The sequence below is a fragment of the Alnus glutinosa genome, chromosome 1, assembly GCF_958979055.1.
Source record: "Alnus glutinosa chromosome 1, dhAlnGlut1.1, whole genome shotgun sequence".
Classification (NCBI taxonomy): domain Eukaryota; kingdom Viridiplantae; phylum Streptophyta; class Magnoliopsida; order Fagales; family Betulaceae; genus Alnus; species Alnus glutinosa.
The window spans coordinates 41,025,503-41,313,860 of record NC_084886.1 but is presented as its reverse complement, the minus strand read 5'-3'; the positions used below and the strand labels follow the sequence as shown (position 1 = coordinate 41,313,860).

Here is a 288,358-nt window from a genome sequence, read left to right as displayed (position 1 = left end):
GAGAGGTCAATTGGGAATCCCCTTAGTACACTGGGAGTATACAAAGGAAACACCTAATTAGAAAGAGAAAAGCGATTGAGAAAGTTAGCCAAAGTAAAAGATAAAGGGTGAACATAAGGTGTAGTCCAAAAGTACAAAGTAAGGTAGAACGAGGATAGAATCTCTTCCAAGGTACTTTCCAAATCCTCAAAGTTGTTATTGTTTCTTTCCCTCCATAAGCATCAAAAGAGACAAATAGGTGTCATTTTTCATACCGTAGTGCTCATTGGCCTTCCAGAGGACCATCAACAAGTAAGCAAGTCGATAACCCGTCTGGGCATAACTCAAGACATCTTGAAACGATCCACAAAGCAAAAGCCACATCGTAGTGGAGAAGAAGATGATCCACGGACTCCTCGGTCTTCTTACACATATAACATTTGTTTAGCACGATAACATGCCGCTTCCTAAGTTTGTCCAGGGTAAGGATCTTGTCAAGAGTCGTGGACCACACAAAAAAGGCTGCCCTTGAGGAAGCTTGAGTGCGTTAAACGCTTCTCTAGGGAAAGCGACTACTCCTAGAGCAAGCTAAGGAGTAAAAGAAGAACTTGACCTTGAACAAACCATTTTTGGAGGAGACCCACCACAACTTATCTTCACTGCCTCTGCTCACTTTGACCGAGTGCAATGCCTGAAAGAAAGAAACAAAATCATCCACCTCCCAATCGTGAGCCTCCCTAGTGAAGCTCACGTTCCACTGGTTGGAATCGCCCAAAAACTCCAAATTGTCCGCAATAGAGGTGTCCTTTACACGGGTAATACCAAATAAAGTTGGAAAGGCTATTTTAAGAGCCGTGTCCCCACACCACAAATCATGCCAAAAGATGATCTTGGAACCATCCCCCACAACAAATCTAGTGAATCTTGAGAAAGAATCCCAACCTTTTCTGATGTTTTTCAACACCCTCACCCCAAAGGCACCTATCGGCTTGAGAGAGCACCGCCTGCCCCTTAGGCTGTCGTATTTAGAATCCACCACAACTTTCCATCACGCATCTCTCTCAAACCCAAAACGCCATAGCCATTTGCCTAGCAGGGCGCGATTGAACGCGCGATTGAACGCCCTCAAATTTCTGATCCCCAGCCCTCCCTTAGAGATCGAAGAGCAGACCTTGTCCCAGCTAACCAAGTGATATTTAAATTCATCGCCTATCCCACCCCATAAAAGCTTCTCAATGCGATTGGCCACACGAGCAGAAATGAGGAAGAGAGACAAGAAGTACGTAGGAAGATTGTAGAGAGCAGATAGCCATTTGCCTAGCAGGGCGGGATTGAACGCCCTCAAATATCTGATCCCCAGCCCTCCCTTAGAGATCGGAGAGCAGACCTTGTCCCAGCTAACCAAGTGATATTTAAATTCATCGCCTATCCCACCCCATAAAAGCTTCTCAATGCGATTGGCCACACGAGCAGAAATGAGGAAGAGAGACAAGAAGTACGTAGGAAGATTGAAGAGAGTACTCTTTATACGGTAACCCTTCCACCATTGGACAAATACAACATTTTCCAATTGGCCAAGCGGCGCTCCATCTTAACCACGATACCATCTTATATAGACTTAGCCTTGTAACACGCCCCAAATGGCATACCAAGGTACTTCAGAGGCAGAGAGGAAGTCCCACAGCCCAAGATGACAGCCAACTCAGCAGCATTATTCACGTTGCCAACAGGGACGGAGAGGGATTTGGCTAGATTGACTTTTAAGCTAGAGACAGTTTTGAAACATAATAAGAGAACATGCATGTAGTGGAGGTGGCTAGGGTTAGCCTCACAGAAGACCAAGATTGCGAGACCCCTTTGTGCTTAATGTGGTGCATCTGGAGAGAGCGGAATACGATGAACTTTAAAGATTGCGAGATTTCGACGATAGAGCTAAAGACCGTTATGTTCAAATCTCTTTATGTTTGGATGGCTGCGTACAATAGTCCTCCTCTAGTTTTACAAAATTTTGGACTTGTATGCTTCTTTTTTTTTTTTTTTTTTTTTCCCCTAATTGGGGGTTTTTCTTGTATACTCCGTATGTACTCGGGTTGCCCTTCAACACTTTCTAATGAGACTAATTTACTTAGAAAAAAAAGTTATAATACAATATGTGTAAAAGTATAATCCTTTCTTCTCAGTTAAGGAGTTGGATGGATTCAGTCACATCTTTCCTTGCATTTTATAGTTGATTTCTGCTCACATTCTGCTTAATGATGTGTGTTTCTTGTGTTTTACATGGATCAGAGAAAATCACTTTATTATGGCTTGTGGCTAAATATGTTGAATATGTGCAGACAACTCACTGAGTTAGCACTGTTGTTCTGCCAGAAGATAGGTAACAATGCCCTTCTTGAAGTTGGAAGGGGCTGTAAGTTCTTGCAAGCTCTTCACTTGGTAGATTGCTCTAGTATAGGAGATGAAGGTATTTGTGGTATAGCTAGGGGCTGCCAAAAGTTGAAGAAACTTCACATTCGTCGGTGTTATGAGGTTCTCTCTCTCTCTCTCTCTCTTTCTCTCTCGCGTGCGCGTGCACTCACAAGAACACACATTTAATTCTTCTATTGCATCTTTTACCAAACAAATTTCTGGTTAATTTGCCAAATTTTCACTATTATGCAAATTGTTCCCTGCATTCATTTTACACTCAAATATTGGCCTTTTGTTCATGAAAGGTATGAACTATGAGTTTAGTCAGTCAATCTTGTGTGTAGGACAGTTCTGGATTACAAAAATATCTGTGACTGATGTCCCCTTTATTATCTAGGAAACTTATATCTACTGGTAGGGCCAAAATAATATTCTGTGTATTGCTGCTTTTAAATTTAGTGTGAACTTTGTGTCAACCTGTTTTTACACTATCTCTTGATTGAGTGTTTAGGATCACTTGTTTTGGCTTTCCACAAGTAAGAAATGTAATAAAGTAGGGAATAAGAGAATTATGACTATGAAGCTCAGATACTCCCCAAGCCTTGGAGTGTCAGCGTCCAACACGTATTGGACATGGATGTGGCTCGAACATGTTTGGATACATGTCATACACGTCCAATGATTAAATAAATATTTTGAATTTAGAATGGGGGGACACGGGAAGGGACATGGAAAGGCTTAAATAGAAAAAAAAGAAAGAACTCAAATCTCTAGTCAGGCTTAAATTTCTCTCTCTCTCTCTCTCTCTCTCTCTCTCTCTCTCTCTCTCTCTCTCTCTCTCTCTCTCTCTCTCTCTCTCATCTCAACAGCTGATAAGCAACATCTGTGACAACCCGATAGTGACTATTAGTTGCTGAAACCTCCATAGCAGCCAATTGGAGTTTGATAACAGCGCCAACATTCCTTTCCCACTTTTTCTGTCTCTTCTACTATCAATTGCTTCACTACTTTGCTTTATTGAGGCCCTAACTCGCTGTAATGGAAAACCTGTCTCTGTCACAAATCCTCCTCTCTCATTGGAAATTTATAGATTTTCAAGTACAGCCCAGCTCTGTCGAGAAACAACATTGTTTGAGTTAACTACATTAATGTGAGCTCGATTTGGTAAGCATAGATTTGGTGACTTTTGAGGAATAATTGACTGTACATCTTTTGTTGGCTGTACATCATTTGGAGATTTGCTGATCTGTGATGGGGAGGATCAGCTTGTGGGATATGGATTGGGTGTGGGAGGATAAGGCCTATCTGAGTTTTGATAGGAGTCTTTAGGTTTTGGATTGATTGGTAGTGTGGAATAAAGATCTGGGAATATCCAATTGGCCTATGATGGGAGGAAACATGGAGATGATGCGGCAAGCTCATGACACATGGGTTTGTGCATTTATTGAAATTTTGGATGTCAGTTTGATGCCTAACCCAAAGGTAAGTTAAATATTTCTCCCATTTTAGTAGGATACTTTTGTTTGTGACGCCAAAAAAGGAAAAAAGAAAAAGGGTACGGGGTTTGAATTATATATGTTTTCGGTGTTTGTTACTTAATTTTTAAACATATAACTAACATAAAATATCCTAAATATACAAGTTATGTTAGACTTTTATCCATTTTTAAGAAAGTGCCTTATATTTTTGTCAATTAATTGATTGCCGTATTCCCATTTCCCACCATATCTTATCCTAGTTTTTCAAGAACTGTCATATTGTGATATCCATATTGAATTGATTCCATATTCTGTGTCGACATTGGTGCTTCCTAGATTTTTAAATATGTTTTGCTTTGTCCTTCTTGTAGGAACTTATTATTATTATTATTATTTTTTAACTAAAAAATAAAAATTTCCTCAAATAAAATGTTTTAATTGATACAATAGTTACATTTTTGTTGGTAACATTTTTTTTTATAGTAATTACATCTTACAGCATAGACTCTTTTGGTTTTTGGCATGAATAGATTGGTAACAAGGGAATCGTTGCTATTGGTGAGCATTGTAAATCTCTCACAGATCTTAGCCTTCGGTTTTGTGATAGGTAAAGGACTCTTCACAGCTTTTTCTGTTCATATTTATTTGTTAGCTTTGAGAATCAGATGCTTTTCCCCTCTGTAATAGACGTTTTGCAGGTTGAAATTTTCATATCGATTATTATCATTATGTGGAACATAATAAATCCTACAAGACCTCTGACTGATTTTTTTTTTTTTTTTCAATCACTAGGGTTGGAGATGAGGCCCTTGTTGCCATTGGTCAGGGTTGCTCACTGCAGCATCTAAATGTCAGTGGCTGCCACCAAATTGGAGATGCTGGAATCATAGCAATTGCAAGAGGTTGCCCTCAACTCATTTTCCTAGACGTTAGTGTACTTCAGGTGTGCTCTCTCTCTCTCTCTCTCTTGTTAGTTTATGCTTCTCCGTCTGCATAAATTTGCATTAAACTTAAATCTATTCTTTAAATATAAATATAATTCTTGCTTTCTGTGAGAATGTCAGAAATTGAACTAATTGTCCCTAATTGCTGCAATTATACTGTTATATTGATGTGCACTATATCTAGTTGAAAGATGGATTGAAAACTTCGAATGATAGGTTGAAAACGCACCGTAATAAGATTGTATACACGGGGAAATTACAAAATTACTTGTTTTTTGAATAGGTCATTGCCCATGGTGCATTAAATAGAGAGATGAAATTTTCATCTACATATTGATGTACATGTAATAGAGGCCATTCTTAGTCCAATGAAAAAATCTTTCGCTGCCAAGCACAAGTGCACAGGCTCAGTCTTGAGATTGGCCACTTTATAAAATTTTTTGTTGATGCACATATAATACCTATCTGGATGACAGTAAAGTTCATTGCATTGTAGTATCATCCATCTTGTACATGTCTGATCCTCTCATTATGAACTGGTCAATTTGTGCTCAACAATCCCTTGTTGATACAATTTTTGCAATTTCCTCGTCAATCTATCATATTTGTCCGTCTCGGCAGAATTTGGGGGATATGGCAATGACCGAGTTAGGAGAAGGCTGTCCATTACTCAAAGAAATACTGCTGTCACACTGCCATCATATAACCGATGTTGGCATAACCCATCTTGTGAAAAACTGCACCCTGCTTGAATCCTGCCACGTGGATTATTGCCCTGGTATAACTGCAGCTGGAGTTGCTACAGTGGTTTCCAGTTGCCCCAACATAAAGAAGGTTCTCGTTGAGAAGGGGAAGGAGGTTAGCCAGCGAACCAAACGAAGAGCAGGCTCTGTCATCTCTTACCTCTGTATTGACCTTTAGATCCGACAATCAACATCCATATATATGCATATACCTGAGGGCTGAGCTTGTATATTTCCAATCCACGATCCGAAGGGCAAGACCGGATCTTGGCGGTTGGCGCCCTCAGAAATATAAGCAATTTCCTTGGTTCACTTTCGGTTTATCAGTTTTGTTGTTCCTTTTTTATAATAAAATGTTTTGTGATAAATGTTTTAGAGTTTAGAAAATTTATTCAGGTTTTATGATTAAATTATGTGCTCGCTGTAGCTTTGATGTATAGAAAACTCTTGCTGGGTTGAAATTGAAGTTTTGTTGCCCGAGTAATTCTACAAGTCATTTTTGTGTATTTCTTGTGTAACTCCAAGAATGATGTTGCATTTAAAATCACAATTTGATTAAAATTCAATAATGATCAATTACAAGTTCAATGGTAATTTTAAAAGTCACATCATTTTTTGAGGGACACAAAAGTGACTTCTAAGCTCTAGGCTCTAGCATTACTCTTTGCTACCCAAAATCGAAGCCTAGATTCCATTTTCCTTCTCCCAAATTGTACAGGTTCGGGCTTATTTTTGAACTTTGGCTTCGTTTGTTTCGATATAAAATGTTTTCAGTTAGAATTTGTTTTTTTCAAAAAAAAATCATTTTTCAAGGAAAAAGAATTCCTAAAAATAATTTTTAGCATTTAGTTCTTACGGAAAATGAGTGATGGTGGAAGAAGGCCGGCGACTTCTAAAGTGGTTCGGCAAACTTCAGTGATTTGAGAAAGAGAAGTTAAAATAGAAAATGGTTTACAGTTTTAAGAAATGGAAATTATTTTATAGAAATTAAAAAAGTTTTTTTAGTCAAACTAAAAATGTTGTTGACTAATATTTTTCATCGCAATAAACACCAAGAAATACCAAAAAATGTATTTTAAAAATCATTTTACGGTGAAACAAATGAACTCTTCTAACATTTGAAAGGATGGGAAGAGCTTTTGTTCTCTCTCCATATGCTCTGTACAAACATGAGAATAGCACACAAAACAAAAATAGTAACAAATAATTTAAAACATAAAATACTTAAAAAATTATTTTTATTTTTTATATTAGAACACAGAACATTTTTTAAAAAAAAGAAAAAGAAAAAGAAGCACAATCTTAAAAAGTTCTTAATCCCCTTAATTAGGGATAATTGATTGTGATAAACAGCAAGCTTCCTAGCTCATCTTCATGTGGGATTAGAGGCTTAAACAAATACAAAATACTGCTGAGAGAGGTCGCTTTCAGGAGCGGCAATGTCCGATCAAAACGTGCCGTCACGAACAAATATAAAACAAAATAAAATACTCAATAATAATAAAAATAATAAAAATAACCACATTTTCCGTGCCGCCACACAAACAAGTATCATAGATAAAATAAAATAAAAATTCGCCAGAAAGAAGATAAAATATAAAACAGTTGAAAAAAATAAAACAATTGTATTCTTGAATTTAAAAATGGGATAGTTTTATTTCTGCTCATTCTAAAGTCTAAACATCAATTAAACAGAATGCTTAGTGATTATTTGAAAAAATAAGAAAAAAACCACGATGTATTTTGTAATTATCAAGGAGACCTAATTTTGCCATATGCCCAGAAACATCAGGACGTTGTCGTTTACGGCAATTGACAGTAAATAAAATTCATCTTCTTCATCCTTCTCACCCTCTCCACCGAGTTCCGAATCGCAGAGGTAGCGATGCCCGGCGGTTGTAGCATCAGAGCCATCTGGATCCTCAACCGCCTCGACGCCGTCGTTTTCTCCAGGTATCCCCCTAAATCCACCATCTGAATGCGCGCATATGCATTCGTATCAGCTAACTCCGAAGCCTTTTTTTTTTTTTTTTTTTTTTTTTTTTTTTTATCTCACGCTGTTTTACCTCTGATTTTTCATCGAATTTAAAATTTGCATTATGAAATTCGTCCTTCTCTTCCAGTAATCTTTCTCACCTACTTGATACGGCGTCTTTTATGCAAATATCGAGGAGGCTCTTCTTCTCGCCTCGTCGATCTCACATTTCCGTGCACGTTAGGGTTTTCTTTTTGCTCATTTCTAACCGATGTTTGAATCTGCAAATTCCGCTCTGTAATTCGTGAAGAAATCTGAGTTCTTCCACCTTAAAAAGCTTTTTCTTGGTAATCTAGAAGAAAATGAAAGCAAAACTTTGTGTTCAAGTCCCAAAATTGAAAATTTTCTAGGGCATCCAAACGGGGCTGGGCTCTAAGAAATTCAATTTATTTTATTTTATTTTATTTTTAATTTGGTTGTTCTTTGGGATGTTAGGAGGTTCTCGGTCGTAGAGAAGCGGTGGCGGGAAGCTTGTAAGAGCGAGGATGAGAATGCTAGTGAGGATAGCTTTAGTTATACTGTGTATTCAGTTCTCCCTACGGACTCAGAATTGGCGGCTGCATTTGTGGAGAGAAAGCAAAGGTTAGTTTATAAAACAATTAGATTTTGTTTCATTTAGTCTTGGGTTGCACGATTGATATCAAGAATAGTAACTTAATAGTTTACTAGTTTTAGACAGCTTGGTAATTAAGTTGTAGATTGCTTGCCAATCTTTTGATGTCGCTTTTCAACTTTTATTGCCTGAAGTGAATGTTTGAACAATAATGCTTCAACTTTTATTGCCTTAACTAATTGTTTGAAAAATAATGAACTCAGACAATTGTATTGATTTGATGAAACTATGGGTTGAGAACATAAAAGTTGTCATAATTGTTCATTGTCTTTCATAGCTGTCTTTCTGCATTTATGATTCTTTGGGGTTCATTAACCTTATTGAAGTTCTTTCATAATACCTTTTTGTCTTCCTGCTCATTCTTACTAAGTTTTCTGTTTCTGTGTAGGGAGGGATCTGCACGTGGGTTTGGCATACGTGTTACTCAGTCATCTGAAGGATCAGATTCTTGGGTTGATGATCCAATTACACGTCACATTATGGGAGTCTACGTAAACAAAGAAGAGGAAGGAGATAATAATCTGCTGTGGCCTTTAATATTGCACATAAAGGGTAATTATTGCATTCTTGTGTTGCCTTTAGTTGAGCCAAGGCATCTGAAGGAATATGCAAGGTTATGTAAAAGATCTGATTGTGGAAATGCCGTCGGTGGGGATGACAGTTTATCTTCCCTCTTGCTCAATCTTCCGTCCATCACAGGGTATGGTAAGTTACTTTCAATGTTGTTCAGGAAGTATATTATTCTATAAGAAAATATGTGGCAACTTTTTCAGTCTCCCCCCGACCCCCCTTTTTGGAGTTCATCATACATGTTTTGCTAATTCTCCCCAGCTTCGAAATTATTCTGAATTTACTTTGGGTAATTTTCTCTGAAACTAATCTGCAAGATGTCATGAAGGACATAAATGATCTCTGCCCTACCTAGGTCAACTAGGCATCATTGAAACCTTAAAAATACAAAGGCAACATCATGTCCTAATTCCCCGAATATAATAAAGATTCTGTTTGAAATGGAGTTGAAAGCACTGACTATTGGTAAAGCAAGCACCCAACCTCATCTTACATGTTTTAATTGTCAAAGGAGATAGGTTTAATATCATTTCTTGGGTTTAAGATGGTTGGGAAAGCCCTTGAACTTTTTGGGCTTATTATGGGAGCAGTTGATATATCTAGAATGGTTGGATGTTTCTTTTGCATGGATTGCTAAATCTGCACAAGCAGAGCTTTTCTGTTAGAAAACAATTTTGGCACTATTTTGCTCTATGCTTTGTTTTTATCTATCACAGTTTCTGTTGATTTTGCCTGTAGCTCCTCTCTTTGAGGAACTCTCTTCTGGTTTCAATATCAATGCAGCCCCTTCTTTCAAAATAAATTTCATTTTGTAAAGAATGTTTTTGAGTTTTACTCTTAAGTGTCATTTTGTAGTGTACTTCTGCCAGTATGTTCATTGGTTACTTTACCCCCAAAAGATGTAAAATCTGTCTTAAGATTGATGCCTTTCTTATCCGTTAGAGCTATGACAGATTTATAATGGTCGAAGTACTGTAATTAATCAAGGTCTTGAGGTCAACGGGACTAGGACAGAGTTCCTTAATCATAAATTTGTACTAACCAAAAAAAAAAAAACTTTGTACATAGGAGTCATGACAAAGGGAATCTCGTTATGATGTACCTAGCAGTTACCGATTTTTCTCAACGTGTTCTTTTGGCATATTTAAGTTGACAAGGTTTAGGTTTTGGTGATTGAATTGTAATGGTTTGGTTACATTACATAATTCTTGTGGGTAATATCCAGCATATCCTGCACTTTTTATACACAGTTCTCAGGTACAGGTTCAGATTCATTTGAGAACTGTTCATTTTTCTTTGGTTGTTTGTTTGTTTGTTCTTCTCCAGGATGATCTATATTTTCTCATTCAAGTTACCTAGATATTAATGGACTCGCTTGATGTTTCTTGTCATTAATATGGGCCTGACTTCTTGTTTTATTTGTTTGTAATTCTTAAAATCTCCTTGAATGGGTGTATTGCTTTCCTTGGACTGTTGAACTGCATTTCTGGGTTCGCTGTTACTGCCTTTCACTAAAGATGAACCTTGTTGAAGAGCAAAAAGGCAGCTAACCTTCCATGTTGTCCACATCAAATGGTATATGTAAGCAGTTTCTTGTTACCAATTTTACAGGGCTTTCATGGTCGCACATGCTATTGGTGACATAGTTGCTGCCGATGTAGTAGAACCTGAGGTGGTCGTTGGTGCGTCTCCCTCTGTAGGAGGTTTGTTGGATTCACTAACTGGCAGTATAGGTATATCAGGCATCTCCTCAAGGGCAAAACCCATAGCTGCACCAGTTGCATCTTCCATCCCTTCAAACACTGCTGTAACAGGACCTGTTGCAGCAGACGCTCCGAAGATTGGTTCAAGGCCTTTGGATAAAGATGCACTTCGAACTTTCATTAGTAGTTCAATGCCCTTTGGTTGGTACTCTTTATTATGGTATTTCTCATCTCATATTTCTTAATTATAATTTTTGGTGTCAACTTGTGTTTACCTAATTCTGGTTAATTTTCATGGCCTTCTTTATCTTTTAATAGGTACACCTTTGGACCTTAGCCATTCCAATATTTTTGCTATCAAGGTTAATGGTTTTTCTTCATCGGATCTGCCTCCTGCTGATCTCAAGCAACCAGCGTGGAAGCCGTACCTTTACAAAGGAAAGCAGAGAATGCTGTTCACAATTCAAGAGACTGTTCATGCTGCTATGTATGATCGAGATGAGATTCCAGATATTTTATCAGTTTCTGGTCAAATAAACTGTCGAGCAGAATTAGAAGGATTGCCTGACATCTCATTCCCCTTAACAGGGTTGAACACAGCTCATGTTGAGGTCTTATCATTTCATCCTTGTGCTCAAGTTCCCGAACAATGTTTTGATAAGCAGGCTGTGATGTTTTCACCACCATTAGGTAATTTTGTTTTAATGCGTTATCAGGCTAGTTGTAGCCTTGGACCTCCCATTAAGGGATTTTACCAATTGTCAATGGTCTCTGAGGATAAAGGTGCATTTTTATTCAAGTTGTGCTTGATGGAAGGTTATAAGGCTCCTCTGACAATGGAGTTCTGTACTGTGACTATGCCCTTTCCTAGGAGAAGGGTTGTATCCTTTGATGGGACTCCTTCAATTGGAACAGTTTCAACTACAGAGCACTCTGTGGAATGGAAAATTATAGCTGGGGGACGTGGCCTTTCTGGAAAAAGTATCGAGACAACTTTCCCTGGAACAGTTAATTTTGCGCCATGGCAAACCCAAAGATTGCCTTCCTCTAGGTCAGTTTTTGGAACCATAGCAGATGAAGATAGTGATGTTGAGACAGAGCATTCTAATAATATGGTAAACGTAGAGGAATTCTTAATGGAGAAAATGAGCAAGGATCTTCCTCCAGTTGATCTAGAGGAGCCATTTTGCTGGCAGGCATACAGTTATGCTAAAGTATGTGCCTTTTTCTTTTTCTTTTTTTTTTTTTTTTTTTTTTTTTTTTTTTTTGTGTATCTATTCCAGATTTTAGTTGGAGATCTTGAATGTATTCTAAATCATTTATGAACTTATCGACCATTTGCTTTTCCTCTGTTTAGAAATGTGATCATGTGAGGTTACCTTTATGCCTAAGCATTCCATTGTCATTCTTTAATGAGTTTAAGCAAATCACAAATATTCATTCAGTCCATATGTTAAATATATTGCTGTTACCATCATTTTCAACTCTCCCTTATATAGCTGGGAACTCAAAAAGCCTGCGCTTTCCAGAAGAATATTTTCCTGTTTGTTACTCGTTATTTTTTTTTTTTTAAGAGAATATTTTCTCAGGTTGTCATTGCCTCATTTTATTAACTTCTGGTATGTTACAGTCTTTGAATTATCACTCTTTTTTCTACTTTCATAAACACATTTAAAGAAGAAAAGAAGGAAAACATGTAGAAGTTCAGCATAACCAGATAAAAATTTTGAGATTTGATTTTGCCATCCTTTCGGGTTCTCTGGTGACATATGCATTATTATATGCTGTCTAAGCATTTGGAAATTTGGTTCATGTTCAAATTGTCCATAAGTGGGAGTTGTTGGGCTCTTCCATTTTAGTGTTTACGTTAATAATGACTTCTTTTTTATTTTTTATTTGATCCTCTCTATGTAACCTCACTGGTGTGATAAATCATCTTTTTACTGTCAAAAATCGTTGCCCGGAAACTTTTTTTTTTAATTCTTTTAACAGTGTGATACATCATCAGTGATATCATGTTCGCTAATGAGTTGTAATGTCATGCCCCTAAACACGAATATATTAAATGAGAGTAGCTCTCATTTAGCTGCTGCTTTTGCAGGATCTGTAAAAAAAAAAAAAACATGCAATTGGACCTGTGCTTACTTCTTCTTTCCATTGTTTGTTATCCTATTGTAGTCTGCTGCTTTTGTCTAGTTCATCGTTTGCATCTGGAAAAATAATGCCTGCTAAAATTGGTGAAGCATATAATTAGATTGATGGTATAGATCCATACTTTGCAGTGAGCTTAGTTCTTCCTCTGATACACTGAAGATTTGGCTTAATCCAGAACAGGCATTTACTAATGCATTGTAACAGGTATCTTTCAAGATTGTTGGGGCATCATTATCTGGGATGTCAATCGATCCAAAATCAGTAAGCTTGTGGCTCCTCTTTTTCTCCTCTCCTTGTCATATGTTCTTTTTTTCTTTTTTCTTTTTTCAATAATAACTTGAAGCTGTTTGTTATATCATATACTCAGAGTTTGCCTGTACTGTTACCATAAAAACGAGAAAATCCTGGATTTTGAGATCGAATTCTGTTTTTCAAATGCACTTTGTTATATCATATACCTTTCATGTGCTAATACAGTAGAAATCAGAACATCCTGGATTTTTTAGATTGATTTATGTTTTCCAAAAGTTCTTTGCTATGTATTTTTCATGTGATAATATGATAGAAATCAGAACATCCTGGATTCCCCTGGCCCCCCAAAAAAAAGGTTTGCTTTTGTGCAGTACATACTCATCATTTGTTATTCTCTAATTTCAGGTGTGGTTTGAAGTATGATGAAGCTTTTCTATTGATTATAGAGTAATGATATTTAGTAGATTGCTGTACAATTGTCATACAACTTGATGACGTGACAGTAAAAATCAGCCCTTATAAAATAAAAATAAAAATCAAGGGTTGATTTTCACTATCACGTTATCCCAGTTGTGTGGTAGATAGCAGTATACTAAACAACATTACTCTTGAATATATGATTGTCTTCTATAAAGTTTGTCATTCTTTGCCTATGGCAATATTTATTTTATCAAATGAGACCCCTCAATTGTTAATATATGAATATTATGAAAGTATTTTACTCAAAAAAGAAGTCTAGGGCTAGCAATTTGTTGACACAACCCACAAACCTGACGCGAATACGACACAAAATTTGCGGGTCAGGGTTTAGTGTGATAAGATTCAGGTTAAAATGGATCGACTCAATTAGACACGATTAATAAACGTTAAATTTTGGGTCAACCCACTTAAACTGCAATTAACCTTCATAACCCGTATATATTTAAATTACATTTAAACTCCATCTCCTTCCCTTTCTATTAATAATTAATGTTGATGCTTAGTGAGGAGGTTTTATCATGTTATTTGTTGGAATGTAATCTTATTTACTTTATTGCTATGTATTTGTTTATGTAGATGAATTTTATTGGTTGGTAATATTATTTTGATTGGATATTGCCCTAGAAATTGGGGTATGTTTATTAATCACGGTTATGGATAATTTGATATTGATTATTAACTTGATTGTCATGATTCTAGTTGTGATTGTGTATAATTGATATGATTTATGCTTATAAGAAATGAAATTGTGTAATTAGGTCATACCAAGTATTTGTGTCAATTTAACCCATTTATGTTAAACAAGTCGAGATGGGTTGTATTCGGGTCAATCCAACATGATCTGTTTTATTTATTTTTTGATAAGTAAATGAAATTTTATAAAAAGCGTAGGGCGCCCCTCTAAGTACACTGAAAGTATACACAAGGAAACGCCTAAGAAAGCAAAGAAAAACGAACAAGAAAATCAGAAAAGCTAATAGACACGGGAGACAAAAAGGCCTCTGTCCAAAGATACAACATATGAAAAAATGAGGCAACAAAATTCTACATGGAATTCTCCAAGTCTTCAAAACACCTAAGATTTCTCTCCTTCCAAACACATCAAAGAATGCAAATAGGCACCATCTTCCAAACTGCAACACTCCTTGACCTACCCGCCTTCCACCAACATGCAAACAAATCGACAACTCTCCTAGGCATAACCCAAGACATACCAAACCGAGAAAAGACATGATTCCACAAAGTAGAAGCCACATCACAATGAAGAAGAATGTGGTCCACAGTTTCCCCGCCTCTTTTGCACAAATAGCATATATCCCCAATGATGATCTTTCGCTTCCTAAGATTGTCCACTGTAAGAATCTTTTCAAGGGCTGCCGACCACGCAAAGAATGCCGCCCTCGAAGGAGCCTGAGTCCGCCACACGCTCTTCCAAGGGAAACGACTACCCTCACAGCCGGCCAATGAGCTGAAATAGGACTTAACCTTGAACACCCCTTTCTTGGAAGGGATCCACCTAAGCCTATTAGCACGATCTCTACTCACCATGGCTAAATGTAACACATGGAAGAAGGAGGCAAAAACACCCACTTCCCAGTCATGCGCCTCTCTAACAAAGCTCACATTCCACTGGGTCGAGCCGCCTAGCACCTGCATATTATCCGCAACGGAAGCATCCTTCAACCGAGCAATACCAAAAAGAACAGGAAAATCTTCCTTCAACACCCTATTCTCGCACCAAAGATCATGCCAAAATTTTGTCCTAACCCCATTCCCCACTTCCAATCTAGAGAAACCAGAGAAGATCCCCCACCTTTTCCTAATATTCTTCCACAGCCTCACCCCATGAGCACCTATAGGCTCGCGGGAGCACCATCCACCCCACAAACTACCATATTTGGCATCCACCGCAACTCTCCACCAAGCTTCTTTCTCTATTTCATACCTCCACAACCATTTACCTAACAAAGCATGGTTGAACAACAAAAAATTCCGAATACCCAACCCCCCATCTGAAATTGGGGAACAAACTTTCGACCACCTCACCAAGTGAAATTTAGATTCTTCACCCAATCCATCCCAAAGAAAATCCCGTTGTAGCTTCTCTAAGCGAGCAGCAACACTACTCGGGAGATGGAACAGAGACAAAAAGTAAGTAGGCACATTGGCAAGGGTGCTCTTAATAATGGTAACTTTACCACCCTTAGAGAGATACATCCTTTTCCAACTAGCCAAACGATGCTCAATCTTCTCAACAACCCCGTCCCAAATATGAGTGGATTTATAGGAAGCCCCCAAAGGAAGACCGAGATACTTAACCGGCAAAGTGGCAAACCCACATCCTAAAATGTCGGCTAGCCTTTCCGCTTGATCAACTTGCCCCACGATCTGTTTTATTAAACGGGTTATGCGGGTCGTGTCATGTCACCCATATAGTTGTATACCTAAAGAAGTCAACACGACACGAATCAAACCATGAACCCAAATTGCCACCTAGAAGTCTCAACTGCACTTGATTCCACTTCTTCCCTCCATGCTACTTATGAACTTCTATATTCAAAAATGTGTCATTATCTTAGCTTTCTACATGGTTTCCATTTTGATTTCTAAACTCAACTCATTCCTCCACCTTTCTTAAAACCTTAAACTCCAAATCATCTTTCTTTTTTCCTCTGTTGTGAATGTATGCATAACTAATAAATTCTATAATTAGCTTATTAGGCACCCTTACGTTTTGCTATTGCTCGTTGAAACTATATAGAATTGGTTTTTCTGCGTGCTTTCTTGTAATTGTTTGTGCTGTATGCAGGTAAGCATCTATCCAGCTGTTAAAGCTCCCATTGAATTTTCTACTCAGGTAGGTCTTTCTTCGGACTTCCTCTCTTAAACCTTGATAGGAATTTTTTATTTTATTTTTTATTTTGGTTTAGGTAAGCTTGCTGGAGATTTTCACATGGTTACAGCTGTCAAATTTAATCATAAAGATTCCCTCAATTTCCTATTACATTGGTACAAAGAAAATTAGGATGTAGTTTGGATAGAAGATTTAGCAACTTCAAGTGTTGGTGGAACTGAATTAACTTGGTTTGTGGCCAAAAGTGGCAGATCTTATTTTCAATGATTTTCAGCAAGGTTGGCTCGAGATAATGAGCTATGGGGCTCAAAGTCTGAAGGGAAATAAAAGAAAGAAACATCCAAAATCGTACAATTTGTTTTTCAATAAAATTAAAATCTCCTTGAAGCACTTGCTAAAACACATGCATACAAATATGAATAATATATTCAGAAGACTTGATCTCCAATCTACTTGGCATATAAGTAGAAAAGTTCCTAAGACCTGAATGAACCAGACAAACTATTTTTGTTTTTGCATCTAGAAGTCGCTTGTGAACTTTGGTTGCATCAATAGCTGTTCGCATAAATATTTATTCATAGGTGATGTTAGTGGTTCACTGTGATTTATGGTGTTTTTACTCGTATGGTTTTGTATTTCAGCTTCATTTCCCCCTTCCCCCCATCATCTATTGACTTTTATTGTTCAACTTGTACATAATACAGCAAAAGCGATATCTGAATTCATCCAAAAAAATAATAGAGATATCTGAGGCATTGGAGTGCTTTTTTCCCATGCGTCTTGTTGCTTATGCCAATTGCAAAGACGTGGTTTAACAATTAATTGTATTCCTGTAGATCTTCCGTCTTTTTCTCTCATTTATTTGGTTGTAAATAGGTTACTTCTGGAGATTATATTTTGTGGAACACATTGGGGAAGTGCCCATTTGCTGCTGCAGAGAACGTGTAGTTGACAGATGGCAACTCAGAGATGCATATGCTGTGGTTTTAGTTGCAAGGCTGCTTTCTTTTACCTAATCAACTAAACCCTGATATTGTTATTTGAAGTTTTATGCAAGCTGAGCAAGAGAGTAGTTTGCATGTTCGGTCCTCAGATGGCTTCATTCTTGAGCATAATGAGCCTCAATCATTGTTTCTTTTTACGGATTGAGATGAGAAAGAAGAGTTAGAAATGATGGGCATTCGAGATTTTGGTGTGATGTGTAATGACATGGATGGCTTCCTGACATTTTTGTATCTCATGACCTTGTTTAACGTCGGGAAAACATAGGGGCAATCTACTCTGGACAAGCTGACAGGTGCTCGATCCCTTTTGTTTGACCCTCTCTCATGTTTGTTTGTTTATTTATTGTATTGATTATAATAGATTCTGTTTATTGTGTCCCATCCTTTTATACGCTTAATAGAACCTGTTGCAGCATGCTTTGTGAGTTGCCTGGATGTCTGTCTGTTTATATGCGTTAAATGGGGCATATTGTTTTGAGTCTTTTCTTGTGTCTTTCCAAAATTGATGTCCGTTGATGAACAATCATTACTTTGGACGTCGATCCTCATGAATCTATTGAAGACAAGAAGGATTTTTGCTTGAAACGGAGACAAGTGTGCCGCTTAATAGAAAGGAAATTAGGGTCTCGAAAAACCAGAATGTGGACAGTGAAGAAATCTGGAAGAATTTCGAGACTCCTTAGTCCTTAGCAGCTGCATTCCATAAATCTTGGAACCAAACAACGTTAGAGAACATGGATGAATTCAAGTTGTGGTTTTATTTATTTGGCCTTTGGGATAAGGGCCAACATATGAGGGGAAGGGAGTGTTACGAACATGAAGATAATAAAAAATGGAAAGAAGCCATTCAAGAAGAATTAGATTCAGTAATTAAAAAAAAAAAACATGTTCTATGGGAGCTGCTGGGGATGGGGCGGGGTTGAGGGGCAGGGATCCCCGCGGGTATGCGGGGATCCCCACGGGTGTAGAACACCTAAAGAAAAAAAAAGATGATGCAGGAAGAAAAAGAAAAGAAAATATATGAGAGGAGGGGGTGATTCCGTGAAGAAGAATGGTGCAGGAAGAAGAAGAAAAATCTGGAAGAAAAAGAAAAAGAAAATATATGAAAGGGGGGGCTGTGAATTTGTGAAGAAGAAGAGAAAAATAAGGAAGAAGAGAAGAAGAATGGTGCAGGAAGAAGAAGAAAAATCTGGAAGAAAAAGAAAAAGAAAATATATGAGAGGGGGGTTGTGAATCTGTGAAGAAGAAGAGAAAAAGAAGGAAGAAGAGAAGAAGAAGAATCTAGAAGAAAAGGAAAATATATGAGGGGGGGGGGGGGGCGGGGAGGGGCGGGGCCCCGCCCCGCCCCGCATGGGTTGGTTAAAATTCAACCCGTACCCGTAAAAAAAAAAAAAAAAATCAAAAACCGCAATTTTAGGGGCGGGGCGGGGCGGGGGGGGGGGGGGGGGGGGGGGGGGCGGGGGTGCGGGTTGGGGCGGGTTTGCGGGTTTTTGCTCACCCCTACCAACTAGTGGCAAAAGGATTCACACAAAAACCTGGTATGGATTATAAAGAAACATATTCTGAGTTGTTAAATTTAATTCTATTAGAATTATAAAGTCTATTGTTGCTATATCAATTGGATGTAAAAATTGCTTTTTTAAATGAAGACCTAAAGGAAGAAATTTTTATACAACATCTGGATGGTTATAAGGCTAAGGGTCAAGAAAACAAATTTTGTAAGTTTAAAAAATGATTATATGATCTTAAACAAGCTTCAAGGCAATGGTTTTACACTTTTCATAATGCAATTATTAAATTTGGTTTCAGAGGTAACGATTTTGATGATTACGTATATCATTGGAAGGGTGGGAGATGTCAATGCATGATATTTTGAATGCTCAATGACGTTGTATCTATTATGAAGTTAAAGGTTTTATAAAATCCCAATTTGAAATGAAATATTTGGGTGAAGCATCCTGTGTGTTGGGAATTCAAATTATTAGAGATAGACAATCAAGAACACTTCAGTTATCTCAAGAGCAATACTTTGTCAAAATTTTGAAAAGATTTATATGATAGTTCAAATTCAATCGATACTCCATTCATAAAGAAACAAAATTGTCTAAAATGATGTGTCCAGCAAATGAAGAAGAAAAAAGGAAAATAGAGTATAAACCATATGCTCAAATTGTTGGTAGCATTTTGTATGCCATGTTATGTACTAGACGCGTAGAGTGTGTTTGGCAACACTCTCATCTCCCTCTCTACTTTTTTTTTTTTTTTTTTTTTTTTTTTCTCACTTTTTCCAAAAATTCAAATCCAAAACATATTAACTTTTTTTTTTTTTACTTTTTATATCACATCAATCATTTTTTATTATTATTTAAATAATAATAAAAAAAAAACCTACTATAAAACAAAACTTTTTCACTTTTCTATAAATTAATTCTAAACTTTTTTATATTTTATATCACATTAACCACTTCTTATTACTATTCGAATAAAAATTCCACAACACAACGAGCATGTTTGGCAAGCAGTTTCGGGGATCCTTCATCGCCTTTTTGCCCATCAGCTACAGTACCCGCATGTGACACCTCTGTTACTTTCCCCTGCCACGCTCAATTTAAAATGACCCCTGCCACGCTCAATTTGAAAGTCATTTTTCTTGTTGAAACTTCGTTCTTCCCGCTCAGCATTTTCTCCCACTTTAACGTGCGCCTCACATCCTCACTGACACTACGCTTCAGCTTTTCGGATTCCTTCTTCGCGCCATCAACCTAGCTCCTCACCGGCATGCCATCAGTCCTCTCTTTTCTGATCTCCATCTCCTCTCTCTCTCTCAGATTTGGTACTCATTTCTACAGATCTGTCATCTCCTCTATCTTCTGATCTCTCATCTCATCTCACTTCTGAATTAGGGTTAGGGTGTCGTTTGGGGTTGATTTGAGGAGGTGTTTAGCAACTTCGTGGACCATTAGTTCCAGGAGCTCAATAGGGATAGAAATGGTAAGCTCTCTGTGAAGGAACTTCAGCTTGTTGTCTTTTATCGGTGCTACTTTGGGTTTGCTTGCGTAGGGCACTTCTCCTGATTCCAATCACATTTATTCTGAGGTTTCTCATATCTCTTACTCCGATCTTGTGCTTTTACTCCAGAGTCATCTCTATATCACAGTTGTATAGCAGTTTAAGCAGATTACTCTTAATGGTCTGATGGGTTGTTTTTGCTTCTTCAGTTGAATGGTTTTCTTTTAACACCATTGCTGTTAGGCGGACATGCTAATTAATTAGAGTAACGAGAATGGTTGATTAGTACCTTCAATTTTTCAGTCTATTAGTATAATGAAAAATCCATGAGTTGTATATAGTGTCTTAATTTAAGGTTGCATTTGGATGTGAGGATTTATAATCAAGGGATTTGAGTAGCAAATTTTGGTATAAACTGTTTGATACGAGGTTTAACAATACATGATTGGTCTAAGTAAAAGGTAAAGGAGAGTTTTGTTTCCACAAAAAAAAATCGTTTGTGTTATGAGTTTCAATTAACATCTTACAACTGGTCATCAATTTATTTGTCCTTTACATCTTACATCTGCATATTATTTGTTATCATTATAGCTTTATTTCTTTGAGACCGTAGATAGATGGGTTTAGAAGGCTTGTGCCAATTGAGGGAAGATTTTTGTTTTGTTTTTTGGGCTCTCTGTTTTGGTAGGGGATGTTATCACATCCTTCTATCTCATATTTGGTAGTAGCAAATACAGAGTAAATGAGTTCTTGGTATGTTGTTATTGTACATCTTTTAAGCAATCCTCGGCTTGTTCCAATTGCACCTCTAATATTTTGTAATCCCGTGTTCTTTGTGATATATCCTTTCTGTTTTTAATCAACAAAAAGCAGGAAAAAAAAAATTAAAAAAGGTAGTGGGTTGTGGCTTTTAAGAAACAATCATGAGAAAGGGTTCCTCAATCCATATATATAATTGAGTTGGGTTTTGTTTGTGATAATGTTAGAAGTTACATTTCTTTTTTTTTATAACTATTTTAGAATGATGATATTGTAATACCAACCAACTAAAGGGTGCTTTTGCTGAATCGGTAAGACTTTGGGCTTATCTTTTAAAAATATTGTTGTTAGGTGGACATGCTTCTTTTTATGATATTTATTTTTTCCCCAGTAGCCCCGTCTTCGTCCATCGTAGATGTCAGAGATTTCAACATCCTCCTCTGCTCACATCCAAGGTTCGACGCACACATGCTATTGTGGCTTGACGTCTTACAAGAAAACATCGTGGACATAAACAAACTGAGGAAGACGGTACTATGGTTGCCCAAACTTCAAGTTCAGAATACACTACAAGTTTTTTGAATGGGTTGACCAAGAAATAGATGCACGTAACAATAATTTACAATTCATGTGTTGATAAATGTTAGTATTAACACATATAATCGGAGACTTCTATATATATATATATATATATTAATATCAATTTCGAAAGAACATAACTTATTATGCTTGGTTCTTCTATGGATGCTAAAAATACTCAAAGTTTAACCGCGTATTGAAAATTTAAAAAGTCTTTTAAAACAGAATTATCCACAAAATTATACCGAACAAAAAAAAGTTTAGATAAATTATCACATTCACTAAAAATAGCATAATACATATATTGTCCCTCCAAATAGAAATCAATAATGGTTTCCCAAAAACCACATACATAAACAACTGCATACTATTTTGGTTTAAGTCTCATTAGAGGTGACTTCACATACTTAAGGTCATTACATCCCTTACTTTTCCCATATAATTGGAACTGGCATTTGATTGGTCAGGTTGTTCCCTGGGTGCAATGTTTTGCGCCATTCCTACTTCCTGCTGATCATCAGCATCAACCCAAGGGTTTAGTCTGCGCAAAGCTACTTCAAATAGTGGATCAATCATCCCGTTATACTTCCTAATAAAGTTATGTAAAGTGCAGCACGCAATTACAAATAGGCGCTGGTATCACAGTAGGTATGGGGGCATTTTTTTCTAAAATTGGAAATCGGCTCTTCAACACCCCAAAAGATCGTTCCACCACGGTCTATAGAGATGAATGCCTATAATTAAATAGCTCCCTCATATTCCTGGGAAGTTTTTGGCCATTTTGAAATGTCGCCAAATGATATTGTTCATGCCGATACAGTGGTAAGAACCCCTGATAGCAACCATACCCGGAATCCACCAGGTAGAAGGAACCTGCACCGCATGTACAAATATAAATTTTGAATTAACCAAAGTACAATAACGAGGATGCTTACATGTTACATATGAAATATTTGTGCGGTATATTACTTTCTTTAGGGGTTGGGAAGCTTAGTGTCAGATCATTCACACACATTGTAAAAATGCGGGAGTCGTGCGCACTCCCCTCCTTACCAGTGTACACATAGGTGAAGCAGAGATCTAGGTCTATCACACACATGACGTTCTGAGTGGTTGTATGCTTTCTACCTCGGTATGTTGTGTTTTTCATACCGGTCACCTTCACATTTGTTAGTTTTTGTGTTGGCTGCATTCTGTTGGACAAAATCACTTTTATGTAATGTTGTTGCATCCGTCCAAACGACATGACAATACGGTCCGGACGCCATTCAATGTTTGACAAGTAATAGAGTTTTTGTCCCGACACAGATATGGGAAGACAACTGCAATCGTCCGAACGATGTGTGTTCCCGTTCGGATGCTAGGGCAACACCATCCGGACACGGCTCAATTCAGGAAAGAATTTGAGCGAAATTTGGAAAGTCGATCGCACAGTTCTTCGTTCGGATGCCTTATGTCTACCGTCCGGACGACGCCTAGGTATTTCAAGCCAGATGCTCGTTTGAACCTGTAGCCTATAAATAGAGGTTCCTAGGCTTGAGAATTGTAAGGATTCGGTATTGAATTAATTCTGTAGTGCTTAGAGAGTTATATTTTAGAGTTATTGTGCTGAATAAATCTCTCTCAAGTTGTTGCTATTGTGTGCTGTTACTGCGCTAAACTGCAGTCTATTTTAGGGGTTGACCCTAAGATAAAGGATTCCATTGAAGACCCCTTCAAATAGGTGACTTGATTGAAATGCGTTCGTGTTGGGTTACACGTCAGAGTTCAAGGTACGACCACTGCATTAAGTTATGTGAGTGTTACTGCTTTGTAACTAGCTTTGTCTTCTGAATAGTGGGTATCCTGGGTTTGGCTGTCCAGGAGTGGTTTTTCTCTTAATTGAGTTTCCACTTCGTTAACAAAATATTCTGTCATTTAAATTTCGCATTTACAATATTTTGTTACACATTGCATATGCACACGGTTAAATTAGAAGTTTCTTTATTTTTTAACATTGATGTGTGTGCCATCAATATTCAATAGCACCAATACATTCCTGCATTTCTCACTGAAAACCATGGGTAAAAGTCCCAATTTCGAGCAATGACAGGGTGTGGCATTTGCATCTGAGTGGGTTGGATGATTGTTTTACCAAACCTACAAATAGCTTTGCAAGTCCTTCTGCAATATAAGCTCATGGTATGGGTTGATCGCTGGAGCCTATTAGCCACGTCCCTCTGCGACCAATTGTGTGCCATTGGGGGGCAAAATACAGCATCCCGCTCTGTTATCTTCACGTATCGACTGCTACGTAAGAAGCCATTCTTTTTGAAGGTGTTACAAATCGCAAGAAATGTGTCAGGCCACATTCTAAAGCACTCGTAGCATGTTCTCCTATTGAGATTTGTTAACACCCAATAAACCCATATAGGGCCTGTTAACTCAGATGTTCTCTGAGGTATAGGGCACCTTCGTCTTTCTTTTAGTTGTTCCTTCCACTCAGCTATCCTGATGAACATTTGTCCAAGCTATAATTCAACTTCCATGGTGTCTGGATTGCTGAAAACAGCGTCGTCGCTTTCAAGCAATGATGCACTTGATTCTCTATCTGAATCATCCTCTTCACCCCACGATGCTGAAGAATAGGAACATGCATCCAATTCATCCTCCCAGTTTTCATTGTCAAGACTTGATGGTCCACCGACATCCATTTTATGTCACCTATGGACTCATCATTAGGAAATAGTTGGGAAATATTCAAATAATATCTATAAACATAAACAACAACTCATGTTTAAAATTTAGATGCAATAGTAAGATACATTCTAAAATATTAACACAACCAATGTCTGCATAGCTAACGAAAATAGTCAATTCACCTATGGACTCCTCATTAGGCATAGCTGTAGTAATTTAATAACATTAAATTTCGCAAAAAAAAGGTTAGAAATATATAAATATGAAGAAGATAAACATTTACCAACGTATGAAATTTAGTGGCAATAGTTGGGAAATAGCCAAATAAAATGTCAATGGAAATAAACAATAGCCAATGTCTAAAATTTAGATGCAATAGTCAGATAATTTCTAAAAGATTAGCACAACTAGGTAACGAAACTGGGATATCACAAGTCCTTAATATTAATCACTCGCATAACCCATCCCACTCTCTTCAGAGGCTCCATGCCAATGAATATCTTTGCCTTGTTCTTGTCGGTGAAGGAATTGGTAGCCCTCCAATAATTTTCCTCTACCACCTCATTCAAGAGTGCCATCGCCTCTGCCACTATATTTGGTCTACTACTAGCCGCTAACCATTTGCTTGTTCTCGACCTACATTGCATCTAGTCAAATTCTCTCTTCATTCCTGACCAGACGCCCGGCATTTTCTCGATTTCCAAGTTCTCATTGGTTGTGTTATTACGCTTGCAGCTCCGAGAGGATTCGATGGGTGTTGCACGCTGCTTTCCCTTTGTTTGTGGCACCTTTCTACCAGCGCGGGGCATCTCGGGCTCTTCCAAGTCGATTATGACGCACGAGCTATTTAGGTCAATCAACGGGTTGTCAAGACCTCGTTCGTCGTCGGTGTCGGGCGGATCCTATGTGCTAGTGTGGGCGAACTCCCCTGTGGCATACGAACCCGTAAATATGGTGGTTAACAATGGGAAAAGGCACGACAGATTGTTCCTGAATCTGTAGTATTTATCTGCACCATAGTCCTTCAAAACAAAGAGAACATGAACCACTTCATTAGTTTGCAATGGAATATGTAATATGAAATTTATAAGAATCAAACTGAGTTGATGCTTACGTGTTTCAGTTGCTCCCACTTATCCTCACTATTGGTGGTGTGTTCGTCGTGTGGTCCCAAGACTCTCAAACGAACCCTGTACCGACCTTGCCGCTTAGGAGCATAGTGAAAGCTTTGTGATTTTGTTTTAAGCTTCCTATTTTATTCTTCGCTTGGTGGGTGCTGTATTGACAATTGTCAATACGAAAATTGAGGTCGTCGGTGATTTTATTTAGGTGGGTACCGAACGGAGGCATAACTCATTTTTGAACCAATCCCAGCAAAATAAAGACTAGGTGTTCTTCATTTTCCTGTGACCATACAGCGGGAGGGGGCTTGGGTTGACCTGAACCCCTAATCTGGTGCTTCCTTGGAGGTTTTCGGGGGGTAACGATATTGTACATCTATGAAAATGACAAAGTAATTTAATTGATTGATATGGTCATTGCTGTTATTTGACTCAACAAAATAATAATTAGAATCATTAAGAGTAACATGATTATAGTAATACTCGATGCTAAAGTAACTGGCCATAAGGAAAATTCTATTTGGATTTGTTGAGCTTCTGATGGTTTGTAATCAAGTGAGGTAGACCCACATGTTGTGTTCCATTATAGGATCCCATCCGGATCTACTATGTTCGCTTATGACTCCATTTAAAAGATACTTTCAATTTCTACAAAGTAAGTTGCCATCTGCTATTCCTTTTATTCCTAAGTTATTTGTAGTTGTGTTATTTTGTATTTCTATAATTACTCCTCAGAAAGCCAGCCTATCAAAACCAACCTATTAAAACCAGCTCCCTCTTTTGCATTTCTATCTGAGGTTGTGCTCGTTTGTATTTCTATGTTTTAGGCTTCTCAAAGTTCCCTAATAACACCAAACTATTCCACCCAAAAATGACCCATTAACCCCTAACAAGAACCAGAGACAAACGAACTTCAGAAATTAAAATCATAAAGAAACCAAGACAAAGGAGGAAGCAGCACAAGCACACGGCATTATTGGATCCTCATTAGTACAACCATACAGATCTCTCAAAGTCCTAAAGTTGACAACTTTTCATGTCCTCCAAAAACACCAATCGATCAAAAGTGAACATCAAACTTTTGGTACACACACTGTCTAATTCATGAGTTAACAAAATCAATACTTAATTACTTGGCAAGCTGTAAGGCTAATAATGATGCATAACATGTAAAGGGTAGCATCAATATAGGAAAACAAATATAAACTGTAGCATACATCTCAGTCTACACATCTCTTCAAAATACTAGCCATACACAAATATAGACGGTAGCAAAAATCTAGGAAAATAAACCCTACATAATAAGGAAACTAACCTTGCTATGGGATCTAGTAACTGGACCTGTAAATATGACTCTTGCATAGACCGATGTTGCCCCTTCCTCCCATTGGTTGCCCTCCTCAGATGGCAGCTTCTTAGTGCTGCCTCTATAATACCCCGGTCCCATATTGGAAAGAGATAAATAGCTCACATAGAGTGAGTAGTTTATAAAGATACTCATGGGTGCTAAGTCCCACATTGCCTAGTTACTAGGTGAAACTGGGCTTTATAATAGACTCTAGGGAAGCTTCAAATTGACTAGTCCTTTTGGGGTGATAGCGCAGATGTTTCTTTGGGTCGTTACAAATGGTATCAGAGCCAGGTTGTAACGTCAGGTCATTTGGCACTAGAGCACTGCATGACATGGTTCTGACGAGGACGTCAGAGGTTTAAGGGAGGGAGTTTATAATACCTCGGTCCCATATTGGAAAGAGATAAATAGCTCACATAGAGTGAGTAGTTTATAAAGATACTCATGGGTGCTAAGTCCCACATTGCCTAGTTACTAGGTGAAACTGGGCTTTAGAATGGATTCTAGGGAAGCTTCAAATTGACTAGTCCTTTTGGGGTGATAGCGCAGATGTGGCTAGTGCTTTTTCTTGGGAACCTATCAGAACTCCGCAGTTAAGCGTGCTTCTGCGAGAGCAGTACCAGGATGGGTGACCTCCTGGGAAGTCTGGTTTGGGGAGCCAAAAGCGGACAATATTATGTCATTGAGGGTGGGTCGTTACAGCCTCTCTCTTGCAAACAGAGGTAGAGTTCGGATCCCTTTGCTTGCCCATGCTTCAAATGAGGGCAAGGGGCTCTAGTTTTGTAGAGGCCTTGCTAGTATGGAGGTCAGTGCTATTAGAAGCGACCGTTGACACCTCTGGTTCATAGAGTGTAAGGTTGGCAATTTTTGACACGACACGAGAAAATAGGGTTAGGGTTTACTGTAATCGAGTTTGGGTCTAAATCGGGTTTCGATTTATGACCCGATTGTAATCGTGTCTGGCGGGTCAACCCGCGGGTTGACCTGCCAGACACGATTGTGACCCGGTTAAGTTTAAAAAAAAAAAAAAAAAAAAAAAACTAGTCTAACTCTAACACTAACACGCTAACTCGGCTAACCCGACTAACCCGAAATCAAAAAGTTCTGAAAAGTGAGAAAACTCAAAACTGAATCACTGATAATCTGAATCTCTGATATTCTGATTTCTGAAAAGTGAGAACTGAGAACAGTGAGAAGTGAGAAGTGAGATTCGAGAAGTGAGAAACAGAGAAAGGGCCGAAAGTTCGAAACGGTGGAACCCTAGCCTAGTAGCCCGTCTCCCGCCGGCCGCCCGCCCGCCCACCGCACTCCGCACGCCCGACCGGCGCGACTGCCAACCATTCGGCCTTTTCCCCCTCTTTGGCTTTTTCTACGCCAAACTTTTCAGTTCCTCCTCAAGGTATGGGTGTTGGTTTGGTAACTTTGGTTTCCTTTTGAGATTTACTGATTTAGGTTTGATTGATTATTTGGTTGGTTGAAGAAGCTCTAAGCCTCTAACCGAATGGTGTTTAAACTTTAAAGGAAAATATTGTGGGTTCACTGGGTTGTCTATTAATTTGATTTGGAAAAAATATGACCACTAAGTATCAGTGTATCACCGATTCGCCATGTTTTTTTTTTTTTTTTTTTTTTTTCGCTTAATTTATCCTGTGGATCTGATTTGTTCTTGTTTTCTTTAACTTGAATTTCGTGGCATATACACTGTAAATCAGCTGGCTGAATCTTTTGAACAGAGGTAGACTATAATTTAGTTCACCATTGCTCTGGTTTCATGTCATATCCTGCATTTCAATACTTGAGATCAGTTGAAACAAAAGTTGCAGAAGAATGCACATTGGAGGCCTGCATGAGGTTGAGTTAGGAATATTTAATCAGAGGGGGAAGAGAGAAATTCTTGCCGAAGATCTTATGATCTTTGCCCCTGGAGGCTGGAATTTTCCTCTTTCATTTTTCTTTTCTCTTATAAAAAATCATAGTTTAAAATTGATACCTTGGGGTCAGCCCTTCCATCACAAATATCTGTTCCTTTTCAATTGCAATATATATGTATTATGACAGCTAAAACAGGAGCTCTTTTGGCTTTAGAATTTTCCATTTAGATCTTGACAATGTAAAAGTTGGTCTTCATTTGACATTGATATATACCACAGGTTGTTTACTGGTTCTTCTGTTTGTCTATGTGTTTTTTGTGTGAGAATTGCTAGACATTTCCCTGTAGCAGATGGAAGTTTCACCTGCTTAATTCACTGAGCTTAGTTGCTTGGGAATGCATTCTTCACATAGATATATGAGTCTGTGGCGCACTAACCATGACCTTGGTATTTGATGAAATTTTTGGCAGGTTTCAAGTCTCTTTGTACTTCTTTCGATCGCTAGCTTATAGACGGTCATCTATTGTGTGACTTGTGTCCAATCATGAATCAAGATCAAGAGCAGCCTGAGCAGGTAAAATTATTAGCCTTTTAAGTTTCAAGTTGTCTTTGTAAGCTAGATTTTATGTACTATCTAATTTGGATTGAAGAACTAATTTACTAATAATGATATCTGCAGATGAGTAATGAAGTACTTGGTGATGATGATATTGTTAGAGACTTTGAAGATGATGTGATTGAATTGACTACGATAGAAGAAGAAAACGACTCTGTTTGTGCGGAGAAGGAGAAAGGGAAAAATTTGCAAAAAGGCCAGAAGCGTAGAAAGACTTCAGCCGTTTGGGATCATTTTGATGCCATTCATGGTAAGGAGGGTGAGAAGTTAAAGGCAAAATGCAAGTTGTGTGGTGCTATGTACTTGGCTCCAAGTACTTATGGAACTGGAAATTTGAAGCGCCATATAGAAAATTGTCCGAGGAGAAGCACTCGTGATGTAGGGCAGATGCTTTTATCTAGAAGTCAGGGATCTCTGTCTGTAAGTAACTCTAAATTTTGTCCTAAAAAATTTAGAGAATTGTTGGTTGCTTTGGTCATTAAGCATGATTTGCCTTTTCGATTTGTTGAGTATGATGGTTGGAGAGAGATGATAAAATACTTGCATCCTGATGCACCTCTTATCTCTAGGAATACCCTTAAGGCTGATTTGAAAAATTTGCATATGAGGGAGAAGCAAAAAGTTAAAGTTATGTTGAATGGTTGTCCTGGTAGGATTTGTTTAACATATGATTTGTAGACTTCTTTGACTACTGATGGATATATGTGTCTCACAACACATTTTATTGACAAGAATTGGGTTTTAACTAAAAGGGTGTTAAACTTTTCATTCATGCCCCCACCACATAATGGTATATCTTTGTGTGAAAAGCCGTATAATTTGCTAGAAGAGTGGGGGATTGAGACCAAGATTTTCAGTATAACATTGGATAATGCTTCTTCTAATGATGTTTGTGTTGGTTTATTAAGAAATCAATTGAACATAAAGAAAGCCCTTGTTTGTGAAGGCGGGTTTTTTCACATTCGTTGTTGTGCACACATTCTTAATTTGATAGTTCAAGATGGTTTGAAAGAGATTGATAGTGCTCTTCAAAAGATCCGTGACAGTGTGAAGTATGTTAGAGGATCACAAATGAGAAAACAAAATTTCCTTTTGGTTGTGAATAAAATGTCATTGGATAGTAGAAAGGGGTTAAAACAAGATGTGCCAACCAGATGGAATTCTACATATCTTATGCTTGAGACTGCTATTCATTATTGGAGTGCTTTTAGTTATTTAGAGATGATTGATTCAAACTATAAGCATTGCCCTACTGCACCTGAGTGAGAACAAGCGACTCATATATGTTGTTTTTTGGCTCCTTTTTACCATGCTACATGTGAGTTTTCTGGTACCAAGTATCCCACAGCCAACCTCTACTTTCCTGTGATCTTTGACATTTATGTAACCTTGAAGGAAGAAGTTAAGAGTGAAGATGAATATAAGAGATTAATGTCAGAACAAATGCTCTCTAAATTTGAGAAATATTGGTAAGAATTTAGTATAGTATTGGCTATTGCAGTTGCGTTGGATCCTCGTTACAAGCTTGAACTTGTAAATTTCTGTTATACGAGGCTTTATGGAGTTAATAATTGTAGAGAGTACTGTCATGTTCGTGATAAAATGATCTATCTTTTTTTGGAGTACGGTGGTTCCTCATCTACATCTTCAAGCGCCATATCTCTTGATACAATAAATGTTAATTCCCAAGCATCCCAACCACAATTCAAGGCTGTCAAGCGGACTTCTGCAACGATGAAGGTAAAATTATAAGTTTATGTTGTGATTTATGTGTTATTGTTAGTAACTTAAAATATAATATATATATATATATATACTTTTAACTACTTAGTAAATTATGTTCACGTTATCTTTTTAATTGTAGGCGTTTTTTAATTCTGGCGGGAATAATGCTCAAGCAAATAAGAGTCAATTAGAAATTTATTTCGATGAACCCAGACTGATAATTGCTGAGGATGGAGATTTTGACATTCTTTCCTATTGGAAAGGAAATGAATGTCGTTATCCTATAGTAGCTGCTATGGCTCGTGATATTTTGAGCTTTCCTATTTCTACAGTTGCTTCAGAATCTACATTTAGTGTTGGTGGATGTGTAATTGATCAATATAGGAGTTTGCTCAAACCTGATATTGTTGAGGCACTAATATGCATTCGGGATTGGTTATTTGAAGAGGAAGGTAATATTTGTTATTTGTATATTTATTTTTTTCATTAACTTATATTATTATTTTTTATTACACTAATTCTTCTTATCTTTTGATGTAGAATTGACACAAATGAATGTTGAAGAGCTTGAAGAAGATATTTTGACTTTAAATCTCAATTCCAATGATGTTCCAGTTCCAAGTTCATCAGGAACAGCTTCTATTAATATTCCTTGACATTGACTTATATGTGGATGCGTTCTTTTTATAGGGTTTGTTTTAATTATGGGTTTTGTTTTGCCCTTACGAACTGAAACTGAATTATGTAACTTATGTTTTGCCCTTAGTAGTTGTAAAAATTTTAGTTATGTTTAGTTAACTTAAGTTTAACTTGAGAGGAATGCATTTTTCTTTTTGTATTTCTCTTAAATTTTAACAGAATATAGATAATTAAATATTAAATATTTGATAAAGAAGCTTAAATATGGTTGATGGGGATATAGCCGATTATTAACCCACTATGGGTTGCTTGAGAAAAATTGATTAATTTGTTGGACAATTGAAGTAATGGAAATAATGTTGATTTAATTTGATGACTAATTGACTAAGAAAGAGAGAGAGAGCAAACAACTGAAACAAGTAAGCACAACTATGATTGATTTATCTTCCTTGGTAAATGTAGGACAAAAGAAAAGCTTATTAGTTATTACATTTTCCTAATGGAATAGACATTCTGTGAACCAAACGACGCCTAAGTGATCTCTATAAAGTTTGAATAATTCCAAACATAGATTATTTCAAAAAAAAAAAATCCAAATATTGATTAGAAAAAATATAATCCTAACATTGATAGATCATAATTGATTGTAATTTGTTGATTGAATTGTAGTTTGTCCAATTCCTACATTAGAGAGGGCTCTAATGAGACATACCATACTCGACCTCAAACGTGTTGGTCATGTTGGAACTAATGAATCATATCAAAACTTAACCTCAATTAACTGCTCAAATTAAAAATTTCGATCCATACCAATGCCACACGACACATGTAAAGTAATGTATGGTTTACCAGAAAAGAATGGAATTTAGTAATTTACAAAGAAGTTTTAAAAGGTTTTAATAAACAAAAGAAAAAGTTCTAAAAGATTTGAAGTAATTATACTGCTGTGCTTTCTATTGAAGCATTACAAATCTTTTCTTGAAAAGTGACCTACTCTATTTCTTTTGGTAACACTTCCAAACACATGTACTATCTGTTAATGTCATATAAATATGTTTTGCTACCATTTTTTTTTAAAGAGAAATGATACTTTTATATTTTTTATATATATATTTTTTTATCTTATTTTTAAAACCACGTTTAAATTTATAGGACCGATGTAAAGTTTCAAAAATTCAATAATAAATTTAAAACTTAGTTGTATGGATATATATATATATATATATATATATATATATATATATATATATATATATATATAAAAGAAAGTAAGTTTATTTATTTTTTTTTTTCTAAATGGAGTGCTTTTTTTCTTTTTCTTTTTTTGAAACATTCTAAATGGAGTGCTAAGATCTCGGGAGAATATGAAATCTAAAGATGGATCTTTGGAGAAACTGTTTAGCTACCTCAGTTTTTATTTTTTATTTTTTGTTTTGTACCTTTTTGCTAACCAAATTTCAATTTTGTGTTGGGTCGTTTCGGGTCGTGTCGGGTAAACGGGTGACACGTTTATTAGTCGTGTTTGTTGGGTCGTTTCGGGTTACCCGATTATTAATCGGGTCGTGTTTGGGTCGCGTGTCACAACCCGATTAATAATCAGGTCGGGTTCGTGTCGGACCCGTTTATGTAATCGGGTCAGTCGGGTCGACACGAACCCGAATTGCCAACCCTATTAGAGTGTATAAACCAAAAAGAGGGAGGTGATGGGGAGATCTTGATAAGAGATTTTCGTCGAATTAAGTGCAAAGGAGAATTCAATTGGTGGTTGGGGTAATAATGGAGAGAGGTGAGGAAGGAGAGGGGGAGAATTGATGGGTAAATGGTCAAAAATGTCTGCCCCTTATCTGAATCACTGGGCATGGTGCGTTGATGGCGTTTGGCTTGAAAATGGGGAATCTCACATCCTTTTCCTTTATTCACTTGTGATTGAACCGACTGGAGAAAGGAGACAAGAGATCAAAAGAGAGAAGTGATAGAAAAGAGTCTGAGAGAGAGAGGGCTGATGGTGTGTCAGTGAGGAGTTGGGTTGATGGTGTGAAGAACAAATCCGAAAGGCTGAAGCGTAGTGTCGATGAGGATGTGAGGTGCACATTAAAGTGGGAGAAAATGCTGAGCGGGAAGAATGAATTTTCAATGGGAAAAATGACTTTCAAACTGGGCATTGCAGAGGAAAGTAACAAATGTGTCACATGCAGGTATTGTAGCTGATGGGCAAAAAGGCAATAAAGGATCCTTGGAACTGCTTGCCAAACATGCTCAACAATTTACCAAACACGCCTATTATGAAGCAGGAAAAACGTTAGTCATATATATGCACGTTATTTGTTTTTCCAAAAATCAATAAGTTTAAGTACATTTTTTCCATTCTCAACTATGTTATTTGTTATTGTTTGTTCATTTCATTAAAACATTTTTTTTTTATTGATTTGTTAAATTAATAGCTTTCAGAATATGCTAATAATTTGATTAGAATATCATTAAAATATGTGTCATCAAGTTTCCGAAAAATATTAGATTATATAATAGACAAGCAAAAAATAATTGAAGCATTTTTCAAGAAAAAAAAAATGCTAATTCAAATTCTAAAATATTTTGCTCCACTTCTAATCCTCAAACTTCAGCTTTTGAGCACAGTGAGCAGCACCCGTCTAAGATGCCAAGAATTGTATCTCAAGAAATTGAGTCAGCTAACTTTTCTACTCTACAACGTGATCCAGGGTTATGTCCTCAATTATGAGAATATATATCTAGTTAATCAACATTATAAAATTAGACATGTTTATCGTAAAGCCGGTCCATATAAATTCACTCATTCTATCAGTTCTAGATATCTATTTTCAGGAATTGGAAAAAAAAAAAAAAAAAAAAAAAAAGCTCCAAAGATTTCAATCATCTGTTATAAGATGTTTCATTGGTTAGAATATTCTTCTACAAAAAATGTTGCTTATTGCTTACCCTTCTATCTTTTTTGGTAAAAAGCCAACGGGACGACCCAAAGCTAATGCAATTATTATTGAAAGATTTTGTAATTTGAAGAAGGTTAATGATGGTATGAATTTTGGTTTTTTTTTCCATATGGGAAAGAGTCATGTTCATCTCATAATAATGTTGTTAAGTGTTTTGACGCTTTGATAAACCAATCTCAACATATTGATAAAGTGATAGATAAACAAACTTTAAAACAAAAATTGAATAGTCGATTGTGATTGAAGACTTCAATCAATTGTATTCAGTATTTAACATATCAAGGATGTGTTCTTAGATGTTATGATGAACTACAAGCTGCTCAAGCAATAGAAATCACACGTTTTCTAGCTATTGATGAACTTAAAACTAGAAAATGAGTTAACTAAATTGGTATTTTGAAACGAGCTAGTGATTCTCGTTGAGGTTCTCATTTTCATTCTATTTGTAGCCTAATAAAGATGTTTAGTGTTACTTCTTCAGTGCTTAAAAATATTATAAAAGGAGTATCCACTTACTTTCAACGTAGGGATGCTAATGTTGCTTATAAAATGATTACATTATTCTAATTCATATTCATTTTACATTTGATGAAGGAAATCATGGGTATGCTTTACCATATTATCCAGCCCTGCATACCAAATTATCTTTCCTGATAACATAGAAGTCATAATCCAACGAGTACATGCTTTAGACGAGAGAGTCCAACCTCTCTAAATTATGCAACATGCTAAAACATAAAGTATAAGGTACAAAATCTCCAAAGCTCAAATCCATGAGAACTTTTATCCATTCTTCTATGTGACACCACATGGACCTCCTGGCTTTATCTGAATATCTCTTGCCTACATGTTAACTTATTGATATATCAATTATGACATATATTTATGAAGTCCGATATATAAATATATATTTTGTGATATTGATATTGTGTTATAATTTCTATTTTGAATTGTGTTTATCATAGTTTTATACATTATAATAAAACTATAGTATATTAAAAGAACAAAAAAAAAAAAATCTTTCATTACAATTTTATTATTTTATTTTCACTCCTATTAAAACCAATTCCTATCTCTGCCAACCACTGCTTACATCCTATCTTGAAACTTCATAAAGTAATTATTCTTTTCCATGAACCATGATACATATATGTATTTATGATGGGTGATATTTATAGAATTTGAAATTCTTGCACCGTATAAAAATAAAAATAAAAATAAAAATAAAAGGAGAAGACATTAACCACGATGCCCGCGGGCCTGGCGTCCTACAGAATCCATTGATTTTGGGCCAATCTCACTCAGCCCTAAACAAATAATGGGCCCCCAAACCAGACCTTGGCCCATATTTAGGCCCGGCCCGGTATTGCAGTTTTGACAACAAGCAGTCCCTTCTTTAAATACTAATTTATTTATAGATGAAGACAGGGGAGTACCTCATTGCAAGTCTCGTTTACCATGATTTAGTGGTAGGTCTCTGTCCAAAATATATATAATGTAGCCTCAAAGAAAAACGAAGATTTTCGTCTACTCAATCATACTCAATTTTGAATGAAGGGCTTGCTATCTTTGCATGGCAAAATATTCAATAACGTTGTGTTAACTTTGCAGCTTAATTGATATTTTCCATCTCTACAAGCTTAATTAGTCTCTGTAATTATCACATTTCTGCTCTGCTTCTTACAAATTTGGCATATAATTTTAATCATTATCAATCCAGTTTTAAGGTGAATATAGAAATCCCAAATCGTTTTCAAATATTGACACTCACTGCAAAATATTCTACAATTCTTTTATAACTTGCTGATACGTGCCAGCAAGTGATCAGAGACACGCCAACCTTAAAAGAAAAACATTTAACACCCAGGGACGGAGCCAGAAGTTCTTATGGACAGGGACCAATGGCTGAAATTTTTTTTTTGATAGGGGCCAAGTAAACTAAATTTTTATTTTTACCTTATATTTTTTTTATTTTTTAGATTATTTTTTTTCCCACCTTTTTAATTTTTTTTTTTTTAGGAAATTTGGGGGGGGCAAACCTCTGCCTGCCCCCCCTCCCTCCGTTCCTGTTAACACCCTTCAATCACATTCCGACACGTATCAAAAAATTGTAAATGAGTTGCAAGTGTGACACAGAGTATTAATCTGGCAAGCCAGAAAAGGCTAGCTTATTTTGTTTAGTAGTACGTATTATTCATGTCACGCTTACGCACATAATTTACTCATAACATATCAACATTACAATCATTATGGTGTATGATGAAGTAGCTAGGATGCTCTCCTTTTTCCTAATCTCATTTCCAAATTCCTTTGAACAAAACTGTAATGGCAAGAGTAATAGATTGTTCGAGCCTAGATTAAGATTAGTAGATTAATTATTAGTCGTTAAGGGAGTGTTTGGGAGACTGGAATTATTATCTTTTAATGACAGTAAAAAAAACATACCTATCATGTCTCTTCTTCTCTGCTTGAAAAAGTCCAGCCACATGATGTAGAACAAATTGATCAAATTTCACGAACTCTCTAAAAGCTTCCGAAGTGGTATGCTTTAACCCACATCCTTATTTAAGCTTTTAAAAATGCAAGGTAATCATAGGAGGTGTACAATTAGAATCTAATTCGTTGCTTTAAGAACATAATTAAAAATAAATAAATAAATAAAGAGTTTCAAGTTGTCGGCATGCAATTAGTCCCTATCTTTTGGTCCACATTTACCAAAAAGCCTAATCAGAGTCATTGGAAAAGGTGAAAATAGTAAGTGTCTTTAATGGCTTTCCAAACACTTTAGAGACTGTGTTGATGAAAATGTGAGATGGGGTTTTAGTCAGGGGATGTAGAAAGTAGGGTTCATGGGATTAATTACTACAACTTTTTGGAGAGGGCAGAGAGTTTGGAGCAGAGGGAACATAATGGCCTCCATGCTTACATATCCATGCCTGACATTATCAATGGCTTCAAAAAGAGCTACGAATCTCATCTTGAAACTCTCCCACACTATTTCTCTCTGGCATTTTTTGGGGAATTTTTCTGAGTCCTAGTTGGCCAAACCTCAACATATGTAGATTATAGTAGTGAATGACAGCATGTCTATGTCAGCACCACTATATCAGAAACTACTGCTCAATTTTGAGTAAAGGTTTTACCATTTCTCAGTGGATTCACTCATCCTCCGCTGGTGTCGGTCATCGGTGGTGTTGAGAGAGGATCGGTGATTTTTTTTTTTTTTATCTAAACTATTAGTAATTTGAATAGATAATATGAGAGTTTTTATATAGACCGATCTACTGTCCGAATAGGCCGGTTAGGTGGTCGGACAGTTTAAAGTAGGTTAAGTGATCGGATAGCATAAAATTTATTTGGGCAGGTGGGTTCCATATATATAAAGTCTCTTACATTACTTGTTTGAATTGCGAATAATTTGAATACGAGAGGATTACTTACTAAAATGTAGCTCTTAGTAATGAGTAATTCTATGAGTACATTAAGTGTCCAACAATAAATGAGGTGGCTTTTACAATTACCATTTGATCAATCACACATCCAATAGTGATTTTAAAATCCACCTTATTTATTGATAGATATTTGATGGACACTTAATGTACTCTTAGAATTACTCTTTAGTAATGGCTAGCTAGATAAATATTGCTAAAATTTGAATCTATTAATTTAAATCTCAATTATGAAATCAAGATAATCCTTGTCGACTAGATAAATGTTGCTAAAATGGTGTACTCATCATAGAAGTTAATATGCTACTGCCACCCATTTAACTGCAGCAAAAATCCTAAAAATAATAATAATAATAATAATAAAACAGAAAAAAAAAAAAAAAAAAAAAAAAAAAAAAAGAAGAGAGAGAGAGAGAGAGAGAAGGAGAAGAAGATTTTAAGTATGATATTTATTTAGGCAAAAAAAATAAAATAAAAATGGAATGATATATATGTATGTATGTATGGTAATTAGAGTAGTAGTGTAGGTGGGAATAGGCTAGGGCATGATTGGGTGGGATTCCGTGGACAGCAACTCGAAATATACGGGAAAGGAAGTGAATAAGACAGTGAAGCAGTGTTGAGGGCGTTGAAGCAAAGTCAGGGAAGAAAATGATGCGTTGCGTTGCGTTGCGTGGAGCAATTGAGAGAGATTCGGATTTGAGAAGAAAAAGAAAGAAAAAGAAACAGCGGGCGCGCGCAAGTGTGTTTTTTTATTTTTGGGGTTTTTGAAAGAAAGCACGAGAGAAATGATGTGGCGTGTATGGCTCCATTAACCCATGCCCCCAGCCTCTATCCATTTGTTCGAGATAGATTTTGCTGTTTCTCTTTCTGTTGCTGTTGCTGTGGGCACTGGGCAGGGCTCGAGGTGTGACATAAAGAATATCACACCATCTATTATTTGGTCACCTGCACCGCCTCCTCGATCATAAACTCCATCTCTCTCAAACATTAACAACATGTCTTGTTTAATTGCTTCAAAAAATCTTCTGTGCATCATTCATTGTGGGAGCCCCGGCCCCATCTAAGTAGATTAAATATTAGGAAACCCTTTTTTTTTTTTTTTTTAATTTTTATTTTGAGGCCCTTTCACTGATCACATGACACATTAATTATGACAAAATATTCATCGATCTTTCCCACTTCATTCATATTCGTCTTTGCCTCAAAAATCAATTAAAAGGGTGTTTTTGTTAACTATATATATATATTTATATGGTTTTTTCAAGATCGATTTGTTTCAGCAGCATGCCTGCCTTTTTTTTTAAAACAAATACTAATATTTAAATTTGTGTGACTGTATCATGTAATCATCAAGATTCTTCTAGCTCTATAAAGGGTACTGGTACCGTAATTTTTTCATGCAATTACAGTCTTTTATTTTCAAGATTTGTTTGAGCTAGCTACCTAGCTAGCATGTATTACTCATTTGAGAATTTTTCTCAAAATTCTTGTCAGTTCAATCATTAAGATCCTTCCTTCAATTCTTATGTACATAGATAATCTTATATACATGCACATATAGGTAATATATAGAGTCCCTATTGTATCAGCATTTATTTCTATAAGCACCGTTGCTTGAGAAACACGACGATTATCTGTTCGAATCGCTCGTTTTCGGTGATCATAGCCTTGCATGCTAACAGCCACTTAACACTGCAGACTGTTGAGTCAATGGAGAGGAATAAGACAGCTCAATTAAGCATGAGCTGAAACACCCAAAAACCAGAAAAAAGAATTGAGAGTGATATGTATGATATCCCATGAAAACGAAACCAAAACCCTCGACTTATCACAGTGCCTCTCATCCAAAACTAAATGGTGGTGGGCTCCACAAGTTTAGGGCAATTTTGTGCGCATGGTACAGTAGCACTCAGGGATGCTCATTAGTGCTCAAAAAATAAACCAAGAAAATAAAAATAAAAAATATATATATATATATATATATATATACACACAGGAGCTAATATGGCGACATTTTTGCTACATGTGTGCAGATGCGCGCGTGCAAGCATGTATGGCGGCTAAAGCCCGCTTGTTCCATGCCAACAAATGTAGTTGTCGCACAACCGAGGGGGTGGTGGGGACGGGATGTCCGAAAAATTCGTTGGAGGGATTGAACAAGGATGGACCTGATGTGCCAATGAGTTGGGACACATGCTAGATGATGTGTCGCCGGGTGGGCCCGGCCACGGTGGCTGTCGGGGTGGGCGCATAGGGGCTCATGAGTGGGACCAATCATGGGATTAGCTAGGGCTGCATGATTTGGGTGGGAGGAGGAGATCGATGGCTTAGCTTATAGGGTTTAATAAAAAATTTAAAAAAGAAAAAAGAAAAAAAGAAAAGCCACTTAGTGGGACCGTTAATTTAAGATTAGGGTGCTAAAAAGTTGTCAAAATCCTTTCCTTTGTCCCTTCGCTTCAAATTACCCCCCAATTTTTCAAAAGATTGGGATATTTTGGCTGCAACTTTTCATGCATGTAAAAGGTGGGGGATTTCGTTGAGACTTTCTAAGTAAGATTTGCTTCAATTTTTGGAAGTGGTTGACCATATTATTTATCAAGAGAGAAAGAGATCGATGTGGGTTTTGTGTCATCTTCATCGATCAAGATAGTTTTTTCTTTTTCTTTTTTTCTAATTATCTTTTTAGGTTTGGTATTGCGCGTGCAGCACAAAGAGATGGGATGGCGGTCATAATGGAGGCTGCCAGCCACACCCATAAGATCATTCATGACGTCGCATACACACTGCATCATTCCCTTGCCCTTAAAACTGCAAGAAAATTTGATTCTAAACTCACAGTATTGCATCATTGCCTTCCCCTCCTGGTATACCTATCTAGCTATATATCCTGGCCTCCACTGTCTTCGTGTATATATATATATATTATATTATATTATATTATATTATATTATACTATATATATATACCTTTTATAGGAAGTTTCCATAGAGCTGATCATTTTGAATTATTGGTATAATCTTAGGCTTAAGTCTTATATTAAAAGCCAAGAAGACTGTAAATCATCAAAAATGTGATGGGGAAGGTATAGCTTAGGGCGGGTATGTATGTAGCTTCCTACAGAAGCCCACTAACCACTATAATTGCTTCCTTTTCCTTCAAATTTACTGTACCTAGCTAGCTAGCTCTTATATGAAAGAGTATTTGGCACTATTAAATGAAATAAAATTATTGTATGCATGACAAATATAGAACTTAGCCCAACATTTTGGTAAATTAATGAAAATTTATAATCAACTCCATTTTTAAGAATATTTTTTTAAAAAAAGGTAGATTCAAATTTCAAAAGAAAAAAAAAATGTGAGTTCATATTTAATGATAATAATTAAAGAAATTAAAGTTAAATAAATAAGAAAAATGTTTGTTTTCATTCTCTTATACATTTCTTATCCATCTTTGTACAAAAGATTTGCAAATCCACCATTGAATATATATGTACGTGTGACCCACATGTAAATCCTACAGATTCAATGGTGAATTTAAAAAAGAGAAATATTTGGTTTTATTCTTACACATCTCTTGTCCGTCTCCGTACAAAAGATGTGCAAATCTACCATTGAATCGGTGGGACCACACGTAGGTTCCACATATTTAATGGTAAATTTGTAAAAAAAGTGTGCAAGAGATGGGTAAGAGAATGACACCAAACACATCTCTCTTAATGTGTTTGGTGCATTTGTGGCAAACATCATTATGGACAATTTGAAATCAAACACAGATTATTACAGAATATATGAGGGCTAAACGTCTAAAGGGCACCTATGTTCTATAGGAGTTAGTGTAGCTAGAGAAGCTCAGAAGTGGAAAATTACCATGATCATTCTTCCTTAATTTCCTTATTTTAGAGGAAAGAAAGATAAAACAATTCTGGTTTGTAAATTTTCGAGGAAACTTAGACATCATTTGTTAGAGCAATTAGAGAAGCTCTGGACTCATACAAACACAAGGTTTAAATAATTTTTTAGTTAATTTTATTCCATAGCAATGTAACTTATTTAAAGAAAAAGAATACAATAGAGTTCCACTTGGAACAAGACTACTAAGACTTACATGCATATACAAACAAAAAAGAAATAGAGATAAACTACTAACAATCCGATAGAGATAAACTACTTAACAAAGATAGAGATAAACTACTAACAACACACTAACAACCCACATAGATAGCGATAAACTACTACTGCATTGCAACTCTAACCCAGCTTCTATTCTTCCATACGTAACAATAACACATCGCTTAAGAAAAGTACAAAAAAATAAATATAAATGGAGATATAGTGTGATAAAAATAAAAAGGATTCATGGGGTAAAATGAAAATGATAAAATTGAACTAGTAGGTGTTTGATCTCTAGGGTATTTGACATTGAATGTTCGTTTTAATTAATTAAAATAATTATGGGCACCTAAGTTCAATGGATTGAAACTTAATCTAAACGTGGCAAAATCACATGCACTGGTAAGTGAGAAATAACCTGCATTAAACAAGTTTGATGTACATTGATTCATCGAAGTGAGATTTGATTGATCAAACATGAGAATAAGCGATCCACCATGCTCGAAAGGTGAGGGGGTGGCTAAGCCACCCTCGGAAACTCACAAGGGGGTGGCCGGGGGAGTAGCCCATGCCACCCAAAAAAAGGTCTTTAGGGGTGGCCGAACCCCCACCCCTTGGCAACGAAAAGGGAAGGCTCTTCGCCACCTTCATTTGTATTATCTTATCACCACATCTCCCATTTGTGTTGAAACTATTGTGCACATCTAAGTTCTAGTAAGCAACAAGCAGATTAAGTTGTTGGAATGCAAAGTATGAGCATGTCAATTCTTCAAAAGCAGAAATCGAATTCATCTTTTATAAATTGGGGAGAAGCAAATGGTCAAAGCATAATTTCATACCAATATGTTTATTGGCTAACATAAGATATTTGTTGGAGAAAATTAAAGTTGTTGGTAGGTGAAGAATCAATTGATCGCACGACAAATTCTTAACCAAGCGCGCTTGCAAGACAAAGGAGAAGTAAGCTCAAAGTGTTCCATTCAGGATCCATACCAGCAGATTCACTCTGATGCTTACAAATTAAGGTGAAATAGGTAATTCAAGACTAATAGATAATCACCATTCACCTGCTCTCCAAAAAGCTCAGTGCTGTAATTTTTACCTTCCCAATTTCAATATCCAATATCGATCCATTAATAACATTATCAAACAATGGGGCCTGATCGATCATGTCACATCCTTGAGTTATACAATTGTGCTTTCTTTCTTCTTCTTTTTTTCCTTTCTTTCTTTCTTTATTTTTTTTGTTTTTTTTTTTCTTGGCAGTTCTGTTTGTCTTGTTAAGTCTTTAGCTACTTGAGAACACCTATTAACGGCAAAGAAAGCAGCAACCTTAATAATTGTTGTCATGCATAAGAACATCTAGTTCTAGTGTATAATTATGTTTGTGTTTCATAGTAGCTAGACGCAAATAAGTTTGAGATTGTGAATAGTAGATTTTGACCCAGTCCTAATGTGTTTCCATTTTTTCAAATGAGCAATTTTATGAACCTGTAGCTAGATTGAAATTTGTTGGCTAATCCCGGAGCAAAGGATATGATTTTGTCCCAACACATTAATGGTTGCACCTTTCCACCACCAGTTTAAACCTATTCCATTGACCCAAAAAATCACCATAATGGCCCTTATGATAAAAAGTATATATTCAGTAATGTTCTTGGAATTAAATATCTGCAATGTATAATTTTTTTTTTTTTTTTTAAAAAAAAAAATAGCACAATTATGATCAGAGACATGAAAGGGAACCCAAGAGAGTGAAAAAATAAAAAATAAAAAAACTTTAAACTCGTTTATTTTTAAAACCAGCAGGCCCTAATTAAGCACATCAACAAGGTAAAGAAACACTAACAATATTAATAAAGATACTTTTTACGGGGTAATTTGATCATATTGCATTACCTTTAATTTCTTTTATTTTTGGGAGGTGGGATCAACAACAGGTAATGCATGTCGGAGAGATCGATCATATGGGATTCAAATTATACCTATCCGCACAGGTGAGTTTCATACTTTGTGTACTCACCTGAAGGGTAAACTAAATCCCGTGTAAAGCGTCTGCCTTCACCATTTGGTAAACCCTTTTGGTTGCTACCCTACTATAAGACATGCATGATTATTTATTTAATACTTTCTTCTTCTTTTTCCTGTAATCTTTCTACAGGAACCTAGCTAACTATCCACGTGTTCCATTAATTGTATTGGATTTCTCCGGGAAGACCGATATATATAATGAGTAATGGCAATGGCAATGGCAATTACCTTATATATATTATCTCTTTGCAGCAGTTGTCAATAGCACAGTAGTGAGTGCAAAAAAATTAGTTGAACACCATTTTCATCAATGTGGTATACATGTGAATTAACCATATATATTATCGATTCCCAAAACATACATATATAGTACTGTTGATTCAAATTACAGATCGAAGATAGATAGGTCTTTGCAAATGATATGCTAAAACTTTATGAGAAATGATACGGCTGGAAGTAACTGGTGAATTAGCCGTGAGCTGATTGACAAAGAAGAAGATTGCGCGTGGGCATAAATTCCGTTCTCTGTTCCTGTCTGCTGAAAGATTTGGCACATAAAAATTTGGAACACATATCATCATCTTATATACTTTATAATGCCTGCAATAATTACTCTTGGTTGCATTAGCCCGCATGCCCAAGCCAAGAGCCAAGCCCTTCCTTCTCTCACTTCCCCACTCCACTCTCTCTCTCTCTCACCCACCTATAAATTCCATCCAACCCTCCTCTTCTCTCTCTCACCTGTAGTTCCACAATCCACAACTATATCCCCATATCTCTCTCTTTCACTGTTTCCTTTTTTTTTTTTTTGGTTTGTGTTGTGTTGTGCTTCATCCTAAAATCTAGCTCAATGGCTGTCTCTGGTTTTGAAGGCTTTGAGAAGCGTCTCGAGCTCCACTTCTTTGGAGATGACCCTGTTGTGAATGACATGGGTCTTAGGCAGCTGGAGTTCGAGTCACTAGAACAAGTCTTGCATGCCGTGCAATGCACCGTGGTCTCGGCCGTAGGCAACCCCTTCTTCGATGCCTACGTCTTATCGGAGTCCAGCCTCTTTGTCTACCCGACCAAGATCATCATCAAGACCTGTGGGACCACCCAGCTCCTCAAATCCATCCGTCCATTGCTCCACTACGCACGCCACCTCGGCCTCACTCTATGCTCCTGCCGCTACACTAGGGGTAGCTTTATCTTCCCCAAGGCTCAGCCCTCTCCACACTCTAGCTTCAAAGAAGAAGTCATCTGCTTGGAAGAGAGCCTCCCTGGCAATCTTTGCTGTAGAAAAGCCTCAGTCATGCCTTCCAAAACCCCCTCTCATTCTTGGCATGTTTTCACTGCGAGCGACGACAATCACATGGTGGTCCCCCCGCATGCTCCCGACGTGTTATATACCCTCGAAATCTGTATGACCGAGCTCGACCGTGTCCTCGCTCGCAAGTTCTTTCGGCGTCCCGGCGACGAGAAGACCGGCGACACGGCCGGGAAAGAGATGACCCAGCTGACCGGTATCGGAGACATCCACCCCGGTGCTCTTATTTGCGACTTTGCATTCGATCCCTGCGGTTACTCCATGAATGGTATTATTGACGGCGACCGCTACTCCACCATTCACGTAACCCCGGAGGACGGTTACAGCTACGCCAGCTTCGAGTGCGTGGGGTCCATTTACGACGATCATGATGACGTTGTCCAGGTTTTGAAGAAGGCGGTTCAAGTGTTCCGGCCGGCGACGATGTCTGTATCGACTACATGCACTAGCCATGAGGTGTGGACGAGGGTGGCGAGCGCGCTCGAGCCGCTTGGATTGAAATGCCGGAGTTGCGCAATGGATGACTTCCCCGCGGCCGGGAGTGTCGTGTTTCAAACGTTTACGACTCGCCGGAAGTAAGCCAGAAAAATACTAAAAAAATAAAAAAGAAAAAAAAAATGAACAGTGGTGGTTGTGGTGGTGGTAGATATGGAAGGAGCGAAAGAGAGTTAATTAGAGAGGTAGAATTAGTAGAAAAAAATTGTAGGGAGGGTGATTTGTGATGATGGATGATGTGGAAGAATGTGATTGGGTAATGGGGATGATGAATGTGGGGTTGACTTGTGTAGAAAGATAAAAGTGGGGGGGGGGGGGGGGGGGTTGAAGATTAGAGATGAGAAGGGTGATGTGGGTAAGTAGCTAAAAAGGTTGGTGGGATACTGGAATCATCATGATAAGGCACCCCACTTAGGCTTGCACGCCTAAGATTTTGAGGATGGTAGTGGGGAGGGAGGGAGGGGGGAGTAAAGGTGCTCATCTTTGAGCTCATATTGAACTTTCTCAATCTCTATGTTCTATTCTTTTTTTCTTTTTTTCTTTTTATTATTATTTCCTTCAAAGAAATATATCCTTTTTCTTTTTCTTTCTTTCTTTTTCTTTTTCCTGTCTGCTAGATCTCTCTTTAATTCGATCCCCTAATTAGTTTGTCTCTTTTGTTTGTTTCTAGATTGTTAGAGAGAAAATCAAACTTTTCTTAATCCTTTTTCTCATTGTGCATGCATCTTGCTTAATTTGCATGGGTTTAATTGCTTTCATCGACACTTTTCTTCCATCATCATTCTTTGTCCAACTAGTTTTGGAAGTCACCACGCCTCCAAATGATGCAACGACCCAACATTTCTTTTTGTGACACTATAAAACATAACCTGCATATGACCATAATTCACTTGGGGTTCCTTTGGTGTCGACATCCAAAATAAGGCAAAAATAAAATACAAGTTAATTCGCACTTACCCCATTTGCAAAAGAGAATTAACACTAAAGGTTTTTTCCTTTTTTCTTTTTTATGACCCGGAACCGCTACATCATGTGGCCACTGCACCTTTGAGAGGTAATTAAACCTGGAGTTCATACTTCACGTCATGCACTCTTTGCATAGACCAAGTTAGTCCGCAACCCTCGTCAAGAGAATTGGCCCTAGCTAATTAAGAGACCGGCCGGTTTGATCAACTCAATGAAAGCAGCTCGAACTTGAAAATGGATAATTACCCCTTTAACCATTAAGCCAATTCCTTCGGAGGATCGATAAGAACATGCACTACAAACTTGTTTAGAAAACAAAATCAAAAACAATATGTTTGTCAATTAATTAAGAATTTATAGATTAATTCAACTTCATAAACACTGTAATTAAGCGTGCCTAGATATTCACATCTTTATCCATTTGACATTATAAATGTTGGCAAAAAGTATTCATCTAAAAAAAAAAGGTTGGCAAAAAGTGTTTTGCCTCGTACTTAATCCACTTTCTTGTCGAACATGTTAATTATGCTACACGTACAATGCTGGCCCATTTCAAGGGATTTGTTCCATGTCCAAAGTTAAAAGGTAGCATCACCCAAATGGCATATACATGTAAACGTCTCCTACAACATGGACTAACCCATATATATATATATATATATAAAGATTAGACACTGATGTCATGTTTAAACTAGCTGAAATGGTATTGCTTGTTTTTTGTCAAAAAAGCATTAGATGTACTAACTCAAATATGTCATTTTTTATTTTTATTTTGTCGTTGGGATTAATTGGTTTGGATATATATATATGACTGACTCCACGTAACAGTACGTAGGTTATAATTAAGAGTAATGTTACATACTCAATTCTAATCCTACTTGATTGATGGACATTGGATAGTACCCCATTAACCTTTGAATCAGACAATTCTATTAAAAAATAAAAAATTAAGAGGTAATTGATACTGTCACATGATCAAGATAGAAATTTAATGTTTAGAATTATTTTATAATTAAACCAAAACTAGTTGTAACAAATGTTTTCTTCACTATATCTTGAAGCACATATAGCTAGCTAGAGGATGCTGGAATTTACACTATTGGTGAAAATCATTGTCGATCTTTTCTTCTTTGGGGGTCAGATTTCAGAGATTGCTAGACTATCGATCGATCAACCATGTAGCTTTCAAATTAACCAACCGGATGCAACCCAAGGTTTTTTTTTTTTTCTTTTTTTTTCATTTTTTGTGTATGGGCTATTCCAGTTATTTTTGAGTATATATATATTGGGTATAGCCATGTCGCAATCTGGGTTGGGTTCAGAAAGAAGCATATGACATTTTGGATTAAGCTCAAGCCACGCAACAACACTTGCTATATCCTACCAAGCTCATAGTTGAGATAAAAATTCAAAGAGAAATACTACGCTCTTCAAATATTTTTTTCAAAATTTGGTTTTTAAATAATATGTTACAATTTTATGTGATTTATTATTTTGAAAAATATGTCACTATCTCATGGACATATCATATGTGAACCAAATTTTGAAAGAAAAAGTTAAGAACTCTAGCATTTCTTAAATTTCAAATCGACATAATTTTCTTTTAAATTGGGCTGTAAGAAAATTCTTCAAACTCAAAGGTGTCATGTGTCCTTAGCATGCATGTGAGAAATACATATTTTTAAAACCATTTTATAGCATGTGAGAAGCCCCGAAGTATCATATGTCCTTAGCATATGAGAATTATATATTTTTTTAATAACATGTGTTTCTCAGAAATGTTTTTAATATCATTAATAAATAAATATAAAAAAAAAAAAACACATATTTCTCATATACTTAATGGACATATGACACATTTAGAAATTGAGTTTAAGAAATTCCTACCACTCAATTTATAAGAAATTTATATCTAATCCAAACATGGTAATAGCCTAAATGGCTACAACCCAGCTGCTAATTGGCAAATGGCACCACACAGGTGACATTGTCTAGCCCAACAGCCAAAAAATAATCTTGTTTGGCAATGGGTTTTTCCTCCACCTTCACTTTTTCCTAAAAAAATTCAACTTCAAAACTTTTTTACTTTTTTCATATTATATTCAATCACTTTTTATTATTATTCAAACAAAAATACCAACTACAAAACAAATTTTTTTTTTCAAGGCCATAAAATCTCAAGATTTCAGCCCCCTATGCAGCTATTAGCCGGTTACACAAGTATGTGTCTATTAGTAGGGGTAAAAATCCGGTTACGGTTACCGGTTATTGAATAAAACAAGTAATTGTTATTGGGGTAGTCGATTGGCCAAAATCTTCAACCGGCTCCAATAACTAGGTAGCCGGTTATTTAATAACGACCGATGGTTACCGGTTGGCACTCGGTTATCCGCACTGGTAACCGAATTTTTAAAAAATTGGATCTTTTAGGCCTATTTTGAGTATTTGGCATACTTTTTAGGCTAAATTTATACATTTCTAGCCATTTTTGAAAAATTAAAAAAAAAAAAAAAAAAAAAAAAAAAAACATTTTAGCCTTTTTTTTTTTTGGCCCAATATACTGGGCTTTGTTGTGGTGATTAAAAAAAAAATTGGGCATTTTTTTTTGGATTGAAAGTCCAATGTTTAAAAATGCCCTAGAAATTCATTTTAAAAAGCTTACATGAGATTAAACTACATCTACATATATTAAATGCCCTAGAATTTTACTATTTTAATTTTTATAAATAAATAAATACATTTAAATATTATATATATATATATATATATATATAGATTTGCAAGGCTGGTTACTGATTATTGCCAACCGATAATTAAAGCAGTTACCCGATTTGCCAGTTACCGATCGGCTTTACACCCCTATCTATTAAAGCATTTCTAGTAGACTCACCATATTTTACTAGCTAAAAATTATTTATCACTATTTTAGTTATCCACTTTTTGAAAGTATTCCCAGGCACCAGCAGCCTCAAGATTTTAGCTATTCACTTTCACTATTTCATTTACATATTATTTTTCAAAGATTTTTTTATTCTTTCTCTAACATTTACATTTATATTCTTTCTCTAACATTTATTCTTTCCCTTTTTTTTTTTCCGTTACGATAAGAAATAAAAAATGAAGAGAGAAATGAACATTTACTTTGAGTGTGAAAAATAAATTTAAAAAAAGTGGAGAGAGATTTTATTATTTTTTATTCTTTTGGTGAGTGAACACTACTCACCAATTGTTCACTCACCAAACAAAAATCGCAATTTTGATGAGGCTATTGGAGAGGGGGTTTGTGGTTTTTAGTAATTTGGCTCACCAAAATTGCTAAAAACTATTTTGATGAGTCAACTAGAAATACTCTTATTAGGTGAAAAATCAGAAAACTTTATCCTCCAAAAGCTCAAAAAATCATGAATGACCATCTATGAGTACACCTCCAAATATATGAGGCCAACACGTTGAATACTTAATTGAAATAGGAAGTGAATGTCTAAGACAGAGTTCGAACTTAATACCTCTGCTCTGATACTATGTTAAATTACTATTTATTCCAAAGGTTTAAGTTGATAGGAAGATGTGAATTTAATTATTTAATTAATATTTTAACATTCTCTCTCACGTGTTGGCTTAAACTCTTCAACTACCCCTTAATAAGTGAGGCGATTAATACCTCTAATCTGATATTATGTTAAAACACCACTTATCCCAAAAACTTAGCTTATATGAAGATATGCATTTAATCATTTAATAGGTAAGGCTCAACACGTGAAACATTTAATTGAAATGAGAATTAAATGACGGTGTCATGATTCAAAGTTAGGACCTTGCTGAGATACTATGTTAAATCACAATTTATCTCAAAAGTTTAAGCTTATAAAAAGATTTGAATTTAATCATTTAATTTTCATTAAACAATATTTGAGAGAGAGAAAGAGAGAGGGAGAGAGTCGTCCAACAATTAATTAGAGAAAATAAAAGGATTTCATTATTTTATTAAATAATCAATTTAAGGAGAAAAGGAAAGGCAAGAAGAGATTTTAAAAGAATTCAAAAAAGATTATGAAAATTGGTAGAATCATATGCTAGCAATGAAAAAAAAAAAAAAAAAAAAACAAACAAACAAACTAGGGTAAGGAACCATTTTTTTAATTAATATAGAATAATGCTAAACCGTTACACGACTGTTGTATAATTACGATGATTTGGCACTGAAAATCATTGTTTAGATCAATAAGTGTTTGTAAATAGAAAAAATTAATTACTGATTTTTACTATCACATTATCATAATTATATGATAGTCGTATAAGATGACTACTAATTTACTATCACATTATCATATTTTTACTATAATATGACTACTAATTATTGAATGAATAAGAATGTTCATATCCACTAAAAAAAAAAAAAAAAAGAATAAGAATGTTCATATCACATTAAATTGTCATGAAAGTAATAAATACAGCTTTAAAAAAAAAATAGTTTCTGTTAATCAATTGTTATTATTGCCATAAAATATAACTTTTAAGTTTCAGACAAAATTATTGCATTACTGGTGGCTTCTTTCCCTGTAAAGAGCCCAAACCCATGAACATAAAATGTAATAGAGTTGTTGTTTTTGACAGAGTCCCTTAATTTAAGAGAAATTAACTTTTTGTGCTTTATTATTTAAAGGTGAAGAGAAGTAAGAAACACATGATATTGAGCTAAAAAAAAAAAAAAAAAAAAAATGAGAGAATCTTGGTGGGATTGTTGGGCATGCGAGCCTCTTGAAAAATGTTATCCAATCCTAAGCTTTTAGGTAAATCATTTTTGGACTTTTGATCAAGAGATACCTTGCTTCAATTCTATCAATCACCTTGTTACTACTCGAAGGTGAAAATCTCTATATATACTTGAGATTACCTGAAAGAAACTGAGGGATTGCTTTCCATTTCGTTTTGGAACTTTCGAGTTTTGAAGTAATAAAAACAAGAAGTATATTAATTTGTTTCTTAAATAATTACCAAACTACTCAATTTTTATTCATCAAGATTTTGTATATTAATTATAAGATTATGTCGAACCAAAATTTGATAATTTACATTTTATGGGTTTCATCTTCTCTCTCATTTATTGATCAAAAGTATATAACATGAATATATTCCATCATTCCAAGATTATATTTTGTTAATGTTTTTGTTTATTTTCGTTTAAAAATAAAATAAAAAGCAGTCCTAAAAAATGTCTCTACCTTTTGTTGCTTCGTAGAAGAGCATTCTTGATTGATAAGGGTTTCTCGAAATTCATTCCTTCTTTTCGTGAGAGAAATAATTCTTTGCTTTGATCTAGGTTTTGTTCCTTGTTCCTCAAATTCCCTTTCTCAAGCATGGGTTTTGCCCTATATTATTGCATCAAGGTGCCCATTGATTTCACCATTTCCACCAGGAATCACGCACCTACAACCCTTTGGTACCAACCATTCTCTATTTCTTTTAAGAATTTCCTCAAACACCTTGGCTACACTTGAATTTCTCGGTTTTGGTCCTTAAAACTTTCCTCTTGAACCATGGGCTGCATCAACGGCAAGTTCTGTATCCGGTACCTATTATCATCAAACGTCGATTCCCCACAGTACCCCGAAGTGGTTCCGTACAGTCTACAAGGCAAACACATACTCACCCAGAGATCCTTGAAGTCTGTACCTGTTCCTTCACACAATTTCCTTTTGAAGTACTCGTTTCTCACGCAACGTGGTTACTACCCAAACTCGTCAGATAGAGAAAACCAAGACAGTTTCTGCATTAGGACTCAAATTCAAGGTAACCCAAATATCTATTTCTTTGGTGTATTTGATGGGCATGGTGACTTTGGCGCACAATGTTCGAATCTCGTGAAGGATAGGCTGATAGAAATACTAGCGAATGACACTACACTGCTAGATGACCCTATTAAAGCTCTTAACTCTGCGTATTTGGCTACAAATGATGAGTTACGCAATAGCAAGATTGATAAGTCATACAGTGGTACGACGGCCATTACAGTACTCATAGTTGGGGATACGCTTTTCGTGGCGAATGTAGGAGATTCGAGGGCAGTGATTGCAGTGAAGGATGGGAATAGAATTGTTGCTAAGGATTTATCAAGTGATCATACGCCGTTTAGGAAAGATGAGTGTGAGAGAGTGAAGCTTTGTGGGGCTAGAGTTTTGACTTTGGACCAATTAGAAGGGCGTATGGATCCGAATATTCAGTATTGGAACGATAAAGTGTCGCATGTCAACCATCGTCCGAGGTTGTGGTTTCAAGATGCGAGTACTGCGTTTACGAGGAGCATGGGAGATAATGCAGCTGTGCAGTTTGGTGTAATTGCTGTTCCAGAGGTTTTGAGGCTTCAGCTTACACCTAATCATCTCTTCTTTGTTGTTGCAAGCAATGGGGTCTTTGACCGACTCTCAAGCCAAACAGTTGTTGATAAGGTATGACACATGACGAAATTTTAGAATGGCTTAAACGACTACTCTTATTAAGTTTTTCACCTTTTCTTGTTGATGTTCAATTTATTGTTGGTCGCTGATAGATCACTTTGACTAAGCATGTGAATTTAAAATGTCGCTTATTTTCTGTTCATGCTTGTCAATGGCATGCAATTGGATTAGTAGACTTGACTTTCTTATTGCATAATATGCATGGTTCGTTGCATTAATTCATGTTTGTGGAGCTACATGACATTTTTAAGATATCTTATTTCCCAAACTTTTGCATGTATAAATGCACATGTATTCAATAAGTTACCTACACGTGTTGATATTTGATTTTACATGCCATATTTTGTTAGTAGGTGTGAAAATTGTAATTTTTGTTGCTTTGGGTCAAGTGGTAAGAGTTTTGTCTTGGTGGCAATTCCATCAAGTCCAAGGTTCGAATTCCTTGAGTGCAAATAATTTTTGGAGGCCAACTCGTCAGCAAAACCAGAATATTATCTGATCCATGTGATGGGAACGTTTTACACGAGCTCAAAGTTTACTCGAAAAAGGTTGGTACAAGCGGTGAATTTCAGTGATATACTTCACATTGTAAGCATTAATTAGTATTTTTGAGTGAGACGCCATCTAACAAGCAATGAGTCAATGACAGTGTTCTACGAATCTTTTTTGGGCACATCACATGATGTTTTTCATATTTATTATTTTTTTGGTTTTCCTTTACTTTCGATAGTCTAAATAGATTTTTTTTTTTTTTGTTGATTTAGGTGGCAAGTAATTCGGATCCCCGAGATGCATGTGGTTCTATTGCCGGAGAATCGTATAAATTATGGCTGCAACACGAAACCCGGACCGATGATATTACAATCATTATTGTCCACATCAAACGTTCTTCTAATGTACGTTTAAATCTTCCTCTATCAAACGTTTTGCTACTTTTTATTTATTTATTTATTGTGTTAGAGTCCGTTTGACCTTTTGTCTCATTGAGAAATTATTTTTTAAAAATAGCGATTTGAAAATATGAAAATATTTACATTTTTAAATAGCAAACTTGGGGTTTTTTAAAAAAAATATGATGATTTTAAATGCCAAATTGTGATTTTACTGAATGTTTAATTGCGTTTTTAAAAATTGCATTTTCAAATCATTAATTTTTAAAGAGCATGTTTTGAAACATCAAAACCAAACGGATCCTTAAATTCTTTTAGTTGCAATAGTAATAGGTGTTGAGAATGCTCAAGGGCTACATACATTTTGCTATATATTCTTGTGTTTAAGGGTAATAAGAATTTTCCTAACACTCTGTGACTTGTGCCTGCCACCTTTTTCTTTGCCCATGCACTAAATGGATCAGGTTGAGTCGCAAGCTTCGCCTGAGAGTCGGCCTTAAGAGACCGGTTTCGCCTCAATGGAGCTCGAACTTGGAAATAGATAACCTCAAGTGACCCCTTTAACTATTGAGTTAACCCCTTAGGGCGGGCTAAGAACACTACAAGTTTGTATTTTTTTTTAAAAAAAAAAAATGATGAAAACAAAATATTTGTCAATTAAGAATATATAGTAATTCAACTTCATAAACACTGTAATTAAGCGTGCCTAGATATTCTCATATTTATCCATTTTTGTCAATTTTTTTTTGGGTCAAAAAAACCATTAGATGGAGTAAGTAAAAAATGTATGTTTTTTGTTATTGCGATTAATTTGCTTGGAAACCTCTGACTCCACCACTATGGGTTATAATTTAGAGTAATGCTATCACTTAACTTGGATGGGTCTATATTGAAGAAAAAGAAAAAAATTAATGGTTGATAAACACAGTCACATTAATTCAGTGAGATAAGAATTTAGTATTTAAAATTACCATATAATTAAACCAAAATTAGTTGTAACAAATGTTTTCTTCACTATTTCTTGAAGCACATATAGAGGAAGCTGGAATTTACATGCTCTTGATGAAAATCATAGTCGATCTTCTCCTTTTTGGGGTTCAAATTTCAGAGATTAATTGCTAGTCTATCGATCAACCATGTAGCTTTCAAACCACCAACCGGAAGCAACCCAAGATTCTTTTTTTTTTTAGGGCTCATTTGCCCAAGTTATTTTTGACTTTTGAGCATTGGGTATAGCCGGTCACAATTTGGGTTGGGTTGAGAAGCATATGACATTTTGGATTAGGTTCAGCCCATGCAAAAATAGAGCTTGTTATCCTACCAAGCTCATAGTTGAAATAAATCCAAATGGACATAAACTAATTATTGTAGAAGAATTTCTCTACTTCAGAGTTTAAAAGTTTTATGTGTTGTTAACATGTGAGAAGCACATTTTTTTTTATTATTATTTTATAGCATGTGCTTCTCAAACGCTTTTTTAATAGCATTAATAAAAAAAAAAAAAATGTGTTTCTCACATGCTCAAGAGACACAACAGTTTTAGAGACCAAATGAAAGAATTCATACAACCTTTAGAAAATTTATATCCAATCCAAATAGACTAATTGTAATGCCCCCCCCCCCAAAAAAAAAAATTACTTAATTTGGAGAGTTACTGGCGGTTTCCCATCACAATTAACTGGTAATTGCTTAGTGAAACTACCCTTAAGATCTTATCAGAGTTTAAATAATGCGAAAAGCAGAAAACATAATCTGAGAATCTAAGTGTAATTAACCATAACAATAATATCATCGATTATAGAACCAAAGTTGTCCAATATCGTACTAACTCAAAACAATCAAACCTGATACTATGAGTCATTCTCTCAACGTCAAATATATTGGACAACTCTAGTATTTCCTCCCTCGTTAAACACTTCATAATTAAGGCTTCTAATATTTTAAAACATATTAACGAACGTACGTTTTATAAAAATTATTTCTTCTTAAAAGGTAATCTATAAGAATTATATGCTTTAGACTTGCAAACATTAACTTTACATGATGAAATGTAAATGTCATGAAAAATGAGTTTGGCTTTAGGACTTACCTTAATGATGGTCGATTATCCTCAAGACTTCTCATTCTCTCTCTAGAATTCCTTTCACGCAATGGATGGAATGAACGTGGTGCACATAAGGGAAATAGGTGGATGAAAAACATAGGAGAAAAGGGGAATTTATAGGGACAAAAATGCAGAGGATGAGGATAAGATGATATGTCATCTGTCAAACGCTTTGTACACAAGGCTTGAACGTTCGTGTATTATTTAGGGTTAAGTGAACGTTCGTTGTACGACTTCGATCATTCGATGTACGATTTGACGTGCATGCAGAAGGTGTGTGATGTACTTCCTGACACAGTACATGTAACACCCCGTATTTTAAGATATTAATAAAATATTTTAAAATATGATTTAAGACCAAATAACAAGGCAAAAGAATAAATATGAATATTTATGAAAATAAATATTCATTAGCTTTATAAACGTCGATTTAATAATATTACTAGTTCGATAGGCGTTATTACAATATTAAGATGATAATATTAATTGATGTGTAATATTTATCATTGTGTATAAATATTATTTGGCATAATATTATTCAGTGTAATAATATTATCCGTGTAATAATATTGTGGAGAGAATAATATTAATAATGAAAGAAACTAGACTCAAAACAGGTTTAAAATAATAACTTTAGTGAGACCAATTAAATAAAAAAGGGACCCAAAGTAAAAATATTTACAAATTAAAAAAAAAATAAAAAAAAAATAAAAAATAAAAAATCTATGATATTTTAAAAACTTAAAGCAATAAGTTTAGTGGAAAACTTAATCAATAGTTTTAAACAAACTTGATGATCAAGTTTGTTATCACTTCTCTGCTTATAAAACCAAATTTTTCTTCAGTTGAAAACACACCCACACCCGCACGCCCTTCTCTTCTTTTCCTCTTTCTTCTTCTTCTTCTTCTTCTTCTTCTTCTTTTCTCCTTGTCTTTCCTCTTCTCTTGCCAAAACACAGAGAGACCGAGAGGGTGAGATTAGAGATGAGAGAGAGAGAGAGATCTATTGACGGAGAGATGCAGACGAGAGGGAGAGAACCCGAGAGAGAGACCGAGCGGGAGAGAGAGACGAAACAGGAAGAGAGGCCCGTGACCCGTCGACCCAGGTGGTGCGATTTCCGGCGAGACAGAGTGGGGTTTTTCTGGCGGGTCAAGACTGGGCTTTTCGGTGGGATGATTTTTCCGGCAATTGAGGCGTTTTTCCGGCAGCTTGAGGACGCGATTTCTAGTGAATTTTTAGTAGATTTTCTAAGAAAATCTTCAAGGTAATTTCTAGCAATCTTGTGATTTCATTTTGGGGTTATTATTGATTTATAAGAACTAACGATTGTTGATTAGTTGATCCTTTCAGCTGTTCGGTCACTGTGTTGGGTGGTGCGCTTTGGACCGATTATGTGTACTGAGTTGGGTTCTTGTTGAACTGATGGTGTGTGTGGTGTTAAATTTTGTAATTTCTGAGTTTGGCCGAATGGGTTGTTGATTATAAGTTTAAAGTTTAAATTGATGATGGGTTTCGGTTTTCTTGATTTTTGGGGTTTCAATTTTCTTGATTTTTGGGGTTTCAATTTATATAGCTTAGATTTCCAGATGATGGGTATTTAAACTATGGATATTCCAATGTGTTTAATTTCTATACTTGAGAATTATATTCAACCTCCAATTAAATTTCTAGCTTGCATAATTTTCTGTTGGATTCTGATTTTGGTTGGGAGTTTTATTTGCTGGAAAGTTTGATTGGGATGTTGATATTAAAGGAAAAGATCAGTAGGTAATTGTTCCTTAATTTCCATTTTAAAGTTTTAATTTCCTTAAGATGGAAGTGAATTAGGTTTGGAATTATTTTGTGGAGGATTTTATGAGGAATGCCGAATAGTTGTAAAATTTGGGTATTTATGATTTCTTGATGATTTTTCTTGAGTTTGTTGATTTTATCGATTATAGTAAGGTTAATTTTATAGAGAAAAATTGTGAAAGATTGGTGTTCTTGATGTAATAACTGAGTAGTGTTTAGTGTGATATTGGATATTGATTTCTTGGTTGGTTTGGATGATTAATTTTGGACAATGACATTAGTAATGATTTTTGGTATGGATTATAGATTTGGTGATTTAGGAATTGTTGCAGCTAAGATTTTATGGATGTCTTCTTGAATTAAGTGCTAATGTACCCCATGTATTTCCTGTTTTGGTACTTGCTGGATTTTATTGTCCTAAGTTCGATTTACTGTTAATTTGTTTGGGTCATGGAGTGTTGGATTATGAGTTAGGTGATTCAAGAGAAAGATGATATTTATTGGAGGTTTTCTATGGATAGGGCAAAGGGATTTTTGTTTCTTTGAAATTTCTAGAGTGTCAACTTTTTAAATCTACTAAAGTGTGTTGATAGGAAGTACGGCTTGAAGATCCATGGTTACATATTATGTAGAATGTATATATATAGAATACCTTAGTTTAAGTTTTAGGCTTCAAATCTCAGAATATTTCTCTAATCTTCTTCTTGCAATTTATATAGGTAGAAGGTCGACCCTGACGCTTATGATAAGTCCAAGTAAGGGGATACAACATCGAAAAACCCACAACGAGAATTTTATTGCAAATCTTTTGAGAAAGTGTTGGGGAATTTTACAAAGCATGTACTTACGTAATTTTTAATTATTTCAATCCCAAGTTTTTATTAACCATATGTTATTATTCAAGAATTTTGTGCATAAATTACAGTAGTGAATAAGAGCATTTCAAAGTTATGATTTATGCATAATTACAGTTGTGAGAAAAGCATTCCAAAATTTATGATTTATACATGAATACAGTCTTGATTGAAAAGAGGATCTAAAATTTAAAATCTACACATGACTATAGTTATGAAAACGGCTTTTACAATTTTAAAGTAAAGTGTCCAATTATAGCAGAGCCTGCAGAATTACAGAAAATGTTCATGTGCAGTAATTGTTTAACCCTAAGGCACTATTACAGTTATGATCGGTACCATATAGGGTAACATGGCAAGCATACCAAAAGACGGGATGTGCTACCGGCTGGGGTTGGCCTTCACCTAGGGAAGTTCCCCAACCCCGGCGACTCTCCCCTGTGACGACAGGCTGAGTCTATAGGTCCTTGGGAAAAAATCCAACGTGCTCCGCTCATGGGTAATAGCGATATAGAGTCTATAAAGGGGGAAACTACAGTTTTTAAGAGAAGATATATGAAAAGAATTTACTTGATCATTTATAAATTTCTCATGCCATTATTCATGTTCCTTGTTCATTTATTTTTAGGGGTAATTACCTTTTCCCCCCATCAACTACCAGCCATTGTCAACATGCCCCCATGAACTGACACCTCGACCAAAAGAGAGCATCTAACTACCATCGTTACCCACTTTGCCCCCATCCGTCAGAAGATTCCGTTAACTTAGATGGAATATTCCATTTTTTTGCGTTAATTTTTGTTTAAAGACCAAAATGCCCTCTACAGTAATTAATAAAAAATATTAAAATTAATATATTTTTTTGTTTTTTTAAAAAAAAACAAAAACAAAAATTAATCTAAGGGTGGCGCCCTTTTTCAGTTTTTTTTTTAAAAAAATATTAATTTTAATATTTTTTATTAATTACTGTAGAGGGCATTTTGGTCTTTGTGTGAATTAGATTGACGGATGGGGGCAAAGTGGGTAACGATGGTAGTTGGATGCTCTCTTTTGGTCGAGGTGTCAGATCATGGGGGCATGTTAACAATGGCTGGTAGTTGATGGGGGGAAAAGGTAATTACCCCTTATTTTTAATTTATGTTTTAATTGTTAATTATATTATAGCATGTTTTATTTTCCTAGTGTTGTAATTTCTTTATTGAGTTGTCGAACTCATCTCTTTTCCCCCAAATCTTTTCAAATGAACCAGTAAGACGAAGTCATTTCTTTATAATGGCGTATACCTCGCTAAGAGCAATAGATCGTTGTGAACCGACCAAACCTTTATATTGTATAGTATGTTTCTTTTTGGAATTCTTGGTATTGTAAAGAATTATTAATAAGCATGAATAATAAAATAGGGAGTTACAATCTATATGTTGTAAATGTTTTAGCATTCAAGTTCACATTTCCCCTTATATCCCAAAATGGGGGCATGACAGTACACCACGTCATCGGTCATTCGCAGTAGGAACTTTGAACGTTCGTTAAGAGGATAAGGAAGATGGTTGGGTCAGCTAGGGCAACCATCAATCATTCATTAAAAAATTGCTAACGTTCGTTCTAAGGTTTAATCAAACTTTCCAAGGAACAAGTCGAATGTTCGAAAGGACTTAAATTCATTTTTGTATAATTTGTTGTGAAATAAATATAGGCTTAATCACTTTATTTTTAATTTTGTAAATTGTTGATTTTTATACGGGGTATCACACTAATGACCTATGACCCAGTTGCTAATTGGTCAAATGGCACTACACATGTGACATTATGATACGAAAGTAAATGGCCAATGGACCACTCAGCAAAAAGGTCATAGAATCTTGACATTCATGCCCCTTAGATTACACAGCTATATGTTCATTACGAGGCAAAAAATAAAGAAACGCCATCCTCCAAAATCTTGAAAAATCAAAAATGAACTTCTAGGAGTACACCACCAAATTCTTATAAGAAGGTAAAAAAAACTTGAATGAAGGTATGGTATAAAAAATCCCTAAAACTCTATTTAGGTTATTTCGGAAAAATTATCTGACTTAATCATCAGAAGCTCCCTCGCCGACATTCATGCTTGCATCACTCCGATGGTCTTTTCATTTTTGCAAGTGCTCATCATTCAATTCAACCATGTAAAAATTTGCATTATACAAGTTGAAATCTTAAATATAATATGATCAAAAGTGAAACTATCCCTACCTTTTGGGTTTTAGGGCCCTTAGAAAATTTAAAAAATGCCACACAAATTTAAAAATTTCTTCTAAATTTTGTGTATTTTTTATGAAATGGACCCCTTATAATTTTTATTTTCTTAGTTTTGTGCCCAATTTCTTAGAATTTTGGTTCCACCCTTGAGTATGATGTAATTCATGTCGTATATAGGAAGTTTTAAGGGAAAAATAGATCACCCCAAAAAATTCAAAAAAAAAAAAAAAAAAAATGTATTGAGGACTTTAAGTTTATAAGGGGACTTTTATGTTTTACTAAAAGCTCACTCAAGCGTTATTACGAAAATATGTTACGAAGGCGACACGATCAATTGATGGGGCATCAAACAATATGAGAGAGAGAGAGAGAGAGAGAGAGAGAGAGAGAGGGAGTCAATCGTTCAACAATTAATTAGATTAAATAAATGGATTTAATTTTTCTATTAAATAATTAATTTAAGGAGAAAAGGAAAGGCGATAAGAGATTTTAGGAAAATTCAAATTGGTTAAAACGATAATGATAAATGGTAGAACCATATGCTAGCAAGGGGAAAAAACTAGGGATGAGGGAACATTGGTTTACAATAATATGACTATTAACTTTTTGTGCTTTATTATTAAACGGTGAAGAAAAGTAAGAAACACATGAAATTGAGCTAAAAAAAATAAGAGAATCTTGGTGGGATTGTTGGGGCATGCTAGCCTATTGAAGAGTGTTATCCAATCCAAAGCTTTTATGTAAAACATTTTTGGAATTTTGCTTAAGAGACACCTTGCTTCCTTCACCTTGTTACCACTCAAAGGTGACAATCTCTTTATCCTCTTACAAAAGAGAAACATCCAAAACAGATTAAGAAACGTACTTAATATATACTTGAGATTACTTCAAAGAAACTGAGGGATTCCGTTCCATTTCGTTTTGGAACTTTCGAGTTTTGAGGTAATAAAAATAAGAAGCTTATTAATTTGTTTCTTAAATAAATTACTAAAATCACTCAATTATATTCATTGAGATTTTGTATACTAATTATAAGATTATGTCAAACTAAAATTTCATAATTTGCATTTTATGGGTTTCATCTTCTCTCTCATTTACTAATCAAGTATATAACATGAATATATTCCGTCGTTCCAAGATTATATTTTGTTAATGTTTTTGTTTATTTTCATTTAAAAATAAATAAAAAGCAGTCCTAAATGTCTTTACCTTTTATTGCTTCATGGAAGGGCATTCTTGATTGATAAGAATTTCTCAAAATTCATTTCTTCTTTATATGAGAGAAGTAATTCTTTGCTTTGGTTGATTTCCTAATAGGTTTTGTTCCTTGTTCCTTAGATTCCTTTTCTCAAGCATGTGTTTTTCCCTATATTGTTGCATCAAGTTGCCCATTGATTTCTCCATTTCCAGCAAGAATTACGCACCTACAACCATTTGGTACCAATCATTTGCTATTTTTTTTTAGGACTTTTCTCAAACACCTTGGCTACACTTGAATTTCTCGGTTTTGGTCCTTAAAACTTGCCTCTTGAGCCATGGGCTGTGTCAACGGTAAGTTTTGTAGCCGGTACCTAGTGTCATTGGACATCGATTCCCCACAGTACCTCGAAATGGGTCCGTATAGTCTGCAAGGCAAACACATACTAACCCAGAGATCCTTGAAGTCTGTACCTGTTCCTTCACACAATTTCCATTTGGAGTACTCGTTTCTCACGCAGCGTGGTTACTACCCAGACTCGCCGGATAAAGAAAACCAAGACAGTTTCTGCATTAGGACTCAAATTCAAGGTAACCCAAATATCCATTTCTTCGGTGTATTTGATGGGCATGGTGAGTTTGGTGCACAGTGTTCAAATTTCGTTAAGGATAGGCTGGTAGAAATACTAGTGAATGACCCCGCACTACTGGATGACCCTATTAAAGCTTTTAACTCTGCATGTTTAGCTACAAATGATGAGTTACATAATAGTGAGATTAATGATTCAAATAGTGGTACGACAGCCATTATGGTACTCGTTGTTGGGGACACCCTTTTCGTGGCGAATGTGGGCGATTCAAGGGCAGTGATTGCAACGAAGGATGGGAATGAAATTGTTGCTAAGGATTTATCAAGTGATCACAATCCGTTTAGGGAAGATGAGTATGCGAGAGTTAAGCTCTGTGGGGCCAGGGTTTTGAATATGGCCCAAATAAATGGGCTTATGGATCCAAATATTCAGTATTGGGGTGATAAAGCGTCAAATGTTGACGGTCCTCCGAGGTTGTGGCTTCCGGATCAGGACACTCCGGGCGCTGCGTTTACGAGGAGCATGGGAGATAATGCATCTGCACATATTGGTGTAATTGCTGTTCCGGAGGTGTCGAGGCTTCAGCTTACAGCTAATCATCTTTTCTTTGTTGTTGCAAGCGATGGGGTATTCGACTCCCTCTCAAGTGAAGCAGTTGTTTATAAGGTATGACACATGACCAAGTTCTAGAATGGCTTAAACGACTACCCTTATAAGTTTTCCACATTTTCTTGTTGATATTCAGTTTATTGTTGGTCATTGATAGATCACTTTGACTATGCATGTGAATTTCAAGTGTTGCTTATTTTTTGTTCATGTTTGTGGGGCTACATGAAATTTATAAGATTTCTAAGATTTCCCAAATTTTTGCATATATAAATGCATGTGTATATAATAAGCTACCTACACGTCAAGATATTTGCTTTTACATGCCATATTTTGTGAGTAGGTATAAAAATTATACTTTTTGTTCTTTTGTTATATATATATAGAGAGAGAGTGAGAGATTAGTATTTTTGGTAGATACATGTTGCTAGTATTCACATGGGGTTAGCCAAAATAGCCGAAAGGTTATTTTGGCTAGTTCCATAGCAAAAAAATTCCCTATTCAGCTAGCTACTTTAGTTAAAGAATTGGCTAGCGGCTAAGCTTAGCAATTCGGGTTAGCGGGTTGGGTTCGTGTTAACCCGGATGACCCGATTACACAAATGGGTTCAACACGAACCCGACCCGATTATTAATCGGGTTAGAACATGTGACCCGAACACAACCCGATTGCAAACTGGGTAACACGAACCCGACCCGCTAAACACGATTGAACTCGGTGTTATTTGGATCCCCGTTCTGGTGGATATTGTTTCTTGTGGTCATGACCCATCACCCACAGCTTGTAAAGCTCTGTAGGAGATGCAATTGCAGACATTTCTGACGAATATCAACCAGATCTTGTAAGGCTTTAATACCGTTTGGAAAAGGTGCTGTCAGAGGTGACGAAGATCTTGTTCTTCTAGCGGGTGGCGGTGACAGATTCGCCGAGAGCGCCGACCTTGATGCGCTCCTGGAGGAACTTCTCCAGCGAGGCGATGTCCATGATCTTGTCCTCCACCGGCTTCGCGCAGTCGACCACGAACGCCGCTCCCTTCTTCTTCTATGTCAAAAGGCGTGCTGTTGGTTTGGTTTGGTTTCTTTTCTCCGTCAGAAATGTGTGTTTGGTTTGGTTTTGTTTCTTTTCTTCTATCTCCTTTTGATTGAGGGGGGAGATTATTTGGTGGAGGAGAGCTTTCACACCAGTGGAGAAGCGTGGTGGGGATTGTGGTTTTGAGATGGGTCTGTAGGTGCGGTGATGAAAACACTGAAAGGGCCAAAAGGCGTGCGGTGCGGCTAAGGTTCTTCACTGAAGTCTGAAATCTAAATCACTATTTTTTTTTTATTTTTTTATTTTTAAAACAAATCGTATCATAATCGGGTTGACCCAAACCCGATAATATTAAACCCAAACCCGATTTTTTCTTGTCGTATTCGTGCCGGGTTTGCGGGTTGTGTCAAAAATTGCCAACCCTACTAGCGGCTACAGTGTTTTACATTGTAGCTCAATAATGCATTAAAAAAAAAATCAATCTGATTATCTCTCCTTTTTGGGAATAGTGAAAAAGAGATAATATATATTTTTAAATGGAATATTAAAAGTTGATAACTAAAATGCTGAACTTAAAATAGGTGCTTTGAGAAAGTAGGTAGCTAAAATAGAAAAATGTGTTTATATATTTTAAATGGAATAGTAAAAGTTGATAGTTAAAATGCTGAACCGAAAGTAGGTACTTTGAAAAAAATAAGTAGCTAAAATAAAAAAAGAAAAGCATTTTTTAGCAAAACATTTGTTGAACCAAATGTGAATGCTTAGGACATGATTGTAGAGATTGGTTCCAAATCAACTTCTTTAGTTTCCCTAAGTTGCTCCTTCAACATCTCTATGTATTCTACTTTTATCTTATGCTGTAAGAGTAAACCAAGATAGAAAGCAATAGTAAAATTGCTTTCACACTTTGCTTATTAATGAATAGCTTGTATATTTTATCATATATTGTACAACATATACCCCTACTCAAATCACGATGGTTGAATTGTTTGCTCCAATTTTCATGAAATTTGGACGGGAAATGAGAGAAAGGGATATAGGCCCAAGCGTCTTGGGCGGGTGGACTCCAAATTTTCCTCTCTTTTTTCCTAAAATTCAGACAAAAAATTCGAGGAGTTGAGGATCTTCATAGAATACCATCAAAACATTCTAATGAGCCTCATTGAGACTCTCAATTAAAGTTGAGGATTTGGGTTCCTAAAATGATGATCAGATTTGATAATGTGTGGATCAAAGGTGATGGAGTTGTGTTCTATAACCTGAATAAATTTTCCTAGAAACTTTGTTAATATAATCTTATAGGATTATCAATCAACAGGAAGCTTACAATGGTCATGAAAAATGGGTGCGACTAAATCCAATTAAAATTATAGAAGTCACATTCCTAGCTTTCTCTCTTTTCATCTTTGGTACCAAAAGCAGTTAAAATTTGCCAATCACTTCAAAATAATTGAACAAGAAAAAGCATTTCAAAATTGAATGATATCACTAATTCAATTATTGATTTGAATTAGACGGGAGTCAGAGAAGTAGCAGATCTCTTATTCGTATGAGATATAATTTTTTGTCACCCTAATACACAATTCTTAACCACCTTGCCCATGTGACAAGATGATCACCTAACTAACTTTAGGATTTTATTTTATTTTTTTCAAAAAAGAAGAAGTAAAAGTAGAAGTTATCATGTGGGCAAAGGTGGTCGTAATTGTGTATTGTTGGGGTGTCAATGTATTATATCTCATTTCATATTGTGATTAAAATTAAAATTTATAACACTTTAAATTTTAAATAACATATTAATAAATTCACTACAAGGATAATTGCACATTTGGTCTTTGAGGTTGGCCTAAATTATAAATCACTATCTGTGGTACAAAAAGTTCATGGAAAGTCCATGTAGTAAACTATAATTACGAATCACTCCCTGAACCCGTTTTCTGTCCACCAAGTTAACAAATTCTGTTAGTTTGTTACGTTATTCCTAATAGAAAATTGAAACGTGGCCACCCCAAGCCTAAGTGAGGCCTTGCGCCACCCCCATACGTGGCCGGGCCACCCCTTTGCTATTTTCTTTAAGTTTTATTTATTTATATTTTTTTATTGTAATGAACATGTGTAGGTTTTTTTATTGGACATAGCGTGATAAACTAACGGAATCTATTAATTTTGTTAATGGAAAACGGGTTCAGGGGCTGATTCGTAATTGTAGTTTATCATAAGGACTCTCTATGAACTTTTTGTACCGCATAGAGTGATTTATAATTTAGGTCAACTTCAAAGATCAAAAGTACAATTATTCGTTAACTATATATATCAATATATATATATATATATATATATATATATATATATATATATATATATCCCATTAAATACTCCTTATTAAAATTCATTTTTAAAAGTATTCAAATTCTCACGCAGGACTATTGCTCTATCTCTAAATCTTTGTAGCATAAGAACGTGCCACCTGTTGAGTTGTCAGGATTGATTTTTTTTTTTTAAATATTATTGTGTAGCCTTTCCCACTCAGAGTGTTGCGTGGGGGTGGGTGTGTTCTCGGAAGATGGGCTTTTTTGCAGACAAATCCACCCATGCACACAAAATCTATCTTCTCTCTCTTTCTTGAAAGTTGAAAGAAACCCCATTTTGTACGCCATCAGAGCCTTCCTATTGGAATTTTGGACTGCTCAGAAAAAAGAAGTATTTGGAATTTTGGACTGTAATATTGATTCCGGGTTTCGTTGTCTTTTATCTTAAATCTATCTGCTTTTTGATGCTGCCTTGAGCCCTGATCTTTTGTAATTTGTGCCCAAGAAAAAGGTTCAGTGTTTAGTTATCTCACGACCAAAATGTCTATACCTTTTCTTGCTTTCTTCTTGGTAGGGCTTTCTTGAGATGGGTTTCTCGGAACTCGTTTCTTCTTGATGCGCTTCCTCTTTCCGTAAGAGAAGTAATTGTCACTGATTACACACAGGTTTTGGTTGATTTGCTACTAGGTTTTGTTCCTTGTTCCTCAAATTCCATTTCTGAAGCATGGGTTTTGCCCAATATTACTGCATCAAGAGCCACAGGTTCAAATGTCTGGGGTGCCCATTTCACCATTTCCACCAAGAATTACGCATCTGTAACCCTTCGGTACCAATCATTCTCCATTTCTTTTAGGACTTTCCTCAAACACCTTGGCTGCACTTCAATTTCTTGGTTTTGGTCCTTAAAAACTTGCCGCTTTAGCCATGGGCTGTGTCAACAGTAAGTGCTGTAGCCGGTACCCACTGTCATCGGACGGCGATTCCCGACAGTACCGCGAAGTGGGTCCGTACAGTCTGCAAGGCAAACACATACTAACCCAGAGATCCCTGGAGTCTGTAGCTGTTCCTTCACACAATTTCCATTTGGAGTACTCGGTTCTCACGCAGCGTGGTTACTACCCGGACTCGCCGGATAAAGAAAACCAAGACAGTTTCTGCATTAGGACGCAGATTCAAGGTAACCCAAATATCCATTTCTTTGGTGTATTTGATGGGCACGGTCAATTTGGGACACAGTGTTCGAATTTCGTCAAGGATAGGTTGGTAGAAATGCTAGCGGATGACCCCGCACTGTTGGATGACCCTGTTAAAGCTTTTAACTCTGCGTTTTTGGCCACAAATGATGAGTTACATAATAGCGAGATTGATGATTCAATGAGTGGTACTACGGCCATTACGGTACTCCTCATTGGGGATACCCTTTTTGTGGCGAATGTGGGTGATTCCAGGGCAGTGGTTGCAGTGAAGGATGGGAATCGAATTGTTGCTGAGGACTTATCGTATGATCAAACACCATTTAGGAAAGATGAGTATGAGAGAGTGAAGCTTTGTGGGGCCAGGGTTTTGAGTGTTGATCAAGTAGAAGGGCTTAAGGATCCGAATATTCAGTCGTGGGGCAATGAAGAGTCTCAAGGCGGTGATCCTCCGAGGTTGTGGGTTCAGAATGGGATGTATCCGGGGACTGCGTTTACGAGGAGCGTGGGAGATAATACAGCTGAGAAGATTGGTGTAATTGCTGTTCCGGAGGTGTCGATGGTTCAGCTTACAGCTAATCATCTTTTCTTTGTTGTTGCAAGCGATGGGGTCTTTGAGTTCCTCTCAAGCCAAGCAGTTGTTAATATGGTATGACACATGACCAAATTCTTGAATGGCTCAAACGACTACCCGTATAAGTTTCCCACCTTTCCTTGCTGATATTCAGTCTATTGTTGATCATTGATATATCACTTTGACTAAGCATGTGAAGTTCAAATGTTCGTTGTTGTTTTATGTGTTTGTCAAGGCATACAATTGGATTAGTAGACTTGACTTTCTTATTGCATATTATGTATGGTTCATTGCATTAATTCATGTTTGTGGAGCTACATGACATTTTTAAGATTTCTTATTTCCCAAAATTTTGCATTATAAATGTATGTGTATACAATAAGCTACCTACACGTCAGTATATTTGATTTTACATGATATATTCTGTGAGTAGGTGTGAAAATGGTACTTTTTGTTGTTTTGTTAGAGAGAGAGAGAGATAAGAGTACTTTCGGTAGATCTATGTTGCTAAGAGCAGTCCCAGCGGATTCGCTACTTTTGATATTTGGCTAGAATAGCGTGAGAAATGAGAAAAACTCACCTCCATCGGCTTATCTTCACCAACGCTAGTTTAGATTTTCAGAGGATTTGTGAACATTATCACGCCTCATGTGGCATCACACTGTTCACAGATGTATTAATATTTTATTAATTTTTCTTCATTTCTCTCACTCTCTCAAAGCTTCTTTCTTGTTCTTGTGCGTTTCCTCCTCCACCGTCTTGTGCGTTTCCTTCTCCACCATCTTGTGCGTTTTCTTCTCCACTCCCTCCAAATCCACCACCTGCACCACAAAAGCCGAAGCCTTCGACGCGTCGTAACCATACCTACTCACCCGCACCACAGCATCTCCGGTGCCAGATCGTCAGGTCTCAGCTGGAGCATTGGCTGAATCCACTCCGAATCCACCACCCACACGGCCGCACCACAGAAGCCGAAGCCTTTGCAGCGTCATAACCGTACCTAGTCACCCGCAACACAGCATCTCCGGTGCCAGATTGTCAGGTCTCGGCTGGAGCTTGAAGGAGAATTTGTCGGAGAATGGAATTTTTCTGGTTAAAAATTCATGGCCATGGGTCATGTGGAGTTGAGTGCAGACGCGTGGAGATGCGGATGCGTGGCTGCATGGCAGTGTGGAGATAGGTTTTTAACAAAAACAAAAAAAAAAATTAAAAAAAAAAAGAATAATAATGCTTATTTTAATAAAATAGAGAGAAGTTTAGATAAATTGATGGAGGAAGGTGTTGAAAAGTGGTTAGCTAAACTAGTAAAAGTGGGTTTTCGTTAGCTATTCTAGATAAAATTTTAGGTAAGCTGCTGTGAGTGGTCTAAGGTCCATAGTTGTTGAGATTTGCTCCAAATCAACTTCTTTGGTTTCCCTAAGTTGCTCGTTCAGCATCTCTATGTGCTCTACTCTGGCTTTATGCTGCAAGAGTAAACCAAGATAGCAAGCAATAGTAAAATTCTTCTGAAGGTTGCCCTCATTAGCATCTCTGAACTACTGGTGTATTATTTTTCTTTTCTGAAGTTTACAAACGGTCAATTTCAGTGATATACTTCAAATTGTGAGCATTAGTATTTTTGAGTGAGATGCTATCTAACAAGCAATTACAATGTTCTATGAATCTATTTATGATTCCTACATTAAGTTTGTTAGAAGGTGCACATAAGGGGGCATTGGGTTCCCATGGAGATGAGAACCATTCCAGTTAATATTTGACAGCACATCCATCATTTAGATGAAATCATTATTAAAATGAGAAATGCTATGGGTACAAAGGGAATTACAAATGGAGCCTTACACACTGAAGTGGCATTGCCACATCAGTTAAAAAAAAAAAAGCATCCGTCTTGAGCATGTGTCTGCAAGAAATCGTCTGCAGACAAAAAAAAAAGCATCCATCATTCAGGACGTCTGCCGTTTCTTGTTGAAACAAACAATGAGTTCTCTTTTGAATCTGGAAATTAAAAAGTAAAACTGAGGGACGATTTCAAAAAGCAAAGAGATGAACTTGAAGAAAACTGAGTCAAAGAGGGACGAAGCTCCTGTGAGTGACGAAGAAAAATGAGCCAAAGAGGTCCATCATGCAGGACGAAGAAAACTGAGCTGGTTTTTGACTAATGATGATTGAGTGCCGATCCCTCCTAGTTCACCTAGCCCTTTTGAAAGACATACGAAGGGAAGCTACTGGCAGTCTTTGACCAGCGAAATATTGCACCGAACTCTGTAGTCTTCTCTCTCTCTCTCTCTTCCATCTTCTTTGTTTACATTTACAAAGAATGCTTTACTCATTAATTGGCCCTAGTATATTCCCACAGGATGATTGAGTCCTTGTGATGACTCACTTTAATTCCTATACTTCCCCTGCATTTCAACAAAAGAACAAAGAATGCTTCTTCTTTTTTTCTTTTTATTCAGACGCACGCTCAAGATGAGATGATTTTTCTTATTGCATACAATTTGTCTGCAAACAAATCAAGAACCGTCATACGTCATTTTTTTTTTCTGCGGATTATTCCTTGTTGCAGAATCATGCTCAAGATGGATTCTTTTTTTTAACTGATGTGGCACTGCCACGTCAGTGTGTAAGGCTCCCTTGGTAATTCCCTTTGTACGCGTAGCATTTCTCTATTACAATTGAAAAGAGAAGTTTCTTTATAGTTGGGGTCACCGACTTGGACAATTTAATTAGTGTCATTTAAATAAAACAGAGCATTATTACACCTACTCTTGCTTTGTGAAAATCGGAATGGACTAATTGCCATGTTTATGTAAAAGTTTTTGGAATTATGTCCTCATCTCAATTGGAAATAATACATTTATTAGCTAGTGCTATGAGTTATCTTGCCAATCACAGGTAAACGCTACTTGCAACCATTAGTCTCTGCTCCTTGTTTTCAGTTTTCGACTATTGGACCATTGTAATTACTGTTGTATGTGTCATTTATTTCCATATATTTCCCTATTTATAAATTCATATTTACCTGATGGATTCTTCCTTATTTATAATTTTATATACCTGATAGTTTTCTTCTTATTTGTAATTTTATATATACCTGATGGAGCAAATTAATTGTCTAACTGTGCTACTAAAAAAATGAAAATTCTGTAGTGTTTCAAATTTTTCACTGTAAAATGGTTTACTTCAATCATGGACCTCTCTGGTTATCAGATGTCTCTGCTACCCTTAGACGTGACATTTGCCTTTAACCTCCAGAACAATCTCTGAAATAGTGCAAGAGAAAAACAGTTTCCAACTTAATCTTTTTCATATTGTAAATTTGGGAATTCTTTTAATTTTATATGGAATGACACAATGGAAGTTTGTCAACATTTCTCATTTTTTGGTGTCAAATATGCTTATTTTAGTTGATTGCTAGTAGTGTATTTTGGGCACATGATGCATACCTCAACAAAATTTAATAACCCCTTTATCAGGTTTATTATTTTTTTTGGTTTTCCATTACTTTCAGTCCTACCATTCTTAATCTTAACAGATTTTCTGATGTTTTTCTTGATATAGGTGGCAAGTAATTCAGATTCCCGGGATGCATGTGGTTCTATTGCCGGAGAATCATATAAATTATGGTTGGATCACGAAAACCGGACAGATGATATTACAATCATTATTGTCCACATCAAAGGTTTTTCTAATGTATGTTTAAATCTTCCTCTAGCTGCACGTTTTGCTACCCTTTTTTTCCTTTACAGGCTGAATTTCCTGTTTTCTTTGTGTTAAAGTCCCTTCGTAGGCCAAAAGTGTGTTTTTAAAGAAAATCACAAAAAATGTCGTTTGAGAGTGCGATTTAAAAAAATGCAATTTGAAAACATGAAAAAAATCTACGTTTTCAAATTGCAAGTAAGAGGGTACATTTTTAAAAAAATATGATTTTAAAGGTCAAATTGCGATTCTATCAAATGTTTAACTGCGTCTTTAAAAATTACGTTTTTAAATCACTCTTTTTTTTTAAACCACACGTTTTGAAACTGCAAAACCAAACCCACCCTTAAATTCGTTTAGTTGCAATAGTATTAGGTGTTGAGAATGCTCAAGAACTACATACATTTTTGCCAGGTTTTCACTTTGGAGAGTAATCTTACTTGAATGACAAATTTTAGTGGATTAGTAAAGGCGGGATAAGAATTTTTCTAACACTCATGCATGCCACCTTTTCCTTTGTCCGCCGTGCCTCTTGCAGAGTTGACTAAATTGCTGCTCAGTCCACTGATTGTATTGTTGACCTAATTTTAAATGTAATTACAATAGTCAGGTGGTGGTACTACAGATGGACCAAGTGGAACCAATGTTAGGCGAATGATGTCCAGAAGAGCAGCTTCTGAGGTATCCGTTACCTCTGGATCAGAACTTTACCTTTCAGCCAAGAGCGACTTCTCAGACCTACAGTCTTGTCAGCATGTGGTTTCAATAAATCGAAGCCCATTGGAATTGGTGGGTCTCTCAACCCCTGTTTTATCTCATTTTATGACCTTTACATACATACATATATGCATATATATCTATCTATTAATATTACCTCTCTCTCTCTCTCTCTCTCTCTCTCTCTCTCTCTCTCTCTCTCTCTCTCTCTCTCTCTCTCTCTCTATAATTCAGTGATCAGATTCACAGGCCTTCAGGATGCTGCCTCACATCTCCTTGTCATGTACCTCTTATTAGTTGAATTAATTTTAAAATACACACATTTCATTACTATCTGTCTGAAGGAGGTCTTATGTTTTTATTTTGTTTCTACTATTTCGATTTTGTCCCAAATTGATTGCATCAAATCTACTTATGTAAGGATTAATTAATGTCCTTGTTAAAAATGCTGACAAGAAAAAAAATGACTTCTTTTTGGCTTGTAGCAGGACGTAGGTTAGCTGTGCATTCTGCGGGGAGGAGAAGCAATCTATTCTGCATATACAGGATATACTTGGTCACTAATCTCCAGGCAACAGCTTCTTTGCTAATATGGATAAAGCTGTTTCACCTGCTAACCCTAAATTATGAAGCAAATGTTAATAAAATTTGAATAGATTCAAGTAGGTTCAGTTAGGAGCTTGGGATGTGATGATGGAAAGTTCAAGTGAAGATATGATCCTTTGTATCTTCAGAATTTACTCCACGGAAAATGTAATAGAGATACCCGGTATTAATTGCATCCCCTTTATGATATTCCATTACATAAAACATTTTTTTCTCTCTACATATTCTACAAGCTTGGCCCTCCACAGAAATGGGACAAATGAAACATGTCAAGCTTGAAATTATTGTAGGGTTCTTTCTTCTTCGAAAAGGAGATTTTGTATGAGGATTTGAACAGGTATTCCTCCTACTAACTACTCCCTGCCAGCCGCCGCCAATGATATGTTACAAGCTTTTTTTCTGCTTTTACGAGCTTTTTAATATCTGTTGAGTTTTGGTCTATGTGGGAGACCCTTTCTCTAGAGTTTATGTTCTGATTTTAGCAGTGCCTCTCCCTCTTCAACCTCTGCAAATGGGCTGTTATTTCCATTTTCAACTCCCGCAAAGGGGTTGTTATTTTTGATAGGTTGGAAGGCTCTTTTGAGGGTCATGACCCTGCTCTTCACTATGTTGGTGTTAAGTTCGCTTTGTGCGGATCAATCCTTGACTTTGTTTAAGGTAGATAGGGTCGTGAAATTTTTTATTCCTTCAGAATTTAAAAAAACACCAATTCCCTGCTTGGTTACGAATTTGGCACTGTTTTATGATGTCCACTCCTCTAGATTATTCTTTGTAACCCTGCTATTGTGGAATGACTGTTGTATTAAAAAAAAAAAAAAAGCCGCCTAAATTGTGCTTGTGTCTCCACTGATATCAACCCCCCAACAACACATCCCCCACCAAAGCCATCCTCTGCCAATGCTGCCACCCCACTCAACCTAACATAGGCGTATGCACTAGCAAGTTCAGCAACCCAACTCGGATACTCTTTCATCTGCATTTGGTTTGAGGAATATAATTTTTTCTCCGGCATTTACACTCATATGAATGTAAGAGCACTTTTAATGGTTTACGTATATTTTTATACAAAATGACTAATTAAAATTCACTTTATCTAATTTAGCTAATGAATTTTAAAATATATTATACATCCAATTATCTATTCTTTATTTATATCATTTAAAAATTATTTTTTTAATTTTTTAATTTTTTTTTTTTATCTTTCTTTACTGAAACTCAAGCAATTAGAAAAAGCAAAATAAAATTTTTCTCAAACACCCATTTGGCTAGGAGGCTTGAAACCCAGACAACAAAATAAAAATCAGCCTCAACCCAGTCTACCTTCACCTAATTTCATCAATAGGGAAGTTCTTCCATATTTCAGCCATCCATCTGTCAAAAATCACACACAAAATCAACCCTATTCGACTTCCCAAAGCCAGAACTCTCCTCTTTAAAAAAAAAAAAAAAAAACCATAAAACACGAACCATTATCAAAAGAAAGACCCATGAAACACAAATTCAAAAAATGGTTCACAAACCGTGATGCCATGAATCAAATTCTCAGACTACTTGGTTTGAGCGACTGAGTGAGAGAGAGTGAGAGAAGAGAGGCGGGAGAGATCAGAGAAATATGATAAACTTGATTTGTGTACAGTGTCACGTTGCATATTTCAAACTTGAGAAAAGTGTAAGAAAAAGAAAGGGAGAGAAAGAATCATTAAAAAAACTATGAATTAGTTGTAAGTAATTCACTCTAAAGCTTTTTTAGCCCGCTTATTAAAAAAATTAAGGCATTTTAGTCTGTTTAGAGGGAGAAAAACAAAAACACTTTACGAGAGTGAGGGGAATGTGTATTCCCATATCTCTACAAGGAATCCACATTCCCAACAAAACGAAGTTGGGAGAGAATCTAGATACCCGCAAGCATCTAAATTCCCTTTATTTAAATGCAATCAAACGAGATAATTTTTTAAGATTCTCACCCCAACCAAATAGGATAATCTTTTTAAAATGAGCCAAATTACAAAAAAAAAATATATATATATATATATATATATATATATTCAAAATGACAGCTAAAACCAAAAACTCAATAATTCTTTTAAGGAATAATATTATATACCACGTGCTCATTCCACTAGACTGATGTAATAATCATCAGCTAAAACCGTTTCTAAGCCAAAATTGTAAAAAGATACAGAATAGCTCAATATTTGCAAAGGATGAGTAGGCAAAATTAAAGTTGGACCCACTCATCCTGACAACATCCCCTTAGGCTAGGACAAAACAAAAGGAGAGAGAGACCAATGCCCTCCCATTCTCTTCTAGAGAAAAGGTGTTGGAGAGCATGTGTACTGCCCTATTGAGTGCCCATTAAGCCTTTGTTTCCTTTTTCTCTCCTCATCTTTGAAAAAACAAACAAAAAGACCCTACGGGCTACCCAACAAGACACAACTCCGGTCCTTTCTCTTCAAAGCCCCCATACCTTAGGCACGATTTCACCCCAGGTCTCTCTCTCTGCAAGGACAGGACACTTTGTCAACTTGACTGGAATTAATCACAGCCATACAATTTTCTTGCCTACTTCGAGGCCCTCTCCTCTCTCTCTTTCGTCTCTGTGCCCGCCCGTATCCTGTTGTAAAACATACTACAAAAAAACTAATACAACACAACAATCAGCGACTCAAAAATATATAGACAGTTTCTCGTCTACTCTGTTCTGCATCATATTACACTGTCCCAACAACTTATTTAAAGTATCCATTTCCTTGGTCGTTACACCAGCCACCACTATTTCAGTACCAGTATTGTCTGCCACGTCAGTGGTGACGGCCAAGTCACCGTCGGGTCCTGCGGCTTCGTGCACTTGTTGACCATGTAGGACTCTTTCTGAAAGAGGTTCAAAAGCATCTGGCCGTGACTGAACCCCACCCAATAAAAGGGAGCTGCTGTAAACAACTTCAATTACTTCATCTAGTGATGGATGATCCATATAATAAGGTGAACTTAAACTCCCTTCAAGCCCCAACATGTCAGTATCTCCCGAAATTGGAGGAGCAATATGACACTCCAAAATATATGCCTTGGAGAAGACCCCACTGGATAAATTTGTTAACCGCCAATGGAGAATTCGTCGAAAAATCATTGTCCACCTTGGAACAAGACAGTAACATGTGTTACGGAGCTCAAGGCTAGCACCCTGTTGTAGCGTTAAGCATGCCTCTTTCATTGCCTCAGCAAATCTCATCATCTTACTTGCTTGTGTCAGGTATCTGACCAAGCAATTTTCAAGTTCTAATTTATGGTTCTTAATCTCCTTGCCCATATAAGAGCCTCTGCCCAACCAGGATATATCATCGGTAAAAGCTGGAAGTTTAGAGTCCCTCAGTGCACACATCAGTGGTTCAATCTTTTCCAGAGAGTTCCATCCGGTGGTCGGCAAGTGCCACTTCATCACTTTATGTTCATCGCTAGACTCGTCCAGCAAAGCAATCTCAGGACAAGGCCAGCCAGCAGGATTGGCATTGGCAGTAGCAGCAATGTTTCCCAGAGACCAATCCAAGGCTTCATTGAAGGCAGAGATACAGTCATTCGGACCTACTTCATAATCATTCTTCCTCTCAAGCACCTCTAATGAAGAATTCAAGTGAGAAAGAACCAGTTCACGTGTTTTCACATTATGGAGGACAGGTTGCCGCGGTGATTCGCTTGCCAGCCACTTTAGCCCCTCCCTCAATTGCTCGTCACTGAAAAATCCATCTGACTGTTCCATCTGGTGGTTCACAATGAGGGGAACAACCTGAAAGCTACTTATCCGTGACTTGTCAATATCATGAAGGCCCAATTCATTTACCATAATAGAGAAGGACTCTGGAGTCTCTTCCTTGTCTGAGCAGCTTAAGATCAGAAGGGGCAAGCAAGAACCAGAAGGTATTGACATGAGAAGATTCAGGAGCTGGAATTTCTGATGCTTCCATGGGATGTTTTCAGATACAAGAAACAAAACCGCACTTGCACCAGAGACCGTCTCACCTAGATTATCAAACTCAGCATCCTTGACTATAGACAAGCAGCAGGTATGATACGCACCATACTGGTTAGGAACCCATTTCCTCCACATTGACAGGCCAGGAGAAGAAATTATCAGATCATCATTACTCTCATTTTTGCTGGAAGGCATGAGCTTTGAAAGCAACCACGCTGCATGCAAACAAGCAACTTGGCTCCTCTGCCCCAATTTCACTCCTTCCAGGTTGTTCATCTGAGAACATACAATAAGTTTCCAGCACAGGCATTCAGCTTCTGGATTTCTTCTGCTCAGAATACCAGCTATAACATCTGAAACATTAAGTCTTGACCATGATTCTACATGCTTCTTATATCTCTCCCCAATAACGTGATCAATGTCAAACTCGCCAGAATTGCTTGGTTGCTACATAAAAGAAGAAATGAACAGGTTAAACAAAATAAGGGCGAAAAAAATCATCGACAAAAGTCTTAACCCAGTAAATAAAGTATATGTTTCAAAAGTAATGTATTTAACTTATTCTTTTTATATGTAACAATAATATAACTTGTGCAGTATACTGATCTCATTTGTGTAAGATGCAAACTCATTGTTAGGTAAATCAAGCAGAAGTACAAGCTGCAGTATACTTAATTCAGTAAGCATAAACCAAGATGAAAAGAAAGTGGAGAAAAGGAACAGGTTGATAGTGTTTTTTTTTTTTCATTTTTTAATTATCAGCTAATTTGGTATAGTAAATTGCGAACATGGGAAGGTATCGACAACTCAATGCAACATTTTATCTATTTCGTTGAACATGACTGGGAACAAGAAACTGGAACCCAAAAGGTGATGCACTAAGAAAAATTTCAATGGAATTTTATTCTTCAAGTGCTTCTTTGAAATAAAGCATGAAGAGGAATAAAATCTGGTACCAAGATAAAATGGGTACATAAATTTTAAAAATTCCAAAACTTACATCCTTTTTCTGTTGAATTGGTGGCCCCAATGACAAGGAATCTAATGCAGCATTTGCTGCTACCTGCCTTTGTTCACGATATTCCCTTCGTTTTGTACAACACCGCTTCCATAACCTGACACAAGAAATGATAGAGTAAGGCATATGATGGGAGAACAACCTCAATATACAACCAAGACAGTAGACGAAGCTAGAAAACCTTAAGATCAACTTCAGTTTTGCCTCAGCAGCTTCTTTATCGTGATCATGAGGCATAACTTCGCTGATTTTGTTTTCTTCACGAGTATCTGAAGGTCCTGCATCTTCCAAGCTATTAATAAGCACACGTGGGGATGCAGATTTTTCCACCGGATAATCATATATACCATCTGAAGATCTCTCTTGCAGAGTTGTTTTTGACATAATCTGAAGTGGAATTGGCATTTCTTCCATTTGAAAATGCACGTTGTTTCTCTCAAGAGTTTTTCTGGAGGGATCATCATAATTTGGCTTCCATACAATTCCAACTTTATCGAGCTGCGGTTTAGGGGAACAGTGGGACAAGAAACCCTGGGGTGAGGTAGAGGCACCAGCTGCCTGATGGTCATTTTCACTCTGTTTGCCAACTGTTGGTGAAATGACAATTGGCTGCTGTTGTGGGCGATTTATTGCGGATGAAAAAGCTTCACGATCAGCCATTTCTTCATTACTTGTATTGATATAACTCACACTTTCAACAGATGGGATGGATACAGCTTCAGCGGGAGTTAACGGGGAAACATCCTCCATTATACTCCTTGACTTCTTCAAATGAACAAGTACAGAACATTTTGTAGGATAGTCTTTATCACGATTGAAAAAAGGGCCTTCTTTCATCATATAGGGCTCTTCAAACATCTTTATTGAGAACCCATGATACTGTAAAAGGCTTTCTATGTCCTCTTCCTAATTTCATCACCAAAGCATAAATTTAAGACAAGTTTGAAACTGCAAGACCCCTCCATAAAACAATAATCTAATAATAAAAGAAACAAAAAAGATGCAAATTCAATAGAATTTAACCCACATCAAGCCAAGAAAAGTACCTCCATTCCAAGCCACATGGCAACATGGGCGACAGGGATACCTTGGTTAAGCTGTAGACCTGAGTGTAGAGAAGCGAGTGCCTGGGTCCGTAACTGGTAAAAATAACATCAACAAGACAACGTTAACATTAAGCGTGTATATCTCCATTCACAAATGTTTTTGCACATGCAATTACATATGTATATGTAGCTACTGAAAAGAGCAACACAGAAAGTAAACCACTCCAAGTAATCAACTGCTATTTTTAGAAATCAAATTCACTTTGCCATCTGCAAAGGGAATGGAGAAGGTCCAAAAATATAGATGATGAATTGTGATCAACACACAGCTAGAAAACTTCTTAGTCCATTGTACATATATTTTTGCAAGCAACTACTGGAAAATTTGACAATACAACATCAAAATGCGTTCTCTCAAAAATGTGGGTTGCTTTTGCTGCAATAAAGTCATAAAACATCCGATAGCAGTACCCCATTAACCAAACAAAAGAAATTTTTTCTTAAGTATGATAGTATTTATGATTAACTCAAACCAATCAGACAATAAGCTATGCAAATACTATATTTCTTCAAGGAGAACACACAAAATTGGTCATATCACATGCGTGAAGAGTGTTAATTAATTTTTTCACACTATTTCTGTTGTAGCTCCCGACATTTTCCCCCCCTTTTTTCAGCATAAGCAAGTGGCCCCATGTTAGTCCCACATTGGGTGGGTAGATAACCCACATTGGGTAGGTGGGCAATAAAGCTATAGGTGTTAAGTTTCACATTGGCTCCCTACTAGATGAGACTGGGCTTTATAAATGATTCTAGAGAGCAATTGCAACTTAACTAGTTCTTTTGAAGTGACAACACTGATGTAGCTAATGCTTTCTCTAGTCATTACAAATAGTATCAGAGAAACCTAATAACACCATGTGTCATTGAGGCATTGCATGGTGGGGTCCCTGATAAAGACGTCAGGGATTGGAGTGAGAGAATGTGACACCTCGAAAAGCTAATCCTACATTGGGAGGGTGGATAGCCTACATTGAGTAGGTGGATTTTTTTTTTTTTATACAAATAATTCATTTCATTGATAAGGGCAAAGGAGCACAACCCTAGTACACATGATGTATACAAAAAAAGTTTCCCTTACATGCTAAAAGAACAAAAATTCACAAATTCAGACATTGAGTAGGTAGATTATAAATGAGCTTATGAGTGCTAAGTCCCACACTAATTCCTTACAAGGTGAGCTGTATAATTGATTATAGAGAGCTTCAATAACAACTTAATTAGTCTTTTTGAAGTGATAGTACAGATGTGGCTAGCATTTCTCCTGGGTTGTTACAAGCAGTCTCCACTTCATGAGGTGTGACCCTCATCCGAAGGTGCTACTCCTTGATGTTCATGACTGTCTTGCTTCCCATTAATATACGCACAATCAAATTGGTTATATTCAAGAATAGACTTGTACTTTTAACTACCGCCTCATGAAATAAAGTATCTACATAATTAAGGGAAAAAAAAAAAAAAAAAAAAAAAAAAACGTCAACCTTTTTTTTTTTGATAAGTAAAAAGCAATTTTATTAAAAAGCGTAAGGCGCCCCAGTACACAGGCAGTATACGAGAAGCACTAACAAACCCAAAACCCAAGAACACGCCCCAAAATAGCAGAATGCCCCAACAACACCCACAAAACCCGAAACGCCCAAAAAAAAACAAAAAAAAAAACACCCACTACAACCAAAACTCAGAGGCACCCAAAGACCAAGCCTACTGAAGCCGACCGAAACCACAAGAGACACCCAAATCCAAGCCGACTGAGGCCGAACTACAAAGCAAACCCAAAATATAATGGAAAAAACAACCCACAACCCGCCAAGGCCTACGTAACGTGAGCCTTGCCTTTCCTACGCCTAAAAGGAACAAAATCGTCGCCATAACTGATGGAGCTATGCAGATTCAGGAGCTCTCTCTTTCCTTTGGACTTCTGGCACGCAATCATCTTATCCCGCTAAAATTCTTCTTCCATGGCATCCTCCCCAAAGTCCCCATCCAACGCAAAATCCCCATCTAACGCCCAATCCAATGGCAAACCATCCCCAAAATCATCTTCCTCCTCCCAAACCACAATCTCCCCGTTATGATCAAAACCGACAGGCCAATTCTTGGATTGGGAGAATCCAATTCCTTCCACAGAAAATGGAATGATGCAACCACTCGGAGGGGAGGAAGGTCCTACCACCTTGACATTGATGACCTCCGGAGGCGAAGCGGAAGGGGCTGAAACAATCAGGCGAGGGTTGAGAAACCCCTTCTTAAGAATGCCCTGCTTCACTGGAGGCTTTGCAACCTTAACCGCAAGAGGCTCTGCCAACAACACCTTATTGACAACATGGCTAGCAGACAACTTCGATGCTTCCAGAGAGTCCGATAATAATTCATCATTCCATTCCACTAAGTGACCAACCCTAAACTCCCTAGCCCTCCTGATATAATGCTGAAAATGTTGAATTTGCAGCAAGGGGGAGGAAGAACGAATCTTCACCCCCAACTTAGAAGGCCCTGAGAGAGGAGGAGCAGCAGCAGAGACGGAAGGCCCTGAACCACACGAGCTACTGGAAAAATCCAAACTCACTAACAGCCCAGCCGGAGCCAGAGCCGGAGGAGCAGCCGACGAGAAGGGAAGAGCCCCGCCAAACTCTGCAAGGTTTGAGCCCTTCAAAGAACCCGGGGACTGAAAGACCTCCTCCGTCGGAACAGAAAAGGAACCTTGCGCAGGAGACACCGGAGAAACAAGCACAGAAAACACCGGGGAAGAAGAGGCCCACCCAGAAGACGCCGAAAAAGAGAACGGAGCAGAGAGCGACTGGACAGGACCTACAGGAACTGCCGCTGAAGGCTGCTCAATAGAAAGCGCTGGAGACAAAGCCTCCGGGATGAGAGAGCACTGAACGACTGGACCTGGAACCACCGCCAAAGGCCGCTCAACGGAGATGGCCGCCAAAGGCCGCTCAACGGAGATGGCTGCCGAAGACGACGCCTCCGGGGGGAAGAAAGCTGAACCAAACCTAGACTTGGACTCGAGCCCGGACCCGAGACCCGCCTCGAAACCGACTCAGGACCCGATTCAGCAACCCTCACAATGGGCTTAATCACCTTAGCCCCAACCTGAAAGCATACTTGCACCTCTTAAGCATCCGTCCCGCCACAAAACCCAACCTTCTTTTAAGCCCAACAAAGGACTTCAAGCCCATTCTATGCGAAGACCCACAAGCCCAAATTAAAGCCTTGGAAAGGCGCCCAAGGATCTCTAGAATCTGCCCGAACACTCCAGACACGCTATCCCTTTGCAGTGAAGAGTCACCCTCAACATCGGCTACTCCAGACACGCAAGCCGAACAACAGACGCAATCTCTGGAGCTGAGACACTCATCAACACAACGGTCCTTACCCAAGGGACCAATCGCTTGCTTCTCCATGGCAGAGCAACCCACTGGTGGCGGCTTCTTCTCCAAATCACACCAACCCGAATTCAGCACCAGAGACCGGCAACCCAAGACAGAGGCGGTAGCTCCCGAGCGCACCACCTCCGGGAACGACGAAGTACCTGTTCCCTTTCCCATCTTAACACCCGTCGGAGACCCATCTGTGGCTCCCAGAAAATCCAGAGCTTTGCTCAACTGCCCCACCCCCCCCCCCCCCCCCCCTTCTTTTGAGTCCCCTCCGAAGAAGACATCCCACCACCCGAGACCAACCCCACCCACCACGGCCTTCAGGGAGCCAAACAGCCCCTTTCCGACCACCCTCAGCGTAGGCTACCACCTCTAGGAAGCGACCGACCTTGTTTCCATTCCCTCGAACCATCAGAGCTTTTGTATCCTCCCGGAAGTACTTGACGAAATCCAAACCTGGATCCTTCAAAGCCTTCTCGACCGTGGCCAACAACCACGCTGAGCCCTGGACACCCAAAACAATGAACCCACAAAACGCCTTCCTCCTCTCTTCCAAACGGAGCTCAAGCTCTTCTGCCTTCGTCGAAAAAGAGAAGCATTTTGCTTCCACGATAAAGCAACGCTCCATCTAAGCCGATCCAAAAAGATTACAGGACAATGCCCCATGGAGCCAAACCCACAAACCAACCCCTCAGCACCACCAGCCAAAAACCAGCACCAATCGAAGAGAAGAACCCTTCTGTCGCACCCAACACGAACAAGCCAGAAGCTAGAAATAGCGTGACGCGCCTACACGCGCCACCACTAGCATGGGGAAGAAAAAGAGAGCGGGGAAGGTTATCAACAATAAATCATTTTAAAACACGTCAACCTTAACTAAGATATATATGAAATTAATTCGTATATGTTGTAGCTTAGATGATGAACAAAGGAACTCTAATGTAAATAAAATGCCTAAAATCTAAAGCAATATGCCAGTAGCATATGCATGTGTTACATAGTCCACTAGTTTCTTCATTAGCAAATAAACGCATTGTTACACATGCTACGCAGGCAAAAAATTCTGAAATTGATTTGCAATCCACTACTATAAGCATTAAACCAGAAGCAACAGTTACTCAGGCCTTTGAGAATTAAGCATGCATTAGACTTATATTCATGAGGTGTGGTCCTTACCCAAGGGTGCTACCCCGTGAGGTTCATGACTTTTTCACGCTTCCCATTAATATATCATAGTCGCACCGTATATATTCAAGCATAGATACTTTATTCTCATAAGGCGGTATATTGCAGTTAAAATATAAGTCTACCCTAGAATATAACCAATCTGTTTTTTGATAATGAAAAAATCGGTTATATTCAAGGTTAGACTTATATTTTAACTGCAACATACCAACTTGTGAAAATAAAGTATTGGAAATACATAGTTAAGAAAAAAAAACATGTCTATATATATATATAAAATAATTTGTATATATTGTAGCTTAGATGATGAAGAAAGGAACTCCATTTTAACTACGATGCCTAGCTTCCATCCAAAGCAACATGCAGAAGCACATGCATGTGTTACATAGTCCACTAGTTTCTTCATTAGCAACTAAATACATTGTTTATACATGCTACATTGGCCAAAGATTCTGAAATTGATTCTGCGATTCACTACTATAAGCACTAAATCAGAAGCAACTGTTACTCAGACCTTTGAGAAGTGGGCATGCATTAGGCATGCTTGAAGGTAGCTCGCTCTCCTTGCAAGCCGAAAGAAGGCAATAAAGTTACCTGTTCTGCAAGACCTGGAAGAACAAACCAAATAAACTATTAAATCAAGATCAATACTGTAACCTCGAAAAAAAATTGATGGGAAGTGCCAACCTTGCTACATCACGGGCAAATAGCACTTCTGGAGTCTGTCTTATTTCTGGAGTCATCTTTGCAAGATCAAGTGAGAGCTCTGCAGCTTCAACCTAGGAGGAATAGCTTATTTTGACAGATAAAATAAAACCTGTATCATCAATTCAATTCTGCAGATGACTTACTTTATATCCAGGATGCTTGTCCAATTTGAGAAGTGCATAATAGCCCCGGAACTCTCTTTCCGTTGGCACATTTATTCCTTTCTTTCTGTGATCATCATAGATTTGGAACAACTCAACTGATGTTTTATTCATCTGTTCAATGTTGAGGTGTGCATCAAATCCCTCAGAAAAGCCCTCTCCTTTTGTGTGTTCACATAATTCATGCATTACAATTATGTGAAGTCTTATCTGAATCCACAGCAATAAGCTAACTGATTAGTCTTTAAAATGAAGATGAAGCTTGTTTGTCAAGAAACAAGTACATATCCACCAACAAAACAAAGTACAATAAAATGATTTGCCTTTTCATTATTCAAAGATGTTCCCAACTCATGGAATTAACAACTGTATATTACATGAGGATACTGGGTGCTTCTGACTTTATATATACATAAATATGTACAGTCACCAATAACTTTATATATTTAGAATGCACAGTAAATGTATCACCAGGAGGAAGAATCACTACTAAGTCAATTAGGCATCAATGCAGTGGATTCTATTTTACAGAGGTCAGCCCACATGCTTGCATGTCTTACAAGTACCCCACAATGTTCTTTTCTGGACCAAAAAGTAAATCTGATATTCTAAAGGTATTAAAAAAGCATTTACCAAAAATTAAAATATGAAGCAAAGAGCATTTGCATACTATAAAGTTAGAAAAAAGATGCCGTATTGTGGCATTGAGAATTATACCATCTGCTCCAGCATAACAATAGCCCCTTGGTTGAAAATGTGTTGCATCCTCAGGTCCATCCGGATTGCTCTCATCCTATCCCACAAGAAGTTATATATGCCAAGAAACCGGTCATCATAAGGCAGATCTAGCAAATTGAGCAGATATTCAATTGTCTTCTGCAGGACTGGCATGGGACGTATCAAACTCGCCTCCCTCTCAGCTGTCCTAGTATACTGTGTAACAATAGTACAAGAACATCTCATCACTGATGTATGGCCTAAAGTAATTTCCAAAAACAAATAACTTGCCTGATATGAAAACTCCCAAGATGATTTTTTTGATAAGTGATATGAAAACTCCAAGATGATACAAGGACTACCTTCTTCACAGCAAGGAATTTGGCGGTTTGGTTTCTATCGCCATCTACTCGTTCATGTGGGTCTAGATCCCCTTTTCTCTCACGTTCTGCCCTTTCTGACTCTGAAAAATAAAGCAAGTTATTAAATGTTAAAAATTGAAATTTCACAGATACTCATAACACAGGCCTAGTACTCACTTTGAGTTACTAGAAAATCCAACACAGCTCAAATTTAAAAGTATTGGTCATCAACGATGCAAAGAAAATCCTATACATACACAATTTCTCAAAAATCTTAGTTCTTTCCCAAACAATTAAAAGGAAATCCAAACCCACAAAATTATTGCAATTGAATCCCACAGAGTTACAACTTTGCTCATATATCAAGAAGTTGAGAGACATACCAGGACACATATCTGGACATAACCCAGTAATAATACTAGATGGTTCAGAGCCATCATAATCAGATAAAACATGGGCATTGGTGAAATCCCTCGGCAATTCTGGGGGGTGGTTCCCAATAGACTGCTCACTTCTAGTTGCAGAAACTTTTTGGTCTGTAAAATCAGGACCGCGTTGCACATTTTCACTTAATTCAACCTTGAAACGGGCCAATCGTTTTGCCTTGGCTTGGATTTCTCTGTAAATTACATGGGAAGATTAGAAACGATAATCTAATGTTTTATATTAAAGCATGACTAATATGGGCAATAAATGGAATCAATGCTCCTAATATTTTACCGTTCAGTAATACCATCTTCGGTGGAATAGGACTTTTCTGGAAAGAGTTGATCACTAGGAAGTAAAGAAGGCGACCTCATTCTTTTCAGAGCTGGGGGGCTGGTGTACTTGGTTGCTACAACTCCAGAAACAGGATTGATTGCAGATGTTGAAAACTTTTGAGGAATTTGAGAATCAGTCTTAGAAACAAAATTTGACCTAGTAGCCATCATAGGAGGAGATATTGAAGGCCTGAAACATGCAACAAGCCACTTAGATGTAAAGTTTTTTAAATTTTATTTTCTTTTAACTTGTTAAGAAATCATGCAACCAGCCACTTAGATGTCAAGTTCTTTACTTTTTTTTTTTCTCTTTTCTTAGCAGGTTTTGAGGCAATGGGAAGGGGGAACTAGAATTTATTCACTACAAAAATGATGATAAGAAGAGAATAAATATCTCTGAGTGCATTTATGTTTGTGTCCACTCTCAACTCTGCATATTCCGAAACAAAATTCTCTGTAAACACCATTTTACAAGAATAGCTTACTTGGTCAATTTTCCAATGTTACATCAAGAAATTGTCCTTTCATCAAGAAAATGCTAACAGACTTCTGACCTCCGTTAGGCCTCTATTGTTTCTTTCCTATCACTATCCCACTACTTTCTTCAAAACTTTGCTTCAAGTTCCAACTGTAAAATAGCTCTCTCTCATTAGTACTTTCCAGATCCTACACCAACCTCTCTAACTAAACCAAGGTGAGGGTCAGTGCAGAGCAGAAGGATGGTCTGAGTTTGCGTTAAGATTAGGGCCAGAGAGGGAGGCTTGGTCTAGGTGAGGGAAAAGAGAAGAGAAGGAAGGGTATTTATAATTAGGTGTCGATCCGGTTGGTATTGGTCGGAGCCCCAACACCCATCACCCACACTCAAATTGATGGCATCAGTTTCTAAAATCCGGAAACTGACATTAATCCACTGATCGCTAGAAACAGACCAGTGTCAGTTGATCTCCAGTCAGGTCGGTTGGGTTTCGGGAAATCTGATCACCACTAGTTTGGTCCAACAATTATAACTGCTAACTACTTGGCAGAAAATACTATAAACTTTGACAGGGTGTGATATAATAGGCAGTTCTAAATGGCATGCCTTCTATTTTTTGCAGACATATGGTCCATGTCATGGTAGAAAAAGTAGGAGAAACAGATATTTGAGGGAATGGAGTTGACTTTGGATGTAATTGCAACACATAAATATATAAATAATATGGCAGCTGTTTGCTTAATGGATGTATCTCATTTAAGTGGCCATCTTATCAACTGCCAAAATCCTTGGTCTTCTTGTAATCAATAAAAAATATTGCATGCATTACGTGAAATCCCAAGAGGATTTATGGGGTAGGAATGGCTAATAGTTTGTTTGTGTTCACCACTAACATAACAAAGCATAAAGCAACAATTTCATATTATTTACATATATACACATACATTACAACTTAAACACAATATCAAGCTTTCAAAAAGGATATATGTTAGCAAAAAGTATCAAATGATCTAGAAAACCTAACAGTTTGCATGAATTGTAACCTATTATGGGTGCTTTAAAAAACTAGGGGATTTGAAGCAGAGTCCCCTTATCAAAAGAAAATCCACTGGTTTTTCTGAACTACAGAAATAAGAATATAATATAAACATGCATGCAGTTTTCGCGAAGAGAGGAGAGTCCAGCCCTCAAAGTAGCACAATCCAAAATATTTTTTTTTTTTGATAAGCACAATCCAAAATATTAAGACAAACTATATGTTCTTTGCAGTCAATTGTTTAAGTGTGCTACAATTTTCCTTCTATACTATAGGGCAATATATATATATTTTTTTTTATAAGTAATCGAAATATCATTAGAAGCATAAGGCGTCCCAGGTATATAGGAAGTATACAGGAGAAACTACTAACTAGGACGAGCAAAAAGAACAAAAAAGTCATAATAACTAATCACCAAAAGTAGAACAAAAGCAAATGTCTAAAGATACAATGTGTTGAAAAATAGAGACTTTATCTCCTCCAAAGTCCTCCAACGGTCCTCAAAACTTCTACCACTAATTTCCCTCCATAAATACCACAAAAGGCACGAAAGCACAATCTTCCAAACAACAGCACCTCGAGTGTTGCCAACAGCCCACTAACAAGCATGCAAATCAACAACTCGTATAGGCATGACCTAAGACAACCCAAATCAACTAAAGAAAACATTCCAAATGGCACAGGCAACCTCACAATGAAGCAAAAGATGGTTCATGAACTCCCCATTCCTTTTACATAAGCAACACTAATCTATCACAATGACATGCCGCTTCCAGAGATTATTCATAATAAGAATCTTTCCCATAGTCGCCGACCAAACAAAAGGCCACCATCAACGGAACCTTAGTTTGCCAAACACTTTTCCATGGGAAACAGACACAATCATGACAACCCATGACTCTGTAGAAAGATTTAACACCAAACAAACCCTTTTTGCAAGGGACCAACCACAGCTTGTCCTCCCCTACCCGTCTCACTTTCGCTAAATGCAACACCATGAAAAATGAGGCAGAGGCTTCCACCTCCCAATCATGTGCCGTTCTAGTAAAGCTCACGTTCCACTTAATGGCACCTCCCAAAAATTCCACAAGAGTCGCCTATAGAAGTATCCTTTATACGAGCAATACCAAATAAAACAGGAAATGCTTCCTTAAGGGTCGTATCCCCACAACAAAGATCATGCGAGAATCTAACCTTGGAACCACCTCCCACCTCAAATCTAGTATGACTACAAAACTTTTTTTTAAAAAAAAAAAATTAGTATGACTACAAAACTTGACCCAACCCCTCCTAATATTCTTTCATAAACCCACCTCATATGCCCCAATGGGCTCTCTAGAACACCACCCTTCCTAAGCACTTTCATATTTAGAATTCACCACCACTCTCCACCAAGCCTCTCTCTCAAGTCCATAGCGCCAAAGCAATTTACCTAAGAGAGCATGATTGAAATTCAACAAGTTCCTAATCCTCAACCCTCCCTCAGATATCGGAGTACAAACCTTGGACCATCTCAACAAGTGATATTTGAATTCATCACCTAGCCCCCCTACAAGAAATCAAATGGGAGCTTCTCAATACAATTTGCAACACTCGCAGGGAGGGTAAAAAGGGACATCAAGTACGTAGGTGAGTTGGATATGGTGCTCATGATAAGGGTAATCTTACCACCCTTAGACAAGTACATCATTTTTCAACTAGCCCGCCGACGTTTTATCTTCTCAATTACATTGTCTCATATATGCTTGGCCTTATAAGAAGCCCCAAAAGGAAGACCAAGATACTTCAAGGGTAGAGACGCAACCCCACAACCCAAAATTCCCACCAAACCAACCACATTATTAACATATGCCTCAAGAACAAATTCCAACTTGGCTAAGTTCGTCTTCAAACCCGACACAACTTCAAATAATAAGAATAAACTCCTTAAATTGTGAAGATGGTTTGGGTCGGCCCCACAAAAAAGTAAGGTATCATCAACAAACAGAACGTGGGAGATATCAGGCCCTATCCCCACAGAGAACCCTAACAACAAAGCTCCACTCGCTGCAGCTAAAATCGTCCTACCCAACGCCTTCATCACTACGACAAATAGCAAAGGAGACGAAGGGTCCCCTTGCCTCAAGCCACGAGAGCTGCTAAAAAAACATGTGGAAGAGCCATTCACCAAAATAGAGAACCGCACCGAGGAAATACAATGAGCTATCCATGAACACCATTTCCCTCCAAACCCACACAGGCCACACCCACATTGACAAACAACACAAAACTGGATAAATTATTTGGCTACCTAAGAGCTTTATTGTTTGGTGTAGGGACGTGATTAAGTGAAAGCAAATGTCAAGTCCTGTTCATGTTGATTTTTTTTTCCTTGTGAACAATATGAAGTTGATTGTTTTTTTAGAAGTGCATTATGTTGATTATTGATGCAATGGGTTCGTTGTTTTTCCTATTATTTTTTCGGTTACATTCATTTCTTATTTGTTTAGGCAAAACAAAATAGAGAATCAATTACTTGTTTAGTTGTCTGTCAAAGAAAAACTTCTGACATTTAAGTAAGTTCGTATTTTTTCACTTAACTTGTGTACAAACCTCTGTCAAGTTACAGTAAGAAGAATTTATATCGGTTGCATAAGATAAAATAATTTATTGATTAAAAAAAATATATATATATATATATATAAAATACTATTTTATTAATTCGGCCCCCCAAGTGAAAAATCATGGCTTCGCCACTGCCAACAAGGTTATCTTACCATATTCTAATATCTTGTCCAACTAAAGATACATATGAAGAAAGTTTTAAGGTTTATTACGAATGTATTTTTTGATCTCTTGTTTTGTAGGAAATTGGAATAGGTCTTAAACGGATATTCCTTACACACCCATGTTCATGAAGTGTTTTCTCCATAATAGGTACTTAATATTAGTTGACAAAGGAGAACCAAAATTTTGTCCCTCTGTTATTTGACAAAATTTTTAGCTTAAAAAAAAGCAAGTTTTCCATTTTCAATTTTGGATTACAAATAATGGGATATAATAAAATTTCAAAACATTAACTCTTTCCTTTCCCAAATTTTCTCAAGAAGCCAACAGTAACTTGGAAATAGAAAGATGAAAATCAGCTACAGAATTATAGCAGTCGAGTGGGAAAAAAAAAAAAAAAAAAAGCTACATTGAAAGACTCTAAATGGTATTGTGACTTGGATTAAGAATCTGGCACTGGCAGCCTTTTGGTACTTTTGATGACCCCATTTTGGATTGTCCATCTTATCAATTTTCAAAGGCCTTGGTATCTTTGTCTTCAAAATTCAGTAGTCTAGACAGACTATGGATATATCTAATCCCCTTTATTTTCTTTTGCTGAAGGCATATTGTACGTTTACGATTTTACCGCGGATGTAGTTATTTCTATGCGTATTAATAATAGAAACAGAGATGAATAATTCCAACGTATGCACTAAGTTCAAAACATGTACCTATGAACTCCAGGAGACTTTTGGTAAACAGGAGTGACTGCAGGGCTGGTGCTCTCAAAAGCCAAAGGCGGTGAGAGCCTTCTCTCTAAAGCTCCTGGTCCCCTGTCATCAAAAAGAAAATGAGTAACTATTCTCTGATCCACTACACGATAGAAAAATGAGCTTCAATTCATAACCATACTGGTGAGCCATGAGTCTTAATTATTGACTTTAGAAATCAAAAGCATGCTCTATTTCATAGTTTTTGTCCTCTTCTCTTCCAATCAATACCATGAAGCCATCTTGAATAGAAACATGTCCTCTAGGGTTTTGTTTTGTATCTCATATAATTTTCTGGCAAAGATTTGAGTTCTTTCTTTAATCAGAATGCAATTGCTGATTTTCCAGTTTCAGTTTATCGTAACATGTGATTGTTCATTTTCACTTATCAAAAAAAAAAACATGTGATTGTTCATTTTCCAGTTTCAGTTCTTTTCTCCCCCTGAAACGTATTGCCACATGTCATCCTCCAGGGTTCAAAATTTAATGCATTCTTTTAGGTTGGAACAGAGGTCTAAGTGGTCTCTGACTTTCCAAAATGGGGGATTGTTCAAACACATCCTCTTTCATAATTTTGTCAAGATCAACTCAGGACAATTTTTCCTTCACATTGATATTAGTGGAATTTATTTGGTAAAAGAATGTTACAAATGCATACATATACTTCCTACACAAATTTTTTAGAGTAATCATCATTAGACTATTGCACCAAGGAAGAAAGTTATAATAAACCACAAATAAAAAATAAGGACTATAGAACTCTCACAATATTTATGTAATATTTACCTTCTAGGGCCGTTCGGAGCAAAATGTGAATCTTCCGGTAGAACTTCACTCCCAGGTGATAAAGGTGGGGACCTGTTTCTTTTCAAGACTTGAACACCATCATGATCAGTTGAAAATTTTCTTCCAGAAGCATTAGAGCCTAAATAAGGTGAGACTGAGGATTGGTCTTGATGAGCAAGGAAGTTGGCATAAGCGCCTGGCGAATTGAGCTGATTATGCAAAGGATTGGAAAATGAAGTAGGCCTGCACTACAAAAGTAGCTTGATCAAGTGGAGATTGCCAGACAGGACAGAAGTGGAGGTGGGGAATCAACAAATAAATCTAAATTAAGCAATGGAAGTACCAATGAAAAGCCACAACCATGCACGTCACGTTTAAATGATTATTTTAAGTGTACAAAGAGCTGATCTTTTTTTTTTATAAGTAAGAATTCATTAAAAAGCGCAGAATACACAGGAAGTATACAAAAGTGCTCCTAAACAAAGGAAATGAAAGAACAAGAAAGTAAAAAGTCAGCGAACAACAAACTACCCGGGATATGCACCGACACCCAAAGATATAACATATTAAGCACCTTTCTACAAAGAGCCCCAACTGAAACCTCCACATCCTCAAAAAGCCTAGAATTTTTCTCACGCCACAAGCCCCACAAAACACATAAAGGAACCTGCTTTCAAATACAGAAAACAGGACCACGACCCAGCAAAGTGCCCCAACCACTCAATAAATCCACGACACTACTAGGCATAACCCACTCCACCCCGACCAAGCTATAAAAAAAACTCTAAACAACCCGTGCCACATCACAATGAAGAAGAAGGTGATCAACGGACTCCCCATGCTTTTTACACATAACACACCACTCTACCACCACAATACCACGCCTACGTAAATTGTCATGAGTTAAGATCTTTCCTAAAGCCGATGTCCAAACAAAGAACGCCACCCGCTTCGGAGCTTTAACACGACATATACCCTTCCAAGGAAAAGAGGCCGCCTCGTGACAAACTAAAGCTTTGTAGAAAGTCTTCACTTCAAAATTCCCCCTCCTGGAAAGATTCCACACCACCCTATCAACCTCCCCATGCCGAACCCGAGTAGAGTATAACTGATCAAAGAAGGACATCACCATCTCCACCTCTCAATCCTGAGCATAGCGCGTAAAGAGAACATTCCAATGAACCACGCCTCCTACCACAGACAAATTATCCACCACCCAAGCATCAGGAAAACGCGCAATAGAATACAAAGCTGGAAAACAGAGCTTGAGAGGCTTGTCCCCACACCAAAGATCATGCCATAAGCGAATATGAGACCCATCACCCACCTCAAAACGCAAAAACTTGGCAACACTATCCCACCCCCGTCGAATAAACTTCCAAACACTGACACCATAAGGCCCCGTAACCGATAAAGAACACCAACCTCCCCTCACACTGCCATACTTCACCTCAATTACCGATCTCCACAAAGCATCGCGCTCTTGAGAGAACCTCCAAATCCACTTCCCCAATAAAGCTTGATTAAAATTAATAACATTACGAACACCCAGTCCACCAGCCTTAATTGAAGTACAGACTCGATGCCAATTGACTAAATGAAATTTAGTCTCATCACCCAAACCACTCCACAGAAACTCCCTTTGAAGCCGCTCCAGTTTCTTAGCTACACTCACAGGAATAGGGAACAGAGATAAATAATAAGTAGGAATGCTAGAGAGAGTACTGTGAATCAAAATCACTCTACCACCCTTGGACAAATAAAGTTTCTTCCAACTAGCCAACCTTCGTTCCACCTTCTCAATAACCCCATTCCAAATAGAAATAGATTTGAACGACGCCCCCAACGGCATACCCAAATAAGTCATCAACAGAGACCCAATTCTACAACCCAGAATATGAGCCAAAGACTCTACATCTTCCACCTCGCCAATAGGGACCAATTCGGATTTGCCTAAATTGATCCTCAACCCTGACACCGCTTCGAAACATAAGAAGGTACACCTCAAATTTCGAACATGCTCGGCCTGTGCTCCACAAAAAATTAAGGTATCATCCGCAAACAGTAATGGTGTGTTTGGGTATTGAATTTTTAGAATCATAATTGAATTCTTATTCTTTTTACGAATTTCTAGGCAAATAGAGTTTAGAGTTTTTTTTGAAATTGTGTTTGGGTGTTGAATTTTTGAGATTGAAAAGTATTTTTTTTAATGGTAGAAAATGATTAGAAATGATTGGAGGTATGAAAAGTTGTGTATAATGATTGGTGTTATGAAAAGTAGTGTGGAATTATGATTGAAATATATATAATAATTAAAAAATGACTTTTAAAAGGAAAATTTCATACTTAATTTAAATTAATTATAAAATTAAAAAAATATGGAAACAATGATGTCTGACGCAGTAGGTGGAAAAAGGAGAGCATTTGATGTAAAGGCCGTTTGAAAAGTAAATTCTAATAAAAAATAAATTTATTCAAAAATAAATAAATATACATATTTTTTTAAAAAAAATTAAAATTAAAAAAAAAAAAAAAAAAAAAACAAAAAAGAAAAGGAAAAAAGCAAGGGGTGGCTGGGCCACCCCCAATGGCCGTCCGGGGTGGCGCGCGGCCACCCCCTGACCACCTCTGGGGGTGGCGCGCACCCCTATAGGCCACTAGGGTGGCCGCGCGCCACCCCCATAGGCTGGGAGTGGCTGGGCCTCCCCTTGCTTTGTTCTTTTCTTTTTTTAAAAAAAAAAAATTTTAATTTTAATTTTTTTAAAAAAATAAGTATATTTATTTAATTTTTAATAATTTTGAAATAGAGAGTTATAGAGTGTGGGCACATGGACGATGTTTGAATCCATTGGACGGATCAGATGAAAAATAGTCTACAGTTTACGCATCCAAAGGCTCAAATTAAGTGAAACTAGAATATGGTGTACAAGTTTTACACCGTGTATATCCCTGTGGCATCTTTACCTCTGATGCAGCAGGTGGGAAAAGGTGAAAACTTGACGTAAATGATGTTTGATTTTCGTAGCATTTACGACGGGGGAAGTCGAGAACTGAACATTGGTTTTCCAATCGTACTGCAGCATGGGCAAGATTTCTGACTCTCTTAAGTAATGAAATTCGGGTTTTTGGCCGGTTGAATGCGGGTTCTTGGGTTTTGAAAAAAAAAACCTGAAAAGAATAAGATTTCTTCTCTCTATCCAAACAGACCATAAATGATTCACCACTAAAGCTTCATCACCCATGAAGCCCACTGAAAAGCCTGAAAGCAAGCCTTGGAGCATAGACGCATTCAACATCCTGCTAAGCGCTTCCATAACCACCACAAACAACAGAGGAGAAAGAGGATCACCTTGTCTTATTCCCCGCGAGCTCTGAAAGAAACCAGAAGGGACGCCATTTACCAAAATGGAAAATTTTACCGTACAAACGCAAAATTTAATCCATTTCCTCCACCTCTCCCTACAAAGAGCTGATCTTGTTTGCAATGATTCTAAACCAAAAAGAAAAATAAATATAAACAGATGTTTGGAACAATTGGGATGCCTGACTATAGTGGACTTGGACAAAGACTGAATCTAGAGCATGGGTTCTCATGCCCCAAAAGTTTGACACATGGTAAAAGACACCAACTTAATGTTACAAAACCAGCAATAGAAATTAGACAGTTCTCACCTGGCAAATTGGCAACTCCAAAAATCACCAAATAAGAGACTTGACAATATGAGTTTATGATTTCAAGCATGCACACACACATGCGTGTGAGTGCCTAACACTTAATATTGAACTTCACCAAAAGGACGAACTCCTAAAGATTATTGAAAGCCAAAGTAGGTATGTGCGCACACACACACACAAAGTGGATTCTCTCTAAGGTGTATCCTTTCATAATTTTGTCAGGATCAGCTCAGGACAACTGTTTTCTACACATAGATATTAATGGAATTTCTATGATTAAAAAAAAAATTACAAACGCATACATATACCACACAAATTGTTTAGTGTTATCATCGTTAGACTATTGCACCAAGGAAGAAAATAATAAAAAGTAAGGACTATAGAACTCTAACAACATTGTAATATTTACCTTCTAGGGCCATTTGGAGCAAAATGTGAATCTTCCAGCAGAACTTCACTCCCAGGTGGTAAAGGTGGGGACCTGTTTCTTTTCAAGACTTGAACACCATCATGATCGGTGGAAAATTTTCTTCCAGAAGCATAAGAACCTAAATAAGGTGAGACTGAGGATTGGTCTTGATGAGCCAGGAAGTTGGCATAAGCACCTGGCGAATTGGGCTGATTATGCAATGGATTGGAAAATGAAGCAGACCTGCACTACAAAAGTAACTTCATCAAATGGAGATTACCAGGCAGGACGGAAGGGGAGGAGGTGGGGAGTCAACAAATAAATCTAAATTTAAGCAATGGAAGTACCAATGAAAAGCCATAACCATGCACATCACGTTTAAATGATTATTTTAAGTGTACAAAGAGCTGATCTTGTTTGCAATGATTCTAAACCAAAAAGAAAAAGAAATATAAACAGATGTTTGGAACAATTGGGATGCCTGATTATAGTGGACTTGGACAAAGCCTGAATCTAGAACATGGGTTCTCATGCCCCATAAGTTTGAAACATGATATAAGGCACTAACTTAATGTTACAAAACCAGCAGTAGAAAGTTCTCACTTGGCAAATTGGCAACTCCAAAAATCACCAAATAAGAGACTTGACATTTTGAGTATATGATTTCAAGCATGCACACACACTTCTGAAACAATCACGAAAGAAATGAACTTTTCTGGAGCTTTGAACGCTACAAAGCTTTCCCATCTTCTTTTTTGTGTTCTCTTTTATCTACCGCCAATCACCAAACTCAGAGATTGGATATTGTAGCCAAGGTTATATTGTAGATTGATGATTTTTTTTATTTTTTTTTTGAATTTATCAAATAACGGGGCGTGCCAGGATTGACCCTTAACGGGTTGGCAGGTCAAGCAGGCCGACCCGAACCCGACACGCCAACCCGTTTTGCTAGCTTTAGAATAAACAACTAAAAATAAAGTGCGAGGAAAAGCGCATACGTGCATAAAATTTCGTTTTAAGGAAAAGTAGCCACTTTCGTGACGAAAATGAAGCATGGGGCCATAGGCAGTTACATCCCATTAATAAGTGTTCCAATAAATCTCTAGAGAAAAAAGAATGCCACGAATTATATGAACAGAATGCCTATGCTTCATAATGTAGACCCTTAGAAAATTTCTTTAAACTGTAGCACAGAAATTGACAAGCATAATGGGTATCAAATCAGAATCCAACTAATATGGCAAATAAATAATGGAGCTATCAAAACCAAGGCAAAGCTAGCGTGACAAAATGAAAAGCTTAAGACGATAAACCTGGAGCAAGTCCAAATAGTGGATACATAACATTAAAGAATGCTGAATTAAGGTACAGAAAACATAACTTTAGAACATCTTGACTAGAATACCTAACAATATCACTATTGGAAGACAATGAAGGAGGTGATCGCGTTCTTTTTGGGTTTTGAGATTGGGCAACCTTGACTATAATGCTAGTCATGAAGCAAGAAATGATGCAGAAGACCTTTGATGAATTTGGACTTCATAATATTTAGAGAAAGATATTTTCCTGGCGACAACTAGGAGGAGACATGATGAATGTGGAAGAGAACTGAGCCATGAATAGGAAATTCTGTAATACAACAGGTTGTGACCTTCTGATAAACGACGATACAATTTTGTATTACAAGTGGGGAAGGTTATATGAGCTAATGGGGGATTGTATTGAAATGCAAAGCATAAATGAGAATTTCCATGTCGGAACGACCCAAAACAAGTAAAACAACAACCCAAAGTAACCAGCCTTGCATTGCTAGTCTGACAACTGCTTGTATCGGGTTCTAGGCAGGTAATGATCGTCAAACAATAACTAGTTGACATCTCATAGTGCTTAAGCCGGTAATATGCACTTGGACAACCACCTTGACGAATTAATGCATTACAGGGGTCCTTAAAACATTAGTTCGGTACGGCATTTATAACCTGCTGACCACTTGGCAGACAATACTACAAATATTTCAATGGATGTTATGTAATAGGTGGTGCTAAATGTCATACTTCTATTTGCAGACATATGGTCTATCTTATGGCCAAAAAATTATTCAGAAAAGGATATTTGAGGGATTGACAGGGACCTTGGATGTAATTGAAACACATTTAAAGAATATGGCAATGATTTGCTTAACGGATGCAACTCATCTCAGAAGGGTACATCTTATCAACTGCCCAAAAACCTTGGTCTTCTTGTAATACAGCACAAAATTTTCTAGGATAAATTACATGAAATGTCAAGAGGATTTATGGTGTAGGAATGGATGATAGAGACATCAAACAGCATAAAGCAACAGTAACACTATTAGGACTGTCGAGACTGTAATTTAGTGAAAAAGTAAAGAAAAAAGTGAGAAAACAAAACACAGAGAATTTGTGTGGTTTAGCAATATGTCTACGTCCAAAGGAGCAAGCGGCTACTTTCACTATATCAAAAAAAGAATAGGGTTACAACTTATATATACCATCTCCAATCAAAACCCTACCCTGGTATATATTAAAATTCCCAATATACCCTTCCCATACTGCGGGGGTCTTTGCCCCCACGACCCCCAACCTATTATTTGACCTTAGCATAACAAACTAAAATTAAGCCACAATGGGCCACATGGGCTCTGCTCATTTTGCTTACACACAGCCCATGTGGCCTTTATACTAGAGACCAGTGTTACTTCCTTATAGAGAATATGAGCCACCATCTCTAATAATCTCCACCTTGACAAATATTCAGCCCCTTAGGAGATGTCAAATTCTTATGTCTCTGCCTTGAACAAATAGGTTGGGGAAAGTATCTTTTCTAGCACCAAGAAACATTGTTCAAGGCCAAGCAATGCTTGAACTTGGCTACAAGGACAGGCTTTGTCAATGTATGAGTTGCATTCTCAAAAATGTGATTTTCTCAAATATCACTTCACCTATAACAATCAATTCTCTTATCTTGTGAAACCTCACACCATTATGTTCTATTCTTACATGATACGATACACATGGTGCTTTGCCAAGTAAATGGCACTCTGACTGTCACAATGTATTTGAACTCCACCTTGCTTTATACCAAGCTCTTCGACTAGCCCTTTTAACCACAACGCTTCTGTAGCAATTTCAACCACTACCATCTATTCATCTTCTATAGTAGCCATTGCTACCAAGGATTGTAGCATAGATCTCCAACAATAGACCCTCCTGCTAGGGAAAACACAACCTATAGTGGACCATCTATCGTCCCAATCACCTGCATATGGAACATCCTACTGCACTAGAATATGGAACCTTTGACATATCTTCAATTTCTTCCTCTATCTTTGGGCATTGACTAACAGATAGCTTGAAGTGATTCGCTAATAGTGAGCTTACTGATTTAGCATTCTCCATATTGAACTTCTCTAACACCTTTTTTTTTCTGAACGCCCATTTTCAACCTATTGCTCTCTTTCCCTTGGGAAGTTCCACCAACTCCCAAGTTTTGTTCTTGTGCAACAATTCAATTTCCTCAATCATAGCCTCCATCGATCTACTCTTCTCAAGATAATTGATTGCTTCCCAAAATGTAGAAGGATCCTTGCTACTAGAAACCAATGCGTAAGAAACAAAATCCTTGAAACCATACCTAACTGGTGGCCTTGTGTTGCGTCTGGGTTTGTCTTTAGCTATGATGTGATGGTCCTGGTTACTGGTGCTAGATTCCTTTTCTGAATAAATTTCATTCTCCTTTAGCACTACCTGCACCACTGATTTCTTGTTGCCACTTCCTTCTGATTCCTTCTTCTCGTCTTCCCTGAAAGCCTTCAGCATAGACATTTCATCGAACACTATGTCCCTACTGATCACCACCTTTTGTGCCTCTGGATTCCAAAACTTGTACCCTTTTGCTCCTTTCACCCCTTTCTCATCCCCAAGAAAAATATACCTTTTTGACTTCGGATCAAGCTTTGGCCTTTATACCAGAGACCAGCGTTACTTCCTCATTCAGAATATGAGCCACCTCTAACAAACATAAATATAAACTACAACTAAAGTACTAAATAGCAGGCATTCAAATGATGTAGAAAACCCATCATTTTGCATGCATTGTTACTAAATGACTCCAGCAGATGAATAAGGAGGACTTGCAAGGTGTTTTCAAAAGCTAATGAACGTGACTCTGCAGCTTCAGGTCCCCTTATCAAAAGAAAATCCATAAATTTGTGTAAACTACATAACAATAAGCAGGTGAGCTTCCATAATATGACAAGACAAGTGTTATATTAACATGCATCCAGTTGCCCCAAACAAAGGTGTTTCCAGCCCTCACAGTAATTCAATCCCAGATATTAAGGCAAAATATATGATCTTTACCACAAATTATCTATGTGTGCTAATATTTTCCTTCTACACCATAGGACAGTGTAGGCATTTGTACATGTACCGCGACCTTTCTAACAAGGTTATCTTCCCATATTCAAATATTTTGTGCGACAAAGATGCATATGAAGAAAGTATTAAGGAAATTCATAACAATAAATAGTTTTATTTCTTGTTTTGTTGGAAATTGGATGATAGGTCTTAAACAGATATCCCAAGTATTGTGTCCATTACACACACTAAATTTTATTTGAAAGCGGAGAAACCAATTTTTTTCGTGTGACTTTAAAAGATTTTATCTTTCAGATTGGGGTTTTTTCCTCATTTGGGGGGTGGGGGTTTAAATCAACCAAACCGAACCAAATAGCTGCAATTAGCTTAAATAAGGAGATTTTTCCTTTTGCAACCTTGGATTTTAAGTAATGGGATATCATAAGATTTCAAAACAGTAATTCCTTTTCTTTCCCAGATTTTCTTGAGAACCCAACTGTACTTTGAATACGGCAAGAAGAAAATAAGTAAACAAAATTATAAGAAATGAGGAAAGAAAAAAAGCAATACTGCAAAACAGTACTGAATTGGAGTTGACTCTAAATGGTATTGTAATTTGGAATAGGCATCTTGCAGCCTTTTGGTACTTTTGACAACCCCAATTTGGATTATTCATCTTATCAATTTCCAAAGGCCTTGTCTGTTAATCTTCAAACTTCAGTTGTAAAGACGACTCATGGATATATGTAATCCTATTCATCTTCTTTTGCATAAGGCACATCACTAAAGCATACATTTACGATTATTGCCACATATATAGCAATATCTAGGCGCATCATCGATAATAGGTAACACAAACGAATAGCTCCAACACATATGCATTTAGTCCAAAGAGCATACCTAAGAACTCTAGGAGATGCTTGGTAAGCAGGACTGACTGCACGGCCAGCACCCTCAAAAGCCGAAGGCGGCGACTGCACTCTCTCTAGAGCTCCTGGGACACTGCAATCAAAAGAAACTGTATAATTCTTTCTGATTTCAGTCTTAACTACTGGTTTTTGTTTGTGGTAACGCCTTTTAGAAATAAAATAACATGCCCTATTTCACATTTTTTGTACCACAAAACCACATGGAATAATAGAAACACGTCTTCTAGGGTTTTGTTTCGTAGCTCACATGTCCTGAAAACTAGCCCTAATAAAAAATAAAAATAAATTGATAAAAGTAAAGAAAGAAATCAAGCCCAAAGAGCAGTAATATGGCGTAGATTAACCCATCCTAATTACTTCTTCGCCCTAACACTCTTTCTAGCAGCTAAAAGGCGCTCAGAGAAGTTCTACCTCTGAGAGAGAATACCTGGGAGATCGCTGAGGGGCCAAAGCGGAAAACGGCGGCGTAGGTGGAGACCGGGAAGGAGGGCGAGGGGAATGGCCAAAAGTAGGAGCGACTGGTCGAGTAGATTGATTTGGGCCTGAAGTCCTCCCAAATCCCTTAGCCATTTGTCTTCTTCTTCTTCTTCCAGTCCCTATTGCATTCCCGTATCCAAAAAGAACATGCTAAAGAAAATATCTCTTCCAAAACTACGGTGTTTTGATTCGTAAAATTTCAAGGAAAGCATACTTGTAAGAGTACTCGAGTATTCCAGATGCCGACACTGGAATACAGAGAGGGTTTTTTAGTAGTTCGTTTTGAAAAAACGTCTATCTGAACGGAACCCAAATTCATCCAAAAAAAATTGATTAGATGTCAATACTTTTCTGCAACGATGGGAAAATATAAAGAAAACCCAGAAAGGTAGCAACAATTTATTGCACTAAGAATTCATCCAAAAAAAATTTATTGCACTAAGAACAATCAAGATTCAGAGAGAGAGAGAGAGAGAGATGGAATAACACACAGATTTTGCAATAGCGGGGAGCTCACGAACGACAGACTCGGCGCCGGATTGTAACGATGAGTTCCAATGAAGGTCGTCGTCGTGCTGAGGCCCCGACTCCTGAGGGGCTAATGGCCTTGTTCGGAAACGCCGGGACTGAACAGACTGTTCACATTTTTTTAATTTTAATTTTACATTTTTCAATTACAATCGCCATCAAAATATTCTCACTTTTTTCACTTTTTATGTCACATCAATAATTTTTTATTACTATTCAAATAAAAAAAATTCACTACAATATAAAACTTTTTTACATTTCTGTACAATTTTTTTTTTTACTTTATATCACATCATCACTTTTTATTAATTTCAAAATTAACAACTCACTACTCTATTATGCACATGTATTTACCAAACAACACCAATTAGTACTGACTCGTCCAATACTGCTAGGTTTAGGTTTTGACTTTTGTCACTTTTAGCTTACTTTTTTTAAAGAACAAAAATTTCTTACAAATCAGTTTGTAAAAAATTTTTTATAACCTACATATAAGATTGACATGTGGAATGTGAGAAGCACATGTTATTTAAATGGCATGTGCATCTTACATGCCTTTTTAATAGCATTAATAAAAAAATATGTGTTTTTCACACATTTAAAGCACACGTGTCCTTTTTATATGTGGGTTGTAAGAAATTTCCTACAAATCAATTTGTAGGAAATTTCTGTCATTTTTTAATTACTTTTATATCACACAAAATAATTTGTTTAAACAAAAAAATTAAAAAATCCTAAAAGAAATTAACAAACAAGATCAATCTTCTTTTGAAATTATTAACGCTACCATTTGGGTTCCGTTATTAAGACCATAACTAGCATATAACCTGCGTCATGTACGGGTTTTTATTAATTAAAACTTTGTCATGTGCTTATGTTTTAAAAGTAATAGATAATGTACAAATTATTTTAAAAAATTACATAACATATTAAGTTTGGAGTAATGTTTCTTACACAATTCTCACACAACTTTTGCACAACTCTAACTACTTTTTGTTATGATCAACCATTGGATTTGTTTTCCAACATGTGGGTCCTAAATATTGAATGGCTGATTTTAAAAGAAAGTTGTTAGAGTTGTGTAAAAGTTGTATAAAAATTGTGTAAGAAACATTACTCTTAAGTTTGTAGGCTTGTGTTTTTATAATCTATAGAAGGTAAATTGACATATTTGTAAATTACAAATTACGAATAAAATTAAAATATAGGAATAAGAATGAAAGTCTGAAAATCACACACTCATTGTTATCAAATAATTAATAATTAACAAATTATAAACTACCAAACATGAAGCCAAATATTATATTGTCAATATTATAAATATTGTAGATTACAAATTACAAATAAAAAGATAAACAGGAGTTCATTTTAAAACATTGTTGGACCAAATCAATCAATGATAATTTGTTTGTGAGGCTTTGTATCCCTCGGTGTCTTCTTTTTAGTAGCTTTCATTCGTTTCTAAAGAACCTTGAGAGATAAGTCATCATCATTCGATTATGTGTATTATGTAGGTAGGGAATAATGCAATGAAGAATCTTGACTGAACACTTGTTCGTTTTCTGTTGTTTGGCTAACAACACTGTATTCATTTTCTTATTTGGAGCTAGACCCTCTAAGCTTTACAATTGGAGTTTTCTGTAATAAGAGATCGAGTTTCATTAGAAGTTGCATATAATTATGTAGGTAAATATTGTGTAGATTTTCAAGATTCAACATTGTTACCTTTTGGATGTTAGCTTCTTTTGCAACTTGCGCTTCAAAGATTCTAGAAACAGTATAATTTTCCCAACCTTTTTTCAAATTATATTCATTAAGTTTCAATTGGAAGACATATTATCCAAAAACGATTGCTTTGATTTCTCTTGGCACGATTTTGTCTTTCAAATTCTATATAAATATAGCATATTGTTAAAAGAGGTTAGAATATGTTTTTTTTATTATTATTATTGAATTGTTTGACTTTATTTTGTTATAGTACTCTAAAAAATTCCAAATTTGTTACCTCATCTTGCAATTCTGTAAGTTCCTTTGTAGTTTTGCCTATAAGCTGTTCAACGTCTTTGTCAAAGATAATGAATCTTGTTGAATCTGTTGTATCTGATACTTCAATTTGTATCCTACACCTGCTTTCATTTCCAAGATTGTTAGGAAGAGAAATTTCTATATATTTATACATATATGTGTGTGAATTAAATATCATTTGTTGTTTATTTTGGTATGCTGAATTTCGGTTCTACTTGACAACATTCACACCAAAAAATTCCTTCTTTAAACTTAACATTCGTCTTGCATGTTATACAATCAATATAATACCGGTCATACTTGTTGTCTATTCTTTCAACTTTGCCTAAACATGTGTAGAATATTTCCTGTAATCTTTTTTAATAAAAAATTAAATAATTGATACTATATTCATGATATTTTATAGATGCATTAAGTAGTTGTAATTTATTAATACATTCGCTTTTGACTTCCCTTCCATTTGTTTTATCTCTGTAACTGTCTTCCTGCTATCAAGGCAAGTTCTCTATCTGGTATTATTGGTGCATGTTCAATCTTCATCTAATTCACTTCTATAATCGTGACATTGTTCAACCTATTCATAAATAAATGTTGGTTTTTATTAAAAATAGAATTAAAAAAAAAATAAAGAATAATATAATGGAGTGTTCTTACTTGTCAATAACTGTATCAACTTTTGAAATATCAAGATTGATGTAAGTCTTTGTTGCACTTGTTGATGATAAGTTGTATTGACTTATAAAATGTTAAAGGAAAAATTCATTAACATTATTAGTAGAAATGCATTTTATTTTTATTAAACATACTAAGATAAATATTTATCTCTATAAGTATTCTTATTAAAATCCTCATCTATTTGATGTGTTTTAGACCCCCACAAAGTTATCTGCAAAGCTTTGTTTCTGACATAGTACATAACTAAGTTATAAATAATTTTCTCAACTTTCACATTATTTTATTTTTATGTGATATAAAGTTTTGTTTTACGGGTTCAATAGCTCATTGTCCTTTACTTGGAATTCAAGTATTTTCTTACTCCTCCAATAGAAGATGGATTGTGCATATTTTGGTTGGACGTCCTTTTGACTTTACTTCCTGAATTACTCCAACCGATCCCAATCTACCAATCACATCTGCATATCCATGAAAGATATATCAATGACGATAGTATTGATTTTTTCGTTTTGTATTAATTACGGTGAAATTTTTAAACTAAATTTGGTAATAAATGTAAAGTAATGATCGATACCTGCCAAATAAGTATGGTCATTGCAACAGCTCGTTATTGTCTCATAGTCAGCAAGTTCAAACCCATATTGAGGTATGAAATGGTTTATTTCATGGATTTTAGAGACTGGAGTCATTAACATAAAAAGAATTTTAAATTGGTGATGCATTGGACAGTATTGTGCTCTATATTATTCTACTATAAAATTCTTCATCTCATAAATGCATCCTTCACTGAAAAGATGCCTAAAATGTTGTGAGAATTTTTTCCTAATACTTGAATGTATTAGCGTTTCCCGTAAAAAGGAAAATGCCAAAATTTAGAACTACGTATCCAATTGATGATTTATATAGTCATCTAATCAAGTTATATGCTAAATAAAGTAACTTTAAAATTAATGTGAACTTACATTTTCATTGGCCATGATCATATCTAGACTGATCAACCCATTACCTTATGCTATGTTTACTACATCCCACATCCTTATAATTCTAACTTTTATGCTCCATGTGTCATTGTCGGGTGAAATTTGACCAAGAGATGTGTAATTCATCTTGTTATGATTCAATAACACCTAAAAAAACAATAGAAATTAGTAGGATTTAAATATATTTGTAAGTATCGTGAATATTCTTTAAAAACATAAATGTCTATGCTAAATGTTACCTCTAGGTAAGTTGTTGAAAATTTATTTATATACTATATTTTTGGTTTTGAATTTATCACCATCATGTGTATCTACAATGAGTATTCTAAGGCCGTTTATGCTTGTAACTCTGGAGATAGCTACATACAATTGGCCATGGCTGAAAATAGGTTTAGATAGGAAAAGGCCTACGCGTTGCAATAACTGTCATTGACTTTTATTTATTGTCATAGCGAAGCAAACAGATATTGAAAATATTCTTCTTTTTAGAACAAAAGGCAATTTGGAATCGGAAGGAGGTAGTACTATTTATGGAATGAATACTTTATCTCCAACATGAGTTCCTCGTATGATTTTTCCTTTTAAGAACCATCTTGACAACTAAGTGACTAAAAGTCGTGTACCATTGCAAAGTCAAGCACTTTGATTTAAATTTCGAAGTAGCATTATAGGGATTCCAACTTTGAGTCTGAGTTTGTGGTTAGGAATACCTGGGAACTTCAATGAATTCAAAAATTCTATTGGGTACATAATATCTTAGTCCTGATTGTTGCTTGCAGCTTTACATATTGAATCTGCACTGAGATACGTTTCTTCATCAACGTTAATAAGATCAATTATGTAGTCATTTATCTCTTGTACATCATCATTTCTTGGAGCTAAAATTGCTCTGCCTTCGAAATACTTAGCATCAGTGTATTTAGATTGCAACTCAAGGTAGATATCATTCACATTGTCATTAACAGGACGAGTCTTATGTTGAATTATCAAACCAAATGGTATATCAATGAATGATTCACTTTCACTATCGATTAATTATCCATCACCTATTTTCAAAATCCAATGTGCAAATTCTTTTGTAGCACTATCATCTTGATTTTGCTGAAGTATCATCTTCTTTGTCAAAGTAAAAATTGTACAATTCTTTCATAATATAAATCTGTTAATTGATGCCTCAACTATTTATTCTCTTCTTCCTTTAGCTACAACTGGTAGTATTTGTCAAAAATCACCACCAAGGACTACCGTCTTTCCTCCAAAGGATTTTTCTCCACTTTGTGGATTGCTGAAGCGTAAAATATTTCTTAGTGAACGATCTAAAGCTTCAAAGCAATTTCGATGAGCCATAGGAGTTTCATCCAAAATTATAAGACTTGTTCTTGTTACCAGTTCTGTAAGATGTGAACCTTGCTTAATCCCGCAAGTTGAGTTGTCTGTTACATTAATCGGTATCTGAAATCTTGAATGAGTAATTGTTCCGCTTGGTAACAAAAGTGTTGCAATTCCAGACGATGCAACTGCAATGACTATCTTTCCTTCGAACCGCAATCGACATATCAAGGTTCTCTATAGATAAGTTTTTCCAATTCCACCATGTCCATAAACAAAGAAAAAACCACATTTATTTTATGTAACAAATCTAATTATTGCATCATATATATTTATTTGTTCACAATTTAGACCACTAATAAGTTTTATATGCTCATTTGCCAAAGAAATCCTATTATAGTCGGATTTTTCTTGCAATAGTCTATTGTTACCTTCTCTAAGTAGTAACATGTCTGGATATGGCATTATCTCAAATTCTCTCAGTGACCTTCCATTTTTGTTCAGTAATCTTTCAATGTCACATAGTGCGTAGTTTTGTAATTGCAATTCTGTTAGATGTAGGTTTTCATATTGTCGAATTATTCGTTCTCGATGCAATATATATTCAGATAACAAATTTCAATTCAACATCCATAATTTATTAGGATCAACAACCTCACAAAAAATCAACATTGTGACGAAAAGTTCACAGAGTTGCTTCCCTAAAGCCCAATGCGATGCTTGGTTTAAACACTCATGTCATTCTTTGTCATCATCAAGCAAACTAAGAGTGTAGCATGCTCACTTGAAAGTCAGGTACAATATACCATTTGCAGTTCTTATTTCCTCAAAAGATCGAGGATTTTTGATAATATTTAGTAACATTCGCAAATAAAATCGTTCGCCACTTCCAGGATGAGCGTAAAATATCCTCCTTACACATCTTCTTTTCTTCCTCAATTTCCATTCCTTCTCTTTATTATGTCAAACCCATTTGGAAGGGAAATCAGAATACGCCAATTCTCTTGCTTCTTCATATAAAGCATTCGCTTTCATCAATTTTGTAAATTTAGTCTTTCTAATATTCGACTGATTCAAAACATTGTCTAAATGATTAGAATTATCAAACATGACAGGTTGCTCATTTTCAAGATGGAAATTAAGTCTCTCAACTGGAGGGTCTCGATAATTAATTTCAAATTGGAAGATCTTCCAGCATGCCTCTATCGCCGACACATATCTGCAATCTAAATATGTTTTTATTTCATCAGTATTTGTCACATGTTGTATTCCAGAAGAACCCTCGACATGTAAATTCTCTTCAAGCATCAACGTTGCACGATTAGGTCCTTTATTTATATATTTGAATAAATACTTAATAGACCTTGTACGAGTGCACCACTCTACATTTATGTGTGATTGATACTTCACCAATAAGTCAATATTGTGAGGAACTATAAATCGATTGTCTACTTCGATATCATTCTTTTCAATGAATCTTCCGTTGTTCCTCATTTTATATACTGAAAAGCCATCTTCATCAATTGTACTTTTAGAGCAAAATTTCTTTGGAAAATGCTTGATGCATTTGTTGCCGATCATAAAACTTGATTTTGGATTTATAAAGCAGCAAGGACCATGAACCATAAATTGTTTGACAACATCATAAGCTTGAGGATCTTTGTCCAAATCTATAATTTCTGCTGTGATTATCCTATTGATTTCTGCTAGTGTTGGATGTTTGTTCTCAGGATGTAAGAAGAGCAATATATGAGCATGAGACAATCCTCTCTTTTGGTATTCAATTGCGTAGACAACTATAAACAGAATAGAAATTTAATTATATTGTATATAAAAATTAATATGCGAAAGATAAATAAAAAAAAGTAAGCAGTTTTGAATACCAGCAACTGTTCTTCCAAAGCATTGGTCATGTTTAAGGTCATGTAATAGTTGATCAAGTTTACTCTTCCAAGATATCTGGCCGATTCTCAGGTCTCTGATCAGGATTCATTGAGAGGAAGATTTCAATTTCTGGCCGTTTCGCATTACATGTAAAAGTAATAAATAAATCAGGATAACATGCCCATCGACAAATCGCCATTGCGTCCTGATAATTATCAATCATATATCTTGGACTTCTAGTGAAACTCAAAGGCAGAACAATTCTTTTTCCAACTGATGCAGGGGTTGTGTCTCCCCTCATAACTGCATCCCTCAATCCAGAATACAATTCAATCCTCAATGCACTTTGGTTACGCCTTACCCACATAAGTCGAATCGCTTCAATACAGGTGTATGAGTCAACAACAAACTGTTGAAATAAGCGGCCGCCATATATTAATGCACGTCCCTCATCTTGTCTTGTTTGCAATCGATATGCGTAATATTCCCTCATTGTAACACAATTGTTTGTATTAGATCTAGTACTATCAACACTTCTACGTAAAATACCAAGCCTATAGCCATCCTCATCATATGGAAATAAAAAAGGATACTACAATGCCACGTATGATGGATGCAATTCATTTATCCTTTGTAATCCACCTTCTTTATAATCTACGATGACATCACAATGTGTATTATCAAGACCAATATCACCAACGACAATTGCAGCTATTTCGGAATATGTAGGTAGATTTTGCACTCTTTCATCAGTTGATCATGAGCCAATAAGATGTAATCTTAAGTGGTGGGTATTACCTCCACTAAAACGGTCTCTAGCCATACGAAAGTTCTTGACCAATAGATTTGATTCATCTAGCATTCGGACCAGGGCATCAACAATAGATGAATCATGGCTATTGTTCGATTGGTTCAATTCATTAATTCTATTTGAAACTTCATTTTTAGTATCATAGAAATATAATTGTGCAAAATTGGGACTTAGACCATCAGTTGGGAGTAGTGTTTCAATTCTATGGTGGTTTTGATTATTAAGTTTGAAAATATAAGGACCTCTTCCATCATTAATTCTCTGATCCACCTTTCCACCCATTGATGTCATAGCAAACATGGCATTATAACTTCTAATTTGTGCTTTAAAATTTTTTGAACACTAATCGTCATCATTAATTCTCTGATCCACCTTTCCACCCATTGATGTCATAGCAAACATGGCATTATAACTTCTAATTTGTGCCTTAAAATTTTTTGAACGCTAATCGCCAGTTGGATTTAGCAATTCTTGAAGAATAGCAGGTGGTTTCTTTAGCAAAGGCAGGCACTTCGCCATCTATACAACACATGCTAAATTTAGGATTAGCAAGCTTTATAGATTTTATTGTTCTCTCTTCATACCATACTATTGCACCACAATACTTGCATATGTACAAAGGTGGGCCAAAATTCCAAGGTTCAGTAAATTTTCCTGTATGAAATAGGGAAAAGAATAAAGTAGTTTTTTAATTAGTTTAGTTTAGTTTTAAGGATAATTTTTTAATATTATTTTAATAAATAATTATAGTTAAGTAATTTACTTGGAATAACTTCATTTTCTGAGTTATTGATGGTTCCATTATCTTTCGTACTTTCACTAGTTGAATCTATTGTTTGAATGCTATTGTAATTACTCATGAGTCCCCGTTTTCTTTTTTCAAGCAAAAGCATTTGTCTTATATGTCGTGCGAGTCTTGCGTTTTCTATTTTTTTTCCTATTGTAAAATTTTGTAGGGAAAAAAATTAAGCCACATTTTTTTTACAGAATATTATTTACTTCATAAAACTCAAGTAGAACATATAATATTATTTAGTACTTAAGAGAATAATTAAAAAATGCAATGGTGAAGAGTATAAGTATTTAACAATTCAATTTATGAATTACAATATTGATGTAGCAAGAAATATATATTGGGAACATACATCCGTGTGTATTGTAATTTATTTACAAAGTAAGTCAAAGTAATGCTACAAAACAAATTGATGGACTTACTTGAATTTGAAGAAAGATAATAGGATGAGCTTAACGTATCTTGCAAACTATTTTGTGAGAGAATTTGAGAGATTACCTATATTTAGTACTTTTAAACATTAATTCAAAAGTCATTATACATTATATGGTGATTTGACCAAAAATTAAGTACAAGAGAAGGAAGAAATAGCAGTTAAGCAAAAATTTAAAAATATGACGACATTTATACCAATAGCATGTTCAAGTAGAAGAATAATCTAGAAAAGGTCTTAAAGATAAGATATTTTTACTATATATGTGATATATTCATCTTCCCACAGTTTTAACTTTTGCATTCCCCAATATTACCTTTACCCACATAAGAGTACAACAAAACATAGTCATGGAAAGCATAATATTATTTATTACTTAACAGGAGTAACCCAAAATTAAAGCATTTCACATTCTAGAAAGGTCGGTCCCACGTTGATATTTTATGGAAAATTTTACTTATCATCTTAATCCTTTTGAATTAACACCCCAAACTTAATGGACTCTTTAATGGCCTCTTTTATAGATCATCTAGATTATTCTTTTAACAGGAAGTCAAACTAAATAAATAAAAAAAAATACAAAAGCAAAAACAAAGATAAAAATAGAACGTGTGAGAGAAAGAATAGGAAGAGAAAGGAAAAGAAGATCTGAAGACGGGAAGGGGAGAGAGAGAGAGAGAGAGAGAGAGAGAGAGAGAGAGAGAGAGTGATACGGAGAGAGTAATGGCTGTATCTCAAAAGCAGAGAGATGTCCCTCCTATTTCTCCTCTCATGGTCCATCGGTTTTGCTAAGCAAGTGAGAATCATTTATCGTTGTCCTCTTTGTTTGCAGATTGTGGGGATCATAGGTATATATTTTTTTTAATTTGTGTTTTGTTGTGTTCTTGCAAATAATGTTTTGTTTTTATTTTTGTTATTGAAGCAAAATTTTTAGCGAATTCATAACACTTTGGTTCTTCTTCTTCATACTACCTATTTTTTTTTTTTGTTAATTTTTTTTCTTCATTGGGTCATACTTCAAACCTTTTAATAACAGAATTCAAATAATGCAAAAGACATGTAACATTTTAAGTTTTATTACATTAGACTTCAAACAATACAAAAAGCAAATATTCTATTTCAAGGTGAAAATTCTATTAGACATAATGACATTAAAATGTTGTCATTCGGAGAGAGATAGAGTACCTTTTGGTAGATCAGATGCGAAGATGCCAAGGGGCAGAAAACAGTTTTTGGAGATGAAACTGCCGTTGTACAGAGAGTGATTTTATAAATGATATGTTATAGCCTTTGCTTTGATAAATTTAAGTTGTTTATGTAGGAAAAAATAATTGATCACACTGTTTAACTTAAGAGAAACTTAAACCCACCGTTTAACTTAAAATGGACACTTGGAAGCATTTTAAGACACCACTTGTCTTAATGTTACGCATTGCTTTTAGTGATTCCCATATTATATATATATATATATATATATATATGAAATAGCTTACTTGCACTCAGGCACATATAAGAACTCTCCATTGGATTTTTTTTTTTTAATAGATAATTTGTGTATGCACATCTAACCATAACATTGTATTGTGTTAACGTGCTTATAAACTCCGAACATTTGATTATTATTACCTATAGATTTTAATTTAAGCTTTGTTAGGGCAATTTTTGGTACAGTGTAAACTGCATGTTCTTCGTTCCCAAGAATACTACAAAACAACTAAGAATACTGTAAAACAACTAAAATTAAGAGACCTTTTCGGGGGTCTCACTCCGATGCCTAAATTAGGTTCTAAGAGAAAAGTATGCGCAATGCATAAAATAATCAGTCTCAGTTTATACTTGGAATATGAGCTTATTTATAGGTAAAGAGATGGAATTCAACCTGAATTAGGATTCCTACTCCTACTTGTTTCTATGAGTGCTTATCAGAGTCTAATTTGGACTTAGATTCCTTACTAAACATGGAGTGTGATTATTTCCTAATTCGTCTTGTAGTATGACTCTAATCCCGAATTCTCAGGAATTGGGGTTGGACCGGGAGTCCTATTCCAATTCAACTTGGAGTAGGACTGTTGACCGGATTCTTCGAAGAGTCCTGATTGGACACGGATCGTGACTTCTAATCCAAATTTCCTGGGGTGCTGTTGACAGGGCTGTAAATGAACTGAGCCGAGCCGAGTTCGAACTTTTTTGGACCTGCTCGGCTATTTTTTAGTGTGTTCGAACTCGGCTCGAGAGCTCGAGAATTTTTAGGATTTATGTTCGGGCTCTGCTCATTAAGGATTTATGAGGTTCGAATTTGACTCGAACTCGTTACCAATTTCTGAAATGAACGAGCTCGAGCTCTCTTTTTCTTTTTTTTTTCTTTTTTTTTTTTTCCTTTGTTTCTGAAACCCCAAACAGAGAGCAATATTGCAATAGAGAGGGAAAAATAAATTAAGGAAACACAAAATCGTCGATGAAATGACAAAAAAAAAATGAAGTGTTTTTCACAAAAAAACTATTAAATTAAAAATAAAAGTATCAAATCTGCAACAACGAACATCAGTAAGAAAATATTGCCCTTGTAAAAGAAAAAAGACAAAAACGGAATAGGGTGTGAACCACTTATATAGATCAGCCATTGAGACAAGAGGGCTTTAGCCAATTCCGGCTTCTTCTTTCTTGATCTCTGTTGAAAACCAATGGCCGAAAACCCATCTTCTTCTTCTCTTCTTCTTCTAATTTCTGCGTCTCTCTCTCACAGATCATCTCTCTCTCTCCGAGAACAGGAAAACGGAGAGGGAGATAAGAAGAAGAAAGAAAGAAAAGGAAAAAAGAAAAGAGAGAGAAAAGGTAAGTGGGAGAGGCGTGAGGTTAAGGGGAGAAAATATCTCCCCAAAACAATCCATAGAAGACCAAGCCTTGGTCTTATTTTATTATTTGCCTCAATCCTTTTTAAATTGCAATTTTGCCCCATCTTATTTTATATCACTACAACTTAATCCTTCAAATTAATTATTTACCATACTAATGCTATTAAATTTACTACTTAAATCTAACTCTACTTATTAATTAATTATATATATATGAACGAGCCCATTGAGCCGAGTCGAATTTCTACAAGCTTTGTTCACGATCATATCCCGAGTCGTGCCAAGTTTTGGCATGTTCAGCTTGTTTATTAAACGAGTTAAAAAAAATGTTCAAGCTTTGTTCACTTAATGAATGAACTGAACCCGAGTCGAGCTATGTCTAGCCGAGTCCGAGTATGCTCACGAGTAACTCTACTCGCTTACAGCTTTAGCTGGCTAGCTGCTGATACCTGAGTTCCCAAGACATGCTTGTCTCGGGTCTTGGCTAGTTGAGTTTACTTTCAGTCTTGGAATGTCTACATTCCCAGGACTCAATCCAGAATGTACCTTTTGTCACATATTCTTAGGAATTAGTTTATTGGTGTCTATCTTCTGGGATAGGACTACCCGGGAGTCATGCTGTCTTGACTTTAAGTCCACCTATTCTCCTTGGGCCAGTATTGACCCGAATGCCCATTATTCTTTAGATGGGTTGGTCTGAGTGGAATTATTCCCAACAAGCTTCGTTTGGTTCCAGAAATAGACCATCATTCTTTCATTTGGTAGATGTATATTCATAGGAATGGTTATTCCCCTACAAAGATGAATACATATTCATCTAAAAAAATGAGAAAAATAGATATTTCTAAAGGAATAGTCTAGTTTTTCCACAAAAAATATTATTTTTTATTTTCTCTCAATTTTGTTTTTAAAAACCCACTACACGTGAATACTATGGCTGGCTAACCATCCAAATGGCTGGTCGGCTAGCCACATTATAAGCCGGGGGTAGTGCGACCAACCCCAGTTCATTTAAGGGTGGTTGCTACCACCCCCAAGCGTCGTTGCAACCACCCCCCGAGATCCCTTAGGAAAGTCATTTTTCAGAAAAATATTTTCCGCTGAAATCATTTTTCGGTGTTTGGCGCGTACGAAAAGTTATAAATATTTTTTATATTTTTATTCAATCATATTAATTTAAAAAAATTAAATTTTATTCACAATTTAAAAAATATTAATAAATATATATATATTTGGTGCATACGGATTCCAGTAAAAGTGGCCGAGATCTGGCAATTTTGGCCGAATCCCGGTTGTCCTAGCCAGATCTCGGCCAGTTTGGCCGGGATCCTCCCATGTTGGAATCTGGCCAAAATAGCCAGATTCCCGAGATTCGGCCAGAATAGTCGGATCCGTCTAGGATCCCGACTAGATGGTCGGGGATTCGACCGTTCTGACCAGATATCTGCCAGTTTGGTCGGAATCTGGTACATTGCCGCTGAAATCCAGTGATGATAGTCGGATGTCGCCGGATTCCGGCGATAGTCAATTGCTTGAATGTAAAGGCCGGCTGTGTCGTTTAAAAGAGAGTTTATTGCGTTTGCCATCTATAAAAAATAATTTACACTTTTAAAAAGCATAAATCATTTTTCGAAATTTACTAAGCATTTTTGGTCAAACGAAAATCATTTTCCGGTTGACTATTATTTTCTCCCTTACCAAATACCGAAATCATTTTCCTGAAAACCATTTTACGCCGAAATAAACAGAATATAAATTTCAATTAGAGCATATGTGTTGTTACCAAATTAAGGAATATGAATAACTTTTTCATTCCACCATTTTATATTAAAAGTAATAACTATTCATTTTTCTAATAGAATACTTATTTCACATGCTAAAGGATGTCTTTTTCTTTTTTCGTTCAGAAAAGAAAATAAAAAAAAAAGGTTTATACTTTATAGTCCCATATGAAATACAAATATAAAATGGGCCAGGAAAAAAAAAGGTTATAGTCCCATAGAAAGTACAAATTTAAATTGGGCCAGAAATTGTTTTTTTGTTTGAAAAAGGTAAGGTCCCATAGGAAATACAAAGTTAAATTGGGCCACGTCGATGTTCAGGTCTTCCACAATTCAATCTTCAAGTCTTATTCGAACTGGATGGGCCCAAACTATTCTTTATTTATTTATTTTTTCGGTTCGGGCCCAAACTCGTTACGTCTTCCTCTGACCTACTCCACGCCGCAACCCCCACGTCCCAATTTTCCATCCAGATTCACTTTCCCAGGAAAATATTACTTTCCTTGAATCCGTCTCCAGACGGGCTAGTTTGATTCATTTGTAGTCTTATTTGTGACTGTGAATCTGTGATAGACTGTTGATAGAAGCAGAGTCGTGGGAATGGCTGCACCAGGTTCGGTTCAGAAATCAGAGGAGGATTGGAGGGCTATTCTCTCTCCCGAGCAGTTTCGGATTCTTCGCCAGAAAGAGACAGAGTAATTTCCACTCTATTTTTTTTCATGTTTTAATTTCATCAAATAGAGGTCTACTTTGATAGGTATTTGGCATTTTGGGTGTGTGATCGGTTTCAAAAAGTTCAGTTTGAAAAAAATAATGATTTCAAAACGCAATTAAGCGTGGTTCGGCCATTAAAATTGCGTGTTCTTAAAACTCAACCCACTTACCTGTGGTTTAAAAACGTGATTTTTTTCTTTTCAAAAGCACTTTGGCTTGCGAAATCGTGGGGTTAAACACACCCTTAAGTCCGCAACAAGCTTCTCATACTAAATTAAATGTACTTTTTGCCTGCTGCTGATGATAAACATATGGGTGTGAGCCACAATATGAATTGTTGTGGCTTTGAAGAATTAATTTACCCTTTTGTTTCTGATGCAAAATGTTCAAAATGTAGGAATTGGAACTATTAGATCCGAATGGTTGCTATTTCTCCTCAATCGTTTTTTTTTTTTTTAAAAAAAAAATTTGTCTTTATTCCTTGTTTCAAGTAAATCTTCTTTTTTTGTCGAACTTCAGAGAGACTTTTCTCCTCGTTTCTTTGTAGATCTAAGGGTCCTTAATTTTATTGAGTTTTTCAGAAGTCTTCTCATATGATGGGCATATGGTTGTGAGCCACAACATGAATTGTTGTGGCTTTGAAGAATTAATTTATCCTTTTGTTTCTGATGTAGAATGTTCAAAATATAGCTTTCAGAACTATTGGTTCCGAATGGTTGCTATTGCTCCTTTGTCAACCTTTTTTTTTTGGTAGATCCAAAGGTCCTTAGATTATTTGTAGATTTAGAGTGCGTTTGGCAATGTGATTTTACATATAAAAAGTGCGATTTAAATCAAATTGCAAAAAATGTATTGTTTAGGAGTACATTTTAAAAAAAAATTAAGATTTGAAAACGGAGAAAAATATGCATTTTCAAATTCCAATTAACAGAGTGGGTTTTTAAAAAGAGCATGATTTTAAATACTAAACTACGATTTTACCAAATGCTTAACGTCATTTTTAAAAATCGCGTTTTTCAAATCGCAATCCCAACCAACTCGTAGTGTCCATTTGGTTTAGCAATTTCAAAACGTGCGGTTTGAAAAATAAAGATTTCAAAATGCAATTAATGAAAATGCAGTTAAGCGTTTGGTAGAATTGCGGTTTGGCCCAATCCCCTTGCTTGTGGTTTGGAAACGTAGACTTTTTTTTTCTTGTTTTCAAACCACGATTTTTTTCAAACGCCCTTTGGCTTATGAAATCACGGGGTCTAACGCATCCTTAAGTCCGCAACAGTCTTCTCATACTAAATTTACTTGTTTGCTGATGATGATAAACATATGGGTGTGAGCTACAACATGAATTGTTGTGGCTTTGAAGAATTAATTTACCCTTTTGTTTCTGATGCATAATGTTCAAAATATGGCAATTGGAACTATTAGATCCGAATGGTTGCTATTTCTCCTTAATTATTATTATTATTATTATTTTTTGTCAATCTGTCTTTATTCCTTGTTTTCTGTTGATCTTCTTTCTTTTTTTTTTTTTTTTTTCTTTTTGTCAAACTTCATAGAAACTTTTTTCCTCGTTTCTTTGTAGATCTAAGGGTCCTAAGTTTTAAAAATCGAGTCTTGAAATCGCATGTTTTGAAATCAAGTCCCAAATGGACTCTTAGTGTCCATTTCGTTTAGCGGTTTCAAAATGCGCGGTTTGAAAAAAAAATTGAGGATTTCAAAATGTAATTAATGAAAACACAGTTAAGCGTTTTGTAAAACGCGGTTTGGCCCAATCCCTTTGCCTTTGCCTTTTTTCACGTTTTCAAACCGTCTTCTTCTTCTTCTTTTTTCTTCCTCCAAACAGGCTTTGTCTTCCAAAATCACGAGGTCTAATGCACCCTTAAGTTTGCAACAATCTTCTCATACTAAATGTACTTCTTGTTGTTTGCTGCTGATGATAAACGTATGGGTGTGAGCTGCAACATGAATTGTTGTGGCTTTGAAGAATTAGTTTACCCTTTTGTTTCTGATGCAGAATGTTCAAAATATAGCAATTGGAACTATTAGATCCGAATAGTTGCTATTTCTCCTTAATCAACCTTTATTTATTTATTTTTTCAATCTATCTTTGATTCTTTATTCCTAGTTTTCTGTTAATTTTTTTTTTTTTTTTGTCAAACTTAGATAGAATTTTCTCCTCATTTCTTTGTAGATCTAAGGGTCCTTAGTTTAATTGAGTTATAAGTTTGCAAAAGTCTTCTCATATGATGGGCATATGGTTGTGAGCCACAACATGAATTATTGTGGCTTTGATGAATTAATTTATCCTTTTATTTCTGATGTAGAATGTTCAAAATATAGCATTCAGAACTAATGGTTCCGAATGGTTTCTATTGCTCCTTAGTCAACCTTTCTCTTCTTCTTCTTCTTCTTTTTTATTTATTTATTTATTTATTTTATTTATTATTATTTTTTAATTTTTTAATTTTTATTGTCAATCTTTCTTTATTTCTTGTTTTTTTTTTTTTCAGTTTTTTTTAGAGAGTTCTCTCTCTCTCTCTCTCTCTCTCTCTCCTTTCTCTCTCTCTCTCTCCTTTTTTCTTCTTCTTTTCTTTTTTCTTTTTTCTTTTTTTAGTAGATTTTGGGGTCCTTATTTCTTTGTAGATTTAAGGGTTCTTAGATTCTTTGTAGATATAGTGTCCATTTTGTTTAGCGGTTTCAAATGTACGGTTTGAAAAAATAATGATTTCAAGATGCAGTTAATGAGAACGTAACTTTTAAAAACACAATTAAGTGTTTGGTAAAATCATGGTTCGACCTTTAAAATCGTGCGTTTTTAAAAACACAACCCCCTTGCCTATGGTTTGAAAACGTGGATTTTTCATGTTTTCAAGCCGCCATTTATTTTCAAACGCGCTTTGGCTTACGAAATCGCGGGGTCTAAGCATCCCTAAGTCTGCAGTAGTCTTCTCATACTAAATTTACTTGTTTGCTGATGATGATAAACATATGGGTGTGAGCTGCAACATGAATTGTTGTGGCTTTGAAGAATTAATTTACCCTTTTGTTTCTGATGCAGAATGTTTAAAATATGGCAATTGGAACTATTAGATCCGAATGGTTACTATTTCTCCTTAATAATCAACTTTTTTTTTTTTTGTCAATCTGTCTTTTTGTTTTCTGTTAATCTTCTTTTCTTGTCAAATTTCATAGAGATTTTTTTCCTCGTTTCTTTGTAGATCTAAGGGTCCTTGGTTTTAAAAATCGCACTTTCAAATAGTAATTTTTGAAATCAAATCCCAAATGGACTCTTAGTGTCCATTTCGTTTAGTTGTTTCAAAACCCGCGGTCTTAAAAAATAAGGATTTCAAAATGCAATTAATGAAAACACAGTTAAGCGTTTTGTAAAATTGTGGTTTGGTCCAATTCCTTTGTCTTTGGTTCCGCCATTTTTTTTCTTTCAAACGGGCTTTGTCTTGCGAAATTGTGGGGTGAAATGCACCCTTAAGTCCGCAACAATCTTCTCATACTAAATGTACTTGTTGTTTGCTGATGATGATAAACATACAGGTGTGAGCTGCAAGATGAATTGTTGTGGCTTTGAAGAATTTATTTACCCTTTTGTTTCTGATGCAGAATGTTCAGAATATAGCAATTGGAACTTTTAGATCCGAATGGTTTCTATTTCTTCTTAATAGACTTTTTTTTTTTTTGTGTTAAATTTCAAATAGAATTTTCTCCTCTTTTCTTTGTGATCTAAGGGTGCTTAGTCTTATTGAGTTGTAAGTTTGCAAAAGTCTTCTCATATGATGGGCATATGGTTGTGAGCCACAACCTGAATTGTTTTGGCTTTGAAGAATTAATTTATCCTTTTGTTTCTGATGCAGAATGTTCAAAATATAGCATTCAGAACTAATGGTTCCAAATGGTTTTTATTGCTTTTTGTCAACCTTTTTTTTTTTTTTTTTTTCAAATTTTCTTTGTTTCTTGTTTTTTATCAATCTCTCTCTCTCTCTCTCTCTCTCTCTCTCTCTCTCTCTCTCTCTCTCTCTCTCTCTCTCTCTCTCTCTCTCTCTCTCTCTCTCTCTCTCTCTCTCTCTCTCTCTCTCTCTCTCTCTCTCTCTCTCTCTCTCTCTCTCTCTCCCCCTATTTCTATTTAGATTTAAGGGTTAGATTCTTTGTAGATTTCGTGTCCATTTAGTTAGCAATTTCAAAACGTGTGGTTTGATAAAATAACGATTTCAAAATGCAATTAATGAAAACGCGTAAATCACGGGTTGACCTCTAAAATCATGCGTTTTTAAAAACACAACCACCTTGCCTTTTGTTTTAAAACGTTGATTTTTTCACGTTTTCAAACCGTCATTTTTTTCAATCGCGCTTTGGCTTACGAAATTGCAGGTCAAACGCATCTGTAAGTCTGCAACAATCATCTCATATTAAATGTTCTTGTTTGCTGATGATGATAAACATATGGGTGTGAGCTGCAACATGAATTGTTGTGGCTTTGAAGAATTTATTTACCCTTTTGTTTCTGATGCAGAATGTTCCAAATATAGCAATTGGAAATCCAAATGGTTGCTTTTTCTCCTTAATTAACCTTTTTTTTTTGGTCAAACTTCAAATATAATTTTCTCTTTGTTTCTTTGTAGATCTAAGGGTCTTTAGTTTTATGAGTTGTAAGTTTGTAAGTCTTCTCATATGATGGGCATATGGTTGTGAGCCACAACATGAATTGCTGTGGCTTTGAAGAATTAATTTATACTTTTGTTTCTGATGCAGAATATTCAAAATATAGCATTCAGAACTATTGGTTCAGAATGGTTCTTATTGCTCCTTCAGTCCTTTGTCAACCTCTTTTTTTTTTTCCTCTCAATCTTTCTTTATTTTTTGTTTTTTGCCAATTTTTTAGAGGGAGCTCTCTCTCTGGTTGTAGATTTAAAGGGTCCTTATTTCTTTGTAGATTTAAGGGTTCTTAGATTCTTTGTAGATTTAGTGTCTATTTGGTTCTGCAGTTTCAAAAGGTGCGGTTTGAAAAAATAACGATTTCAAAATGTAGTTAATGAAAACATAATGAAGCATCGGCAAAATGGCAGTTCGGCCTTTAAAATTGTGTGTTTTTAAAAACGAAACCCCTCTTTTATGTGGTTTTTAAATGTCGATTTTTTCTTGTTTTCAAACTGCCATTTTTTTCAGACACACTTTGGCTTGTGAAATCCTGGGGTGAAACGCACCCTTAAGTCTGCAACAATCTTCTCATTCTAAGTGTGCTTGTTGTTTGCTGATGATGATAAACATATGGGTTTGAGCTGCAACATGAATTGATGTGGCTTTGAAGAATTAATTTACCCTTTTGTTTCTGATGCAGAATGTTCAAAATGCAATTGGAACTGTTAGATCCATATGGTTGCTATTTCTCCTTGATCAACCTGTTTTTTTTTTTTTTTTTTGTCAATGTTTCTTTATTCCTTGTTTTCTGTTAATCTTTTCTTCTTTTTTTTCTTGGTCAAACTTCAGAGAGACTTTTCTTCTTGTTTCTTTGTAGATCTAATGGTCCTTGGTTTTATTGAGTTGTAAGTTTTGTTGTTGTTGTTGTAAGTATTGAGTTGTAAGTTTGTTTTGCATATGATGGGCATATGGGTGTGAGCCACAACATGAATTGTTGTGGCATTGAAGAGTTACTTTACCTTTCTTTCTTTATTTTTTCTTCATCTTCTTCTTCTTCACTTTTTTTTTTTTTTTTTTTTTTTTTTTTTTTTTTTCTGATTCGGAATGTTTACAAAAAAAGGAAAAAAAGAGGAATTTTTCTTCCCTATGGTTGCTATTACTCCTTAGTCAATCTTTGTTTCTTGGTCAATCAGTCTTTATTCTTTGACTAATTTGTGCTTTGTTTTAATCTGTTATCCAAGGTCGCAGCCCTCGATCTTGCATGTGATACTTTGATTGAGCCAATGTGACCATGTGCTCGACCAGGGGCTAGGTTCTTGGTTCTGATTCACTTGAGCATTTAATAATTGTTCTGAGACAAGGCTGACTTAATAAACATATTGCGAATTTAGACCTGGTTCCTTTAGTACTATACACCTTCACATGAGAAATGATTGTTGTACAACTCCTATACAATTCCATCAACTTTTTTCAAACTAATCATTAGATCTGTTTTCCTACATGTAGGTCCTACGTATCTAATGATTGATTTTAAAAAAAGTTGTTGGAGTTGTATATAAGTTGTAAACGTATCATACCTCTCCTCACATTGCCTTTGAGTCATGTAGTTTTAGATGAGTTTGTCCTTTTGCTGTACTAACACACCAAATTACCCAATAATCTTGTAGTTTTAGATGATTTTGGGCTGTTGCTATGCTAACATTTAATAATTTACAGGCCAAAAGGCACCGGGGAGTATGACAAGCTTTTTGAAGAAGGGATTTACAACTGTGCTGGTTGTGGAACACCACTTTATAAATCCACAACCAAATTTAACTCTGGTTGTGGTTGGCCTGCTTTCTTTGAGGGTTTCCCTGGAGCCATAACTCGCACTGTGAGTCTATTCCTCAATGATTGTTGTTGTTTTTGCTATGCTACATTTTTTTCAGTGGAAATTGATCATTCATAGAACAATTTTGTAGCCGGACCCAGATGGGAGGAGAACTGAAATTACATGCACAGCTTGTGGTGGGCACTTGGGTCATGTTTTCAAGGGGGAGGGGTTCAAAACTCCTACAGATGAACGCCACTGTGTTAACAGTGTTTCCATTAAGTTTGCTCCTGGAAATTCTGCTCCTTCACAGTGAAGTCTTTGGAGAGGTTCTCATTTCCCAGGAGCATGCATCTTGTGTACAATCTTTTGTTTAGTTTATGCAGGGTGATGAGTGATGACCAAGTGTGGCATTTATGCGAACAAAACAAAACCTTTTGTTTGCCTTATCACATGGCTTTGTTATTAGTTTTAATAAAAGGGCCATCTAGGCAAATTCTTCTCAATTTCTTTGTAGAACGGCAATTTTCCTTTCATTCATGTCCAACCTTTTACACGGAAATTGTGGCTTCCTGCAATATGGTTGCCTTCATCTTTCCGGTCCTTTCAAACATCTTGGTGAAAGAAAAAAAATGTCCATGGAAAACAGAAAAAAATGGTCTGACTCGGTTTACAATTACAAAACGTGTATTTTAAAAATAATAATTTTAAAATGTACGATTTGGAAATGCGATTTTTAAAAATACAATTAAAATCGTATTTTATCAAAACACAACATTTGAGGTGGCTCATGCGCCACCCTAGATGGGGCCAGGAGTGGCGGTGAGCCACCCCAGAGGAGGCTAGCGCTACAACTGGGGGTGGCTCGTAGGCCAACACTTGGTCTTTTCCATTTTTATTTTTATTTTTTAAAAAAATTATTCCCACAAGTACACTATGGGAAGAATCTAGCCCAAGTGGTCATGTGCCACGTATGTGACCAATTTTTTGCCCAAGTAGTCAGTAATAGAGTGTCTAATCATAACAGATTGGCAGTTTGGAGGGCTATATCTTGATACTTGTTAATTCATAATGCTTCATAAAAAATGACTGTTAGTTTATGAGACTAAATAATATTTAACACGATTATTTTTTCAATTATTAATTACCTTTTCTTTTTTATAAAAAAATAAAAAATAAAAATAAAATTAACAACAAAGAAACAAGGAGAGAACGTTGCGTATATCAATTGCAACATAACTATCATAGTAGTGTTCTACCCAACTGCTAGTGTTATGGTAAGGTTAATTAGGGTAGGTGTAAATATTTTGGTTGAAAAAAGAAAAAGAAAATTATAATAATTTAGTTAACATCATTCTGCCGTGGCAGAATAGGTATTATTGAAATATAAATATATTCAAGTCCTTTATGTTTGTTGCGATTCTATTGATATCTTCTTTTAAATAGGGGTGAATAGACGGGTATTTTATTTTTATAACTGTAATTGTCCCGGGTTATTGGGTATAAAAAAAAAATTTGCTGATTAGCGATTATTTAAAGTTCTAACCACACCGGATGACCGCTTTTAAGTTTGAACCTATTTTTGGGTGTTAAACTTTTATTGGACCTCTTTTTTTTTTTTGGCTTATTTTCGATTTTTTTTTTTTTTTTTTAATTTTTTTTGCTTATATGAACCGATGTCTTTTTGTGTATTTATATATATGGGTAGGCGGTTAGTAACCGCCTATCTTTAAAACCGCTAACCACCAACCCTATGTGGTTAGCGGATTTTTTTAATCGCGTACATAGGCGGTTAGGTTGTTGGTTGTTAGGGAATAATAGTTTAGGATGGTTAGCGGTTAGTAGACGATTATTAACCACTTGCCTTTTCACCCATGTCTTCTAAGTCTATAATTTTATTATTTTAATATATTATTTTTATCAAATTATCACATCAGAATAATTGAATAGCTCGAATATCAATAGAATTACATTAAACCATAAAAAGTGTAAATTAATTTATTTTTTTAAAATGTTTTATAGATTTATTGAGAATGATTCTGTTTTTGTTTAGGGTCTATTAGAAGTATAAGCCAATATGGTGGGATCTCATGGACATTCAAATATTAGAGTCAGTTTGATAATGATCTAATGGCATTGTTTATTCGGTGTGAACGATAATATCAAGATATTTTCAGCTATTTAAATATTTTTCAAAGAATTTAGAGTTAAAAAACACCTTGTTAATTATAAACAAATTCAACTTGGACCTTGATTATTATTTTTTTGAATAGTTGTTTAACCAAATGATTGATTGAAGATTTTCTATAAAACTTTGGGAATGTTTGTTAATGTGTTTTTGTGACGTCCCATATTACTTGGGTATGTGAATGAGGATACGCTTATATGTATATTCGCATCTTTCTTGACATAATGCGTTTTAAAGCCGTGATAATAAAAAACCTGTCAGAACTTCGTAGTTAAGCGTGCTTTTAGGATGGATGACCTCCTGAGAAGTCTGGTTCGAAAGACAAAAAACGGATAATATTGTGTCGTTTGAAGTGGGTTGTTACAGTTTTCGATGGTTTTTTTTTATTTTTTATTTGAAAAAATGTTTTAATTTGATATAAATGTGAAAAATGTTATTGTATTTTTATAAGTAAGTTGTGTTTTGAGTTGTTTATTAATGTATTTATCTCAAGAATAAAAAACAATAAACAAAAAAAAAAAATATAAACAAATATGACATGATTCTTTAAGGCCATGCAGCCTTAAGATTTAAATCTAAGCAATTTATCAGGACCACAGTTGACCTCATTACACTTTTATTTATTTTATAAATGAGAGAAATATTAATCATTATTCATCCCTGAAAAAAAGAAAAAAAGAAAAAATCCCCATCCATGTGAGAGTAGGTGCTATAATATATAAATATATACATGAATAAGGAAAAGAAAAGCCATCTCATTTTCATTTTATTTTTTTTTTGGAAATAAAAAACAGCATTAATCATCACAAACGAAAAAAAAGAAAAGAAAAGTGAGTAGGTGACTCATTTTTACTAACCATGGTTAGTTTGGGGAAGCATATTTGATCAACCATGGTTAGTTGGTCTGGTTAATACAAAAGGTTGGAAATAAAAACACCAATTAACCCAAAAATATAAGAGAGACACTTTCAATTCTCTAAGCATAAAAACAAAAAGAAAATAAAGGAAAAAAGGGCTATAATTATTCTGTCTGATAATCCGATGTTCTGAGATTGTTGGTAACTTTGATTTCCCGAACATTCGTTCCAATCTGGTACGTCTCGATCGTCGTTGTTCTGATTATAAATCTCAAATTCTGGAACTTCTGTTGGGGATCTTTTTATAATTCTGTCAGTGGCTATAGGAATTCTTGGAACTTTATTTGATGATTTATTGATCTATGGGCTGGTTTCGAATTTAGATTTGTATTGGAATTTATGTAGATTCTGCGATTTTGAATCTTTCGTCAACGGGGTATGTTGTGGACGCATTGATTGATTGAATTTTCGTTTCTGGGTAGTAATTTTGGAAGACTGTTTTGGTTCTCTTTCGGCTGCGGAAACTTGATTATCGTTTTGTTGATACTGGAATTCGTAGGTATGTTTTCTAGTCCTTATTGCATGCAATGGCTAATAATCGGTTATAGTCGTCTCTTTTGTGTTTGTTAAAAGTAGCTGATCTTATAAGCTGGGATAATGAATCTCTGTTATCATTGTTAATCTTAATATTACGTTGTTTCCAATAGGTTTGACAGTATTGGTTAATCGGTAATTTAGTGTTGCATTGTGGATTGATAGATAGATGATAGATAGACTTGATGAATGTATTAGATATTGTTTTGTGCAGCAGAAAATGGCATCAATGGTTGCTAAGGCTTGCAGTAGTAGTATCTGTCAATTGTCTCCTTCAGTTTCTGTCCAAGAAAAGGGGAGTAGGAATAAGAGGAAATTTCGGGCTGATCCACCTGTAGGTGACCAAAATAAGATTATTTTGTCGACTCAAATTGAATGCCCAAGTTATGAATTTTCAGCGGAGAAATTCGACATCACCTCAGGTCATGGACAACCTAGTGCCTGTGACCTATGTAGTCTTAACCAGGATCACTCTGATGGGTTGAAACTTGATCTTGGATTGTCTAGTACTATAGGCTCATCTGAGGTTGGGCCTAGCCGGCATAGAGAAGAATTAGAGGCAGATGAATTCCGAGATGCTGATTGGAGTGATCTTACAGAAGTTCAGCTTGAAGAACTTGTTTTAAGCAATTTGGATACCATTTTCAAGAGTGCAATTAAAAAAATTGTTGCTTGTGGTTACACTGAAGAAGTTGCTACCAAGGCTGTCTTAAGGTCTGGCCTTTGTTATGGGTGTAAAGACACAGTGTCAAACATAGTGGATAATGCTTTAGCATTTCTTAGAAGTGGCCAAGAGATTGATCCTTCAAGGGAGCACTATTTTGAGGATTTTAAGCAGCTGGAGAAGTACGTACTGGCAGAATTGGTTTGTCTTCTTCGAGAAGTTAGGCCTTTCTTCAGCACTGGGGATGCAATGTGGTGCTTGTTAATTTGTGATATGAATGTGTCACATGCTTGTGCAATGGAAGGAGACCCCTTGAGCAGTTTTGTGTGTGATGGGGCCACAAGTGGGAGTTCCTACCTTTCCACCCAACCCCAGATAAAGACAGAAACCAAAAGTTTGGAATTGAATCTTCCGAATCCTTCTAAACCATTTATTTGTTCTCATAGTACTCAGTCTGAGGCTTCCACTGTGGCTGGGGTTCCCAACATTACGAAACCAAAGAGTTCCATTGTTCTCAACGGACTAGTATCAGAGAAAGAGGTCACGAATACAACATCAGATACTGTTGATAAACCCATAAATGTTGCAGGAGCCTGTCAATCTCCTGCAGTGGAAGAAAAGTTTGGGGGAAGTAGAAAGGTACATTCTGGTAGTACCAAGAGAGAATACATGCTCCGACAGAAGTCACTTCATGTGGAGAAACATTACCGGACATATGGATCTAAAGGGTCTTCGAGAGGAGGGAAGCTGAGTGGTTTTAGTAGTTTAATCTTGGATAAAAAATTAAAATCCGTGTCAGACTCTACTGCTGTCAATCTAAAAAATGCTGCCTTAAAATTAAGTAAGCCAACAGGAGTTGATGTGCCCCAAGACAATGGGAACCATAGTCTTTCAACCAACTATGGACCCTCTTCTTCTGCAGTTTCTAACCTGGAAAGTGTTGATACCACTTCTACATTGTCAAAGACCAATACCTCAACCACATTACATGCAGTTAATCCTCCACCTGCATTGCCTGCTGTTAATACATCACCTCCATTATCAGCTGCCGACACTGAGCTTTCTCTTTCACTTCCTACAAAGAGCAACTCTGCTTTGGTGCCCAGCAGCCTCAATGCTGAGCAACCTAATTGTAGTTATGCTGGTATACCATATGATAAATCTCTGGGGCAGTGGGTTCCCCAGGACAAGAAGGATGAGATGATTTTGAAACTGGTTCCGAGGGTTCGGGAACTGCAAAATCAGCTCCAGGAGTGGACAGAATGGGCAAATCAGAAAGTTATGCAGGCTGCTCGTAGGCTGGGTAAGGACAAGGCTGAACTTAAGACACTGAGGCAAGAGAAAGAAGAAGTTGAACGGCTCAAGAAAGAGAAGCAGACTCTGGAGGAAAACACTATGAAGAAGCTATCTGAGATGGAGAATGCTTTGTGCAAGGCTAGTGGGCAGGTTGAGCGAGCCAATTCTGCTGTCCAAAGGCTTCAGGTGGAGAATGCTGGACTGAGGAAAGAGATGGAAGCTGCTAAATTACGTGCGGCAGAGTCAGCTGCAAGCTGTCAGGAGGTATCAAAGAGGGAGAAGAAGACACTGATGAAATTTCAGTCATGGGAGAAGCAAAAATCCTTCTTCCAAGAAGAACTCATGACAGAAATACGCAAAGTAACACAACTGCTCCAGGAATTGGAGCAAGCCAAAGATCTCGAGGAGCAATTTGAGGTATGTTTTAAAAGTTTTTCCAATCCCCCCTTCCCCAACACTAAAATAAAAAAATTAAAAAGAAGAAGAAGAAGAAATTTTGATAAAGGATACCCCACTTGGTATATTGTAATAATGGCTTGTTGTTGCCTTTAGTTGCATAGAGTGGAGGCCAACCAATATGTGATGTGAACAGTGAGAGGTTTCTCATTGCCAACATATTGCCCTGGTTGGATCTGCATTATATGTTGCATTTTTTAGATGGTCAAAAGTGGTTGTGGTACTGGTATAGAAATGAAAGGGGTGGTCAAGAGCATCCAATTAGGTTGCTACCTGCCGTAGGAGTTTAACAAGTTTGACCTTTAATTCTTTGGCATAACGTCTCTACAAGCTATGTCCTACGTGCAGTTAACGTGCAATTCACAGTTCCATTGAGTGCAATGGACACCACTGGCCTACTGCTTTGAGAAGACAAATTACATTAGGTTCACACATAGATGGTACTCATGCATGCACTGTATGTAGTTAGGTGCATGTGACGATAAAAAAGGATAATAAATGTAAAGAAGTATACATATGGTAGGATTATTCTTATTAAGGCCTGCCTTAGGTATCCTTTAAAGCAAATGAGGTTTAGGTTATTACATTTCCTGATCAAGGATTGGCTCGACTTGAAGGCTAAATTCTAGCATTATTCTATATATTATGAGTGGGTGTATTTATTATTATTTATTACTATGGATGAAAAATCTTGTTAAATCTTTTAGAAGTTTATTTTCTCTCTTTATTTGTCATATTGGTAGGAGGATTTACCTTCAGCATATCTGATTCACTTTTCTTTTAGGGCTTTTCATTACCTTAAGTAGGCATATGTTTATGGACCTATGCACAGGCACACATGGGCTATTTTTATGCGTATTGAAACTCCTGAGATTTTGTCCATTTCATTTTCTTTAGTATTATTAAACATTTACCTTTTTTGAAACACATATCAGAAGTGTGAAGGCATGATATTGATAGTATGGTATGAGCCGTCAAACAAAAGGGCATGTTCATGTGGGGTTTTAGAGAACACTTCTATTAAAGCTTTGAAAGTATACTGCTTTTTAGTTCCACAAAGATGTCATCCCTAGTTTTTCTTGGTGCTTCTTGTGATTATGGTTTACCACTGGGTCCTTTCTCATTGAAAAGAAGTATATCACAGGCCAGATGGAAACAGGAGGAGAAAGCAAAGGAAGAACTACTTATGCAGGCCAATTCCATAAGAAAAGAAAGAGAACAAATTGAGACTTCAGCAACATCGAAAGAGAATATGATTAAATCCAAAGCGGAAAAAAATCTGCAGAAATACAAAGATGACATTCAGAAGCTTGAAAAAGAAATCTCCCAATTGAGACTGAAAACTGATTCTTCAAAAATTGCTGCACTCAGGAGGGGCATTGATGGAAGTTATGCCAACAGACTTATGGAAATCAGAAATGGCTCAGATCACAAGGAGTCCCGGACCCCTTATATCTCAAAAGTAGTGAGAGATTTTCAGGACTACTCTGGGACAGGTGTGAAACGGGAATGGGAGTGTGTGATGTGCCTTTCAGAGGAGATGGCTGTGGTTTTTCTCCCATGTGCTCATCAGGTGGTGTGTACAACATGCAATGAGCTCCATGAGAAGCAGGGGATGAAAGATTGCCCTTCTTGTAGGAGCACCATACAGCGGCGAATTCCTGTTCGTTATGCTCGTTCGTAATTATTTTCAGAATTGAGTTGCGTGTTCTGAATAATGATTCCGGGACTCCTTTGAAATGAATAATTCTTTCGAATGACCCATTTTAATAGTTGAGATAATCAAGTTGCCTTACTTTGCAAATTGCAGGGTTTATGCTTGTGTTCATTCCCCTTCTTCCATTGTTTGATCATTTTTTCTTAATTTGGCCCCTTTTAGTAGAGCAGTTGGTAAGAGCCGATGTCATGCCTCCTTTGAGTTAAAGGCCTCAACATTGTGCCACTAAAAATCTGGCTGGAAATGTTGTTTTTGCCTTAAAATGTAAGGATTATGTAACTGTTTACCTATTTACTCTTCTACCGCCCGACACAACCCGAACCAACAAGAATTGCCATCCCTATTAAGATGTAATCAGGATTATTCTGATTGCATTGTATGTGGGATTTGGGTAACTGAATGCAAGGATAAGGAAGGAGAGAGCAGGATTGCATATGCCTATTTTGTGTCCATGAGTGAACCATGTGGCACTATTTCTATGGATTCAAACTATATTCTCACCAAAGACTGACGGGCCCCCCATCTAACGCTTTTTGGTTATAGTTTGCCCATTCATCATCGGAAGCCTCGACCACATAAGAATGGGCGACTTTATTTGTTACTTTCCCTAATAACATATACATATGAATCTAAAATCCACCCAAATTTCCTCCTATCAATGTGAAGGCTCTAGAATCACATTCTCAATCGCTATCTATTATTCCAATGATGCTTGTAATTTGTGTCTATCTAATTCTAAGATTTTTATATTTCATGACTAGTATACACAATAATATTCCTTCCTAATAATGGGCTCTTAGGCTTGAGATTGGGTCAGAGACTCATCTGCTGGGCAACATTGCATGCCAAACGGGAGCCCAATGACTGGGTAACCATTCATTTTGTATGAGCTAATTTGCTTATATATCATAAAAGTATGGCGCGACCGTCTATCAAACTCCACCTCAATCACTCTTCATATTCTCGATAGAGTATCAATCAGCATTCCACCTCAACACACACACACCATGCCCTTACCTCACTGTAACCGTAGCATGTGGCATTTAATTTAACGTCATTCTTTTATGAGAACCGTATCACAACAAAAAGGAAGACACGATATGAGACGTAATTCATCAAAATTAGTGACCAAACGCCATGGCATTGCCTAGTGATGGGGGGACATCTAGCCCATGGAGTAAAGAAAATAATCTATCAAGAGATATGAAACCATTCCATTTTTATTCAATCACAAAATACTCTTCCAAGTTTTTCCAAACTTGTTCCTTGAGAGATAATTGACTAGTCTCTAATGTTAAAATACTTGCCATGAGCCATTGAGCCCTATCGTCCACACACGGACCAAGTGTGTGGGTGAAGGCACGAATTGACCCAATCAACTTGAAAGTACACAAAAGCCCCCCAAAGACGCCACGTGTCGTCGTCTTTTTCACTCACCCATGACCATGAACTCGTTGTTGATACGGCACTTCTTTCTTTTCAAGGTAATTAAGCCATGGCAGATATTCAATATTATTCAACTGAAGGGCAGCGTGGGCACTCGTATATAATTCCAAAGTTTGGTTACAACGATGGCTTAGAACTAGCTATAACCGTAATTGCGTCCACTCATGTCACTTCTCGTGGCTCTTCTGTGAGAATTATCACGAACAAATTAACACAAGAAAACACCAACTGCCATTTTTGAATTAGCTCCCAGAACTCGATCAAGATCCAGACCCGGCCAGTTGAATCAATATCTCGATCTATTAGCTAGACTAGCTACCTACTTCTCTTTGCAACGTACTTCAGGTACGTAAACATATATGAATGATTACTATTTCCACAATTTCACGATCAAATAAGCTTGAACCTGTTTCTGATCTCTTTGTTAATTGTCATGAGTTCTTGCAAACTATATTATTGACGTATACTCTATATCACAAATCCGTTTATTCAAACTGTTGAGGCTTCTGCTATTGTATTTGAAGCTATTTGAACGATCACAAGGAAACAGAATCATCAGTTTCCAACGATCGGATACTCTCAAATAGAAATAATCAGAAATAGGCCTATATTCTCTGGTCATTTCGGCTAATTTTTTCATTTTTTTTTTTTGTTGCGTTGGAAGAAAGAATCTGATCATCCGCACATTGGAGCTGATTTTTGAAAAAAATGAAAATTGAAAACACAAATTTTTTTAATTATCTTCAAATAATATATAAATATAATTTTTTTTTTTTTTTTTGGTCTGTACAAGAAACATTATTTTGGCTTAATTAACCAACAGAGACAGAGAGAAAAGGTGTGATCAACAACAGTGAAAGCCATGCTGGCGAGGACTACGCCGGACGCTTGCAACCAAAGACTGTTGAAGGGGAAGCATGTGGATCGCATTCATCTTCTCGAAGAAAACCTTCGCATTAGCCAACTTGTGAACACGCGCTGCCACAGCTCACAGTGCGTCATCGTGAGTGGGACAAAGAACGCAAAGCCCAAGAGACATGAGCCGCTGCTCCGTGGCCTTCCCCGAGCGCAAGCCATCCTCACGCCGGTGTCGGACCCTACGCCTACTGCCGAAAAGGTAAGGCTAATTTTGTTGCACATGGTGTAGGTCCTTGTTTGCCTCCGCGGGACCGTGGTGGGTTGAGGTTTAAGGCTAGGCTAGCCTTCAAATCCACTTGTTTTCCCCGCAGCTCGGCCCGCCCAATGCAGCAGTCTTTGTCATATAAAAAATTTAAAAAAAAAAAAAAAAAAGTAAAAAGAAAGTCGAGATGGACATGGGGTTGTCATTAAGGCCCAAAATTGAGTTTTTAGCTCGGCCCAAAATTTTAAATAGAAAAATTCTAAAAAGACATCCTTCACACTCAATTTGGAATGTCCTCCAAGACTAAGATTTTAGTTTGCATCAATGTCTTTCAAAATTACCGAAAATTTGTAATGTTCCTAAATGACAAAACTACTCTTAATAAAAAGTAAGAAAAAAAAAAAAGTAACAAACCCAAAGTAGCAGGACCCATAGATTTTTTTTTTCCCCGAATTTTTAGGGATATTTTTATCTTATTGAAAATTTTTTAAGGACATTAATTTCTTGTTTTTTGGCTAAACAAAAGGGGGTATATTACAAATTTTTATTTTTTATTTTTATTTTTATTTTTATTTTTATTTTTTTTTAAGTTTGAGAGGGGAAAGAGAAAAGAGGAAATTGATGCCATCTTTAGTTTAAAGGGACTTGCATGCTAGTTTGGAGGGTATGTGCACTTTCCTGAAAAACTATAACATGCACTAATTTCTTGGGCTCACCTTTCTTGTAGCCTACATTTTGGGACTTTTTGGGATCTTTTCAATTTTAAATTTTTAAGTAAATTGACCCTGAAACTTGGTTTATTTGACTCGTAAGTTTTTTTTTAAAATTAATTAATTAATTAATTTTTTTTTTTTTTTTATGTATTTGAGTACTGGCCGGTAAGTTAACCCTGCCTATATATTAATAGGTTTTGAACTCCCATCTTACCCTTATCTTATTCCTTAATAAAAAAATGTCAGTTTGAGCTTATTGGGTGGCCTTGAAATTGGTCAACTGTTACAATGCATGTTAGCAAACGTCAAATGCCCAAAAAAGACTTCTTCAAGTTTTCTTGATCTTCTTGTTGTTGAGAAAATATTTAGATAACGAAGATATATATACTTTTATTATGCAGAACTTTATAATACAACAATAGTATTTGATAATATAACTCAACGAAACAAGACAGCAAAAAAGACCTACATATGCTCAACATGCATGCACACTCTCAAAGAACCCTCAAGAGGACACTTGGATTATACCAACACTCACAACAACACCTCACTCCCACTCTCACTTACGTGACTGCTCAAGAGGAGGCCGCGTGCATGACGGTGACAGAACGTTGGATCTATTCAAGGGAAAACAAAGTGTACGTGGGGTGGCCTGTAAATATAGGATAGAGAGACGTGAGGGAGGGAGAATTAAAAGGTGATTATTGGAGGAGAGGGCCGGGCAGCATGAGATCGATAGAAGGTGGCGGTGGGCAGTTGGAAAGAGGAGGAGATATTGTTGCCTTTTTAACACTTTTTACCTGCTCTTTTAGGGAGGTTGTGGCGGGTATTAGCTTGTTGTGGTAAAAGGAGCGGAGTTCAGTTGAGAGATTGAGTTGTTTGTGGAGGTGGGCTTATAGATATCCATGGAGGAACAGGTGGGTTATGAACTTTTGATGACGAAAGAAATGTTGGCTAGCTAGAATCCAACATTCTTTAGAACCGGCAAATGTTCTTTGATAATCTTTGTTTCTTGATGGGTGAACAAGACTAAAATATTTAGATACAAGTCAGTTTGATTTTCAATTTTCTATTGTTGGTGTTATCATTATCTCTCTCTTGGTCTTATTGGTTGATCGATCAGTTGGTTTTGAATTATCTGCTGCATTAAAATTTGAGCTTTATCTTCTATAATGGGAACGCGTTTAAATCGTAACTGGCGTTTCTTTAATTACTTTTTGTACTTTCACTTCGAATCTTCTATCAAATGTATATGCAGATAGGTTGCTAATTAATTGTCTCAGTATCGCATCCATTAGGATGCGGTCACCCAATTAATATGTTAGTACAAGCATTTTCTTTGTGTTATACCTATTATCTAGTGTTGCAGTCCTGAAATTTGTCTTTTCATTGGGTTTACACAGCGGGTATTTACTTTTGGCAAAGGAAGGAGTGAAGGCAACAAGGGCATGAAGTCTTTGGTATGCTTTATATATCTTTCTACATGCACATGAATCGCGACCTCTTAATTTTTTCTCTAGAATCTGTTTGATCATATAGTTGATGGTGCGTTATTTTGGACGTCTAAGAATAATTGAACGGATCCTGGACGGTAATCCTTCGATAAAAATAGTCTCACTACTACTCACTAAGGGTGGCTATGGAGTCTCACCATAAATCAGAGTGAAGGAATCTCTCCTCACGACTGGAATAACTCTTTATTCAAAACTCATGATAATAGCATTTGTTTACAGCATTTATAAACTTAGAGGCTTAACCCAATCAGGTGTAATAGACAGGATTCATTTTATGCTCTAGATTAGATTTCATAGGTTTAATGGTGTTTATGTTGCCCTCTCATTCTCATTTAAAATTTTAAATGAGGTAATGCCATGTACAACATTAGATGCAACAAAACAAAAACAAAATTTTGATCGTAAAATGAATCATCTCCATTTCACTTGAAATGTGAAATGAAAAGGATTCGATCTATTCCACAACTAATTTTTGAATGACAACTAATAATAAGAGGACACTACCTAAAGGACTCCTTAGCAGAACAAACATCAAATTATAACTGTAGAAATTTATAATAAATTGAAATATGTGAGAGAAGAGGGAAAGCAAGAGAGAAAAAGAGACAAAAAGTTTGAATTTGATGGCTTTGTATGTGTGTCTGATTGAAGTTGGGAGGAAAGGGAGCAAACCTTGCAGAAATGTCGAGCATTGGGTTATCCGTACCACCAGGACTTACCATATCAACGGAAGCATGCCAAGAGTATCAGCAGAATGTAAAGAAGTTACCAGAAGGTTTATGGGAGGAGATATTGGAAGGCTTGGAGACTGTGGAGAAGGACATGGGAGCTTCTCTTGGTGACCCTTCTAAGCCCCTCCTCCTCTCAGTCCGCTCTGGTGCTGCAGTAAGCCTTTACCCACATAAGTATAGACTTTAGAGTAGCTAGATATTATTTATTTATTTATTATGTACCCTAAACTCATTTGCTTCCGTTCCAGCCAAAAAAAAAGAAGTGATCTGCCTCCTATTTATATGTAGATTTCCATGCCTGGCATGATGGACACTGTTCTCAACCTTGGACTCAATGATGAGGTAGTTACTGGTTTGGCATCAAAAAGTGGAGAGCGCTTTGCTTATGATTCGTACAGACGTTTTCTAGACATGTTTGGAGATGTTGTAAGTGCTTCTTCTAGATGTTGCTCGTCATGCTAACTTGTGTTCAGTTTGCTATGCTTCTCAAGTCTCTGCATAGTTTCCTGTCTTCTACAATTTGTTGGGCAATGCAAAGTCATTGAAACGTTAAAACTACCAAAGTGAAATGTGTCCTCTAAAGTCTAAATCAATGCAAAGTGTTGATAATTGTGTGTGCACTTTTAATAATTATTTTTTGTTTTAAATGGAGTAAATTGTACAGTCGTCTTTTCTTGTTACTAAATTTATTAAAACCTTGTCACCTTTAATTGGAGGTATTGGGAATTCCCCACTCTCTATTCGAGGAGAAGTTAGAAAAGTTGAAGAATGCAAAAGGAGTTAAACTTGACACTGAGCTAACGGCCTTGGATCTCAAAGAGCTGGTGGAACAGTACAAGCATGTTTATCTTGAAACTAAGGGTGAAAATTTTCCTTCAGGTACCAAGTACAACTCTGACTTCTTTACGTTTCCATCTTTTCATAGAAAAATATTTAAGTTGATAAAAAAAGAGTGCATAGGACAATCTGGCTAAGACTTTCATATATTTCCATTCTCGGATGTGCATAACCTACTTTAAACTCATCTCCTTTTGCACAATCTATGTGCAGATCCGAAACAGCAATTACAGTTGGCTGTTATAGCAGTCTTTGATTCTTGGGATAGCCCAAGGGCCATTAAGTACCGGAGCATCAATCAGATTACTGGATTAAAGGGCACTGCAGTAAACATTCAATGCATGGTGTTCGGAAACATGGGAAACACTTCAGGGACGGGCGTTCTGTTTACTAGGAATCCTAGCACTGGTGAGAAGAAGCTCTATGGGGAGTTTCTGATCAATGCTCAGGTTTTATGTGCCGCTCCCATCTTGAGCTTACTTTAAGCCTCTATCTTCTCTTTTTTATGTACATGTCAGTAGTTTCATCTTTGTTATGATTTTGTAAGTGTAGCTGAAGAATGGCTTTGAATAGGGAGAAGATGTAGTTGCTGGAATTAGGACCCCAGAAGACTTGGACACCATGAAAAGTTGCATGCCTGGAGCTTACAAGGAGCTTGTGGAGAACTGTGAAATTTTAGAGCGACATTACAAAGATATGATGGTAAAAGTTTACATCTCCTTGGAAAGATGATTCTTTTAATCCTTATACTATTCATTACCTTCTTGATTTCTGAGATTATAATGGCCTTTACGTTCTCAAAGTCTGAAATACAAGTCAGTCATATTTGGCCAACATTTTGCTTGCTGATATATATATTTTTCTCAAACATTATGACCATCTCTATTGTACTTCAATAACATACTAAGACGGGGTCCTCTCTGATAAATAAAGGACATCGAATTCACAGTCCAAGAAAATAGGTTATGGATGTTGCAGTGCCGCTCTGGAAAGCGTACTGGTAAAGGTGCAGTAAAGATAGCTGTAGACATGGTTGACGAAGGGCTTATTGATATGCGCTCTGCAATTAAGATGGTGGAGCCGCAGCATCTTGATCAACTTCTTCATCCACAGGTATATATAGTCAAGAGTGCTCTAATAGCAAATACATCTGCCGATAACTTGACGTTTTGAACTTAAGCACAAACAAAATTTGGCATTGGTTAATAGTCTTTGAAGGAACTAAACACTGACTTGGATAGAAAACTAGAAGCTAATGGCCGTACACAACAGTCCTGCTAATCATTTCTAGTTTGCTCTCTGGCGAAGATCCCCATATCTGTCTAATTATGCACTGTGCACATATGTAATGTATGCATTTGTGCATTTCTCTTCATATGACCACATTGATAGTATAATGTAAAGGTCTTCCTGACTTCATTGAAACATTGTTGGACTAGTTTGAGGATCCAGCTGCTTACAAAGACAAAGTGGTTGCCAACGGCTTGCCAGCATCTCCAGGAGCTGCAGTGGGGCAGATTGTGTTTGGAGCTGATGATGCTGAAGCATGGCATGCACAAGGAAAGAGTGTCATCTTGGTATGTTCATATTAATATCTATTTTCATCATTCTATTACTTTCTTGGAACTGTTAGCTTGTTTTGAGCTGAACAGAGAGGAATTCCCCATGTCTTAGATAAATCCAGCCTTTATGATGCATAAGCTTACTGATCTACTAGATGGAAAAATTAATCCAGGGATGATTCAGTTATGATTCTAATGGGATTGCAGTCCCGTTCACTGAAGCCTTTCATTATAATATGTCTGAAACAAACTCTCTAAAACAAAACCTGGATGCTTCGTTAGGATATGGCTATTTGCTAGATTATTGAACATTAATGATATTAGGTTGAACAGATTATGTTATACAAGAAAAGATGTCCTTATAACTTTGGTTGCTCTTTTCACAAATCTGTTAGCATTCTCAATACCGTATGTTGTATATGCATTTGAACTTGAGTTTACCTATCATTTAGAACTGAAGTTTTTCATGATTTCGTGAAATTGAAGGTGAGGACAGAGACCAGCCCCGAGGACGTTGGTGGTATGCATGCAGCTGTTGGAATCTTGACAGCAAGAGGTGGCATGACATCTCACGCAGCTGTTGTAGCACGTGGATGGGGAAAGTGTTGTATTTCTGGCTGTTCTGAAATCCGTGTAAATGACAATGAGAAGGTGGATTTTTAATTTTGTCTCCTATACATAATAGCTGTTATAGTACAAGAGGGAATACTTCAATTTTTTCGGTTTAGTAATAGAAGAGGGAATAAATAAAAAGATTGCTTTATCAACATTGCAGGTTGTTGTGATTGGAGACAGGGTGATTGAGGAAGGAGAATGGCTCTCGCTCAATGGATCCACAGGTGAAGTGATATTGGGGAAACAGCCACTCTCTCCTCCGGCTTTAAGTTGTGACTTGGAGATCTTTATGTCTTGGACTGATAAAATAAGGCGTCTCAAGGTGCTACACTTCCTTTAACTGCTTTTAAGTGCAACCGCTGTATCAGTACTTGTTCAAAATTTTATAATCTAATTTAGTGGTGTGATGCTGGAATAGGTTATGGCAAATGCTGACACACCTGAAGATGCACTAACGGCAAGAAATAATGGTGCCCAAGGGATTGGCCTCTGCAGGACAGAGCACATGGTAACTATTTTTCTTACTCCATTGTCCTTCTCTTCATCATAACATGTAAAAGACACTATATCCTTGCCAGATATGTAGACTTATTTATTTTTGGGGTGATTGAAATGCCCATAGAAATTGCATGGTCCCCCTGCCCCCTCCCCCAACCCCCAACAACACACGCACATAAAATACACACAAACATATGCATATATTCTTAAAGAGTTGCTTGTAAGAAGGGCATTTAACATCTAATGTACTCTTTTCCTTTTCCTTTTTACAACATATTATTTATGTAGGTCCCCCAACTTCTGTTCAACTGGAAATGGTACTAGTGCCTGAGGAACTTATTAAGTTTCTGTTTTTGGACACCTAAACAATTGCTCGGTTATATATTTGTGCATTTTCCTGTATGCATATTTCATATACAATAAGGGAAATGCTCATTGGTATTGACCAAAAACAAAATCTTAGCTTTACTCGCTAAATCACCTTTATATGGTAGAGTAAGGTTACAAATTTTTTGTTATCCTGTTTTGGTATGTTTCAGTTCTTTGCTTCAGATGAGAGGATAAAGGCTGTGAGGAAGATGATAATGGCAGTTACATTAGAACAGAGGAAGGCAGCACTGGACTCATTATTACCTTATCAAAGAGCCGACTTCGAAGGAATTTTCCGTGCAATGGATGGTACTATTCTCTTATGTTGATTTAAATTTTTAAAGGATAAGAAATTTCTACCTTGTGGATCAACAAATTTTGTAATATGCAATCACAAAAGCAATGGTGCAATGGACAGCTTCATTAGTTTTTTGGGCACTCATTCTACATTTGAAGATTTATTTTATTTTTTATTATTATTATTATTGAGCTTTTACTTACGCAAGATTAGTTCTCAAATTTCAGGCCTTCCAGTAACAATCCGACTATTAGACCCTCCGCTTCATGAGTTTCTTCCAGAAGGTGACGTACAAGAGATTGTAAGTGAGCTAACTGCAGAGACTGGCATGAATGAAGATGAAGTTTTTTCGAGAATTGAGATGTTAGCAGAAGTAAATCCCATGCTTGGTTTCCGAGGCTGCAGGTTTAGTGGCCTTCTTATGAGCTTTTGATCTATAAATTGCTCAACAAATTTTATCCTTGGATAGCAACTATTAGAATTTTTGCTTGTTTTAGTCGCTTGTCATATTATATACCGAGGTTTTCTGAATAAACAATTGAGATAGATTCTTAGTTACAAACCGATAGATATGTTATTTAACAGACATCACATACTTGGTCCCTCTTGCATCATGTTGGGCTCTAAATCTCATTGTTAGAACAATTTCTGGTACGATGTGAACGGTACATTCTTCAATGTTCTTCACATTCCCATGATCATTGCAAAACAACTAAAACCAGAAAGAACTCGTTGAGTATGCCCAAAATACAATAAACCAGTCTAAAGTTTATACGTAATATAAGAGCCTACTTATAGGCTAAGAGGTGGAGGTAAACTTGGATTAGGGTTTCTATTCCAACTTGGACTAGGAGTGCTAGGAGTTCGATTTGGACCGGGAGTCCTATCTCAGTTCAACTGGGAGTAGGATTGTTGATTGGGTTCTTCAAGGAGTCCTAATTCGACTTGGGCTGGGATTACTACCTCAATTCGGCTTGGAGAAGGATCCTAATCCAGACTTCATGGGATGAGACCAAGTTCCGGAATTCCAGAGGTTGAGACCCGGTTGTATCCTTCTGTGGATCAAGGAGTGACTTGACATCTTCTGTGATGAGACTGGTACCTGAGTTCTCGGGACATGTTTGTCCCAAGCCTTGGCTGAAGAAGTTGAATCTTGGTCTCGGGATGTGTACACTTTCAGGACTCGACCTGGATGTGCCCCCTGTCATGTATTTCCAGAAAAAGCCTTTTATGAGGACGATTCATTTGGGTGTCCGTCTCCTGGATAGGCCCACTTGGGAGTCTTGTTGTCTTGGCTTAGGGCCCATAATTCTCCTTGGGCCAATACTTGCTTGGAGGCCCGTGATTCTTCAAATGTGCCAGTCTGAGTGGGATCATTCCCAACCCTCGTGATGCTAAACTAAGAAAAAGATGACATAGATTGAGCACTAGCTACATCTCATCTTGACCATGCTTCAATGTAATGATCAATCCACAAGCAAGCAACAACTTCCCAAATGTAGTGTTCAGATTGCAAATTTTGAACACTATCATGAACAAGAAATGTCACAACAATAGAAAAGAGGAAGAAGAGAAAAGAGTAGTAGTAGTTCGAATTTCTGAAATCATCATTTTTATATAATTATAAGGGTAGTTTTTGATTGTTGAAACAAAAATGACAGTTGGAAAAGCGGGTTATTAATGTTAAAATTCAAACCAAAATATGACTGTTAGAATTGTAGTTTTACATGTTCAAAAAATTGCATCAGATTTCACACGAAAATAATAGGCTCGTGGCTTGTGTAACGATGTGTATGTGAAAAGTGCGCCTAAAGCGCCTAAGTCGACGTTTGCGCGAGCATGGCCAGTGCTTCACACTGTGGCACCACAAGCATGTGTCTATCCAAAAGTCAATTTAGGCTTAGTGAAAGACAATCGCTTAGAGAGCACTAAATGTTCTAACTTTTTTTTTGATGTGGGACAAAGTGAAATACACAAATGAAGGGAAAGTGGAAACTTCAAGAAAATGAGGGAACAACTTATTTTATTGAAATAATATCTAACAAGCTACAATCTAATTTTAAGTGGTAGGGCTTTTTTCTTTTTTTGGCTTTGTTTTATTTCCTTTTTTGGGTTTTCTTAGTAACTTTAGGACTTCTATATTTTTTTTCACCTAGAAACTTTAGGATTTATTTTCTTTACTTTTTAGAGTCTTCTAGTTATTTTAAGATTTCTTTCTAGGGTTGAGTTTGTAGCCTATGTAAAGGTTTGTGATGAACATTATTTCATCACTGAGATCATTAAGTTTATTATTGAGTTGTTTTTAATTAAAAAAAAAATAGAGTTTTTTTATTGTTATTTTCTTCTTTTATATCGGTTTCATTATATTACTACCCATCCCCCCCTTTTCTGAGTCTGTAATTATTGATGATATAGTTAATTAATTAACTATCATCTTGAGTCCATATTAAACTGTTCCAGATAAAGGAATGGGTATGAAATAAATCTCAACACCGTAGTTGCTGCAAACATTTTATATATTCCAATGATTCATGAACTTCAACTAAAAAAATACAAGAAATGTACATAAAACATCTCATTTTTGTTCACAAATGTGTTTTCTTGTTTCTGAACAGGCTAGGGATATCATATCCGGAACTCACTGAAATGCAGGCACGTGCAATCTTTCAGGCTGCTGTCTCAATGAACAACCAGGGTGTCAAAGTTCTTCCAGAGATAATGGTTCCCCTTGTTGGAACACCTCAGGCATGATATATGTCCCTTCATTTCTCTTTTTAATCTTCTACAACGTTAGGTTCACACACTACGCCTACAGTGAGAGAAAGATGCTACTCTATGTACATTGCTTATTCCAAAGTCAGTTTTGATATCTGTATGTCACTTGAAACAAGAAAACTGAGTCAGTGTGATTAAACTTCATGCATTTCTGGATATGCTTATCTACCAATCTTGATCTCATAGTCATAATGTCAAAATTTATTGGACTTTTTATATTTTTAAGGGATCAAACACCCAAAATTCCATATTCTGAGGGAAAAAAAATGACTCTTTTTCATGGCAGGAACTAGGACATCAAGCGAGTTTAATACGAAGTGTTGCGACGAAGGTCTTTTCTGAGATGGGTTCCTCCTTGAGCTATAAGGTGGGGACCATGATTGAAATCCCTAGAGCTGCTCTGGTTGCAGATGAGGTATGCTAAGTTGAATTGTTCCTTCCAGGTTTTGTGAATACTATCTACATTTTGAACCCATGATAGCCATAACACATTGTTTCTTCTCTTTCTTGGTTCCCCCCCTTCTCTTGGTTGTGTACAACTTTGAAGCTTGGAAAACCATTAGAAATTGCAACTTAGATGAAAGCATTCATTATTGCTTATTAATGCCCTGTATCCTTTAATCATTGCTTATAGATTGCAAAGGAAGCAGAGTTCTTCTCCTTTGGGACCAATGATCTTACACAGATGACCTTTGGTTACAGCAGAGATGATGTTGGCAAGTTTCTCCCTTCTTACCTAGCCCAAGGCATTCTGCAAAATGATCCATTCGAGGTTAGTCTTATTTTCATGCAAGTCCTTGGGCTTCATTGGAAAATAGCTTATTCTTAGAGAAACAAAAGTTTCCCTATTTAATGGAATGGAGAAAAATTGTAACTGATCTCCTGACACTCGGTATTCCAATTTTGTTGCTCGCAGGTTCTTGATCAAAGAGGTGTCGGTCAGCTCATCAAGATTGCCACTGAAAGGGGTCGTGCAGCTAGGCCTAGCTTAAAGGTATATAGTAACTTTGTATTATGAGCTGCTTGTGCTGTTGAAGTATGTACAAATGTTCTATGGCGTGCTGATAGAATGTTTGGGTTTATCTGAGAAAGATATCATGTCATGATCATTGCGGCAAAAATAATGCTCCAATCATGTTAATGCAACCACGCCAAGCAACGCATAGCTTCAATTAGCCTTTTATGGCTACTTTTGAGTTGTCAGAGGATTTGACTTCATGCATTTTTATGATGGTATGTCAAACTGTGCAAGGATGATGGGGCTGCTGCATCTTGCAGCATCGTCACTGCAGAAAGATGAGATGTTTCCATGGTGCCCTAGCATCTATCATCAATTGAACCTGATATCAAATCTCAAATCCTTTTGAATATCCCACTCAAACAGCTGTGCTAGCAGCTTATTGTCATGGAGAAGCATATAGTTTTTAATATGGTTGTTTATTTTTCTAGAATTAAAATATGATGCTGATAAACAGGTTGGAATATGTGGAGAGCATGGTGGGGAGCCTTCTTCCGTTGCCTTCTTTGCAGAGGCTGGACTGGACTATGTTTCATGTTCTCCATTCAGGTTGGCTTGTCTTGGTAGTTCTTCATGTGAAATTTTCTAATACTGCTTTCATAGTAGGAAAAAAAAAGTTATAAAAAAAAGGAAAAAAAAATCATATTTAGTCCTTAGGTTTTTATCTTATTTGAACATAGTCATTGAGTTTCTAATTTAAGAATATGGTCCTTATGTTTTGCATAAATTTTAAATAGGCCCCTGTCACCATTTTCCTCAAGATTAATAGTTTGTCATATTTCATATGTGTCTTAATTGACACATCAGCGTCTACATCAGTACCTAATATCAATGCCACATCATTAAGCTCTAAGTCATCCATAGAAAAAGAAAAGAAAAAGAAAATAAAAAAACCCAATTCTACAAACAAAAACCATCTTCTTTGTCATCTTAATTTTCTAGATTTGTAATGTTAGATGGAAAACCGTTAAATTTGATGTTGACATGGACATTGATATTGTATTGGGTGATAGCATAAACCCTAAAGTATCAAATGAAACACATGTGACAATGAAAAATCGTTAACTTTGACATTAAATTAATAGAGGGATCAATTTGAAACTTAGGCAAAACCGAAGAATCTTATTTTTTAAATTGAAAATCTAATGACTAAATCTAAATCAGACAAAAACTTAAAGACTAAATATGATTTTTCCCCCCAAAAAAAAAAAAAATAATAATAAAAAAAAATCCTGATTTGTATTTTATCTACAGGGTTCCAATTGCTAGGCTTGCAGCTGCTCAAGTTGCCGTCTGAGAGGGTTAACTTCTTCAACGCATGACTTGACTGTGTGCAGTAACTGCCGTGTATATACATAGATCATTTACAGGAACTTACAATAAGAAGGCACAGTAAAAAAAAGAGAGGAAATGCTATCAACATTATATAAGTGAAAAAAGGGGACAAATCCTCCTATGGGGAAGCTAGAGAGGATCAGAATAGATGATTCAAAGGAAAAGCTCTGTGAATAAAACATCTTCTGTTTAATATTCTTAAAATAAATTATTCGTACGTTCAAAGAAATATGTAACTGTAAACAACTCCTGATTTGGTACGAGTTACATACAGACGGTTTTGCTGCTCTGTAGCATGTACATGTAATATTGTTTGGGTCTCCTGTAAATCCACCAAATATATAAGACTACTTCTTTATGGCTCATATATGGAACAGTAATAGGACTTGAGATTATTGAATGCAATTCAAACAGGACTAGTCTAGGAATGAAAGAAACGAGTTATCTTTTGTAGGTTGGAAAAATGATATGTTTGGTTTGTAAATGAGAAGAGCGAAGAAAAGGGGAGAGGGACGAAGATATATATAAATTTTTTGTACAAGTATGTGAGACATTTTCTTTTCAAAATAGATGTAACCAAATCGAAAATTGAGCTTAAAAAATGGTTTGAAATTGTTAGTGTTTTCCTTTTGCCTTCTCCACATAATAGAACATAGAAAAGTAGAAGAAGTCAATTTTATTTATCTTATACTAAATATATAAGCATTATCTTAGTATATGAAAAGATTATCTCAATCAACATATTCTCCATAAGATTTGAGGCATTGTCTTATACTTTTTAACCTTTCAAATGTTGATAGAGAGATTTCCTATTATTAGGGCGTCCGAATTTTTATCAAAGAGGGTTGTAAAGTTCACTTTTTTCCACTTATTTCGTGCAAGTGAATCTCACATCTTATGTTGCCCAGAGCAAATAGACGCTGCAGCCTAGCTCCGTATCTTAGATTACTCGAATTTTAAATTCAAACAATTTAATAACAAGGAAAATATATGCTTATTTTATATGCTTTAAGGACATATATCACTTTGTGACAAAAATTTTCTACAAATTGGTTTGTAGAAAATTTCATACAACCCACATATAAAATTGACATGTGTCCCTTGGCAAATGAGAAGCATATATTATTTTAATAGAATGCGGTTCTTATATGCTTTTTTAATAGTATTAATAAAAAAATGTGAGAAACACATGTTATTTAAATAGCATGTACTTCTTACATGTTTTTTTTTATTAATAGCATTAATAAAAAAAAACATGTATTTTAATAGCATTAATAAAAAAATATGTATTTATCACATGTTTAAAAGACACATATCCTTCTTATATGTGAATTGTAGAACAAACCTGTTTGTAAGAAATTTATGTCATTTGTTTATGCCTAACAAGGATCCTCATCCATCACCTATACACCTGAAAAACAAAACTCCAAATTATGGTTGTAAGGCTAGGGTTTCAAAAAATTACACAAGCCTTATGAATCGCCTTTTACACATTCACAAATCGTCTTAGGTTGTAATTTTTGAATCGACTTTGTAATACAGCATTACCAAGAGAATAGTTATATTAAGTCGACTTTTTTCGACGGCACAAACGTAAGACTTGCCCTTCCAGTTGTGTCATGGTGGGCGGCCAGACCTGAACCCTCTCTTCTCGACTCCATAGAGCGTCAAAAGCATAAAAATCCTACAACAACTCTCAGCTCCCAAAGTTACTCCCGGATCATTCTAACAAGAAAAATGACCGCTGAGTGCTATGTGGTGGTGCACAACATAGCGAAACGGCACAACGTGGGCACACTGGCCCGGAGCGCCACGGCCTTCGGCGTCTCCGAACTGATATTAGTCGGCCGCCGGGACTTCAACGCCTTTGGAAGCCACGGCTCCACCTCCCACGTCCGCTTCCGCCACTTCCATTCCCTCCCTGACGCCCGCCTATTCCTCAAGGTCCGATTAATTGCAAAATGTCTTTGTTTTGGTTCTTTTGGGTTTGGGATGTAAAATCTTGAACTGGGTATCTGTGTTTCACGAGAAAGATTGTGATATTTGCGGTGTCTTAGATTAAAAAGTCTTTCTTTTTGGTTCTTTTCGGTTTGGACTTTAAAATCTTGAACTGGGGATTTGTGTTTCAGAAGAAAGGTTGTGGTATTTGTGGGGTCTTAATTTAAAGTTTTTGATTTGGTTCTTTTGGGTTTGGAATGCAAATGCGTTAACTGGGTACTTGTGTTTCAGGACAAAGATTGTGATATTTGTGGGGTGGAGATCACAGACACTGCTATGGCTGTCAATGATCATCCTTTCAAGAAAAGCACCGCTTTTCTACTCGGAAACGAGGTATGACATTACTATAATTCATGCTTACTGATCGAACTGCTTTGTTTTGAGCACCCATATAGGGTTTTGATAGTTGTATGTGTTTAGTATGAATTTTCTTGATTTACTGGTAATTTACGAATTTGTATGCTTTATTATTTCAATTAAAATGTGCTGAGTCAATTCAATTGTTTAGTAATCATGTTGTTGAGGATAATTTTACAACATCTGAATGCAATCTATGCATTAATTCCTTTTCTATCTTTCTTTTGCTGCAAAACACTTAATAGTTTGTCGCCGTAGGTTTTAGCATCACATTAGAGTTGAGATATGTAATGTAGTGGATAAAAGCTTTCCATTTGAATATTTGGATGAATCAAATTTAAACATGATAACGTTGGGTTGGGCTTTTGTATTCAGTCAGTTACCCACAGTACCAACTAGGTGACAAGTTAGAAGGGTCGCTGAGCAGGGGCGGAACCATAATTTTAGCTGAAGGGGACAAAGCAAAAAAAAAAAGAAGAAAAAAACATAAAATTTTCAGAGGTTTTTCCGCCCCTGCCACCGAGAGTTCCATTGGCATTTTTCTGTATTGCACTAAAGCTCAGCAGAAGAAGAAACTGCAATGTAGTTTGTGGTCATTTGGGTATACATATTGTTAGGTTATGTTATTTGATGCTTTGTCTTTACTTTGTAGGGAACAGGCCTTTCTGCTAAAGAATGTGAGATATGCGACTTTTTTGTTTATATCCCACAGTATGGGTGTGGTACTGCTTCGTTGAATGTTACAGTAGCAGCTTCCATTGTATTGCATCATTTTGGAGGTAATTTGCTTGAACATCATCGAAGTGCTTATTGAATAAGTTGCACCTTTTAGGGGTTCCACTTACATGCAGTTCATTGTATAAGCATCATAGATAACCAATGAGCTTTAACTTGAATGACACCTCCTCCTCCCGTAATTACAGGGTAGAAGGTGTTGTTGACATGAATTACTATACATTAGCTCCCGGTAAAATTTAAGTAGAGAATTTTCTCTCACGTAAAGAAGGAAGAGACGAATTATTTTGCATTCAGACGAGTGCATCGCATTTCAATCAAGTGAGCCAATTGACACTGCATACTATGTTGTTGAGACAACAATTTCGGTCTCATTTACTTTTAATTGAAAACAAACAAAATGGTATGTCATCATTTTAATCAGAACTTGACCAACTTCTCACTGGTGGTTATCTTCAGTTTGGGCAGGCTTCCCTGAGAGAACCCGTGATGGGAGCAAGTTTATTGTGGCTGAGAGACCTGTAAAACAGGCGAGACGAAATTACTGTTCAGAAACAGCTGATGCCATAATTGAAGAGCGCAAATCTAGGAGGGAAAATGCTACTAATGGTTTCTTTGATGAGAGTGAAAGTAGCAATTCAGCCTCTAACCTTCTGGATGCCTTGTTTGGCAATGATTGATTGAAGGGAGTAAACTATTTGATATGATTTTCATCATAAAGCATTGAGAACAGTGGGTTGTGGGTCTGCATTGGCTCGACTGTTGTGAAGAGAAACACAGCCCCTGCATAAGCAGTGACTTGAGACGTCCATTACTAGAGAAAATTGTTGTTGTAAGTTGACCGATTGAGAGAAGCTTGTTGGTAAAAGGGATTTGTTGCAAGCTTCTTGATATTAAATGAGCTTTGATCAATTTTTCTTGGATCATCTCTCTATGTAATTGCAGTAGTAAGGATCATATTATTCTTTTCATTTTCTTTCTGATAATTATGAGAAATTATTTGATGAGTCAATCCTCTCTCTCTCTCTCTTCACCTACCTGTTTGACTTATTTTACGTGCATCCAACCCGATGGAAAAGTTGGCTTTATGCTGAGACCCAAAAATCAACTCTTAGATGTCATTAGTCTGCAACCGACTCACCAGATGACACCAGATATCTATCAACTTTCCAAAACAGAGGAGGCAGTCAAACATTTAATAGAACAATATTATTTTCATCAAAGTTGTAATGAAATGTTCCAAGATTCTGTCAGACCTACTTTAGAAAGGTTCATTAAAGCTATATTTTTGTCTTGGGTGTTTTGAGATCGCTTTCATAAGTCTTGTTCTTTTCCTCTTGATACTTTCACCGATTACGGTGGTAGTTGGGTGTGTTGGAAAAAGAAGCTCAACAACACGCGCCATTGTCAACGACCACCTCACTTGGAGCAGTTGGAATCTTTTCTTTGTCCATCTCCCTTTCTCTCTCCATCCACATTTGCCATTTTCACCAGGAACCTAGTCTTTCATGCTATCCCTATCCCCTATATGTTTTCACATTACTTCCCTTGGTCTCAAGTTATTTGAGTGATGGACTGCTAGAACTTCATATTAAACCAATAATGGTTCCTGAGAATTTTTGCAGTGACCAATCTTCTTACTTGTTAAGCTTCCTCAGAAAGAAGCTCCGGCACTTCTGCACAAGGATACGGCGGCTGATATGGAAGCGCCCCCGGCCAAAAGTTATCATCAAGAGGCTTGGAAAGTTGAACTCTAAACTTCAGTCTAAAGAGCAACAGGGCACCAATAAATCTTCAATTCGTATAAATGGCCAATTGGGTCGTTCTGCATCAGAAAGGCCGATTCGAGCTGCCACATTCAACGTTGCCATGTTCTCCCTGGCACCTGCTGTTCCAAAGGCTGAAAAACGAGCTACCTTTAATCATGAAGAGGAAGATTATAGGAATACTCGTCCCAAGAGTATATTGAAGCAGTCTCCCATACGTACCACGATGTGTAGTCCTGAACATGTCTCTAAGCAGAAGACGCTTTCAAGATTAAAGTTAAAGGTTTCTATCAATCTTCCTGATAATGAGATCTCATTAGCAAATACTAAGCTGCTTAGTTCTATGGAAGGTGATGAGAAAGAGGAATCATCAAACATGACTTCTAGAAGAGTCCATAGAAGTGGAGTTCCAGTGAGGTCTCCTGTGTGCTTTCCTTCCAGTATGATTATCAGTCAAAGTACTGATGATTACTTGGGAAGCGGCAGAAGCATCCTGGAAGTACTCAAAGAGGTGGATGCTGATATATTGGCCTTGCAAGATGTGAAGGCAGAGGAAGGGAAAGGCATGGGGCCTCTATCTGATTTGGCAGGTGCCTTGGGGATGAAATATGTCTTTGCTGAGAGCTGGGCTCCAGAATATGGTAATGCCGTCCTATCAAAATGGCCAATTAAGAGGTGGCAAGTCCAGAAGATTGCTAATGATGATGATTTCAGGTACTTTTCCTTTTCCTTCTGCCTAGCAGACTGACTTTATTTTGGAAGCATAATTAGCCTTGTTATTTTATTGTTACTGTTTTTAGAGCAAGCATCTTTTCTTGTTTGTTTTGGCGTAAAATGTTTTCTATTGAAAAATGTGTGATTTGATCTGAAAACATTTTTCGGTGTTTAGTTTGTACGAAAAATCAACAAATATTTCTTATATTTTCACACAATCTAAGAAGCTGCTAGGAAGAGAGAGACGGCGAAGAGGAACCGTAGAGAAAGAGAGTGTTTGAGACTAGATCATCGGAGGTGGGATTAAGATCTAGTGCAATTGTCTGCCCACATTACTTGCAATTTAGGCAGACAATTGTGAGAAGCCCTTGTGGGGCCTGCCTACTTGGGTAGCACGAGATCTACTCAGATAGATAGGCTCTATAAGGTGGCCCTCTCACAATAGTCCACCAAGAGGTGTAGGTGAGCGACGAAAAATAGTTTACGTAGATTAGACGCGTAAACCATTTTACACTTCATGAAAGTTATTTTTTTTTTTTGATCAACTGAAAACACTTTCAGGTCAACCAATATTTTACACCGCACCAAACACTCAAAAGTAGAAAAATATATATATATATATATATATATATATATATATATATATATATATATTTTATGCCGAAACAAACAGGACACTAAATGCAAAACCCAACTCCTCATCAAGTATTAAAGCAAGTAATTTGTAACTGGAAAGCTGCTGGCACAATAGCCATACGTGCATCCTGTAACTCTATTTGTGTAAAATGTACGTTGAATTCAGGAACTTGCTAAAGGTGACAATTGAAGTGCCGTGGACTGGAGAAGTTGACTTCTACTGCACCCAACTCGATCATTTAGATGAGAACTGGAGGATGAAGCAAATGAACGCAATAATTCAATCAACTGATCGCCCCCACATACTGGCAGGGGGTCTTAATTCTCTCGATGTATCAGATTACTCATCAGAGAGATGGACAGACATTGTCAAGGTAACAAGACTCTTCTTAAGAAAATTTCATTTACCACATCTGATTTTTTATCACTTTTGCAATTATACCTTTAAACTTTAGAAAGTGTCAATTTAGTGTATGAATATTTCAATTTTTTTATTTTTTATTTTTATTTTTAATTTCAATTCTCCGTTAGAATTTTCCGTTAAATCCTAATGGAGGGGTATTAAAATTTGTAAAATACCCATTCTGATCTTTAGGAAAAAAAAAAAAATTGCAAGGATTTAGGTGTTTGTTAGGATTTAACGAAATTTGCAAAAATATCCATGCCTGAATCTTTGAAAAATTTTGTAAGTTCTTTTTTTTGAAAAAAAAAATGAGTATTTTAAAAATTTTGATAAAATTTATCAGAAATTCGTAACGGAAGGTTGAAATTGAAAAAAAATAAAAAAAATTGATACACTAAATTGACACTTTATAAAATTTAAAAGTATAATTACAAAAGTGATGAAAGATGTACATAAGTTGCAGTGTCGTATATATTGTCGTCTGATACTAAGCCAATATATATGCAAATGCAGTATTATGAGAAGATAGGAAAGCCTACGCCAAAGGTAGAGGGGATGAAGTTTTTGAAGGGGAAAGGCTATAAAGATGCAAAGGACTTTGCAGGTGAATGTGAGCCGGTGGTCATCCTTGCCAAAGGCCAAAGTACGTGACCTTTGTCTTACCCGACTGGCCATGTATATTCTTTGGACAGTCTATTAAAAAGCATGTACTTCTCACGTGCTGTTAAAAGAGTATGTCCTTATGATATATTAAGAGACATTTTGACAATTTTATAGACGGTTCTTCCAAACCCGGCCATGCAGTTTAAAAGAAAACTCTATCTTTGTCATATATTTAGTGTGATTGTGAATTAATTTGTGGTAGATGGAACAGATGTTCAGGGGACATGCAAGTACGGAACGAGAGTGGATTACATTTTGGCATCAGCAGATTCAGCGTACAAGTATGTTCCGGGTTCATACTCGGTGATTTCATCCAAAGGGACTTCTGATCACCACATTGTGAAGGTTGAAATCAAGAAAGTAGCTGAGAGTGCTCAAGAGATTGCCATTAGACAGCAGAGGAAGATTAAACAGAAGGTTGTAAGAATCTCAAACCACTGTTATTCAAGAGGTATTTGGCAAATCTAATTAATTTTAGTCTTTATCATCAGTGTGTATGTAAATAATTAATTATTACATTTTCCGAAACTTATTATTTGTAGTTTGAGATTATGAATAAGAGTTGATGGTAATGAAATATATTGTAAAAGTCTATGGGTCTTATTCGTTCTCAATAGACGCATTGAGAGAGGATGAGTGTCTATGGCTTATAAAGTGTCAATGTCATGTATCTCGTGACAATGTGAAACACTTTAACATATATTGTAATATGAAGTGTGTCTAATTGATTGATTTTTAGTCACTGATCGAGGCATTCATTTTATTTCGTCAGTCTTTTTGAACATCAATTAATTCCAGCAAAAACTAACCAAAAGGGAGGATTGCCTAATTGCTTTCTTTGGATTTGCATCTCGGCTTCATATTCTCTACCTTGTACTTTTACTTTAGAGTAATAATTAATACTCTTCGCACCCAATTCACACCAACTGATGTGGCGTGTGACTTTACGTCATCTAGTGTGAAATACGTGTGATAAAGAGTATGAAAAATAGCATTATTCCTTAAAAAAAAAAAAAAAAAAAAAAACGTAAGCTCATCCGTTATAAAATAGGTATAAGAGTAGCATTAATCTTTATTCTAACAATATTATTTTTTTGGCAATTGCTTAAGGGATTTTTTTCTTTCTCAATTTTTTTTTTTTCGTTTTCCTAAACTCACTTGGAAGGGACTCCAAAGCAAAATGCCATATCTTGCCATTTTCATCATATATTATAGGATTTAAATTCTGAAAGCGCAAAATTCGGCATATATGGAAATGATTAATCCATGGGTACTAAAAGCTTGCTATAAATAATAAATTTATGAGTAATGTTATTTAATAGATTCGGCTATGCAACTTGATGATGTGTCAATGAAAGATTTTCATTGATAAATCATCAAATTGTATAACAACAATATATATCTCAGTCTACTAAATAGCATATATTACTAACCCGTAAAAAAGTGGGCTTTTGTGTCCATGGGCTTGAAGATGGATGGGCCTAGTTTGACGAAGGGGGCCATTGTTAGAGGCTGGGTCTTTGTAAGGTGGAATTGTTGGGCCGGTTGTGCATGGAATGAGATAATCAACACAATGGAGATATACATATATATATATATTCTTCCCTTTTGGACTGAATGGAATCCAAACACGTAACCCTCGTTACGAGGAATAAATAAATTACAAGGCACAACTTGACGGCCACTCGGCCAGCAAACATATGTCAAACCTTAATTTAGACAAGGAAACATGCATGACTACAATCGTATAATGCAACACGGTAAAGAATAAGGAGAAGAAAACCCACACACAAACACTACTGAAACACAAACACAAACACAAACTTCCTTAGGCTTTCGTCGTGGATTCTTCTCCACCAGACTTGGAAACTTGCGAAGCCTCACTTGCAGGGTATCCGATTCCATGGCGCTTATTAGGGAACACCACGAAGACCCCACTACAAACCGCGCCAACAGCAGGTGGCAGCACCTGGAGCAAAATCTTCTCAGTGGACTCAGACACCGGATAGAAGCACCCCACAGTGTTTCGATCCAAAAGCACCAAAATGGCAAACACAATCAGCGCGAAAAAGGCGTGGACAAAGTCCGCAAACCGGAGCTTATACGTCGGCAAGTCCACGTTCCTAGACTCCGGCGAGGGCCAAAGACCCTTGCTTGTTGCAACCCCGTAGTGTGTGATACCGTCATCTCCAACGTAGCTGTCTGTGAAGGAAGAAAAGAAGCAAGACAAACCGCAGAGAGCAACAAGAATGGCGGTGAGGTACTTGTTGATGGTGTTGCAGTGGCCATTGTTGGACAAGACAGGGCTGAGGAACTGGTACAGGAAGACAGTGCCGGTCGGGAGGAGGCTGATGAGGTTGCCAACTCCTGATAATGTTTTGTCTTTAATGGTTTTCTGGGGGCTTCCCTTGGACTTGGAGGAAGAGTTGACTGCGCCCATCTGATCGATTGTGTTTGGTGAGATTATTGCAAGTGGAAACTAATTAACAATATATATATAGAGAGAGAGAGCCGAGATACACAGCGCTAGCTGGTTGCTTTTACGTAAAATGGAATAGATCGAATTGGATGGCATCGCTTGTACTTTTCGGAAGATGTGGGCTTCATTTCTAATCCAAGCTTTGAGGATCGATTGATCAGTTTGATACGCTTGTAAACCCTGCGCGCAACAGCAAGAGTACTACCCCACCACTCGGGTGGTAATTGAGAATGTGATCGAGAGGTCTAATCAATTAATTAATGAAATAATTGCTTTTAGTCTAATTAAGCATATGGATGTGTTGATGAAGCGTGTGGGAAAACCCATATTTCTTGTTAATGTTAATAATTAATTAACAAAAATAATAGTAGATATATATATATATATATATCTCTGATTTCCCATCTCCTTGGCACCTTACATTATTAATCAGTTTAAATCAAGGCATGTTGTGTACGTTAAAGCATTTCTAAAATTAATATGTACGTATATTTATTTTGTGTTTTGAGAATGTTTTAAAAAGAATATATTGAAGAGCATTAAATGAAGATAGTCCCACATAAAAAACAGAGAAAGTGTAGTTAGCATTTATAAGGCCTAACACACTTTAAACATTTAAAGTAATGCTTGGGTGTGTATGCACTTATGTGTATACTCTAGTACGGTGAGAAGCACCGGACGCACACGCACGCGTGAGCTGTAGAGCGCTAGTGACGCACTTGACACGAAGCATCAGAGCGATCTAATCATGACCATTCAATTTTGGATGGTCATGATCATTCAATCTTGTGGTTTGATCTAGACCATAGGATCTTCTTATGTAGATCCAATGATTGGATTTACTAGATCATTACTAAAATAAATTGTACGGTAAAATCACATTTGATTGAGCGGTTAAGATTAAATAATAACGATCTAATGAGTTATTATTAAATAACCATTGATAATTATTTGATCTAATAGTCAGAATTAAGTGTCTGTTAAAATAACAATTTATAACTATTAATTTAGCAGTTATGAATAGTTGAATTAGCAGTTAATAAATAAATGTTATTCAACACAATACATAGGTAACTGTTGTTCAGTTATTAAAATTGTAATAAATTTCGTGTCTCTGTTTTTTGCTATAATAGAAAATCTGAGAGTACTATTCTGGTTTATTTTTCGTTTGTGCAAAATACAATTAAATAAACATGAGATTCTGAACTTTATTGTATTTTGAAAAAATATTTACCGTAACTCTTTACATACCATTTTTAGTAAGAACAAATAATATTCTAAGAAAAGTGACATCTTAACGCACCTCAAGAATATTTTGTTTTTCTGCTCTCTTTTACTTTTCTCTAACATGTTGTAGTACTAGTTCTTCACGTTAACATATGCATTAATATTTAAGGTCAAGTTATACTTTTATTTCAAGATTATTGCTTGAAAAATTTAAGCACATTTTAATTTAGTACTTCTCTTTTAAGAGGGACCTGATCATGTGGACAGAATATTCAGTTACAAAATCAACAATGCTGTATTTCTTTATTTTCTTGGTCAAATAGTCAACAGTTTTGTGTTTGATGTATCAAATGTCCATCAACAGGATAAGAGAAGAAGAAATGGGTGAATATGTGCGTGTGGCCTGCAAAGACTAAGAAATTAAATGAAAAATTTAATAGTTAAATAAATCACATTTATTAAGTAATGGAGTTAGTCTTGTATTTTTAGTGATCATAAATATGTAATTAAAATAAAAGAGTCTTAAGATAAAATTATAATAATGGACCCTCGTGAACAATTAAATAAATGTATGGTAAGTGTAATTAAATTAAATGTGGGGCCAAAGATTAATTACTAAATGATAGAGTTTTAATAAAATATGGTCCTACTATCATTTATATAAGCTAGGGGTTTTAAGAATAAAAGTAATCTCCCTTTACCACGTGTCATAGCCTGAATGGTGGACTTGTGGTGTTAATGTGGTTATTTTAGGAGCTTTGCTTGATGGGAAATTTCTGGAATTTATGCTTATGGGCAGTAACTCTTGGGTTGATTTTTGGTAGACTTTGGGAAGTGTAGATGATGGCTGGATTTTGGGTGATTTTTGAAATGGTTATGTGAAATGGGTAATGGACTTTGGTGGAAATTATGTTATGTGGTATATGAGATTTTGAAGGTAAAATTATAGTTTGTTAAATGATTATAGTTATTCGTTGTGTTGTTTGTCGGAGGACCGATCCTAGATTGCAATTGTTAGTATCTAGAGATTTGGGTATCTATGTTGGATTGGAGCAAAGTTTGCTTATGGGTTGTGTTTTTGAAGTTTGGACTTGGTGATTTCTTGTATTGGCCATATGTTATTTGGATAGAAACTAAAGGTTATTGAGTCCCCTTTGAAAATGGTTGAATGGTTTGGTTGGATTCTTGTGGTAGCCATGTATGGAGAGAGTGATTTTAATGGGTGTATTGGGTTGAATGTTGTTGATTATTAACTTAAAAATAAATTGTTAGCGGTTGGATAGAGTAGAGTTTGAAGATGAATTGGGGTTTTGTGGTATGGAAGATTGTAGTAGTTGGTTGGGATAAATGATTAGATTCTTCGTTATGGCCTATTTAGATGTTTTAATTATTATATGATTTTGGTAGTCATAGATTTGTAAATTTGGTATTGATGTTGGTGCTAGACTGTGGAATGTTACTAAAGTGTAGGGTTTGAAGTTGGTATATTTGGATCATTTTGGTTAAAGGGGCAGTTGGTGGGCTGGTTTTGATGTTAGGAGTCCATGTTTGTGCCTTAAGCTTCCTTTAGTAAACGGATATGTTATAATGGAATTATAACTTAATCTAAAATGAGTTGTTAAGTTAATGGGTAAGTAAGATAAATGGGTAATGACAATAAACAAATGAATGGATAATATCGCAAGTGAATAAATTATAAGTGGGTATAAAGTAAATACGAGGATTAATGAATGGGTCGAATACATAGATAACAATTTAAACACTGGAATAGACGTAATAGCACTCATATGAGTTGTGAACTAATAACAAACTGATTCTAAGTATAATGTTTAGCTTGATAAGCATTCCATACATATATGTATGTGCATATGTATACGTATACATATACATATACATATGCATATATATGAGTTAAATATATATTGTTAAGTTAGTAAATAATCAACAAGCCATTAAAATGATTATCAATAATAATATAATGTAATAATAAAAAATATACAAATAAATAGTAAACGCATCTTAAAGATAATAAGCAAATAAAATATGGACTTAAACCTAAATGGTAACCTAATAATAGTTTAGGATACTTAAGTAGACTTAGACACTGGTAATGCGACTTGTGAGCACGCGGAAAGTCTATCTGTCATAGAGTGTAGAGTCCCATAACATAGTCTAACGTTATAAGTGTTTGCAGGCTAGTGTTTGGATTGGAGACTTCAATTGGTTCTCCAATGTCGAGTCCAAGTGGCTAGAATCCAATGGCGACTTGTGAGCACGCGGAAAGTCTATGTGTCATAGAGTGTAGAGTCCCATAGCATAGTCTAACGTCATAAGTGTTTGCAGGCTAGTGTCTGGATTGGAGACTTCAATTGGTTCTCCAATGTCGAGTCCAAGTGGCTAGAAAACTGCCTTTCGCCATTGGGACAGTTTGGACTCCAAAGGCATTGGCCTAGCCATTGTGGATGCTCTCAATGAAGAGAAAACTGATTTACCAAAAACCATCCTAACCTGATAGCCGAATTGATGGGCTCCATGGTAGGCCGAATCTTAAAGATCCCTTACAAGTTCCAGATGGGCCAATCACAAAGTCAAGGGCGAAGAAGATCAAGGAGGCAATGCAAGGATTGGTGCAATCCACTTGGGCCGAGTTTACAAATTTATTGAGCAAGACTCCAACATTCAAGATGGGCTTGAAAGAAGAAGAACCAACTTTAATTCATGTGATACAAGCAACAGATGGGGGCGGCATAGCCTAGTGGTTTCTTGCAAACTCTTTATTTCACTAAGTATAGGCATGTGGGCCTATTTTTATGTTTCTATGGTTGTAGGCCTTTAGGCCTATTTGTTTTATTAAGTAGACTTTTTTTATTAGCTATAGAAGTGTAGTTTAGGATATTTTGGGCTTGAAGATGTTCAGCCCATGTCTTTTAATTGATGTAGGCCTTAATAGGGTTAGGGTTTTATGGAGAGGTTTTAAAAAGACTTGTAGCCGCATATGCTAGACAAGTTGATTGTGAATGAAGTTTTGTTCTTCGTAGAAAACTTTTTAGTTTTCTCTACTTGTTCTTGATGAACTAAGAACTTATCAAAGGCAAACCCTTTGTGGCGTTCTCACCAAATCTAGGTTCTTGAAACAAGATTTCAACGGGTCTAGATTCTTTGGACTTGATTCTTGGCTTTCTTGGGTAGATTTCAATTTGTTTGTGGCTTCAAAAGGGGATTTCATCCTGCGGGTTCACATCACGAATGGTTCTATTTGGGAGGGAGAGACAGAGATGTTGAAAGAGAAAAGAGTAGAAGAAACAGAAAGGTTAAACCCAAGGGGATGGCCTAAATGGTAAGGCTTGCGGCCTCTAGGGATATCATCCTTTGAGGTTTCGAGTTCGAATTCGGCTAGGTGCTATCTCTCTTTTGGGGCCAGCAATCTGGGCATAGCCCGTGTTTAAAGGCTCAATTCCTACAATAACGTTGGGATGGGGTCAATGATTAGTCTGATAATTCTTACTGGACTTCTGTGCTCGGAAGGCTACCACTGTGTGTGGGACAACATACATTAATTTCTAGGCAGTTAGATGTACGTATCGAATGGCCTAGACTCTTCCCATTGTTACCTTAGGAATTGTTCTGCATCTAAATCCCTGTCTACAAAGATGGAGAATTTAACCATGGCGGCCGGCGTTACCTAACAAAAGTAGACTAGTATCTATTAGCAACGATGTTGATCTATTTCATTATCGATCTGTGATTGCAGGTTTGATAGCTTTGTGATCATTATGTGAATAAGAAGATCCCTAGCTATCCAAATCTCCATTGTCGGAGCTTCACAATAAAAATCCAAAGAAGATGGATATAGGGAATCATACTTCTTATTAGAGGTGTACATGCAGAAGGATGTGATTATTTGAAATATTCTTAACCCCATTCGTAAAATGCAGATATATATCATTTTTAGATACTCTCATTTGCATTATGAGTTTACTAACTACATCCGCGCAGGTTATTGCGGTTATTATATACTGTCTGTATATTAGGTAATGAGTCTTTTAGATCTTCTTTGGGTCTCTATTATGACATATTTTAAACGATTTTGAAAATATTTTAGCTAGGCCAATTTTTAGTGTTTTGGGCTTATTTTAATTTTTTTAAGCCCTAATCTTTTGAAAATATATTGATTTCACATTATTTTTCCCTTTTTCTCAAAGTGTTACACGAGAAAGCAACAAAGCCAACCAAGCCAATGTAAACATAACCTATACCTAATCCAAAACAACATAATTTTGGTACTAAAAAACAAAACGACGTTATTTTGGTGAATATATATATATATATAAAGAGAATACAGATGCAGTTAATAATCGTATCCATACGCATGCCTTAAAACTGGTATCCGCATCAGCATATGCAAATATTGGTTTTTGCTAACCGCATCCATATGCATGTACGGATAGTGAATGCGGACGGTTAATATCTGTCTGCATGTACACCCCCTACTTCTTATTACATTTCATAATTAAGTACCATTTCATTAAAAAAAAAATTTAAAAAAAAAAAAGAAAAAAAGAAAAAGAAAAGAAACTTCACTAACGTGTAAATTACGGCGCGATTTTTAATCTCCCCCTAAACTTTATAAATTTGTAATGTGGTTTTAATCTTTCTGCCCCTTTCATTTACCCATACACCAAAAGGATTTTTCGTTAAATCCTAATAAATGAAAAAAAAAAAAACCAAAAAAAAAAAACAAAAAAAACAAAATAGAAAGTGAAAAAAAAACCCACTGCGTGATTGTGGGTCGTCTCTCAAAGTAATTATATCCGTCTAACCTAAGTCCAACTTATGTCCAACTCTGCTGACGTGGCACCACACCACGTCAGCCCTCATTTAAAAAAAAAAAAAAAAATTGAAAACCAACGTTAACAATACGCAGTGGTTTATTTGTTCCCAAATTTTTTTTTCCCCCCAAGCTTTCCCTCCGTCTCTCCATCTCCTCTGTCAACCCCACTGACCATCGTCGACAACCAGCTACCACCGCCAACGGTACACCTAGCTCCATCTCCGGATCTCCGGTTCGGCTCCGACGAACTCGACGAAGCCGCAAGTTCACAGAAACAACAGCCTCTGTGTTGCGACGTACTTGCGAGCAATTAATCTGGTGTTCCACTGGCCATACACAGACAAGCACAAATCTGCTCCAGAAAACAAGTACTACTATTTCTAACCGAGGTATGCAATAAATTATAGGTGTCCCTGTAAGTCTTAGGACACCCATTTCGTATATGTTTAGGAATCCTTGAGGGATTCACAAGAGAAGTGGGTTGAAAAATGGGAGCTGGCTTATATATACACAAGTTTAGTTGTTCATAAAATAATTCTTACTTGTTCTCACAACTTCACAATTTGTGTTGCTGTTGTGCAGCCCCTACTATTGCCATGTTTGTCGTCTGGTTTTTAATTTTTTATTTTCTTTTCCAGACAAAAAACTTCTATTATTGATAGTTTTTGTTAAAAAAGAAAAAAAAATTGATTTGTGCTAATTAAATTTTGGTACTAGGGCGTTTCTGCTGCATGGAGGCCAGGAAGTTTTCAAACTTATGAAGTATCATGTGTTGTTGGTGGGATCTGGGAGTGGGGTCATATGCTGGGATTTGATTATGGGGCTTCAGAGAAAATACAGGAAAAAGATAAAGAAAAAGAAATCAACTTTACTTAGTTTAAATTTTGACAAACAGAAGGACTAAATGCTTAGTGAACTGTGGGGTTGAAAGAAAGGGCATGACTTGGCTGTTACAGTAGCTTTTATTTGTTTAATTTTTAAAGAAAATTCTCCTATATTATTATTTTTTTGTTCGATAGCTTGACTTATTGTGTAGATTTTTGAGTAAGATTGACATTATATATTTGCTTTTTTTTTTTTGGGTAGTCCTGCTGTGCACCCCCCCCCCAGAGGATTGGCAAGCAAAATCTTTTAACCAGAAAAACAAGCCCAAAGCAAGGTGAGTGGTAAATTCTGGAGCATTTGGTAGGAATTAATTTGGTTTTAGTGCCATACAAAGCACAAAAAGAAGATAAAAATATCTTTACTCTCTCCTAGTGTAATCTTTCATGGCAGTGGCTTTGTAAAAGCACAAATGAGAAGATTAAAATATCTTTTTACTGTCCATAATTGTAAGTTTGTGCCAGTCCATGTTTAATGGGGACAACAATGATTGTAGTAGGCCCAAAATTCAGTTATCACCTCGTGCTTTAAACTAACTTATGATTTGTTAATTACACATAACAGCACTCTTACCTGAGTAAAAATAGATTTTGCCACTAACTTGTCATAAAGTTTGTATATTTATTTATTATTATTATTGTTTCCGTGCAATAACTCATATATGTACTTGTCACCATTGGTATTGGGGAATGAACGTGGAGATGATCATTCTTTGACACAGCTTCCGATTGATGATGTTTTGCCCTTTGAAATTGACTCTCAAAATTGTATGTTAGACGTTTCATTCTTCCTTTAATCTTGCTTCAAATAATAGTGAATGTTATTACTTATAGTTGTTTTCTCTTAACTTTGTTTTATTCGTTTTGATGTAGCTGGAAATGAAACTGTACTCTTAAGAAGCCTTCTTTGAGGATGATGACAAAAGAACAAAATATGTACCTTCTTTGAAGTTGATTTTCTATTTTAATATTTTTTGTGTTAATTTATTATTACTTGGAAGTTATGTAATACTCAAGTAATGGAGTTAATTTGTTATGTAGTGGGAGTTGATGTGTAATGGAGTTGGATTTTTATTGTGTTGCCAATTGAGACCGAAGCTTTTATGTCATGTTCTTTTGCTAGATGGATGAAGTGAAATTGAAAAGAGCTTCTTTTGGGCCGTAAAGTGTAAACCACAAAATTGATTCAATTATGGTCCAAGTTAAATGGTCCTCCAAAACTTATGCCAAACATTCCCTTTCAAATTATCCTGTGACATACTTTCAAAAAAAAAAAAAAAATCATCCTGTGACATGCATTTGTTTCAGGCGTTGAACTGCAAGTGGTTTGTTCCCTTTGCCAAATAATGGAAACGGGTATCAAGATTGTTGATTATCATCAATTTCATGTTCTTGTCAATTTCTACGTCCTCTTTTTTTTTTTTTATTATGTATCACATCTAGTAGTTAATGTTAAAATAGTGTATAGAAGAAAAATAAAGGATTGTAGAACAAGTAGAAATTGATGTGGAGATTAAGTTGTGAGACAATGGGAAATGGCATGTCAAAAGAATGCCTTTTAAAATTAGGCATTGATCTAAAGCATTGTCTAAACAATTTTCAATGTTTATTTGTATAGATGTGAACCTCAGTACCTTAGGATTGGATTTTCTACCTAGGCATTTATAAATAAAGCAAAAGTTTTAAAATTACATGTAATTACATAGAACAAAAGGCATCCACGCTTATATACAATCATGACCAATTTAATATGTTGCTACTACATAAACAAACGTGATCTAAAACGAACACAAAAGCAAACAAAAGTGCAACAGATAATCCCCATGACACAAACAAAGGACATTTGATCGCTTCTCTTTTTTTGCTCGTTTACGAAGTTCTTCTTCCATAATCTTAATCCTCACCCTCATCTCGTATACAAGCTTGCCGCCACATTCACAAATGCGTGGTTCAAACCATTCAAATTACTTGCAATGCGAGCCTTTGCCGTATTGAGCGCATCCAAAGAATTGTCTTTCCGGATTTTTCTTCGTCCATGAAGTACTTAGATATGTTCTCATACCATAATAACATTCCCGAACCGCTTCACTGCCATTTCCCTGAGGATGGCCAATTCGACGACATCTAAATTAACAAACAAATTATTTCAAATTAACAAATAATAGAGACATGATTAATAGTTTGCATAAAAATAACCCAACATCATTTCATACTTTAACAGCTAATGCATTAACCAAGAAAAATATTGGGATAAAAACATACATTTTTGTCGAGATATTACAAAAAGATGTGTTTTGACCATTTAAAAAGATGTGTTCCAACAGTTTGAAATATATAGTTCACGAGATGTGTTTTGACCATCTAAATGCACCAACCATAGTTCACAAGAAAACCATACAGAGAAAACCCTTCCCCGACGCAACATTGGTACCACGTGTTCCCTAAATAAAGGAAATGAATATACCGTAGATTCTGGCATAAATCAAGGTTTCTCGGATACAAGACAACAACATTGTAGATCAGCAAATAATTAGCAATGGAATTTTTAGATCAATCAACAGGTAGAGGCAATTAATAGGGTATCACCAATTTGGACCATCAAATCAAAGCTCAACAATTGAATGAATCAACATAAGACAGAAGTTCCAGTTTATCCACACATCCCTACAAGCTATAACACCAATCAGTTCAATACATAATTTGGTAATTTTGGCCAAACAAGGCCTTACAAGAATAATTTTACAATCCACATCTAGCTCTGTGTAACATGAGAAATTCCATAACAAAAACCCGGATGAAAGATTCGACCAAAAATATATTGAACCCAAGGTTTTAGTACCAATTCCATAGACCATAGTTATATACAAATGATCAGATTCAACATTGAACCCAAGGTTTTAGGCTCAAATACAAATGCAGTTGTATATTTGGTATACACATTAGAAATTTTCAGATGAATATAACATAGTATTCACAAATAAGAAAACACAATTAGTTTGGGTAAAAAACTTGGATTACTCCCGTGATAGCTTCAAGTCTCCCAAGAAGTTAAAAAAGACTGTTTTAACTTTTAACATTCCATACTTATACTACAATATATGCTTTGCAGATGAAGCTAACCATAATTGAAATCCCAAAAATATTTGTAAGTAGTCCATTTACAACAAACCTTAGGCAGTTTGAACACTGAGCCTAACATAATAATAAAACTTGAAAGATCAATGCTAAACAGCAACTACACTAACCTTAAAACAGGCTCCAGACAATAAAAAAATAAGTGAAGGTGAGCAAGAGTGGACAGGAAAACCACAAGGTTAAAGCAAATTGGAGTCAGATGGAGGATACGAAGCACATGGGTGTAAAGCACAAGTAAAAATGAACTTCTGAACTAGAGATCGACAAGCATATCTTCCAAAAACAGGGAAAACAAAATAGAAAATATAAACTAAGTCAAAGTTGAATTTTTTTTTTCCTTTTAACTTTTCTTGCATTTTCTCCGCAGCCAAACAGAAAACCTTCAAAGAAAAAAAAAAAGAAACGACTAAAAAACCGGGATCTGGAGGGAAGGGCCCAAATCTCAACCAAATCTCACCCAAAAACAACAAAAAAAAGTAGATCTGGAGAGAAGATCAAAAGGAAATATCGAAAAAAAACTAAGAAAACCTTACGATTGATGGGCTCGTCGGGGGTGGTGGTGATTCGGCTGGGTCTGCTCGTGGCGGTACGGTGGTTGACTCGTCGGAGCTGAATCAGATATAGAGACGGCCGGAGATGGTGTTGGGCGTACCGTTGGCGGTGGTTGCTGGTTGTCGATGGTCGTCGGTGGGGTTGAGGGAAGAGATGGAGAGATGGAGGGAAAGCTTGGGGGGGAAAAAAATTTGGGAACAAATAAACCACTGTGTATTGTTAACGCTAGTTTTCAAATTTTTATTTTTATTTTTTTAAATGAGGGCTGACGTGGCGTGGTGCCATGTCAGCAGAGTTGGACATAAGTTGGACTTAGGTTAGACAGATAGAATTACTCCGTCTCTAAAGACCCACAGCCATGCGCACCATGAATTGTCCCTTTTTTTTCTTTTTTTTTTTTTTTTCTATGATTTTTTACCCTTTTTTGTTTTATGAAATTTTTATTTTGTTTTGTTTGTTTGTTTGTTTGTTTTTTATTTTTATTTTTTTTAAAAAAATTATAACTAAGGGCATAGTTGTATTTTTCTAAATATTTTAGGGTATAACAGATATTTTACACATGAGCCATTTAAGTTAAATGGTAGGAGGTCTATGAAAGGGGTCAAAAGATTAGAACCCTGCATTGCATATTTTTAAAGTTTAGGGGAGAGATCAACAATCACATAGTCGTTCAGGGAATAAGTGAATTTTTTTTTTTTTTTTTTTTTTTAAAATGAATAAATGTAAAATTGGTCCACGAGGTTTGAGGGTTTTGACATTAGCTCTATCTATGGGTTTTAAAAATTGATTAACCTACTCCATAGGGTAAGCATAAAAATTAAAAATAATAAAAAAATAATAAAAAAAAAAGGTCTTTGTCGTTAGGAAAGTTATCAGTATCCGTTAATGTTTAACATTGACTCCAATCAAAGTGCAACACATGTCACTTATAGTAAAAAAATAAAAATAAAAAACAAAAGTTTTTTTAAAAACTAAATATTTTATATATTTATTTATTTTTTAAAAAAATGCAGAGGTGGCCAAACCACCTCCTCAAATTTTTATTTTTATTTTTAATTTTTTTGCCATGTGGGGGCAATTCAACCAGGATCAGGATCCCCTCAAATTCTTTGTCCGAATTTGATAAAATTCGGGCAGGTTGTTGTGAGTAAGCATTTATGAGATTCACCTGACCGGATAAGCAGTTGGGCAGCCCAACTTTTATTTGGTCAGGTAGGTCTCATAAATGCTCACTCACAACTACCTGCCCGAATTTGATAGAATTCGGGCAAAGAATTTGAGGGGATCTTAATTCATTCAACCACCCATGGCCTTAGGACCAAAGGGTGTGATCCGACCACCTCTTACGTTTATATATGTGTATAGTTTTCAAGGGTACAAAAGCCCTCATAAATTATTACTTAATGCATCATGAAAGACTTGATACCCTTTTTTTTGGAAGAAGAAGAAGAAGAAGAAAGAAAGAAGATTAGACACCTATTCAAAAGTATCGGCACATCTTTCTTTTTTTTTCTTTTTTATCTTTTTGGATGAATTAAAGCTTTATAACCAAACCAAACGGAAAAACACCCCTCCAGTAAAAACTGGAACATATCCAAAAACACAAGAACTACTACAAACCAGTAGAACTTCCAACAGAAACAAGCAACAAAAACTAATGCTTCAACATACAAGCTTTGTCAGCTAACGACAAACAACACGAAGGGACTTGGACTAGTATCCCTCTACTCCTCAACACCAGAACAGATCCGTATCACCAAAGTCAGCAGCCCAGCCTCAATTGACAGCAACTAACCGGTTCCAGCCTCACTTGAAGGCAGTAGCAAATGTAAATTCCACCTATGCACAAGAGGCATGTGGTTGGACAGATTTTTAAACCTTCCTTTGGCCAAGATTCGAGACCTAACCTCCCACAAAATACTAGCCACAATAACCTCTTCAGATTTAGGGGTATTACCATGTTGGAGATCATTTCTATGTCTCCAAATATGATAAATCACAGCTCCAAAACATAACTTCCCCAAGCAAGCCTTAAGATTCTTTCCCTTTAGCATAACAATGCCCCAATCAACAACATCCTCCCAAAAAACAGGAAGATTCTCAAAGAGACAGTCAGCCATCATTGACCTCCATATCCTCCTGCTAAAACTGCAACTAAAAAAGAGGTGATCCCGAGACTCCATCCCACCATGGCAGATTAAACAATTAACATCACCCATATACCCCCAGCAGACCATCTTTTGTTTAGTGACTAGAGTATCCCTTCAAGCCAACTAACAAAGAAATGAATGCTTTGGAATGGCTAAGGAAAACCACACCAACTTCCACCAAGAAACTTCCAGGAGCTTTTTCCTCATCCTATCCCAAGTTTCAGCACAAGAAAATGTTCCCTTCTTTGATAACCAAAGGGGAGTATCTTCACCCCCAATCTGAATCCCTGGAAGTTTGCTTTGAATTTCCACCAAAGCCTCTGATCTAACCCCCTGCCAAAACCAGTCTCCATTAAAAATAATGGAGGAGAGCTTAACATTTGTATGGAAACCTGAATCATAAATCACCCTAAATCCAAAATGATCACACAAATATCCAGCAGGGTGCCAATGATCATGCCAAAGGAAAATTTTGCTCCCATCACCAACTTGAAACCGGAAGAAAGTCTTGGCAACATCCCTAAGCTGTAGAAGCTTTTTCCAGCTCCAAGAACAAGTCTTAGGGATAGGAAGTTGCCACAAGCTCCTACCCTTCAGCATATTTGCATTAATCCAAGCAACCCATCTTTCTTTCTTCTTTTTCTTTGTGATTTTGGTAGAAATTAGAAAAAGAGAGAAGGAAAGAGACAAACGCACAAACATATGTCAAACCCTTTAATTTTTTTTTTTTTTTATACCAATATTATTGTTCGTAGCTGAACAGAGATACCCATTCCTGGTTGTGATCGACACAATGGAGAGGTCATTCCCCTTTTAAACTCAATTCCTCCCATGAATTGAGCTCCCCTTGTTACAATTTGAACATACAGTAAAAACTATATATGCATGCCAAACCTATGAACGGGAAATATATATATATATATATAAGACAACAAGGTATGATGAAGAAACCACGTACACTCAAGCTTCCTTAATTATTTAGGTAATTCTCTCGTGGAGTTCTCTGAAGACATAGTTGAAGGGTATCCCATTCAATGTCGCTTGGAAGGGTACAACAGTATAAGAACGCTACAAACCGCACCAACAACGGCAGGTAGCACAATGAGCAAAGTCTTCTGAGTGGACTCAGACACCGGATAGAAGCACTTGACAGCATTTGTGTCCAAAAGCACCAAAGCTGCAAACACTATCACCGTCAAAAAAGCATGAACAAAGTCTGATTTCTGAAGGTTTTCTGGCAACGGGTTCACGTTCCCGGACGGATTTGTGACGCCTGCAGGCTCTAAAGGGGGATGGGGCCAAAGACCCTTGTGTGTTACAACCCCGTAGTAAGTTTTTTTTCAGCAACGTTAACGTACGTAACTGTCGGTGAATGTAGAAAAGAAGCAAGCCAAACCGCACCCATGCACCGGCAAGAAAAGCGGTGAGATACTTGTGGTAGGAGTGGCAGTGGCCATTGCATGGAGAAGATAGGGCTGCAGAACTGGTACAAGAAGACTGTGCCGGTGGGAAGGAGCTTGATGAGGTCGCCAAGCCCCGGTAGTGCTGCAACCATGGTGGGATAAGTATATATATATTATATAATACTAGCATATAACCCGTGTCATGAGCGAATTTCTACTAATTAAAACTGCATGACAAATTAGAATGTTACATTTAATTTAAAATATAAAATAAAATAAAAATTTAGAAATAGGATTGAAAATGAATAAATGTATATTGTAAATTATCTTGTAAGGAGTCAAAATAAATCGTATGTATTCAAATTTTTTTTATAAGTAATCACATTATTCAATTTTTATAGAAGTTAATTCAAGAGACCTTTTACATAATATAGGAATTCACAAAAACAAAGAACAAAATAGTATACTCACATTATTGCTATAACTTGTATTCAATATTTACAAAAGAAACCCAAAAGAAAATTTTGTTAATAATTAACATATTTAAACTAAAGAAATCGCACTCTCACTATAATCAAATAATAAATAATAAACAATTTATAAACCATTAAACATGAAGCCAAATATTATATTGTCCTTTTTATAAATATTGTTTTCTTATTACCTTTAAAATTGAGGGCAATATGAAATGAAGTGTAACTCATTCAACATTCTAGAAGTGTATATATGTATTGCATGAATAACGTAAAAGAAACTACATTTAGAACAAAAAATAAGGACAAAAAATTGAAACATAAGATTTGTATTTTTTGTATATTTTTCTCGGTTTCAATGAAACTAATAGGTATAGCAAGAAGTCCCAACAAAATGAGATTTATTTATTTTTATTTTTTTTTCTTTCGACCACCATCCTTCACATATATATCATAAAAGAAAATACTTTTAGCACAAAATAAGCAATAATATATAAATTAGAACATAAAATAAGGACAAAAAATGAAAACAGATGACAAACAAAAAAAAAAAAAAATGAAAATAGTCATATAGTATAAAAATAATTTTATTTTTCTTTTATTGTATATTTTCTCCAATTACAATAAATTCACAACCTCATAGGTATAGGAAGAATTTATGTCTAACAGAGATTCTTTTTCCCGGCAATCCTTTGCATATATAACGTTAAAAAAAACTACTTTTAGAATATAAATAAAATTAATATATAAATTAGAACAGAAAAACAAGGACAAAATATGAAAACGGACAATAAACAGAAATTGGAAAAATACTCCTATAATATAAAATAGCTATATTTTTTGTATATAAAATACAACATCAAATAAGGAAAAAAAAAAAAAAAATGAAAACAGATGACCAACGACAAACGAAATATACTCATAATAGGAAAAAAAAAAAAAAAAAAAAACTTTATTTTTTATTTATTTTTTTTACTTTCTTTGGTTCCAATGAAATTCATACCTATAGGAATAAATTCTAATTGAATTTGTGAGACCTTATGTTGGTCTCATAAATCTAATGATAAATTTAAAAATGAGATAGGTAGAAATATCATTTCTATACAAAAAAAAAAAAAAAACTCTTCCAAACTTATAATAAACGTCAGCTCGTAGCTAGTTATATTAATTGCCAGAAAATACGATCCTAGTGTTTATATATATATATATATGTGCGCGCGCCAGGAAGTAGGGATAAAGCCAAGATTAAGCTCTTATGGAGCCGAGGATTAAAAAAATTTGTTGGTAAGGATTAATAGACTAAATTTTTTTTATTATTTTTTTACCTTATAAATTTTTTTTTTTTTTTTTTTTAAACTGAGGGAGGCTATGACTCTGTCGGTTCCACTAGTTCCGTCCCTATCAGGAAGTTTAGGAAGATAGAATTCCTGCACATACCTCATGCGCCAAGAAGAAGTATTCCTGGTACGTTATCCGGCCATGCGCCAGAGAGACGACTTTCTGGTTCACGTGCTAGGAAGGTGGCTGACTTCCTAGCAGTAGCAGAAGACCAATTATTATTTTTACTTTTACTTTTTTATAATTTTGTTATGTACCGGCCGGTACCGCTGTACCGGAGCAAAATGTCCGGATAACAAATTAAACACCGATCGATCATACGCACTGCACAATAACAGATAAAGCTAGCTGAAAAATAAATTAGACATCATATATAAACATCACACAAAATAACAAATCCGGATATATATACCAAAAAATCATTCCGGTAAACATCATTAAAAAAGCTAATAATTAGCGCCCCTTCCACAAAATCTCCAGCGAATTAGAAGCCTCTGATTTTCCAAAATTTTTCTGACGTGTTTTACTGGTTGCCTGCGTCAAAACAGTCATGATCGTCACCATTAGGCCAAAATTAGTCTCAAACCCAAAAATCCTAAAAGAATTGGCATTTACAAATAAAAGATGTAAACAACTACAAGTTTAAAGCAAACCCCCGTGAAAACAATACTTCCCTTTTGTTGGTTGGTAGCCGCATGCAGATAAAAATAAAATAAAATAATACGCTACAAATTCTTGTTAGTAATAATTTTTTTTCCCACATTTTCTAGTTTAATTAAAATCTCACTTAATAAGTGTAGTCCAATACATCACTTATTATTCTAAAAATTTAAAGTAATAAAAAATAATAAATTTAATCATACAAATTACTATTCTAATTACTGACATTAACATTCATACAAGAAAATGCGGTCATGTTTGTTAAAATTTTTGAGTTTATAACTTTTTCAACAGTACTGTTCCAAAAAAAATAACGGAGTCATTACAATTGCTAGCAGCACTTTGTCCGATTCTCATCATCATCTCATCGATCTTTACCATCACGACCCAACTATATACCAATAAAAATGAAAATACAAGACTCCATATATATATATATATATAACAAAAAAATTCTAGCTACCATTAAAATTCAATCTTTGGCTTTGTCTATGAATCTCTCCCTCAGGTTGTACTCATGATGCTATTAGTCCGTTACGAACATCTCCAAGGGTATTCACCTTTGTTAAGGAAATTCAAGATCAAGAACAGCAAAGCACTCCTACTAGCAATCTGGTTCACATTCAACCAGAAAATGACAATTCTAGTCAACCTAAGCTGCACTCTTTCTTTACTAATTTTCCTCTTAATCAGCAGCAATCCTATAGCTACCTTGCAGAAGACCACAGCAGCAGCTACCAAGCTACCTCACACCATTTTGTAGAAGACCCTAGTAGCTGACACAGTCAACTCTACTCCTGATTTTATGGTCTCCATGTTTTCTGCTGAATACTCCTCCAACTCAGCATAGATTCATGTGTGATTAGTCTTGGATCTTGTTCTTTGTTTGTATTATGATCAGAAGCATAGGAACTTGTTACTTTGACTTATGTCTAGAACATTGTGTCCTGTTATTGTCTCTGTTATTGGTTCACCGAGCCTGTATGTACTCTTGTATATTCACTCTCTATATATAGAACAATAACTCTGCCCTTGGATTTTAACCAAGCAGAGAATTCTCAAACTCTTTCAACCTTCGATCAAGAAAGAAAAAGAAAGGAAAAGGATTCAGTTCTCTTTTCTATTACGTACGGTTCTAACAAAATAACAAAGTCATTCGAGTACGTACATAAAATGACAGACCTTGAATCTGCTACAAGCCTACATCCCTACTAGCTAGCTTTCATCCATGTTAATTGGCCAGTCATAACACTCTAATACTTCCTCATAATTAATCCTCCCATAAAGCCTTGTTTCAACAGCTTTTCCTTAATTCTACAGCCGCCACTCTCTTTCTTTGAACAGTAAGCCGCACAGGAGAATTAAAGAGATATTGATCATGAGCATGCACCACGTCGCTCCAAGACATGAATTCTCTTTTGTTTGCTTTAATTTTGTGGAAGAATTAGACTGTGAGGCCTTTTAGTTTGTGGAAGATGGAATTGCCTTCCCTTTGGGACTGAATTGAATCCAAACATGAAAGACCCCTTGTTACAAGGAATAAATTACAAATTACAAATTACAATTTCATGACAGCCACCAAACATATATATGTCAATTAAACTCAAACCCTCTAGACAAGGAAACATGAGTACAATCGTACAAGGCAACAGGGTAAAGAATAAGAAGAAGAAAAACCACACACAAACACAACCACAAACTTCCTTAGACTTTCGTCGTCGATATATACTATACTTCTCCACCAGACTTGGAATCTTGCGAAGGCTCACTTGAAGGGTATCCGATTCCATGGCGTTTATTAGGGAACACCACGAAAACCACACTAGAAACCGCGCCAACAACAGGTGGCAGCACCTGGAGCAAAGTCTTCTCAGTGGACTCAGACACCGGATAGAAGCACCCAACTGTATTTCCATCCAAAAGCACCAAAGCAGCAAACACAATCACAGCGAAAAAGGCGTGGACGAAGTCCGCAAACCGAAGCTTATACGTCGACAAGTCAACCTTCTTAGACTCCGGCGAGGGCCAAAGACCCTTGCTTGTTACAACCCCGCAGTGTGTTTTAGCGTCATCTCCAACGTAGCTGTCTGTGAAGGAAGAAAAGAAGCAAGACAAACCGCAGAGAGCAACAAGAATGGCGGTGAGGTACTTGTTGATGGTTTTGCAGTGGCCATTGTTGGACAAGGCAGGGCTGAGGAACTGGTACAGGAAGACAGTGCCGGTCGGGAGGAGCTTGATGAGGTTGCCAACTCCTGATAATGTTTTTTCTTGAATGGTTTTTTGGGAGCTTCCTTTGGACTTGGAGGAAGAGCTAGCTGCACCCATGGGATCGATTAATCCTTTGGACATGGAGGAAGAGCTAGCTGCACCCATGGGATCGATTTTGTTTGGTGGGATTCTTGCAAGTGATCACAACTAACTCTTCTTGGGGTATATATATTAATATATAGAACCTAGATACACGGCGCAAGTTAGATTAAAATTGACCTATATAATTTTATACTCATTCTTCAATAGGATTTGAACTTGACATGCGACACTAGGGTGGTTAATTTTTTACGCAACCCATAAACCCAACAAGAAATTAAAAAATTATAGTAAAAGAATTTGACACATTTAATTAAATGGGTTAGGTCAGAATTAAGCTATATAATCTTATGTATATATATAGCTCAACACGCACGTACGAGTTAAACCAAACACAAACATTCATCCCAAAAAAAACAAATACAAACACAAACACAAATTGATCACAACCTTGGCCTAATTTAAGCATAGATTCAGTTTGATACGTGACTTGACAGACTTGTGAACACTCCAAGTCTAAACCTGCCACTAGTGGTGAGCAAATCCCCGCAAAACCCGCCCCGCCCCATAGAACATAAAACCCGCACCCATGGTGCGGGCCACGGGTCTTCATTTGGCCCCCCCGCACGGTGCGGGGGGGACCCTTGAAAAATCTCGGGTCCCCGCCCTGCACCCTCATATTTTTTTTTTTTTTTTTAAAAAAACTTTCTAACTAAATGGCTAACTTTCAGAGTTTCTAAACCTAAGCCCTCTTGCCTCTTTGTCTCTGAGTCGCACAAGCCGCCACCCACAAGCCACAAAGTACCGAGTTTGTGAAGCCTTGAAGAAAACAACGCCGGCCATCCAAAAACCGGCAAATCACCTGCTCAAAAATCCGGCCAAACGACACCACCGGTAATTTTTCTTTCTTATTAGTTATTATCTGGTTTTTTCTTCTTGTTTTGGGGAAGATTATCACTGCCTCAAGTTTTTTCTTCTTGTATTCTGTACATTTGCTTAGCGACCCCTCCTCCACCACAAACACCGTTCTCAGGCGACACGTCACACGTAGGAGGTCGGAAAGCTGAATTGCGGTGCCGCCGCTCGTTCCGTCCAAATGCCCCGCCCCCAGCTCTCTCGTTCCGCCACAACCACAGCACACCGCCAAGTCCACTACCGTCGAGGACGCCTGATGAGTGATGAGTTTTCTCTTCAAAATCTGATGTGTTTCTATTTTTGAATTCTGATGAAATAAGCGATTTCAATAACCACATTATAGAAGATCAGGAAGATCAGGATGATCCCAGTCCTCTGTCTTCCTCCTTTCCATCTTAGTTTTTATTTTAACATGTTCACTTAGTGGAGAGTTATGTGTTTGTATTCATAAGAAGATGAATTACATTTGTACAAGGAATGTCACTTAAAGATAGAATCTATGACTAACTGATAAAAGGTTTGTCTACAAGTTGTTTGATAAAATGATTAGGTCAAGCATCGGGTTGGTGTTTATCTCTATGCTTGGATATGTCTCAATAAGTGGAACTAGAGACGTTGATGTTATTGCTACCATGGGTTTGGTTTCACTGTATAAACCCGCGGGGATCCCCGCCCCGTTTATCCCCACCCCGTCCCCACCCGCCCTGTACGGGTTTAGTGAATTTTTCACGGGGTTTGGGGAACCCGCACCCCTATGGGGCAGGGTAAAAAAAAATCCCATTCCCACCCCCCATGCTCACCCCTGCCTCTACCCCACCTCTAAGGTGGTACGTAATTGAAAATGTGACTTAGATGTCTAACCAAAATCTTCAATGAAATTAATACTTGATTTTTTTTTTTTTTATTTATTTATTTATTTATTTTTTCCTCGTGAACCAGTCCAAATTTTAGTCTATGCATGTGCTTTGATGAAGCGTGTGGGAAAACCCATATTTCTTGTAAAAAAATAATATAATAAGGTAGATATCTCTTTCCCATATACTTGGCACGTAACATTAATAGTTTAAATTAAGGCATGTTGTAGTAGTGCCTGACATAATTAACATATATATAGACCAATTCAGCTCAAGTAATACTTTTCTATTTGAAGGATTGATTATATACTTGACAATTTAAGCACGTTTTAATTTAGCATTTCTCTTTTAAGGGCAACCTGATAACCATGAGGACATAATATTCAATTTCTTCATTTTCTTTTGTCAAACAATAAACAATTTTGTGTTTGATCAATGCGTTAAAATACTTATTAAATGATTAACATAATATTCAATTTCTTCATTTTCTTGGTCAAATTAAAAACAGTTTTGTCTTTGATCGATGCGTTAAATATTTAGTGGGTGGAGTTTCTTTATCTCTAGTCACAATCTAGCCACAATAGCCTACGGGCAGTGATTTTTTGCCTTCAGGCATGTATGAGCTTCTTTTGTATTTGTATTGGCCTTTGGTTAAGTGCATGTAATCCCATGTGAGGCTCATATTCAGTAATGAAGTCTTCTGTTTCATTTCAAAAAAAAAAAAATATTTATTAAACGATATTTAAATTCACTTTTTCTTATTATCTTAAAATTTTGGGATAAATGATGATTTAACATAATCAGAACAAAAATTTCAATTTCAAACTTTATCTCAGTCATTTACCTTAGCCCTCATTTAAATTAAACATTGTATATCATGAATCTCACAAATTAAAAGAGAGTTTTAACCCATATACAAGTGAGAGAGTTTGGGTCGATATATATATTAAAGTCTAATCGATCTATTTCTGGTTGCATGTAATCACACTACAAAAATTAGTTCAATTTGCCACGCGCAGTTTGACACGTGTATAGTATCATACACGTGTCAAACAGTTTGACACGTTCATTTTGACACGCGTGAGACGCGTGTCAAATGTGCAAGTCATTAACTGCACATTTTGACACGTGTATTAGAATACACGTGTCAAATTTGACACGTGTATTCCAATACACGTGTCAAATCGATTTTTTTTTAAAAAAAAAAAATCCAAATCGAATTTTTTATTTAAATAAAAAATTTAATTAAATAAAAAACTCAATTTGAAATTTTTTTTCAATTTAATTTTGTTATTGTTTTTTAAAATTTATTTGGGTTAATTAATTAATTTTTTTTTTTTTTTTTTTCAAGTTTTATTATTTCTGACCACAAATAACGCAATATTTATTTTACCCAAAAACAGCACAAAATCATATTACACAAACCAATAGTTAATAATATATTCGTTAACTACGCAAATATTTACGAACAAAAAATAATTACACAAAATATCTACAAATCTGAAGGGCGTCCCTGCGAATGCTGTAGCAGGGCGAAGGTGTAACGGGCGAAGGTGTAGCGACAGTGGAGTGCTGGCTCATCTGTCGTCCAACAGGCGACAACGTACCAACCGTTGTCGAATTACCTGCAAATAATATAGACAATTAAAGTATATAATATTACTTGCAAAATTAAAGGGGTAATGAAAACAAATTGAAATTAATTTTGTCCTATACACAATATAAATCATACCTGCAGATGCACTACTAACAGACGACGTACTACCTACGTGTGTAGGTGAAGACTGAGTACCAAGACATGGTGCTGATATTCCCATGGAGGACATGAAGACTTCAAACTGTCGCATGCGCTGCTCCATGGCGTCGAACTGTTGCACGCGCTGCTCCATGGCGTCGAACTGTTGCACGCGCTGCTCCAACCGGTCATTCCTCACTCGCTCAGCCTGTAGCTCCGCTTGGATCTCTTCCATCTTCCGAGCGTGTTCGGCCCAATCCCGAGACGTGCCCTGAGATGGTCCCCCCTGTGACCGAGGCCTATATGAGAAACATGTCCCCCGAACAAGTGTGACATTCGGCCCAACCTGCTGAACCCTCCCTGTATACTCAAGCCTCCCAACCGCCTGTTCGTAAGAATCGTTCGGTGCCCAACGCATCGTGTCTGCGGAGACGCTTTGCGTGGCGGCTGGATCACTGGATAAACTCTGCGTCATCCTCTCCTGTACGTTGTCAACATGAAAAACTCATATATTGAATAATGACATATCACACATAATTTAAAAATATTAGTAAATTAAATCAGTAGCATACGCATAGGACCCGTGTACGTTCGTTCACGTAAGTACCATCCTTCCTTGTGTGGGTCTTCACGAACGACGCGGCGCAAGTGGGGGGCGTGCCAGATGTACATGTCTGTCGTCGTGCAGTTGACATATATAACAAACAAATAGCGATAAAAATAGTATAAAGAAAAAGAAAAACAATTAGCAACAAATATTAAAAACATAAACACATATTTTTTTTATACCTCCTCATGATTAAATCTGGCATAACCTCCTTGTGTATTATTATACGTGTCCAATTGGACGCGTGTATTTAATACACGTGTTCATTTGGATATGAGTATTAAATACACGCGTCCAATTGTGAAGATGGTACAATTTGACACGTGTCTTATAAGACACGTGTCAAATTGGACGCGTGTCTACAATAACTGGTATTGTAGACACGCGTTTAATTGTGAATATTTTTGTAGTGTCAGACCAAACTCATGTTGATCAACATGCGTTTGTGTCAGAGAGATATATACGTACTCTCTTTTGGCTGTGTGGGAATGTCAACAAAGATATGGAGAATTTGACCATGGCGGCCAGCGTTAATTACCTGAAAAAAATAGACAAATATCTACTAGTCCAACTCTACTGTTTGTGTAAAAGATGAGCCTTATATTATAATTAATTGATGCCACCATGGGTGAGATTATATTAAGCTAGCAAGTACATTAATTACGAAATCATGCACACGTGGCATATTTCAGTTATGCTTTATCTTTCTTCACGAAATTCTTGTACAAGCAAGCCTACGTACTTTGGTTGAGTTTTCGACCTGAGAGAACTCCAATTCGTGTTTACAAGCAATGTGAAATATGAGATATTGGACGACGTACTTTTCTCTTTAAACCGAACTAATTAAACCACCATTTATATAGAGAAAGATGTTTTCGTGAAGGAAAATAATTTCCTTTTGCATATATGTATATAGTAACTTTTTTCTATTATATAATAACATAGAGAAATGATTTTTCACCACCTAAACATACAACTTTTCACCACCTTGTCTATGTGGCAAGGTGGTCCCCCACTTTATTTTATTTTAGAGTAATGATTCACTACCACCTAAATATACAACTTTTCACCACCTTGTCTATGTGGCAAGGTGGTCCCTTACTAACTTTAGAGTTTTTTTATTTTTAAAAAATAAAATAAAGTGGGGGACCACCTTGTCACATAGACAAGGTGGTGAAAAGTTGTATATTTAGGTGGTAAATAATCATTTCTCTTTATTTTATTTTTTTAAAAAAACTCTAAAGTTAGTAGGGGACCACCTTGCCACATAGACAAGGTGGTGAAAAGTTGTATATTTAGGTGGTGGAGAATCATATCTCAATAACACATATATATATATATATTTATAGAAGTTAAATGATAGAGAAGTTTTAGACTTTACCCTTAAGAAAATAGATTTGAGAGGAGAAAGGGAGCATATCTGTTCGATCCTCTCCACCTCTCACTTTTATTTTTTACTTCCTGCTCCTACCTTCCCCCTCCGATTCTAGTTTTTTCTTTTCTTTGTAGGTGTTCTTCGACAAGATCAGAAATTTTGGCATCTCTGCTGTGCATTCGTCCATCTATCTCCGTGTTGTACCGTTTTTGCTTTGAATAATAGTTTTCTTCTCTTTAGATCTGCCATCATGGGCGATCTATGGGATGAAGGTTAGTCAGTTGTGAGTGGTTATCTCTCACGGCCTGCATAGTTCGGTGTGAAGGGCCGTTTTAAAAGAATTTTTTTAGGATATATATATATATTTGGCTACCTTTGTCTTAGATCTAATCTGCTCGGAGCAGATATGCTCTTTAACTATTTTTATACATGGGTTAGTGGAAGATGAAAGTCATAGGTAGTACTTTATTTATTAATGTAAGAATTTTGTTTGTATCTATAACTATGTAACCTCATAGCATGTGACTATGATTTTGCAGAACTTTATGCTCGTGATCTTTAATTAATGAAATACTCGGATCTTTCATTAAAAATAAAAAATAAAAGTTTATTTCTGGCCAGTTTTGGTTTGAAAGCTATATATATAAGTGCATTTACGTCCTTTTATTGCTGTATATTATATATATACCGAACCATACAAATGGTGAAGATCTCTGATCTTTATTTGTTTATTTTATGTATGGCACACTATTGACGTGTTATGGCTGGTTTATTTGAACCATATATATATATGTCACTGCCCTGAGGTACGTATTTCAATACAGTCGCTTGCCTTGCTGAGACTCTAATTTGGTTTGTCACGTTAAATCGTCACTAATTTCAAATATTTAAGTTTATAGAAAATAATAAATTTAATTATTTAATTAATATTTTAATGTTTATTTTCACATATGTGTCCAAATTCTATCTCCCTTAATAAATAAAACTCAACACATAAGATATTTAATTGAAGTGGAAGCTAATTAATCGGTGAAGACAAGTTTCGAACTCAGAGTACCTTTTCTCTGATACGTACCATATATGTTAATTAAATCATCATTTATCTAAAAAAACTTAAATAATAATTTAACATTTCATATATATACACCAAGATCAGTATGGTGGAAGACCATTCAACTGGACGAGGTGAGAATTGCTAGGCTTCTCTCTTTAAATTAATATGTTTTTGCAAGTTGTGAATTTTAAAGTCTACGTACGTACCCTTAAGTTAAATGTACATTATATTAATCCTCTTAAGTCTTGACTAACTTAGGAGGAAAAGAAAAACCTTTTATTTACAAGTTAATTAAAGACAAATGATGATTATAAGGTGAGAATGACGTTACTATTAGAAGATTACGAGATTAAAACTATTTTTCTTTAACGTGTAAAATATAGCGAGGTGAGAAATATATATGGTACTCTTCTGAGTCTTCTCTCTTTAAATTGGTGTTGTAACTTAAAAATTTAAGGGTGCGTTTGAGATTGCAATTTCGTAGACAATAAGCACGATTTTAAACCAAATCGCAGAACATAAATCGTTTAGAAACTGCGTTTTTAAAAATTGTGATTTGAAAACGCAGAAAATCTATTTTTTCAAATCGCATCTGAGATGGTGCTTTTTTGAAAAAAAAAACATAATTTTAAAAGCTAATTTGCGATTTTAAATGCTAAACTGCGATTTTGCCAAACACTTAACTGCGTTTTTAAAAATCACTTTTTTCAAATCTCACATTTTAAAATCGTGATTTTAAATCGCACTTTTTGAAATCGCAAACCCAAACAGACCCTAATTCTATATATCCTTCAATTTTTTAATTTTCTTTAGTCTTGACTAGCTTAGGGGGGAAAATAATAACCTTTAACCACAAATTATTACAAGGGGGAGAATTAATGATCATCATACTATTCTAAAAGATTAAGGTTGTTTTCATTTTGGTGTAAAATAGTTTTAGTCGAAAGTAATTTGGGCAAATCACTTCTTTTTTAGTGTTTGGTTCGAGCCCTAAAAATAATATTGAAAATATTTTTAAGTATTTGGTTATAGTAATTAAAAATCTCATTGGAAATAACTCAAACAGTAATCCGCATGACCAAGAAATTTCTTCGGGAACTCGAACACGGTCTAATTTATCATAACTCACGTGAATGGCTCTTAAAATATACATTGCGGAGTGCGATTTTAAATGCCATAAAAGGGTATGGCCAACCTCCCTCACTGAACACCAATTAGTTTTCACATGGAATAGTCAAAGTTAGGCTCGATCCGACGCAAAGAATTGAACACAAACTTCCCTTGTTTGTAAATAAAAATAAATAAATAAATAAAAGAAAAAAAAAAAAAAAAAGGTTGGATACAATTACAAGTTACAACTTGAGCAGCAAAAACATGTCAAACCTGTGAACAGGAAATATAAGGGAACATGAAGAAAATAGAAGAGGAAAGAAAGTAGGAAGAAAGCACATTCAAACTTGGTTAGATTTTGGTCAAGGATATTTCTCCACCTGAGTTGGAGTCCTGTGAAGACGTAGTACTTGAAGGGTATCCGGTTCCACCGCGCTTGTAAGCTAAGGGAACAACGCCGTAAGCACCCTAGAAATTGCACCAACAACGGCAGGCAACACATCTGATTTTTCATCATTTTTACAGTCATATTCTTAAACTTTAAAAAGTATTAATTTAAAATATTTATCTTTCAATTTTTATTTTTTTATTTTTAATCTCAACCCTCTGTTAGAATTTTCCGTTAAATCCTAACGGAGGGGTATTAAAATTTCTAAAATACCCATAAAATTGCAAAAATTTAGGTGTTTGTTAGGATTTAACGAAATTTGCAATAATACCCATACCTGAATCTTTGAAAATTTTTATAATATTTAAAAAAAAAAAAAAAAAAAAAAACGGGGGTATTTTAGAGACTAGATTTAACAGAAATTCTTAACGGATGGTTGAAATTAAAAAATTGATAACACTTTTTAAAATTTAAAAGTATATATGATTGCAAAAATATCAAAAGATTAAAGGTGATAAGTGAATTAGTCTTCCTTAGGTTTTATGTCTGATACTCTTAAGACAATCGACATAAGTTGCAGTGTCATATTGTCGTCTGATACCAAGCCAATATATATGCAAATGCAGTATTATGAGAAGATGGGAAAGCCTACGCCAAAGGTAGAGGGGATGAAGTTTTTGAAGGGGAAAGGCTATAAAGATGCAAAGGACCTTGCAGGTGAATGTGAGCCGGTGGTCATCCTTGCCAAAGGCCAAAGTACGTGACCTTTGTCTTACCCGGCTGGCTATATATATATATAATATTCTTTGGACAGTTTATTCTGACATATGAAAAGACACATGACAATTTTATAGACGGTTATTCCAAACCCGGCCATGCAGTTTAAAAGAAAACTCTATCTTTGTTATTTAGTGTGATTGTGAATTAATTTGTGGTAGATCGAACAGATGTTCAGAAGACATGCAAGTACGGAACGAGAGTGGATTATATTTTGGCATCAGCAGATTCAGCGTACAAGTATGTTCCGGGTTCATACTCGGTGATTTCATCCAAAGGGACTTCTGATCACCACATTGTGAAGGTTGAAATCAAGAAAGTAGCTGAGAGTGTTCAAGAGATTGCCATTAGACAGCAAACAAAGATTAAACAAAAGGTTGAAAGAATCTCAAACCAATGTTATTCAAGAGGTATTTGACACATCTAATTAATTTAAAGTCTTTATCATCAGTGTGTAAATAATTATTACAAATTAAACAAAACTTATTGTTTGTGGTTTGAAATTATGAATAAGAGTTTATGGTAATGAATATATTGTAAAAGTTTATGGACCTTACTCACTCTCAAAAGACACATTACGAGAGGAATGGTGTACATGGCTTATAAAGTGTCAATGTCATGTATCTCTAATGTGGGACACTTTAACATATATTATAATATGAAGCGTGCCTAATTGATTGATTTTTAGTCACTGATCGAGGCATTCATTTTATTTCGTCAATCTTTTTGAACATCAATTAATTCTAGCAAAAACTAACCAAAGGGAGGATGGCCTAATTGCTTTTTTTTGGATTTGCATCTTGGCTTCATATTCTCTACCTTACTTTTACTTTTACTCTAGAGTAATAATATTCTTCATACGTACCCAATTCACACAAACTGATGTGGCGTGTGAATCTACGTCATTCAGTGTAAAATAGGTGTGATAAATAAGTATGTAGAGTAGCATTACTCCTTAAAAAAAAAAAAAAAAAAAAAAAAAAAAAAAGCCACTTAAAACATGTTAGCTCAACCTTTATAAAATGGGTGTGAAGAATAGCATTAATCTTTATTTTAACAATATTATCCTTTTGGCAATTGCTTGAGAGGTTTTTTCTTTCTCATTTTTGGTTTTTTGTTTTCCTAAACTCACTTGGAAGGGACTCCAAAGGAAAATGCCATATCTTGCCATTTAATTTTCATCAGATATTATAGGATTTAAATTCTGAAAGCGCAAAATTTGGCATATATGGAAATGACTAATCCATGGATACTAGAAGTTTGCTATAAATAATAAATTTATGAGTAATGTTATTTAATAGATTTTGCTATACAACTTGATGATATGATAATGATTGATTTTTCATTGACACATCAAGTTGTATAGCAACAATATATATCTCAGTCTACTAATAGCATATATTACTAGCCTGAAACAAAGTGGGCTTTTGTGTCCACGGGCTTGAAGATGGATGGGCCTGGTTGGACTAAGGGGGCCATGGTGAGAGGCTGGGTCTTTGTAAGGTGGAATTGTTGGGCCGGTTGTGGGATGAGATAATCAACACAATGGAGATATATATATATATATATATATATATATATATATATATATATATATATATATATATATATACTCTTCCCTTTTGGACTGAATTGAATCCAAACACGTAACCCTTGTTACAAGGAATAAATAAATTACAAGACACAACTTGACGGCCACTCGGCCAGGAAACATATGTCAAACCTTAATTTAGACAAGGAAACATGCATGACTACAATCGTATAATGCAACATGGTAAAGAATAAGAAGAAGAAAATTAACCACACACAAACACAAACTTCCTTAGGCTTTCGTCGTGGATTCTTCTCCACCAGACTTGGAAACTTGCGAAGCCTCACTTGCAGGGTATCCGATTCCATGGCGTTTATTGGGGAACACCACGAAGACCCCACTACAAACCACGCCAACAACAGGTGGCAGCACCTGGAGCAAAATCTTCTCAGTGGACTCAGATACCGGATAGAAGCACCCAACAGTATTTCGATCCAAAAGCACCAAAACGGCAAACACAATCAGCGCGAAAAAGGCGTGGACAAAGTCCGCAAACCGGAGCTTATACGTCGGCAAGTCCACGTTCCTAGACTCCGGCGAGGGCCAAAGACCCCTTGCTTGTTGCAACCCGGCCTTTAGTGTGTTTTAGCGTCATCTCCAACGTAGCTATCTGTGAAGGAAGAAAAGAAGCAAGACAAACCGCAGAGAGCAACAAGAATGGCGGTGAGGTACTTGTTGATGGTTTTGCAGTGGCCATTGTTGGACAAGACAGGGCTGAGGAACTGGTACAGGAAGATAGTGCCGGTCGGGAGGAGCTTGATGAGGTTGCCAACTCCTGATAATGTTTTGTCTTTAATGGTTTTTTGGGAGCTTCCCTTGGACTTGGAGGAAGAGTTGACTGCGCCCATCGGATCGATTATGTTTGGTGAGATTCTTGTAAGTGGAAACTAATTAACAATATATATGGAGAGAGAGAGAGAGAGAGAGTCGAGATACACAGCTCTGGTTGCTTTTACGTATACGTAAAATGGTAGAGAATTAATGGATGGCATCGCTTGTACATCTCGGAAGATGTGGGCTTCATTTCTAATCCATGTAAAAATTTATGGGCCTTACTCACTCTCAAAAGACACCTTGACAAAGGAGGGGTGTTCATGGCTTATAAAGTTTACAAAACAATGATCTCTTAACAATGTTGAACATTTTAACACGCCCCTTCACGTGTGGCATCTTTGGCCAAACAGGTGTTCAACAACGGGAGGAAAAGGTCCATCATTGTTAAAGGAACCTGCTCTGATACTATGTAAAAATTCATGGGCCTTACTCACTCTCAAAAGACGCCTTGAGAGAGGAGGGTATCCATTGCTTATAAAATCTACAAGACAATGATCTCTTAGCAATGTGGGACACTTTAACAATCTAAGCTTTGAAGATTGATTGATTAGTTTGATATATACACTTGCAAACTGTGCGCGCAACAGCAACAGTACTACCCCACCCCCACCACTTAGGTGGTAATTGAGAATGTGAGAGGTCTACTCAATTAATGAAATAATTGATTTTAGTCTAATATTTAAGCATATGGATGTTTTGATGAAGCGTGTGGGAAAACCCATATTTCTTGTTAATGCTAATAATTAATTAAAAATAATAATAGTAGATATATATCTCTGATTTCCCATCTACTTGGCACCTTACATTATATATTAATCAGTTTAAATCAAGGCATGTTGTGTACGTTAAAGCATTTTCAAAATTAATATGTATATATTTATTTTGTGTTTTGAGAATGTTTTAAAATAAATGTATTAAATAGTATTAAATGAAGATAGTCTCACATAAAAAATAAAGAAAGTGTAGTTAGCATTTATAAGGCCCAACACATGCACTTTAATCATTTAAAGCAATGCTTGGGGTGTATATACATATGTGTATACTCTAGTATAGTGCGAAGCATCGGACGCACGCACACGAGTATGGCAGTGAGCTGTAAAGTGCTAATGATGCACTTGGTACGAAGCATCGAAGTGATCTAATCATGACCATTCAATTTTGGATGGTCATCATGATCATTCAATTTTGTGATTTGATCTAGACCATAGGATGCTTTTTAGGTAGATCTAGTGGTTAGATTTATTAGACCATCACTAAAATAAACTATAAGGTAAAATCACATTTGATCGAATGGTTGAGATTAAATAATAACGATCTAATGGTTATTATTAAATAATTATTTATAATGATTTGATCTAATGGTCAGATTAATTAAGTGTCTGTTAAAATAACAGTTTATAACTATTAATTTAGCAGTTATGGACAGTTGGATTAACTGTTATTCAATACAATACATAAGTAACTATTGTTCAGTTATTAAAATTGTTATAAATTTTGAGTCTCTGTCTCTTGTTATAATAGAAAATCTGAAACAATTCTGATTTATTTTTCGTTTGTGCAAAACACAATTAAACAAATACAGGATTTTGAGCTCCATTGTATTCTAGAGAAATATTTGCTATAACCCTTTGAATACCACTTCTAGTGATGACATATAATTTTTTAAGAAAAGCACGCAGCTCAAGAATATTTCATTTTTATGCTTTCTTTTACTTTTCTCTAACATGTTGTAGTACTAGTTCTTCACGTTAACATATGCATTAATATTTAAGGTCAAGTTATACTTCTATTTCAAGATTATTGCTTGAAAAATTTAAACACATTTTAATTTAGTACTTCTCTTTTAAGGGGGACCTGATCTTGTGGACAGAATATTCAGTTACAAAATCAACAATGCTGTATTTCTTTATTTTCTTGGTCAAATAGTCAACAGTTTTGTGTTTGATGTATCAAATGTCCATCAACAGGACAAGATAAGAAGAAATGGGTGAATATGAACGTGTGGCCCATTACTATTCAAGCGTATATGTTGTCTTGGATAAACATACTTCACCCTCCGTTTATTGACTTAAAAATATTTTTCGTTGAAAAATCTTTTTAACAAAATCATGTTTTAGAAAAATTAATTTATTAAAAATAATTTTAAGTGTTTGACTCGTATGAAAAATGAGTAAAGTGAAAAACGACTTATGAATTCTTGTGCAAGTCCGATAGTTGTCCAGCTGTGGTCCGGCTTTGAGAAGGAGAAGCTCAAACTCGAAATTAGTTTACAAAATTTAAAAGTGTAAACCATTTTTCGAAACTAAATAATTTCTTTTTTTGTTAAACCAAAAATATTTTCAATTTGACTATCATTTCGGTCACACCAAACACAAAAAAATACAAACAATATGCATAGAAATAAATAGACCCGCAACCTCACATCACGTTTAAAAATGAGTTAAATAGTTATCAAAGTTTAATCTATTTCTTGTTGTAATCAAACCAATCTCATGTTCAACATGCAAGTCAGATCCACGGCTATTTGAGCTCTTTTTAAAATATAAAGCCATTAGATACATCTAACGGCTTAGAACATGCCGCCTACTAAACAATAGGTGGCATGTTACCGAGGAAAGGTAAGGTAAAAAAAAAAAAAAAAAAACACTCATCTTGGCAAAACCTTTTTTTTTTTTTTTTTCCCTCTTAACTACTGGTTCGACTACTAGTCCCTATCCCTCCTCATCAACAATTTTGCCCCAGCTTCAAGACTAGGGTTGGCAATTCGGGTTCGAGTCAACTTGTTTGACTTGCGAACCAAAATCCGACACGATTATTAATCGAATTGAGATCCACAACCCGAACATGACACGACTAACCCGTTGGGTTACCCAACCCAATCCGATTTAGTTAATGGGTCATGTCGACCCGATATGACCTAAACCGACACGACTTTTTAAAAGATTTTTTTAAAAAAAAAAAAAAAAAATCAATTTTTTTTAGTAAGTAACGGGTGAACCCGTGAGTTGAAGGGTTAACAGTTGACCCGAAAACTAAATCGGTCAACCTGCCAACTCATTTAGCCTAAACCCTAACCCTATAATTCTGTATCATATTCGTGTCAGATTGGTCGAGGATTGAATGAACATCACCACCCGTGCACAGTTCAAAGCCATAGAGATGCGAAAATGGAGCACTTCGGGCGTCTGAAATGAAAATGCGAAAATGGAGTCTTTGGATGGATACGAAAATGGAGGCCAAATCTTCTCTTCTCCTGCTTTTCGTTTTTTTTTTTGTCAAAATGGAGCTCTTTGGACTTTGGATGTCTGAAAATGGAGCAATCTGTTATGCAAATAGTACACTGATTTTAGAAGAGATGGAGGAAGATCTGTTCAAGCTTGGAGGAGGACCAGTACTCTTGCGTAGAAAAAGCAAAGATTGGAGGAGGAAAAAAGACTGAACGAAGCATTTAAGTGTTTTTGAGGTTTTTGAAAAGGATTTGGCTTCAGTTGTGTGAAGCTTACATTTTCTTAAGATTTTTTTTTGCTTAGCCTTAAGATTTCTTTTCGACGCTGTCTCTTTTCAAGCTAAAACTTTTTTCTTTCTTCTCTTAAAAAAACATTTTCTTTCTTGAAGATAGCTATACCATTGATTTACCATAGCCTGAGTATCAATGATTTGACCGACAATATACCCGACAACCAGAATTTCTTCTTTCTCCTCCTCCGTCAGCGTCAACTTCCCCCACATCTGTTCCAATTCGTCCGCCATGCTTCACCACTTCTGTCTTGTTGTTGTAATCCAGCCAAACCTCCACTACCCTAAGGATATGGAGACAAACCATCACCTCTTTGCTTTCTCTACAGAGAGCACTGAGAGAGACGGTAAAAGTTTTTTTTTAAAAAAAAAAATAATCTTGAGTCTGTGATGATCCCAACTTCCATGGTACTTTATAGCAAAGCCATTCTCCGGTCTCAAAAACACCTTTTCACCATTGGAACAGTTTGGACTCCAAAGGCATTGGCCTAGCCATTGTGGATGCTCTCAATGAAGAGAAAACTGATTTACCAAAAACCATCCTAACCTGATAGCCGAATGGTTCTATTTGGGAGGGAGAGACAGAGATGTTGAAAGAGAAAAGAGTAGAAGAAACAGAAAGGTTAAACCCAAGGGGATGGCCTAAATGGTGAGGCTTGCGGCCTCTTGGGATATCATCCCTTGAGGTTTCGAGTTCGAATTTGGCTACGCGCTATCTCCTTTTTGGGACCAGCCACTTGGGCATAGCCCGCATGTAAAAGCTCAATTCTTACAATAGCGTTGGGATGGGGTCAAAGATTAGTCTGATAATTTTGGTTGGGCCTCTGTGCTCGAAAGGCTACTACTGTGTGTGGGACAGTATACATTAATTTTTAGGCCGTTAGATGTATCTAATGGCCTAGAATCTTCCTATTGTTACCTTAGGAATTGTTGTGCATCTAAATCCCCGTCTACAAAGATCGAGAATTTAACCATGGTGGCCGGCGTTACCTGACAAAAGTAGACTAGTATCTATTAGCAACGATGTTTATCTATTTCATTATCGATATGTGATTGCAGGTTTGATTGCTTTGTCATTATGTGAATAAGAAAATCCCTAGCTATCCAAATCTCCATTGTCGGAACTTCACAATAAAAATCCAAAGAAGATGGATATAGGGAATCATACTTCTTATATTAGAGGTGTACATTCGGAAGGATGTGATTATTTGAAATATTCTTAACCCCATTCGTAAAATGTAGATATCATTTTTAGATACTCTCATTCGCATCATGAGTTTACTAACTGCATCCGTGCAAGTTATTGCGGTTATTATATACTGTCTACATATTAGGTAATGAGCCTTTCAGATCTTCTTTGGGTCTCTATTATGACATATTTTAAACGATTTTGAAAATATTTTAGCTAGGCCAATTTTTAGTGTTTTGGGCTTATTGTAATTTTTTTTTTAGCCTTAATCTTTTGAAAATATATTGATTTCACATTATTTTTCCCTTTTTCTCCAAGTGTCACACAAGAAAGCAACAAAGTCAACTAAGCCAATGTAAACATAACCTATACTTAATCCAAAACAACATAATTTTGGTACTAAAAAACAAAACGACGTCATTTTAGTGAATATATATATATATATATATATATATATATATATATATATATATATATATATATATATATATATATATATATATATATATATATAAAGAGAATGCGGATGCGGTTAATAATTGCATCCATACGCATGCTTTAAAATTGATATCCGCATCTGCATATGCAAATATTAGTTTTTGCTAACCGTATCCACATCCATGTACGGATAGTGAATGCGGACGATTAATATTTGTCTGCATGTACACCCCCTACTTCTTATTACATTTCATAATTAAGTACCATTTCATAAAATAAAATAAAAATAAAAAATGAAACTTCACTAACGTGTAAATTACCGCTCGATTTTTAATCTCCCCCTAAACTTTATAAATTTGTAATGTGATTTTAATCTTTCTGCCCCTTTCATTTACCCATACACCATAAGGATTTTTCGTTAAATCCTAATCAATGGGAAAAAAAAAAAAAAAAAAAAAACAAACAAACAAACAAACAAACAAACCAACCAAAAAAAAAAAAAAAAACACAAAAAACAAAAAAACCAAAAAAAAAAAAAAAGTGAAAAAAGCCCCACTGCGTGATCGTGGGTCTCTCAAGACCCACAACCATGCGCGCCATGAATCGTCCCTTTTTTTTCTATGATTTTTTACCCTTTTTTGTTTTATGAAATTTTTATTTTGTTTTGTTTGTTTTTTATTTTTATTTTTTTTAAAAAAATTATAACTAAGGGCATAGTTGTATTTTTCTAAATATTTTAGGGTATAACAAATATTTTACACATGAGCCATTTAAGTAAAATGGTAGGAGGTCTATGAAAGGGGTCAAAAGATTAGAACCCTGCATTGCATATTTTTAAAGTTTAGGGGAGAGATCGACAATCGCATAGTAGTTCAGGGAATAAGTGAAGTTTTTTTAAAAAAAATAAAAATGAATAAATGTAAAATTGGTCAACGAGGTTGGAGGGTTTTGACATTAGTTCTATTTATAGGTTTTAAAAATTGATTTACCTACCCCATAGGGTAAGCATAAAAAAAAAAATTAAAAAAAAAAATGGTCTCTGTCGTTAGGAAATTAAGTTAACAGTATCTATTAATGTTTAACATTGACTCCGATCAAAGTGCAACACGTCACTTATAATAAAAAAAATAAAAACAAAAAACTGAAGTTTTTTTAAAAACTAAATATTTTATATATTTATTTTTTTAAAAAAAATGCAGAGGTGGCTGAACCACATCCTCAAATTTTTAATTTTTTTAATTTTTAATTTTTTTGCCATGTGGGAGTAATTCAACCACCCATGGCCTTAAGACCAAAGGGTGTGATCCGACCACCTCTTACGTTTATATTTATGTGTAGTTTTCAAGGGTACAAAATCCCTCATAAATTATTACTTAATGCATCATGAAAAACTTGATACCTTTTTTTTTTTTGAAGAAGAAGAAGAAGAAGAAAGAAGAAAGAAGAAAGAAGAAAGAGGACTTGATACCTATTCAAAAGTATCGGCACATCTTTCTTCTTTTTCTTTGTGTTTTTGGTAGAAATTAGAAAAGAGAAGGAAAGAGACAAACGCACAAACATATGTCAAACACTTTAATTTTATTTTTTTTATACCAATATTATTGTTCGTAGCTGAACAGAGATACCCATTCCTGGTTGTGATCGACACAATGGAGAGGTCATTCCCCTTTTAAACTCAATTCCTCCCATGAATTGAGCTCCCCTTGTTACAATTTGAACGTACAGTAAAAACTATATATGCATGCCAAACCTATGAACGGGAAATATATATATATATAAGACAACAAGGTATGATGAAGAAACCACGTACACTCAAACTTCCTTAATTATTTAGGTAATTCTCTCGTGGACTTCTCTGAAGACATAGTTGAATGGTATCCCATTCAATGTCGCTTGGAAGGGTACAACGGTATAAGCACGCTACAAACCGCACCAACAACGGCAGGTAGCACGGTGAGCAAAGTCTTCTAAGTGGACTCAGACACCGGATAGAAGCACTTGACAGCATTTGTGTCCAAAAGCACCAAAGCTGCAAACACTATCACCGCGAAAAAAGCATGAACAAAGTCTGATTTCTGAAGGTTTTTCTGGCAACGGGTTCACGTTCCCGGACGGATTTGTGACGCCTGCAGGCTCTAAAGGGGGCTGGGGCCAAAGACCCTTATGTGTTACAACCCCGTAGTAGGTTTTTTTTCAGCAACGTTAACGTACGTAACTGTCGGTGAATGTAGAAAAGAAGCAAGCCAATTAGCCAAACCGCACCCACCGGCAAGAAAAGCGGTGAGATACTTGTTGTAGGAGTGGCAGTGGCCATAGCATGGAGAAGATAGGAATGCAGAACTGGTACAAAAAGACTGTGCCGGTGGGAAGGAGCTTGATGAGGTCGCCAAGCCCCGGTAGTGTTGCACGCAGGAGCTTCTCCTCTCTCTCTCTCTCTCTCCCTCAAACACATTAAACTAAAACATATAACTAATTTTTACACCCCCAAAATTACTGTCGTTTGGAAAGCAAACGGAGCAAAATTTAAACCAGCGTCGTTTGAATAGTAAACAGTAGCATCACTTTTACTATTCAAATAACATTAAATTTAAATTTAGCGCCGCTTGAACAGTACTAAACAGTGGCGCTATTGAGCGCCATTGTTTACAAGCAGCGCTAAATTAAATGACACTAAAGCACTATTTTTCTTAGTGATTGAAAGTCATAAAAAGGAAAATGTGTATTGTGATATATAGCTCTGATGCCAAATAAAATCATACACTTGAAGTGGTTATAATGCCCCAATCATTAAGATCGAAGGGGCCGCACGGCCGGGGGGTGGGGTAGGGTGTTTTATCTCTTTACAACAATAGTAATCCTAAGTGATTATATAAGTGGTACGGTTAACTAAAACTGAAATACATTTGAGATCGATTGTGTCAGTCAAGCTTCTCATCCTTTTAATTGTTGATCTGCGCACATTGGCCCCTTGCATGTGGTTTATTCATCGAGCGATTTGGATGAACTTGTGCCTCAATAAAGATTCCCTCTTTGAAAGTTACATTGGATGAACTGCGATCAAATCTGTTGGACGTGTACTCTTCGTTCTTAGACTCTTAAGGAATGTTAGAGCATCTCCTGGTGTTCTCCTAGTGTACATCTGGAATGGTATAAATGTAATTTTTTTGATTAAAAAATTACATTTATGCCATTCAAAAGAACATAGATATAATTTTTAATTAGGGATAATTACACTTAACCCCCATGATTTATCCACGATATGGCGATTTACCCCCCAATGTACCAAAATTGGTACATGACCCCCCCGAACTTGCCAATGTGTGGCACAATCAACCTTCCGTCCAATTGACCGTTCGTTTGGACGAAAAATCGGTTACGTGCAAGTCACGTGACCGTTTAAGACAGAGACCCTCCCCAAGTCACGTGACTTGCACGTGATCGACTTTCCGTCCAAACGAACGGTCGATTGGACGGAAGGTTGATTTTGCCACACGTTGGCAAGTTCGGTGGGGTCATGTACCAATTTTGGTACATTGGGGGGTAAATCGCCACACCGTGGATAAATCAGGGGGGTTAAGTGTAATTATCCCTTTTAATTATGTCATTCTAAATGTACATCAGAAGAACACCAGGATATACTCTAGCATTCCTCTAAACTCTTTGCGTGGATACGTCCCCTCTTACGTCATCTTGGTGTTGTAATGCACAAGTTTGGCTGCCGGCCGCCATCATATCTTGAGAATAAATGTGAGCATTAGCCATTAATTAAGTTACACAATCGTAAAAAAACACAATAATAAATGAAAAATATAATATTATTGATCTAAATCTATAAGCTTAAATTTTATAATTAAAGGATAATTTAATATATTATATGAAAGCTGCCTGATCACTTGAAGTATGGTGAAGTATCAATCATTTTTAACATGCATTTATATGACCTTGTAGCTACAATTTATATTAAAAAAAAAAAAAAAATCTAAGTATTGATACAAAAATTGTAAGCTAATTAAAAATTATTATTTTAGCAGCTGATCTCCATACGTTTTGGTTCAACCTCTCTTTCAACAAATGGGTCCAACAAGTATAACATATTTAAATAATTAAAATTGAGTTCAATCACGGAAGCATTAATGTTCGGATTCAGGAATTTACCTTTCCATACCATATATATATATATATGATAAACCATGGTTATCCTAAAAATTTAAACTAATTAATAGAAATGATAAATTAATATTTTAACAAAACTTCTTGGTGTGGTTGATAAAAAGTCAAAGAGTGATATATATATATATATATATACAAGAAACGTGGGCTAATTGGTTATGGAACAATGCTAGTGACCATTGTCGGCAGTTATATGCCAGCGTTCACTGACAGCTCATTTTGCCACAAAATATATGCACATATATATATATATATATATATATATATACTTGCCACATTTTTCTTGTATCTACTTTTATATTCATTTCTTGAATCGGTCATCGATCGGGTGATCGATTGAAATAGTAGGCAAAGGATATCGATTAAATAATAGGAAAAGAAATGCAAGACATTCTTGTTAGGTTTTTAATTCGCCTATTTTGTAATAAAAACAAATGTATGAATGTATATCTTGGTGGGGTACGTAGTTTTGTACTTATATGGTGGGATAAGTATATATATATTATATAATACTAGCATATAACCCGAGTCATGCGTAGATTTTTACTAATTAAAACTGCATAACAAATTAGAATGTTACATTTAATTTAAGAAATAAAATAAAAATTTAGAAATAGGATTGAAAATGAGTAAATGTGTATTGTAAATTATCTTGTAAGGAATCAAAATAAATCGTATATATTCAAATTTTTTTTATAAGTAATCACATTATTCAATTTTTATAGAAGTTAATTCAAGAGACCTTTTACATAATATAGGAATTCACAAAAACAAAGAACAAAATAGTATACTCACATCATTGCTATAACTTGTATTCAATATTTACAAAAGAAACCCAAAAGAAAATTTTGTTAACAATTAACATATTTAAACTAAAGAAATCGCACTCTCACCATAATCAAATAATAAATAATAAACAATTTATAAACCATCAAACATGAAGCCAAATATTATATTATCGTTTTTATAAATATTGTTTTCTTATTACCTTTAAAATTGAGGGCAATATGAAATGAAGTGTAACTCATTCAACATTCTAGAAGTGTATATATGTATTGCATGTATAACGCAAAAGAAACTACATTTAGAACAAAAAATAAGGACAAAAAATTGAAACATAAGATTTATATTTTTTGTACATTTTTCTCGGTTTCAATGAAATTAATAGGTATAGCATGAAGTCCCAACAAAATGAGATTTTTTTTTTTTTTTTTTCTTTCAACCACCATCCTTCACATATATATCATAAAAGAAAATACTTTTAGCAAAAAATAATAAATAATATATAAATTAGAAACATAAAATAAGGACAAAAAATGAAAACATATGACAAACGAAAAAAAAAATGAAAATAGCCATATAGTATAAAAATAATTTTATTTTTCTTTTATTGTATATTTTCTCCAATTACAATAAATTCATAACCTCATAGGTATAGGAATAAATTCTGTCAAATATAGATTTTTCTTACGATCATCCTTTGCATATATAACGTTAAAAAAATAAAAATAAAAATATCTATAAACTACTTTTAGAACATAAATAAAAATAATATATAAATTATAACAAAAATAAAAAAAAAATAAAAAACAAAAAACGATAACATACTAACCTGACCAAAAAAAAAAAAAAAGACAAAAAAAAGGAGAAAAAAAAAATAAAGAGAGAGAGAATTTACTCAAATAATGGAAAATAATTATTTGCTATATATTTTTCTGATTCTAAGAAAGCAAACAAAAATTATGGAGTGTATGTGTACCTCAAATTTTTGCTATAGGCTAAATCAAAAACCACTTATATAAAAGAGTAAGAAAGTAAGAGCATTATTTATTTTGACAAAAAACAAAGAATCAAACATACTAATATAACAAAAAATAACTGTATTTTATATATAATTTTTCTCATTCTAATGAAACCTTAAAAGCAATGTCGTCCATCAATTAAGTACGTAAACAATGTGTATTACACATTCCAAAAAAAAAAAAGGATTTAAAAAATTAATAAATAACAATGTAAACTAAAAAATCGTCACACTTTGTGTAAAACACAATGATGTGAATCTTTCTCTCTCACCATAATTTTACTAAATTTATTGTAAAATTTACGAAAGAAAAAATAATATATAAATTAGAAGGGAAAAAAAAAACAAAAACAAAAACAAAAAATAGAAAATACTAATCATATATTGCATAAAGGCATTTATTAACCTCTATTTTCTTACAAAAGAAATAAAATCTAGAAATGAATCCTTACGTTTAATACGGCAGAGTAAAGATTTGAAGAATCCCGTAAGTCTCTCGCTTCTAGCTTTTGAATAATGAGAATGATAATAATAAATTAATAACAATACAATACCTGAGTTTTTACTGGAATTTGAGATGGATTCATTTCCTACAAAATGGTTTCGGAGGCGATAAGTCAAATTAAATTCTCAAGTAGCGTTGGTTTCCATTAAAACAAAAAAAAAAATTACTGTATTTTTTGTATAGAACGATTTTGTAAAGGTAAAAAGAAATGATCACACAATCATAATCTTTTTCTTTTCTTTTCGAGAAACACAATCATAATTGTTGTGCTTTAATTAAGGTAAAGGGCTGAGAGTGTAGTAAATATTTTTATTTGCATAGTTTCATTTGAAGTTTGGACGCACATTTGACAATTTAAAAAGTTCAGACTTTTTTATTTTTTTTTCAAAGAAGTGAGTGAATACTCCAACAACTCTGCGCTCCATAAATTTACTCTGTAATTATACATACATACATATATTAAAATAGGTGGAAAAGTTGATGCATAATATTAAACACTGCAAAGAAAAGCAGAACATCATTTGCAGGAACACAACAAAATATAGATTATAAAAAAAAAAAAACATAAAATCATATAATCGTAAATCAAAAAATATATATACTCTAATAAAATACATATGATCCCCACAAATCTATAGAGAGAACTTTTTGGTTGATCAAATTTGAAGACGAACTCCAAGGGGTAGTAGATAATTTTGAATTTTGTACAGAGAACAATTTTATAAAGGGTTGTGATTTTGAAAATGTAGTAAACAGTTATAGTTATTATGAAACACTACGTTTTAGTTTCAGTTTGTTTGTAGAAAAAAAAAAAAAAAAAAAAAAAAACCGATACATAATGAGTTGCCTACCGCATGTTTAACACCAAAATGGATTTAGTTTTTTTTTTTTTTTTTTAAGAGAAAAAATAGGGATTCAGTTTTTACTTAGCATGCAAATAGGGATTAAGAGCATTCCCAATGGTTTATGTATTTTTCAATCTAGAATAGCTAATCAAAATTTATTTTATCTAGTTTAGCTAATGAATTTTAAATGCACTATACATCCGATTATCTATTTTTAACTCTATATTATTTTTTTATTATTTTTAATTTATTTATTTCATTATAGTATTTTTTTTTTTCATGTGGGTCCCGCTTTATAACTCCACTACTTTACACACTTTCTCTTAAATCTCCACTATAAAGGAAGAAAAAAAAAAAAAGAACGTGGAGTGGTGGAGGGAAAAAGGAAAAAAGCAAAGCTAAAAAAGTGGAGATAAAGAATAAAAAAAATAGATAAGTGAATAGTATAACTCTACATGTAGAGTTCCACTATTTATGGAATTAAGGAAAATCTATTATAGAGTTGGAATACATAAGCTGATGGAGTCTCTTTTTAGCACTTTTATTATCTATTCTAGCTTAAAGTTGCAAATAGATAATCCATTGGGAGTGCTCTAAGTTTGCTATCACATTTTAACATAAACCTAAACTCACCGTTTAACTTAAAATGAACACTTTGAAGCATTTTAAGATACCACTTGTCTAAATGTTAGGCAATCTTTTTAGTGATTTTTCTATTTTATATATATATATATATATATATATATATATATATATGAAGTCCTATTTTTTGGGGTATTTATTGAGCGAGACAGGGGAGCCTTCTTTGACGTAAAATGAAATGAAAGAGAATTGGATGGATGGATGTCATTTCAATTCGTTTACTTTCCTTCCTGATCCCCGGCCATTAAATTGGCATTTGAATTTTCTCCGGTACAAATGAATAAGAGGGGATCAAGTTGGTGTTAATTTAAGGACAAATTTGTTCATAAAATGTGAATGGACAAATTTGTCTTTACATTAACACTAACCGGATCCCCTCTAGTTCAAAGTAATCCTTGTCCCAATTGGTTGAGGTATGCAGCCAAAGACGTGATACACATATATATTTTGTACGTCTTTTTTTTTAAAATTAATTATTTGATTTGTAAAACTCATATATAAGTCCTAAATTCAATTGTTAATTTAAAAAAGAGATATACATGAAATATATATGAGATGTAAAAAGATCATTTCTCATTCGGCCACAAACAGATAACTACAAAAAAAAAAATTGATACACCTATACTTCCTACACATCTTCATACAATTAAGTTTCAAATCCATAATTGAATTTGTGAGACCTTATGTTGGTCTCATAAATCTAATGATAAATTTAAAAATGAGATGGGTAGAAATATCATTTCTATTACAAAAAAAAAATAAAAAATATAATCTCTTCCAAGCTTATAATAAACGTCAGCTTGTACGTAGCTAGTTATATTAAATGCCAGAAAATACGATCCTAGTGTTTATATATATATGCACGCGCGCCAGGAAGTAGGGATAAAGCCAGAATTAAGCTCTTATGGAGCCAAGGGTTAAAAAAAATTTGTTGGCAAGGATTAATAGACTAAAATTTTTTTTTTTTTTTTTTCACCTCATAAATTTTTTTTTACTTCCTTTTTTTTTTTAAACTGAGGGAGGCCATGACTCTGTCGGCTCTACTAGTTCCGTCCCTACCAGGAAGTTTAGGAAGATAGAATTCCTGCACATACCTCATGCGCCAAGAAGAAGTATTCCTGGCACGTGATCCATGCGCCAGAGAGACGACCTTCTGGTTCACGTGCTAGGAAGGTGGCTGACTTCCTAGCAGTAGCAGAAGACCAATTATTATTTTTAATTTTACTTTTTTTATAATTTTCTTATGTACCGGCCGGTACCGCTGTACCGGAGCAAAATGTCCGGATAACAAATTGAACACCGATCGATCATACGCACTGCACAATAACAGATAAAGCTAGCTGAAAAATAAATTAGACATCATATATAAACATCACACAAAATAACAAATCCGGATATAAATACCAAAAAATCATTCCGGTAAACATCATTAAAAAAGCTAATAATTAGCGCCCCTTCCACAAAATTTCCGGCGAATTAGAAGCCTCTGATTTTCCAAAATTTTTCTGACGTGTTTTACTGGTTGCCTGCGTCAAAACAGTCATGATCATCACCATTAGGCCAAAATTAGTCTCAAACCCAAAAATCCTAAAAGAATTGGCATTTACAAATAAAAGATGTAAACAACTACAAGTTTAAAGCAAACCCCCGTGAAAACAATACTTCCCTTTTGTTGGTTGGTCGCCGCAGAAAAAAAAAATAATAATAATACGCTACAAATTCTTGTTAGTAATAATTTTTTTTTCCCACATTTTCTAGTTTAATTAAAATCCCACTTAATAAGTATAGTCCAATACATCACTAATTATTCTAAAAATTTAAAGTAATAAAAAATAATAAATTTAATCATACAAATTACTATTCTAATTACTGACATTAACATTCATACAAGAAAATGCGGTCATGTTTGTTAAAATTTTTGAGTTTATAACTTTTTCAACAGTACTGTTCCAAAAAAAAATAACGGAGTCATTACAATTGCTAGCAGCACTTTGTCCGATTCTTATCATCATCTCATCGATCTTTATCATCACGACCCAACTACCCAACTATATACCAATAAAAATGAAAATACAAGACTCCATATATATATATATAACAAAAAAGATTCTAGCTACCACATTAAAATTCAATCTTTGGCTTTGTCTATGAATCTCTCCCTCAGGTTGTACTCATGATGCTATTAGTCCGTTACGAACATCTCCAAGGGTATTCACCTTCGATCAAGAAAGAAAAAGAAAGGAAAAGGATTCAGTTCTCTTTTCTATTACGTACGGTTCTAACAAAATAACAAAGTCATTCGAGTACGTACATAAAATGACAGCCTTGAATCTGCTACAAGCCTACATCCCTACTAGCTAGCTTTCATCCATGTTAATTGGCCAGTCATAACAGTACTCTAATACTTCCTCATAATTAATCCTCCCATAAAGCCTTGTTAAGACATGAATTCTCTTTTGTTTGCTTTAATTTTGTGGAAGAATTAGACTGTGAGGCCTTTAAGTTTGTGGAAGATGGAATTGCCTTCCCTTTGGGACTGAATTGAATCCAAACATGAAACACCCCTTGTTACAAGGAATAAATTACAAATTACAACTTCATGACAGCTACCAAACATATATATGTCAATTAAACTCAAACCCTCTAGACAAGGAAACATGAGCACAATCGTACAAGGCAACAGGGTAAAGAATAAGAAGAAAAAAACCACACACAAACACAACCACAAACTTCCTTAGACTTTCGTCGTCGATGCTAAACTTAATTCTCCACCAGACTTGGAATCTTGCGAAGTCTCACTTGAAGGGTATCCGATTCCATGGCGTTTATTAGGGAACACCACGAAAACCACACTAGAAACCGCGCCAACAACAGGTGGCAGCACCTGGAGCAAAGTCTTCTCAGTGGACTCAGACACCGGATAGAAGCACCCAACTGTATTTCCATCCAAAAGCACCAAAGCAGCAAACACAATCACAGCGAAGAAGGCGTGGACGAAGTCCGCAAACCGAAGCTTATACGTCGACAAGTCAACCTTCTTAGACTCCGGCGAGGGCCAAAGACCCTTGCTTGTTACAACCCCGCAGTGTGTTTTAGCGTCATCTCCAACGTAGCTGTCTGTGAAGGAAGAAAAGAAGCAAGACAAACCGCAGAGAACAACAAGAATGGCGGTGAGGTACTTGTTGATGGTTTTGCAGTGGCCATTGTTGGACAAGACAGGGCTGAGGAACTGGTACAGGAAGACAGTGCCGGTCGGGAGGAGCTTGATGAGGTTGCCAACTCCTGATAATGTTTTTTCTTGAATGGTTTTTTGGGAGCTTCCTGTGGACTTGGAGGAAGAGCTAGCTGCACCCATGGGATCGATTGTGTTTGGTGGGATTCTTGCAAGTGATCACAGCTAACTCTTCTGGGGGTATATATATTAATATATAGAGCCCAATCCCCGGCCCAATTAGATTAAAATTGACCTATATGATTTTATATTCATTCTTCAATAGGATTTGAACTCGACACACGACACTAGAGCGGTTAATTTTTTACACAATCCATAAACTCAACATGAAATTTAAAAATTATATTAAAAGAATTTGACTTATTTAATTAAATGGATTCAGTTAGAATTAAGCTATATAATCTTATGTATATACATTTATATATATAGCTCAACATGTACGAGTTAAACCAAACACAAACATTCATCCCAAAAAAAAAACAAGAAACAAATACAAACACAAATTGATCACAACCCTGGCCTAATTTAAGCATAGATTCAGTTTGATACGTTACTTGACAGAGTACTTGTGAACACTCCAAGTCTAAACCTGCCACCCCTCTACCCCACCTCTAAGGTGGTACGTAATTGAAAATGTGACTTAGATGTCCAACCAAAATGTTCAATGAAATTAATACTTGATTTTTTATTTTATTTTTTTCCTTCGTAAACGAGTCCAAATTTTAGTCTATGCATGTGCTTTGATGAAGCGTGTGGGAAAACCCATATTTCTTGTAAAAAAATAATATAATAAGGTAGATGTCTCTTTCCCATATACTTGGCACGTAACATTAATAGTTTAAATTAAATGATATTGTAGTAGTGCCCGACATAATTAACATATATATACACCAATTCAGCTCAAGTAATACTTTTCTATTTGAAGGATTGATTATATACTTGACAATTTAAGTACGTTTTAATTTAGCATTTCTCTTTTAAGGGCAACCTGATAATCTTGAGGACATAATATTCAATTTCTTCATTTTCTTGATCAAACAATGAACAATTTTGTGTTTGATCTATGCGTTAAAATATTTATTAAATGATTAACATAATATTCAATTTCTTCATTTTCTTGGTCAAATTAAAAACAGTTTTGTCTTTGATCGATGCGTTAAAATAATTATTAAAATATTTAAATTCACTTTTTCTTATTATCTTAAAATATTGGAATAAATAATGATTTAATATAATCAAAACAAAAATTTCAATTTCGAACTTTGTCTCGGTCATTTACCATGGCCCTCATTTCAATTAAACATTATATATCATGAGTCTCACTAATTAAAAGAGAGTTTTAACCCATATACGAGTGAGAGAGTTTGGGTCGATCTCGCATCAAGTTTAAAAATGAGTGAAATATATATATATAAGTCTAATTGCATGTAATCAGACCAAACTCATCTTGATCAACATGCGTACGTGTCAGAGATATATACGTCTAATCGATCTATTTCTGGGTGCATGTAATCAGACCAAACTCATGTTGATCAACATGCGTACGTGTCAGAGATATATACGTAGTCTCTTTTGGCTGCGTGGGAATATTGTCAACAAAGATATGGAGAATTTGACCATGGCGGCCAGCGTCAATGCCTGAAAAAAATAGACTAATATCTACTAGTCCAACTCTACTGTTTGTGTAAAAGATGAGCCTTATATTGATGCCATGAAGCTAATTAAGCTAGCAAGTACATTACGAAATCATGCACACGTGGTATATTTCAGTTAGAGAAATGATTCCTACATTCATTTTTTACAACAGTCCCACAACAAGCTGACGTGGCTGGTAATATTTTATTATTTTTTTACAAATTTTAGAACTGTTATGAGAAATGAATGTAGGAATCATTTCTCTTTCGGTTATGCTTTATCTTTCTTCACGAAATTCTTGTACCAGCAAGCCAACTTTAGTTGAGTTTTCGATGTGAGAGAACTACGATTCGTGTTTATTTTTGAAATATGAGACATTGGACGACGTACTATTCTCTTTAATTAAAACCGAACTAATTAAACCACCATTTATATATAGAAAGATGTTTTCAACTTCGTGAAGGAAAATAATTTCCTTTTGCATCTATATATATATATATATATATATATATATATATATATATATATATAGACACATACATTACAAAAAAAATATATCATTAGCTGCGACAAAAAGTTGCCGCTAAAAGTCTTATAATCGCCGCTATTGATCAATAGATCAATAGATCGTACTACGATCGATCACACATGATTGTACCACAATTCATCACACATGATCATACCACGATTCATTATATAGATCGTACCACGATCGATCACAGAGATCGTACCACGATCGATCACACATGATCTTACCACGATCTATCACATAGATCGAACCACGATCGATCACATAGATCGTATCACGTTACATCACATAGATCGTACCATGATCGATCACATTGATCGTACCACAACCTATCACATTGATGGTACAACGATTAATCACATGATCGTACCACGATCATTCATAGAAATCGTACCACGATCGATCACATAGATCGTACCCGAGCCATCGCACATGATCGTACAATGATCCATCACATAGATCGTACCACGATCTATGTGATCGATTGTGGTACGATAATGTGTGATCGATCATGGTACAATCTATGTGATCGACCGTGGTACGATCATGTGTGATGAATCGTGGTACGACAATTGCTGTCGTTGCTATTGACCTATTATTAGCAGTGATTTTTAGATATCACTGCTAATAAATATGATTTATCATTTTTTTTAAGTGTAGGGTCAATAGCAGCGACGCCAATTGTCTCTGCTATTGACCCATTGTTAGCGGCAACGTTTATAGGTTGCAACTATTGATCTAGCATCTCTGGCGACTTTAGATGTGGCTGCTAATGAATTTTTTTATTGTGTATGGTCAATAGCGGTGACCCCTATTGTCGCCGCTATTGACCCATTATTAGCGGCGACTTTTATAGGTCACTGCTAAAGTCGCTGCTAATAAATTTGATTTTTTTTTAAAAAAAAAATTGTGTAGGGTCAATAGTGGCGACTTTTAGTTGCCGCTATTGACCTATTATTAACAACGACAAACAAGGGTCACCGCTAATAATCGACCATTAGTGGTGACGAGTGAGTGTCACCGCTAATACTCGATTATTAGCGGCGACCAATAAGTGTCGCAGCTGATGAATGATCATCAGTGGCGACCACTATGATCTAGTGTATATTTGCGGCAATTTTTTAGTGGCAACACCACTGTCACTGCTAATGAGGCATCTTTAGCGGCGACTTTGGTGTCGTCGCTAGAAAGTTGACCGCTAATGTTCAAATTTCTTATAGTTATATAGTATAATAACTTCTTCTTTTTTCTATTTTATAATAACATATATATAGAAGTTAAATGATAGAGAATTTCTAGACTTCACCCCGGCCCTCAGAAAACAGATTTGAGATGAGACGAGACGAGAACAAATTTGCTCTCTCCTCTTTCCCCTTTTATTTTCTACTCCTCACTCCTACCTTCCCTTTCCCATTCTAGTTTTTTCTTTTGTTTGTAGGTGTTTTCCGACCAGATCAACAATTTTGGCTTCTCTGCTATGCATCCGTCTATCTACTTCTGTGTTGTACCGTTTTTGCTTTGAATAATAGTTTCACTACAAAAAAAATTGTTTTTTAGCCACATGCAGTTAACCACGTGCATGAGGGTCATACACGTGGCTAACTGTTAACCACGTGCAGTTAGTTACGTGGGTTTCGCGTGGTGAATCCGATTGCTGCTAAATGTACATTTAGAGACGTGGCCTTTTATATATGTGGCTATTTAGCCACGTGCCACCCTCAAGTGGCTAAATGTATTTTTATTTTTATTTAAAAATAAAAAATAAAAAAAAAAGAAGATGAAAAGAACAGATATCGATCTGTTCTTTTCTTCTTCTTCTTCTTCTTCTTCTTTTCTTCCTAATATTGTATACGATATACGTATACGTACGTATATCTCACTGGTTCTCCCAAAAGGGCCGATGTATCCAGCGAGATCCGCGCCGGATCTTCGTCCAACTCGCCGTCGAGATCCGGCAAGGGCCGTCAAGAATAACCACGCTAGCAAGAAAAACCACCGATTGACAAAAATACCCACTCCAAAAATACCCATTTGGCCGAGAATGAGCAAAAAACACCAAAAGACACCAACTACTCCGGTGACTAACAAAAAGGACCAAAAAAAAAAAAAGTAATAAAAAGACCAAAAATTACCATCAAAATGACCCATAAACCATCAGCCTCTTCTCCATCACCAACGACAAAAACGAGCTTCTCTGGGTGTTGGCGATCGAATCGTGCGTCTGAGTGGGGGTGAGTCGTCGTCTGTTGAAAAACAAAAAAAAAAAAATACAAACAAAGTGAGAAATTTTTTTAATGAAAAATGGGGAGAGACGAGAGAGTTGGAAAAAAGAAGAAGATAGGGAGAGACGAGAGAGTTGAAAACAATAAGAAAAAAAGAAAGAAAAGCAAAGAAAGAAAGAAGAAAAAAATTATTAAGAAGCCAGAACTGTCACCTTTTTTGTTTACAAGTGACAGATCCGGCTTTTAAAAAGAAACAAAAAAAAAATTAAAAAATTGAAATCAAAGACAAATTTAAAACAAACAAGAGGTGCGCGGGACTCCTTCCCCCTAAAACATGCAAATGGCGACATGGTTTATTTGTCACGTGGCCGATTGGCTAGTGACGTGGCCATAAAGCACGTTGCTAAAATTTCAAATTTTAAAAAATTTTAATTCTTGAAAAAAAAAAAAAAAAAAAAGAGAATATTTTAGCCATGTGGTTTATGTGCCATGTGGTCAATAAACCACATGACTAAAATTATGATTAAAATTTTAAAAAAAAATTAAAATAATTTTAATAAATTAGTCACGCAATTTATGTGTCACATGGCCAATTAGCAACGTGGCTAATAAAATAGAATCTTAAAATAAATTAGCCACGTGGCTTATGTGCCACATGGCCAATTGGCGACGTGACCAATAAATCGTGTGGCTAAAATTTCAACCTCAAAAAAATTAAGAAAAATTTCAATTTTCTGAGAAAAAAAAAAAATATATATATATATATATATATATATATATATATATATATATATATACACACACACACACACGTGGCTAATTGGTGATTTGAATAAAATATTTTAGCCACGTGTATTATTTGCCACGTGGCCAATTGGCGACGTGCCAATTATACACGTGGCCAATTGGCGATGTGACTAAAATATACGTGGCTAATTACCAACGTAAAGGATTTTGCTACGTGGTGGATTACCCATATGGCAAAATCGCGATGTGGGTAATCACCACGTCACGAAATCGTCACGTGGCTATAGAATCGAATACCAAGTTTTTTGTAGTGTTTTCTTTTCTTTAGATCTGTCATCATGGGGTGATATTTGATATGAAGGTTAGTTATGTGAAGGGTTATCTCTCGCTGCCTGAATAGTTCGGTGTGAGGAGGGTTGGTGTAAATAAATTTTTCTATGATATTTAACTACCTTTGTCTTAGATCTAATCTGCTCGGAGCAAATATGCTCTTTAACTATTTTTGTACATGGGTTAACGAAAAATGAAAATCATATATAGATAGCACTTTATTAATGAAAGAATTTTGTTTGTATCTATAATTATGTAACCTCATAGCATGTGGTTATAATTTTACAGAACTTTATATTTATGATCTTTGATCAATAAAATACTCAGATCTTTTGTTAAAAAAAATAAATAAATAAAACTTTTTTCTGGCCAGTTTTGGTTTGAAAGCTATTTATATATATATATAAAAGTGCATTTACGTCCTTTTACTGCTGGTACTGTCGTATATATGTATACGGAACCACACAAATATGGTGAAGATCTCTGATCTTTATTTGTTTATTTTATGTATGGCACACTATTGACGTGTGATGGCTGGTTTATTTGAACCATATATATGTCACTGCCCTGAGGTACGTATTTCAATACAGTCGCTTGCCTTGCTAAGACTCTAATTTGGACGTTTAATTTGTCACGTTAAATCGTCACTCATTTCAAATATTTAAGTTTATAGAAAATAATAAATTTAACTATTTAATTAATATTTTAATGTTTATTTTCACAAGTGTGTCCAAATTCTATCTCCCTTAATAAATGAAACTCAACACATGAGATATTTAATTGAAGTGGAAGCTAATTAAACGGTGAAGACAAGTTTCGAACTCAGAGTACCTTTTCTCTGATACGTACCATATATGTTAATTAAATCATCATTTATCTAAAAAAAACTTAAATAATAAGATCAGTATGGTGGAAGACCATTCAACTGTGACGAGGTGAGAATTGCTAGGCTTCTCTCTTTAAATTAATCTGTTTTTGCAAGTTGTGAATTTTAAAGTCTACGTACGTACCCTTAAGTTAAATGTACATTATATTAATCCTCTTAAGTCTTGACTAACTTAGGAGGAAAAGAAAAACCTTTTATTTACAAATTAATTAAAGACAAATGATGATTATAAGGTGAGAATGACGTTACTATTAGAAGATTAATAGATGAAAACTATTTTTCTTCCACGTGTAAAATATAGCGAAGTGAGAAATATATATATAGTACTCTTCTCTCTTTAAATTGGTGTTGTAAGTCGTAAATTTAAGTCTATCCTTCAATTTTTTAATTTTCTTTAGTCTTGACTAGCTTATAAGAGGGGAAATTAATAACCTTTAACTACAAATTAATAGTAGACAAATTATTACAAGGGGGAGAATGATCATCATGCTATATATTCTAAAAGATTAAGGTTATTTTCTTTTTGGTGGAAAATATTTTTAGTCCAAAGTAATTTTGGAAAATCACTTCTTTTTTAGTGTTTGGCTCGAGCCCTAAAAATAATATTGAAAATATTTTCAAGTATTTGGTTAGAACAATTAAAAATCTCACTGTAAATAACCTAAACAGTATTAATCCACGCGACCAAGATTGATTCCCAGTCGTCTTTTTTCGGTTTCTTGATGAACTCCAATGTAGTCTAATTTATTATAGCTCACGTGAACGGCTCTTAGAACATACATTACGGGATGCGATTTTAAATGTCATAGAAGAGTTTGGCTAACATACATTGCGGGATGGAATGGTCAAAGCTAGGATCGATCCAATGCAAAGAATTGAACACAAACTTCCCTTATTTTTATCAAGGATACAATGAAAAGTTACAACTTGAGCAGCAAAAACATGTCAAACCTGTGAACAGGAAATATAAGGGAACACGAAGAAGAAGAAGAAGAGGAAAGAAAGTAGGAAGAAAGCACAGTCAAACTTGGTTAGATTTTGGTCAAGGGTATTTCTCCACCAGAGTTGGAGTTCTGTGAAGACGTAGTACTTGAAGGGTATCCGATTCCATGGCGCTTGTAGGGGAACAACGCTGTAAGCACGCTAGAAACCGCACCAACAACGGCAGGCAGCACCATGAGCAGAGTCTTCTGAGTGGACTCAGACACCGGATAGAAGCACTTGACAGTTTTTGCGTCCAAAAGCACCACAACCGCGAACACTATTATCGCAAAAGAAGCATGGACAAAGTCCGCAAACTGAAGCTTGTAGGCCGACAAGACCACGTCCCTAGACTCCGACGAGGGCCAAAGACCCTTGTTTGTTACGACCCCATAGTGCGTTTTCCGGTCATCTCCCACGTAACTGTCGGTAAACGTAGAAAAGAAGGAACATAAGCCACACCCACCAGCGAGAAAGGCGGTGAGATACTTGTTGTACGTGTGGCACTGGCCATTGTTGGACAGGATAGGGCTGAAGAACTGGTACAAGAAGACTGTGCCGGTGGGAAGGAACTTGATGGCGTTGCCAAGCCCCGGTAGTGCTGCAGCCATGGGATTGTTTTTGCCTTCTTGAGTTCTTGTGATTAATTGTTTTGAGTTATATATGGGCCATTTGGGGGTATTTATAGAAGACAATTGGATGCCATTTCGTTTACTTTCGAGAAGGGTGAGGTTCAATATTCTTAGTCGTCCAAGCTTTGAGGATTCACATTGCTACAGCTCTAAACACTCCATGACTAAATCCTAGACATGCACCTCTCAAGTGGCAGTTTAAAATGTGACTTTAGACAGATCTAACCACTCTTGAATGCCCGACCGGCCACCAGAATTTTTCCTAGCTTCTTAATTGAACCGGTCCAAATTAATCTAAATTTCTTGTTATTGTCATATAAAAAGTAAAAGAAAGCAGAAAAACAAAATAATCTCAAGAAATTATTTATCCCCATCAGAAATGGTATGCAAAAGGTTACAACAAATATTTTTTCAGAATACAATAGAGCCAAGAATCCTCTGTTTATTTAATTACCTTTTGCACAAACGAAAAAAAAATAAACCAGAATACCCTCAAATTTTCTAATATAACACGATCGAGACAGAGACTAGAAATTTAAGTACATAATGTATCAGAAAAATAACATAAGATTAAAGAAAAATTGTTCTCTTCTTTTTAATAACTGGACTGCAATTACTTCTGTATTGTATTGAATAACAGTTATTTATTAACTGCTAATCTAACCGTCCATAACTACTAAAGTAACAATTATAAACTGTTATTTTAAAAGACACTTAATTCTAACCGTCAAATCAAATAACTATAAATTATTATTTAATAATAATCATTATATCGTAATTATTTAATCTCAACCGTTAGATCAAAGTTGATTTGACCTTATAATTTACTTTAGTGATAGTCCAATAAATCCAATTACTGGATCTGCCTAAGAAGAATCTTATGCTCTAGATCAAACCACCAGATCGAATGATCATGACTGTTGGACCACAAAGAGTGCAAACCCAAGTGTAGGTTTTCGCAAGTAATAAATCACGGTAAATCCGAGGTCGATCCACAATGAATGATTAGATACGAGAGAATAATTTTTATTATTATGCAGAAAATAAAAAAACAATATGAATTTTGCTTTTGGTTTCTACTCGAAAGTAGAGCAGAGAAATATAATTTAAATTCAAAAGTAAACTATGAAACTAAAATAAATAAATTTGATTTGGAAGATAATATTGAAAAAGACTAGGGTTTCAAGGATCCACCTAATATTTTATTATGTATTCATGAGACATAAAAAAAATATAAAATAGATCAAACATGGGTTGATTGAGAATTTGACTTCAAAAACATGAAACAATAAATTAAGCATTCCATATATTTTCGAATCATATCAAATCAAACAAAGTAAGCATTTAATATAAACAAAAATCATAAGGAATCAAAATAAACCTGTCCCATTAAATTACTCTCAAATAAAAATCATCCCTAAAATTTAATCATTCATCTATGAAAAACAAATAATATAGTCTCAATAACACATAATAAAAATACTAGGCTTCACCTCTAGCCCTAGCTAGAGGTTTAGCCACTCGTGTTTATGAAAATAAATTCCATAATCAAAGTACTAAACATAAATTAAAAACAAAAAAAATAAAAATTTAAACTCTGCGCCTCTATGCTCTCCTCCTCCTCTTCTCTTTTGCAAGAGCAAAACATGGTATTTATAGAGCTTGCTAGGTCTTTTCGGTGCTTCTAATCTGGAAAGAATTTGAATTTCTTGCGTTAATTGCACCGCAGCCCAAGTGTGGAAAGGAAATAATATCTTTGGTACTGTATTCTCTTTTGGAAAGAAATCCATCTTCTATTCGGTTCTCCAGGTATGGAAGGAGATGCACGCCACTTAAAAAAATAAAAATATGCATGTCTCTCTTGTTATGGAAGGAATAGGTGCTGCCAGGTCTACGCCTTCTTTCTTTCCGTCTTTTATTTCTTTGATTTCCTTTCTTCTTTTCCTTCTTTTATTTATCGTCTTTTCTTTTGGTCTTCTACAAAATAACAATTCATTGCATTAATACCAATTTAAGCTCAACTTTAATAATTAAACAATATTTCACAATTAAATATAAAATGCAAGAATTAGAATAAAACATAGTATGACAATGCTTATTTTAATAGAAAAAATATGTACTTTTAAGCAATTATCAATGACCATCCAAAATTGAATGGTATGATTAGATCACTCCGATGCTTCATGCCAAGTGCCCCACTAGCGCCCTACAACACCTAATGTATACACTCAAGCATTACTTTAAGTGCTTAAAGTGTGTTGATCCTTATAAATGCCAACTATATTTTCTCTTTTTTCTATGTGAGACTCTCTTTATTTAATGCTATTTAATACATTCCCTTTAAAACACAACAAATATATATACATATTGATTTTAAAAATGCTTTATCAATTAGTTATGACATATGTTTAAAGGTATGTTGTTGTGGTGCTTGACGTTAGCATGCATGTTACATGTTAATATTGTCGTGGTGTCAGACAGGGGCGGAGTCACCTTCAAGGGTGAGGGGTCCATGGCCCCCAAAAAAATTTCAAAATCCTTGAAAAAAATTATTTTTTAAGGGTTAATCATATGATAGTCTCGGCAAAAACGAAATTCAGCTCCCCTACAAAAAAAAAAAAAAAAAAAAAAAAAAAAAAATTATACTAGTAAAAACTAGATTACATAGTAGAATGGAAGATGAGTTTCTAACAGATCATTTGCTTGTTTATATTAAGAAAAAAATTGCAAAGAATTTCACTACAAAAATGATAATGGATGATTTTTTATTTTTTATTTTTCGAAATAAAATTTATTTTTAAAAATGATTTTATAGACATGTAATTTTTGTATACAATACTTATGACTTATGACTTAGTATGAAATTAAGTTTAAGACTTGCCGGCTTTCATTTTACACGTGCATGATATATATATATATATATATATATATATTTATTTATTTATTTATTTATTTATTTATTTATTTATTTATTTATTTAGGTTCGGACCCCCACCAAAAAATTACTGGCTTCGCCCCTGGTGTCATATATATTTATATATATGCGAGTGTCTACCAAGAACAATGTTCAGCTATCATTATTATTTTGTTTGGGCAAATGAGAGTTGCCGTGATATATATGAATTGAGTAATGTTTCTTGCACAACTTTTATACAACTCTAACAACTTTTTTTAAGATCAACCATTAGATATTTAAAGCCCACATGTAGGAAAACAAATCAAATGGTTGATCAAAAAAAAAAAGTTGTTAGAGTTGTACAACAATCATTTCTCAACTTTTTTTAAAATCAACCATTAGATATTTAAGGCCCACATATAGGAAAACAAATCTAATGGTTGATCAAAAAAAGAAAGTTATTAGAGTTGTACAACAATCATTTCTCATATGAATTTGGCTTAATTAATGATACCATATGCATGAAGCTAATTGCGCGTACATTACATGCATATTTCATATATGATTTATCAATGGCAACAGCAACAACTAGTTTGGACAAGTGTAAAATTGCTCTTCAGAACTAGAGTTGTGCTAAATTTGGCAAGGCTGAGAGAACAATCAAGCAACTGTCAACCAAACTACAGTCTTTGCAACAAGAGGAAAGGCCAGAGAACTCAGAGAGTATTAAACAGCTCTAGGGGGAATTAAATTTATTCTTGGGCAAAGGGCAAAAAGGAATTGGCTCAGGCAGGGGAACCAAAATACAAAGTTTTTTCAAGCCTGGGCCACACAACGGAGGAGGAAAAAATTTATAAGCAAAATCTGTGATGAGGATGGCATTTGCTAGTCAAGGGCTGCAGATGTTGAATCGGCCTTCACTGAATATTTTAATGGCTTATTCACTTCAACAGGGTCGGTTGGGATGGAAGAATGTCTAACAGTAGTTCCAGACCGAGTAACTCCAGCCATGAATCAGCTTCTCCTTCGCCAGTATTCCTCTGAAGAAATGGACTTGGCCCTTTCCCGGCCAAATGCAGCCTTTGAAAGCCCCAGGCCCTGATGGGTATGGGGTATGGGGTATGTTTTTTCCAAAAGCATTGGAGTATTGTCGGCCAACAGGTTCGCTTAGCTGTTTTGAATTTTCTCAATCGTGGGGTTTTTTATCCTGGCATTAATTATTCTTATACTGCTTTTGTACCTAAATCTACTAAGGCTTCTAATGTTAAGGAATTTCGTCCCATTAGATTGTGTAATGTACTCTATAAAGTAATAGTAAAGGTACTAACAAATCGGCTCAAGCAGGTCTTGCCCAAGATTATTTCACAACAATAAAGTGTTTTCCTGCCTGGTAGACTCATTTCAGAAAATATCTTGGTTGCCTACAAGGCCCTTCACACTATGGCTAGTTGGCTACTCAATTGTCAGGGAAGAAATGGTATATGGCTATTAAGCTCGACATGAACAAAGCCTATGATTGAGTTGAGTGGCTGTTTCTTAAGGGTATTATGAGAAAATTAGGCTTTGCAGAAGCTTGGATCTCACTAATTATGACTTATGTTGCTCAATCACCTATTCAGTTTTGATTAACAGAAGACCAGTAGGTCTTATCACTCCTTCTAGAGGGTTGAGGCAAGGGGACCAGTTATCCCCTTACTTGTTCGAAAAGGGGTTTAGTTTCTTGTTGCAGAGGGCTGAACGAGAAGGAAGCATTTCGCGAGTTCCTGTTTCAGCCAAAGGTTACCAACTAAGCCATTTATTCTTCGCGGATGATAGCCTCTTGTTTTATCAAGCCAATTTCATGGAATGGATGAGGATTCATCAGTTGCTGCACTTGTATGAATCGGTGTCGGGTCAAAAGTTGAATGCTGGGAAAACTTCCATTTTTTCAGCAAGAATACCAAGCGCGAGTTTAAGGAGCATATTAGTTCTCTTGTGGGCATTTCAACAACCACGAGGTACGGGAAATATCTGGGGTTACTAGCTATGGTGGGCCGTGCAAAGAAAAAAACCTTTGCTGGAAGGAGAAATTGGAGGGTTGGAAGGAGAAATTCATTTCGCAGGCAGGCAAGGAAATCCTTCTCAAGGCCGTGGTTCAAGTCATTCCCACTTATGCTATGAGTGTGTTCCTCCTCCCCAAAACCCTATGTAAGTCCCTCAATTCCTTGACGAGTATATTTTGGTGGGGCTTGCAGTCAAATGGTAACAAGGTGTTGTGGATGAGTTGGGAAAGAATGGGGGCATCCAAGCTAAGTGGTGGTATGAGATTCCGGGACTTAGAAGTGTTTAATCTAGCCTAGCTTGCAAAGCAAGGTTGGCGGTTGTTTCAATCTCCAAACTCCTTGGTGGCTCGGATCATGGCGGAAAAATATTACTTTAATGGCTCCTTTTTGTAGGCAAGTTTGGGTGGCAGGCCTTCTTATGCTTGGCGAAGCATCCTTAAAGCTCGGCCAATCCTTGTAAGGGGGCTAGGTTGGAGGGTAGGGAACGAAGCTGACATAAAGACCTGGGGAGATAAGTGGATCCCATCTCCCACTACTTTTCAAATCCAAACTCAAGTTGGAGTACTTCACCCTGATGCCAAGGTTGCTGACCTTATTGATCCAACAACAAAGTGGTGGAACTTTCAGCACATTGGGGAGATTTTTGAGCAAGAAGAAGCTACTAAGATATGCAGCTTGCCAATTAGTCCTTTACTGAACACAGATAAGCAGATCTAATTTGGTTCAAAAAGTGGATTTTTTTTCAGTGAAAAGTGCATATTATATGCCAAAAAACTAGAAGAGACATAGAGAAGGGAACTTGTTCAGGGGTCTTGGACAGGGGGAGTTTTGGAAGACATTATGGCAATTGCATGTACCTGCTGTCTTAAAGAAATTTCTCTGGAAGGTGAGTAATGATATAATTCCTACCAAGGCCAATCTCCACAGTCGAAAAATCACCCCAGATCCGTTGTGCCCCATCTGCAGTAGAGAGCCAGAAACAGTTTCCCACATATTGTGGTCATGCCCTTCGTCCGTGGCAGTTTGGCAGGAAAGCAGTCGACGTGTACAAAAACTATCCCTTGTAGAGAGTGGCAGCCTGGAACTTCTTCAGCAGCTGATGGAGAAGCTTGAAGAGGACGATTTTATCGAGGCAGTGACATTACCACGGATGATATGGCTGCGTTGAAATGCATTGGTGTTTGAAGGGTCCTTTACCCCTCCGCCTATTCTGCTGGGACAGGCTAAAAATCAGCTTGCAGAGCTTGCTTAGGCCACAGATCTATCTGAGCTAGGTCGAACAGCAGTTTTACTACTGAACAGAAAATGCAAAAGATTTTACCTCCAGGACATTGTAGGGGAGTGGGTAAGATCTGCAATACTCAAAGAATGGTTGGAAGGGCTGGAAGTTTTATTTAGCCACCTATTTTTTGTGCCCAACTACGTGTGAGCTCCAGAAGTTCCTCAAGGACTGAAGCCGAAACCAAATAATTCTGGAGAAATCTTACACCTATTCTAAGGTATTCTACAGTATTCTAAAAGCCTTGTTTCACGCCTATTTGACTGCAGCAAATTCATTCTCCACCGTTTGGATTTCTTTTCATGAAATTCCATGCTTGTCCCAAAGGTTGCTTATAAATATCCCGGACCACTGCAACTATTTTTATTCCAAAAATTGATCTCTCTTACGTACTAAAAGGGCAAGAGTGAAAAAAAAAAAAAAAAAAGGAAAAAAAAGAAGAAGAAGAGAGAAATAAATATTTAGAATACTAACAAACTTTGGAGCTACTTAAAATGGAAGTGCTAGATATAATTCTTTTATCCATAATTTATGTCAATTCTAGTTATCAAAATTTAAATTATGTTGATATAATGCCTAAGTTGCTCGGGAAAGTGAGATTGAATATCTCAGGAAATGATATTATATTCAATCATCATTTTAAATATTACAAACGCGTCGTTGTGCTGCCTAAATATTATTAATTAGGTATTTTACAATAGCGCCGTTGTAATGCACAAGTAATGTTAAAAAATTTAAATAAATATTATACAAGTGCCATAGTAATGCCTGTGTGAAAAATACGTGGTAAAGTTACATAGGTGTTATGCATAATGTTCGAATGACATTATGACATTTTAAATATATGTTGTTATGCTGTTCGTTTTTAGACAGAGTATAAGAAAAATTATCAATGATCTAGATATTAGCTTTTTAAAATTAATAAGAGACTAATATACTGTTGTGCGTGGGTACAATAAATTGTATTGAGTTATTAAAGACAAAAAGCGTTTTTAAAAAGCCTGGGAAGCGGTAAGTATAACTACTTACAAAGAAATTATACTATTTTTATGAGTATTTTACTTATTGAAGTATTTGATAAAGTTTTTTATGTATGATTATTAAAATTACATAAGCCTGAGTATTTTATAAATAACATGATTATATGTTTTCAATTATTTTTACATGTGTTGAAATTATTTGCAAAATGAAAGGAGATGATTATGAGAACAAAAGAATGATTTTAAGAGAGACATGTTATTGCATACTATTGATGAATGAGAATAAAAGACACTAAAACTGGGAAGCTAAAAGGTCTTCCTAAGTTAAATATGAAGCTAGAATGTTGTCCTATGTTAATTGTGGAAGCCGAATGTGCATTCCAGATTAAATAAGAAACCTGAAGTCTTCCTAAAGTTGAATGTGAAGCTGCTAGAAGATTTTCCTATGTTAACTGTGGAAGCTGAGGGTGTCTTCCAAGTTAAATAAGAAGCCAGAAGAGGTCTTAATATAAATCTAGAGTGTTCTTATGTTAATTGTGGAAGCCAAATGTACCTTCCAGATTAAATAAAAAATTAGAAAGTTTTTCATGAACAATATTTAAACGAGGAGCCGAAGGTGTCTCCTAATAGCAGTAAACGAAAGGTTCAAGCCCTTTAGAAAGCCGAAAGAGCCAGAAGAGTCTCCTAGAGAAAAATGAGAGAAGAATGAATTGCATATAATGAATAATGTGATTTATATGTTTTGTAATTATTGAATTGTTTCATTGCTTTCTATTTATATACATATGCATTTTATGAAATGCAAATAACGTATATGTATATTGATATATGTATAAAGCTATACTATACATATTAAAGAAATATCAAAGAAAAGATAAGTGAATTTTATTATGTATTATTAAACAACAATGCTTATCTTATCAGCTATGAATTACATAAAATGATTCATTTTAGTAAATCTAACATAGCTGTTATTATAATCTCCTTGTTAGATATATTTAAAAAAATAAAATTAAAAAAATGGCTCATATTTGGAATTGCTCAGTAATTCTTATACTTATTGAAACCGTGGACTCATTAATCCGCCTATGTAAATATGGTAACGACACAATTCCATAGATGTTGATACAGGTATAGAAGTGGGTAAAGATGATCCATATGCCTGTCTAAGGTATTATGGATAAGGTTTTCTTGTACTTTAGTTTGTGGTATATATTCTGAAAATGTCTATCTTTTGGAGTACTGTACTTATGTGTTGTCTGTGGCACTTTAAACTAATGTTTGTTTATCATATAAAGTACAATGTAAAAATCTGTACAATATAGAAATCATGATTTCAGCTCTAATGTATTATATGAGGGTTATCTTTGAAAAAAAAAAAAAAAACTTCGTGAGATATATAAACTTTGATGATATTAAGGTTGAAATAATAGTACTTAGTGAAAATTGGAGATTTTCACTCTCGTCATTTGATAAATAAAGGCGGGACGCTACTTTTTGTTTGGGCAAACGAGAGTCATATGTATATATATATATACATGAAGCAATTGCACGTACATTACATGCATATTTCAGATATGATTTATCAATCTTAATTTCTTCATGAAATTATTTTACAAGTCAACTTTGGTGGAGTTTTGACCTAAAAAAAACCTTTAATTTATATATATATACTTAACCTCCTAAACTTTTATCACATTTATAATTACCTACCTAAATTTTAAAACTCTTAATTTAGTGTATTTATCTTTCACCTTTTTTTTTTCAATTTTACCCCTGTGTTATAATTTAATGAGAGGTGTCAAAATTTTCAAAATAGCCATTCTTAAGGGGGTGAAAAAAAAAATTTGCAAGGATTCAAGCAAAATTTGCGAAAATATATACCAACGCTTGAATCTTTGAAAAAAAATTATATTTTTTTTATTAAAAAAAGAGAAAAAAAAAAGAAAAAAAAAAAAAACATGGGTATTTTGAGAATTTTGACAAAATTTATGAAAAATCAAAACGGATGGGTGAAATTGAAAAATGAATATACTAAATTGAGAGTTTTTTAAATTTAAGAGTATAATTACAAAAACGACAACAATTCAAAAAGGTTAAGTGAAGTTTTATCGTATGCTCATAAATTTGCGTTAGCATTCCCTGAGCTATTATGTATTACAAACCAATTGAAAATGACTCGAATGAGCATATATGGTTTGGCAAAAGATTGGTGTACGTAAAGTTTCCTGTTATTGAGAAACCAAAAGTGCTACTACCTTCGGAATAAACATTCGGGCATATTGCTTTGGTGGTTTGAAAACATTCGATCTTGTTCCAAACTTTTTGTTTTGTTTTGAAAAATAAAAATTAATAAAAAAATTTGTTATTATTGTGCACAACAACAATGTATAATATATTAATATGGAATCAAAAAGATCAAGCAAGACAAAATTAAGACACGTATTTATGTGGTTTAACAATTTGCTTACATCTACAGAAGTGCAGCTATATTCAATAATGATTTAGGGTTACAACATTACATATTTATAATAAAACTTTATTGTACAGACAGATATGAAAAATCCCAAAATACCTTGTACGAAAAAAAATATGAGCCACTAATTCCAACAAAAAAGTACCACAGAATATGATAAAAGTTTTTCTCTCTTCCAGTAAAATCTATGCGACAAGTTGTGAAGTTGAGTCTACCTTAAAATCTTTTAAATTCGAATTTTAGAAAAATGATTACGAGGTTAGAATGACCTTACTATCCTAGAAGATTAATTTTTTTTTATAAAAAAAAAAAAAAAAAAAAAAAAAAAAAAAAAAAAATCCTTTTAACTACGAATTTTAGCAAAATGACTATAAGGCTAGAATGACCTTACTATCCTAGAAGATTAATTTATTGGACTGAAGGTTTCGGATGAGCAAGTTGCAAATTAATCGTCTTCCGATCGAGTACATATATAATCTAATGGAAGATTTGAGTCACCTAACATGTTGCTTAAGATCATTAGTTAGTTCATCACTTGTTAGAAAAATTTATTAATAAATACACGCTTAATAACCCCAAAACAACTAACAAATTCTCCCTACAAGACAAAGACTAAGTTGCCATCAAGAGACAAGAGTCATACGCTACACTTTTATTCCATTTTATTGACGTGACACTGCCAATTAATCATTGTTTTGAAGAAGAAGAAAAAAAACCTAAGAATTAATTGGTAATCTCACATCAGTAAAATGTGATAAAGTACTGTTGTATGTAACATTTTTGTTATAGAGTAACAACAATAACAAAGAGAACAAGACTTATTGAATCTTATTGTATTACACTTTTAGCTTTTCATGCTTAAGAATCGATGAGCCCCAAAGATCGATCCCAAAGCACTTAATTTATAAACTTACTACCCCTAATCCTTGTTTGAAACAAGTGTGTACGTTGGATCAATTTTTGTTAGACACCTACAAAATAGAATAGATGAGCAAAGAGCTTGCCGGAAGTGTTCCAACAAGAACCAACTTTAATGCTTAAGTCAGCAATTTGCTTATATGAGAAAAATAGGTAACCAAAACCAAAATTCCAATCACGTACATGTGTGACTGTGTGTAGCATCTTCCTTTTATAAGCCTCAAAGTTATTGAGACCTGTATGAATGAATCCCGAAATCTTAAGAGTATCTTCCGAAATTCATAAGACTTCTCATAAAAAAATTTTAAAAGTGATTCTCAAATAATGTGTCACCATTCTATGAGGTTGTGACATATTTTTCAAAATAGTAAATATTATGATTGACAAATCATTTTATAATCAACTTTAAAAAAAAATTTAAAAAAAAAAAAAAAAAAAAAAATTTGTTAAGTGTAGCACTATTTTTTTTCTCTCGATTTTATGGAGGGATCCCTCAAAATCATATCCTGGCAAATGGGCTTAGTTACCCATTGGGCCAATTTCAGTTTGACGGTGGGCTTGACAATCCGGGTGGCACAATTCCCAACAAAGTGAATCTTTTTAAAACATTATTCTAAGCCAAATTGGCAGTACATGCGTAGGTATGACCACAACAACACACGAGAATCAAGCTTTCTTTTGTTTCTCGACAAAGCATTTGGACTACTTTTCTATTCTAACCATATTCAAACGGGTTCTTTTGTCTTAATAAAGTTTTCTCCAAATTGAATTGTAGACTTTGGTTTATGCATTTTTTATATCACAAATTAGGAGTGTACATGCAAATGTCGACGTGGTCCACACACACATCCATGTCATTTGTTTATTATCTACATCTGCGCGGTCATTGCGGTTATTATTTGTTATCCGCTAATAGGTAATTAGCCTATTTTAAAAGCTTTTAAAAATAATTTTGACAATTTTAAAATTTTTGGGCTGCTTGTAAAATATAATGCAACACCGAAAAATATGTAGAATCTCGAAAAATAAATAAAATAATTGATACGACCTCAAAATATTCATAGTAATCAATGCTCACAAGAAACATCATTATGCTTTTTTATCCATAATTCAATAAGCATAACAATTAAGCCATCAAACATAAATTACAAATCCAACATAATATATATAAATTAAACATAAAAAACATAAATTGTCAAAAGAAACATTTATAAGTGGATGTTGATGGCGTTGTGTTGAATATATATATATATATATATATATATATATATATATATATATATATATATATATATATATATATATATATATATATATATAAAGGGTGTGTGGATACGGTTATTAACTGCATTCGCATACCCTACAACCACTATCCATATTCGCATGTGCGGATCGCGAATAGATGTAAATAACAGATGTAGACATTTAATATCCACCCACGCATATACTCCCTATCGCAAACTCTACCGGTGAGGATGTGATCCGGTGACATTCGGGGGCCCTGATTCATAAACAACCTCACCCCAACTATTGCACAACTCCAACGCACATTGGGGTGGGGCCCACACAATGGATTCTACCCCATTATGCATTGGAGTTGTGCAATAGTTGGGGTAGGGTTGTATTTTTATCATTACCCAACATTCGGATTGTATTAGTGAGAGCTAAATCCCAAGGTCCAATTTCACAATGGAAAGTGCTTGGGTGTTGCTAGAGTCCTCTGTGAGCACTAGCAACAGACTCTAGCAACAGACACCCAACAATTTTCCCTATTTTAGGAAAAATTTAGGGAATCAAACCACTTTTTTTCCTATACAAAAACACCCCACAATAGCTTCCCTTTATCTTTCCCTATATATTAAAATAACTTTTTTTTTAATCTTTTACTTTTTTTTTTTTCTTTTTAACTTTCCATAAGCATCGGCTCATTCTCTTATTTCTCCTCCTCTTTTTTCCTTTTTTTTTTCCTTCTCCTTTCCCTACCGATGCCGCCCTCTACCTCTCCATCATCTTCGTTGAACGGTTGAAGCATCTTCTGCCAGATTGGGGGTTTCGTCGTCGTCGAGGAACTGGGCGTTGAAGTTGATGGAGATGCCATCAGTGAGGAACGAACATGACCACCATCCTCTCCACCACGCTCTGCCATTACTGGTCTTTCTCAGCCCGTAGCGGAACTGCGGCGAGGACTGAGGCGACAACGTGACATTCCACCACGCTTGCTTTTCCGCTTCCCCAATCTCACCCACGTCGATTTGGTTTCTGAGTGTTTCTTTTCTGGTTGTTGATAGAGGGCTGGGGCTGTTGAGTGCTTGACGCTAGTGAGTTGGGGCTATTGAGTGCATGACGCTCTAAGAATTGGAGTTGCAGAATTGAGGCTGGTTCAGCTACTGGTTCTGGTTGGGAAAGAAAGAAGGAGGGTGAAAACTGAAAAGGACGCGTGAAGGAGAGAGAGAGAGAGAGAGAGAGAGAGAGAGAGAGAGAGAGATTTTTTTATTAAAATAACATGTTAGGAAAGCTACAGTGCTACCCAATGTTTTTTTTTTTTTTGAGAGGAAACTAAAGCTTTCCAACTTTTTTCCGAATTTACAACATTTACCAAACTACTGGGACAAACATTAAACCACATACACTGGGACTGATGAGAGACAGCAAACTTAGCTAACAAATGAGCAGCCATATTCCCCTCTCGTCTTACATGGGAAATCTTCCAAGAGCAAAAACTCTCCAATATCTGCCTTGTTTTCAAAACAAGATTCCCATATATGCTTGCAGCCTCCATAGGATTTCCCAAAGCCAAGATAATCTCACGAGCATCTCCCTCCAACTCTATCGAGCTGAACCCCATCTCTCATCCAAATTGTACTACTCGTCGAGCCCCAATGGCTTCCGCCACAATTGGGTCCCTAATATAAGGAACAACAGCACACATAGCTGCCTTTACCGCCCCCAAACAGTCCCTGGCTACAATCCCCATACCCATAATCTTCTTCCGACCATCTAGTGTTGCATCCCAATTGATTTTAATGCTATTTGTCGCCAGTTTAAGCTATCTACAGTGAAGACTTTGGCCCCCATTCACCGGATCAACAATGGTTGTTGAGTCCTTCCTGAAATCCCCCAGAAGTTCTATAGCTTCTTTAATCAAAATGGAGGGAGGGAGCACTGAACCCCCAAAAACCACCCTGTTTCGACGGGACCAAATTTTGTGGGCGATAACCGCAAAAAGTTACAAATCCTCAACCTCCAATCTAGCACAAAGGTAGGCAAAAATTCCGAAGAAATCCTCCGCCACCACCGAACTCTTTTGGATAGGTCCCCCACAGCTACCCCAGACAGGTCGAGCGGAGTCACACCACCAAAGAACATGGCCGTTAGTTTCAGCCTCAAAGCCACACATTAGGCAAAACTGGTCAGTAACGATCTTTTTCTTGTAAAGGCTTTTCTTTGTAGGAAGAATATCATTACATGCTCTCCATAGGAATAACAAGATAAAACGGGGAAGATTTAATTTCCATAGAAGACGCCATATAGGAATTGCAGAGGGCAAAGTTGAAGTGCTCCAATTATCCCGATCCCCCCGTTCTACCTCAAGATGGTAGGCACTACGGACCGAAAAAATGCCATTGTTAGTCCCAGCCCAAATTAATTTATCCTCCTGAATTCGAGGGCTAATAGGAATACTACAGATTTTCTCAACAGTCTCTCTAGAGAAAATCTGTTCAATGAAGGGTATATTCCACCAGTTTGCTTCCTGGTTAATGATATCTGCTACCCTAACATCCATTGGGAGAACCCGAATGGGATCTTGTATTCTATGGGGAGAAACAGAAATCCACTTATCTTCCCACAATTTAATCTTAGATCCATTCCCGACCCTCCACATGAGTCCTTCTTGAAGAAGGGGTTTTGCTTGCCAAATACTCCTCCAAGCAAAAGAAGGCCTTCTCCCTAGATTAGAATCCAAAAAATCCACACTAGGATGGTATTTTTCACACATAACACAAGCTACCAAGGAATCAAGCCACTTCAATAATCTCCAACACTGTTTGACTAACATTGCCATATTAAAACACTCAAGATCTCTACAACCCAATCCTCCAATATTCTTGTTTCGACCCATCCTCTTCCACGACATCCACGAAGTTTTGTTAAAATTATCCTTGAAACTCCACCAAAATTTACCCATCATAGCATTGATCTCTCTTATTAAAGTTTTCGGGAGTCAAAACACACTCATCATATACGTTGGGATCGCTTGAATCATAGACTTTAGCAAGATTTCCTTTCCAACATGCGTAAGGAATTTCCCCTTCCATCCATTAAGCTTTGCCCAAATCCGGTCTTTGATATAGTTAAAAAAAAAAAAAAAAAAAAAAAAAAAAAAAAAAGACCCTAGACCGTCCAAATAAAGCCAAAAGGCCTAAATACCGCTCAAAGTGCTGAACATGATCGGCCCCAGCCGCTAACAAAATATCCCCCCTAGCCTCCGGTGAAGTATTTTTGCTAAAGAAAATGGAGGCCTTTTCCCTGTTGATTTTCTGTCTTGAAGCCGATTCATAAAAAGCTAAAACCTCTTCTACACGTCTCCACTCTCTCATACTTGCTCTACAAAACAAGAGACTGTCATCTGCAAAAAATAAGTGATGAATCCGAGTCCCTCCCCGAGAAATTGGAACTCCAGTTATCCCTTCTTCCCGTTCAGTTTTTCGAATTAAAGAACTAAAAGCCTCAGCACATAGAATAAATAAATAAGGGGATAAAGGATCACCTTGCCTCAACCCACGAGAGGGAATAATCCTCCATAAGGCCTGCCATTTATGAGAATAAAGTATGTCACTGTCCGGACACACGCCATCAAAAGATTGATCCACCATTCAGCAAAGCCAAGCTTCCAAAGCATAGCCTCCAAAAAATTCCACTCCATCCTATCATAGGCCTTACTCATATCAAGTTTTAAAGCCATAAACCCCTCATTCCCTGATAATCTAGTAGTCATAGTATGGAGAGTCTCAAAAGCCACTATAACATTATCAGTAATCAAACAACCCGAAACAAAAGCACTTTGTTCCGGAGAGATAATTTGGGGAAGAATAAACTTTAACCGATTAGCTAAAACTTTTGCAACCAATTTATACAACACATTACATAAGCTAATAGGTCTATAATCAGTAAGCTTAGAAGGGGAATTTACCTTTGGGATTAGAACAATATTGGTAGTATCCAACCCCTCATCAAGTTGTCCATGATTGAGATAATAGAGCACTACCTTGCAAACTTCATTTCCCACCGTACTTCAATTCTTTTGATAAAACACTGCAAGATACCCATCCAGGCCAAGGATTTGAGGGGATGCATCTGGAATAGAGCTCTCTGAACTTCCTCCTCTGAGAAGCTATGTAATAGCCAATTATTCATTTCATCTGTGATCCGAGAATCAACAAACCTTATACATTCCTCCACGTTTCCAGAACTTTGAGTGGTGAAAAGTTATTCATAATAGCTCAAGAAAGCCTTGCTAATGTCCTTATTCTTCCTCCATACCCTGCCTTGTTCATTAGAAATACTTCGGATGTGATTAATTTTCCTTCTATGTTGCCCCCAAGAGTGAAAAAAAGTTGTATTCCGATCCCCATGCTAGAGCCAATGTTGTTTAGCCCTTTGTTTCCATCTCATATCTTCAAACTCTAGTAGTTCTTCAATCTCACGCTGGAGAGTTTTAATTTATGCTACCAAGGCAAGAGAATCATCTCTTTGAAGAATAGCCAATTGAGCAGATTTCCTCTTAATATTTTCCTCTACATTGCCATATTTCTGCCTACTCCAAGTGGACAAGGCGCGTTGACAAGCAGAGAGTCTCAGCTGAATCCCTTCAAGAGGTGCTACATCGTTAAGATCATTATTCCATGCCGAACTAATAATCTCCCTGCATTCTATATCATTTGCCCAGCTAGCCTCAAATTTGAAACCCCTTCTAAAAGATCTTTGTGCCTGCCTCTCTGAATGACAACCAAAGAAACTTACTAACATTGGGCTGTGGTCCGAAGATCTTGCCGCCAAAATCAAAACAGAAAAAATGGGGAAGATAGCACACCATTTCCGGATTGGCCACTACTCTATCAAGTCTTTCTTTTGTGAACATTCTGTTAGTCCTCCGATTACACCAGGTAAACATGGAGCCAGAAAAGTCCAAATCTCCCAGGTGATATGTTTCAAGAGTCTCCCGAAAACCTCTCATCTAAGACTCCCTATGAACATTGGAACCCACCTTTTCAGCCTGTTCCACTATTTCATTAAAATCACCCACGCAAAGCCATGGAACCGGAATACAAGTGTGCAAATGTTTAAGTAAATCCCAAGAATCAGCCCTTCTACTACTATTCGGATGACCGTAGAAGCCTGTGAGCTTCCATAGAGGGTTATTTTCTCCATCCTTGACAACCATATTTATGTGCCTTCTAGAATAATTATAAACGTCTAAATTAACCTCCGAATTCCACAAAAAGGCAAGGCCACCACTTCTCCCTACCGGGTCAACCACAAAACAAAAAGATTATCAAAACCCAATCTTTTCCTAATATCATCCAAATACTGTCTAGAACAAATTCTTTCCATAAGAAAAACAAAATTGGGCCGTCTTTCCTTCACCATCTGATAAAGATCACGAACTTTTCGGGGTTGCCCAATTCCTTGGCAGTTCTAGCTAAGGAGGATCATTGTGTCTAGCAGGGCTGGTGACCAGCCTCCGCCAATTCCAGATCAAAAGAACCCTCTACATCCAGTCTACCCTTCCTCACCTGCTCGATAGGTTCAACTCGATCAGGTGACACGACTTCATCAAAGTTCCTTTTGCCCACCTTCCTCGGTTCCTAGGCCAGATAAGAAGATCTTACCCTACGTTTACATTTGCGGAGTGAGCCATCCCCTAAAGTGTTTTTCCCATCCTTGATTTCCTCAGAGAGTTTGTGAAAGCCACCCACCAATGGGTCATGCATAGGTTCAGGCCCATCACGCTGGAAATTCATGTCCACTTTCGACACACCCGGCCCACAATGTTGCGCATCCTGTTTTGTACCTTCCATGTAGTCTTCAGAAATATCTTCCTCAGAACCCTTGTCGGCTTCCCTCTCTAAATCTGAAAAATAATCAGACTTTGACATCGGCTTTCGGGAATGGATTAATTCTGTGGAATCACATCGCCAAATATGACACCGATCTTGTCCTATCTCAGCGGACTTTGTGCCCAGCACCTCTTTCCCCACTTTGCTCCACAAAATCTACTCTTCATTACTGATTCCAATGCTGGAAACAGTACCATCCTTGGAAGAGTCCGTACTTGGGAGGTCCAGTCTGACTTCCTTACCTCCACTTACCAGAGACTCAACCAAAGGACCCCCTTCCGGTAACTCCCCTAGAGTCCCAGACTGATCGACAGCACTATCTCCAGAAGCACTTCCAAAACTCCTCCTCCCATGCCAAAAACTACCCTATATTGTCCTCATGTCATCTGTACGGAGCCATATGCCACTGCTTTGGAGAAATCTCAGCATTCTGTCTAATACATGTACTTGCACTGCACTGTAACTGGTTATGAAAGATGCGACCACAGTTAAAACAAAAATGTGGAAGCTTCTCATATCTAAAACTTACCCAAACCGTCTTCCCATTAAGGTTGACAGCACGAGCTCTCTCAAGAGGCTTGGTGAGATCTATAGATACCCGAATCCGAAGACACCTACCCCAACCTAGTCCTTCTCCTGTAACATCCACTTCCTCTACTTCTCCAATAGTCTTTCCAATCTTATAACCCACCTCTCTATTCATACAAATTAGACGCATATCATGCACCTGTACCGAAAACGAAGACTTGGAGAAGTCCATTTGAACTGGCGAAATGCTCTCAGCCACCTCCTTTAAAACCAGAACATTCCTATCAAATAACCAAGGACAACCCTCTTGAACTCTCCTTTTATCTGCTTCTGATAAGAATTCAATCAGCCAAATATTTTCATGCAACTCCTTAAATACAACAGTTCCTGACGTTTTCCACAGGCGAGCCATAAGCGCTCTAAAAGCATCCTTTTGGATCCTTCTTTCAGACATAATACGTCCTACCATACAACGACCACTTCTCATCCTCAAATCCGCCGTGTCATCTTTCGTAATCATGATACCTGTCTTCTCTCCCTCCAATAAGCTCATACCACCACCAAGCTTCTCAAATAACTCCTCCATCTCTGCCCTAATCAGGATAATTAATCAAAACTAAAAATTGAGAAACAAGCCAGGGACGACTAACCAGAGCTCCTAGCCGACGAGGCCAACCAGGGACTTCAACACTCTCCTCTTAGATTTCCTAAAGATAGAAAATCCTAGAGAGAGGACTCTCAGTTGTTCCTATATGACCAATGCTACCCAATGTAGCTTCTCATGGATGACCCTTTAAAATAGGGTAATTACTGTGGAATGGTTTTTTGTGACTTTTTTTCAAATTTTCTCTATTTTAGGGAATAAAACTACTTATAGGGCATCTACTACTAGCTCTCTAAAGTTAGTGTTAGAGCATTCCCAGCCGCTTTCCAACCATTTTTCCTAAATATAGAGAGTAAAACTACTTTTTACTTCTCTATCAAAAAACACTACACAGTAACTTCCCTTCATTTTTTCATATATCATTAAAATAATATTTTTTTTACTTTTACTTTAATTAAAAGTAGGAAAAATAAGATAAAGTAAAAAAGAGAATATATTTTGTGAATAATCAATTGAATGGAAAGTGAATTGTATTTTTCAATGCATTTACTTGTCATGAAAACGAAAATTTTAAGAAAATTACTGTAGAAATAATTTTATAACTTTTTTAAAATTTTTTCTAAAACTTAGGAATCATACCCCATTTAAAAAAGCTGCTACAAATGCTCTTAAGTTACTATTCGGATCTATTATATTAGGCCATCTCCAACAGACTTGTTATTTTGATAAAAAGGATCAAATTTTACTATTTTGAACATTTTTTCCCCTCCAACAGATTAACCACTATGACTTTTTCTCTTCAACATTGAACAGTGAATAGCCAACACTGGCTATTCACTATTCATCTGTTTATAAATTTTTTATTAATATTTTCTCTCTCTCCTTCTCTATCATTTAATAAAAGAAAATGATTAAAAATTAATATTTTAATGAAATAAAGAGTAAAATAAAGAGTATTATTAGAGTGTTTTTAATTGTTGAAGTAGCTAAAATAAATATTTGTAGTTTTTGAATAGCTACTTTAACTTCAATCGGAGACGGCCTTAAATAAATTTTCTCCGCCTTTAAAAAAGACTTCATCTAAATCAAAACGTACTTATCTTTACGTCAGAGTTTGGTCAAATATGGACGCAAAGTCTAGCTGTCATTTGGTACCACACGGCATGGTACAGACAATTCTAGCTAAAAAATCATCCTTCCCACCACAGAAAATAATTGGTCAGAAAAATCATAACAGAACCCTATGCACCGGCCCATTTTCATACGGACCACAATTCTCTATAAATATTTGTTTGATTATAAAAAATAACTTATAAAAGTTAAAATCCATAAAAAGTATAACCAAATTCTATTAAATTCAGACAAAAAATTATAAAATATTTAAATCTTTTTCATACACCACAAATTACAAAAAAAAAAAAAAAAAATTATTGTACAATTTTCCGACAAACTTTTTTCAATTATTGTACGACCCAATTTTAACCAGGTTGTACGATAGTATCATATGAGTCATCTCTGTTGCATAAATATTTTAACCAAATCAATTATTTTTTAAAAAATAAAATAAAATTCAAGAGATTATTGAGGCTTCGGAGACACCTGACAAACAAGTTAATTTTCATGGCAAACTTCGTCAAAAAAGGCATCTCTAACATTGCCCCCAAACACCAACAATAGACCGGATTTTAATTTCATTTACTTGTAAAACACTATGTTTAATTGTTGAAAAATGATAGAAATACATCACTTTTACAACAAGTTTACAACAGCCCTCTCACATGGGGTGGGTCCCACATACTGTGAGGCCCACCCATGTGAGAGAGTTGTTGTAAACTTGTTGTAAAAGTGATGTACGAGAATCAGTTCTCGTTTTTTAAATACCTTCTAAATTACGATATAATTGGATTGTCGAATTTGTATACTTTGTCTGAAATTATTTTTAGCCTGAATTTGAAACATTAAAAAACACTCCAATCAATGTCATTCGAACCACAAAAAACACGTTAAAACCATAAAAAAAAAAAAAAAAAAAAAAAAAAAAAGGAAAAGAAAAAAAGAACACTCTGGAAGATACATTAACTTGTAATCCATTACCCTTTACACACAATTAACCTTACAAAGATAATTAGAGGTACACAATTTATAACAGAAACAGAAACCAAAGAAAATTACGAAATCCGCTTAGCTTTCCCCCCTAATGTTTATCGTACTTTACAATACAAAAGGGTAGAAAAGCCTTAACAAATTCACAGCACTACAGCAGAGCAGAATCATTCACAGCCCACTTAAACTTAACCCAATCTATTTCCCCATATTACAAATCAACCCCCCCATTTCCCTTACCTTTCTTTTTTCTCTCTTTTTTTTTTTTTTAATTTATTTTCCAACTCAGAATACAACGCTAAATTACCCATATTCCCAAACAACCCCAGAAAATTACAGATACGAAGATATCCAAACAAAAGATATTATCTAACTCGCCCCATAATTCTCTCGATTTTCAGTTCTACCCCCGTTTAAAAAAATCACGGACGGTTCAGATCCTGAAACTCGAGATTAACGTGGAGACGAAAGTCGCGGCAATAAGAAGATTATAGAGAGACGAAACGAAATTCATTCGGATCCGAAGATAGAACCGGGTCGTCTGATCCGAAAACCCGGTTATTCACCTGCTTGAAAATGGACATCACAAATCGAGCCGAAGCAACCGCCTCAGATCTCTGGTGGCGGAGTCGTCGACGATCGCTGAGACCTGCTTCTTCTTCGAGAACGACGGCAACGGAAGAGAGCTGGGCTCCGGTGACATCGCGAACGCCGATCCGGCGTACATGTCGCACTTCCTGGTTACCGGAGGCGACAACCTCAGATCAGCGACTCGGATCTGCTTTGGCACCATTTCCGGGTGGTCCGGGCCGAGCCTCTCGGTCCCGAGCACCACCAGACCATCGCCTTCCTTCCTCAGCGCCTCGCTCTTGATCTTCGAGTCCAGCGACTCACCTCTCCTCAGAATCGTCACTTTCTCCATCGAGAGGCTCCTCCTCTCCGTCTTCGAGTCGTCGGTGGACCCCGATCTCTTCGAGACCGACGGCTCCGACTGGCTCGCGACGAACCGCTTTCTCTGGTCCGGTTTCTCTGAACGCACCGCCGGTTTCCGGTTAGATCTAGGGTTAGACACATAACTAGTGTTAGCGTTACCATAATAACTTCTCCGGCGATGAAACACCGCAGGATGAGGATCTCTGATCCTTCCGATCAAGCAATCCTGAGGCCGTAACACCTCCGTCCCCATAGCTTCAAATCCTCTAAAACCAAACAAAGAGAGACAGAAAAAGAAGAGAAATAAATTGCGAAGATATTCGCCTCAACAAAAACCTTCAACGTAACAAAAAAATCTTCTTTCTCTTTTTCCTCTTGCCTCTTCCTGCACCTACATGGGAAATGACGAGGCTATTCTCATTTTTCTTTTTTTCTTTTTTTTCTTTTTTGATTTTCTGCTCTGCTTAAAACAGAGACCCTTCTGTGTTTGTGCTTGCGTTGTTGTGGCTACGGTGGGTGATATATAGCGGTAGCGGTGAGAGATGAGAGAAAAGCGGGTTGGGTGGGTGGGGGGGAGGTTCGCACCGACCTTCGCTAATTGACGCGTGATGGACCACGTTTGAGTCAGGGGCAAGTGGGGCCGTTCTGACGGGGAACTGTTAGTTGGCCCTTTTCTCATTGGCCTCACGTCGTTTCCAGAGTAACGGCGTTAGATGCGAGGGGTTAGTTGTTGGTTTCTTCGCTGCTTCGATGGGAAATTATTTTAGGTGGGGACCACTGTGCGATAATAAAAGTCTTTCGGGATGGGTCCTCTCTCTCCGGTGCGCCAGCGTCCAGTACCCTTTTGTTTATTTATTCTCAAAATATGTATGTACTACCAAAAAATCTTGGCATGTTGGAATTAATTAAGAAATAATTATAAATATTTTTTCGACGCCATAAATGGTTTTGTTTTTTCAAAAGAATGAATAGTGTTCATTCAAAGAGCTTGGGGCCTGGGGGTTGTTCTCTGCTTTTATTTTCTTTTTCTTTTTGGATTACCATCTTCTATCCATTCATTATTTTTAAATTAATAATTACGATTTTAATATGATAAAGTCTTAATTATCTAATTCAAAAACAATTGTTGAGATTTAAAGAATACACAATATTTTAAAGACTAGTAAAAAATCTTAATTTTTTTTTTTTTTCATTAAAACAAACAAACAAAGTGTAGCCACGAACTCCCTGTTGCTGCAGGGGGTGAGAGGAACATTAGACGTGTAAAATAGATAATTGTTGAATTTTAATTTATATTTCTCTTTGTAGCATTACTCGAATATAGGAGAGGCTAAAACTGCTTTTTAATTTTAATCTATATTTCTCTTTTTAGCCAATGAGTCCTTTTTAGCTTGCTTAGTTGTTTTTGCTTTTTTTTATTGTTTTGATTTTTCATACCTTCTATCATTTAGCCAAAATAATATGATTACTACTGCTAACTACCCCTTCCACGTTGTGAATTGGTAAAATCAGCTTAATTTGGCTTTAGATATATATATATAAGTGTGCATAAAGAAGAGAGTATGGTTTTGAACAAGTCAATTTCCAAAAACCTTCTACTATTTCACCTAACCCTTCAAGGTAGGTAACATTCTAGTACGGTTATCGACAAAAATTGGTAATCGTAATTGAGGCATCTAGTTGGTTAAAAATTTTAACTGGCTCTAATAATTGGGTAGCCGATTAACCTATTATTTAATAACCGACAGTTACCAATTGATATTCAGTTATCCGCATCAATAACTAATTTGGCAATTACTTGTGTAAAACAGAGTAGTAAATTGTTAATTATGAAATTAGTAAAATGTGATATAAAGTAAAAAGACTTTGTATAGAAAAGTGGAAAAAAAAAAAAAAAAAAAAAAAAAAATTTGTTTTGTAGTAAATTTTTTTTTTAAATAGTAATAAAAATTTATTGATGTGATATAAAAAGTTTGAATGTTTTGATGTTGATTATTATTGAAAAATGTAAAAATAAAGTGTGAAAAGTACAACCCATGATTGTGTTCTGTTCATGGCATTGCCAAACACTGCCTAATTTTTTTTAAAATTTGATCTTTTAGGCTTAATTTAGTCGTTTTTAGAGGCTTCTCCTCCATTAATGCCGAACCTGTTGTGGCCAGGTACTCACGGATGGTTGTTTTACGGTCTGCAAGGAAAGTGTGATCCTGACCAGAAAGTTGTTGTAGTCTACATCACTGAGGTTCTTTGCTGCCAAAAACACTACATAATATTTCATTACTTCAGTTTATCTACACTGAGGTTGGCATAGCAAACATGTTAAAAGAGGATTTCTAATAATCTTATCAAATGTTTTTAGTCAAAATAATTAAAAATTATTTTTATTTTTATTTTGGTAAGTCACTTTTGTAAAGCACCACAGAAGTCTTACTATTTTAACTATTCACTATCACTATTTCATTTAAATAATATTTTTTAGATTTATTTATTCTTTTTTATATTTAGTCTTTTTTAAATGTTTGTCTTTTCATAACGGTCAAGATTTTTAATATTTGTTTTATTCTAACGGTGACGGTGGGCCGACAACATCGTGGGGATGAGCACAAGGATGTTGTGCGTGAGAGTTGGGGGAAGAAAATTGGAGAAAGAAAGGAAAAAATGGTGTTGTGCTGAGACTAATTCGTGTGAGAAAGAAATGACAATATTTTTGTAGTTTTTTAATGATTTTGTGAATGAACAGTACTCACTAATTTTTGAAGCGTGTAAATATAAACTTGTAAAGCTGCTGAGAGTAGTTTTTTAATATTTTTACCAAATCACCCGCTAAAATAGTTATTTTGATGAAGTTACTATAAATTCTCTTACACAACCTATTGGCCTCTAAAAGTATTTTAGTTTCAAGAAAAGAAAGGAGGAGGATTTTAGCATTTATTTTCGTATAGCAGATAGGACAAATTGGGCAGGGACTAAATAAATACATTTAAATATATATTTTATACATATATACTTGTTTACCCGTTATAATAAATATAAATATTTTTCTAAAATTGATAACAGTTTTAATAAGGTCGATTACCGATTATTTCTAATCAATTATAAAAGCGGTTTGCCGGTTACCCGTTGTAATGGATGGATTTACGACCTTATCCATTACGGCTTGGTTAACCATTAACTTAAAAAATTAATTAAAAAATTGTTAATATTAAAAATAATATTTTTATTTTATTATTATTTTACTAATATTGTAGTGTTAATTAATTTTTTAGGTTTATTTATTTATTTATTTATTTAATAATAATTGATTCAATGTCAAATCTAATCATCCAATGGCTGAATGGTACTGCCAATTTGAAATAATGATAAAAGAAAAGGACGGCTTTTATATTTACTCATTCTTTAAAGGCGTGTCATATATAGCGACAAGTAGTTGGGTTATAAATTCTTTGGCCACATTGCCCAATGGCTATGTACCACGTGGTGGTACATAGCCATTGTTGTAATTTTAAAAAGAAATAGTTGTATAATTTTTTTATATAATTTTTTTTTTTGTTTAATTTTACCTATGTGATAGTTTATTTATTTATTTATTATCATTTTTTTTCAAGAAAATGACATAGCATTCCCCCTCAGTGATTTTATTGTTTTTTGAAAAAAATAAATAAATAAAAATAAACTGCCACGTATCTAAAGTTGGACAAAAATTGTGTCAAAAGTTGTACAATAATCATTTCTCAATTTTAAATGAATAATGCTACAGACACTTCTATTTTTTTACACTCATAAGTGAACTTTTAAAATTCAATAATGATTTTAAAAGTCACTTACGAGGTGTTGAGAAATGAGGGTAAAAAAGTGAGAGTGCGCGTAGTATTACTCATTCTAAATATTCAATTTTTTATCTTTGTGAACTGATGTGACAGGGCTTTTTATTTTTTTTACTTTTTATTTTTGTAAAGGCTAATCAACCTAATCCAAATAGCTAAATGACAAGGTCAACCATATCGGTCTAATAAAATAAGAGTGGGATGGGACATGGGTACATTGAGGAATGCTTCCATGGTATATTATTATTATTATTATTTAATGTAAGTAAAATAATTTTGGTTTGGTAGTAACTTTATAGGTATCATAAGGTGTGCATTATTGATTGGTTTGTTCGTAGTAGATATACAGATCACCGTCTAGTGAAAGTAGCTTTTTATCAATTTTCAGATCCAAGTCTAGATTGAGGATAATCCTATCTTCATTCTGGTTGATTGATTTGAATAGAATGAAATTTCCATTAGAAAAAAATAAATAAATAAATAAAAAATGTGCAGTAATTGTTAATTTTTATTTTTATTATTTTTTTTTGAGAAAAATGTTAATTTTTATTTATGAACATAATATAACATAGGACAAAGAAAGGTAGGATGTGACCGGATGAGTCCCATTCTTACTTAAAAGCAGTCACTTATGACTTTGTTCCATGTCGTTGCCTTCACGTGGTTGCTTTGGTCCAAATACGACCATTTCAAAAGCTCTCGTCAAACTTCAGCTGACAAAAGCCTACAGCAATTCATTGCTGTTTGCCTAATTCACACACACCCATTGCAGTTTCCGAGAAGTTACTCATGCTAATATTAATATCATCGCGAACCACCGCCTATACTAGAGTCTAGAGTGATCCAGCCATTTCTAAAATTTCCTTTGAGGGTAGTTGGATTGAGGAAATGAGTTGGAAGTTCTTATGGGTAAGGATTAGTGGCTAATTTTTTTTTTTTAAAAAAAAAATTTGTGAGTGAGGGGGGCATGGCCCTTCTAGTACCCCTTCCTCCCTCCGTCTCTGGCTCAATCCCCACACCCAAGGTGCGAGAATAATTTAGTCATCTCTAGGTCTTGTTTGGCAACCTTCTCTTTTTAAGTATGAAGAAAAATTGTTTTTTTGAGTGATTATAAAAAGTAATTGATGTGATATAAAATGGAAAAAAAAATTATATAAAAAAATTTAAAAAGAAAAAAATTGTATTGTAGTAAGATTTTTTTTATTTAAATAGTAATAAAAAAATTATTGATGTGATATAAAAAAAAAAAAAAAAAGTTAAGAATATTTTAAAGTTGATTTTTTTGAAAAATATAAAAAGAAGAGAAGGAGGAGTGAAACGGGTTGCGGGGATGATGAAATTTGGAGAGCCACCACCTCTTTTGCCATTTTTTTCTTTTAAAGAAAAAACAGTTTTTGTTTTTTCATTATTTTCTTTAGTGTTAAGCTAAGATGACATTTTGTACACTTATTAACATTTTATTCGTCTTATATGAATTTTTATACAACTGACAAAAACATAAAAAAAAAAAAAAATGTTAGGTTTTAGATGAAAGATGAAAGGAGGTATCGATTTGGTAAATTGGTAGATGATAAATATCAATTTTTATTACTTTTTAAAATATAGAGATAAACCTCGGCGGACAATTATATATTTAACCCTTAATTTTAAATAGTAGCAACATTTTTATTTTTAATTTTTTTGAGGTAGCCCCATTTGGTTCTTAAGCTTGTTTTAGTGGGTTTTGTAATTCAAAGCTAAGTTAAATATTCTTGGGCAGGCTTTAAGATTCCAACTTTACATGTATTTAAAGTCCCATCAATTTGAATTTTGAAGCAGGGACCTGTATGTAAATTCATATCTCTTATTATTATTATTATTATTGTTATATATATGTCTGCAGTTAGGTCATATCTACTCTTCGTGATGGAACCGGCACATTTCGCTCGTCGCGTGACTCGCGTGGTCAACTCCGTGTTATACCCAGGTGTACTCACTCTTTCCCGGCCACGTTGCAAATCTCTCTTTCTATATATGTATATATTGATTATTGAGTAATCCTAGAAACTGCCCTCGTTTGTTAATATTTTGTAGGACTGTTTTTTATTTATTTATTTTTTAAACCAAAATAAAAATAAAAGTATCAACAAAATAATTTGTTAGAACAGTTTTTTGTACGATATGAACGACATGTTTTTCGATGTTCTTCGCGCTTTCTCGATCACTGACAAGGTTGCAAAATAACTAAAATTAAGAGATATTGCCGAGGGTCTCACTCCGATGTGTAAGTCAATTTTAAAAAGAAAAAATATACTCAATGCACAAGAATTTGAACTCAGATTGTGTGTCTTACCCCAATTCAACTTGGAGTAGGGTTATAATCCAAATTTTTTGGGATGAGGCTGATACTTGAGTTCCTATGACATGCTTGTCTCGAGTATTGGCTAGATATGTTAAATTTCAATCCCAAGAAAATTTAGATGTACTGTCTGTTACGTATTCCCGAAAATATTTTTTTTCGGGGACGACTTGTTTGAGTGTATTTTTCGGGATATGCCTATTTTGGAGCATTGTTGTCTTGGCTTGAGGCCCACAATTAGGCTCGATCCTTTTCAAATTGACCTGTGTGAGTGGGATTATTCACAACATAACTCAACACACAAATCATTCAAAACTGCTTTCATATTTATTGGACATAATAAGTTAACAACCAAAGAGTAAAAACTAAAAAACAACAAAAAAGGTTAAAACTATACTTTACTTTCTAAAAAAAAAGTGTATTAACAAACAACTCAATACATAAATAAATTAAAAATCCTTTTACATTTATTGCACATAACAACTAAAGAGCAAAAAGAACATTCCAAAAGGTAATAGCAAACGAGCCTTACATTTTATATGCAATGTTGACACAATGACATGGAAATTTTTACTAACCTTTGGTCCATGTTAAAAAAAAAAAAAAAAAAAAAAAAAAAAAAAAAATTGGATAGAATTGTCATATCAATATTTTAATATAATTACGAGATAAAAATATAATATATAATATTACTGATATAAGATATGTTATATGTACATATTGTATGTTGGGGTATAGTAATAGAGTAATGAGTAATTATAAATTATTATTAAACTTTTATTTGATTCGTAATTAAAAAAAAAAAATTGTATTTTGCGTCATAACTAAAAAAAAAAAAATCATAAAACTTTTTTTTTAAAAAATGACATGTCCACATAAGAGGGAAAAAAAATATTTGAACTAATGACCTCCATTTTATGAGGCGTGATCCCCAACTAATTGAGCTATTCCTTGACATAAGTAAACAGTTTTATTCTTAGATTTAAAAATAAATCAATTTTGTTTCATCTCATTCCAAACGCCTATTTTTACTTTTATTTTATACATGACACGTGAGGACAACCCGTCAATTGAAAAAAAAAAAAAAAAAACCTTTCATTTTTATTTTAGTGTAAATCACATTAATATTTTTAAAACATTAGTGAGATAATTCGTCATTACTTATAACACATAAAAATAATGGACATGCTCAAGGGTCTTTTTGCCAAACCGGAAAATGAATATTTACGTAACTATTAATACTATAAATCACATTTGTTTATTTTACAATGTTGATGTATCGGTCTGAACTAATTTTTTTTAATAAGGACTGATCCAAGAATTGCTTACAACTGTCGTGACACTTCAAATCAACCATTAATTTTTTATATTTAACAAATAATTAATCCAAAAGTTAATTGAGTCTCAAATCTACCTTATTAAATGAATGTTATGCTCCGTTTGTTTTGGTGTAAATATTTTCTAAAAAATATTTTTTGTATTTTTTTCGGTATTTGGTACAACCGAAAATGATGGTCTAAAGAAATAATTTTCAGTTTGACTGTAAAAGCCTCTTTAATCTTTGAAAAACAATTTACGGTTTTAAAAACCGTAAATCGTTTACTAGATTTGTGGAAATTCGACACCACCAGGTATTGGAGTTTGTTGGTAGTCCGAATTTACCGTCGAAGGTCCATAAATTTTGGTATCCGATCTTCGAAATCCTGCAACAGTAGTCGAAATCCGGTGAAAGTAACCGAAATTTTGCCGACCAGTGACAGAATCTCGTTACCGATAATTTTTTACTGTTGGTGATTTTTTTCGTATTAGCCAAACGCCGAAAAATATCTTTTCAAAAAAATCATATTTTTTCTAAAACCTAATTTCGTTGAAAGTTTTTTACGACCAAAAACATTTTCTCTCGAAACAAATGAAGAATTAGATAAAATTATAAAATCTATCGTTTCTCTTTCTAATGGACATGCTCAAAAAGTGGGGGCGGACAGCTTTCTAAGCAATTGGCAATTCGTGGTCGGTGTGGGAACAGCTATAGATGTATTACATAATTGCAGGCAAAAACCATACAGCTATTTGAAAATTGGAACATGATTTGAGACACGACAAACGAAGGAATTTTGGAATCATTGTGCCAAACTGTAGATCATTCATGTGCCAAAGCAAAATTAATAATTAAAAAAAATACTAAACAATTATTAACAAAGCAATTAGTTTGGAGGGTCACATGTAATTGTTCTTGGTTATGTTTCTTGAATAATGTTCCTTCAAAGGGCAACGAGAAGCGGCCACTTGTCTCTTTATAATATAATCACAACCCACTAATACGTGTTAACTTCTTTTAATAACGACTAAAGCAAAGGGTGATCTCTCTTTTGAAAGCAATAATAAAGCATTGGTGATGACCATGTATTATAGTATTAAACGATAGTTGGACAAATAACAAAAGAGATCCTCTCAATCTTTGGATACGTCATGATACTAGGCATTGATTGAGTCAAGCATTCTATCAATAATCATGCTACTTTTAATTGAGACATGACACCGTTTTATATTTGTAAAAGAGTTTTAACTTTTATAGGAATAAGACATTAATAATATCATTTTGCCCTCCAATAACAATTTGTCACGTCATATTAGAGCACCAAAATACTTTTTTTTTTCTTTCTTTTTTTTTTTTTTTTCTTTTTTGAGGGAAAGAAAAACTTTTCATTGAGATCAAATAGCATTACAACAGCAGTCACCACAAAGGTGAAGCATAATCAGACACCCAAGGTGTACAAACATTTCAATACAATACAAACAGTTGCTACTAAATAAACTCAGCCAACAGAATTATGCCTCTGGGTTGACATACATCTTTACTTGAACAGGGAGTCGGTCACACATTTTGGGCGACTGCCAATGACTAGATTAATATACGAACAAAGCAAACTGTCCAAAGAAACAATAAACTATAACAAAACAGGAAAAGCTCAACGGAGGAAACTATCTGCCGGGAAAGTCATCGCCGGTGCACGCGCCGACACCAGAAACATGCCCATCAACCCTGAAACGCCAAAAGCCTCCGATCATCACCAGAAACACCATTCACGGCGAAAAAACCCGGTTTGCAGCCCTCACGCGCGATCCAAACCGAAAACCACCCAGGCGCGTGAAGGCCACGCGTCGATCACCGAGAGACCGCACAACCGTGGAGAGAGCCTGGAGCACCAGAGACTGACTACGAACACAGCTACCTGGCGCGTGTCTACCAGAAGACGACGAAAACTTGTAGATCTGGCCACCCAAAATCTGACAGTGATCAACACAACCACAATCTCCGCCATCGACACGCCATGGGTGACTAGTCCCCACCGACACCTTCACCCGAGAGCTCTCCTGCCTATACAAACTAAAACCATAAAACCTAACTACCCACCGGATTCACATCGGGGCGACTAAAACTTCCACAACCCTAATGGTCGGAAGACTCAAACAAACAACAAAAGAACCATCTTAGCTACTAAGACTAAGATGGCCAACGACAAAAAACCCCAGGGAGGAGGGAGGCGTGAAAGCCTCCCTCCCCCAAAACAAAGACAAACTGCCGGCTCTCTCTCTCACCAGAAAATGGGAGCTAGGTGAAGGGCTATTTGACCTTTCAACACCAAAATACTTGAAGCTTAAAACACCCGATCACAATTCCCACTAATGCAATTGAACAAAAAAAGGTACACTGCCATTGGACTTATACAGGTGAAAATGCAGGCGCTTATACGCGGATGCAGTTTTAAGGTCGATAGATACGGTTAATAATCGTATTTGGATTCTTTTTATATATAATAAATTTATATATTATATTTAATATAAATTTAATTTAATTTAATAAAATGATGTCGTTTTAAATTTGATAAGTTTAAGATCTTTAGATTGTGTTATGGCTCGTTTGGGTGTGCGATTTTTAAAAAAAAATTGTAAATACCGAAAGAATTTGTTTTTAGAAATTATGTTTTATGGTTTAGAAAACCTAAGACAAAATTATAAAAAGTTGAATAAAATTTGAGTAGAATTTGAATTCTAAAAAACAGTTTTTGAAAAATAAAATCACCCAAACAATTTTTTTTTTTTTTTACTATCATATCAAAGTCATTCCTCACTGCATTTACGTTTTTTTTTTTTTTTTTGAGTAATACAAATCTCGATTACTCTATGAAACAACGACTCTCTATGACTTATAATCATGAATTGTATAACAAGTGAAATCTTAATTATTTAAGCTTGCACACACACACACACACACACACACACACACACACACACATATATATATATATATATATATATATATATAAAATACAAAATGGTCATTACCGCATAATAACGGATCATAACCATATTTTATAAACGCAATAACTGCACGGATGTAAATACTTAAAAGTGATAACTGCGTTGTGTAAATGTTGATATTGCTAATAACAGTGTCTGTATCAGCATCCGCATTTTCACTCTTAATTGGACCGAAGTGAGAAGACAACATCTCCTCAAGCAAGGGCACCATGCACCCTTCTCTTCGGCCAACGCCGCCCTTCTCTTCCATTGCACTTGAGGCTCCACCCTTTTCTTTTATGTTTTCCACAGCGCGCCCTCATGCGTCGCCCTCATGCGTCGCCCTTGTCTTCCACCAGCGCAAATGTGTCGTAAAATCCTCATAAAATCCCACCCTGAAAGGACTGCGAGATGATGAAGCCAGTTTTAGGCAGCGATGGGAATAGCAGATACGCACTACCGCGGAAAGAAGAAGTGATATTTAGGAAAAACGTTGAAGCACTATAAAAGGCACCTCGTTATCCAAAGGACGACAAGACAACACTTTTCCTTGCTGTCTTTGTGTAGCTGTGATTTTTTGAATTTGCGTTGGGATTGAGATGTCTGTAATTCCGAACGAAAGGCTTATCTAGAACGAGCTAAGCTAAATGATTAAAATACATAAAAGATTACATAGATAAAATGAAATTAAGGTTACCACTTCTTACCCTATTTTGATGTGGTCGGTCATCCTAAAACATTTAGGTCTTGCTCGGTAAGGAAGTGTGAGTTGAGAGTAGTAATAAAAATTGATAGATGTGATATAAAGTAAAAATAGTTTGTATGGAAAAGTGAAAAAGTTTTGTATTGTAATGAATTTTTTAATTTAAATAGTAATAAAAAATTATTGAAGTGATATAAAGTTAGAATGTTTAGAAATTGGTTGTTTTTTAGAAAAATGAGATTCGCCCTTGCCAAACAAGCTATTAGTAGAGATAATCAAACCACTTTCGATCATTCATCCCAAATAGTTGATGACGGTGATCGACTATCCTCAAAATAAGTTGCTTTGGGAGTGGCTAAGAGCATCTTGATCAGCAGGTAAAGTTAAAGTAACTATTCAAAAACTACAAATATCTATGTTACCTACTCATTTTCTTAAAAACACTTAAACAATATTCTCTATTCTATTCTTCATTTTCTTAAAATATTATTTTTCAATCTTTTTTTATTGTTTTATTTTCTTTCTTTCTCTCTCTCTAGTCTCCATCTCCATCTCCAACCCCCAACCCCCATTGTAGCCGAGCCACCCTCACCTTCTTGTAAGCTCAGAAACCCCAAAGCCCCACGAGCGCAAGTCCTTCAAGCTCTCCAAGAAAATTTGGAGGGGAGGGGTGGGGGGGGGGGGGGGGGGGGGGGGGTTATTCGTGTTTGAGGGCGGCGTTGGAGACGACGGCAGAGATTGGGTTTCCAAGTTTGTCGGGGTTGGAGACGGGGACGAGGTTTGTGAAGGAGTTCATGGTAAAGATTGGGAGTGGGAAGCTAAAGGAGATGAAGGACAGCTGCAGGGCGGTGAGGCGAGAGAGAGAGAGAGAGAGAGAATATTAATTTTTTTTAAAAAAAGTAAATAGATGAACAGTGAATAGGCAATCACTATTCATGAAGTTAAGAAAAAAGTTACAATAGCTACTCTGGAGAAAGAAAAAAAAAAAAAGGAAAAATAGTCAAATTTGATTATTTTGGTTAAAATGGTTCTCTTGTTGGAGATGCTCTAACTAAGCCAAAGCAACCGATAAGGGAGGTCGACCGTCTCCAAAACTAGTTTAAAATGGTCGATCACCGTTAAAATAATGTATGGAGGTAATTAGACCAGCTATGATATTTTGAAAGTGAGTGAACCACCTTCAAAACAATTTATCGAGATTGTCTAATTACTCAAAAAATAGTTTGAGATGGTCTGACCACCTATAAAATAACTTATTGAGGGTGGTTGGATTACCCTAATTAACTTCTTTGAGTAGTTTGGCCATCCTAAATGGTGGTTGATCAAACTACTTCTTTTAAAAATTATAGATTTTTATGAAATAATCCCTTTAAATTGTGTTTTTTACCCCCTGAAAGATTTCTCCATTTGCTGGAATTGTAGTTCCGTCCCTATATTTGGAATTGTAGGTTGAAAAATTGAAGAGAGAAAGGGGATTGTTTTTTTGCTAGTAATCGATGATGTGGCACAATCTTAGTTGTTCATTTAAAATAACGGATTGGATTTAAAGAATTGCAAGGAATATTAAATATTAATACTATATTTGGTACTTGCTCGTCGGCAAATCCCATAGTACTAGTAGGGACAACTGTGTCCCATGTTTGGCACTCCATCTTTTAGAGAGTTTTTTTTTTTTTTTACATGTCTACACAATAGGGGAGGGAGGATTCGAACTAGTGACCTCTGCTTCATGAGGCGTGGTCTCCAACCGATTGAGCTACCCCTTAAAAACTTTAGAGAGTGGTTCACCGTCCCTTTACAGATATTGTTTTATTGAAAAATGAGTATTCCCCTCTTCCCTTTATTTTCCTCAATTCCCTTCTTCAAAGTTATTTTGCAAAATAAATTACTATGGAGGTCACACTTTGTATTATGAATATACACGTGGATGCTAATGCAGTTATTTCTAATATTCATAGTGGTAGTTGTAAAATGCGGATGTTACTATTAGATATTAGTATTTGTATCATATTTTTACTAATTGCACCCGCACGATTATTATCTTTTATCCGCATATTAGGTAATGAGTCTTTTTTGCGTTTTTATTGGGGTTTATTTTAAACGATTTTGAAAATAATTTAAGCCGATTTTTTTTTTATTATTATTTTTTGTGTTTTTGGCTTGTTTTAAATTTTTTAAGCCCTAATTTTTTGAAAATATATTGGTTTCACATTACTTTTGCCTTTTTGCTCATGTCATATGTTACATGGGAAAGCGACACAACCAACCAAACAAATGTAAACATAACCTATATCTAATCCAAAACGACGTCGTTTTGGTGAATTATATATATATATATATAAAGGATATGCAGATTTGCATATCCTAAAATCGCTATATACATCCGCATGTACGGATACTATTTTTGCTAACTGCATCTGCATGTGAGGATAGTGGATAACGAATATTTACGGATAGCGAATATAGACGGTTAATGTCCACCCGCATCTACACCAATACTTTGTATGTCTCATTTTTAACTTTGGTTTGCATTGCTAGTACTAAACATGCGTTTGACATTATGATTTTATAGACAAAAATTACGATTTTAAACCAAATAGCATAAATACATTGTTTGGAATTGCATTTAAAAAAAAAAAAAATTACGATTTAAAAACCTAGAAAATGTTTGTTTTCAAATCGCAAGTAAGCATGTGCTTTTTTGAAAACACATAATTTTAAATGTTAAACTGCGATTTTAATAGCCAAATTATGTTTTTAAAAATCACGTTTTCAAATCGTACATTTTAAAATTGCTATTTTTTAAATTTTATTTTTTAAAATCGCAAACCTAAACGAACTTAAATAAGATATTTGGTGCATATATCTTAGTATTTTCCTTTTCAAGGAAAAGGGCAACACTGCCATTTGCCTACTCTTGAATAAGAGAATTCCACCATGAATTGAATCCTTAGGTTCATTCAACTCACTCATAATTTATAATTAATTGAAATTATTATTTTTTATAAGAATAATGAGTGGGACCTTGTTTTTTGTCCCCACATAATTCCCTAATAATATTGCACTTGAAAAAGGAAGAAAATAAAGGAAAAGAGGGAACAAATCCATTAAGCTTTTATAAAATGTAGGGCCAAATGAACCTTTTTATAAGAAGTGAATTGGAAGGAAGCAATAATGCTCTCTTGTCTCCTATCATCCTTTATAGAATAGTACATTTGGGAAGGGGTAGTGGAAACATCATCCTACACTAAAAAAAAAAAAAATTTTAAAGAAAAAGAAAAATGATTTGTAAAGCTAAAGTTTATGAGAAGAATCATGATGCTCTTTGTGCTTATGCCTTTAGAGATGCTTTGGTCACCCTTGGGGAATGTAGCTGCCTTCTGTCAGTTTGTGTTGCAGATTCACTCGCCGATGTTGACCTGTGCCTTGTGGCATTATCCTTGAATAACATTCCAATATGGCACTTAACCAAAAAAAAAAAAAAAAAGCATTTCAAGATGGCAAGATAAGGATGCCCCATGACCCATGTTGTGATGCTATTTATTTCTCTGGTTCTGTTGGGTTTTGGGTGTACTGTGAGTTGATTTGTTTCTTCCTTCTTTCTTCACAGCCATGATTTTTTGTGGTTGTGATGAGCTGAAGGAAGGAACATGCTCCCCTAAGGACTAGACCAATCCTTAGAATTCAACCACTCCGGTGCTCGGGTATGAATTTTTAGTAATTTTGTTGTTCGGATAATAAATATGAGATAATATCTATATATAGGTCCGCTTGCTCAAGCAAGTAAATGGGCAGTTTAAAATTTGTTTAGACAAATGGGTTTTGCATTAGTTTTATCATATTTATCATTCGAAATATCAACAATCTAAACAACAGAGTTTTATGTTAATCTTTATCCATATCCACGATTGGGTCTCTATTTCCCTTTATTAAAAGATGAAGAGGGACAGTCGAAAATTCCGGATGTGGACTTAAGTAAAATGGTATTGGTGGCAATGGGACTCCGCTGCCTCCCCATTTAAAAAAAGGAAAAAAGAGAAGAAGGTTATCTCTCCAACTGCTTTTGAAAGCATAAATTCACCTGAATTCTGCTTTGACACGTAATAAGATGCCTTGTCAATGGTTTGATGGGTACCTCTAAGTACATTCGCAACAGTTTTTTTTTTCTAATTTTTTTTTTAATTTAAAAAATAAAATTGCCTTTTTTTTTTTATTCAAATACACTCCATAATAGCTTCTCTTATATTTCCTTATATCAATTAAATATTATTTCTTTACGAATATAAGTTTGCACTTATCCTCATATTTTTTACAAAATTCTAACACAATTTTCAATAAAAGGCAAAAAGATGAAAAATGAGAGAGAAAAGAAAAATATTTTGTATTAGAATAATAGGTAGGAAAGTTTTTTTGGTTCCCTACACATTTGATAGAACTGTATCATTCTCAATATTTAGAGAATTGATAGGGTATATGCTGTGGATGGTTTTTTGTAATTTTTTTGACATTTTTCCTATAAGGAAAAGAGACTTTATGAAAGCGGTTGGGAATGCTCACAACATGGCCAAGCAGCAAGACACAAGAAGCAAACTAGACACAAATCTGTGGTGGCTTGGTATTTGAACCAACTTGTCATGTTCATTTCTTTTCAGAATTTGGCCTAGTTTCTATATAAAAAAAAATAAAAATCGAGAGATTTCCTTAGAAAAATAGAGATAGTAAAATTAAATATAAATAGTTAGAAAATAAAATTACTTTTTGCTTTCCTATCCAAATATACTCTACAACAACTTGTCTTATATTTTCCTATAACGTTAAAATATTATTTATTTACAAAATACAAGTTTTCTACCTACTCTTACAATTTTTTTACAAAATTCCAACAAATTTCTGAATGAAAGACAAAAAGATGAGAGATAAATATTTTGTGTTAAAATAATGGATATGGAAGCTATGAGGAAGCTAAAGTTTTACCAAATGCATTAGACAGCACTGTAACATACCTAATGTTTAGGGAACAATTAAGGTATCTGCTGCATGTGATTTTTGTTATCTTTTTTAGATTTATTCTATATTTAACGAAGGACACAAACTTTAGAATAGCTATTAAAAGTGCTCCAATGCATCACTAGGAAAGTCTTGCCACTTATACTAGGAGCATCTTTTTTAAAAAAATTATACGACTATCGTACAATTAAGATAGTGATTAGCAAATAAGCCCACGTATAAATATACGGTGGATTGACGTGGCATGAGCCCCAAAACCTTTTTTTGTTGGAATTAGGTGGGCATTGTAAATGACGGCCCAATCTTACAAGCTTTATGCTTGCCCAAAAACCTCCTCCTCAACCCATTTCACAAAATAAATAAATAAATAAACAAATAAAAATTGAGAAGCGGCATGTGTGTTGTACTGTTGTTTGTCTCTTCTAATGTTCTATCCATTCACAAACCCTCCTGGAAACCACATATTTTTCGCATAACATTGAAAACAGACACACACTGTCCTGCCCAAATCTCATCCATCCAATCCATGATGTCCATTTGTCTTTTTCATTTTAAAATATCAATAAATAAAAATAAAATGTTCCTCATTATATGCACAGAAGTGGAGTAGTATAGACTATATAGAGCCGGTGGCTAAATAAAAAATTAAAAACCAGAATAAGAAAATAGAAAAACAAAAAACAAAAGAGAGAGTGAGAGATGCTGGCGAAGGATTCGGGTTGCTCCAACTTCGGTCTTCCCGAGGAGGTGTTGGAAGTCCTGCCGTCCGATCCTTTCGAGCAGCTCGATGTGGCCCGCAAAATCACTTCCGTTGCGCTCTCGACACGCGTCTCTGCCCTCGAATCAGAGTCTTCCGCCCTCAGCCTCCAACTCGCCGAGAAGGACCGCCTCATCGCCGAGCTCCAGGCCCAGGTTGAGTCCCTCAGCGCCTCCCTCTCCGAAGCCGCCGATCAACTCTCCCGCGCCGACGAGGAAAAGGTCCGACCCGACCCGACCCCAACATCAACCCGATTTTTTTTTTTTGGGGTCAAGTTCATTCGTATTTTTTATTTGGTGTAGGAGAGCTTGGTGAAAGAGAACGCTTCGCTATCGAACACTGTGAAGAAGCTGAACCGAGATGTCTCCAAGGTACTACCTTGATGCTTTGCATTAACGGCTACATTTTGTGAATTGTTGGCTTTTGATCAGTTTTTTTTTTTTTTTTTTTTACCGTTTAGTGTGATGTGCCAAGTGAATATTGATACATTTGTGGTATTAGGTATCGTGAATTGTTTATTTTACTGTTCCGTTAAGATTAGTTGAGAAGAGAATTTGGTGGAGGAGATATGCGAATTCAAGAAAGCTTGATATGGTCCTGTAATGCAATAATGGGATACCCTTTATTGGATTTTACAGCAGTCGGTTATTTTTTTTTTTGGTTTCATTTATGTTGTAGACAGTTGAAATTGAAGCATTAATTCAATTCATAAAGAATGAAATCGTTAACCAAGAAAGAAATGTGTGTTCTCCTTTTTTGCTAGTAATTGAGAAAGCTACAAACTTCTCTCTGATCTCTAACAACCCCAAACCCTTTGAGGCGTAAACGTCATAAATAGGACACTATTTAACTAGAACCGTGCATTTTCTCTCTTCTTAGGCCAAATATACTTATAAAAATTATCAGCCTCTTCATACGCTCGTATTTTTCCTTTTCTTTCTTAAACTTTTTTCTCATAATCTTGGGGCAATATGAGAGAGGAGCTTTTCTCTTCTTAGGAAAATAACTCGTCGTTCTTTAAGTTCTCTTAGTGTGGATCAAATGTGTTTTAAATTTTTTTCATGAACTTTAATCACTGCAATCAAATCAGGAGCTAAATGTGTGATCTTTCTTGAAAAAACAATACAATATGATCCCAAAAATTGCCTAGAACATGTAGGAATTGTGTGCTTGAGTTTAAAAATTAATTTGAGGACCTTGGGACTGAATTTTCGACCCCTGGAGGTTCTTTCCAGATCTGTAAATCACTCCCTGAATAGTTTTCAAAAATTATTTTTTATGAATAATATGTGTGAAATACATTTAATTGATCCTAGGCTTCAAAAAACACTAAATTCGGACTGCATATGGATCAGCCCTCATTGTGGCCTAGGCACATGTGATTTTTACGGAGTCTAATTAAAAATTTAATGCACACTAACGCTTAGGTATGATTTTTACATCACTAGTTTATGATTTACAAAAGCTGCTACGTGACAATATGAAAAACTATATTGTATGACGTGAGCCTTCGAAAAATCATTATGATCATGTGTCTACATGATGTTTTATGTAAACTAACATCATAGAATTTATGAGTTCGTGCAAGAAAGTTCATATTACACAAAACTCATAAAGATGTTGCATAGTTTCATTGAAGATTAAAACTACGATATAAACTTGTGTAAAATATTGAATAGAATTTGAAAAAGTATAGAGAACTTACATTAGGCTTGCAAAAAATTGATGGAAAATTGTTGCTCAGAGCTTCTCAGGATCGTGTCATGTGAGAAGAGTGAAGAGAATTCAAGAATTCTCCAAGAAAGGGGTGGCCCATTTTTTCTAGGGGGCTCGGGGGCTTGCGTTCTCTTGAGAATTTGTGAAATTGAGAGAATGAGAGGCAACAATAGGGCACACGGCCATAGAGTAGTTTTTATAGGTTATGATTTTTCATTCTTCAAGCTTCCTGTGTACTTAGAGGCGTCTTACGCTTTTAATGATATGTGTCGGTTAACTTTTTTAAAAAAGGATTTTTCATTCTCCAAAAAGAATTAGGTTTAGGAGACCAAAATAAACTAGGATTCTACTTTTTTTTAAAAAAAAAAAAAAAAAAATTGGCATACTGTGACCAAAATACTCGAGGCATGAGGCTAGGGTATTTGGCCGTAAAAAATTATTTTCCAACTTTGTTTTATGAAATTAGTATGCTAGAACATTGCCAAACTAAAATGAAAATGCATATAATAAGGTTTTTATGAAAACTATGCACATATGGCTACATAGGCACTAAAAATGCTTTTAAAAAATTATTTAAATGCTAACATTATTAATGAAATAAATTAATCATATTAATAACATGTGATCTATTTAACTAGGTTAGTCTAACTAGGGTTGGAATGTTTGTCTCTCTCTCTCTCTCTCTCTCTCACACACACACACACACACACACTGTGACCAAAATACCCGAGGTATGAGGCTAGGGTATTTGGCCGACAGAATACCCGAGGTATGAGGCTAGGGTATTTGGCCTTAAAAAATTATTTTCCAACTTTGTCTTATGAAATTAGTATGCTAGAACACAAAATACCCGAGGTATGAGGCTAGGGTATTTGGCCTTAAAAAATTATTTTCCAACTTTGTCTTATGAAATTAGTATGCTAGAACATTGCCAAGGTTTTTATGAAAACTATGCACATATGGCTACATAGGCACTAAAAATGCTTTTAAAAAATTATTTAAATGCTAACATTATTAATGAAATAAATTAATCATATTAATAACATGTGATCTATTTAACTAGGTTAGTCTAACTAGGGTTGGAATGTTTGTCTCTGTCTCTCTCTCTCACACACAATGGTATTGTTTAGAGCTCTTTGAGCACGCGCGCGCACACACACACACACGGTATTGTTTAGAGCTCTTTCAGCACCTCGCTTGATACAATTGAACGAGTTTAGAATTCGGTTTTATAGTTGGAGGTGTCTAATGGGATCCTAATGTTTGGGGCGTGTGCAGTTGGAGGTGTTCAGGAAGACACTCATGCAATCACTTCAAGAGGATGATGAAAATTCAGTGAGTTATCTTCTCTCAGCATTTCCCAAGTTTTTTTAAAGAAGTCAATGATCTAGCTTAAGGTGGCAGTTTCATGAAAACTAAATGTTGCAAGCACAATACTAGGTGAATGTACGTGTATTCTGGCTCTTGCCATAACTGAATTTGGTTTTGCCACAGGCCGGAGCTCCAAAGGATGTTGCTAAGATACAAAGCCATTCAAGTTTATCTTCCGCATCACAGATTGAAGGTCATGTATATTTACTTCTATCTCATTTTTCATGTTGATTGCATCTTGCCTAGGTGGATTCTAGGTGATTGCTGTGCATATCATATTGATAAATGTCCAACAGTAAGTCAGTGTGTTAACTAATGGTTATTAAATCTGAATTCTTGTGGAGGAATCTTTTAGGCCTGAAATTGAATAATTATCTCAATCCTGGCCTTTTATGGCCAAATGGTAAGCGCCTTTTGAAGGAGTGAGGTCTAATCAACGTGTGACATGGGGGGGGTGGGGGGGGGGGGGGGATTTTTGAAGGCGAGGGAGGGCTGCCTGCGCATATATTGCCATCTGATCTAAATGAAAAACAAAAATGAATGTATTTGGTCATCCACAGCCCTGTGTTTCTGAAATTCCTTTGAGAAAATTAGCCATATTTCTTATGACTGTTTGTAAGAAATTGAAAGTTACTTGTTAAATTTGCCTCTTTAACTTTTGAATGTGCTCCAAAACATACTGCTTCATTTGCAATGACCTGTTGAACATTTTAAAAGTAAAGCATTTGGTACTAGTTTTTGTATATTGTTTTACCAATACAACCATTAATCTGAAAGAGGTTTTCTATTTTGTCTCAGAAAATGATGCCACCTTTCCTCCTTCTAGATACTCTTCAACCTGGAGTCAGACGTCTGAAGTAGGAAATTCATTTGCAGAGAATCGTGAGACAGATGGTATGTTCATGTTATAATGTGAGAATAAATTTTTACTTATCGAAAAAAAAAAAAATGTGAGAATAAATTTATTATCAGAGTTTATTCGCTTAGGTGGTTGGAATAAGTGTCTTGCACGAGTTAATGCATATAATATATATGACGGCCAGATGTCATACTGCTGATGAATTCGAAACCCTGCAACTGAGCATTTCAATTCTATCCTTGCAGGCTCAAGACCTCGCATATCACATGGCCTCCTGTTAGCATCCCAAACTAGCACACCTCATTTTACTCCTCCGGGTTCTCCTCCAAGCCTATCTGCGTCGGTATCCCCAACAAAAACCTCTAAGCCTGCGTCCCCAAGGCGACATTCACTTTCATTTTCAACATCAAGAGGCATCTTTGATGATAGGTCTTCAATGTTTTCTTCTATGCACTCAAGCCATCACAGTTCAGTATCAAGCTCTGACACAGGATCACAAAGTGGTTAGCTCTTTTATATCTTTGCACCTGCACAAGTAGATAGCTTATGGAAACTGAGTATTTATGGGGTATTTAACCTATTTCATTAGTCATTGTTTTAATCTATTTCAGGGAGAACACGGGTTGATGGGAAAGAATTCTTCCGCCAAGTCAGGTAAAAACATTGAGCTATTTATAGAACATCTATGTACCACTTGGTTATTAAAAAATCAATAAATATAGTTAGTACGTGTGTCCAGTATGGAAAACATGGTGCTTCTTTTGTTACTGAAATTCCATTAATGCAACATCTTTTTTTTATTATTTTTTTTTTTATGAATAATAATTTATTGAAAGAAAAAACAAAGCCCTTGTACACAATAAGTATACAAGAGATACAACCACCATAAAGGTGTCGAAAATCCAAAGTGTTAACACAATAAAAAAGATTTGAAGGTGTGAAATTGGGAACATAGATTAGAGCCCAATCCAAGCGAGATCTCATAAAGATAGATTTTAAACTAAGCACATTAGACTCGCAATCCTCAAAAAGGCGTCAATTCCTTTCTCCCCTGATGGTCCATATTAAGATGTAGGAATAACTTTCTAAATAGCCTCTTTGGGATGCTCCCGTCCTTGAATCTTCCAACAATGAAGTAGCTCTAGGTTGCTACTAGGCGTAGCCCACAAAACTATTAATAAATTGAGAACCAAGTGCGAAAGATCGCTAGAGTACTCATAATGGATGAGGAGGTGATTTAGCAAAAAAAAAATGGTAATAAAGCATCAACTACAATCAACACAAAAATTTGTTGACGAAGTGGAAATCTTTTGAATAACACATCAAAAGTTAAACCACTCTAGGGCAGCCAAACCCAAGAAACTAATCCACTAAGAAAGATTCAAAGTACAGGCAAAGTATACTTACAACCCTTATAACGACTTAGACTTTTGTACATAGACAAGCACCTCCACTTGTCTCTTACCGCAGCAACTCCAACTCCTCGCTAGGCATCTAGGCAATCTTCCTTCTTGGTTTCCTTTCCTACCCATTAGTAGACTTCAAACATTTGATGAATGAAAGGTGTGGTTTGAATGAACATTCCAAGAGAATTATGCAACGAAAGCTTTAACCAAAGATTCTCTTGGCGTACATGTGAAAAACTTTTCAAACGTATGCAGGTATTTGAACAACGTCGAGACACTTAAGTAGTCCCGTCAGGATGCTTCTAGGGTTTTAAGCATATTATCACCCAATTAACAAAGGTGTCAAGACGCCTAGCTGATGACTTAGCTGACAAACCTCTCGGGTAGGCTCCTGGAACCCATCGCGTCAGAACGTCCAGTTGACAGCCTTGCTAACGACACGTTGTAAGTCTTCATACTCGAACTTTGTCAAGACGTGTTGCTGATGCCCTAGCTGACGGTGCCCTTGGTGGCTCTACTGGATCAACCCCGTCAGGACAGGTTTGCTAACGCCTGTGTAAAATCCATAACTTTAACTTCAAATTATAACCACCAAAACAACTACCTGTTTAACGACTTACGATACTTGTTTTGATCACTGAATAGGCCAACACTAAAAGCTAACATACCCAAAGTTGCTGTCCAAGTAGAGAAAGCAATGTGAGGCGGAGCCTTAACCTTCTACTCACATTTTTCAGGGAAATGATCTAGGCTCTCCAGATTGTAACGATTTATAATAGCTCTTCACTTCAAAGTCATGATGGCTATCTGGCATCCACATCATTCTTTCCGCCTCCCTCGAATGTTTTTGAGGAATATAGTAGATTAAGGAAAGAGTATAGAGATTCTAGCTTCCAATCTTGGAATGCCTTGATAAAACTCGGGTTCCAAATGAATAGAAGTGCCTGAGGAGTCCAAGTAATCTAACAACAAGGCCTCTTTATCCTCAGTTATCAAATAATGGACTTGAGAGTGGCTACTCCGCACCACACATTATGCCAAAAGCGGATGCAGGATCCATCCCCAACCTTGAAGGAAACATGGTTGGACAAATACCCTTAGCCACTCCTAATATTCTTCCGAAGGCATACTCCATAGGGACCACAAACTTCCTTTGAGCTCCAACCCCATCTCTGTACCCCATACTTCTCAACAATCACCTATTTCCAGAGGTGGACCCACGTTTATGGTTGGGGGGACGAGTGTCCCCTCAAAGATTTTTAAAACTCCTTCAAAAACACTAATAAGTCCATTATTACTCCTTCATAGTTCACATTTCGTCCCCACAAATGATTTTTGCACTCCTTAAAGGACAGGTTGAGGTCTACTCTCAAGTCAAATCCTTTCTTTGTTAATGATGAACATAGCTTTTCACAATGCACAAAGAAGTAAAAACACGAAAAGTCAAATACAGAACAATAAGATTACACACTGCACAAGCTGCACGTCTTGTGGAGTGTAAAAAGAAATGTAGTAACAAGCCCCTTTTTTTAAAATTTTTTTATTTTTTTATTACCGTAGTAGTAAAATGGCTAATTAAGAGAGAAACACTTATCTTTCAAATAGCAACAAGGTTTTTTTTTTTTTTTTTTTTTTTTTTTTTTTTTTTTTTTTTTTTTTTTTTTTCCTTTCCTCTCTCTTTCTTACTCTGTATGAAACAAGTTATCTTTTTTTATTTTTTTATTTTTATTTTTTAATGAAATAGACTCAAAAATTAATTTCTTCCATCTCAATTTTTTTTTTAGTTTCGTCCCCCCCTCACTCAAATTTCTAGTTCGGCCCCTTCCTATTTCCATAGAGAATTCTCTTGCACAAATCTCCAAAGCCATTTCCCCAATAACGCTTTATTGAATAACATGAGATTCTTAACTCTTAACCGTCCTCTAGAAACCGGGGAACATATAGTCTTCTAGTTCACTAGATGGAACTGCTCACTTCTTGGTTCATCCCAAAGAAAGTTTCTTTGGAGACACTCCAATCTTCTAGCTATACCAGCTGGTAAAGGAAAAAGGGGCAATAAGTATATAGGTAAATTGGATAACGTGCTATTGATTAGAGTTAGGTGCCCACCCCGAGACAAATAGATCTTCTTCCAACTGGCCCATCTTTTTTTCCATATTCTCAACCCCAAATAGCTTTTTGACTTAAAAGAAGCACTTGGAGGAAGTCCCAACTATTTCAAGGGAAGAGAAGAGATACTACAATTGAGAGTGTCAACCAGTTCTTCTTGGTGCGGAACCTCTCTTATTGCGACTAATTTAGATTTCCGAAGATTGATTTTCAAGCTCGAAATGGCTTCAAAGCAGAAGAGAATGTGACTCAAATTATAGATTTGATCATGATTTGCATCACACATAATCAACATATCATCACACATAATCAACATAATCACACATGATTTACCACACTTCGTATATTTGGGGGCTACGGTTTATGTGTCCCCTTTATCATTTAGCTTTAATGATTTTCTAGCTCGTTTCAAAAATGCAACATCTTGCAGCTTAATCACAATCTTGGCATTGACCCAACTCTTGAGTCCTTTTTTAACCAAAAGCTTTTTATTCAACAAAAGATATGGATTTATGGGATACCGGCTGAATCATTACATAACACTGCCAAATGGCATGAGAAAGACCCTGGGAAATCATTGCGCCTCCTTACCTATCATGCATTGATTCTCCCATTATCAACACAAGTAAATAGATTTTCTCAATTTTTTTTTTTAAATGAATAGATTTTAAAAAAAGAATGAGAACATCTTGAACGCCAGGCTATTCTAACAGCCTTGGAATTCAAATTTTGAATTTTGTGCTTATGTGCTCATGATTTGTTTCTTGGCCTCTAAAATGAAGCAGATGCTGATCTGATAGCTTTTCTTCTTCTCATCAGGAGCCGTTTGTCTTATGAGCAGTTCGGTGCCTTTCTAGCAAATGTTAAGGAATTGAATGCCCACAAACAAACAAAAGAGGTATGTGGTCTCTCGCTCTCTACATGTTCTTTTTTTTAAAACATCAGTGACAAATATTCATTTATACATCTGGAATATTTCAGGAGACTCTGCATAAGGCTGAAGAGATTTTTGGCTCAGAGAACAAGGACCTTTATACCATATTTGAGGGATTGATCACTCGCAATGTCCATTGAAATTGCAGAGATGGAACTGTAGTTACAATTTGCAAGCATTGACATGTGTTACTATAGAGTTTCTTTGGCAGTTTCCTCTGTACATTAGATAGTAATTCAAAAGTGCAATAAAACTATTCTTTGAACTCCTGTTGAATTGCCTATCAGGTTGTGAATTTGCATGTTATTGATGAAAGTTGACTTGTTCTGAGACTCGAGGATATTGTCCTTTGTGTCATTGTATAAAGAAGAGCACATATCATGGAAACTAAAGTATTAAATAATAAAATAAATGAAATCATTAACTTAAATAATAAGACATCATTGTTGTGGGCACAACACTTAGAAGTTTTAGGTGGCCTAACATAATATTAGCAACGTGATTTGTGTATCATTGTAGGCAGCTTTCATTTGTTTGATGCGAGCTATACATGTTACAGAGAAAGGGATACATATGCCTGTAGTCTGTAGATGTCTGACTTGTTGATATTCAGGTTATCCTCTATACTAAGTTAATGCACTCTCCAAGTTCCTATACAGGCGGCTACTGGTAGTCCAACAATGGGTCATCTCAAAGTTCGGTTATCAATCATATTGGCCGCATCTTTTCTTGGTTGCATTTTCACTCGACTTTTATCTACCTAATCTTTCTCCGGTGCAAAGAGATGCTAATTGTTGGTCTAGTCTGGGCATTTTGGTTGAATTTGCTTGAATTTTGTAGTTTCTTCACATGGACTTAAAACTTTATTCCAAGATAAGAAAAAAAAAATATAATTAAGATGCATGTTTTTATTTTTATTTTTGTCCTGACTTGTGAACCTTGTGACCCGTGCTATACGTTGCAAAACAGGATCATGGCCCGTTTTGTAGTTGTGCAAAACGGACCACAAACCCATTGGATACGTTTGAGTGTTCGATTTTTTTTTGTGTTCTTTTTAATTTTTTTCAAAATGACAAAAAAAAAAAAAAATGGTGTAGAATACTGAAATCTGATCTTCAAGTTAGGCTTTTTGACGTCTTCAAGGAAGGCTTTTTGGCAGTGCACTTCTTCTCCACAATGGATGTGTCCCGTGTGAGTGTTTGCATATTCCAGCTCAGCTCAAACAAGAAACCACTTGAGGTGTAATAGAAGATTTTTTTGTTAAAAGGGAAATGCTCAAAATACTCGTGGTGTACAACAAAGTGAATTATTACAATGCACAATAAAAAGTGCCCCACACAATGGGATCCACTTCATTGTGTCTTGTGGTAGTTCTCTTGTTGTGCACCATGAGTGCATGAATCATTTCCCAAAAATTTTCAATAAAATAAAAATATCTCTATAAATTTGAAAAAGGAAAATAAAAAACTAAAATCTACAAAAGAAGAAGAAAAAACTAAAATTAAATCCGATTAAAAATAGGTGGCCCTTTCACCAAATGAGGGTGGGAAGGCGATAGGTGAATTGGCCACCCTCAAATAGCAAAAATAAAAATAAAAATTAAGGGGTGGTCAAACCATCTCCAATGACTTTGGAGGTGGCCGAACTACCCTAGACAGATCATTTGGAAGTGATTTTGGCTGAGGCGGTGGCTTTGCCACTCCCTTTTTCAGCCCCTTCCTATTTTGTACACGGTTTTGGATTTTGTTCCCCGTCTCATTCTTATCCTTTTTCATCAACATGCGTGGACTTGGTAACTCTTGCAGTGACAACCTTAATTTCACCGACTATAACGTCTCTTGTTTTCAAACCGTTTATTGATTTGTTAATCATCTCTCTCTCTAGAGAGAGAGAGAGAGAGAGAGAGAGACTTAGTCCACGGGTCAAAAGGACCAAAAGTGGAGTGGGAGGCAAAGTTGGCGAGGGGGCTTTTGCGTACGGCGTGGGAAGAAGAGTCGCTACGTGCATGCATGCTTAATTTAGACCTTCAAGATAGCATCCCACAAAATATGCTTCCTTTATCCCCTCTTCAAGTACCTCTCAATTTGATTTTTTCTTTTTCTTTTTTTTAAATTGTAAAAAATAAAAAAATAAAAAAGCAATGGAGGTTGGATTAAGAACTGGAACAATGGCAAAGAAAAGCCGATTTTCCAGCCCGAATATTGGGTGAAATGTAATAAAAAAATATAGGATATTGCAAAGGCTCAGAAAATTCGATCAGTTCATGCCAACCGCTACTTTCGTACGTTTCGCTTCTCTCTCCGACTCTTTGTATCTGCCATTTCCTTCGCCTTCGCCTTCTTTTGGCTTCTGTGGCCTCTCTCTGGTGGTTTGGCCACCTCTGATAACTCATGGACAAAGCCGGGGAACCTTCAGCTTCTTCATGGTAACTCTTCGATCTGAGCCTCCTCCTATTTAGCTATTAGTTTCTGGTTTTTTTTTTTCCCCCTTTATTTTTCCCGTGTGTTAATTACTGTAGTAATTAACAGACTAACAGTAAAGACAATTGATGCCACTTTATTTCTAACCTCTTTGTTTTGTAGCTGCTTGTGTTTCTCTTGTTAATTATAAATTGAGTACGGTTGTTACATATATAAACAAACAATAGGAAAAAACAAAAAATTACTGTGAACTCCTGTTTACATTAATGTTGCTTTTGTGTCCTGTCCGTAAATTGTCTGTTTTAATTTCTTCGAAATTTTTTGGCCATTTCTTTCCGTTTGGATAGTTGGGACCTCTTGATGTAGGACCAAACCATGGCCAGGGTTTTGTTTTATCTTTGTCAGGTTTTCTAATTAGTAATTAGATTAAGATTTTTCAGATTATAGGCTGCAACTTGCCTGTATGAAGCCGGAAGTCCCACAACGAGAACAACGTACCCTCGTGTTAGAAATCTTACTACTAGAACCCCTATTTTATTTCTTTATTTATTTATTTTTCATATTTTTTGAGTTTTTCTAGTGATTTTAGGATTACTATTATATATTTTTTGGGATTTCTAGAAACTTTATAATTGCAGTATTTCCTTTTTGTTTAAATTCTTTTAGTTATCTTAGGATTAATTAGGCCGGATTATATTATATAGTCTATACAAAGGTTTGTATTGAAGTTATTTCGACATTCAGATCATTAAATCCTTGTTCTTTAATTCTCCCTTGTGGATTTCTAAAGAACAAAAGAAAGAAAGAATTTTTAGCCTGCTTTCCTCTAGGTCGATCACCGACTCACCGGCCATCATACGTTGTTTAATTAGCTCTTCTGGATTTTGTCATATATATTCTGTGTTGTTTTTTTGACACTTGAGGACCATATGGGCAGCAATGGTTCCCGCGACATTGCCAGAGAAAATCAAGAAGAGGAGGCTACTCTTTTGGGAGGCAGACAGTTGCCGGGAGCTGGGCAGCCTGGGCTCTCTTACTCCTTTTCAAGTAACGGTAAATTATCTATTTTGTTTAGAGTAATACTCTTTAGTATATTGCTATTCGACTGACATACATACTTAATGATGATATAGCCGTGAAATCAACCTTTAGATCAATAAAGACCTGTAAAAAGTACCAGCACACCATTTCAATTGTATGACAGTCAATATTTCTCTTTTGTTTATCCTTTAAGTACCATAAGAAAGTATGTATATATATATATATATATATATATATAAATATACTAATCTAAAGCTAGTATTATATATATCATACAGACTTTAGTTCAATGGATGCGGAGGAGAGCATGTGTGAGTCCTCTCCAAGAGGATCTCTTGAGGACTGCTCAAGAAGCATAGGATCTGAAACAACTTCTTCCAAGGCCAGTTCTTCAGACTCGGAAGATCATTCAAGAGCAGCTACACATAATTGGCATGGCTTCTTTCGCATGTTGAAGAAAGGACCCCAAAAAGTACTCACCAGGAGGAAAAGCAAAAGAATTAGAGAGGATATGGTTCCACCATTGAATTCTTCTATAGATAGTGAATTTTGTTGCTTCAAGTCTTCCTGGAAGAACTTCACACTCTCAGACCTCCAAGCCGCATCCAACAACTTCAGCCATGGTCAGTGGCTCTTTCTTCAGAATTTAATTTGCACATTTGGAATGTGAAGATACCATTTTAACTTGAGTGTTTATAATTAAAAGGATACTTCACTTGCCCCATTGATGTTTATTCACTTGCCCGCGCGGTTGATGTTTAGGAGCTTTTGTAATCATTTTAGTTTAAAAATTTGTAATATCGAGTTCTCATATTTTAGAATTTTGCAATATTACCCTCCGTTTGGATAGGACACTAAAATACTCAAAATAACCTGGTTTTTTTTTTTTTTCTTTTCTTTTCTTTTAAAAAAATGTTGACTGGCTGACTCACGGCTGGGCCAGGACTGACCCACACGCAGCTGTGGGTTCCATGTTATTTTGTATTTTTAATCATTTAATTAAAGTATTTTTGTATTTTTATAAGTTTTATAGGGGCACAAGAGACATTTTACCTATCCACCGTTTGATTTAACTTTCGATCCTAATGGTAGGGGTGTAATTAAAAAGGGCTAAGACATGAGAACCCGACATTGCAAATCTTTAAACTTTGAGAATATGATTGTAAAACCGCCTAAACATCATGGTGTAAGGGAAATTTTTCCTAATTAAAAAGAGAATTTTTTTTTGGATGTAATTTTAACACTTCACTGCTAGGCTGCTGAACATTTTCTATTCCTGTCTTATATGAAGAGAATTTGATAGGGGAGGGAGGCTATGCCAAAGTTTACAAGGGTGCATTGGAAGATGGGCAGCTTGTTGCAATTAAACGGCTGACCACAGGAACCCAAGAAGAAATGACTGCTGATTTCTTATGTGAGCTTGGGACTTTGGTCCATGTTGACCATCCCAACATTGCTAAATTGATTGGGTATGGGGTTGATGGGGGGATGCACCTTGTCCTTGAATTATCTCCCCATGGGAGCCTTGCTTCTATACTATATGGTTTGTTTATCATTATGAAGCTGTGAATTTCAAATCCTCTCAAGTTCCCACAGAATAAAACTTTTATATGTTTATTTCTTTTTTATATGTTGACAGGCCCGAGGGAGAAATTGGATTGGGGCATCAGATATAAGGTTGCTTTGGGGACTGCAGAGGGCCTTCTGTATCTCCATGAGGGATGTCAGAGGAGAATTATCCACAAAGATATCAAGGCTTCTAACATATTGCTTGCAGAGGATTTTGAACCTCAGGTAACTTTGTAAACTGAATACAATTGAATGATAACCCCAATTGTTGAATTCTATCATAGATTGATGTGTGACTAGCTTGGAACTTGATCCAGATTTCTGATTTTGGGCTTGCAAAATGGCTTCCCGATCAATGGACTCACCATATTGTATCAAATTTTGAAGGCACATTTGGGTTAGTAAATCCAAAAACTCAGACTTGGTTTCTCATTCTTTGAAAGCTTGCTTTCCAAATATTTGACATCCTCCCCCAAATGATCATGACAGGTACCTTCCTCCAGAGTACTTCATGCATGGCGTTGTAGATGAGAAAACTGATGTCTATGCTCATGGGGTGCTACTGTTAGAGCTAATCACCGGGCGGAAAGCTCTGGATAGCTCACAGCAAAGCCTTGTGATGTGGGTATGTTTATGTTTACTTCTTTCTGCATCAATTCCATGTATTATGTATACTGTGGAATATATATTGTTCACAATTCAAATTGTTTTGAACAATACGTTGCAGGCTAAGCCTTTGCTCTCTAAGAATAGTATCAAGGAGCTTGTTGATCCATGTCTTGCTGATGCCTATGACTCAGAACAGATGAATCGTCTAGCCTTGACAGCTTCTTTGTGTATACATCAGTCTTCAATTCATCGTCCTAAAATGAGCCAGGCATGTCTTTTGTCTGAAAATACTAAAAACATTTCTAGTAGCTAGATGCTGAGCTAGACTATCATGTCAGTCTTTACAAGCATAGAACTAAGGTTATAGGAGTGGGATAGAGACATCGGCAATTTTGTTATTCGGATTGTTAATAATATAGACAGTAAATGCGAGAGAGAGCTTATTGAGCCACAAGCTCGAATAGATCTTGGGCAGCCTATCTACATGTTGGTACAAAATCACATCACATAAGAACTCTCTCACATTTTTCGTTCAAGCTGAAAAATTGTTGAGAATCCTGATTCGGTAGGGGTAGATCCACAAAATATTGGCCCTATATTATGGCACCACCAGAAGCTAAAAACATAGCCCCCTGATGCTTTCCCTACTCATATCTAGCTGTAAAAAGAGCTTGACAAGGCTCTTGACCACAAAAGGAATCTGAATTAGCCAATGCATATATATATAGCAAGCGAAGAATGGTGAATTTGATAACTAATTTGTTTGTAAGCATTCATTATATTCTGACTGGCTTGAACTACTGTGATCGATCCAGGTTGTAAAAATTCTGCAAGGTGATGACCACACGTTAGAGCTCGGGAAACAATGCCAACAATCCAAACTTCAAAGGACATGCTTCGAGGAGCTGTTTGATGCAGAAGAGCATAACTCAACTAAGAATTTGAATGATCTTGATCGACATATGGAGACTGTTTTGGGTGTCTGCAATGATGTTTAAATATTTTTGTGCTCACAAAAACTAAATTTCAAGAGAGTTTTGACTAGTTATGTTAAATTATCACTTATTATATATAAAAGTTTAAGTTAATAAAAAAATGCTTATTTAATTAATATTTTAACATTTTTTTTCACGCATAGAGTCAAATTCTCTCAAAACCAAACATGTAAGATTTTTTATTGAAGTTTGAAATAAATAACAGAGACAATGTTCAAATTCATGACCTTTGTCCTGATACTATGTTAAATAATCAATTATCTACGGTTCATTAAATATTTCACGTTGAACATCACTTGTTGAAGGAAGTGTTAAAATATTATTTAAAGAGCAGTGCTAGGAGCACTACAAGTTTTACTACTCATTTATGATGTGACAATTCATAATTTGTGACATAATTAAACAGATTATCTGGCTCATCAATTCCTCTTAATTTTTTCACCAATATATATATGGTATTGTTACGTTCGTTTGTAAATGAATTTATAATAAAAGTAATAGCATATATTCTAAACATTTTTTATAATTAAATAATTATATTTATTCTTTATATATACTTAAACTTTTAAGATAAGTGATGATTTAATAGTTAATTATTATTATTTTTATATGTTTTTAGAGTAAATGTGTAATTTTACAATGATCCAATGGAAAAATAGTCGAAATTTATATAAAATGAGTAATTTGTCATGTAAAGGTATCACATGAAATGATTTGTCCTTCTTAAGCTCTAGGTAGCAATTTATCAAAGGACCAAACTCTACATAAGAAATAATTTAACAATTTTCCCCAAATAATAATTAATATCCCTTTCTTCTTGTGTTGGCAACAAGGGAAACTTAAATGGTTTATGTTCAATTGTTCATAAAGCTTGAGCTTCCATAAACTCGAGGCATGCACCAACTATTGAATTTAGCTTTCATAAAGTGTGAAGAGGACTAGAGATCGAGTAGCAATAACCTAGAATTTTGATATATTAACCTACATTTTTCTTGTTATTTTCTTATGATACAGTTTCTATTTTCCTACTCATAGATCTCAAAATAATATATAAAACAAAATAAAATTCACCTAAGCTAGCTGGGGCACGGGGCAAAGCTATGGGTTTTGACGATATTAATTTTAAAATTAAGGAAAAATTATACAATTGATCCATGTGGTTAGCCTATATAAATTACAAATCACTCATTCTGATATTAAAATTAATTCAAAAATCTTTGTGGTTGGCTTAATTTTTAAATCGTTTTCTGAAGTCAAATTCTGTTAAAATTTTTGACAAATTTCGTTAGGCATCACGTTAGCACCACATCCCCATTGGTTGGGGGTGGCTGTCCAACCAATAGCAGCCCATTTTCTATTTTCAATATTCTTTTAAAAGCAAAATTTAAGTTTTATTTTTTATTTTTTATATTTTTAATAGATTTATATGTTTTTTTTATTATGATCAACTTGTGTCGCTATCTTATTAGTGCTGACTTGGCGCCTAACAGAATCTGTTAAAATTTTTAACAGAATTTGATTCCAGTGAGCGATTTGTAAATTAAAACAACCACAGGGATCTCTGAATTAATTTTGATTCAAAGGGAGCGATTTGTAATTTAAGCTAATTACATGGACCAATAGTGCAATTTTTCCTAAAATTAAACTCGGAACTACTATGTCAACATATAATGCCGTCTTAAAAGCAAGTTATGCTTGTGAAATGGGTCTCAAATGTATGGATCCCACACCAAATGTGAGTGTTTACGTATATCATTTGCCTAATTAGTAATCTTCTTTTGTAAGATCAATCAAGTGAGTTTCTAAAATAAACTATCTTCCTGTTAAAGGTGGCCACGACAATTACGATGCTTCCTTGTATTATTATTAGAAAAATTGTAAATTTAGTCAGCTTGGTTAGCCTAATTTATAAATCGTTATATGTTGTATCAAAGTGAATTCAGAAATCTCTAGAATATGCCAAAAAAAACAATTTAGTCACTACAGTCTGTTGGGCCAACAACATGAACTGATGTGGCACAACCGGTAGCCACCTCTTCAATTTTATTTTTTTTTAAAAAAAAATTATTTTTAAGTTTTATATATTTAATATTTAATATTTTTTTTATTAATAGTGAGATGTGTCATCTTTTTATTAGTGTTGACGTACCACCTAACAAAATTTGTCAAATATTATAATAAAATTTGACTCCAAAAACAATTTATTTATTTTGTTTTTTAAATATCTGATTGACGTCAGAATTCATTTTCATACCACAAATAACCATTTGTAAATTAACAATCACAGTTGATGATTTTGCAATTATTCCTTATTACTATTACCCAACAACGACGAGCGTATTTATACCGGCGTCAACGGTAGACACATTATCGTGCCACTGACAGTTAGACGAGTCAGGACAGAGAACCAACATCTTTTACTATTTTCCCCAGAAAATTTGACATTTTCCAGGAAACTCTCACTCTCTCTCTCGTGATCCAGCATCCAAGCAAGCCTCATGCCGATGTTTCGGCCTCTTCCGTTCCTCTTTTTGCTCTCAATCGCGCTGTTCCTCCGTGAATCTTCGGGCTCCTATGCTGCTTCAGCTAGCTCCATCATCAATCCCGCTAAAGTTAAACAGATTTCATGGAAGCCAAGGTCTCTCTCTCTAATCCCTCCGTTTGGCTGCCGAGAAAACACTCTTTGAATTTTAAGTTTACTGTCACATCTTGTGGTTTCTAAAATTATGATAAGCTCACTGCTCACCTCACCTCAGCCAAATGGATGAATTTGCTGAGATTCAATATTTAGTTAATTTAGTTTTCTCTTACCGGAACATTTAATATTCTGACCTTATTCTACGAAATGGATTCGATGATTTTGCAGAGCTTTTGTCTACGAAGGTTTCCTTACGGACCTAGAATGTGACCACTTGATCTCTCTTGTGAGTAGCATACTGATTCCATCAATTTAATTTAATTTAAATAGAAAGACAATAAAGAGAGTGGTTCCAATATGCATTTGATTCGTATAGTTCTTAGAATTTGTTGGTTACATTGTAATTAGGCAAAATCGGAGCTGAAGCGATCTGCCGTTGCAGATAACATGTCCGGAAAAAGCAAGCTCAGCGAAGTTCGAACGAGCTCCGGGATGTTTATTTCTAAGGGCAAGGTTTGCTTCTTTGTGATTCTTGGCCCCTTTATTAGGCAAAAATAAGAAGAAAGCAAAAAAAAAAAAAAAGCAATCACAAAAGACACAAAGATTTAAGTGATTCCCTCAATGTGAGGTACATACATTGGTGAAGGCAATCACAGAGATATTCACTATAAAGATGGAGTACAAAAATAGTAGAGAGAAAATCACTCAGAACCCAAAGCCTCAATACACTCAAATCTCACTATCACACAATAGAGATTAATTCATCAAGGAAAATACAAAAGACAGAAATACCAACTCTTCTTTTGTTGAAAACAAATGGCGATTGGTATCTCTATTTTTTCTCGCACTACCGCAATATCTTTGCTATTTTTCTCTCTTGTTTCTTGGTGTGTCGCCTCAAAACCAAGAAGAAAAAAGCATGCTTTCTTTTGATGCACACCCTGATTCTACCACAACATGTCCTTTAATAGCATGACAATGTCGGTCAATACTCCAATTCCAAAACCAATAGGAGAGTTAGTCGGCTATCACAATCCAACTCCAAATACAACTTGTACAAGAGTCTCCCACACCCAATAGGAAAAGGAAAAAACAGCGAGCCGCACTCACTTGATGACTTCAAGTCATACTCACAATCTCTACCTTGACTTGAATTTCATCAAGTCTAACAATCATATCTTAGTATGCCTCCGCCCATTGCTTGAAGGGCAATCATAATCCACAAGTGTCACTCAAGTCCAAGCATCTCTTGAACTTAAGCATATGACCTGGTTTAGACAAAATACCATACTTCTCTGCCAGTCCTCTTGGCCAAACAACTTTCTATGTTGGTTCTCTCTTCTTGTAGACCCATCTGCACCCTTTAGCTTTCTTTCCCTTGAGCAATTCTTCCGATTCCCAAGTTTTACATTTCTGTAGTGACTTCGCCTCTTTCGGCATACCATTCTGAACCGACGATGGATCTCCACTACCAGCAGTTAGAGCAAATGAAGCCATATCCTCAAAGCCATACCTCTCTGGTGTTTTTTGATCACATTTTTATCTACCTCTTGCTAAAGAATAAGGCTCTTCTCGGTGCTGTGAATCTCCTGGAGATTCTTCGTCATCACATTCGTCCATAAGTGAACGCTTTTCATCAAGCTCCACCTCCACGACTTGTTTTTCTTTTTGGCTGTCAGTTGATGCTTCATCCTCACCCTTTCTTAGCATATAGGCCTCATCAAATACCACGTCTCTACTAACAATCTTTTTCTTTGAGACTAGATCCCATAGCCTATAGCCTTTAACAACAGATTCCAAACCAAGACAAATACACTTTATTGACTTTGAATCTAATTTCGACCGCTCTCCACTTTGCACATGAACGTATGTAGGACAACCAAATATTCTCAACACAGAATAATCAACCGGTTTACCTAACCATACTTCCTCTGGAACCTTGAAGTCAATCGCTATGGACGGAGATCAGTTGGTGACAAAGCATGCATAATTAACTGCTTCAGCTCAGAAACTCTTTAGCAACCCTGCATTTAACCTGATGCATCTCACCTTTTCCAACAATGTCCTGTTCGTCCATTTGGCAACCCTGTTCTGTTGTGAAATCCCTTTAACCGTGAAGTGACGAGTAATGCCTTCTGTTTTGCAAAATTCCAAGAATGCAGTGTCAACCATTGTCGGATCTAAGATACCTCACTTTCCTTCCAATCTGGTTTACAACCTACGCCTTCCACTGCTTGAAGATGGTGAAAACCTCTAACTTGTGCCTCATAAAGTAAACCCAAATTGTTCTTGAAAAATCATCAATAAAATTGACAAAATAATACGCACCTCCATTTGAAGATACTGCCACTGGTCCCCAAACATCCGAGTGAACATAGGATAACACCTTTACTTGTATGAGACGCCACCTTAAAGTTGACTCTTCATTTTTTTTTCCATACACAGTACTTGCAGAAACCTTATTTACACGAGTTCAGACCTTTCAACAAGTTCCGCTTGTAAAGTTTAAACATACTATACTCGCCCAAATGGCCAAGCCACATATGCCACAAAACAGTATCATCACTGTTTGGTTCTGCCGAAGTGGACGCTGCAGCTCCACTTGTAACTGTGTTCCCAGTCAACTTGTACAAATTGCAAATTTTCTTACCCTTCATTATCACCATAGCACCTTTAGTTATTTTCTTAACTCCATATTTGGATGAATAACCGTAGCCCAAACAATCCAATGTGCCCAAGGATATTAGATTTTTTTCTTAAGATCTGGAGCATATCTGACATTAGTGAGTATCCTGACAATCCCATCAAACATTTTAACCTTTATTGTACCTAGTTCAATGGCCTTACACCTACCAATTACCCATTAGCACTGCACCCGCATTACAAGATTTAAATGTGTCGAACCACTACTGATTCGGACACATGGTATGAACAAGTAGAATCCAAAATCTAAGAGTCTATGAGAGAATCTGTACCTGATGAAACTGAAAGAACATATGCGTTAACCTCACTGTCATTGGACTGGTCATGGGCCGCATTGACTGAATCTGCAGAACCTTTCTGATTCTTCTTATCTTCCAGGTCTTGTTTCATTAGACTGCAAAATCTTTTGCAGTGACATTTCTTGTGGCAATAATAGCACTTCACATTTTTTGCATCTGACCGAGATTCTTCATCGTATGCCGATCTTGAATTAGACCGAGACTGCTTACCTCTTCTCTCGAGGTTTAAGGCAGAACCAGAACTTGAGGTTTCACCTGCATCTCTTTTGCGAACCTCCTCGCTTAGAATCAAATCTCGAATATCTTTATATCTGAGTTTATTCTTCCATGCAGAATTGCTCGTTACCATTCTCATGGCCTCCCAATTGTTTGGCAAAGAGGCCAAAACGATCAATGCACGAATCTCGTCATCAAAATCAATTTTCAAAGGACAATTTTAATTTGTGATTGTATTGAATTCGTTTAGATGTTGCGCTACCTGAGCACCGTTTTCCATCTTCAGATTAAGCAACTTCTTCATCAGATGCACCTTGTTGTTAGCAGACGGATTTTCATACATACCGGACAAAGCCGCCATTAGAGTCACTGTTGTATTCTCCTTCACAACGTTGTGTGCAACTGATCTTGACAGTGTTAACCGAATAACTCCCAACACTTGTCAATCAAGCAGAGCCCATTCGTCATCCTCCATACTGTAAAGGTTGCTCCCCAAGAAGATGCAAATGTAATTTCTTCCCATATAGAAAATCTTCCATCTGCATATTCCAATACCTGAAATGTGTCGAACTTTTCGATTTCTATCTTTCCTTCTCCTGCCATCACTCCAACTCGTACCAAAAGCTGTGATACCAGTTAGGAAATTTATCTTATTTCCCAAGACTCGTGAAATGCTAAAAATAAGAAAGCAAAAAATAAATAAAAGCAATCACAAAAGACACCAAGATTTAAGTTTCCCTCAGTGTGAGGTACGTCCTTTTTGAGAGGCAATCACAAAGATATTCACTATGAAGATGGAGTACAAAAATAGTAGAGAAAAAGTTACTCAGAATTCAAAGCCTCATTACACCCAAATCTCACTATCACACAATAGAGAATGTTCCCCAAAGGAAAATACCAAAGACAAAATTACAATCTCTTCTTTTGCTGGAAGCGGATGGCGATTGATATCTCTATTTTGTCTCACACTACCGCAAGACGTTTGCTATTTTTCTATCTTGTTTCTTGGTGCGTCGCCTCAAAACCAAGACAAAAAAAGCCTGCGTCTCACTACACCGTGCGGTGCTTCTTTCTCTTCTGATGCACACCCTGATTCTACCGCATCATGTCCTTTTATAGCATGACAATGTCGGTCAATACTCCAATTCCAAAACCAATAGGAGAGTTAGTCGGCTATCACAATCCAACTCCAAATACAACTTGTAAAAGAGTCTCCCACACAATAGGAAAAGGAAAAAGCAGCGGTCATCAAGTCATACTCAACAATATATGCTATTTTCCTTGTTTGGCATGTTTTGTCATGTTGTGGTTTCTAAAAGTACTACTTTTGTTAATTTTATTAGATTAAAAAAGGAGTTATTATTGGATTATCATTGTTGCCATTTCAAGCTTCTCTTTAACAACTTTTTCTAAAATTGAAACACATAAATATGAGAATTTTATTTGATAATTTTGCTTGACTTAATGCCAGTCAATATCGTGCATTCCTTTTGTCAGCAACAGCATTTTCCTAACATATACTACATAGAGTATTGTGAGGTCTTTTACTTGCACCCAAGAACTTGACTGAATCACTTTAGGGCAAAATGCAGTCTAAGACCTTGCTATTGACTTTAGTCTTTGGTTGTGAGTCTATATCTTTGTGCTTTCTTTAGTTCTTTTCTGTTGCAATTTAGGACTTATACACGATTCCTTACTTTTCCATATCAATTAACTGATATTTCTTCTGAGCACAATACATGGAACTTTCTCACTCTGTTAGTTCTTTTTTAGGATCCTATAATTGCTGGTATAGAGGACAAGTTATCTACCTGGACATTTCTTCCAAAAGGTATGCCATTTCGGGTAGAGCACTCTGGCTTTTTCTTCTTCTTCTTCTTGTTTCTTTCTTTCTTTGTTTTTTTTTCTTTTGGTGGTGGTGATTCATCAGTATATCTCTTTGAAATTGAAAGTTGGATTCACACAATTGATCCCACTACTTGCAGCCCCAGATCCATATGTTGATGTGTTATTATTAATGCTATAATTAAGAAGATATGTCTGTATAGTCATTTCTTGCTTCTAAGCGGAATGAAAGATAGTTGCTATGCTAGGAAGAAAAGAAATCAGTTAATTTGCTTATAGGATATATGCTGTTGTCTACCCTTTCAAAAACAAAATTCTTTTATAAGGGTAGAGGGTCTACAAGTAAATTTGAGAATTTTGGTCCAAAATTCTTGTCATGATTACGTGTTGACAGTCGCAAGAAGCTTAAAAGTAAGCAACTCCAAAGACCAAAGGAATCTTAAAATATGGTTTAAATTGGAAATCCACTTGGACTGATCCTCTTATTTTATGTTTTTACCAAGTATTTTTACTATTGGATCAGTTTTTTTTTTTTTTTTTTTTTTTTTTTTTTTTTTTTTAATGTTTTCATGTGTTTTATTGAGTCAAGGGTGATCAGGCAATTTCCATATTTTCTGGAATGAGATGTAGTTGTGGCCCATGGGTTTGATTCTCTGTAGGATTAGTTCTTGGCTTTTTAATTGCGGTGTGAGCAGCTTCCAGCTTAGTTTACTAGCCAAACTTTCTAAATTTCCATTTAAAAAATGAATCCTCTGCTCATTAGGAAAAAGAGGTTGCTGCAGCCCACAAAAGAACCTTGTAATCTACAAAATTTTCAAAGATCAATAGTGGGAATTTTAGAGCGTCTTTTAACTGCTATTAAGGGTGGCTAGTTGTGATTGCTTTGGAAATCTTAGGTGTAACTGCCAGCAGTAAAACATACCTGAAACCATTAAATCTAACCGGTAGAACCTTTTATTCTATTCCCTATTTCCTATTTCACTAATTCCTGACCTGCAACAAATGCTTCTATATCAATGGTAACCTTGCGGTACAAAATTTGTATTGCTGAGCTCAATTCTTGCATCGGGTATGATACCTGAGCAATCTATCCTACATCACATAGCCTAAGAGTACCAAATGGATATACGTGCCATGTATGCTGGTACACTTTCCATAATTAAAATTCGGGGCTAATTAGGATTTGATCAAGAGGGATTTAGAGTTTGGTTTGCCACAAAAAGATTTGTGGCTCCACGCCGTCTTGATATTGCCAAATCACAATTGTGGCCTTAAAGTCAAGGCCTTTTGAAATCCCAGTTACAGGTGAATAAACTTCGTTTATAGTTTACATCATACTGTACCTGTAATGTTCTTTTATTTGTCCATTTAGCCATAATCTTAATATTACATTTGTCCACTTTTCAAATTATCACTTTAATCAAATAGAAGGCTTATAATTTATTGTCAAATGTGAGTTACAGAGTAGATTAGGAAAGAGTTATTGATTTTGATCTTGTATTATGCGAAACAATGAAAGCCTACCACTTGATTGCTTCTTCTTTGTACTGGAATAAGCACTAGATGTGATTTGTGTTTCTTGAATTGCAGAAAATGGGGAAGACATACAAGTATTAAGATATGAGCCTGGGCAGAAATATGACCCTCACTATGATTACTTTGCTGACAAGGTTAATATAGCTCGCGGAGGACACCGAACTGCAACAGTACTTATGTATCTTACTAACGTGGCCAAAGGTGGAGAAACAGTGTTCCCTGCAGCGGAGGTCAGTTCAAGTATTCATTTTATTCATCTTCATTAGAACTTTGTTATATTCATATGATACAAACCTGAGGTAGATGTCACCCTTGAAAACCGGTTTTCAATGGGAAGGCTGTCCAAGAGCTTAATACACATGTTTAAGATTGCACATAATCAATGTGGGATGCTTAGGATCATAGCATACCACTAAACTCCATAGCTGACGTCCACGACGGCCCACTCTATTAACACTAATCTGATTTTAGTATTTTCTCTTTTGGCAGCTGCACTTACCTATTCAATGACTTAATACTATGCCCATACATAATACCAAGACATTTTAATCAAGCTTATAGATCGCCTCCTCTAAGACTCGACCACAAAGCCACAACCCATTAGATCCCATACTCGACGAGCTGCGTCCGATTCCATAGTCGATGTGGCGGCGGTTCTGATACCAAATGATACAAGCCTTAAGTAGAATTCACCCTTGAAAACCGGCTTGTATGGGGAGGGTGCCCAAGAGCTTATATACATACGGTTAAGATTGCACTTAACTGATGTGAGACATTTAGGATCGTAGCATAAATGTCAGGAGCCGATGGATGAGAAAGCTTAATCCCAAATACCAAGAATGATAAGAGAAGGAGAAGATGAAGGTTATCCTAATCATTGCTAAGTATTGGGATGATAAAGTTATCCAGTAGCAACTAGTGTTTTTTTTTGTAATAAGTAAGCAAAGAAATATTATAAAAAGCGTAAAGGTACCCTTAAGTATACAAGAAGTATACAAAAAGGACACCAAAACAGAAAAAGAAAGAAAATAGAACCTGGAAAACCCAAAAAGGGAGGAAACCTAAGCACCCTAACAAGAACCAGCCCACAAAATCTAGAGAACAATACATCACAGCAAGGGCTCTCTTGCCTTTCCCCGGCTAGAACCAAAACCCCTAACATCATAATTAATCGAGCACTCTAAGTCTTCACCTCTCTACTCCCTTTAAACTTGGGAGTGGAGACTAAAAAATCTTGAAGCTACTGAAAAATTTTGAAAACAGAAATCATAGACCCCTTCAAAATCACCTCCCCTCTAAGATTCACCTAACCTCTGAGGAAGACGACAACATAGGAGGGCACCCAAACACTGGAGAGACCACAACCCTCGATGGGGCACCAACGCCCAACATCTTCTCACCCATAGACCGGGATGACGGGAGAGAAGACCCACCCACTTCAGTCGAAGGAATGACCACACCTCTCAGGAGAAGAAAGTCAAGCCGAAGAAGAGCGAGGACCCAGAGACGAAGGAGGGACGTTGATTGCCGCCATAGCCTCGGCAATCAAGTTCTCGTTGATCTTCGCACCTTTCAGCTTTCGATAATATCTCGGCAGCTTCTTGGGTTCCGACGGGTAAATAGGCATCTCGGACTCCGACATCACAAAGAGAGAAACACCCAGCTCAGCCGCCTTAGAAGATGCCAAGTCACTAACATCCTTCCAAGACTGGGGAGGAATCGCCTAACTCAAAACAATCTCTAGAGGAACACACTTGAGTCTCGGTTAGCAACACAAGCAAACTGCCAGCACTGGGCTAGGGCTCCGGACGCATAAAACCTTGACCCATCAAAACTACCTCAAAAAATGGCTTGTTGGGCTTAAAGAGAAACCCGGTTTTGGGCTTAAGCTGAAAAGAGCACCCTGAATGCTTGCCAAAGGAGGGCCTACGTTTACGGGAGAGCCCAACTCCAAAAGCCCCGCAAGAAACTGCTGCACAGCCCACTCCACTTCAGCCTTCGCCCTTCTATCCCAAAATGGAGAAAGCTTCTTCTCCTTTCCCACATTACATCCAACTCCTTTAGATTAAGCATCAAAACAAAAGCGCTGTAAATCTAGATCAGAGAGCTTCTCACTAGACAGTAGACCCTGAAACTCCATCAGCACACTCCACCATCCCTCGAGAATTGGACCCTCGCTGAGGTTTGAAAAAAATACCCCACGGATCTCCATCAAAAGCCTGCTCAATACCCAGCGAAGCAAGAGGCACAGCTGTAGAAGCCTCCGCTCGTAGCGCCGCCGCTAACGAAGGAAACTTCGAAGCAAACTTCTAGAAACGTATTTACCTTTTGTTATTATCTCTTGTTAACATGTATTTGGTCCTATCACTAGAATGTTGAAGTTAGGAGAGGTCGGTGAAGACTTTTATTAAACGAATTGTGTGTGGTACCACTCCTACCCGAAGTGGAGTATGGTTTCATTCGATTGATTTCCCTTTTTGCTACAATTGCATCAATTCAATCCAATTTCATACAATTAGGTTTTATCAACTTGGTATCAGAGCCACCCAACGACCCATAGAAAAACACAACCCAACAACCTAGAGAACATCCACTGACCTCCTCCATGCACAACGTCCCCTTGACAACCAATTTTCTTCATTATCTACAGACACATCGCACAGAACCATTGCCTAAGACCTTCAGTGCCACACCCAATCACCCAAACCACCAAACACCTCACATGCCGCAACCGCAGCCGTAGTTGCACCAGGATGATGCATCAACGACAAATGACTTCCTTGGCAGTGCAGAGTCCGTGTGGCGCGTGTCCACCCCCATTGGTTGGGGGTGGCCTGGCCGATGGGCAGCCACCCCTTTAGTATTTTATTTTCTTTTCTTTTTTTAATTTTTTTTTTATTAGATTTTATATTTTTTATTATAATGAACACGTGTCGGCTTCTTATTGGGTGTGACGTGGCTGACTAACGGAATCTGTTAACTTAGTGGACGAAAAAGGTGTTCAGGAACTGATTTGTAATTATAGTTTACCACAATGGCCCTCCATAAACTTTTTATACCACAGAAAGTGATTTGTAATTTAGGCTAATCCCAGGGATAATTGCACCATCAATGGTGTAATTATCCATTCTTTGAATATCAACACACTAGGTCACCTTGGTTGCGTTTCATCTCGAAGGTGAGGCCAACCAATGGTGGCAATGCTGAAGAAGGTTTATAACGAGGAGTGGTTATCGGTGATGTGGAAGATTTTTGAAAAAGAGGTCCTCGCTCGATTCGGTCCAACCGAGTACGAGAACTTTGACAAGGTGCTCTCTCGAATCCAACAACATAGTACACTTTGAGAATGTCAGAGGGAGTTCGAGCACTTGGTCAACCGAGTGTCGGGATGGCCAGAAAAGGCATTGATTGGAACATTTCAGGCGGCTTGAAGGATGAGATCGTCGTAGATGTGTGCATGTTCAAGCCTCGAACACTACGGAAGGCAATTGAATTGGCAAAGATGCAAGATGATCAGTTCAACCGATCTTAGAGTAAATTCGAGGTCGGAGGTCACGAAACCTCAAGGAGGAAATCCATTGGCTCACCCTATTGCTCAATCAAATGCCTCTTTACCACCCGTCAAAAAAATATCATGGGAGGAAATGCAAAATAAGCGCGAAAAAGGTCTTTGCTTCAACTACAATGACCAATTCACGTCAGGGCACAAATGCCAAGTGAATCACATGTTTGTGATCGAAGCAGAGGCCGAGGGGACAGAACCCAAGACGATAGAGTCTTTCTACCCCGTGGAAGGTGACGAGTAGAATGCGCAAACAAAAGGAGAATCACAAATTTCTTTACATGCCATTGCGGGGTACTTGAGACCATGCTCCATGTGGGTTGAGGCTCGACCTTGAGGACAAGGTCCCTCTTCCAAGGGGGCAGATGTCAGGAGCCGAAGGGTGAGAAACCTTAATCCCAAATACCTAAAATGATAAGAGCAAGAGAAGATGAAGGTTATCCTAATCATTTCTAAATATTGGGATGATGAAGTTATCTAGTAGCGTCTAGTGTTTGTTAGTATTCAAGTTCAAATAAGCCACTTGCATAGCGCGGTGTTTAAGGCCAACAATTAAAAATAAATAAACAGGCATGCAGGCTCTTTCCTAACACGAAAGCTCCAAACTAAACTCACAACAATAAAAGCACAAAAAAGGCCACTCAGCAGGCTTCTAACGCTCGCCTACTAACAAAAAAAAAAAGAAAAAAGGATTGGACCCATTATCGTTTACTACTCTCTAGAGTTTTCTATCGCTTTCTTACGTCTCTTGCTGCCAACTGCTTTATCTTTTGTTATTTCTTCTTGTTAGCATGTATTCAGTCCTATAAGTAGAATGTTGGAGTTAGGAGAGGTCAATGAATAGCTTTATCAAACAATTTGTGTGGTACTACTCCTACCCGAAGTGGAGTATTGTTTTATTCAATTCATTTCCCTTTTGTTACAATTCCATCAAGTCAGTCCAATTTCATACAATCAAGCTCTATCATAATAACTGCAGTCGAACCTTCTTTGAGATGCTTGGCAAAACTTCTCAAGAAGTACATGTTAGGGACACTGTAATATAAATAGGAATAACATGTGTGGTGGGATGATGCAATGCTTCCTGTTCTATTATGACATATAAGACAGACAGTTTGGGTTTTTCTTTTTTTTTTTTTGGCTTTTTCCAGGGAGTAAATTAAATGCTAGAAGATTTTATACTTTTATGGAACATGTTAGAACTGTATTCTCTATCTAATTTTGGGTATTTAGATTATATAAACCTATCTGCCATCAGGAATCTCCACGTCATAAAGCTTCTGAAATAAACAACGATCTCTCTGAGTGCGCGAAGAAAGGAATTGCAGGTGAGGCACCAGACAAATTATCATTGCTTTTGTGCATTCTGTTTACACTGTTGCCTTTCCAGTAAATTGATGTAATTTGTGTTGTCTTCGATCCCCACGTTGGAAATACTTAATAGTGAAACCACGAAGAGGGGATGCCCTTCTTTTTTTCAGTCTCCACCCAAATGCGATTCCAGATACGGACAGTCTCCATGCAGGTTGCCCTGTGATTGAAGGTGAGAAATGGTCAGCAACAAAGTGGATTCATGTAGACTCGTTTGACAAGAACTTGGCAGCTGGTGGGAACTGCACAGATGTGAACGATAGCTGTGAGAGATGGGCAGCCCTTGGAGAATGCACCAAGAACCCGGAGTATATGGTTGGGTCTCCGGAGCTTCCTGGCTACTGTAGGAGGAGTTGTAAGGTGTGTTAGAAATTTCACTTATGCTTTCAGAATCTCTTTTTTACTATGGTTATACAGAAGCCTTGTATTCTTTTTTGATAGTAATTAATCACGTGTTTGTCCTCAAATCATATCCTTGGGACCCCAAATCAAAGACGTGAGAACACAATTTAAATTTATATATGTAGAAAGATTTGGGAATATGCGGTCGTGGAGATTATAATCTTTAATGATCTGATATTATGTGGGACCCTTCCCTTCCTAAGTGGAGGGGCAATACTGCAATGTTTTCCACGTCATCCCACATGCTTGAGATCAGAGGTGCTTGGACGAATCTTGTGTGTGTGTGCGTGTGTGTGTGTGAGAGAGAGAGAGAGAGAGTGCTGAAACAAATGTGATTGTTTTTAGAAAGGGGTTGAACATGCAGCCATCAAAGTAAAGCGTCCTGTGTTGTTTATTAATTTATTGATTTGTCCACCGGCGTATTTGCCCAATTTTTGTGTGGACCACACTGCGATTCCCGTCATAGAAGAGGCATGGAATAAATGGGATGGGGGCCTACATAGATTAGTGGTCCTCTCACATCCTTGTTATTCAATTTTGGTTTTAAAAATATGGGTCAGTTACTGTAAACAAGGGCATCAAGCATCTGAACTTCGGGAACGTGACCCCGTTTCTTTCATCATTTATGGCAAACCAAGTACTGATTTGGGAGGGCTTTGAGTGCCCAAATTTGGTGGTACATAATTTCATGCACTTTCTGGCCAAGCGCCAGTAGATTTCGTCCCAAGAGGTATAAGACTTAGGTCTCATTCCGTGCAATTAGGCTGTTCTTAAGACTATCTCCACTTGTAGGTGATAGAACAGCCAAATTCATACATAACTTTTATGCATTCTCTCTGCCTCCGAATCTTTACATTAATGTCTAAGTAGGGAAAAATACGTTCCATGCCAAGGTGAAGCAATTCAATTTCCCCCATGTATGCCAAAAAGAAGAACGTAAGGAGAAGGTGATCGATTAAGGGTGGTACTGGTGGGTTCCGATTCATAAGACCGTAACTATCTTCTCCAAGATAAGAGCATTCATAGCAGTTTCTCTAAAGGGGATCTGTTCCTTAAGTTTTAAGAAAAATTTCAAAAAAGTTACAAAAATTCTTCTACAGCAGTTTTCCTAAAATTTTTGTTTCCCTAGGAAAGCATTATTCACTTCATATTCAATTGTTTATTCCAAAAATATATTATCTCTTTCCTACTTTATCTTCTTTTTTCTACTTTTAATTAAAGTAAAAGTAAAAAAATAATATTTTAATGATATAGGAAAAAATGAAGGGAAGCTGATGTTGGGTGTTTTTTGATATGGAAGTAAAAAAGAAGTTTTGTCCCTTATATATAGGGAAAATGGTTGGGAAGCTGCTGAGAATGCTCTTAATCTGCTATTTTCAAAATTCAGCAACTTCTATATACGTCGAGATGAATCTCCAATGAAAAATGTTATTCTTGTTATATGATAGGGATAACGTGAGCCGTGGTAATAAAAATCAGCACTTGAATTTTTTTTTTTTATTTTTTTTTTCCAAATCCTTCGTAATCACTAAATGCTAATTTTCACAAGTCTACATATCACCCTTGTATCTCTTTTTGTTCTTTCAAAATTAATGTGGCTCTTAAAATCATCGTTGAATTTATGATAAACCACTATTAAATTTTGATCCAATAATAATTTTAAAAGTCACATCAATTTTAAAGAGACAAAAAGAGAATATATAACCTTACTCAATTTCATTGGCATAACATCCTTATAATAATCGACCTTAAAACAATGCAACTAATTAATAAGGAAATATAACTTTCCGTCAGCATTAACAATGCAACTGGTTATATATTCTTTTTCCTTTTCTTTTTTATGTATATATTCAAAAGAATATATAGCTTTCCGTCAGCATCATTAATGTAATCTTGCAGGATAAGTACCGAAAGGAAAAAGAGAGAGATAAATTTATTCTAAACCATATACACCATTACACCTCATGCGACCTAAAACTAAAACTGATAAAGTTTAATAAAAGATGAGGATTATCACTCTGACGATTATGCTGTCAAAAAGAGAGAATCCAACCGGCAACAGGTCAGCGCATATGCCCTCCAGCAGTTTAACTACAAAGATTAGAACAAGAATCGTCACTATTAATTAATGAAATCCAATTAATCAAGACAAGAAACAGCTGTATGATTGGCTGTGCTGTGCCCAAGTCAAGATTCCTTCAACGATAACTTTAAAAAATTACGAAAAGTTGTATTATTAGTTGACCCAAATTATAAATTTCTTTCTTTTTATATCAAAATTAATTTAGAGTTTATTTGGATTTGTGATTTCAAAAAATGCGATCTAAAAATAACGATTTTAAAATGTGCGATTAAAAAAAATGGCGCTTAACGGAATCTGTCGAAATTTTTAATGGAATTTGACTCTAGTAAGCGATTTGTAATTTTAGTCAACCACAGAGATCAGTGGTGCAATTTTTTCAAAAAATTAAATAAAACAAAATAAAAAAACATCAAGAGATCAATGTTTATGCATTTTGTGAGATTGTTTAGAGTCCACGTGATATTGCAATTTCGCATATTAAAAATGTATGGTTTTAAACTTAATTGGAGAAAATATACTATTTGGAAGTACGTTTTAAAAAAACTTATGATTTGAATATATGGAAAAATCTTTGTTATCAAATCGCTGACAATATGGTGTGTTTTTTTTTTAAAAAAAAAAAATAAAATAAAATTAAAGGTTAAGTTGCGATATTAAAGGACAAATTGCAATTCACCAAACCTTTAATTTTAATTTTAAAAATCGCTATTTTTAAATTACACATTTTGAAATTATAAATTGAAATGGACTCTTATGATGCAAAACAAAAGGAATTTGGAGAAGAACCACACAAAAAAAAAATCAAAATCGAGTCGCACAATCTAAAGAAATTGAGATATTTGATTGGATCACGCTAACACGAAGAAGAAGAAGAAGAAGAAGAGGAGGAGAAACGGGAAAGAAGAGAAGTTGCACCTTAAAAGAAATAGTTAATTAAGAGTTAGCTAATAATTGTTGTAGATCAGTTTGGTGTACATTAATGTAGATCAAAACATATTGAATGTGAGATATATGTTACTAAGTATTTAATTCTTATGGCCAAAATTGAGTTATTGTAAGGACTAGTCTTCTGTAAATAAATTAATGTATCTTCAATAAGAGCCAGTTGGCAAAACTTAAAAACATCAATAAGCCAGTTGGCAAATCTGCAGAAGAACCGGAGACAGTGGTAGACAGAAAATCATACGGATTGCATATTAATACTTTTGAACTGATTTAAATATTACATGCACATGATAGGTAGAAGGCAGATTGATCGTTTTTGGAGCAAACAAAAAAATATATATATTTCATATATTGAATCGAATTGCACTTCACATATAAAATACATGAAAACCTTGAATAATATTAATATATTATATTTACATTGTCATACATCCACAAAATAACACAAGTTTATTTGATTAATTAATTTAAAAATCAATGTAAAACTTACAAATACTAGTTCGCTTTCAATTTTATTTATTTATTTATTTTTTAGATATTTCAAAATATATATATTGAATGAAGAATATGAGAATTTCTGTTCAAAAAATATGTCATTGGGTTTGCTTGGCAAGAGACATCGGCCCTAGATTTCACTCTTCAGAAAACAAATCTAAGAGGAAGAGGGAGCAGATCTGCTCTCTCCTCCTCTCCCTTTTCATTTTTACTCCCCGCTCCTACCTTCCCCATTTCATTATAGTTTTTTTCTTTTGTTTTTAGGTGTTCTCTGACCAGATCAACAATTTTGGCATCTCCGCTATGCATCTATTCATCTACCTCTGTGTTATGCCGTTCATCTCCTCCATGACCGCTGTTGCCGTTTGCTAGCTATGTTTTTACTTTGAATAAGAGTTTTTTCTCTTTAGATATGCCCTTGTAGCCAATCTATAGGATGAAAGTTAGTCGGGTGTGAGGGGTTATCTCTCACTGCCTAAATAGTTCGGTGTGAGGGGTTATCTCTTATGGCCAGTTTAAATAAATTCTTATAGCATATTTGGCTACCATTGTCTTTGATCTAGTCTGTTCAGAGCAGAATTGCTCTTTAATTATTTTTGTGCATGGGTTAGCGGAAAATAAAAGTCATAGATAGCATTTTATTGTAAGAATTTTGTTTGTATCTATGACTATGTAACCTTATAGTATGTGGCTATGATTTTACAGAACTTTATACTTTGTGATGTAAAAGCTTTATGCTCGTGATTTTAGATCAATAAAATACTCACATCTTTCGTTCAAAAAAAAAAGAAAAGAGTTTCGTAACATCCCAACTTTTCATCAATTTAATGAATTAAACTACTTTGTGCTTCCCTATTTAAATACACTCCACATTAGCTTACATTATTATTTCTCTATACCATTTAAATATTCTTTAAACTAAATGTTTGGAGAAAGAGAGATGAAAAAAAAATTATTTAAATATTGTTTCAAATAAATCATAGAGGAATAAGTGAGGAAATAGAAAGTTTTTTTATATTAAAATAATGTTAAATGAACCACTTTTTCTTTCCTAAATTTAGGGTACAACTTTTGGTTCCCTTGGTGTTTCTTTAGTTTATGAAACAAAAAAGGAATCTAATTCAAGGGATTTTTTTATAAGTTTTCCCTACATTCAGGGAAGGAAATAAGATTTAGGGAAGTTCCTGCTAGTGCTCTAAGTCAATAGGTTATGTAGCACCCGCATAAAATAAAAGTAAGAAAAAAATATAAATTAGAGTTAATAATATAGTAGATAGGATAATGAGCGTAAAAATATGTCTTCGTGTGAATGAACGAGGCAGAGAGGCTCATAGGCGTTAATTAGCCATGCCGAATAGTTTACTAGCAGACCAGTCTTACTAAAACAACCATATCTCAATATTCTAGTATAAGATGAAGGAGATTTTGGTGGTGTCGAAAATCTTATTAAAATAGCTAAAAATTGATGTTTATTGAAGATTTCCAAATTCTTGCGTTTGCTAGGTAAAAACTGGTCGTCAATCGACTGAGCTTGTGGCAGGGACTACCCGAGAGCACTTCATGGGATGCTTAGTCAACCAAGCCAGAACATATTCGTAATTTTGAGTTTTTTAGGGAAAATTTTCAATTTATGCTGAAGGCTCAAGATAGTCAAAGAAAGGAAGTTGACTGATGCTACTCTGTCTTCAGCCTAGCCTATCCTGCCCACCACCCTTGTTGTAGTCCTCGGAGTAGTTTGTCCTGAAAGAAGCAGCAAGATACTATAGGTATTGAAAATAGCTCGACCATAAGGAGAGGAAGATAAGCTGTATTGCGCAGAAGCAGCAAACGACAGTTTACCTTGACTATTACATAATATGGGCAACTCAATAAGGGCTCACGCTTGCTTTCTTTGTTTTTTGGCTGGTCACTAGTAGGCCTTAGCACAAGCACTAAGCGATGTTATAATAATGGAATGATTTCTCTATTCCAGATTTTAGGGGTTCGGGAAAAGTCTTAGGTCCCTAGAATAGTTTAGAATCTAACAAGTAGTCATAATATTAAATGCAAAGGAACGCAAGTACGAATCAGGAAAGTATAAACCAGAAGGTTTAGCAAATTGTAGGTAAAGTTTTCCTATCAACGATATTAAATACCATGAGGTATATGCATAATTTATTCGTGATAATGAGACATGCAATTTAAGTATGTTCATATATGTTATCATATGTTATACTATGTTTTGCACGATTTCAAATAAAATAATTTGAAAGAAATGAATGGGTTTTGAAAAATGGAAAGACCAGTTTTTTGAAAAAAAAACTTCTATGAGAAATAAAATGGAAAGACCAATTTTACAAGGAATAAAGTGTGTGAGATAATCCCCAGGAATTAAGGAACGGAAGGGCCGACCGTCATGGAGACTGACGGGAAGATGCATGAGATCTGAGCAAAATTATTATTGAGTTGGAGAGAATGTGCACGTACATGGAAATGGAAATGAAGGAAAAAAGCAAATCCATAGTGGTGGACAAGTTCCTAATGGGTACAAGCTCACCCTTCACTAGACGGATAGTAAACTACCATCTACACGAGAAGTTTAAGGTACCTCAGATCCTAAGTTATGCTGGAGACGGAGATCCTCTTGATCACTTGGAGAATTTATGAGCTCATCTAGATCTTCATGGGACACCCGATGAAGTGACGTGTAGGGCCTTCCCTCTTACTCTTCTGGGGAATGCTCGAGACTGGTTTAGGAAGTTGCCCCTGAATTCTGTAGATAAGTTCAAGGAGTTGTCCAAGATATTCTTGACAGAGTTTTTGGCTTTCCAGACACGGAAGAAGCCCTCGGGATACTTGTTAACATTGCATCAGCACAACAATGAAACTCTTAAGGAGTTTATGGCCCGGTTCAACTGAGGGAAGATAATAGTTAAAGATCCAACAGAGGATATGGTCTTTGCTGCCATATATCAGGGAATTTCACCCGAAGAGCCTCTTATGAAGAAGTTGGCTCAGAAGCAACCGAGTACCTTGCAGAGCTTGATGGATAAGGTAGAAGAACTTATCAATTAGGAAGAGACGCTAAAAGTTATGGCCAGTTCTAGACTACCCCGAGAGATAGCCCGAAAAAGAAAAGGAAAGAGTTCAAGAAAGCTGATGGGGAAGAGCAAAGGCCGGTAAAGAAGTTCAAAGACTATAACTTTACACCTCTCAATGCCGGTATATCAGAAGTCTTCATGGAAATCAAAAGAGATCCGGAGTTTCGCCAATCACCAAAGATACCAAGTAATCTTCCTTACAAGAATGCATGCAAGTATTGTGATTTCCATGAACAAGTAGGTCATTACACCAAGGGGTGCATAGCCCTGAGGTTGTTAATCGAGGAGCTCATAAAGAATGGCAAGCTAGTTCTGTTTTTGGGAGAGCAAAGGAATCGGCCATGAAATAACAGGCCCCAGAATTGTCGAGACTATCAGCCTTGAGATCAGCAGCCTTGGGATTATTATCCCCTAGACCATCCTCAGCTAGATAAGAGGGATCGGGAGGATGATTCTTGGGAGGATATAGAAAGAAGAGAGGACTAAAGAAGCAGGAGTCCACGGTGTAGAGAACCGAGGCAACAGGAGATTATGGCCCAGATCAGTTAGTGAGGACCGTCGAGAGTCCCAGGCAAGACTCTTATTTTTCGCATTTATATTTGCAAAGAACTAGGTTATTATTTTTTAAACTTAGATTAATTATAATAAAGACAGAAGATTCCCTAGATTTTTGGAGTAAGTATATTCTGAATAAAATAATAGAGTTGACTTAAGCATCTGAGCTTTCCCAGTCTTGAGATCGGAAACCCGTTGATGTCACTTATTTTACAGGAAGGAGGTAGGGAGAAAACACTATAAAAAACAAGGAGACTAGACCCTAGCTCAAAGCATGGGAGAAAACCCTAAGGTAAATCCAGGGAGACAACCTTGTAGATAAAACAAGCATGAGAAAAACCCTAAAGCAAATCCAGAGAGACAACCCTGCAGAGAAAATATGCATGAGAGAAAAGCCTAAGGCAAATCTAGGGAGACGACCCTGCAAAGAAAACAAGAAAGGGAGACAGCCCTTGGGTTTGTAGGTTAGTAGGTTTTCAGGAGAAAACCCTAAGGAAAAACAAAAAGGCATGGGGTTTGGATTTAACCCTCGGTTTTGCAGGTTTTCAGGAGGAATGGGGCCATCCCCGTAGATAGGGAACCCTAAGAAAAAAAAAAAAAAAAAAAAAAAAAAAAGAAGGCATAGGGGGTCGGATTTAACCATCGGGTTTGGAGGTTAACAGGTTTTCAGGAGGTATGAGCCATCCCCAGAGATATGAAGAAAACCCTAAGGAAAAAACAAGAAGGCATGGGGGGTCAAATTTAACTCTTGAGTTTATAGTTTTCAGGTTTGTACTAAGGAAAACCACCACCCTTGGAATCCGAAGGCAGGGGGTAGGTCAGTATCTATTAGGATAGAAAGGCGTGTCTTCGGTGTGATCACATGCCTGGTGTCCTCAGGAAGTGAAGCAGTTAAACCCGAGACATTCGAAAGTAGGAAGCTAAAGATTGTTCAAGCCTTAGAACAAACCAAGGTAATGATTTTTTGAGACATAAAATTTCCATTATTCAAGCATGCCTCGAATAAGGGAATTGGGGGTAACTGTTATAAATAATCCTACTCCAAGTCGAATTGGAGTAGTAATCCCAATTCGGGTCCAATAAGGACTTTTTGAAGAATCTGATCAACAGTCCAATTCCCAGTTGAATGGGGATATGACTCCCATACCAAATCAAACTCCAAACATTACTAGGTCAAGTGGGAGTAGTAAACCCAATTCAGGTTTAACTCCACCTTTTTGCCTATAAATAGACTCATACCTCAGGTATAAACGACAAATTGAATATTTTATGTATATAGTATTCTTTTCTTTCAGAAGCTAACTTAAGCATCGGTACGAGAACCCCGGAAAGGTCTCTTAGTTTTAGTTGTTTTCCATTGATCGTGGGAGCGTGAAGAACATCGAAGAACGTGCAGGTCACACCATACCGGAAGTTGTCCCAACAAGCATAATGACAAGCTCCTTGAGATTTTGCATGAGGTACGCTCTACAATGGAGCATATTAGCGACGTGTGCCATCAAGTTGCCCTAAAAACCCAACCGAGCTTCCCACCACCATGCAACAACACACCAACCACAAATCTTAACGTTTTACCACTTACTCCACCGGTAGCACTCTTTCCCTTAGCCTCACCCAAACCCAATATTCCTGTCAATCCCCAAACAACCCATTCGACCACCCAGCAACCCAAACACGCTGTTAACCACCAACGTCGTCGCTGCATCATTAGATCTTTCAAACGTGCTCCAAGCCACGGCGATGCTACTCCCTTCAAACGCATATCATTGCACCCCCACCTCCCCACACTGTAGATCTCACTGGTCTCACAAACCCCTTGCAAAGTCGTGCCATTTGGGTCATCTCTGCACATCAGTTCACTGGAATTATGGCTCATGAG

The 288,358-nt window shown here is 35.9% G+C and overlaps 23 protein-coding genes, 1 long non-coding RNA gene and 3 pseudogenes across 34 annotated transcripts in view; 14 read left to right on the top strand and 13 right to left on the bottom strand.

Moving 5' to 3' along the window:
* The window catches only part of LOC133881729 (F-box/LRR-repeat protein 4), a 12,989-nt gene extending 6,944 nt beyond the window's left edge, over nt 1–6,045 (top strand). For both annotated transcript variants that reach the window (XM_062320754.1, XM_062320746.1), the window contains 4 exons: nt 2,316–2,508; nt 4,397–4,473; nt 4,659–4,809; nt 5,432–6,045. In XM_062320754.1, coding sequence (XP_062176738.1) covers nt 2,316–2,508; nt 4,397–4,473; nt 4,659–4,809; nt 5,432–5,731 — 721 coding nt within the window. In that variant the 3' untranslated portion in view covers nt 5,732–6,045. The remainder of the gene's footprint in view (nt 1–2,315; nt 2,509–4,396; nt 4,474–4,658; nt 4,810–5,431) is intronic.
* A 1,181-nt stretch (nt 6,046–7,226) lies between these two features.
* LOC133881721 (AP-5 complex subunit mu) lies at nt 7,227–17,646 on the top strand. The gene is made up of 8 exons (XM_062320735.1): nt 7,227–7,506; nt 8,024–8,170; nt 8,590–8,901; nt 10,383–10,675; nt 10,793–11,688; nt 12,833–12,889; nt 16,170–16,217; nt 17,091–17,646. Exons 1-8 carry the CDS (start codon nt 7,439–7,441, stop codon nt 17,160–17,162), a joined length of 1,893 nt encoding a protein of 630 aa, XP_062176719.1. The 5' UTR covers nt 7,227–7,438; the 3' UTR covers nt 17,163–17,646.
* A 4,318-nt stretch (nt 17,647–21,964) lies between these two features.
* LOC133860239 (uncharacterized) lies at nt 21,965–22,664 on the bottom strand. The gene is made up of 3 exons (XM_062295882.1): nt 22,535–22,664; nt 22,384–22,438; nt 21,965–22,154 (listed from the first exon to the last, which is right to left on the bottom strand). The coding sequence occupies exons 1-3, from the start codon at nt 22,662–22,664 to the stop codon at nt 21,965–21,967; spliced, it is 375 nt and encodes a 124-aa protein (XP_062151866.1).
* Nucleotides 22,665–44,886: 22,222 nt separating this feature from the next.
* On the top strand, nt 44,887–46,231 carry LOC133858927 (S-adenosylmethionine decarboxylase proenzyme 4). The gene has a single exon (XM_062294375.1). The coding sequence runs from the start codon at nt 44,979–44,981 to the stop codon at nt 46,011–46,013; it is 1,035 nt and encodes a 344-aa protein (XP_062150359.1). The 5' UTR covers nt 44,887–44,978; the 3' UTR covers nt 46,014–46,231.
* Nucleotides 46,232–52,330: 6,099 nt separating this feature from the next.
* LOC133858940 (probable protein phosphatase 2C 35) lies at nt 52,331–54,841 on the top strand. The gene is made up of 3 exons (XM_062294388.1): nt 52,331–53,341; nt 54,115–54,246; nt 54,705–54,841. Exons 1-3 carry the CDS (start codon nt 52,433–52,435, stop codon nt 54,738–54,740), a joined length of 1,077 nt encoding a protein of 358 aa, XP_062150372.1. The 5' UTR covers nt 52,331–52,432; the 3' UTR covers nt 54,741–54,841.
* Nucleotides 54,842–62,653: 7,812 nt separating this feature from the next.
* On the top strand, nt 62,654–63,696 carry LOC133858925 (probable protein phosphatase 2C 35). Its single transcript, XM_062294374.1, has one exon. The coding sequence runs from the start codon at nt 62,764–62,766 to the stop codon at nt 63,685–63,687; it is 924 nt and encodes a 307-aa protein (XP_062150358.1). The 5' UTR covers nt 62,654–62,763; the 3' UTR covers nt 63,688–63,696.
* Nucleotides 63,697–67,184: 3,488 nt separating this feature from the next.
* On the top strand, nt 67,185–74,126 carry LOC133881701 (probable protein phosphatase 2C 35). Of its 3 annotated transcripts, none has more exons than XM_062320714.1 (4): nt 67,185–68,802; nt 72,289–72,420; nt 73,033–73,215; nt 73,632–74,126. In XM_062320714.1, exons 1-4 carry the CDS (start codon nt 67,885–67,887, stop codon nt 73,641–73,643), a joined length of 1,245 nt encoding a protein of 414 aa, XP_062176698.1. In that variant the 5' UTR covers nt 67,185–67,884; the 3' UTR covers nt 73,644–74,126. The 3 variants fall into 3 exon arrangements, with proteins under 3 accessions (XP_062176698.1, XP_062176692.1, XP_062176707.1); XM_062320708.1 differs by having other exon boundaries at nt 73,629–74,126; XM_062320723.1 differs by lacking the exon at nt 73,632–74,126 and adding an exon at nt 73,378–73,546.
* Nucleotides 74,127–75,877: 1,751 nt separating this feature from the next.
* LOC133881684 (SAC3 family protein B) lies at nt 75,878–103,423 on the bottom strand. 3 transcript variants are annotated; one of them, XM_062320692.1, is made up of 18 exons: nt 103,290–103,423; nt 103,017–103,101; nt 102,753–102,921; nt 102,297–102,398; nt 97,018–97,260; nt 92,934–93,176; nt 92,109–92,210; nt 87,077–87,307; nt 86,740–86,975; nt 86,357–86,457; nt 85,995–86,210; nt 85,260–85,487; nt 85,096–85,187; nt 84,923–85,016; nt 79,781–79,873; nt 78,916–79,640; nt 78,717–78,831; nt 75,878–78,163 (listed from the first exon to the last, which is right to left on the bottom strand). In XM_062320692.1, exons 3-18 carry the CDS (start codon nt 102,893–102,895, stop codon nt 76,415–76,417), a joined length of 4,713 nt encoding a protein of 1,570 aa, XP_062176676.1. In that variant the 5' UTR covers nt 102,896–102,921; nt 103,017–103,101; nt 103,290–103,423; the 3' UTR covers nt 75,878–76,414. The 3 variants fall into 3 exon arrangements, with proteins under 3 accessions (XP_062176676.1, XP_062176681.1, XP_062176667.1); XM_062320697.1 differs by having other exon boundaries at nt 103,017–103,100; nt 103,331–103,396; XM_062320683.1 differs by lacking the exon at nt 103,017–103,101 and having other exon boundaries at nt 102,753–102,922.
* Nucleotides 103,424–107,766: 4,343 nt separating this feature from the next.
* Nucleotides 107,767–111,316, bottom strand: LOC133860230 (uncharacterized). Its single transcript, XM_062295875.1, has 3 exons — nt 111,022–111,316; nt 109,309–110,135; nt 107,767–107,982 (listed from the first exon to the last, which is right to left on the bottom strand). Exons 1-3 carry the CDS (start codon nt 111,314–111,316, stop codon nt 107,767–107,769), a joined length of 1,338 nt encoding a protein of 445 aa, XP_062151859.1.
* A 6,018-nt stretch (nt 111,317–117,334) lies between these two features.
* On the top strand, nt 117,335–124,567 carry LOC133881674 (peptide methionine sulfoxide reductase B5-like). The gene is made up of 3 exons (XM_062320671.1): nt 117,335–117,588; nt 123,968–124,124; nt 124,213–124,567. The coding sequence occupies exons 1-3, from the start codon at nt 117,494–117,496 to the stop codon at nt 124,375–124,377; spliced, it is 417 nt and encodes a 138-aa protein (XP_062176655.1). The 5' UTR covers nt 117,335–117,493; the 3' UTR covers nt 124,378–124,567.
* A 2,640-nt stretch (nt 124,568–127,207) lies between these two features.
* LOC133881646 (putative E3 ubiquitin-protein ligase RF298) lies at nt 127,208–131,920 on the top strand. 5 transcript variants are annotated; one of them, XM_062320642.1, is made up of 4 exons: nt 127,208–127,342; nt 127,512–127,665; nt 127,915–130,077; nt 131,261–131,920. In XM_062320642.1, exons 3-4 carry the CDS (start codon nt 127,921–127,923, stop codon nt 131,798–131,800), a joined length of 2,697 nt encoding a protein of 898 aa, XP_062176626.1. In that variant the 5' UTR covers nt 127,208–127,342; nt 127,512–127,665; nt 127,915–127,920; the 3' UTR covers nt 131,801–131,920. The 5 variants fall into 5 exon arrangements, with proteins under 5 accessions (XP_062176626.1, XP_062176643.1, XP_062176636.1 ...); XM_062320659.1 differs by lacking the exon at nt 127,512–127,665 and having other exon boundaries at nt 127,215–127,342; XM_062320652.1 differs by lacking the exon at nt 127,512–127,665 and having other exon boundaries at nt 127,222–127,342; nt 127,918–130,077.
* Nucleotides 131,921–133,362: 1,442 nt separating this feature from the next.
* On the top strand, nt 133,363–147,029 carry LOC133881637 (pyruvate, phosphate dikinase, chloroplastic). Its single transcript, XM_062320616.1, has 21 exons — nt 133,363–133,624; nt 134,103–134,396; nt 136,516–136,572; nt 137,278–137,511; nt 137,646–137,783; nt 138,074–138,236; nt 138,408–138,643; nt 138,768–138,896; nt 139,128–139,307; nt 139,634–139,771; nt 140,243–140,407; nt 140,532–140,693; nt 140,790–140,879; nt 141,409–141,547; nt 141,764–141,941; nt 144,152–144,281; nt 144,598–144,726; nt 144,946–145,083; nt 145,228–145,305; nt 145,787–145,878; nt 146,584–147,029. The coding sequence occupies exons 2-21, from the start codon at nt 134,142–134,144 to the stop codon at nt 146,624–146,626; spliced, it is 2,874 nt and encodes a 957-aa protein (XP_062176600.1). The 5' UTR covers nt 133,363–133,624; nt 134,103–134,141; the 3' UTR covers nt 146,627–147,029.
* Nucleotides 147,030–148,201: 1,172 nt separating this feature from the next.
* LOC133881630 (uncharacterized) lies at nt 148,202–150,766 on the top strand. The gene is made up of 4 exons (XM_062320603.1): nt 148,202–148,608; nt 148,894–148,995; nt 149,672–149,798; nt 150,214–150,766. The coding sequence occupies exons 1-4, from the start codon at nt 148,402–148,404 to the stop codon at nt 150,432–150,434; spliced, it is 657 nt and encodes a 218-aa protein (XP_062176587.1). The 5' UTR covers nt 148,202–148,401; the 3' UTR covers nt 150,435–150,766.
* A 145-nt stretch (nt 150,767–150,911) lies between these two features.
* LOC133881615 (uncharacterized) lies at nt 150,912–154,678 on the top strand. Of its 2 annotated transcripts, none has more exons than XM_062320590.1 (4): nt 150,912–152,234; nt 153,037–153,244; nt 153,787–153,916; nt 154,148–154,678. In XM_062320590.1, exons 1-4 carry the CDS (start codon nt 151,357–151,359, stop codon nt 154,402–154,404), a joined length of 1,473 nt encoding a protein of 490 aa, XP_062176574.1. In that variant the 5' UTR covers nt 150,912–151,356; the 3' UTR covers nt 154,405–154,678. The 2 variants fall into 2 exon arrangements, with proteins under 2 accessions (XP_062176574.1, XP_062176568.1); XM_062320584.1 differs by having other exon boundaries at nt 154,139–154,678.
* Nucleotides 154,679–155,556: 878 nt separating this feature from the next.
* LOC133858923 (protein DMP2-like) lies at nt 155,557–156,414 on the bottom strand. Its single transcript, XM_062294372.1, has one exon. The coding sequence runs from the start codon at nt 156,374–156,376 to the stop codon at nt 155,765–155,767; it is 612 nt and encodes a 203-aa protein (XP_062150356.1). The 5' UTR covers nt 156,377–156,414; the 3' UTR covers nt 155,557–155,764.
* Nucleotides 156,415–164,989: 8,575 nt separating this feature from the next.
* Nucleotides 164,990–167,129, bottom strand: LOC133862243 (uncharacterized). Its single transcript, XR_009899182.1, has 2 exons — nt 167,023–167,129; nt 164,990–165,478 (listed from the first exon to the last, which is right to left on the bottom strand). It is a non-coding gene; the product is annotated as an uncharacterized LOC133862243 (long non-coding RNA).
* Nucleotides 167,130–169,314: 2,185 nt separating this feature from the next.
* On the bottom strand, nt 169,315–169,791 carry LOC133860222 (uncharacterized). The gene has a single exon (XM_062295869.1). The coding sequence runs from the start codon at nt 169,789–169,791 to the stop codon at nt 169,315–169,317; it is 477 nt and encodes a 158-aa protein (XP_062151853.1).
* Nucleotides 169,792–170,165: 374 nt separating this feature from the next.
* LOC133860199 (protein DMP2-like) lies at nt 170,166–170,746 on the bottom strand (annotated as a pseudogene).
* Nucleotides 170,747–174,157: 3,411 nt separating this feature from the next.
* On the bottom strand, nt 174,158–175,488 carry LOC133858922 (protein DMP2-like). Its single transcript, XM_062294371.1, has one exon. It carries the CDS (start codon nt 175,436–175,438, stop codon nt 174,794–174,796), a length of 645 nt encoding a protein of 214 aa, XP_062150355.1. The 5' UTR covers nt 175,439–175,488; the 3' UTR covers nt 174,158–174,793.
* A 10,331-nt stretch (nt 175,489–185,819) lies between these two features.
* Nucleotides 185,820–186,633, bottom strand: LOC133858921 (protein DMP2-like; annotated as a pseudogene).
* A 6,948-nt stretch (nt 186,634–193,581) lies between these two features.
* LOC133860190 (protein DMP2-like) lies at nt 193,582–195,000 on the bottom strand (annotated as a pseudogene).
* A 7,221-nt stretch (nt 195,001–202,221) lies between these two features.
* LOC133858920 (protein DMP2-like) lies at nt 202,222–203,125 on the bottom strand. Its single transcript, XM_062294370.1, has one exon. The coding sequence runs from the start codon at nt 203,071–203,073 to the stop codon at nt 202,453–202,455; it is 621 nt and encodes a 206-aa protein (XP_062150354.1). The 5' UTR covers nt 203,074–203,125; the 3' UTR covers nt 202,222–202,452.
* A 7,049-nt stretch (nt 203,126–210,174) lies between these two features.
* On the bottom strand, nt 210,175–211,035 carry LOC133858949 (protein DMP2-like). Its single transcript, XM_062294396.1, has one exon. It carries the CDS (start codon nt 210,889–210,891, stop codon nt 210,331–210,333), a length of 561 nt encoding a protein of 186 aa, XP_062150380.1. The 5' UTR covers nt 210,892–211,035; the 3' UTR covers nt 210,175–210,330.
* A 20,789-nt stretch (nt 211,036–231,824) lies between these two features.
* Nucleotides 231,825–233,288, bottom strand: LOC133881608 (uncharacterized). Its single transcript, XM_062320572.1, has one exon. It carries the CDS (start codon nt 233,040–233,042, stop codon nt 232,440–232,442), a length of 603 nt encoding a protein of 200 aa, XP_062176556.1. The 5' UTR covers nt 233,043–233,288; the 3' UTR covers nt 231,825–232,439.
* Nucleotides 233,289–249,575: 16,287 nt separating this feature from the next.
* Nucleotides 249,576–258,384, top strand: LOC133881601 (uncharacterized protein At4g15545). Its single transcript, XM_062320559.1, has 9 exons — nt 249,576–249,941; nt 250,023–250,091; nt 252,715–252,771; nt 252,931–253,000; nt 253,606–253,701; nt 253,912–254,169; nt 254,278–254,320; nt 258,001–258,079; nt 258,163–258,384. Exons 1-9 carry the CDS (start codon nt 249,663–249,665, stop codon nt 258,253–258,255), a joined length of 1,044 nt encoding a protein of 347 aa, XP_062176543.1. The 5' UTR covers nt 249,576–249,662; the 3' UTR covers nt 258,256–258,384.
* A 2,046-nt stretch (nt 258,385–260,430) lies between these two features.
* Nucleotides 260,431–264,811, top strand: LOC133858919 (receptor-like cytosolic serine/threonine-protein kinase RBK2). The gene is made up of 9 exons (XM_062294369.1): nt 260,431–260,540; nt 261,473–261,588; nt 261,855–262,199; nt 262,868–263,119; nt 263,216–263,370; nt 263,463–263,542; nt 263,635–263,770; nt 263,873–264,022; nt 264,570–264,811. Exons 1-9 carry the CDS (start codon nt 260,506–260,508, stop codon nt 264,750–264,752), a joined length of 1,452 nt encoding a protein of 483 aa, XP_062150353.1. The 5' UTR covers nt 260,431–260,505; the 3' UTR covers nt 264,753–264,811.
* A 2,303-nt stretch (nt 264,812–267,114) lies between these two features.
* LOC133881593 (probable prolyl 4-hydroxylase 4) lies at nt 267,115–279,501 on the top strand. Its single transcript, XM_062320547.1, has 7 exons — nt 267,115–267,387; nt 267,616–267,673; nt 267,796–267,900; nt 272,379–272,436; nt 274,041–274,216; nt 278,807–278,876; nt 278,993–279,501. The coding sequence occupies exons 1-7, from the start codon at nt 267,248–267,250 to the stop codon at nt 279,286–279,288; spliced, it is 903 nt and encodes a 300-aa protein (XP_062176531.1). The 5' UTR covers nt 267,115–267,247; the 3' UTR covers nt 279,289–279,501.
* Nucleotides 279,502–288,358: the final 8,857 nt, after the last annotated feature.

Coding starts and splice junctions, on each gene's coding strand:
- LOC133858923 (XM_062294372.1), bottom strand. CDS start 156,376: ATGGGCGCAGTCAACTCTTCCTCCAAGTCCAAGGGAAGCCCCCAGAAA.
- LOC133858925 (XM_062294374.1), top strand. CDS start 62,764: ATGGGCTGTGTCAACGGTAAGTTTTGTAGCCGGTACCTAGTGTCATTG.
- LOC133881608 (XM_062320572.1), bottom strand. CDS start 233,042: ATGGGGACGGAGGTGTTACGGCCTCAGGATTGCTTGATCGGAAGGATC.
- LOC133881630 (XM_062320603.1), top strand. CDS start 148,402: ATGACCGCTGAGTGCTATGTGGTGGTGCACAACATAGCGAAACGGCAC. Junction 148,609..148,893: donor ACGCCCGCCTATTCCTCAAG/GTCCGATTAATT, acceptor CTTGTGTTTCAG/GACAAAGATTGTGATATTTG. Junction 149,799..150,213: donor TGTATTGCATCATTTTGGAG/GTAATTTGCTTG, acceptor GGTTATCTTCAG/TTTGGGCAGGCTTCCCTGAG.
- LOC133881637 (XM_062320616.1), top strand. CDS start 134,142: ATGCTGGCGAGGACTACGCCGGACGCTTGCAACCAAAGACTGTTGAAG. Junction 137,784..138,073: donor TAGACATGTTTGGAGATGTT/GTAAGTGCTTCT, acceptor CTTTAATTGGAG/GTATTGGGAATTCCCCACTC. Junction 138,644..138,767: donor AGTTTCTGATCAATGCTCAG/GTTTTATGTGCC, acceptor GGCTTTGAATAG/GGAGAAGATGTAGTTGCTGG.
- LOC133858949 (XM_062294396.1), bottom strand. CDS start 210,891: ATGGCTGCAGCACTACCGGGGCTTGGCAACGCCATCAAGTTCCTTCCC.
- LOC133858922 (XM_062294371.1), bottom strand. CDS start 175,438: ATGGGTGCAGCTAGCTCTTCCTCCATGTCCAAAGGATTAATCGATCCC.
- LOC133858927 (XM_062294375.1), top strand. CDS start 44,979: ATGGCTGTCTCTGGTTTTGAAGGCTTTGAGAAGCGTCTCGAGCTCCAC.
- LOC133881721 (XM_062320735.1), top strand. CDS start 7,439: ATGCCCGGCGGTTGTAGCATCAGAGCCATCTGGATCCTCAACCGCCTC. Junction 12,890..16,169: donor TGTCAATCGATCCAAAATCA/GTAAGCTTGTGG, acceptor TGCTGTATGCAG/GTAAGCATCTATCCAGCTGT. Junction 16,218..17,090: donor CCATTGAATTTTCTACTCAG/GTAGGTCTTTCT, acceptor GGTTGTAAATAG/GTTACTTCTGGAGATTATAT.
- LOC133860230 (XM_062295875.1), bottom strand. CDS start 111,316: ATGGGTGGAAAGGTGGATCAGAGAATTAATGATGGAAGAGGTCCTTAT. Junction 110,136..111,021: donor TAGAGACCGTTTTAGTGGAG/GTAATACCCACC, acceptor TTCTGTTTATAG/TTGTCTACGCAATTGAATAC. Junction 107,983..109,308: donor CTGATTTCCCTTCCAAATGG/GTTTGACATAAT, acceptor ATTCAACATAAG/ACTCGTCCTGTTAATGACAA.
- LOC133860222 (XM_062295869.1), bottom strand. CDS start 169,791: ATGCTGAAGGGTAGGAGCTTGTGGCAACTTCCTATCCCTAAGACTTGT.
- LOC133881646 (XM_062320642.1), top strand. CDS start 127,921: ATGGCATCAATGGTTGCTAAGGCTTGCAGTAGTAGTATCTGTCAATTG. Junction 130,078..131,260: donor ATCTCGAGGAGCAATTTGAG/GTATGTTTTAAA, acceptor AGTATATCACAG/GCCAGATGGAAACAGGAGGA.
- LOC133858920 (XM_062294370.1), bottom strand. CDS start 203,073: ATGGGTGCAGCTAGCTCTTCCTCCAAGTCCACAGGAAGCTCCCAAAAA.
- LOC133881684 (XM_062320692.1), bottom strand. CDS start 102,895: ATGGCTAAGGGATTTGGGAGGACTTCAGGCCCAAATCAATCTACTCGA. Junction 93,177..97,017: donor GCTCCAAATGGCCCTAGAAG/GTAAATATTACA, acceptor TTTGTAGTGCAG/GCCTACTTCATTTTCCAATC. Junction 85,488..85,994: donor TTGTTATGCTGGAGCAGATG/GTATAATTCTCA, acceptor CTGTGGATTCAG/ATAAGACTTCACATAATTGT.
- LOC133860239 (XM_062295882.1), bottom strand. CDS start 22,664: ATGTGTGTGATAGACCTAGATCTCTGCTTCACCTATGTGTACACTGGT. Junction 22,439..22,534: donor CTTCCCAACCCCTAAAGAAA/GTAATATACCGC, acceptor CATGCGGTGCAG/GTTCCTTCTACCTGGTGGAT. Junction 22,155..22,383: donor TATCAGGGGTTCTTACCACT/GTATCGGCATGA, acceptor TAACTTTATTAG/GAAGTATAACGGGATGATTG.
- LOC133881674 (XM_062320671.1), top strand. CDS start 117,494: ATGGCTGCACCAGGTTCGGTTCAGAAATCAGAGGAGGATTGGAGGGCT. Junction 117,589..123,967: donor CTTCGCCAGAAAGAGACAGA/GTAATTTCCACT, acceptor AATAATTTACAG/GCCAAAAGGCACCGGGGAGT. Junction 124,125..124,212: donor CTGGAGCCATAACTCGCACT/GTGAGTCTATTC, acceptor ACAATTTTGTAG/CCGGACCCAGATGGGAGGAG.
- LOC133881601 (XM_062320559.1), top strand. CDS start 249,663: ATGCTGGCGAAGGATTCGGGTTGCTCCAACTTCGGTCTTCCCGAGGAG. Junction 253,001..253,605: donor TTCCGCATCACAGATTGAAG/GTCATGTATATT, acceptor ATTTTGTCTCAG/AAAATGATGCCACCTTTCCT. Junction 253,702..253,911: donor AGAGAATCGTGAGACAGATG/GTATGTTCATGT, acceptor CTATCCTTGCAG/GCTCAAGACCTCGCATATCA.
- LOC133881701 (XM_062320708.1), top strand. CDS start 67,885: ATGGGCTGTGTCAACAGTAAGTGCTGTAGCCGGTACCCACTGTCATCG. Junction 68,803..72,288: donor GCCAAGCAGTTGTTAATATG/GTATGACACATG, acceptor TTCTTGATATAG/GTGGCAAGTAATTCAGATTC. Junction 72,421..73,032: donor ACATCAAAGGTTTTTCTAAT/GTATGTTTAAAT, acceptor TAATTACAATAG/TCAGGTGGTGGTACTACAGA.
- LOC133858940 (XM_062294388.1), top strand. CDS start 52,433: ATGGGCTGCATCAACGGCAAGTTCTGTATCCGGTACCTATTATCATCA. Junction 53,342..54,114: donor GCCAAACAGTTGTTGATAAG/GTATGACACATG, acceptor TTGTTGATTTAG/GTGGCAAGTAATTCGGATCC. Junction 54,247..54,704: donor ACATCAAACGTTCTTCTAAT/GTACGTTTAAAT, acceptor TAAATGGATCAG/GTTGAGTCGCAAGCTTCGCC.
- LOC133881593 (XM_062320547.1), top strand. CDS start 267,248: ATGCCGATGTTTCGGCCTCTTCCGTTCCTCTTTTTGCTCTCAATCGCG. Junction 267,674..267,795: donor GTGACCACTTGATCTCTCTT/GTGAGTAGCATA, acceptor CATTGTAATTAG/GCAAAATCGGAGCTGAAGCG. Junction 278,877..278,992: donor CGCGAAGAAAGGAATTGCAG/GTGAGGCACCAG, acceptor AATACTTAATAG/TGAAACCACGAAGAGGGGAT.
- LOC133858919 (XM_062294369.1), top strand. CDS start 260,506: ATGGACAAAGCCGGGGAACCTTCAGCTTCTTCATG. Junction 263,120..263,215: donor CCTTGCTTCTATACTATATG/GTTTGTTTATCA, acceptor ATATGTTGACAG/GCCCGAGGGAGAAATTGGAT. Junction 263,543..263,634: donor AATTTTGAAGGCACATTTGG/GTTAGTAAATCC, acceptor TGATCATGACAG/GTACCTTCCTCCAGAGTACT.
- LOC133881615 (XM_062320584.1), top strand. CDS start 151,357: ATGGTTCCTGAGAATTTTTGCAGTGACCAATCTTCTTACTTGTTAAGC. Junction 152,235..153,036: donor GCTAATGATGATGATTTCAG/GTACTTTTCCTT, acceptor CGTTGAATTCAG/GAACTTGCTAAAGGTGACAA. Junction 153,917..154,138: donor CATCCTTGCCAAAGGCCAAA/GTACGTGACCTT, acceptor AATTTGTGGTAG/ATGGAACAGATGTTCAGGGG.